This window comes from Zonotrichia leucophrys, chromosome 12 (genome assembly GCF_028769735.1).
Source record: "Zonotrichia leucophrys gambelii isolate GWCS_2022_RI chromosome 12, RI_Zleu_2.0, whole genome shotgun sequence".
Classification (NCBI taxonomy): domain Eukaryota; kingdom Metazoa; phylum Chordata; class Aves; order Passeriformes; family Passerellidae; genus Zonotrichia; species Zonotrichia leucophrys.
Window position 1 is genome coordinate 17,586,120 of NC_088182.1, and position 203,629 is coordinate 17,789,748.

Genomic DNA, 203,629 nt, shown 5'->3' on the forward strand with positions numbered 1-203,629 from the left:
ACCTGGACCAGAGCATGGTGGATGTCAACATTTGAAATTCAGCTGCTTTCACCAGAGAGGGATTCCCTGAAGAAGTTGAGGAACAAACAAAATGCTACAAAATTGGTCTTTTCAGGAACAGAAATGCAGCACCAGGGTTTTTATTGCTGTGAAGGATTTCCTTGGGGTTATGGTCCTAAAAAAGGTCGGGATGCTTGGAAGGAAGGCAGGACGTGGCCAGAGGTTTGATTCTGCCTCACACACACCAATTCCTGTCTCAGCAGGCAATACAGAGGCTTAGGAACACACCTGTGATTTAAGAGCACTTTATTGTTCTTTAAGGCTACTTTTAAGTACAAAAAAAAAAGATGGCCTGCCAAACCTTTTTTTTTTTTTTTTTTCCAGGTGAAACAAGGCCACAAAAGAATGGTATATTACAGATTTACAAACACAGAGAGAATCTTTCAAACTGAACTGTAGATAACCTGGCTCTGTGAAGAAGATGATGGTGAGTTCAGTTTCGTGTCCTTCCACCTCCCCCCAACCCTTTGGCTTTCGTGACATTGTTGTGCCCAGTGTTTGCTGTACTGGACGTAGCACATTAAACTTTATTGCCCTCAAATCCATTTACCTATCTCAGATAAGTAAATGTAACCTTGTAAAACAGCTATTATTGAAAATATTAGCTTTAAAAAACATTATCTTATTTGTGTTTACAAAGAAATAGAGGAGTCACATTTTCCACAGAGTCCATCTACAGTATTAGTATTGACTGTTATACTGCTCAGTAGCCTGTAGCAATAACAAACGAGTGGCTATTAATGCTAATGCAGTGTCCTCATAGAATAACTGTGTTCCTGCACTTTTTACTGTATTACAGACAAATCTACAACAAAAAAAAAAAAAAAGATCAACTTTTTTCTCCAAACAAATGAACAAAAAAAGAAAAAAAAAAAAGAATGATTACAATAAAGGAAAAGGGAAAAAATTAAATAGCTACATATCATTAACAAATTAATTGTTCCTCAAAAAATACCTACAAATTTCTCTGTACATTCTTTACGCACAGCGTAACGATGGTCTTAAAGTTACCTATATAAAAAAGTGTTCTTTTAACAATCTTCCTACAGAGAGTAGGGTACTGAATGCCAAAGCAAGGAAGCATTGACTACCCAGTAAGATGGTAGTGAAATGTGTAAAACTGGGGGGTTTAGGTGTTGGATTGGGGTTTTTTTGTGTTTTTTTTTTTTTTATTTTTTTACAGAAAATTGAGCAGCCACCTTCTCACCAAGAGTAAGAGCCAATCTCCCGATCTCTTTCTACCCTGCACCTTTTCCAAATTAAATAGCTTAACTTTAAAAAAAAAAAACAAAACAAACCAAAAAAAGCATAAAATAAAAGCCACAATGGACCCAATACTGTAACATAGTCCATAATACATCACGTGGAGTTCATCTTCCAACCAGTTCTCACTTCCTACACTGAGCCCAGACTTTCAGGGAGCCCAGCATAAAAACCAAGGCCTGGCTGCAACTGTCCTGGGAAGATGGAATGTACTGGGGAGAGTAGTTACACTTAACAAGAAGAAAGAGAAGCTCTTAGCACTAGCACAGCTGTGGTTTTATGCCTGCCTCTACTGCCTAATTTCTAGTTAGTAGCTATTAATATAGCAAATGATAATAAATGCAGTAATACCTGTATAAAACCTACTGGAGGAATGTATGCTGCGACTCGGCGTAGGCTGATGGGTAGGCTTTAAAAAAAAACCAACCAAAATAAAAGAAACAAAGGGAAAGATCATCTTTGACAAACTGTAACAATCTGTTGTCCAGGCAGGATGTGTGAGGGTAGCAGTTCCTGCAGCTAGTTCAGGGTGGGGTTGGGAAGCAGATCCCTGTGAAGCAGCAGTGCTGCACGAGGCCTGTCCTGAGCTGCCCTCGGTGCCGCTGCCACTAAAGTGAATAGCAAATACAAATATCATAGAGTACAACTGTACCAGCAGTAAGTATATCTAGGGTTGTTACTGACAAAAATAAACTAATTCTGAAGAGAAGCTAATAAGTATTATGATTCTTACTGTCTATACATTAATAGATACCAGCTATTTTTCATAAAACATGCATCGTTAAGCACTATGGAACCCTCCAACCTCAGCTCTATTCTAACAAACTGCAGTGTTTAGGAAAAAATGCCCGTGTTCTGTAAATTATGCAGTCCAGTTGCAAGCACTAAGCACCTGAAATCTAAAGAGAGAAAGACCTATAACCTGTATGAGACTTCCCCTTCCAAAGCTGTTTTGCTCTAAGAAAAAAATCAAACTGATAGAAATGTCATCCTTAAACCCTTTTTTCAGCAGTTTGCCCTCAAAATATTTAGCCTCTTCCAGAAAGTTGCTGTGCAACTTCAGTCCTCCTCCAATAGTGCAAATCATACATGACAGTTCTTTTCAAGTATATACATACAAAATTACTTCACAGAGGGAAAAAAAAAAAAAAAAAAAGCAATGTAAGCAAACCAGACAAATTCTAGTCTTGAGAAAAGCTAAGAAAAGCATAAAAAGCACTTGGGTCAACCAACTAAGTGTAATGGCTTTTGTGGATTAGCGTGCATTATTTTTTTAAGGGGCAGCAGATTTGCATCAGAGGTTTCTTTGGTAATTGAGGCAGGAAGAAAAGGATGCTACATCGTATGAATCTTTATGAAATAGTTCCTGCTATCATCTTTAAGGGCACCCTTTTACAAAAACAACAACAAAAAAAAAAAACCAACAAAGTGAGTACACCAAACCGTGTGCTGCAAACTAACCTCCCCTCCCCAGCACTAGTGAAGCACTTGTTCCAAGCTCAGTCAAAGCATGCAGCTGCCGGCGGGAAGGGCTCTGTCCTCAGGAGGCCACCGAGGGCGAGTGGTTGTGGCTGACCATGTGTGAGGAGGGCGACGCCCGGCCCCGCCGCGCCTCGGGGCTGCCGCCCACGGCGTCCTTGGCAGCCTTGATCTGCAGCCACGTGTCCCCCAGGGCTTTGGCAAAGTGATCATCCACCGAGCCCGTGATGGACACCGAGTTCGCCACCGGCTCCGGCTCCTTGTAGTTCTTGCCCAGGCTCCTGCGGAAGTGCTCCTCCACCACCGGGTCACACGCAGTGGTGGCTGTGGGGACAGCAGCACACAGGGGCACTTCAGACTCTGCACACTGCACCTCGTGCTGCTTTCTCTCACATATCTTGAAATGGCTTGGCTTGGAGGGAGCTTAATGCTCAACCACCCCTAACCACACCTTCCAGGGTTCCAGGCTGCTCCCAGCCCCAGTGTCCAACCGGGCCTTGGGCACTGCCAGGGATCCAGGGGCAGCCACAGCAGCCAGGGCCTGCCCACCCTCAGGAACAATTCCTTCCCAATACCCCATCCATCCCTGCCTCAGGGCCTGCCCACCCTCAGGAGCAATTCCTTCCCAATATCCCATCCATCCCTGCCCACCCTCAGGAACAATTCCTTCCCAATATCCCATCCATCCCTGCCTCAGGGCCTGCCCACCCTCAGGAACAATTCCTTCCCAATATCCCATCCATCCCTGCCTCAGGGCCTGCCCACCCTCAGGAACAATTCCTTCCCAATATCCCATCCATCCCTGCCCACCCTCAGGAACAATTCCTTCCCAATATCCCATCCATCCCTGCCCACCCTCAGGAACAATTCCTTCCCCATATCCCATCCATCCCTGCCCACCCTCAGGAACAATTCCTTCCCAATATCCCATCCATCCCTGCCCTCAGGGCCTGCCCACCCTCAGGAACAATTCCTTCCCCATATCCCATCCAAACCTGCCCTCAGGGTTGGATGGGATATTGGAAGGAAAAACCAAACCAATATTGGTTTTTCAATTGATATTGGTTGGAAAAACCAAGCCAACACCTAAGCCCCCCAGTTTTACACATTTCATCCTCCCAGGAACAATTCCTTCCCAATATCCCACCCAACCCTCCCCTCAGGGCCTGCCCACCCTCCCAGGAACAATTCCTTCCCAATTTCCCATCCATCCCTGCCCTCAGGGCCTGCCCACCCTCCCAGGAACAATTCCTTCCCCATATCCCACCCATCCCTGCCCACCCTCAGGAACAATTCCTTCCCAATATCCCATCCAAACCTGCCCTCAGGGTTGGATGGGATATTCGAAGGAAAAACCAAACCAATATTGGTTTTTCAATTGATATTGGTTGGAAAAACCAAGCCAACACCTAAGCCCCCCAGTTTTACACATTTCACCCTCACAGAAATAATTCCTTCCCAATATCCCATTCAATCCTGCCCTCAGGGCCATGGGAAGCCATTCCCCTTATCCCACCACTCCATCCCTTGTCCCCAGTCCCTCCCCAGCTCTCCTGGAGCCTTTTTAGGATCTGGAAGGGGTCTGAGCTCTCCCCAGGGCCTTCTACACCCCTCCATCTCAGGGGAGAGGATTCCAAGCCCCAAATCATCTCCCCTGTAGCTTAATGCCCTGTCACTACAAGTCCCCATCACTAAGATGACCTTCCTCACACCCTTACAGACCTGGGAGTGGACAAGGAGATGGGAAGGAAGGAGTTAAAATTAAAAAAAAAAAAGCAATGGAATTAAATATTTTTATGTTTCTGTGAGCATTTATATGTAATTGTATTTCTCCCTCAGGCAACTAACAGCTCCAGCTCCAGTTCTATGGAAACCTTCTCCCAAAACAATCACACAGAATTTATATTTAGGCTTAAATGGAGCTAATGATGTAAAGAGTTGTTTAAAATCAGCTCCCAAGGCTGCTGATAGCAGTCAGGTGTGAGGAGAGCCCATCCTAAACTGCAGCATGCCAAAAGCTGGGCTCAGGCTTTCATCTCACTCCACACTTGTGCTGGGAGCAGTCAGGGCTAAATGAATCAGTAAATGCTGTAAGATTGTTACAAAAGCCTTAAAAGGCAGGTTTTGACCAAAAACTGTAGTAATTCCTCAGACTAAATATAAGAGCACTGCAGTTTTACAGTTTAGAGTCAGTATTTGTGTGTCTTAATAAGAACTGTCTTTCCAAAAAATACATGGAACTGTTGGGATCCATGGCACAGCCCTGCTGCTTGATTGATCCTAAAATAAACCCAAGTGTCATGCACAGACACCTCTTCACCTGACAGGAACAGATCTTTTCTGGAAACACCCAGCCCTGTTCCCGTGCCCAGTGGAGCTGCTCTCCTGGGACCATTGCACCAGTTTGTGAGTTTATAACATCTGAGATCCTCAATGATTGATTTCTCCAAGAGTCTAAGGGGCTCCTTCAGCTCCCAATTCTACAACAGCTCCCAATTCTCTATCAACAGAATACTGATCTTTATAAAAATAAAATAAAAAAAAAAGCTATTTGTAGCAAAATACTAATAATTACCCTGCTTAATGTGGGCTTTAGGTTGCTGCCTCCATCAGGCTGGTATTGTTCCATGGACACATCCTGCCCTGCAAGCTGAAGCTGTGCCCAGCAGGTAAAGGGCTTGCAGGGGAAGGGCTGAGCTGCCCTGTGCTCTGTGAGCAGGGAGAGGGAGCAGGAACAGCCCAGCCCTCCCAGCCAGTGCTGCCTGAGCAGATTTCACCAAGGCACAAAGCTAAAGCTCCCTGCCTGGGTTGCTGTAGCAACTGCCCTCCAAAGGTTTTTGTGCTCTCCATGCAGAGCAGGGTGCAGGGCCCAGGCTTTGGGAGGCTGTTTGTGGCTGCAGGAAAGATTTCTGTGAGTGCAGCTGAATCCCCAGAGTCTCCTGGCCATTGAGAGAGCAGGGGAAACTACAGCTCCTAAAAACCAGCGTGGGGGGATCTGCTGGCCCTGGCTGCTGTTTGTCAGCTGGATTAAAATAAACATAATGACTAATTTGTCTGTGTGGGGTGCTTGGTTGTTTTTTTAAATAAGCTTTTCCATGCAAGAAGAAAGAACACCTCTCTCTCCCTGGCTCTGCAGCAGTACCTCCAGCTGTGGCACAGGAGCAGACAAAGGGGTGGCCATCATTTCACCTCCTTTTCTCCCTGTCAGTGTGGGCACAGTGGGGACCACTCTGCTCTGCTGGCACCCCAGTGAGGGCAGGCTGGAGGGTGGCACTGCCTTAAGGATGTGCTGGGGGTGTGTGTTCTATTGCCAGCTCTTAGAGCCAGCTGGGGCAGGTATCTTCTGTTCATTGGGCAGTTCTCTTTATCTCTCCCACAAACCCATCCTCCTTCCAGGAGATATTTTCTGTTAATGGGCCACTGAGTGTCCCTGCAGGGCTGATAAAATTCCATCATGCCATGGGGAGAAGCTCCACCCAGGGGAGGAGCCAAGCATTCCTACCTGGATACAATCTGAGGTTTGGGACACCTCAGCAGCCTTTGCCCGCTGCATTCCCAGAGAAAGACCAGGCCCATCTAAACCACCACTGGAATTTCAGAGGAAAACTCCCCCCTTGTGCAGGATCCCTGCTCCAGCAGAGCCACAGCTGGCACTGCAGGAGGGCTGAGCCCCCATGGATGGGGCTGTGCCACCTCCCTGACACACAGAGTCAGTGCCTATCCTGACTCTGGCAGTGCTGGTTTATATCACTGCATTGTATTTTCATTTCCCTAGTCGACAACTGTTACTCCTACGCCCTTATCTCTGCCTGGGAGCCCCTTCATTTCAAAAGTGTGCTAATTCAGAGGGAGGGGGTTGGAGATTTTTTCAGGGATGGCCTAGAAGGCAGCTGTGAGGAGCAGGTTCTCACAGCCTGTTTCTGTGAACAGCAGAGGTTCTCAGGTTATTTTTAATTACAGGTAAAAGTGGCAAACATGAAGGCCTTGAGAGCCTTGCACATCAGAGTTCTCAGGCAGCTTTCTCATAACAAGTGGATGTTCTATCTTTGGCTGTTTTGGGAAAGCAAGAATAATTTTGAGAACCCAAATCTTGGTATTGGAAACATAAGGAGGAGTTGGTGTGTAATCTCTGGCCTATTGTGAGCTCAGATTTTGCAATATGCATGAACTTGATTAACACTGTTATAAAAAGTGATTGATGGATTAATAAATCGGAGTCGATGCTGACCAACGCAAGGTGGGTCGTCTCCCTCCAACTTCAATAGGAGGGGGTTGACATTTCCCATTTCAGGGGAGGTTCCTGCCCCCCTCAGCAGCCCCCTGTCCCTCCCAGGCCCAGGGTGGCACTCACAGCTGGAGGGTCTCCTGTAGGCAGCCCCGGAGCAGGCGCTGTGGGCGATGGGGCAGTGGGACAGGTTGCAGTTGCGGTTGTTGGCAGAGGCACAGGTGATCACAGAGGGACGGTTCTGGGGGGACACAAGCGCAGGGGCACACTCAGCACAGCAATTCAACCCTCTGCACATCAACCACCAAATATTCCGGTGATTCTTGGATTAAAAATGAAAATTCACATCACATTTCCACAGCGGTTCTTATGTACGTGAACAGAAAAAGGGCAGCGTGAAGGTAAATCTTAAAAATAATTTTACACTAATTCTTGCAATTTCACAGTAATTAAACCCATAAGCTATCCAATTCATATTAAACCCATAAATCATCCAATTCATATTAAACCCCTAAATATTCAGCTGTTTCCTTGATTAAAAGTGAAAATCCACATTGCATTTCCACAGCGGTTCTTATGTACGTGAACAGAAAAAGGGCAGCGTGAAGGTAAATCTTAAAAATAATTGTTGCAATCTCACAGCAATTAAACCCATAAATCATCCAATTCATATTAAACCCCTAAATATTCAGTTGTTTCTTTAATTAAAAGTGAAAATCCACATCACATTTCCACAGCGGTTCTTATGTACGCAAACAGAAAAAGAGCAATGTGAAGGCAAAACTTAAATATAATTTTACACTGATTGTTGCAATTTCACAGCAAATAAATCCATAAATTATCTAATTCATATTAAACCCCTAAATATTCAGTTGTTTCTCTGATTAAAAATAAAAATCCACAGTGGTTCTTATGTATGTGAACAGAAAAAGGAGAAAGGAAAAGTGAGAAAGTAAAACTTAAAAAAAATTTTACACTGATTGTTGCAAGTTTACAGCAAATAAATCCATAAACTATCCAATTCATATTAAACCCATAAACTATCTAATTCATATTAAACCCCTAAATATTCAGCTGTTTCTTTAATTAAAAATTAAAATCCACATCATATTTCCACAAAGGTTCTTATGTAAGTGAACAGAAAAAGGGCAGTGTGAAGGAAAACCTTAAAAATAATTTTATACTGATTGTTGCAACTTCACAGCCATGACAATTAAATTCATAAACTCTCCAATTCATATTAAATCCCTAAATATTCAGCTGTTTCTTGGATTAAAAATGAAAATCCAAATCACATTTCCAAAATGGTTCTTATGTAAGTGAACAGAAAAAGGGCAGTGTGAAGGTAAATCTTAAAAATAATTTTACACTGATTGTTGCAACTTCACAGCAATTAAACCCATAAACTATCCAATTCATATTAATCCCATAAATCATCCAATTCATATTAAACCCCCAAATATTCAGTTGTTTCCTTGATTAAAAGTGAAAATCCAAATCACATTTCCACAGCGGTTCTTATGTACGTGAACAGAAAAAGGGCAGCGTGAAGGTAAATTTTAAAAATAATTGTTGCAATCTCACAGCAATTAAATCCATAAATTATCTAATTCTTATTAAACTCCCAAATATTCAGCTGTTTCTTGGATTAAAAATAAAAATCCACATTACATTTCCACAGAGGTTCTTATGTACGTGAACAGAAAAAGGGCAGCGTGAAGGTAAATCTTAAAAATAATTTTACACTGACTGTTGCAACTTCACAGCCATGACAATTAAATTCATAAACTGTCCAATTCATATTAAACCCCTAAATATTCAGCTGTTTCTTTAATTAAAAGTGAAAATCCACATCACATTTCCACAGCGGTTCTTATGTACGCAAGCAGAAAAAGAGCAATGTGAAGGCAAAACTTAAATATAATTTTACACTGATTGTTGCAATTTCACAGCAAATAAATCCATAAATTATCTAATTCATATTAAACCCCTAAATATTCAGTTGTTTCTCTGATTAAAAATAAAAATAAAAATCCACATCACATTTCCACAGTGGTTCTTATGTATGTGAACAGAAAAAGGAGAAAGGAAAAGTGAGAAAGTAAAACTTAAAAGTAATTTTACACTGATTGTTGTAACTTCACAGCAAATAAACCCATAAACTATCCAATTCATATTAAACCCATAAACTATCTAATTCATATTAAACCCCTAAATATTCAGCTGTTTCTATGATTAAAAATGAAAATCCACATCATATTTCCACAAAGGTTCTTATGTAAGTGAACAGAAAAAGGGCAGTGTGAAGGAAAACCTTAAAAATAATTTTATACTGATTGTTGCAACTTCTCAGCCATGGCAATTAAATTCATAAACTATCCAATTCATATTAAATTCATAAACCATCCAATTCATATTAAACCCCTAATTATTCAGCTGTTTCTTTAATTAAAAATTAAAATCCACATCACATTTCCATAACGGTTCTTATGTAAGTGAACAGAACAAGGGCAGTGCAAAGGTAAATCTTAAAAACAATTTACACTGATTGTTGTAACTTCACAGCAAATAAATGCATAAACTATCTAATTCTTATTAAACCCCCAAATATTCAGCTGTTTCTTGGATTAAAAATAAAAATCCACCTTACATTTCCAAAATGGCTCTTATGTAAGTGGACTGCAAAAGGGCAGTGTAAAAGTAAAACTTATAAACAATTTTACACTGATTGTTGTAACTTCACAGCAAATAAATCCATAAACTATCTAATTCTTATTAAACCCCCAAATATTCAGCTGTTTCTTGGATTAAAAATAAAAATCTACATCACATTTCCACAGTGGTTCTTATGTACGTGAACAGAAAAAGGGCAGTGCAAAGGTAAACTTAAAAATAATTTTAAAAATAATTGTTGTAACTTCACAGCAAATAAATCCATAAACTATCTAATTCTTATTAAACCCCAAATATTCAGCTTTTTCTTTTATTAAAAGTAAAAATCTACATCACATTTCTGCAATGGTTGTTATGCAAATGTACAGAAAAATGGCAGTGCGAAGGTAAATCTTAAAATTAATTTTACACTGATTGTTGCAACTTCATAGCCATGGCAACTAAATTAATAAATTATCCAATTCATATTAAGCCCCTAAATATCCAGCTGTTTCTTTGATTAAAAAATAAAAATCAATTTTAAAAAATCCATTGCATTTCCCTAGAGGTTATTTCAGTGAACAGAAAAATGGCAGCGTGAAAGCAGAACTCTGAAGTGATTTTACAGTGATTGTGTCACCTGCACTGAGTTCCACATCAACACAAGAAATGTTTGTTTCATTCTGTGGCCACACATAGAAGGGCTTTGCAGATTTTCCAGGTTTTTTATTATCTGGGTGTTATAATTTTTATTCAGAAGTTGAGTTTTCCCAGCCCTACCCCTGTATTGCCCAGTGCATCCTAATCCCATGGGATGCACAATAAATATGAAGAACTCTGAGCCAGCCTGGACCACAAATTCTTTCTTGTTGGAACTCACCTGCCTTTCCAACAGGTGAATTAATTAATGCTTAATTAACTTCACTGTCATTCTCAGCACATGCAAATTCCCCAAAATGTCTATTCACAGCTGCATGACATTACAACTCCTCCATCTGTGCTTTAAGTGTAACATAAAATTCTCTTTTCAGAGTTGTTTACTATGGATATTTACACAAAGCCTTGGGAAAAGAAATGTCCCAGTTTCTCCAGGTGGCTGAAGGGAAATAAAACAGGTATTGGAATAAATATTTGATGATGCAAGGAGTCCATTATACTCAATGCAAATTAAGTAGTAAGTGTTCAAAAGATTAACAGAACTGATAGAATTGAATTTCTTGAAAATTTTACCCACAAAAAAATCACCTACTCCCATAAAAAGTCAGTAAGAAAGGAAAAAAATTTCCCTTCTTTGGTGGTGCTTTAGGCAGAGTAAGAGCAAGAACAGTAAAGTCAAAGAGCTGAGCTTTCCAGGGAAGTTTAACATCATTTTTGCCAGGCCAAAACAGCAATGAGCTTTTTTACCTCTTACTGCATTGGCAGCAAAGTAGAAAAAAAAGTAAATCAAGCAAAAGAGAAGAATGATTTGATTTTTCTGTAAACAGCTCACATGTGGGAGTAATTATTTTCTGTAGGGGCGAGGATTCTGTGCTTCTCAGAAGTGGTTTTTGAGAAAGGCATGAATTTAATTCTCTTCAGAAGAGTTTGTTGGACATGCAGGAGGTGGGGAGCAGAGATAATAATATATCAGGTAATAATATATCAGAAATGCACATGCCAACACCTTGAAAAACCCAATAAGGGTTCCTTAACCTCTGCTATGGTTCTGTGTGCATAGAATATAGAAACTTTTATAAAAATATTGAGATAAAGTCAGAATTTAGTAATAATCACTAACTATATCAGCTGAATAACATGTCCTGCTGCAAATAAGGTATTCTTCTCCTACCTGTTTTATTAGAAATGAAATCTCATTCTACATGTTAAGGTTAAAAAAATCCCCAAAACAAGGAATTATCAAACTAGGATTTATTTTTTTCAGTACACTTTTTATTTTGTATGATTTCTACTCTGTGTTCTTAGCAAGGCCTTGCCCCAATGTCTTGTTTTCCCAAAAAAATGATTGTAATCTGGTTCAAAATCGAGCAGAGAGGGACCCAGGGAAGGCAGAGCTTGGCTGCCTGAGCCAGTTGAATTTCTCAGAGCTGCAGCTCATCACAGCTCAATTCCCTGCTTTGTTTCCACTTGTAGGAGGGATAAAAGTGAGGAAACTGCCCTTGCCTACAGAAATGGCTCAGCTTTGCCCTTCTGCAGCAAAACAAATGGCACCTGCAAGGTGGCAAAGCAAAGAACCACCACCAAAAAATCCCTGAGCCAGGCACACTCTGAATTCCCTGTGAAAACACAGCTATTCCCTAATAAAAACTCCTGCATTCTCAAATACAAATTCATGCATTCCCAAATATTCCCAAATAAAACTCATACATTCCCAAATAAAATTCATGCATTCCCAAATACAATTTGTGCATTCCTAAATACAAACTCATGCATTCCCAAATACAACTCCTGCATTCCAAAATAAAACAACTGCATTCTCAAATAAAATGCATGCATTCCCAAATACAACACATGCATTCCCAAATACAACTCATAAATTCCCAAATAAAATACATACATTCCTAAATACAACTCATCCACTCCCAAATAAAATTTGTGCATTCCCAAATAAAATTCATGCATTCCCAAACACAACTCCTGCATTCCCAAATACAAACTCATGCATTCCCAAATACGATGCAAGCATTCCCAAATATTTCCAAATAAAATTTGTGCATTCCCAAATAAAAACTCACACATTCCCAAATACAACTCTTGCATTCCCAAATACAATTCATGCATTCCCAAATACAACACAGGCATTCCCAAATACAATTCATGCATTCCTAAATACAACACAGGCATTCCCAAATACAAACTCACACATTCCCAAATACAATGCATGCATTCCTAAATAAAGCTCACACATTCCCAAATATTTCCAAATAAAATTCATGCATTCCCAAATACAACTCCTAGATTCCCAAATAAAATTCATGCATTCCCAAATAAAAATTCCTGCATTCTCAAATAAAAACTCCAGCATTCCCAAATATTCCCAAATAAAACACATGGATTTCCAAATAAAAACTCACACATCCCTAAATATGATTCATGCATTCCCAAATAAAACCTATGCATTCCCAAATAAAATTCATGCATTCCCAAATACAACTCATGCATTCCCAAATATTCCCAAATACAACTCCTGCATTCCCAAATATTCTCAAATAAAATTCATGCATTCCCAAATACAACTCCTGCATTCCCAAATATTCCCAAATAAAACCTATGCATTCCCAAATACAACTCCTACATTCCCAAATATTCCCAAATACAACTCCTGCATTCCCAAATAAAACCTATGCATTCCCAAATAAAATCCATGCATTCCTAAATACAACACATGCATTCCAAATAAAAACTCACCCATTCCCAAATACAATTGAATGCATTCCCAAATACAATTTCTGCATTCTCAAATAAAACTTATGCATTCCTAAATACAACACATGCATTCCCAATAAAAACTCACACATCCCTAAATATGATTCATGCATTCCCAAATACAACTCCTGCACTCCCAAATATTCCCAAATAAAACATGCATTCCCAAATAAAATCCATGCATTCCTTAATACAACACAGGCATTCCCAAATACAACTCATGTATTTCCAAATACAATGCATGCATTCCCAAATAAAAACTCACACATTCCCAAATACAACTCCTGCATTCCCAAATAAAACCTATGCATTCCCAAATAAAATCCATGCATTCCTAAATACAACACATGCATTCCCAATAAAAACTCACACATCCCTAAATATGATTCATGCATTCCCAAATACAACTCCTGCATTCCCAAATATTCTCAAATAAAATTCATGCATTCCCAAATACAACTCCTGCATTCCCAAATATTCCCAAATAAAATTCATGCATTCCCAAATAAAACCTATGCATTCCCAAATAAAATCCATGCATTCCCAAATACAACTCCTGCATTCCCAAATATTCCCAAATCAAATTCATGCATTCCCCAATACAACTGCTGCCTTCCCAAGCTTGGGGCTGTCCCAGGGAATGCCACGATGAGCCTGTGCCACTCAGGGTGCATTGTTAACCCCGTGCTGCCCGAGGAGCAGCCTGTGCCTGTCCCCAGAGCCCTCCCCGTGCCCATGGCCCGATCCCAGTGCCAGCCCCGTACCTGCTGCCGCTCCACGCTGCTCAGGCTGGGGGAGATGCCCACTGTCCTGGCTGCATCCAGGCTGTTTTTGGTCAGTGCTAGGGGCTGCTCCATGCTCAGGCTGGGGATGGAGGAGTACATGTGGTTGGCGTGCAGGCTGACGGTGGGCGCGGCCGCCCGCTCGATGGGGCTGCGGCTGCGCTCGCGGTGCTCCTTGCGGTAATCGCCGTTGGCAGGCTTGCTTCTGCAGGGGCAAACAGGGACAGGGGTTGGTGTGCTTCCAGGCTGCCCTGAGACACCCAGCCTTCCAGCAGCCCTGGCAGGAGGGCACCTTGCCAGGGGGAATGCCCCCAACCCCCACATCTGCCAGGTGTGCCAACCTGGCGGAGCTCAGTGCATCCCTCTGGGGGCCCAGAGTAGTCAGAACCCCACCAGGGGGCTCAAATCCCCAAACCTGAGGATTTGATTGTGACCCCTGAAGCAAGTTGCCAGCTCTGTATGAGGACCTGAAAGTCACAGAGGTTTGAACAGTATAATAATACAATAATCACAGGGTGAAAATGTAGACTTTATTGGAATGGGGGTTGTGGGGACAAGATGGAGGAACCTGGGCATGTCCAGCCTTCCTTCTTCTTCTTCTTCTTCTTCTTCTCCATTTTCTGCAGTGATGTTGGCACTTTGGGATTGGTTTAGAGTAGAAGCTCACTGTCTAACACAGGTGATAGGTATTGGGAATTAAATGTAAATATGTTATATGGAGTTTGTAGTATAAAAGGACAACACAGAGTGCCTGTGGCTGCCCTGCTGAGCAGATCTCGGCTGGGCAGAAAGAAAATTTGATAGATAAGAATTAAGAAATAACTTCAAGACCAAAAAGTGAAGAGTCCAGACTTGTTCTTCAGCTGTGCAGGCTGAAACAGAGACATCCTGCACATCTCAGGGCAGCAATTCTCAACCATCTACCCAAGACCAACCAGCATCTCTCTTCAGCCTAGGATTCCTTCAGATACTCATCCACATGCACCAAGAAACAACTTTTCCAAACATCAGACCAATCCCACTCCATCTAACACTGCAATATTCCCTAAGCATTGCTGAAGCCCAAGAAAAGTTTATTTTACTGAAAAGACATGGCTGATATCAGCAAAAATGCAGGGAATCAAGGCAGGAAGCAATATTTTCAGAGGAGAAAGTGAAGGAAAAGCAAATTACACTGCAGTTATCTCAGAATCTTTTATTTACAACTCCTCCATCAAAAGACTAATTTCCAGCTACTCCTGATAAATCCCTGTAGCTGTGCTCACATAATGAGCTCATCATTCACTGCAATGAAAAGAAAGCTGGGTTTGTGCCTGTGGATGAGGGATTTCAGCTTCCACACTGCAACAGAGCTGTCATTAAAGGCAAACCAGTGACTGAAGGGAAAAGCATTTCTCTCATCACCAGGTGAACGTGGGCATCCCCAGCAGCCTGGAGTCAGCTGCAAATTCCATCCCAAAAGCATCAGAGACCACTGGCTCTATGGAAAATAAAAATAACAACCTGTCTTTGCATCATTCTTGAGTAGCAGTGAAACTTCTTCTGTGTCCAGTCTATAGGTGTAAATCCAAGGTGGTATAAGTGGAACCCAAGGTGGTTTTTGTCCTGTTTTTTAAAGTCTATCATTAATATACAGGAAAATCTTTAAAAAGGCTCTGATGACAGGCAGAGATAAGGAATCAATATTCAGTGCTGAAATAAGTTACAAGACCAAAAGCTACTGCTTATTTCAGTGTCTGAGGAAGTCTCTCCACACACAAGGCTGAGATAAAGTCCTGCCAATGGAGGGGAATAAGGAGCCCCTCAAACACCCACATGGGGTGTGGGGATGTCCCATGGTGATCCTGCCCAGCCCTAAATCCTTCAGCCCCAACATCCCCTGGTCATGGACTCCAGGCTTTAAACTACACCCTTTTAAAAATTCTTTTCCTTCACAGGCTCTTTTTGTTTCTTTTCAACCTAAAATCCAATGGGTTGGATTGCCCTGGCCCTGACTCCTGAATTAGGAGAGGCAAAGCCATTGCTGCCCTCTCATCATCTTGCAGCCACTCCCAAGTTCATCTCTCCAACAAGAGTTTATTCCAGTAATACTTTCTTCAAATAAAACCTGTATCCTTGTCATCTCTGTGCTCTCAGTCAGTAAGAGCTAAAATTCACCTCCTTCCTGGAGATGAGGATCCAAATCTCTGCTGGAATCAGGAACAGCAATTTGGCTGAACTGCTCACAATTCCTCTGTGCTGTTCCTCAGCTGGCTCCAGAGCCACTTGGCTGTTCAGAAATTATTGCTTCTGTACAGAAATTATTGTTTCTGTACAGAAATTATTGCTTCTGCACAGAAATTATTGCTCCTGCACAGAAATCATTGCTCCTGCACAGAAATCATTGCTCTTGTACAGAAATCACTGCTCCTGCACAGAAATCATTGCTCCTGCACAGAAATCATTGCTCCTGCACAGAAATCATTGTTCCTGCACAGAAATCATTGCTCCTGCACAGAAATCATTGCTCCTGCACAGAAATCATTGCTCCTATAGAGAAATCATTGCTCCTGCACAGAAATCATTGCTCCTGTACAGAAATCATTGCTCCTGTACAGAAATCATTGCTCCTGCACAGAAATCATTGCTCCTGTACAGAAATCATTGCTCCTGTACAGAAATCATTGCTCCTGTACAGAAATCATTGCTCCTGTACAGAAATCATTGCTCCTGCACAGAAATCATTGCTCCTGTACAGAAATCATTGCTCCTGCACAGAAATCATTGCTCCTGTACAGAAATCATTGTTCCTGCACAGAAATCATTGCTCCTATAGAGAAATCATTGCTCCTATAGAGAAATCATTGCTCCTGTACAGAAATCATTGCTCCTGCACAGAAATCATTGCTCCTGCACAGAAATCATTGCTCCTGCACAGAAATCATTGCTCCTGTACAGAAATCACTGCTCCTGCACAGAAATCACTGCTCCTGTACAGAAATCATTGCTCCTCTACAGGAATTATTGCTCCTCTACAGGAATTATTGCTCCTGCACAGAAATTATTGCTCCTGCACAGAAATCATTGCTCCTGAATCCAATCTCAGCTCATTTCTCATGGCAGAAGTTGGGTTAACACGATGCCAGGCAGGCAGTGGCTTGGGCAGCTCAGGACACAGGGACTCTGTGCCAAATTCCCCTGGCAGCCTGAGAGGGCAGAGCCAACAACACAACAATACACTGTAACCCTTTGCATCCCCTTGGCCCTTTGCACTAATTCCAAATTAGCAGCTGCTGATTAGGAGAATCCAGCGGAAAATCCAACCCTGGAGGTTTCCCAGCTGCTCCTGTGTGTTCTCCAAAGCCATTCTCCAGGCTGGATTTGAGCAGCAGCTCCCAGTTCCCCAGGAATCAGTGTCCCAGTGAGTTCCAGCAGAGCTCAGCTGCAGGAGCAGCCTCAGCAGGGGAATTTGGAATTGCAGCGCTCTGAGCCAATGACTGAGGCAAATGTGAGTTGGTGGCAGCACAAGGGGCTCTATATTTAACCTACAGTAGCTGCTCTTGGATTGCAGCATGGAAACAGCTCCTGGGCATGGGAATGATCCCAGCCTGTCGGATCTCAGGATCTCAGTCCTGAGGTGCCGAGCCACCGAGACCACCTTGGGGGGCTCGGGAGTCCTGGAATGTTCCAGAAGTGCCTGGTGGCTGCACTTTGATCCCACACAGGAGACAACACCTGTATGAGGATGGGAGGGTTTCACCGGGGTGAATGGTGAAGGGATTGGTTAATTAGAGGGTGAAACACAGGGTTTAGGATTTCTGTACAGGGGGGTTTAGAGAAGTAAGATGGAGGAATTGGGCGTGTCCTGTCCTCCTTCTTCTTCTTCTTCTCCTCCATCTTCTGTGGTGATGGTGGCTCTTTCGGATTGGTTATTACTGAAAGTGCACCGAGTTATAAGAATAAATGGTATTGGGGAAAAATGATAAATATTGTACACGTAACAAAGGGTATAAAGATAGGTGGCTGCCTGGAGGGCAGACAGTGTGCTCATGGCTGGCTGCTGAGCAGAGCTCTGTTCGGCTGAAAGAAAATCTTTTAGATAAACAATTAATAAACACAGAGACCGAAAGAAGAACTGAAGCCTCTTCTCGTCCTTTGATACGCGGCTGCCCCAAGGCCACCCCGGGCCTTTCCAGGCCCCTCAAACAGCCGAAAAACCCGGACACCAGCCCAGCCCTGAGCACGCAGGCAGAACCTCACACACAGCCTGGGATATCCTGGGAACCCCAAAACCACCTAAAATCACTGCTCAGCAAATGCTCCTTCTTGGTGCTGCAGTGCACAGGCCAAATTCTCACCTTTCAACTGGATGTTAGCTGGGATTCTACAATTCAAATTACAATTTGCAAGCTGCAAAACCACCAAGAGCTCCAGGAGATTCTCACTGCCTCAAACAGAATCACTGCTCAAAATTATTCTGGTTTGTTTTAGTAAGCACAGGCTGATTTTCAAAGCAAAGGTTTTGTTTACTCCCTAATAAACGCTTCTGACATGAAACAAAACATGTACCTACAATAGTTGTTTGGGTTTTTTTTGAGCTAGAACTCCCTTTTCAACAATTAGTGTTGCATTTACTGGGGGGTGGGGCTGTCAAGTGACCACTGATGAACAAACTCACTGAAATTCCCGAGCAAAATAAACTTTCCTTTTTACACAACAACGCTTATTTCACTCATCCTCCCCTTAAATGAAGAGTCACAGCCCTAAATATTGTTGAACTGGCAATTTTTCTGCCAAAAAACCACCAATCCAGCAGCAATTACAACAACAACACAAAAAAACCAAATGAAAACTCAATCCAAACAAAAATTATAACACAGAAAAACACATCAAAAATTTTCCCTGAAAACTTTTGGAAGAAGAGACTAAAAAACTGGGCAATGGGATCAGTTTGTCTCCAGGAACAAGCCCAGCAGGCTAAAGACACCTAAAATGATTAAATTATCTCAGCAATCTCAGCAGAGCACACCCCAGGCCTTTCTGCAGGCAAATAATTCTCTCTTCTTAAATTAGAACAACTCTTCTGGGCAGGGAACTGCTCCTAAAAATCCTCTCTGTTGTAGTGTGTTGTTAAGTTTCTTGTGTTATTCCCCCAATTTATGTATTGTTCTCCCCTATTATGTGTAAAATGGTTTCGTTCCCCCAGTTTTTCCCGCCACTGCTAGCCTGTCAGCTAAGTTGCCATAGTAACCGCTATTCATAGTTGCCGATGTGTAATTGCTCCTCCCCTGGTTTCCCTTATAAGTGAAAGTTGTTTCCTCCCTGGGTCCAGTCAATCACTCCCTTTCTCCTCCCAGGTTTCGAGAACCTTCTCCTCTCTGGAGATGGTGGCTGGCTGGGGTCCCAGGACACCTCCTTTACCTTTTGATTATTGGTCTCCATGGAGTGTCAGTTCTGTGAAGTTCATCCCCTCACCTTTCCCGATTGGTTCCGCCTGTACCCACCCCCCTCCTTTATAATCCTGTTTCTCCCCCTATGGAAAAACTTCTTCCGGTTGGTTTCCCCGCGTTTAGATCCCGCAACACCTTCAATAAACCGATGTTTAACCCCCGGGAAATGGTCAGCTCCGTTCCTCCCCTATACCAGCGGTGTGAGCCAGTCCGCAGCCAGCACAGCCCGAGGCCCTCAGACGCCGAAGGGCGCTGGCCAGGAATTGCAGAGGGGCGTCGGCCTTTCGCCCTCAGCAGCCGGACTCTAAACTTCGGGCCACATATGCCCCCCTCTGCACCTCTCCTCACTCCATCCACCTTCCACTCATCCATCTCTGGGAAAACTAAAAAACACCTAAAGTTTCTCTTCCACATCAGATATTTCTTCTGGAAATGTACCAGACAGTGCCATGAAAGCTCTGCCCTTGTGAAAACACAGCAGCATTTGTGAGCCCCTCCTGTTCACACAGAAACAGCAAATCCTACAGATTTGGCAGATTATTTCTATTTATTTATTATTTATATTCATCTATTTCATGTTATGAAGTAATTTAGTTTACAGCGTCACTTGCAAAATAATATTCTATGGAAAAATTGTTGTTGTTATTATCATGATGATTCTTGTTTTGCTATTAAATATTTTATCTGAAGGGGCACTCACAAGGTGAATGTGTGAAGAAAATCATATTGCACTGAAGTCCAGGAGCTCAAACATTCCCCACACTCTGGCCAAGTTCAGAGATGCATCTCTCAAATCAAACATAAGGACCCAAAATCACAAAGCACAATTTCTGACCAAGCTCAAAAAAGAACTTAAAAATATATACTACAAACAAACCCAGCTGTCCAAACAGCTCTGCCATCGCTGGACTCCAGTTTGTCTTAAAAATCAGCGTATTTTACCAACCCTGAGTCCATCAGCAGTGCATCACAGCTGTCCCAGCTACTTCCAGCTTTATTTTAGAAAATTTAGATACAATCCCAACCTCCAGTGAATTTCTCACAATCCTTATCTTAAAAATCAGCCTATTTTACCAACCCTGAGCCCATCAGCAGTGCATCACAGCTATCCCAGCTACTTACAGCTTTATTTTAGAAAATTGAGATACACTCCCAACCTCCACTGAATTTCTCCAATCCTGGTCTTAAAAATCAGCATATTTTACCAACCCTGAGCCCATGAGCAGTGGGGGGAATACCAGAGCAATTCAAGGGTTTAAAATCCAGTAATTCCCATGGGTGAGCCCAGAGCAGAGCCAAGCTCAGGCATCCATGCCCACCATCCCATTCCCTGCTCACACAGCTATCCCAGCTACTTCCAGCTTTATTTTAGTAAAATTAGACACAATCCCAATCATGGCCTTAAAAATCAGCATATTTTACCAACCCTGAGTCCATCACAGCTATCCCAGCTACTTCCAGCTTTATTTTAGCCAAATTAGACACAATCCCAACCTCCACTGAGTTTCTCCAATCCTTGTCTTAAAAATCAGCAAATTTTACCAACCCTGAGCCCATGAGCAGTGAGGGGATGCCAGAGCAATTCCAGGGTTTAAAATCCAGTGAGCCCAGAGCAGAGCCAAGCTCAGGCATCCATGCCCACCATCCCATTCCCTGCTCACACAGCTATCCCAGCTACTTCCAGCTTTATTTTAGCCAAATTAGACCCAATCCCAATCAGCATATTTTACCAACCCTGAGTCCATCACAGCTATCCCAGCTACTTCCAGCTTTATTTGAGCCAAATTAGACACACTCCCAACCTCCAGTGAATTTCTCACAATCCTTGTCTTAAAAATCAGCATATTTTACCAACCCTGAGCCCATGAGCAGTGGGGGGAATACCAGAGCAATTCCAGGGTTTAAAATCCAGTGAGCCCAGGGATTTAAAATCCAGAGCAGAGCCAAGCTCAGGTATCCATGCCCCTATTCCCTCACACAGCTATCCCAGGTACTTCCAGCTTTATTTTAGTAAAATTAGACACAATCCCAATCATGGCCTTAAAAATCAGCATATTTTACCAACCCTGAGCCCATCACAGCTATCCCAGCTACTTCCAGCTTTATTTTAGCAAAACTCGACACACTCCTACCAACCCCCACTGAATTTCTCCAGTCCTTAAACCCAGTGAATCAGAGCACTTACCAAGCATCATGTGCTGGGGTGGCTGTCCCCAAAGGCACAGCCATGGCAGTGAGCAGCTCCTAGGTGGATAAACCTCCCTGTTCCCAGGGTTTGTGCTCCTAGGTGGGTAACTCTCAGATCCCAGGGTTTGTGCTCCTAGGTGGGTAACTCTCAGTTCCCAGGGTTTGTGCTCCTAGGTGGGTAACTCCAAATGTTCCCAGGGTTTGTGCTCCTAGGTGGGTAACTCTCAGTTCCCAGGGTTTGTGCTCCTGGGTGGGTAACTCTCAGTTCCCAGGGTTTGTGCTCCTAGGTGGGTAAAGCCCCTGTTGTTATGAACAAAAATTCGGTTAATATTTTTTGTGAGAAAGAGAAAGAGTTACAGGGAGGCAGCCGGATCTCTGTTTCTGCCAGGGTTCTTAGTGCTTTGTTATTGTAATCACGGGTCGTTGAGGCTTATCTCCTCTTTTGTATTAGTAAAGGCCTGGCTGGGTGCAGTGATGGCCCTTCCCTGAGGCAGCGCGCTCTTCCAGCATAGGGAAGACACCTGAGAGGGTGGGGGGGGTTATGCAAAGTGACTCCAAGACCAGCAGGCTTTGGGACCTCGACTCCAAAATGCACAGAGAAAACCCCAAAAACAACGAGTCAATTACGAATTGAGAGACTCAAGTGGTGTCTGGACATGAGGAGCCGAGTGCTGAGCCTGCAGAGATGCGGAGCCCCTCTCGTCCCCAGCGCCGAGTCTGAGGGGGACCGCACTGACAAAGCAACATCTGACAGGGACACCAAGCCCTAAAGGCTCCCACGAGGACCGGATCCCCGGCTCTGCCCCTGGTGGACAGAGCTGCCATATCCTCCTGCTCTGAGTCACCCTGGGAGACGCGACGGGGACTGCAGCCCTGCCGAGCCGCCCAATCCTGAGCTGATCACTTTTAATAAAGGCATTAAAAAGGAGAAGAAGTCTCCTGGCCCTGTTTATTTCACCTGTTCCCAGGGTTTGTGCTCCTGGGTGGGTAACTCTCAGTTCGCAGGGTTTGTGCCGCAGAGCCCTCAGCCCGGGCTGCTCTCCCGGCTGGCACCGCCAGGGGGGATTCGCAGCCGGCCCACAGCCACAGGCGGGCCCTGCCTGGCAGCTGCTGCAGGAAAAGGGGAAAAAGGAGGCCCGCGAAGGGGCCGGAGCTGCCTGCGCTCCCCTGCAGGCTGCAGAGCCCTCAGGAACGCTGCCAAAAGCATTGCTGTGCCTCCAAGGCAAGGGATCCCAGACGTTCTCAGTGCCTTTGGCAGCACCGCAGCGCTGGCTCCAAATGGGAGCTGCGGAGTTTCACTGGACACAAAGAACAAGCACCCCCTTCTCTTCACACACACACAGTGCCTGGCTGCACAGCCAACTTGTGTTCTGCAACCTAATTCCAACATGATTTGAACATTTTCAGCATCTTATGATATTAGTTTTCTATCATCTTCACTAGGGCTGAAATAGGGCAGCTGCTTTTGTTAAAAGATTTTTTTTGTTAAGGATTTCTAACCCACTGATACAGAATATCTGTTCCACATGATGAACATCATTTCCTGCAAAGTAACTCCTGGCACACTTTAATTCTGTTACTGTGAGGTGGGAAAGCTAGAATTTAAAGTGGTATTTCAAATTGGGATTATATACATCCAGGGAGAAAAATCCTAAGAGTTCCTTACTTAGAATTAAGCAATAGAAAATCACCAAATAAAACAAACAAACTCCCCAATAAAACCTGAAAGCAGCAGCAATTTGCTCTGAGTCTCAGCCAATTATCTGAAGTGTTCAGAACTGTCATGGTTTGAACCTGGCACAGAGCCAGTGCCCCCATGAAAATGCCTCACCCTGGTGTCTGCTGTGAGATGTGACCAGGAATAAGCAAAACAGGCTCCAACTTAAACATAAAGAACACTTTATTACCTAAAACTACAGGAAAAAATAGGGAAAGACTATAAGGAAAAGGAAAAAAATTGAAAACCTTACAAAAACCACTTTTCCCCCTCCCCACTCCCTGACTTTCCCAATCCAATACATTCTCTCAAAAAACACCAACTGCCCAGCCCGGCACGACACTTTAGTATACTCAAACTGCAGTTCATGAAGAGGAAAGGAGTCCTTCTCGTTCCATAGGCTTCTCGTGGAGACACACTGAGAACCTCGTGTGCTTCCCTGTCACTTCGGCACCGCCCGGGGAAAAAAAAGTCCTTTTGCCGCTTGTGACATCTTCCTTCCATGCCCAGTGCTCTCACCACTGTGCATGGCCAGAGCTGCTTTTAGGGTTGTCTTTCAAGGATGCCTTGTCTCACTCCAAAAAGGCACAGTCTCTGCTTTTGGGACATCTGTCCCCCCCATATTTTTCCAACCCCCTGGGGCCGGGGGGTCCTCACGAATGAACCCTCTTGGTTTTGAGGCACTGCCTCCCCCTAAATGCAGTCTGTGTCACAGGAACAACTGAGTCCATGGCCACAAGAAAAGTCCAGCCAAAAGGCCACTCCAAATCATCTCTCCCCATCCAATCATCTCCACAATCTCCGGGCCAAAAGTTCTTATCTCATCTCATCTCTCATCTCCCTTCTTATTCAGCTTCGAGGAGGATTAGCATTTTCTGCAAGGCCCCAATCATGCAAGAAAGGGTTAAAAGTTTTCAGTCTCTGTCTGTCGGTCCCGGAGCGACTCCCACGCACGCTGCCCACACGCTGCCGCTCCGGCCGGGCAGTCTCCCTCCTTCTCCTCCTGGCTGGCTGCTCTCCTGGGGGGAGGGGGGGGGGCTGGCTGCCCGATGTCTCGATGTCTCTTGGGGCTCCCCCACCCTTCCATCCTTGAAAGCCCCCTCAACCCCCACCTCTGTCCAGGCCCCAGGCCTACCGCATGGCCGGCCCCTCCCCCGCCCAGCAGCAGCGGGCCGGGCGGGGGAGAGAGATCTGAACTCCTCGCCCGACGAGGTCCAAAAGAGGAAGTGCCAGGGCAGTGCCCTGCTTTTAACCCCTGTGTATTCTCGGAGGTGTGTCCAAACCCCACTGGCTACACCAGGTGTCAGTATGAAACCCAAAACCTTCATTGGTTTGACCACAGCTTCCCAGAATTCCCACTCCTTCCTGGTCAAACCATGACAAGAACATGAAAAAATACTCCAAGCAGCCCAATGCCCTCCTGAATGACTGTCACCTAAATGTACAGCCCAATTTACCAGCTATGTGCTCCCCAGGTCCTCTGAGCTGCCTTTTCCTTTTCTGGCTCAATATTCCATCCCAAAACTGGCAGAGATCCTTGTTGGCTGCAGGAATCACTCCTGCCACAAAACCAGGTACATAATGAACACCCTCCCTCAAAGGAAAGACCTTTAAGTCTAAACCATTGAAAAAAACCACGAAAAAGAAATGGGATTATCTCATATAAACAAACACAAGCCAGACTTTCTATATTTATCCTCACCAAACAGGATTTTTAGAGATAAACCTTGGACCAGAGAGTTACTTGCAAATGGAATCAACCAGGAGAAGGAATTTCACAGTAGAAGAAATAAACCAATAATAAACTGTGAAATGCACAAAGCAGTGTCCCATTACAGCACCAAGCACAAATATTCAGATTCAGATGAATTTCCCTTCCTGAAGCCTTCATACTCACAAGTATGAAAGAATGCAAGAGAACTGCATGACATAAGAGCTCAGTGCAAAGCCAAATCTAAATCTAATGTACAGTAAAATGAATTAACACAATCTCAGATCCTGCTCGTTTTTCTCACAGGATTCTTTTTTAGTGGCTGGCCACCTTTGCTCCAACACTCAGAATTGTTTTAGCAAACAGCCTGGTTGCTTTCTAACAGCAAAACTCAGGGATTTATTAAATTAAAAGTTCTATCACTCTGGAACATGTGCACAAATACAAAGCAGAAACAATAACAAAGTGATCTCACTGCAATGGGTACAGACTGCAGGTTACCTGCAATGCAACTTTTTTTAAAAAAAGGAAAAAATGCCTCACTAACTTCTCTGTTCTGCACTGCTGCTGCCTTGCACAGTTCCAAATATATTCCAACTCCAAACCTACTCCAACTCCTGTGTTTGGGTTCTCTTCTGCCTGGCACACTTCATGGCTCATCCTAAATTTCCAGCATTTTTTGAGGAGCCTTTATGTGAGGCCATTCCTGAGACACAAACAACAAAAATGTCACTTATAATAAATACACAGGAATTTAACTTTTAATAAATACCCAGGAAACTTCTGAAATGGTAACAGATGTCATTAATTCTACTGAGGTACAAAATTTAGACTGTAAAGAAAATTTTAGAAATCATGCATAGCTCAAAAAGTGGAGCTTTCCAAGAAACAAGAGAAAGCTCCAGATTTCAGTGTTACCACAAAAAGTGTCTAAGTAGAAATGAATATTGTAGCTAAAGTTTCCTAAAATGCACAGTGATTTCTGGACAATAAACATAACCCTTTTCCACATCTTCAAAGTTTTGTTTAATTCTGACAAGGTGGGAACCAGCTGTTGACTCCCATCAGATCCAACTTACTTTTCAAGGATTGAGGACAAAAAATCAAAAAGTTTCAGCCTCCCATCAATCCAAAAGGAGAAACTTTTTGAAACTTTTTGATCCTGTAACCTGCACCAGGGCATCTCTGCCTTCCTTCTCCCAGCTCCTGCCCAGGAGCAGAGCAGTGCTTGGAAAGGAGAAAGAAAAAACAACCAACTGTGGGATTTCTCTGATTCAGCCACCTCTCCATAATTCCCTCTTCAAAGAACAGCAGTAGCTCCAGCTGCCTGTGGAAAATGCTGCAGTGCACACTACAAAATGCTGCATGGAGGGATGATTTCTGGAGCAGGAGTGGTTGGGAAGCTGAGAAAGGCCCTGCAGAGGATGTGGTCTGTCCTTGGAGATGCTGCTGCTGCACTTTGGAGAGAATTTGTTTGGATGGCAGTTTCAGCAAAATTCACACACATCAAAGTGTGCCAGGAACTCCATCCTACAGCTGCCAGCCTGTTGGGATCCTGAGCTTGTCAGTACAACTCTGAGATGTGTTAGAAAGGCTCTGTTCCCAGCCCAGCACTCCAAGGAGTCAGAGCTCTTTATTTCTTGGTCTCAAGGTTGTTTATTGTTTCTCATCTATAAAATTCTTTCTTCTGACCTGCCTCTGTCAGACAGAGGCACTCTGCCTGCCCCCAGGGTGGTGTTATCTTTTCATACTAAAACTATGTGTACAATATTTACAGCTACTTCCCAATACCCATCACCTGTGTCAGACAGTGAGCTTCTACTCTAAGCCAATGTAAAAGTGCCACCATCACAGCAGGAGATGGAGGCCAAGGAGAAGAAGGAGAAAGGCTGGACATGCCCAGATCCCTCCATCTTGCCCCCCTGAATTCCCATTCTAAAAACCCCAAAATCTACTTTTTCACCTTGTGTTAAATTCACTATCATTTTACTTAGTTTGTCATGGCTTGCAGATCTCCATCTGAGGTTGGTCATTTGCTCCATGGGGCATAATCAAACCCACAGGGGCATTGTGGGCTCTGTGCCAGGGTCTCTGAGCCCCTCAGGGCAGCCAGAGGGATGTGCTGGCTCCTGACACCAGCCCAGCCCAGAAATCAGGTTTCCCTTCTAGCTCAAAAGTTTCAGCCTCCCACCAATGCCCTCAGTGCAAGAGGAGAAACTTTTTGATTCTCTAACTTCTAAATTCTGCAGCTTTTGACCCCGAGCCCTGCAGAAGCCAGCACAGTGCCTGGCTGCTCTGAGGCATCAGACAAAGCTGGGGGAGCACAGGGAGGGGAGCAAGGCAGGGTCTGGAGGTGCTGGGATGAACAGGATGGGATCTACAACAGCAAATCACAGCTGGAAGGGAAAGGAAAACTTTCCTTGCAGAACTCTGAGCTGCTTCAAGTGCTAAAGGCTTGGAGGGGAGAACTTCCAGGAGAGCAAAGATAAAAACATGAGGTACAAGAGATACTCCACATTTCAAACAAGCAGGAAGGAAAAGCTGAGTGCAGGGAAAGAGCAGGGAGGCTTTAATGGAAACATCTGCAAGGTCAGAGGGTGTGAGGGGATTCATCTGCACCCCTGCAGTGCCCACCCAAACCCCTCTGGCACACTCTACCCATCCATCAGAGGGGCCATGGGCAGCTTTCAATTCCTTCTGAAGTCAAACTTGGCACATGCAACCAGTCACTGGAAAATACCATAAAATCTATTTATGGTCACCCAGAGAGCAGCCTGGGCCAGAGGCAGGGGAAGGCTGCACACCCAGGGCACCAGCACCAGCCATGGGCACTGCAGGCTCTGGGAAACCTGCTGGTGCCCAAACTCACTGCTGGAACCCGCCAGGAGCGTTAGAGCAAACACAAAATGCCAGTGATGTTCTTACAGGAGTCACTGGGCTGTTCCTGGCAACACTTTTTACTTTTTTAATTTGGTAAAAGTAATTTTGATCATCACCCAATGCCTGTCATGGAACTGTTTTTTGTTGGTACCAGCTTGAATCAATCCATGAACCCCAAATTCTCACAAGTCTGAGGGATTTCCCCCAGTTCCAGCACCTTTCACAGCAGAAGAGCAGATAATAATTTTCTCCAAATACATGACAGGAGAAGTGAAAGATATCAACAGCATGAGCATGGCCAGTGAATTTGGTGAGAGCTTGAACACAAACCAGTCTCTGAAAATAAGGTCACAGTGCTGGATTTACTGGCTTGTTCCTTGCAATACTTTTTATTTTGTTTGCAAAAAGTAATTTTGATCATCACCCAATGCCTGTCATGGAACTGTTTTTGTAAAAGTCAAATCTTGAATCAATCCATGAACCCCAAATTCCCACAAGTCTGTAGGATTTCCCCCAGTTCCAGCACCTAAAAGCCTGCATCAGGTTGAATTTTACAGCAGAGGAGCAGATTAATAATTTTCTCCAAATAGATGACAGGAGAAGTGAAAGATATCAACAGCATGAGCATGGCCAGTGAATTTGGTGAGAGCTTTAACAACACAAAGCAGCCTCTGAAAATAAGGTCACAGTGCTGGATTTACTGGCTTGTTCCTTGCAATACTTTTTACTTTGTTTATTTGGAAAAAGTAATTTTGATCATCACCCAATGCCTGTCATGGAACTGTTTTGTGTAAAAGTTGGTACCAGCTTGAATCAATCCATGAACCTCAAATTCCCACAAGTCTGTAGGATTTCCCCCCGTTCCAGCACCTAAAAGCCTGCATCAGGTTGAATTTTACAGCAGAGGAGCAGATTAATAATTTTCTCCAAATAGATGACAGGAGAAATGAAAGATATCAACAGCATGAGCATGGCCAGTTAATTTGGTGAGAGCTTTAACACAAACCAGTCTCTGAAAATAAGGTCACAGTGCTGGATTTACTGGCTTGTTCCTTGCAACACTTTTTACTTTGTTTATTTGGAAAAAGCAATTTTGATCATCACCCAATGCCTGTCATGGAACTGTTTTTTGTAAAAGTTGGTACCAGCTTGAATCAATCCATGAACCCCAAATTCTCACAAGTCTGAGGGATTTCCCCCAGTTCCAGCACCTTTCACAGCAGAAGAGCCGATAATAATTTTCTCCAAATACATGACAGGAGAAGTGAAAGATATCAACAGCATGAGCATGGCCAGTGAATTTGGTGAGAGCTTTAACAACACAAAGCAGCCTCTGAAAATAAGGTCACAGTGCTGGATTTACTGGCTTGTTCCTTTGCAATACTTTTTACTTTGTTTATGTGATCATCACCCAATGCCTGTCACAGAACTGTTTTTGTAAAAGTCAAATCTTGAATCAATCCATGAACCCCAAATTCCCACAAGTCTGTAGGATTTCCCCCAGTTCCAGCACCTAAAAGCCTGCATCACGTTGAATTTTACAGCAGAGGAGCAGAAAATAATTTTCTCCAAATAGATGACAGGAGAAATGAAAGATATCAACAGCATGAGCATGGCCAGTGAATTTGGTGAGAGCTTTAACACAAACCAGGTCACAAATAAGGTCACAGTGCTGGAATGAACAGTGCCAAATCATCAGGAGAAAATGGGACTGCACAGCCTTCCCTTCCAGCTTCACTGGGTCTAACAAGAGAGAAATCCTTCAAACTTACAAATTATGGTCTGTATCCATCAGATACACACTGTAACATTAGCTGAGGTGAAGCAGGAAAAGCTGAGAAATTACAATAATTCACTTCCAGACATGTCAAAAATTCTTTAAAAAAACCCCAGGCTCTTTAGGCCTTCAGACCAAGTCCAGTGTTTAAACAACTGGTTTCAAGAAATTAGACTTTTTCACAGGCTGTTTTAAAGAAGGAATAAAGATTTCATTAAAAGTTTATTGAAACTGTTTGTAATTGCTAATAAAATCTGAATTACTGAAAACTCTAGAAGCACTATAAAAACAGTAACAGCTTCATTGTGCATTGCACAACTATTCAGACCAATATAGTAAAATATTTCCTTGGAAAGCTGTAACCAAATGGACCCCAGCAGCACCAGAGGAGTGTTTGGAGGGCATTTCTGCAGCTCAGGCACCCCACACTGTGCAGCCAACAGCCTCCTCCCACAGCAGCTGCTGGTTGAGGGGAAAATTAGAAAAATTAGAAAAACAAATCACAAGCAAAAATGTTTGGGGACTTTGCTGACTCCCTTTTGAAGGTATTGGTTTGTGAATCATGCCAGTTACTGATGAAAATGTGACAAAGTTTTCTGGAGCATCATTTGGGCAGCAGAACATCTCTGATGTCAGTGATGCCCATGTGGGACCCACCCAGAGTGGGTTCAATGCCCACTCACTGAATGAAGAGCTGGCCCTGGTGATCCCTGTGGGTCCTTTTGAGCTCAGAATGTTCTGGGGCTCTGTAACCCACCCACAGTGGGACCAACCCAGCTGGGCACTCACCCACACCAGGATCCATCTCTGCAGAATTCCCACTGGGAAAGGGACCCCAAACCCTCCAGACCCCAATGGCAGCAAAGTCCTTTTATTCCCTTCTTTCTTTGAGGATAAATCCCCAAACCAAGCCAGCCCCAGCCCTGCAGCTCAAGGATTCCCTGGGATCCCTCAGCTCACTGTTTGGGATTTCCAGCACCAGGAAGGAGTTAAACCTGCCAGGCTGTGCCTGCTACCCCACAGCATCAGCACTGCCAGCCTGAGGAACAGAATTACTGATTCAAGTAGAAATTAATGTAAGGTTTGATTCCAAACCTTCCCCTCACACAGTCATTGTCTATAGCAACTGTGTCCATAACACTCTCGTTCTCAGGAGCACAACTTTCTAGTAAAAGGCACATCTGTCAAACTGCAGGAAACATCTGGGAAAATGGTTAAACAGAAAGAAGTGAGATGAAACCTTTGTTTCCATGGGATTGGATATACATCCAGAGTATGTTTGCAAAGGTTGCTGGCTCTTTTCTTGCTTCTTTCTAAGATCTCAGGATTTTGGATTGGTGCTGAATTTCACCCATTCACACAATGTAATATTTTGCTTTTACTCTGGGGTAAAAATCCAACACCAAGCTCGAGGGATTCCCCATTCATTGAAGAGTTGGATTCCATGATCCCTGTGGGTCCTTTCCAGCTCAGAATATTCTGTGTTTCTGTGGCTCCCACTGCACCCCTGAGTGCACAGGGCCCCCCAAATGCCCTCCCTTAGTGTGTGACCAAACCCCTCTGTGCAGCACTGACACAGCTCTGCCCTGAGGGCACACACCAGGGAAGGGTCATGCTCCTGCACAAAAGATGGAAAATGAAAGTGGAAAACACGATATCAAAGCAGAAATCTGGAGCTGGCTAACAAACCCCTTCTGTCTGCAAGTGGAGGAGACACCTGAGCTAACATTGCCTGGTTTTTCAAGTGCCTCAACATCTACCCAAATTTTGACAGATAGGTCTTTTTGTGAAGTACTGATAAGCTATCAATCCAATTGCTTTTAGCCCTGAAACTGTTCCTAACAAACCTTTCACATGTGCTTCAACTGAAAGGGACTGGAGTGCTCTCTGAAATTCCCCTGTGGCTAAGAACTGCACAATCTGGGTTAAATATTAACTCACATATGGTGGCTCTTTCAAGTCTGCCTCTGAAGGTTCCATTGAACATATATTCCTTGAAAACAATTTAATTTTGTGCAGCGTGTGATCTCCATTAATAAATAAGAAAATGTCTGATTCACTCCATCATTCAAGCAACGCAGACAAGCAAAGGAAAAAAAATTAGGAAAAGCAGTTTGAAATTTGCTGTGTGATCCTTTGTCCACTTCTCAACAAGAGCCACGTGGGCTCAGTTCCACTGAGGAGTTCAGTTCCAACAGGACTGCTCTGAGAGCGCCAGGTGAACCCCAGAATCCTTCAGGGGCACATCTGTGCTGAGACTGGGTGAAGATGCCTCACTGAGCACATGAGAGACACTTTGGGTGTTCTCAGCTGTGCACTGGGGTTTTTTCCCAACTCCAATTTGTCACAATAAATGACAGTGGGAACATATTTCTCAATACCACATGAAGTTTGGAACCCAAAGAGCAGCAAAGAGCTTCTCTGACAACTCCCACGCTACCTCTGGGAGCCAGCTCTGCATCTTTTCAAGCCCTGCTGGAGCCACGTTCCTCCACAACAGGGACCTGATTTTCTGCAGAACATTTTCACCCTGTGCTCTCAGCCAAGCTAAGGAGAGAGGTGACAAAAATGCTCTGATGAGGAACTTTATTTACTCAATATTTCAAATCTTACTCAAAATTTCTCCCCTTGAGCAACTCTAAACTCACTGAAGATGCAGCTGAGCCTTGTGTGAGCAGGAGGTTGGATGAAATGGTCTGTTCCAACCTGAATTATTCCACAGTCTTCAAATAAAGGTGACAGCACATTTTTTTTAAGGATTCCCCACTAATTTCTATCACAGTGTTTTTAAAGTAAGCAAATGCCATTGGATATTCTTGGTAAAAAACTTCAGGAGTGTTTTGGGTGGGATTAGCATCATTCTTCAGTGTAACAAAACTAAGCTCAGAATTTGAAGAGTCTGAAACTACACATTTTACATGATACACACTACAGTAACTTATTCATGCACAGACCTTTTATTACAAGAAAAAGCCAAATTATGTATCACACAAACCAAAAGACAATTATTCCCTCGACTTCACAGCTGTGAATATTTAGCCACAGGAAGATTTTTACCCAGAAATGAATTCCCATCGCAATCCTAATGCCACCAAACCAAAGGGGAACGAGGGGAAAATTCCCAAACCCCAAACGCCAGCTTGCAGGCTGACGTGCTCGGCACAAGGAACAGAAATAATGGTCCCGGCTGAATTGCAAAGGGCATTTCTTTGGAAGGGGCAGCGCCGTGCCCGCCGGCCGCGCTGGGGACTCTTAGGGCGGCGGGGCGGCCGGGACAAGGCGGCCTTTGTGTGCCGGGCTGCGGAACGGGAGGGACGGCACGGGGAGGAGAGACACCGGGGAGGGACCGGGGAGGGAAACAGAGCCCGGCAGGGAAGGAGGGAGAGAGGGAAGAGGGAAGAAAAGGGAGAGGGGGAGCAGGAGAGCGGGGAGGGGAGCGGGACGGAACCAGGGAAGGAGAGAGGGAGGGAGGGCGGGACGAGAGAAGGGGAAGAGGGAAGGAGAAGGGAAGGAGGAGAGCGAGAGTGAGACAGGGAAGGAGAAGGGGAGGGAGGGAGAGGAAAGAAGAAGGGAAGGAGGAGAGCAAGAGTGAGACAGGGAAGGAGAAGGGGAGAGAGAAGAGCAGGAGTGAGACAGGGGAGGGAGGAAAGCAGGAGGGAGACAGGGGAGGGAAGCAGGAGAGAAACAAGGAAGGAGAAAGGGAGGGAGCCAGGGAAGGAGCTCGAGAGGGAGGGAGCTCGAGAAGAAGCCAGGGAAGGAGGGAGGGAGGGAGGGCAGGAGCTCGGGAAGGAGGGAAAAGACGACAGGGGGGAGCTGGGGCAGGAAGGAGAGAAGGCCGGAACTCGGGAATGAGGGAGAGAGGGAAGGGGCCAGAGAAGGGAGCTCGGGCAGGAGGGAGCTCGGGCAGGAGGGAGAGAAGGCCGGAACTCAGGAATGAGGCAGAGAGGGCCGGAGCTCAGGAATGAGGGAAGAGAGGGCCGGAGCTCAGGAATGAGGGAAGAGAGGGCCGGAGCTCAGGAATGAGGGAAGAGAGGGCCGGAGCTCAGGAATGAGGGAAGAGAGGGCCGGAGCTCAGGAATGAGGGAAGAGAGGGCCGGGGCTCAGGGATGAGGGAAGAGAGGGCCGGAGCTCAGGAATGAGGGAAGAGAGGGCCGGAGCTCAGGAATGAGGGAAGAGAGGGCCGGAGCTCAGGAATGAGGGAAGAGAGGGCCGGAGCTGGGGCAGGAGGGCCCCGGGCGGCAGCGGCGGCCCCAGGCCCCGCAGCGCTGCCCCAAGCGCTCCCTGACGGTCAGGACGGAGGCAGCCGCCCCTGCACCGCACACAATTCCCGTGTAATCCTATTGCCCAATCGCTCTGCTGTAAACCACGGTGGTTTTAGTGAATTCATGGGAAAACAAAGTCATGTGTCGAGCCATACCCCAAAACAAGATCCCTTCTCCTCCACGAAGCCAAAAGCACCTTTTACTATAGCAAGACTTAACTTCAGAGAGTGCATTTCAAGTTAAACACCTGAGGGACACACCAGAAAAATAAGAGAATTCTATATTACCTATCACTATATTTTAATTAGAAAGTACTTGTTCTTCCCAGCCAAGGAGTTTATGGGTGTTCACAACTTCTTTCACAACAAAAACACAGAAGCTATAAAAATACACCAAAGGGAGGCAGTGTCACATGGTGGGTTTTTGTTTTTTTTAATTAATCCACAAGCTCTCAAGTATATTATCCTCACACTGAGACTTCTCTTCTTTGAAAAAGCACATTTGATAAAGTGTTCTTTGCACATTCATTCCATTACACATCTGAGGATCCTGCTAGGCTTGCCAGGGCATTTGATTCACTCTGCTCCAGAGACTGCACTCCAATAGTTGTGTTTTTCCACAATAAAAGTAAACATACCCGAGTCCAGCTCACAAATGATCCTTCAGGGAATTACACCTGAGCAGGGAATGTCTCCAAGCACTCCATTTCCCAACAAAAGGCTGACGTAACTGGATTTCTAACAACACATCCAAAGCCTTTCAATGGATTAATTCCTGCTGGAGCACAGTGGGGTGCTGCTACCTCAGCGTTAAGATCAAATTGCTACAGAAAAGGTTCCACTATTTATAACAAACCAACCACACAATTCTTGGCCTATTTAATTACATTTCCAGCCACAAGATACTGGTGTTAAGAGAATGAATACACAACTGCTTCCCAATTCTACCAGCACCATCACAAAGACCCAAATGCCTGAACAAGAGCTGCTGCTGGAGGTTATAAAGATTTCTGTCAGCTGTACCCAGGTTTTGTGTCAGGAACGCTTTCATCCTGTGCTTTCAGGGCATTTGGCCCTGCAAAATTCAAAACACACAGCCTCAAACTAATATTTACAGTTCCAGTCACAGAAATGTCTTTGCTGACACCACAGACACCGTGGCACCTGATCTCCACACTACACTCCACATCTCTCACACATTTGGATTTCTAAACTGAACTTTGTCAACCTTACACTTCCAGAACCTCCAAGTCACTCCAGTGGCTGCCATTATCATGCTCCAGAAAATAATCCTTTCCCCAAATCAACCATGTTTTCTGGGGTGTGAACAAACCAAGCTCTCACAACATACTTCCCATCTCCCAATAAAATTCTCTGCACAGATCCACAGGGCTTGAGTAATCCAATTCTACAGTTAAACCAGAACATCAGAATCAGAAAAAGATGGAAAATATGAAAAACAACCAAAAAAAAAACAAAAAAAACATTTGAGGCAGTGACAGGGAAATGAGAACAAAATTCAGAGAATGTTTGGGAACTTTTCTGATATATCTGAAATACACAGAAATCCAGCTATTGCAGATGAATCACAAATGTTTGAGTTTTCATATATCCTATTGAAAGCATACTTTTGTATGGCCAGATCAAACTTACAAAATAAAGTAGAAAAAGAGATGGCCTCGTGGATGCTATTTTAGATTCTAATTCATCTGCAGCAGATACTTTAATTGAAACAGATTAAGTCACATGAACCCTGGGCAGAAAACCTGTGTTTTTTACTACAAGAAGAAAAGATGAATGTCTCATATACGAAATCACAGAAAGAATCTATTGAAAAAACCAGAAAAATGTACCACACTGGAAACTATTAGCTGTGACATATAGCTAAGGGATCACATGAAAGAACTGCCTGCATCTTTTAGTTCTGAGCCTTGGTTGCACATGAGTCTGTTGGTTCAGACTTCATTATTTTTATGGCCTCCGCTATATAAAGTGTTATAATGTACGTAACTGCCAGCTGTGTTTTATTTCATCAGTAGAAAATGAGCCTTTAAAAAAAAAAAAAAATCACACTTTTCCCCCATAAAGTTACATAACATTTCAAAAATGCCATAAATCCCCTCAGTTGTGTCATGCATCCAGAAATGCAGCACAGGGTTCTTTCCAAGCCCTCCTGGCCCCAGAGCAAGGCTATAAATAGTTAATTTTTCGGGGAGAGGAGGAGGTATGCTGTAAATGAGAAGCGAGCTTTCATTGTTTTGCATTACTTCAGCGCTGGATTCCCGATTTGTAACAAATTCCAAGGCTGCAGACTGCGGGCCCAGCCTGTGAGTAAGGCTGCGGTGATTTATGGCAGGATAAATCCCTCAGTCCACATCCCATGACTGTGGAATGCGCGGAATGCCGGGGCTGCAGGAGCTGAGGCAGCAGCCACAGCAGCTCCATCCATGGCTTCCTCCAGGCAGGAATGCCAGGAATTCTGCAGCAGTGCCAGCCAGGCTCGCATTCCCAGCAATGGCATCTGCTGATTGCCCAACACGGCTCATCAACGCCTTACCTGGCCGGCACATTCCACACCTGACTGTCAGAGCAGGAATGTTTAGCAACAACTGCAGCTTGCCCAGTTGTCAAGGCAGCCCAGGAAGCAGCTGGCTGGGAGCTGCTGGCCTCGGAAAAATGCAAAGCACTCGTGTTCCTCCTCCTGCTGCTGCTGCTGCCTCCCCACCCCCAGCCAGAGAGCCTGAGAATGGGGGGAAGTGAAAGGAGCGCCTTACAAAGAACGAGGGAACAATGCTGCAGGAATCGCAAGGTGAATACGTATGGCTTGCTATAAATAGTCTGGCTGAGCTAATTCCTGTTACTTCACGCTGTACAAAAACAAAAGAAAACATGAAAACCCATCTAATCGCGGGCGGCTCTTGTGCAGATCTCCCACACAAACTGGAACAAAGGGGAAAAACCGAGCGCAAAGTTGGAGCCAGGACACGATTTTAGCAGGCAGCGCTCAGCTCCGTGCAGGGACAGACACGAGGCACTTACAGATGCGGGTTGAACATGCGGCTCATTTTGGAGACGTGGTCGTTTTCACAGTCCAGCTCCTCGTCCCCTTGGTCCATGCTGAGCTTCCTCTTGCTGGGGCTGATGGGCGGCGGGCCCGTGCGGTGGTTGCTGAGCGCGGGGGATTGCAGGGGCTGCATCCGGGGCTCCCCTCTCAGCGCCGCTTCACCTGCCCGGGGAGACACGACAGGGGTCACCCCACGGGGACAACACTGACAAACCCTCAAAATGCCACAGTAACGTCCCTTGAAACTCCCCAGTAACACCCCCCGAAATTCCCCAGTAACACCCCCCAGACTGCACACGTGGGACGCAGTTGGAGGATGGACAAGGCATCCCAAATCACGTTTTATGCTGGAACAAGCAGTGAGAAAAGGCACCAGGAGAGGGGTAGCTCACCCCAGATGATCTCAAAGGCTGAACTAACCCATCTTTGCAGCAGCTTTTTCACTCAGATCCCCCTCAGATTCCCTTCTCAGTTTTTTCACTCAGGTTCCCCCCTCAGCTTTTCCACTGAGGTGTCCCCTCAACTTTTTCACTCAGATTCCCCTCAGCTTTTTCACCCAGCTTTTTCACTCAGATTCCCCTCAGCTTTTTCACTCAGATTCCCCCTCAGCTTTTCCCACTCGGATCCCCCCTCTGATTTCCCCTCAGATTTTTCACTCAGATTCCCCCTCAGCTTTTTCAGATTCCCCCTCAGCTTTTTCCCTCAGATTTCCCCCTCAGCTTTTTCACTGAGGTGTCCCCTCAACTTTTTCAGTTTCCCCCTCAGCTTTTTCACTCAGATTCCCCTCAGCTTTTTCACCCAGCTTTTTCTCTCAGATTCCCCTCAGCTTTTTCACTCAGTTTCCCCTCTACTTTTTCCACTTGGATCCCCCCCTCAGCTTTTCCCACTCGGATCCCCCCTCTGATTTCCCCTCAGATTTTTCACTCAGATTCCCCCTCAGCTTTTTCCCTCAGATTTCCCCCTCAGCTTTTTCCCTCAGATTCCTTCCCTGGCAGGCTGCAATGCCAGCGCCGGGCTGTGATTACCTCACTCTGCAAACCATGACTATTCACAGAGAAATAAAAGCTTTGTTCCTCTTCTTACAGTCGTGGTTATAAATTCCAGGGCTACAGTTCACGTTAATGCCAAATATTCCAGATCTAAAACTGGATCTGAACGATTTGAATAAACGTTCAAATGATTCGGAATCATTCTCAGATGATTCCCTTTATAAAATGCTGTCCAAAACAAGCTTGTCTGGTGTAAGTATGCAAGGGAAAAATTAGGGGGGAAACTGGAACTTGCTGATTCAACTTTTAAATATGTCCCTAAACGTCTTTCTCTATACTATAAACGTATGTTTGGACCCAGGAACAAAAGAGCACAATTCTTCAGCAGAGGAATCACAGAAATGCTAATTTCCAGCTGGGGCAGACTGAGTAGATGGTGAGTTTTTATATAATCTCACAGTTCCCAGAAAAGCCATTGGGAGCTGTGTCAGTAATTCCAGCGATGGCACAGTTGGCTGTGCAGAGCACAGGACAGATCGGTGCTAAGCAGGCGTTAAAGCGTGACCAGGCTTTCCCCATTTCCATTAAATATCTCACTACTCCTATAGCCTGGAGCACAGCACTGCACTTCACTGGAACGCACATCCTCTGGTCCTATTAAAACCTCATAGGGATTTAAAGATGTAAAAAAAGTGCTTTTGGGGCTCCATCAGGGGCTTGGAGAGCAGCTAAATTAACCAGGGTTACCTATTCTGGTAATATCCCTGAAATAGCTGCTTTTGCTGGAGTTTAGAATTTGTATTTTTCCTACACTGCCAGAAGCATTTTGTTTTTTACACAGCCATAATTTCCAGACCTAAAATTAGGCCTAAGTTAACTCCATCTAGAGCCCTGTGGTACCTGACAATGGAAATCTTTGTGTGCCACCACACATTTTCACATCATCACCGAGGCAGATGATTTATAAAACGCTGCCTTAATTCCTACACACGACAAATAACATTTTGTTGGAAAAAGAAGGAGCGAGGAGAAAACCTCCTGAATGTTTACCAGTAAAAATAAGCATTCTGCCAATTTAGTCAGCATAATATAAACTAGCAAATATACGCTGACCTATAATACACCACAAGCCATGATTTCTATTAAAGACTCTGGCACCAAATCTAAATAGGAACTTTCCATCTCAGCTCTAAATAGCAAAAACTGTGCCCTGCTAAATGCTCTGGGACAGACACCCAGAGCTCTCCTGCTCCAAGCTAACATTAATTGAGAAGCACCCACAACCACCCCAGTGCCATGAAAAAAGCTTTTATCCACACAAAATCTTTTGGGAATTGTTTTCAGATCAGTACATTTGTGCATTTTTCCTTTGTATTTTGCCAATAGAAACCCCCACCTACAGAGTGTTCACGTTCTAAACGTTCAAAGCAAACCACATCACAGCAGTTCCTCTCTGTGAGGAATCTCCCTCACTCGTGCCTTTGAAAAGGAATAACCTAAAAGCAATATCAAAAAATAAAGCTTTCAGCACCTGAGGCTGGAGCTTGTGTCCTCCCACCCGTGCACGATCACTCTTCCATCTCCCATCACTTCTGGCGACTCCAACACAAAATTCCACAACAGCAATTACAGATTCCACGTGGGCACCTCACTCCCACCGGCTCCTGAGCAGCTCCGAAGTGCCCTGGGCAGTTGAAATTCCCAGGTAAAGCTAACTTGGGTGGTTACAAAACACCAGACATCTCTAGGCATTCTTCAATCCAGTAAATCAGAAACCTACCCTTTTCCCCCAAACAGGACATTGATACTATAACAATTACCAAAATTGGGACTTTTTTGTTTCAAAATTAAAATACTCATTTTTTCTATGTATGCTAAGAAGAGCATTTATATATTAACATTCAGACTGAGTATAAAATCTGGTTAAAATGCTATTGAATGCTGGAAGAAACCTATTTTAAGAAGTTTAACAAAGAAAAGAAGGGCTTCTAAAGAAAGCCTATCCAATTTGGTAATGCATTTTCCTGATTATGCAGGGAACACCAAGACTTCAGCTAAACATACCACGATCTGACCAGCTCCACTGGGCCAAAATTAATCAAATGAACCAAACTTTGAATAGGGGGGAGCAGTGAGAGTCTCTTACAGGACAGTTCAGTTTGTACAGCCCCTCCTGCCCACACCAGGCAGGAGAACAATGCCAAAAAGATCCAGATAACAGGGAAAATTGAAGAAAAAAAAATTCTCTTTACATTGTTTATAGGAATAAAATGCAAATTCCTGCACTGGTTTTGCACAGCTCCCCGAGTTCTCATGGGGCCTGCACATTTGATTAGGGCTAAAAGTGCTCTTCATTTAAATAACATTCCTCCCCCACTACTTTCCTCCTTCCCAAATGTGAATTTAAAGCAGAGAAACCACAGAGGAGACTATGGCCCCAAGTGCTGCTTTAGGGACTCGATTTGTCTCCCCCAGCTGACCACACTCCATGGAAACCAGACTCCCATCACACAGCTGGCAAGGCAACACACTCTGATAAAACAACTGTGTTTTAGAAATTCCCCAAGTCCAAACTCCAGGCTTCAAAATTCATTACTGTGACGGCTTGTGTCTGCCCTGCAAGCGAGAGCAGAGATAGCAAACACATTTCTTGTGCCTCTCATAATGCTCCTCTTTGTTTCAGCCAGCAGCTGCTGGAAGGCACTCCAGATCTGCTGCTTTCACATACTTCTACTTACAACTATTCATACTAGGCTGTTTTTTTTTTTTTCTCTTCTTTTTCTCCTCCTCCTCCTTCTCTTTTTTTATTAAAACTGTTGGGCAACATGATAAAGCACAGACAAGCTAAACAAAGATAACTCCGTGACGTAGTGTCTGCCTATAGAGCAGCTCTGCTCTCGCTTGACACCAGCCCGTGCAGGCAGCAGCAATGTGCTTTATTTTAACCCCTTAGGAGCCTGCTGCAAGTGTTTCCACTCAGCACAATGCCTGCCAGGCCAGCAGGGCTCTGGGTAAACAGAGGATGGCCAGCTCTGTTTGCCTTTCTCCGGCCCCAGCAGAACATCCACAACAGCACAACTCATGTTTGAACAAGTGTGCCTTGCCAGAGACACACCAGAGGGGCCAGACCTGGCTGAGAGCTCCAGGAGTCACCAAAGACTGAGAAAAAAACAATATACACTGCTCTGGCAGCAAGCTTCCTTCCTGTGACTCGGTACGGGCTGCAGGGCCAGGGCTGCCACATCCTATCCCCCCTCCCAACTTCCTCTGGCAAAGCACAGAGTGTGAGCATTAACTACAGCCTAAATAAAGCTTTCAGCACCTGAGGCTGGAGTTTGTGTCCTCCCACCCATGCACGATCACTCTCCCATCTCCCATCACTTCTGGGGACTCCAACAGTGTCCTTTGTCCTGCAGAGCTCAGGCTGCACCTATCCCAGCCTTAGGTTAGAGTAAAACTCCTCAAAAGAAAATCCCAGCACTGCCCTCACCCTGTTATCACCTTATAGCAAAAGCTCCCATCCCTTCTCAGCGATGTCTCACAGGCAGCTCTTCACAGCACTGACTTTTTCTTCTTCACAGCACAAACAACAAATTTCAATGTTCTTCACAGCACTTTTTCTCCTTCACAGCACCGACAACAAACTTTAACTCCCTCCACAACACACCCCCCAACCCACTCTTTTGTAGCACTCATTTTCTTATCACACACAGCTGTGGCCTATTAAGGGCAAGCTTGTTATTAATCTTTGTGATTAGTACAGCTGAAACCCTTCAGGTGTGAGACTGCCTTCTGCACTATCTGCATTTTCTTCACCCCTTTTTTGTTCTGTGTCTGACAGATGGATTTATCCACAAGGGTGAATTCCTGACAAGTTGATTAACTTTTAGGAAAAAAAAAAAACCAAACCCTTAAAATTCTTCAGTTGTGGTGTTTGTCATCAAGGTCTTCGATTGAATTACTGTGACCTCAGGCCACTCTATTAATTAAAAAAAAATCATGGGCAAGAGCATTAAACAGACTTTAATTAATGGGCATCACACCTTTAATTACCTTTTCCAATACCTGCAGACAAACTCTCATTAGTGAGAGGAGTTTCCTCATGTTCCTAAAGCCAAATTCCCAGGAAACAGTAGTGCATGAAGATCTGCAAGGGCAGCTTTTCCTACTGATTCAACATCAACATTTACAAGCATGGCATATTCTGAACAGCCAAGACCTTCACAAAAGCAATGAAAATGTGAAAAAGACTCTATAAAATAAATTTTATTTGATTTTCTATCACTGTGTTCTAAAAATCATTAGGAGATTAAATAACAAATAGATTGGAAGAAATTTCTAAACTATGGCATATGCTGAAAAGCCAAGATCTTCACAAAAGCAACACAGATGTGAAAAAGACACTCTAAAATAATTTTTTTTTATTTTCTATCACTGTGTTCTAAAAATCATTAAGAGATTAAATAACAAAGAGATTGGGACAGATTTCTAAACTATGGAATATTCTGAAAAGCCAAGATCTTTAGAAAAGCAATGCAAATGTGAAAAAGATACTATAAAATAAAATTTACTTGATTTTCTATCACTGTGTTCTAAAAATTGTAGATTGGAACAAATTTCTAAACTATGGCATATGCTGAAAAGCCAAGATCTTTAGAAAAGCAGCACAAATGTGGAAAAGACACTACAAAACAAAATTTATTTGATTTTCTACTACTATGTTCTAAAAATCATTTGGAGATTAAATAACAAATAGATTGGAACATATTTCTAAACTATGGCATATTCTAAAAAGCCAAAATCTTTACAAAAGCAGTACAGATACTTTAAAATGAAATTTATTTGATTTTCTATCACTATGTTGTAAAAATCATTAGGAGATTGAATAACAAATAGATTGGAACAAATTTCTAAACTATGGCATATGCTGAAAAGCCAAGATCTTTAGAAAAGCAATACAGATGTGAAAAAGACACTATAAAATAAAATTTATTTGATTTTCTATCTCTGTGTTCTAAAAATCATTAGGAGATTGAATAACAAATAGATTGGAGCATATTTCTAAACTTGGATATCTGAAAAGCCAGATCTTTAGAAAAGCAATACAGATGTGAAAAAGATACTATAAAACAAAATTTATTTGATTTTCTATCACTATGTTGTAAAAATCATTTGGAGACTGAATAACAAATAGATTGGGACACATTTCTAAACAAATTTCTAAACTTGAAGGTTTTATTCCACTATGGCAATGTGGAATGTTTTATTCCACTATGGCAAACACAGAAATCAGTCTGTGCCAACGTAAATTGGGATAAATGGCATAAAAATTCCAATTGATGCAGAAAATAAAATTAATCTCATGATTGGAGCTATCAAATACCACGCAGGGAAGGCAGCACAAGTTCCTCAAACAAAAATCCTTTATCCCAAACCCAGCGTTCTGCACCACTGCTTCATTTCAGGGCTGCTTCTACAGAAGTTATGATTTAAGATGAGCTTAAATAAGATTTAATTCTGGGAAGTAGTAGATCAACCACTATAAACACAGCCACAGTAGTCTGTATTTCTTTTAGAGTACATTAAACAGGCCTATCTGGAGAGCATAATAAAACAGCAAAGTACAGAACAACAAAAATTAAGTATTAATGGCAACGGCCTGATTAAAACATGCTGCTGAAACATCAGATCTTGGAAATATTCTTTATTATAATTGACAGATTTCTCGCAGCAGCCAACCTACTGATTCCTTTCTCTGCCACATATTTTACTGACTTTCTGCTGTGATAACAAAAAGCTAATTTAGGAAACCAAAAAGTCACATATACATGTGGAGAAAAATTGGCAAAAAGCCTCTTCTCCTGCGTTTGCAAAACACATGAGCAGCACTTACTCCTGGAAGCGAGCTCTGGCTACCACAGTGCAGAGATCTGTGTGCCAGAACAGCCATGGCCAAAGCAAAATCAAAATGCAGAGATTGAAGTGACAGCTCCGGGCTGGCTCCTGCAGCTGCCCTGCCTGCCAAGCAGGGACAGTTCTGCTCACAGGGACATTCCGTGGTGGCTGTTATGAACAAAAATTCGGTTAATATTTTTTTTTTTTTGTGAGAAAGAGTTACAGGGACGCAGCCAGATCTGTCTCTGCCAGGGTTCTTAGTGCTTTGTTATTGTAATACCGGGTCGTTGAGGCTTATCTCCTCTTTTGGCTGCCTGGGGTGATGGCCCTTCCCTGAGGCAGCGCGCTCTTCCAGCATAGGGAAGACACCTGAGGGGGTGGGGGGGGTTATGCAAAGTGACTCCAAAGTCCAGAATGCTTTGTGGGACCACTACTCGAAACCCACAGAGAAAACCCCAAAAACAACGAGCCAAATAAGAATTGAGAGACTAAAGTGATGTCTGGACATGAGGAGCCAAGTGCTGAGCCTGCAGAGATGCGGAGCCCCTCTCGCCCTGAGCACAGAGTCGTCCCCAGCGCCGAGACTGAGGGGGGACCGCAGTGACAAAGCAACATCTGACGGGGACATCACGCCCTAGAGGCTCCCACGAGGACCGGATCCCCGGCTCTGCCCCTGGTGGACAGAGCTGCCATATCCTCCTCCTCTGCGTCCCGACGGGGACTGCAGCCCAGCTGGGCCGCCCAATCGTGAGCTGATCACTTTTAATAAAGGCATTAAAAAGGAGAAGAAGTCTCCTGGCCCTGTTTATTTCAGTGGCCTCTGCATTCAGTCACCTCCACCCACTCTGCTCCTCTGCCCTCCAAAAGCCTCACAAAGGAGCCACAATTTGGTGTGGGGCAGCAGCACTGGCAGCCTGCAGCAGGCTCCTGCCAAAAATGTCTTGTACATCAAAATTAGAGAGTATTTCTAATTAATAGGTCCTGAAAATGCTGCATTGTGTACCAAAAGCTGCAGTGCAACAGGCAGAAAATGGCAAATTTGCCTCCCTCAAGCCAACATCACCCTATTTGCTCCTAACTCACCTGAAATTCTCTCTCCTCCCGTTTTGTGAGGAGTTGTTTTGTGTAAAAGCACAGCTGTACAAAACACCACGGCTACATCAACTGCCTTGCCTGGGGAACTGCTTCAGTTCCACAGACTACTTCACAAATACATAAGATTAATCAAAAAAAACCTTGCTGAACATTTCAACAATGGCTGAAAATGTTCAGGTACTTGTTTTTTTCCCTGGTACCTAAAAATACCTGAGGGAGTGTCCTTGGTAAGGAGGCCAGAACTGACGGCAGGGTGGGATAAATGTGAATGCTGTGGTCTGGCAGAGCTCCTCAATATCTCCTCTGTCCCAGTGCAGCTTTCCCACCTCAGCAGCTGGGACAGGAGGCTGTGCTCACCTCCAGCCCAACAACAAACTCAGCCCTGGGTCTAACTTTGGACCAGGAGATCATTCCATGGATTCCCAGCTCTCACTAAGATCATGTCCCGTTTAGGGAACTCTTAAAAACTCTGAAATAAGTTGCTTTTTCTGCTCAGAGTACCTATATGTGGAAGGGGCTAGCAGCGGGCCTGTTAGCTAAAGGAGCAAGAAGTAAGAAGAAGAAGAAGCTGATAAGGAGCTTTCTCCAAGGCCGTAACCAAGGAGATCGAGAGAAGGAAGATAAGAGCATTCTGCAGCTGGATGAAGCGATTTTAGAAAGTTAGGTGGAGTCAGAGTAACTTTTCACCAATGGCATGGTATTGAATTATTGTGGCCAATAGCTAAGGTAGAAGAAGGGTAAACAACTGGAAAGTGTATAAAAGATCAGCCATTTTCATTAATAAACTGTTGCCAAGTGTTACCAACTGAGACTGCTTGTGGTCTCTGCTTTATGTCGTGACCGCCTCGACTGCGACACCTATACTTGTGCAAAGTGTGGCTAAAACAAGATTTTAGTTATCTGGCAATAACTCACAATTTGGATGAAGTCAGTGTAAAACTACACTGATCTCCAGGTAAATCACACCAGGGCTGGCTGCAATATTTGTTAACATCAATATCAGAAAAGGATTCCTCTGGCACAGGATGGGTTTGTGTTCCTGCAGCCCAGGAACAACCTCTGAGCCTTTCTGCCACTCTCCCAGGAAAATCCTGCATCAACCACCCAAAGTCAGTTAAAGGGGACTAAAAATTGGCACAATGATCATTTTGTCTTTGCTCAGAGAGGAACCAAGCTCTGGGCCAAGCCCAGCCAAGGGCAGCACTTTGGGCATCCCAAACACAGGAGGGGAGGAAGGAAGCCAAAGGAGAAGAATCCTCTATATTCCATGCAGAAAACAGCCAATTCCACATTCATTTTTGTTTAGCAAACATGACATTCCTCTTTACTGGGCAGCAAAAGACACGTGTGATAATGTGATTTTATTGAGAATGTAAAAGCATTATTAATAAATTTTTTTGAGTGGAATATAATTAAGGGGACATGTTGAAGATGTTGTTTCCCAGACCAAAGGTGGTTTTAAATCCAGGTGTTCTTTCTTTGGTCACCAGAAAGAACAGGGGAAACCTCACCAAGACTGAGAGTCTTAAATGACTTTGTCACATAAAATATGGCAAAGTTAAACTAATCAAAGACCAGCTGAAATAATCCAAGCCAGAAGCCCTGCCATCTATTCCAAAGTAAATCAAAGTCACAGCAAGGTCATGAGAAGAAAGCGTAAAACTGGGGATAAAGCAATATTTCAATAAATAAATATTTCACTAAATCCTACCTTAGAGCTCGGTTGTCATGTGATGGCAAAGAGACAAATTCAATTTGTAAAAGCTCAGATTTGAATAATTCCCCCTAAAGTGAAAATATTTCTCACCCTCCCTCTGTTTTGGTTTTTTTTTTAAATATTATTTCTGTTACTGGATACTCAGGTTTAACCCCCCTGCTCCAATGGCTGTAACACAAATTCAATTCTGGGTGTTCAGTGTCCCTTGTGGGTATGAACACAGTCAGGATGTGCTACACACATGCTTCAGATATTCATTCTGAGATGTTCACACATTAAAAGTAAATGCAATAAATTGTGCACACTCTCCTTCATGAGGGTTTGAAACAAAACGTGCAATAGAAAGGTAAAAATATATTCCACTTCTTTCAACTGGAGCCTATTTTTAGAAGTACTACAGGCTTTTATTGCAGTTTAAAATAAACATGCTCTGAACACCTTTTCTCACATTATCCTCCTTTGCTACATGTGGAAAAATTCAGACCATCAAGAGAACGAGCTCTCTACAAGAGCTGTGAAATGTGATATCACACTTTCCAGCAATGGTTCTTTAATTCCCATTTTATTTCTCCCCAAATTCCCCACCTGGAAGGTAAAACAGCCTCAGGAGAGGATAGAAATGAACAGAGAAGAAATGGATTTAAAATGTGAGGAGAAGACATGGATGGGTGGGTGCTGCCTCTGGAATAAAGCAGGGTCACTGCTCAGGCACTCTGCAGGATCCTGAGGGACCCAAGTGACCAAATTCTCCTCCTAAACCACAATGAAATGAGAAAAAAAATCACATTTGGCCCCACAAACAGAAGAAAAATTGGATTTCCCCTTTGGTTTTGCCACCTGATGTGCAGCCCCATGGTGTCCAGCATGAGGGACACTGAGCCCTCCAGCCAAGCTGCACAGAATATCCAAGATTTTAATGCACTGAGAGCAGAACAGTCCCAACCCATCTCCCACAAAGCACCCATTGAGCAGAACAAAATCCCTTTGTCCTTCACGAGGGAAGGGGCTCCGACATCCCTGGTGCAGAGGGAGCAGGGACAGCTGCAGGGGCAGGGGAACCGGGAACCCTCAGGGAGACAGGGGGGCTCCAGGGGGAACCTGATCCTGTCTGGGCATGGCAGGGGGCAGATGTGCCAGATGTGCCAGATGTGCCAGCCTGGCCCTGCAGATCATGGCACGGGGCAGATGTGCCAGATGTGCCAGCCTGGCCCTCCAGATCCTGTCTGGGGCATGGCAGAGGGGCAGATGTGCCAGATGTGCCAGCCTGGCCCTTCAGATCCTGTCTGGGGCATGGCAAAGGGGCAGATGTGCCAGATGTGCCAGCCTGGCCCTTCAGATCCTGTCTGGGGCATGGCAGAGGGGCAGATGTGCCAGATGTGCCAGATGTGCCAGCCTGGCCCTTCAGATCCTGTCTGGGGCATGGCAGAGGGGCAGATGTGCCAGCCTGGCCCTTCAAATCATGGCAAAGGGGCAGATGTGCCAGATGTGCCAGCCTGGCCCTTCAGATCCTGTCTGGGGCAGGGCAGATGTGCCAGATGTGCCAGCCTGGCCCTTCAGATCATGGCACGGGGCAGATGTGCCAGATGTGCCAGCCTGGCCCTTCAGTTCCTGTCTGGGGCATGGCAAAGGGGCAGATGTGCCAGATGTGCCAGCCTGGCCCTCCAGATCCTGTCTGGGGCATGGCAGAGGGGCAGATGTGCCGGCCTGGCCCTTCAGATCATGGCAGAGGGGCAGATGTGCCAGATGTGCCAGCCTGATCCTTCAGATCCTGTCTGGAGCATGGCAAAGGGGCAGATGTGCCAGATGTGCCAGCCTGGCCCTTCCTCCTGGCAGGGCTCACCCAGGGCCCAGGCACGGCCCCAGCCAGGCAAATGCAGCAATTTCAGCTGAGCACAAGCCCTGGGTGGTTGATTCAGGACCTTCAATCCTCTGATATTCTGAGGTACAGCTCAACACTCCCTCAGGTGCTGCTCTCATGCAGTGTTTTATTATCCAGGAACTTCTAGAAAAGTGCAATCATGAGACTCAGAGAAAAGGATTCCATCTAATTTCTCCATTTTCTAATTTTCTCTGGCATAAAGAAACACATAAAAGCTAAAATATCACCATTGTTCCTGAGAGGACTGGCTTCCAAAACAAACAGCACCACTAAGGAAAAAGATAAAACTCAATCTGTGCCTGTAACAGAGCAGTTTTTAATCTTGGGTTCGTGACACACAACCACATTGATTTTACTGGGGAAAAAGAAAATGAAGAGATGAAGAGAAATAAAACTATGAAGAGATGTACAGAAATAAAATTATGAAGAGATGAAGAGAAATAAAACTATGAAGAGATGTACAGAAATAAAATTAGCTAACCAGAGAGCAGAAGTGTGGCTTCACTACTGAGCTGTGCCAAAGCTGTTGGACAATGAACCCCTGCCCAGAAGGGAGGGAGAAGGCCTGGAGGCTGGCAGGGAGGCAGCACTGGGCAGTCCGGGCTCTGTTGTAGTGTGTTGTTAAGTTTCTTGTGTTATTCCCCCAGTTTATGTATTGTTCTCCCCTATTATGTGTAAAATGGTTTCCTTCCCCCAGTTTTTCCCGCCACTGCTAGCCTGTCAGCTAAGTTGCCATAGTAACCGCTATTCATAGTTGCCGATGTGTAATTGCTCCTCCCTGGTTTCCCTTATAAGTGAAAGTTGTTTCCTCCCTAGGTCCAGTCAATCACCCCTTTCTCCTCCAAGGTTTCGAGAACCTTCTCCTCTCTGGAGATGGTGGCTGGCTGGGGTCCCAGGACACCTCCTTTACCTTTTGATTATTGGTCTCCATGGAGTGTCAGTTCTGTGAAGTTCATCCCCTCACCTTTCCCGATTGGTTCCGCCTGTACCCACCCCCTCCTTTATAATCCTGTTTCACCCCCTATGGAGAAACTTTTTCCCGGTTGGTTTCCCCGCGTTTGGATCCCGCAACACCTTCAATAAACCGATGTTTAACCCCCGGGAAATGGTCAGCTCCGTTCCTCCCCTATACCAGCGGTGTGAGCCAGTCCGCAGCCAGCACAGCCCGAGGCCCTCAGACGCCGAAGGGCGCTGGCCAGGAATTGCAGAGGGGCGTCGGCCTTTCGCCCTCAGCTAGCCGGACTCTAAACTTCGGGCCACATATGCCCCCCTCCGCAGGGCTCAGTGAGGATTTCACAAGCACAGAGAGCTTTGGGGCAGGGCAGGGAGGGCTGGGGTGTCCCAGGGAGGCAGCACTGGGCAGCCCTGGCTGTTTATTTCACAAGCAGGGGCTGCTCTGTGGGGCCAAGCTGCAGGGTCACTCCAAATCAATCAGTGTTCTCTCTGAGGGAAGAGGAGGCAGGGCACACAGAGGGAGGGATTGTGCTTGCAACCAAGAAATGACATGCTGCCTGCACAGCCTTTCTCACAGTTCTCTGGGCACTGAGGACAGGTTTTCCAGAGCTCTTGGAAAAACAAGAACAAGCAGAGGTTCTTGGTTTGGAAGATTTCTTGACAGTCATGGGGTTGGAAGGGGTGAGCAGCACCAAAGTTACACTGCCTTTCACTGGGGCTGGGTCTTCCTGCCCTACACCTACCAGTCCTTAGCTGAATCTCATTTTTAACAACTCCAGCTCCTTCTCTATTTATCTCAGAGCTGCAGAAGCATCTCAATCCTGACAGAAGCCAGAAAAGATGGGTTGGTAAAACAAAGGTAACAAAACCAGCTGTGTGTTTGTGACCCACCACTCACAGCACACTGCTCCCACAGGAGGAATCAAACCTCTCACTGCATCACTGGGATGTAATTCCCCAGTGAATCATCTGTTAAACCTTCCCCATCTCACTTGAAAAACATTTCTGCAGCTCTCTCCCCCCTTATCACACATTTAAGGTGTTCCACTCCATAATTAGGCAGTTTGTGAAGTTTTTAATGGGACCAAAGGGGCAGTGAGACACTGAGGATTAATTAAGAGGGTGAAATGGGCTCAGCCTGGCCTGCACTGCAGGAGCACAGCTGGGCTGCTGTTTCATTGAGTCTCTGATCCCAACTGATCCTCCAAAGAGAACAGAAAAATGAACATCTGTGGGCACATTCCTTTCATCCAGCTCAGCGGGCTCTGATCTCAAGGAAGCGACCTGGGGAGGTCCTGTGGCCCAGACAGGGAAACTTCAAATTCTGCCCAGCATTGTCTGCAGGGCCTCATTCCTTTCATCACCTCAAAAGGCTCAGCTGCATCCACAGGAGGAGATTCCATCACCTCAGCTTGCCTGGGGTCACTAGAGAAGGACCAAAGTCCCAAGATTTGGGCCCAGAAGCTCCTGTTTCCCCTCCATGACTGCTGAGCACAAAGTGAGGATCGAGTCCATCATTGTCCTCACCTGCTCAGCCGATTCATGACATTTTATTTGAACATCTCAAACAGCTAAAAGCAATTTTCTTTACTCAGAGGACACAGCAAGGTTTAGCAGCTGTGACAAAATATTCCAATGGAGGCACTTGGAATGCTGCTGTCAGCTTTATCCCAAACTTCTGTGAATTCAACCAGTTCCAGCTCTTTATTCCTCACTGTAAATAAGGACAACAGCCATGCTTTATTTCACAAAGTTGCATTAACTGGGCTTCTGTGAGAGCAAGGATTGTGCAGAGAGGATTAAAAATCTATGCAAATGTGAGCATTAAAACGCTTGCTGTCATACTTGTTGCTAAACACACCAGTTGAGAAACACTTGGAACTCCAACAGGGCAGTGTTCAATTTACTGTGCTGCAAAGAACAACCCAGAGCACCACAGACCAGCTGCTAGGGCAAGGATAACCAACCTCAGAGCAGTCAGTCTTAGATATTTGCACTTTTAAGAGTTTTAGGATGTATCTAATGTAATGTTTTAAGAGTTTCAAGATGTATGTAAAATGTTTTAAGAGTTAAAATTCTTTTAAGAGTTTGAAGATGTATGTAATGTAACGTACCTCAAAGCAGTCAGTCTTAGATATTTGCACTTTTGAGAGTTTTAGGATGTATCTAATGTAATGTCTTCAGAGTTTCAAGATGTATGTAATATGTTTTAAGAGTTAAAATTCTTTTAAGAGTTTTAGGATGTATGCAATGAAATGTACCTCAAAGCAGTCACAGTCTTAGATATTTGGACTTGTAAGAGTTTTAAGATGTATCTAATGTAATGTCTTCAGAGTTAAAATTCTTTTCAGAGTTTTAGGATGTATGTAATGTAACGTTTTAAGAGTTTTAAGATGTATGTAATGTAATGTACCTCAAAGCACTCACAGTCTTAGATATTTGGGCTTTTAAGAGTTTTTCAAGAAAGACAACAATTTTTTAAATATTTTATTTGTGACAAGCTGAGTTAAATACCTGGATTATGTAACATCAGTGAGAGAAGCATTTTTGAAGATAGAGAACCCAGCCAAGACTGTAAATATCCCTGCTAATGCTGGAATTGCTATTTTTGCTACCTTCAGTCTTAGATATTTGGACTTTTAAGAGATTTTCAAAAAATATAATAATTTTTAAACTTTTTTTTTTTTTGTGATGAGCTGAGTTAAATACGTGGATTATGTAACATCAGTGAGAGAAGCATCTTTGAAGATAGAGAACCCATCCAAGGCTCTGTAAACATCCTTATTAATGCTGGAATTCTTATTTTTGCTACCTTCAGTCTTAGATATTTGGACTTTTAAGAGTTTTTCAAGAAAAATAACAAAATTTGACACTTTTTTTTGTGATGAGCTGAGTTAAATACATGGATTATGTAACATCAGTGAGAGAAGCGTTTTTGAAGCTCAAGAACCCATCTAAGGCTCAGGTAACATGTTTAACTGTAAATATCCCTGCTAATGCTGGAATTGCCATTTTTGCTACCTTCAATGTTAGATATTTGGATTTTAAGAGTTTTTCAAGAAATATAATAATTTTTAAACTTTTTTTTGGTGACAAACTGAGTTAAATACCTGGATTATGTAACATCAATGAGAGAAGCATCTTTGAAAATCAAGAACCCATCCAAGGCTCTGTAAATATCCCTGCTAATGCTGGAATTCCTATTTTTGCTACCTTCAATGTTAGATATTTGGACTTTTAAGAGATTTTCAAGAAAGACAACAATATTTTTAACTTTTTTTTGGTGACAAGCTGAGTTAAATACCTGGATTTTGTAACATCAGTGAGAGGAGCGTTTTTGAACTCGAGAACCCAGGCAAGGCTCAGGTAACGTTTAACTGTAAATATCCCTGCTAATGCTGGAATTGCCATTTTTGGTACCTTCAGTCTTAGATATTTGGACTTTAAAAATTATTATATTTCTTGAAAAACTCTTAAAACATTTTTTTTTTTTTGTGATGAGCTGAGTTAAATACATGGATTATGTAACATCAATGAGAGAAGCATTTTTGAACTTGAGAACCCAGGCAAGGCTCAGGTAACATGTTTGACTGCAAACATCCCTGCTAATGCTGGAATTGCCATTTTTGCTACCTTCAGTCTTAGATATTTGTACTTTTAAGAGTTTTTCAAGAAAGATAACACATTTTTATACTTTTTTTTGGTGACAAGCTGAGTTAAATACGTGGATTATGTAACATCAGTGAGAGAAGCATCTTTGAAGATAGAGAACCCAGGCAAGGCTCAGTTAACATGTTTAACTGTAAATATCCTTGTTAATGCTGGAATTCCTTTTTTTTTCTACCTTCAATGTTAGATATTTGGGCTTTTAAGAGTTTTTCAAGAAAGACAACAATTTTTAAAATATTTTATTTGTGATGAGCTGAGTTAAATACGTGTCTTACGTAATATCAATGAGAGAAGCATTTTTGAAGATAGAGAACCCAGCCAAGACTGTAAACATCCTTATTAATGCTGGAATTGCTATTTTTGCTACCTTCAATGTTAGATATTTGGACTTTTAAGAGTTTTTCAAGAAATATAATAATTTTTAAACTTTTTTTTTTTTTGTGATGAGCTGAGTTAAATACCTGGATTATGTAACATGAGTGAGAGAAGCGTTTTTGAACTCGAGAAGCCAGGCAAGGCTCAGGTAACATTTAAGTGTAAATATCCCTGCTAATGCTGGAATTGCTATTTTTGCTACCTTCAGTGTTAGATATTTGGACTTTTAATAGTTTTTCAAGAAAGATAACAAATTATACTTTTTTTTGTGATGAGCTGTGTTAAATACACGGATTGTGTAACATGAGTGACAGAAGCATTTTTGAAGCTCGAGAACCCAGGCAAGGCTCAGGTAACGTTTGACTGTAAATATCCCTGCTAATGCTGGAATTCCTATTTTTGCTACCTTCAATGTTAGATATTTGGACTTTTAAGAGTTTCTCAAGAAAGATAAAAAATTATACTTTTTTTTGTGATGAGCTGAGTTAAATACACGGATTGTGTAACATCAGTGAGAGAAGCATTTTTGAACTCGAGAACCCAGGCAAGGCTCAGGTAACGTTTAACTGTAAATATCCCTGCTAATGCTGGAATTGCTATTTTTGCTACCTTCAGTCTTAGATATTTGGACTTTTAATAGTTTTTCAAGAAATACAATAATTTTTTACACATTTTATTTGTGACAAGCTGAGTTAAATACACGGATTATTTAACATGAGTGAGAGAAGCATTTTTGAAGCTCGAGAACCCATCCAAGGCTCTGTAAACATCCTTATTAATGCTGGAATTCTTATTTTTGCTACCTTCAGTCTTAGATATCTGGACTTCTAATAGTTTTTCAAGAAATACAATAATTTTTTACACATTTTATTTGTGACAAGCTGAGTTAAATACACGGATTATTTAACATCAGTGAGAGAAGCATTTTTGAACTCGAGAACCCAGGCAAGGCTCAGGTAACATGTTTAACTGTAAATATCCTTGTTAATGCTGGAATTCCTATTTTTGCTACCTTCAGTCTTAGATATTTGGACTTTTAAGAGATTTTCAAGAAATACAATAATTTTTACACTTTTTTTTGTGACGCGCTGAGTTAAATACATGGATTATATAACATGAGTGAGAGAAGCATCTTTGAAGATAGAGAACCCAGGCAAGGCTCAGGTAACGTTTAACTGTAAATATCCCTGCTAATGCTGGAATTCTTATTTTTGCTACCTTCAGTCTTAGATATTTGGACTTCTAAGAGTTTTTCAAGAAAGATAACAATTTTTTAAGCATTTTATTTGTGACAACCTGAGTTAAATACACGGATTATGTAACATGAGTGAGAAGCATTTTTGAACTCGAGAACCCAGGCAAGGCTCAGGTAACGTTTAACTGTAAATATCCCTGCTAATGCTGGAATTGCCATTTTTGGTACCTTTGGTAAATGGCAGTGTGCTGCCTGCAGCAGGACCAGAGCAGAGTGCTCACCTCAGAGGGTTCAGAGGAACAGCGCTCAGCCAGCAGTGCCTGAGGAGCCCCAAGCCACAGCAACCACAGAGCTCTGAGATGGCACAGCAGGAAAATCCAGCCTGGGGGGGTTAAACAAGCACCACTGCTCACCAGATGGCTGAGGAGCACATCTAAAAAGGATCCAGAGCATGGGGAAGAATATTAAATAAAAAAAAAAAAAAATCCCCTTCAATGCCATAAATATTTATACTAAATCCAAGGAACTGGCTGAGTTCAGACTTGCCTTCCATGAATCATGCAGCACTTCCCTCATTTCGTGTTCTGGAGAAAAGCACCACAGAGGAGGTGCCACACTTGGGGCAGCTGCTTTTCTCTCTGCTGAGAGCAGTTTTGTCTTTAAAGATGTTGCTTTCCAAAGAATATAAACAGAACAACTGAATAGTCCTGTTTTACTTGGCATTTACTGATCTTCCCAGATCATTTCGATTCATAGAAACGGTTTCCCTTTGCCTGGACAGTTTAATTTTCTTCACAGGGATATTTAATTACAATCAGCAGAGCATCACAGAAAACAACTCCAATGTTGTAATCAGGAGCCAAGAAATCACATTTTACTGAAAGGTTCTGCTCTGAAAGTGTCCAAACCTGCCACTGCCACAAATATCTTCATTTCCTCTCAGAAGTGAGACCTACTCAACATTAGCAATTTAATAACAAAATTAAAAGCCTCAATATCATCTCTAAAGTGCAAGCACAGTGTGTTGATACCATTTGCAAAAGAAATAAATCCCCAAAATTTGCAAAAGAAAATAATCCCCACTCATTCCCAAAAGAACAACAGCTACTCAAAAAGATCCATTTGGGTTTCACTCTTCCATTTGGGCAGTTTTGGGGTTCACTTTTCTCATGCAGAAGATGGCTGGGTTGGACACTTTGTAGGTTGTAACTATAAAGGGTATTGCCAATCTGCTGATCTGAGATTTTGAGTTAAAACTAAACATAATAAATGTTCCAAATTGGTTTATATTCCCACACAACAGTGTCATTTCTACCCTGGACAAAAAAAAAATTGACTAAATCTCTCTCACATCTAACTGCAACCCATATGTAAATGCAAAAAAAAAAAAAAAAAAACTGTATCTGTATGCTGAGAAATAAATATTAAACCTCCCAAAGCAGGAAAGTGCAGTGCTGAGAGGTTTCCATGGCTGCCCTGTCAAACGGGTTTCCAGGAAAATCTGCTTTTTAAACACAACTGGTTCCAGCCTTTCCCTGGGAGAGCAGATCTGTTTCCTGGAAGGTGCCAGCAACATTTGGAAGAACAGGAGGAAAGTTCTGCCCTGCCCTGCACTGCCTGCTCCTCCCAGCTGCCAGGGAGCACTGCAGGGATGAGGAGAGAGAAGGAACAGGGCTTTAAATCATCTGGATCCAGGGAATCAGGACAGGACAGCTGAGCCTGCTGAGGGCAATTCCCTTCCTCCCTGTGTGCCACCCAGGCTGCAATATTGCACTTTATCCCAAATATTATCTGCTTCAGTCCATGAGCACCGCTGCGGGTGAGCTTTTTCTGCAAAGCCAAAATGAGGCACAAAGTATCACACTGCATTTTCAGGGGGAAAAACTGAACTTCACCAAGTGTTACTATGTGTAACGAGTTCTTGCTTTTAACACTAGCAACAATCAAGTTTAAAAGAAAAGGGGAAAAATGTGTTACTTCAAAAAAACAGTTACCAAACAGTGCCATGAAATTTAGGCAAGGAAATACTCTATAAAGTCCTGTTTAAAAATAATCTGATACCAACCAGCTGTGGAACTGAGATAAGGAATGATTCCAACCTCAGTTACACACTTTTGTCCCCATCCCCACATCACCCTGAGATTTAAGGACTGCCATTCCTATTAAAACTGGATCTCTGATGGAGTCTCATTACCTCACCCAGGTTTGTGGGTGACTTTAATGACTGCCATTCCTATAAAAACAGGATCTTTGATGGAGTCCCATCACCTCACCAAGGTTTGTGGGTGACTTTGAGGATTGCCATTCCAAATAAAACAGGATCTCTAAAGATATTTGATGGAGTCCCATCATCTCACCCAGGTCTCTGGGTGACTTTAACGACTGCCATTGCTATTAAAAAAGGATCTCTGAAGGAGTCCCATCACCTCACCCAGGTTTTTGGGTGACTTTAATGACTGCAATTCCTATAAAAACAAGATCTTTGGTGGGATCCCATCACCTCACCTAGGTTTCTGGGTGACTTTAAGGACTGCTATCCCCATTAAAACTGGACCTCTGAAGATTTTTGATGGAGTCCCATCATGTCACCCAGGTCTCTGAGTGACTTTAAGGACTGCCATTCCTATTAAACCAGATTTTTGATGAAGTCCCATCACCTCACTTGGGTTTCTGGGTGACTTTAAAGACTGCCATTCCTACTAAAAAAGGATCTTTGATGGAGTCCCATCACCTCACCCAGGTCTCTGGGTGACTTTAAGGACTGCCATTCCAATAAAACAGGATCTCTAAAGATATTTGATGAAGACCCATCACCTCACCCAGGTTTGTGGGTGACTTTAATGACTGCCATTCCTATAAAAACAGGATCTTTGATGGAATCCCATCACCTCACCCAGGTTTGTGGGTGACTTTAAGGACTGTCATTCCTATTAAACAAGATCTTTGGTGGGATCCCATCACCTCACCTAGGTTTCTGGGTGACTTTAAGGACTGCTATCCCCATTAAAACTGGACCTCTGAAGATTTTTGATGGAGTCCCATCATGTCACCCAGGTCTCTGAGTGACTTTAAGGACTGCCATTCCTATTAAAATGGGATCTCTGAAGATCTTTGATGAAATCCCATCACCTCACCAGGGTTTGTGAGTGACTTTAAGGACTGCCATTCCTAACTAAAACATGATATTTGATGGAGTCCCATCATCTCACCCAGGTCTCTGGGTGACTTTAACGACTGCCATTGCTATTAAAAAAGGATCTCTGAAGATCTTTGATGAAGACCCCATCACCTCACCTAGGTTTGTGAATGACTTTAAGGACTGCCATTCCTACTAAACAAGATTTTTGATGAAGTCCCATCACCTCACCCAGGTTTTTAAGTGACTTTAAAAACAACCATTCCTATTAAAACAGGATCTCTGGTGAAGTCCCATCACCTCACCCAGGTCTCTGGGTGACTTTAAGGACTGCCATTCCTATTAAAACAGGATTTCTGATGGAGTCCCATCACCTCATCCAGATGATGGGTGACTTTAAGGGCTGCCATTAAAACAGGACCTCTAATGAAGTCCCATCACCTCACCTAGGTTTTTAAGTGACTTTAAGGACTGCCATTCCAAATAAAACAGGATCTCTAAGGATCTTTGATGGAGTCCCATCACCTCACTCAGGTCTCTGGGTGACTTTAAGGACTGCCATTCCTATTAAACCAGATTTTTGATGAAGTCCCATCACCTCACCCACGTTTCTGGGTGACTTTTCCTTTGGCAGGAACCAATGCTGTGGTGGTGCTGGGTCCCTCAGCCTCCCCGAGGTTGCACAAGAAGCTGTACTGAGATATTTCTTAACAGGAATGACCTTTTCTAAGGGAATGGCCTCAAGTTGCATCAGGGGAGGGTGAGGTGGATCTCAGGGAAAGGTTCTACCCCAGAGGGCGCTGGGCACTGCCCAGGGAATGGGCACAGCCCCAGAACTCCAGGAGCTGCCAGGGATGCCCAGGGTGGGATTGTTGAGGTCTGTGCAGGGACAGGAGCCAGACCCATGGTCTCTGTGTGTCCCTCCCAGCTCAGGACATTCTGTAATTATGTGAGATCCCCCAAGCTCACCCTGCCCTCCAACCAGTGCCAGCTACTCCTGCTACGAAGAGCAAACCCCTTCCAGCTCCATCCATCTGTGACATGAGGATTACAAGTGGGCAGAGATAACCCTAATTAAGGGCTCAACTGCCTGCAGGATCCATGTGTGCCCCAGCCCTGGCAGGACACACAGCAGTGCTCCCTGAGCCCCAGGGGCAATGTGGACATGCAGAGGGAGCCTGCTGGCACTGCCCATGTGCCCTCAGCTCTTCCAGGACACACAGCAGCGCTCCCTGAGCTCCTCACCCACTGCAGGAAGGCTGAGAATGAAAATGTGCAAAGGAGCTGGGAGATGAACCCCATGGGCAATGTGGAGGTGCAGAGGGAGCCTGCTGGCACTGCCCATGTGCCCCAGCCCTCCCAGCACACACAGCAGTGCTCCCTGAGCCCCAGGGCAATGTGGACATGCTCAGGGAGCCTGCTGGCACTGCTGCTGTCTGTCCTGCCCCTCAGCCCTCCCAGGACACACAGCAGTGCTCCCTGAGCTCCTCACCCACTGCAGGCAGGCTGAGAATGAAAATGTGTGAAGGAGCCAGGAGATGAAGCCCAGGGGCAATGTGGACATGCACAGGGAGCCTGCTGGCACTGCCCATGTGCCCCCAGCCCTCCCAGGACACACAGCAGTGCTCCCTGAGCTCCTCACCCACTGTAAGAAAGTTGAGAATGAGAACGTGTAAAGGAGCTGGGAGATGAAGCCCAGGAGCAATGTGGAAGTGCAGAAGGAGGCTGCTGGCACTGCCCATGTGCCCCCAGCCCTTCCAGGACACACAGCAGTGCTCCCTGAGCCCCAGGGGCAATGTGGAGGTGCACAGGGAGCCTGCTGGCACTGCCCATGTGCCCCCAGCCCTGGCAGGACACACAGCAGTGCTCCCTGAGCTCCTCACCCACTGCAGGGAAGGCACATGTAAAAGAGATAGGAGATGAAGCCCAGGGGCAATGTGGAGGTGCAGAAGGAGGCTGCTGGCACTGCCCATGTGCCCCAGCCCTCTCAGGACACACAGCAGCGCTCCCTGAGCTCACTCACCCACTGCAGGAAGGCTGAGAACGAGAACGTGTAAAGGAGCTGGGAGATGAAGCCCAGGGGCAATGTGGAGGTGCAGAGGGAGCCTGCTGGCACTGCCCATGTGCCCTCAGCCCTTCCAGGACACACAGCAGTGCTCCCTGAGCTCCTCACCCACTGCAGGCAGGCTGAGAATGAAAATGTGTGAAGGAGCCAGGAGATGAAGCCAGGGGCAATGTGGAGGTGCAGAAGGAGCCTGGGACACTGCCCATGCCCCAGCCCTTCCAGGACACACAGCAGGGCTCCCTGAGCTCCTCACCCACTGCAGCAAGACTGAGAATGAAAATGTGTGAAGGAGCTGGGAGATGAACACCAGGGGCAATGTGGAGGTGCAGAAGGAGCCTGCTGGCACTGCTGCTGTCTGTCCTGCCCCTCAGCCCTTCCAGGACACACAGCAGTGCTCCCTGAGCCCCAGGGCAATGTGGACATGCACAGGGAGCCTGCTGGCACTGCCCACGTGCCCTCAGCCCTCCCAGGACACACAGCAGTGCTCCCTGAGCCCCAGGGGCAATGTGGAGGTGCACAGGGAGCCTGCTGTCTGTCCATGTGCCCTCAGCCCTCCCAGGACACACAGCAGCGCTCCCTGAGCTCCTCACCCACTGCAGGCAGGCTGAGAATGAAAATGTGTGAAGGAGCTAGGAGATGAAGCCCAGGGGCAATGTGGACATGCACAGGGAGGCTGCTGACACTGTCCATGTGCCCTCAGCTCTTCCAGGACACACCCCAGGGCTCCCTGAGCTCCTCACCCACTGCAGGCAGGCTGAGAATGAGAACGTGTAAAGGAGCTGGCAGACGAACACCAGGGGCAATGTGGAAGTGCAGAAGGAGGCTGCTGGCACTGCCCATGTGCCCCAGCCCTTCCAGGACACACCCCAGGGCTCCCTGAGCTCCTCACCACTGCAGGGAAGGCTGAGAATGAAAACGTGTAAAGGAGCCAGAGATGAAGCCCAGGGGCAATGTGGAGGTGCAGAGGGAGCCTGCTGGCACTGCTGTCTGTCCTGCCCCTCAGGCCCATGGCCCAGCTCTCCCCAAGGCAGGGACAAACAAAGCCCCTGTGTCTGAGCTGCAGAGCAATTCGCAGGGGATGATGCAGGCTGCAGGAAAAACTGGCTGCCTGTAAAGAAGGGATTCAAGCCCAAAGCCCTCCAGTTCTCCAAGGCTGAGGAAGCATAAAGCCATTCTTGTAAACACTTCTCCAGGAACTTGTGCTCAGCACTACCTCACACCATTATCAGGGAGAAATGATAGGCCGTGTCCTGCTGGATTATTGTTAGTGTAAACAACTTTGCTAAATTGCTTGGCACCGTGTGTGCATGCAGCATGTTCAAACTCTGCAGCCTATTCAGCCAAAATCAAATATAAAGGCCCATCTGTATTAAAGCTCAAGAAGAAATTAATAGAAGACTATTTTCATGCAAAGCAGATATTTAAAAAAGGCAAAGCCAATACATATGGATGAACTTTTTCATTCATAATTTTAGATGCCACACAATGAAGGCTGTTGTTGAAGCTTTATTTTTTCTCTAACAGCTCTCCATACAATGCAGGGCATTGTTCAAACTCTGGAGCAATTTAAGCTTTTTCAATGTCTCCTAAAATCCCTGGATTTATATCCAAAGAGAGCTGGCACTGTAACAAATTTGACTTGTGAGTAACAAGTTACAGCCTTTAAGCAAATTGCTCATTAACACAGACTTCAACTTACTGCTACAAACCTCACTACCTTTTATCTCAGGAAAAAAAATATGCTGCCTATCTTATCTACAGCAAGCTGTGGGATAACACTCTATTATATTTGGGTTTTTAATTTCCTTGTTTGAGTTCTCAGTACAAATGCTGAACTAGCATCCAGGGTGAGAACAACAGAACTCCAGGGGAAAAGAAAAAAAAAGTTCAAGTATGACCTAAATCTATCCTGCCTTTGATGGAGGAGGAAAATAAACTGAATTTTGATGTCAGTCCTGAAGAGGATATTCCCAACTTCATGCTAGGAGGAAATGAGCAAGAAAAGCCCAACTGTGAAGCTGGGGCTCTTTGTTTTTTCCCTGAAGATGAAAGAGATTGAAAATGCAAAACCCACAGAATGTTCTATAAATGGGGAGCTGTTCTGTAGGTGCATCTGAATTTCCATGGCTTTGAACAGAAATTTTACACTGTGTTACAAATAAGAACACCTAATTTGCCATGAAGGAGATTCTTATCCAATTCTTAGCAGAAGAATAGTGCTTAAGTCATTTTACATCTTTAGAAACTAACCCAAACTTTGCAGTTAATAGGAGAAACTGAAGGTAGAGAAAGAGAAAAATGCAAGGTCAGCAGAGAGAGCTGATGGAAACTCTTTTTTAGAACTTAAGAAAACATGTTGCATTTCATGAAGAAGGAAATGAAGTTAGCAGGATCTGAAGCAAAGATCTGAAGTGCCTTTTGGGGCAGGCACAGACATTTTCAGGATGCTCTGAGTGCCCTGAGAGGACACCCAGCTCTGCAAGCCAAGGAACGCTCCAGCCTCACAGGAAGTCAGAAATAATTATGTAATATGCCACTAACTAATGAAAGCTGTCCTGCAACCCAAAAGGGGTGTTTTGCTAAAATCTGGATCCAATTTTCTTCATTAAAAAAAAATAAAAATAAAAACCCCAGTCTCCTGGACTATCCAGAGAACTCTGCATAACCATAAGTAACATGCCTGGGGGATTTCTTAGCATCTTATTGCATTTCTTTCTACCTTTCCCAGCACAGCAGTTGCAGCAATAACCCAGGGAGAGAGAGAGGAAGGAAGGAAGGCAGAAATGTGCCTTGCAAGCCAGCACCATCTGTGACAAACACCAGAAGGAAAGGGCTCTGCCTGGAGACTGCTCCTGCTCACGCATATTCCGTGGGAAAGCGGGAGAAGAGCCCCGGAGTCAGGAGCAGCATCACCTGCGCTCTGCTCTGTGTAACTCTGAGCACTCCATCACCTCAGCAGCGGCTCTTGTTATCAACAAAAACTCGGTTAATATTTTTTTTTTTGTGAGAAAGAGTTACAGGGACGCAGCCAGATCTGTCTCTGCCAGGGTTCTTAGTGCTTTGTTATTGTAATCACAGGTCCTTGAAGCTTATCTCCTCTTTTGTATTAGTAAAGGCCTGGCTGGGTGCAGTGATGGCCCTTCCCTGAGGCAGCTCTTCCAGCATAGGGAAGACACCTGAGGGGGTGGGGGGGGTTATGCAAACTGACTCCAAAGACCAGAATGCTTTGTGGGACCACGACTCGAAATGCAACGAGAAAACCCCAAAAACAACGAGCCAAATAAGAACTGAGAGACTGAAGTGGTGTCTGGACATGAGGAGCCGATTGCTGAGCCTGCAGAGATGCGGAGCCCCTCTCGCCCTGAGCACAGAGTCGTCCCAACGCCGGGACCAGGCAGCTGAGACACTGAGAGAAGTGACATCTGACGGGGACATCACGCCCTAGAGGCTCCCACGAGGACCGGATCCCCGGCTCTGCCCCTGGTGGACAGAGCTGCCATATCCTCCTGCTCTGAGTCCCGACGGGGACTGCAGCCCTGCCGAGCCGCCCCATCCTGAGCTGATCACTTTTAATAAAGGCATTAAAAAGGAGAAGAAGTCTCCTGGCCCTGTTTATTTCAGCTCTGAAGGAACACGGAGCTGCGGTTCAGCGAGATTCCAGCCCAGAGCGAGGTGCAGATGCTGCAGCCCTCAGTACCTGTCCCTGGATGGATGGGGAGTGCCGGCCTGCCTCAGGGTGCTGCCCCTCAGCCAGGGCTGCCGCAGCTTCCCCCAGCCCCGAGCTCGTCAGGAACAGAACAATCCTCTGAAAGCGCCGCTCACTAAACTGCCCATTGTTGGGAACTGGCAGCAAATGCTGGGGAGAAGAGTATCAGATGTATTCACGTCCAGATGCCAAGGCAACAAATCCCAAATTATTGCTTCTTTGCACCAAAACTGTTACAATAAATTGCTTGAAATGGTTGATCATCACTAATGTAACTGTCCTTTTCCAAGCATTCCCATTTGAATGATGCAAAAATTTTCTTCCAAATGTCTTTTTTATGCAATTTGTTAAAAGAAACCCCACCTCATTAACATTCATTTTTCTCTCCAAAAGCATCAGTTGGATTTGAGATCACCATGAGGCATCATTGGGGCTCAAAGGTAGTAATGAGATTAAGAAAACCCTCCAAAGGACACAAATAATCAGTGTTAAACAAACAACCTTGAGGAAAGGAAATGGCTTTATGCTGTGCTTCAGAGTTATGGACCCCCTTTCTAAAACTCTTCTCATTTCTGGCTGTTTTAATTGCATGAGTGTGCAGAAATTTCCAAGAGGCTACAAAGGCACCTTTAGAGATTATTTAGAAACCTCCTGCTCAAAAGCTCAGGCAGGGTGGGATGCTCAGGTGGGATTTGAGTATCTCCAAAGGTGGAGACTCCACAGCCTCTCTGGACAACCTGTGCCTCACCAAGCTCACAACAAAAACTAAAAGAAATCAACTCATGTTTGAGAAAACAGCCAAGCTCAGGTGAGGTTTCACCTGCAGCACAGCCTCACTTTTGGACAGCTAAAGGGAGAACTTCCAGCCCAGCCCCAGCAAAAGCACAATTTGCTGCCCACAAGGCAGATCCCATCTGTGTTATCACCATTTCTTCTCTTCTCACAAAATCAGAGATGTGTTGAATGAACTAAACAGCACCAGTTTCCAAACTCAGAGATGTTGAATGGACTTTGCAGCCCAATATTTCCATGCTGGGAGCTCCGTGGCTGGAGTGTGAGCACGGATGGCACAATTTAGGAGCAGGGTGAGATGAAGGCACAGCTGAGGTTCCTGGGAGGTTCCTGCCCCTCTCAGGGCTGGCATTAACTCAGCAGCCTGCAGCTCATAGATAACAAATTGTTATCTGGGACTCTGGCTGGGCAAGAAAAAGCAGGAATCCTCTCGGGATGCAAATCACACTCCTGTGCTCCATGCTGAACTGAAGGGCTGCCAATGCACACGCTGCAGGAACTTTTCCTGTTTCTTGGGTATCAACACATCTCTGATGCACAGGCTGTTGCAAATCCAGCAGTTCCAGTGCCAGAGGAGTAAAATCACCAGTAAACTGCATAAAACACGCTGGCATAGCTCACCAGCATAGAAATCATCCCAAAAACCAAAACCAAATGTTTCCAGAGAGACTCCAAAGGAACAAGGAACCCATCTATTTCCTGTGGCCTATGGGCCCATCACTCTTCCCTCTGAAATTTCAAACCTATTTTTATCTTATCCTGCATCTTCAGAAGCACTTTTCAGGAAGGCATCAATTTATAAGTAGCTCAAGTGTGGCCTTCAGTAAATCCTAATTAACTGAGTGTGAGAGGGCGTTTTGTTGTCAATGCGGTTCCTACTGCAACAGCGTCCCTGGAAAGATAAATCCATCACTGCTGACACAACTCCCTTCTAAAATAAATCCCATGGCAGAGGCCAGGAGGATCTGTAGGCATCTCTGAAACACCCTTTGAGTTCAGAGCAGATGTTGCCAGTGTTTACACTTTTTAAACCGTAGGGGTATAAACACCTCGCTATAAACACCACTGAAGTTTTGCTTTTCTTCTCTTCATTTTGTGCGTGTTTATTTTAGTGTTAAAAATGTTAACTTCCAGAAGGAGGAAAATAGCAACAGATGTTTAACCTAAACAAAAATTGCTCCAGTGGAGTGTATTCCTTAAGCTCTTTTGAACTATTAAAGCTAGGATCTGGTTAAATAACAATTACTGGAGAAGGGGGTGGGGAATAAAAAGGGGACTGGAAAGAATATTCCATAAATATTAGGCATAATTACAATGAATTGAACTAATGAGCCAAAACTACAGAGCAACAAGGCTTAGTGAACAGAGCTCTCAGAAAGATGTATTATGTAAATAAAACTTTGCATAAAATTTCATGGTCTTCATCAGAAGTTACCAATGGCTTCCAAAGAAAACACTAATTACTGCAGAGACCAGTGAACAAGTTAAAGGATCCTGAAATGAAAAAGTTAAAGGATCCTGAAAGTTTGTTTTTTTTTAAAGAGTTTTCTTGCTCTAACAAAGAAAGCATGGCATAAGAAAGAAGTTGGGAATTCAACTTCATGGAACTTCAGCTCTGTATTTTTCAGCTCAATCTTCTGTAAAAGAGCTTAATCCGAATGAATATATACATATTTGTCCAGGAAAGAAAAAGCAGGAAAAAAAGGAGAAACAAAGACATTAAAAGTACAACAGGGAGCCCCTCCACTTCCTGAAGGGAAGAAAAGTGGCCATGCTGGTTTAGGGATAGACGGGACTGTAATTTCCAAAGGGAGATTCAGCTGCCTGCTTCTGGCCTGCCCTTTTTCTGAGCAGAGATATCCCCTTGGCCTGTGTACTCTCCTCATTGTTTCTTCCCTGACAACCCCAGCAAGTTTATTTTCTGAACGAACATGGAAAGCTGAATCAGGAAAAAAAAAAAAAAAAAAAAAAAAAAAGCAAGCAGCTTTTCGCGGCGCTGGTGTGTGGCTAGAGCAAAAGCAGCGCCGCTGCCAAGCCGAATTAGCTCAGTGGTGCCTTTCTGTGCAGGCACAGCCAAGCCATAGCCGCTCCTCGCAGCCGCACGTACAGAACTCGGCGCACATGAACGGGGCGATCCTGCCCGGGTACCAGCGGGGCTCTGAGGGGAGACCGGGGGAGGGCAGCGAGCCCCGGCCCCGCCGGACACAGCGGGCCCGGGGCTACGGGACCACGGGGGACACCCGGCCACGGGGGACACGCCGGACACGCGGGGACACGCCGGGCAATGGTCACAACCCCGCGGGGACACGGCGGAGACACGCCGGACATTCGGCCCCGGCCGGGCCCACGCGTGTCCGGCCGCGGCCCAGCCCCGCGGCGCCGGGACGGACCGACAAACCCCAAACCCCAGACCGACAAACCCCAAACCCCCGCCTTTAGCGCCACCAGGGAGAGGGAAAGGAAAGTTGGCGCTGAAAACGCGGATTGTGGGGGAAAAAATAATGTAAAAAAGAACAGGAAAAAATCACAAAGAAAGAAAGAAATCCCTGCCCTGTAACAAAGCTCTGACAACAGCCCGCGGGGCGTCCCGCACCGGCGGTGTCCAAAAACATCCCCGCTGACAAACAACAGCGAGCACGGCTCGGACAAGGATCCATCTCTGGAAGGGATCCATCCCTGGAAAGGATCCGTCCCTGGAAAGGATCCACCTCTGGAAGGGATCCATCCCTCCCCGTGCGAGGGATCGAGGGATCCGTCCCCTCCCCGTGAGAAGGCACCATTGATTTCCCGCGGCCAGGCGCTGTTACCTTCGTAGCACAGGATGCCGATATTGTTGTTCATCTTGTCCAAGTACTGGTAGTTCAACAGGTCCATCCTCATAAACAGCATTTATCGGGCTGGCGGAGACGAGCGGCTCCGGGAGGGGGAGGCAGACGGTGCCGAGGCGCTCCCGGCTTCCAAAGCCCAGCAGAGGCCCAGCCTGGAGCGGGTCGGGAAGGGGGAGCGGGCTCCGACAGCCCGGGGAACGCGCTGCGGGCCGGGGGGAGCGAGCGAGCAGCGCGGGGGCTTCTTCCAAGTTTTTTTAAAAAATAATAATAATTAGAAATAAGAGCGTAAAAGCAAAGCGGAGGCGGCGGGGCAGGGCAGGCAGGGAGGAGGGCGCAGCCTGCTGCGAGCGCCGGCGCTGACAGCGGCAGTGGCCGGCACTGCCCGCCGGGCCCCGCTCCGAGCCCGCTGCCCTCAGAGCCCGGCCCGCCCCGCGCAGGCGCTGCCGGCCGGCCGCGGGTGCTTTGTGCTCGGCAGGGCCCGGCGGGGAGCGGGGGAAGGAGGGAGGGAGGGCAGGGCCGCGTCAGAGCCGCTCGCACAGGAAACAGCGGCGGCAGCAGGAGGAGGAGGCGGCGGCGAGGGGAGGAAGCGGCGCTGAGGGGCCTCCTCCGGGCACGGGCGGGTGCTGAGGCTGCTGTTCGAAACCAAGGCTGCCTCTGTGCGCTCCCCGGCGCGGCCTCAGCGCCTCACAGCGAGCAGCAATGCGCTGCTACAGCAACAGCAGCCATGGAATCACGGCCTGGCATGGCAGGAATGACACATGGAATCACAGGAATGAGACAGACAAAATAAAAGGCGTGAGGCAATGGCCATTGCCCCGCGTGTATAGTTTATATATAAATAGTTTTAAAAGGTTTCTCTCTCTCTCCATATAAACAGGCATCGCACACATTGCTACAGTTCCATCAGGGCACCGCCAGATCGGATTTTTTAAGGGCTATTAGTGGTTAAACATTCCGGGATCTGGAACTTCAGCAGCTGCCGAAGCTCCGGCTGAGGTGACAGAGGCGGTGGAGGCTGGTGCTGCTGAAGCTCTCCCATTTGGGGATGTGCTGTCCTTCTACAGCTCTCTCATTTGGGGATGTGCTGCCCTTCTGCAGCCCAGAGCTCTCAGACAGATGTGTGCCACTCATCCTGACATGGCACAACAAACATCTGGGCAGGTGGCAGCGTGTGCCAACCTGATGGGCATCAGTTCGCATTTCCTGTGGCTCCTCAGCACCTGAAATCTTGGGCTGACACAAAAAATTTTAAAGCTAATGGAATCCTATTTTTCCCTCTGCCCTCTCCAGCTTGGAGCACAGCTCATCCCTGCCCATCTAGGATGGGGAATCTTCATGGTGCACACCAGTAAAAAACTTCAATTTCCAATCTGAGAACTTTTCCCCTCAGGAAGGGGATGACAAGATGACAAGAACTTCTCCCCTCAGGAAGGAGAAGGGGTAACAAGACAGAAGCAACTCACAGAGTGACACTTTGTGATGGCATTTTGAGAGTCACTGCCTGAATGCTCTAGGTATTTTGGTAAGAACAGGTAGCTTAAATTTACTGCTGGTGTCTGCTGAATATTCTAAGGAAGATTGCCTAGGACATAAAAAAAGTATCTCCCCACTCCAGATACACAGTGCTGAGGTAACAGTACATTTCTTGAATAAAAAGTTGCAGTTGTTCTGCAAAAGTTGCAACCACACAGACCAAAGCAGCCCATGCTATTTTCTAGAAAGAGCAACATCTTTAATAAAGGGTGATTTTTAAGCAAGACATGAGAAGGTTTGCATATTGGGCATACTCAGAGATATTCTACACCAATCCCTCAAATTAAAACAGCCATCTAATAAAGCCAGCAAGAGAAATCTGAGCCCTCTAAGATATAAACAACAATAAAAACCCACACCTACAACATTAAAAAAAGAGAGGCCGGTTCCTTCAGCATGAAATGCAAGTTCCTCACCAATTTTAGGGACAATATTTTGATTTGTACAGTTTATAACATAGAGAGCATCCTTGAATTCACAGGAATGCAACACATTTATTGGGTGCTTGGGAAGGACAAGAAGATAAGTATTGGATTTTTTCACTTTAAAATACTTAGATTTTTGTGGGAGGTGCAGGTGATGAGAAAGAAAACACCATTTAAACTCCTTCAGAGCAGTGTTCTACGAGACAGGGGTGCACATGGGCATTACAATTCCCAGTCTAATTTAAATTTTCCATATTCAAAGTTACAGATTTCTTCAAGCTGTTTGGAAAAGAGTGGTTGGGTGCTGTCCAGAAACCACTGACTACTCAGGAGTGCTGTCCAGACACTAATAAAGGAGTTAATTCCTCTTTATTAGACCAGCAGTCAATGGTGTGCAGCTTTTTAGGCAATAATGATCCTTGTTAGGTGAATGGCTTTCAGCATTTCAGTAAAAACTCTGATTAAACTTGTCAAATGTTGCATAACGAGCATGCTTCACAATAAATAATAATAAAGTGTACCAAAACACCAAGAGCTTTTTGAACTTCTAAATTAAAATATCTTCTACATTATAATATCTTCTAAATTAAAATATCTTCTAAATTAAAATATCTATGCTGCAACAAGGCAATGCCTAGTGAAAGAGTGGGGGGGGGAATTATCAATGTACACATATCCCTTACATTGCATTTTAAACCTTAAATCCATTCTTAGGAAAACTTTCTTTGACAGAAAATTGTATCAGCTCAACAAAGCCAAGTCCAGCAGACATTAACCTCAAATGCTGACAGGGTCACTGTAAAGTACTTGGTTCCTGTCAGCAAATTCTCAATTCACATTGCTGCTCATCACTCTGAGAGACCTTGCACTGAACTGAAACCAATAATCAGTGAATCAGGGGCTGGTAAAAAAGGCTGTTTTTCATCAGTTCCTGATAGCTGCAAACACAGAGCCGAGCTGAGGCATCTCTGCCTCTCCCTCTGCAGAATTTCCTCTGGGATTGCACCTTCCCTGCTCCTGCAGTGAATCCCAGCCCTGGGATCTGCTGGGAACGCGCTGAACTTTAATTTAACACAACAGCAGCCTCTAGAGGTAACGGGAAAGGCTCGGGTGGGATTGACGTGGGATTTATTCTGATTATCCCTCAGAGCAGGGCAGAGCCTTCACCTCTCAGGGATCTGCCTCACTTCTACTCAGAAAGCAAATCCAGGCTGCACACAGCAACCTCAGAACACACAAAAAGCAAAGCAAGGAAAGCAAAAAGAGCAGGAGAATCACCACTGTAAATCACCACTGAATATAAAAGTAAATCCTTACAACTCTGTATTATTCACCTGGATTTCTATAGGGAAAACTCTTAATATATCAGGTCTGTGATGTCAGATTTGACAGTGAGTTTATACGGGTTTTGGAGCATTTGAACAAGCACTGAGCTGCTTTGGAGCATTACAAACACACAGGGAGCTGCTTTTTTCTGTGCCTTTTCTCTGCCCTCCTCGACCCTCTGCTCTCTCACACGTGCTGCTGCCTCAGGCAGTGCTGAAGAGCCTGAGAAAATCAAATTCCTTCGGTGCCTGCACTCCACAACATCTTCCAGGGGGAAAATGGGCAACACTGGCTGAGAATCCACCCCTCAGATGGGAGACAAGTGGAATTTCTCCATGAAGATCATCAGCAGAGAGCAACTCTTGAAACAGTGACCAGCTGTGCAACTGAGAGAAAAAATAGTCCTTGTAGAGGTGGGACACACTCTGCTGTGTCTGTGTGCTCAGCATAATCCCATTTTTGATTGGAATCTCTATTATTATTATTTCTGAGCTGATAATTATCAGCTGTGGCTCCTCAGGTCAGACAGGCACCTACTGGAGCCTCAATGCACACTGAGGAGGAGGAGGAATAAAGCAAGAACAGTTAAAAACAGGTTTTACCCTTTTTCTTGCCCTAAGAAAAGAGCAAATTGGAGTTGGGGGTTGCTAGGTGGCGATGAAGGAAAAGGCTTTTCTTTTTCCACACACTCCACAGCAGTGGATGGGAAAAGCAGCTCTCAACATCCCTGTTCTTATATTTGTCAGAGTGCATTGCACAGCAAAAATGCAAAACAGAAATTCCCCTTGAAGCAGGATGGGGTGTTTGCTTTGAAATGCATTCAGGTGTGCTGAGGAAATACAGTTAGAACGGACTGAACACACAGCAAGGCCAGAAATGGATGACAAGGAAAATGACATTTCAAGTTCCCTGCAAGCAGCAATTTCCCAGCTGTGCCTCTGAGATCCACAAACACAACTCTTCCCTCAGTGACTCACAAAATACACCACAAAAATAACTTTACACGCTCCTTACAAAGCATTAAGCACTCAGTGAACAGACAATACCAAAACACACATCATTCCCATGTGCATTCTTCCACTTTTTTTTCCTTAATCACAAAGTCGCATTGCAAATAGATTTTAATCACACCCAACTACCCGTTCCCTTAAAATAAACCAGTGATTTAAAAGAAATAATTTTAAATCAGTAATTTTAAATCAGTAATAAAAATAAAGAAGGCCCCATCAGGTAGGGCATCTCTGAGCCCAAGCTGGTGCCTTCCTGTTTGACCTGTCCCCTGGTTAAAGGTTTCCACCACGTGCCAGACATTACAGAACACAAAAATTGCTTTTTGAATTATCCCTGGAGCTTCTCAAGCCTGAAATAGGAAACTTACACCCGATATTGTAACAAAAGAATTTGTGTATCCTATCATTCTTGTCATAACCTAAACTTAAAAATGTTGCTTAAAAACCCCAAACACAGCATTATCTAGTGAGGAAACCTGTTAGTGAGTGTCACAAAGTGCTGGGTAACTCACACTGGAATCCCCAGAGAACAAAATGCCAGGAAAACACAAAATACAGAGAAGCTTCACAGTTTCTGGAGTTGCAAGCACTTGTAGGGCCCAGGAAGAGATGGGAATGGCTTGTCTGGACTGGCAGATGGACGTTTTAAATTTCTTTTTTATAATTTTTTTAATGCCTTGCTGTACTGCAGTTTTTATTCTGTACTTCATTTCTTATTCTGTACTTCTCACTTCTTTAAAGACACGCAGATTTCACCACAATCTCACCGTGGTGGAAAATAAAAACTTCAGCTCACTTGTTTGTAAATATTCAGTGATTTAGGATACAGCTATTTCATACCAGATCAGAAAATTCCAAGGTGTTTATAAACTCCAAAAGGTTTTGGTGAATGAAAACCTGCCCTGAGCAGCAGGAATCATTTGCCTCCCACCCCAAACTAAACACACCTGCTGTGCTTCCACTGCATTTTCCAGGTGGGAATTTGGGCCAGGAAAGGCAGAATCCAAGGCAGGGCACACACTGAGCTCCCCTTGTAGGGTTTTTTTGGCAAAAAACCACATTTATTTCTGTGTGAATATATAAAACAGGCACAAAGATCCTGGGTGAGGTGTCTGGTTCATCAAGAATATTTTCCATTTCTCGCTGGTATCTTGCAGCTCTCAATTTGCTGCTGTTTTTCTCTTTTTGTTCACTTAGGCTGGGCTGAGAACACTTCAAAAATACAGCTAAAGCACACAACAGATAAATCTAGTTTATCTGGGTGGGAAAATTGTTATGTGCTAATTAAAAACTTGATAATCTTTTTCTGTTATTTGCATACTAATTTAAATTTCTGAAGGGTTGATGATAATCACAAACATAATTCAACTTGAACTACAAAGAGTCTCCAGATGCAAACAGTGGAGTGCAAAACTTGCCATGCCCTGACATTGTGTGAGCAGGGCAAAAAATTACTTTATATTCTTCAATTAGGAGAAATGAGAGGATTAAAAAAATAAAATTAAAAAAAAAGAGAGATTACTAAAGAAAAAAAGCCAATTTTAAGTCATCCTGATGCTCAGGCATCTAAACCACTTTTAACTTAGGAAAATGAGGAGCCAGACTGTGTTTAGAGGTTAGATTTCAAAATTACCAAGTGTATCCCTGAGCTTTGGCAAGAAGCAAATCCAGTTTCCAAAAGCCACTAATTGCAGGGTTTAGAAATAAAGCAGAGAGCTCGAAGATTGCTCAAGTCTTTGAAAACATTTCCCCTTATAGCTCGCTTGGCAAGACATGAAATACACTTTTTTATATAAATACATAAATATATATATATATATAAATGTGTATGGCCTAATTGAGCTTGGGTATTAACATGTGTAAATCTGTGCAGCTGACCTTGCTTGCACACAGACTGAACATTCCAATAATTATAATCACCTGAAAAATGAGATAAAACCAGGATTCCCAATGCTGTCCCATGCACTAAAATCAATCACAACTTTTCTTAAAGAATGACATAATTTTGGCTTCTACACATCACAGCAATTACTTATCCTGAATTTTAAGATTAAAATATTAAATAAGTAGCTATTGCAAAACCCAATTGTGTAACTTGCAACTTATTCAATTAAATTAAAGTGAAATTTCATTCAAGCTCTAAGGCTATTCTTTTCCAATTGAGGGGCTTGTTCTCTATTATTTCAAAAGTATTTGGCCTTAATAAGATTTTTTACCACACCTAAAAAAATAAAATAAACAACAACCAAACAAACAACCCAAAACAAAAACAAACCCAACCTTAAACACATTCTCACTTATTCCAAATTGTAGTGCTCACAAAAACTCAAAACCTTTGCTCAGGATGCTGAGGGGTGTCCTCTGGATTATTGGAAGAAAAAATAACAAAGAAAACAAGAAAAAGAACAATGCCCCTGCATTATTTAAAGTATTAATATAAGAAGAGCATGTTTTAGTATATAAATACATAATATTGCATATTATTTATTCACACACATGGATGTAGGACACAAGTGGAATGTTATAAACGGTCCTAATCCCACTAAATCCTGCAGAAGATGCCTGTGCTGTCCAGAAGTACAAATTCAGGTCTCAGAAACAGAGAAATAACAGGGAAAACCTCACAAAAGCAGTGCCAAAAGCCCTCCCTGTTGCAAAGCACACCCTTCCAACATTGCTGCTCCCCAGGCAGGACCAGCCTGGCACTGAATGGAACTGAAATCCTTTTTCCAATGGATCAAAGTCACCATTTCCAATTCCACAGGTACATTTTCCTTCCAGAAATGAAACCCAGAGAATGCTGAAAATTCCTCACCAAAATTATTTTTCAGTGGGATCAACACTAGCTTTTTTTATTGGGCTTCTGCTGTTTTCATTTCAAAAAGAAATAGGCGGTGAGTTGGGCTAATTACGTAAATCAAATTATTGCCAAAAATTCTGGGCTTGTTGCTGGCAGAAGTTGGAGGAGTTGAAGTGCCATGAAAATGATTGTTGGGGCTGGGCCAGCAGAGTGAAAGGAGGAGCCCCATCCCTGTGTGAGGCACTGATTTGCTGCAAGGGCGATAAACACAGACTGCATGCACCAACATGAATTCCAGCAGCGCCAGAGCCTGGCAAAGCACTGAGCCTCACCAGGAAAGGCTGCAGGTTTATAACCTGAATATTGAGTAATATTCAGCACCTAAATACTGAATTTGTGTAAGCCTTGGCCATGGGGCTGTGACCACCTAAATACTGAATTTGTGTGAGCCTTGAAAATGGGGCTGTGACCACCTAAATACTGAATTTCTGTCAGCCTTGGTAGTGGGGATGTGACCACCTAAATACTGAATTTGTGTCAGCCTTGGCCATGGGGCTGTGACCACCTAAATACTGAATTTCTGTCAGCCTTGGGAATGGGGCTGTGACCACCTAAACACTGAATTTGTGTGAGCCTTGGTAGTGGGGCTGTGACCACCTAAATACTGAATTTGTGTCAGCCTTGGGAATGGGGCTGTGACCACCTAAACACTGAATTTGTGTCAGCCTTGGGAATGGGGCTGTGACCACCTAAATACTGAATTTGTGTCACCCTTGGTAATGGGGCTGTGACCACCTAAATACTGAATTTGTGTCACCATTTGGAATGGGGTTGTGACCACCTAAATACTGAATTTGTGTCACCATTGGAAGTGGGGCTGTGACCACCTGAACACTGAATTTGTGTCAGCCTTGGCCATGGGGCTGTGACCACCTAAACACTGAATTTGTGTCAGCCTTGGTAGTTGGGATGTGACCACCTAAATACTGAATTTGTGTCAGCCTTGGCCATGGGGCTGTGACCACTGAAATACTGAATTTGTGTCATCATTTGGAAATGAGGCTGTGACCACCTAAATACTGAATTTGTGTCAGCCTTGGTAGTGGGGCTGTGACCACCTAAATACTGAATTTGTGTCAGCTTTGGGAATGGGGCTGTGACCACCTAAACACTGAATTTGTGTCAGCCTTGGCCATGGGGCTGTGACCACCTAAACACTGAATTTGTGTCACCCTTGGAAATGGGGCTGTGACCACCTAAACACTGAATTTGTGTCATCGTTTGGAAATGGGGCTGTGACCACCTAAATACTGAATTTCTGTCATCATTTGGAAAAGGGGCTGTGATCACCTAAATACTGAATTTGTGTCAGCCTTGGGAATGGGGCTGTGACCACCTAAATACTGAATTTGTGTCACCATTGGGAATGGGGCTGTGACCACCTAAATATATATATATATATATATAGATAATAGCTATTTTTCTATATATACATTAAACTTTTGCTTTATATATTTACTTATAAAATATATAAGTAAAACATAAAATACATATAAATATATAATATACAATATACAATATATAATAAATACATACATATAAATAATATAAAAGTATTTATAAATAAAATCTTTTATATATCTATATGTAAAATATATAAATAATATAAATTTTATATTTTTTATAAAACATATAAATAGACATTTAAACAAATAGTATTAAAATATAAATATGTTAAAAATATAAATATATAGAACATCTAAGAATATAAAATTATAGCTAAATATATAAAAATATATCATATCACTAATATAAAGGATAAATATATACACATATAGAATTAGAAATTAATAATATATAAATATATAATATCCATAATATATATATATAAATATAAACTATAGAATAATTTCTATGAAACTATAGTAATTATTTAATAAATTAAAACTAATTTGATGAAATTTAATACATTTTATATAATAGTTTCAATTTATTAATAAACTAAATTTAACAAAGAAGCCGAAATCCTGAGCTGGAGACATACTACTCTTTACCCTTACATGTCTTAGGAATCAGTTTTCAGGACAAATATTTGAATATATGAATTTTAAAATACAGACATGATTATAAGAGTACTGCTCCTTTTTTTCTCCTGGTTCTTTATGTTGCAACTCCATAATATTGCAAAGTTTTGCAATGCTGGTCCTTTTCTTAAAGGCCCATTTCTCCCATAGGCACCTGAAGATATTGCACACAATTTCTTTTTTTCAGCTTTTGAATCTCACATATTTAATTTTTTAATCACGCAAATTAGGCCTCAAAGTGAATCTACAAGCTCAGAACTGGAAATGAGAGAAAACTTTTGAACTGAACATTTTTGAAGGTCAATCATGAAGCGCCAAAATATTTTGGGTTGGGCAGAACATACCAACTTTTTAAAAGTGCAGATAGTTAAAGGCTGTCAAAATACATTTTCTCGTTTGGTGTCTCATCCATCAAATGCACTCAGTCATCCTGAGCTCTTCTGTCTCAGAACAAATTCACTATTTGAGCTTTCCCTGAATTCAGATCCTTGGACACCCACTATACAACAGAACAAATTATTCTATTTTTAATTCTATATAAAGACAAGAATTCACCTAAACCAAAGCTAGATGATCAGTATTTTGACTTCTAAAAGGTGAATTTTCTCCCATTTCATACAGCTGATAGATTAGAAATACTGTGCACACAGAATTTCTGTCTGCAAGGAGCCCTGCACACAGGAACCCATCCGGGGCAAGGATCCAGCCCTGTGGCAGCTGCAGAAATCAGGCAGGAGAGGAGATTTCCCTGAGGGCACAGAAGCCAGTCAGGTCCTGACTCTCCAAGGACCACACCTTGCTCTCATCCACGCTCAAAATTACAAATAAAACAACTTCTGCTCTGGATGTTCCTTTCAGGCAGAACCTGTCTGACCTGTTAACGCACTGACAATGGATTTTAAACAGCAGCAGCCTTTATTAAAGTGTTATTAAAGGAACCCTGGTGGAACACCCACCTCCTTCCCCAGACTCTGCTCAGGCTGCAGAATTGTTGGAGCCCTAAATACTGAGAATTTTAAACTTTCTGTGCTGCCACTGACCTCCAGGAGAACACTGCACTGACCTGAGGCCGTGGAGAAGCTTCCAGAATGGAATGACAGAGCTGGGATTGTGGGTGTGGAGTTTGGATAGAAGTGTGTGAGATCACAGGGTGGGAAACTCAGAGTTTAAGGGTTTAGAATATAGTAATAGATATAAAACTATCTATTAGTTTTGGGGCAGAGGTTGGTGCTTCATCCTCGCCTCCTTCTCCAGGGGATTGGGTGGTTTTGTGTCATTGGATAGGCACGGGTGGTTGGTTATTGGGTTAAAAGTAAAAATAATTGAGGCGTCATTTCTTAATTGGACAGTCTATCCTTAAAAGGCCTTGTGGAGAGAGACACAGCTCCATTTTTTAGTTTGTAAAGTGCTGCAGAACTCAGGGTTTGCGAGACTGTGACATAGATCAGAACTAACAAACATCTGAGTCCCAACAAGAAATTCCGTTTCACACATTTAATCCCATCCCTGGCAAAAAATAAGCAAAGACTCCGCACAAACTCCTCTCTTTACCTTTATCCATGGGGGATATAAATTCAGATTCTCCCAGGAAGGTTTGATCTCACCAGAAAGTGAAGCATTTACCCCCTGCATGGGACAGAATCAGCCAATTCCTGCCTGTACATCTGCAAGCCCAGCATTGCAGCACCCAAAATGTTGCACTTTGGGAAAAGCTGGGTGGGTTGCACATCTTGGACATTCTGGGGTTCTTGTGACCCTTCCCACATCTCAGTGAGCACAATCTGCTCCTTAACTTCAGCTAAAAATCCCCCCCAGCCTGACCTGGGGCTCAGGAAGATGTCCTTGCACACTTTCTCTGGTCGATATAAGAATGACGACTCCACATCCACGAAGCTCACAATAATTAGCATTAATTACTGTTGCTGGGAATGAGCCCTGGCAAGGCAGCAGCCCCAGGAAGAAATGTGCAGAGCAGATCAAAGTTCACCTGGCAGAGCCATCAGCAGCAGGATCAGCCACAAAGGGAACCTCGCTATCAGATATCCCAGAGACTCTCCCTGGGCACACATCCCTCCTCAGGCAGCGCCAAAGCAACACAAACCGGCTGCCTGCTTGTGGGATCTCAGCACCTCAGGACTGAGGTGTCACCGAGAGCACCCTTGGGGGGCTCGGGAGTCCTGGAATGTTCCAGAAGTGTCTGGTGGCTGGACTTTGATCCTACACAGGAGACGACACCTGTATGAGGACAGGAGGGTTTCACCGGGGTGAATGGTGAAGGGATTGGTTAATTAGAGGGTGAGACACAGGGTTTAGGATTTCTGTACAGGGGGGTTTAGAGAAGTAAGATGGAGGAATTGGGGCGTGTCCTGTCCTCCTTCTTCTTCTTCTCCTCCATCTTCTGTGGTGATGGTGGCACTTTGGGATTGGTCATTACTAAAAGTGCACCGGGCAATAAGGATAAAAGGTATTGGGGAAAAATGATAAATATTGTACACGTAACCATGGGTATAAAGATAGGTGACTGTCCGGAGGGGGGACAGTGTGCTCATGGCTGGCTGCTGAGCAGAGCTCTGTCGGGCCGAGAGAAAATCTTTTAGATAAACAATTAATAAACACCGAGACCGAGAAAAGAACTGAAGCCTCTTCTCGTCCTTTGATACGCGGCTGCCCCAAGGCCACCCCGGGCCTTTCCAGGCCCTCCAAACAGCCGAAAATCGGACACCTGCTGATTTTCCTCAGCAAACAACCCTCCCAGCTCCACATCCAGCCGTGCTGCAGCACATTTGCACCAGGAAATTCTTGTCACTGATACCTAAGTGGAGATCAGCTGTGGAACAACGCGCACACATCACCCAGGCAAAACTTCTGCGTGAATTTAATTTTTACTTCTATGGAATTTTATGCCACCAAGACAATCCAGCTCTGGTGAGCTGTATCCCATCTCAACATTCCCTCCTTTTTGCCTCTGTGCACACGTGGAACATGAATTTTTAAAACTAAAATGAAATTTCAATCAAGCTCTAAGGCTATTGTTTTCCAACTGAGGGTCTTGTTCTCTATTATTTCAAAAGTATTTGACCTTAATAATATTTTTTACCACACCTAAAAAAAATTTAAAAAAACCCAAAAACAAATAAGCAAACATGCCAAAAACAAAAACAAGCCCAACCTTCAACATACTCTGTGTACACGTGGAACATGAATTTTCAAAGTTGAACCCAACCTTCCCAGCCTGGCAGTGTCATTGCTCCCACTGCAGTCACCATTCTCAGATCATTCTTATTTAATGCTAGGTACAACATTGATTTTATACCCCACTTTCTCCTCAGGTTCTCCACAAACTGAGCCCTCAGAGCTCTGTCAGCCTCACAGGAGCTGGCAAAATGTGCTGAACTTTCTCTGCAGTCAGACCAACTCCAGCCCACAACATTCCAACATCATTTCTGCTGGGCTAATTTAGATTTTATTTTATACTCGCAGACAGTTCAAGCAGCTCAGCCTAAAGCCTGCTCCATTCAGCTTTCCTCTGCTTGCTGGAAAATTGAATTTGTGTCAGGAGTGTCTGTGCAGTGAGACAACCCCAAAGAAACCAATCAGCCACACCAGGATTCAGCAGCTGGAGGGACAGCTGAGCACTGCCAGGGGTTATCAAAGACCCAACAGCTTGCAAAGTTCCAAAGGAAAAAATACTATAGAAATACTATTAAAAATACTATAAAATAAATAATAATACAGTTAATAATACAAATTATTAAAATACTATACTATATTATATATATACAATACTATATGTATATATTATATATACACATATAGTATTGTATATATATTATACACAATTATATATATATTAATAATACATATATTATAGTACTATATTCCATATAACATATATATATTATATGAACTATAACTATATATTACTCCCCCCTGAATTTTTTTTTCCCCTTTTCTGTTCTGACTTTAAATTTAATGACACATTCATGGAAAGGTGCCCCAGAACCCTCCAAGATTATTTTTCTATTTTTTATATTTCATATAATATAAAGATAGTATTATAATATATATCATACATAATAAATATAATATAGTATTATAGTATATATAGTATGTATATTATATTAATATATGTACTATATATACTACAATACTATATTTGGTATAATATAGAGTAAATATATTAATATATAATATAATATATTAATATATAATATAATATAATATGTATAAAACACATATTGATATGTATTAAATATATTAAATATATTAATATACTATATACTTTAATACTGCATATAATATATATTATATAATATACACAGTATTATAGTGTATATATATTATATATAGTATATATAATGATATTATATATGTTAATATATTACATTATATATAATGTAATATATAAAAATTTATTAATATACATACTATATATACATATATATACACACACTATAATCCTGTATTTAACATCAAATTCTCACCTTCACACACTCACATGTCTCATCTGGTATATATTATAAAGATTATATATAAAGATTAATCTTGGTCTGATCTGCCTGAACTGCAGTAGGAGCTCTGAAGATTGGGATCAATGAAAATACTTTATATCATTAACCATTTAATTAACCCAATTAATGCTTTATTTTGTTACCCATAGCAGTGAACTCTCTAAACTGGTGCTGCTGGGCCAGGAGAACTTCCCAAAGCTGTTCCCTGAATTGGTTTCCAAGGAAAATTGATAATGCACAGCCTGTAACTGATGCCAGCAGCATTTGTCAGCTGTTATTTCATCCCTCAATTTCTGATTTTCTCCCAACATTGCACAGCACAAACTGTTGGCACTGATTTAAATCACAACAGCTCCTTCTCAGAACAGTGAGAAACTCAAACTCAGGCTGAAAAGACAATTCGGGGCTAAAATGTGATTTAGCAGACTTCAAGAAATGCTGGTACAGCTCATAAAAAAACTTCTAAGTTGTCAATTCCTTTCTCCCCAGCCTCCAGCTTAATTCCCTATAGAATTCCCAGTTTCCTTCTCATACATTTACTTCAGAAGCACCTGGATATTAAACCTTACAAAATATCTCTATATCTAAACCCTTATGAATTATGGGCTAAAACAATGATTCAAACCATGGCAAAGAGACTGTGCTGAAATGTTGGAGCACAGGACAGCCTTGTCCTTCCTGCAGCCCCAATCTCCCCATTTCTCACCTCTTTTTTCACTTTTTTGTGGAATTTGTGGAAAAACACAAATTTTCCACCTTTGTGTTTCCACCTTAGCGTTAGGATTTTCCACCTTTGGAAGAGCAACTCTCAAATTGCAGAGGAACATTTCAGTTAAAGCTGACAACACAAATCTCTAACTGAAACAAAAGCACCTTCCAATTTTTTCTAGCTATTTCAACAAAATGCAAAAGCAATTCTCATTAAAAAATAAATTAACTATCACTTAAAAGCTTTAAATACATTAAATGTTTTATTACATTAATAACAATTAATTTCTGTGCAATCAAAATAATCTCTGTTACTTCACAAGTGACATGGTGTGGGTTTCCTTACAGCCATACAAGATCAAGGATGCCATTAATTAATGGAATATTTAATTAAATATCTGGCCCATGGAATTTAATGAATTTAATTCCAGCAATAAGCTGCACACTCATTTGCAGCCTCCAGCCCATTACCCACCCACCAGGGCCTTCATAATGGCAGGTAGAGAGAAAATTAAAAATAAGACCTCAGAAAATGCAGAGAGTAAATTCAAAGAGACCTTTAAAAAAAAAAAAATCCTCATTTACAGCTTCTGTTTCTCAAAGGAAACATCAGTTAATCTACAGAGAAATTATTTATCTTCTCTGTGCTTTAACAATCAAAAGAAGTCACAAAGTAGCATCATTTGCATCAATATTTTCCCTTTAGTTCCATGAACATGCAATTTCAGCCAGTTTAAAAGGAAAATTATGATCCCTTTGCAACTTAATGAAGAACAAGAATCCAAAGAGCAAAGGGAAACAAGGAGTTTGTAAAAATATATTTGGAATCTGTCATGTCAGAAGGAAAAAACTGTTCCGGCCAAATCCAGGGCAGAATCCAGTCTGGGACATAAATAAAAGTTCTTCCACAAAACTCCTCCTTTATTACTTTACACATCTTAATTGGAATTCCCGGAGTGCCGGCAGAACCTGCTGTAACCAATAACTGAAATTGTGAGGGGGACACAAGGGCAGGAGTTGGAACAGAGCAGGGCAGGAGGAAAAGCCACAAGAAGTGATAAAAATCCCCATTTTTCTGTTGTCAGCCTTCCTCCCGTTCCTAATTAATATTTGAGCATGAGAGAGCAGAAAGTGGCATTAATGGGATTGCACTGGGGTCAGTGGGACGGCTCAGTGCCACTGGGCCCTGTTTCTGAGGGGGAAAAAGAAAAATAAATTCAGGGTAGAGCTGCCAGATGATCAGACAGACACAGGCATGCAAACCTGAACAAGTGGGAACACATCAGAGTGCAGGTAGATAACTATATTCAAGTTTCTATGACAATTTTTATTTCGTTTTATTCGAGATTTTATTAAAATATCATACTGCAGTTGTCACATGGGTTTGCCAGGTTGCCTCTGCTCTGCCTAAATATCTACTTATAGATGGATAAATTTAATCTTGGGTCAATCTAATGGGTCAATCAAAGGGATCAATCAAAGGGATCAATCAAAGGGATCAATCTGATGGGTAAACCAAAGATAGGGACCACTCTGATGGGTAAATCAAAGGGATCAATCTGATGGGTAAATCAAAGGGATCAATCAAAAAGGGATCAATCAAAAAGGGATCAATCTGATGGATAAATCAAAGGAATAAATCTGATAGATAAATCAAAGGGATGAATCAAAGTGATCAATCAAAGTGATCAATCTGATGGGTAAATCAAAGGGATCAATCAAAGGGATCAATCAAAGGGATCAATCAAAGAGGGATCAATCAAAAAGGGATCAATCTGATGGGTAAATCAAAGGAATAAATCTGATGGATCAACCAAAGGGATCAATCAAAGGGATCAATCAAAGGGATCAATCTGATGGGTAAATCAAAGGGATCAATCAAAAAGGGATCAATCTGATGGGTAAATCAAAGGGATCAATCTGATGGATCAATCAAAGGGATCAATCAAAGGGACCAATCTGATGGGTAAATCAAAGGGATCGATCAAAAAGGGATCAATCACAAAGGGATCAGTCACAAAGGGCCTCAATCTGATGGGTAAATCAATGGGATCGATCAGATGGGTAAAATCAAAGGTATCAAAATGGGGTCAGTATCAAAGGGATCAATATCTTGCTTTTATTTCCCAAACTCTTCTTGATTTTTTTTTTTTAATTTCCCAATTCTTCTTGCTTTCCACGGAAGAAAATGGTGCAAAGCCCATTATCTTCCTTCATGGTTAAACATAGAAAATTGATTTTTAATGAGCTGTGCACCTATTCTATACAACAATAAAATTCATACTCAACATATTAATAAATTATGAATAATGAAATAAATATGAATAAAATTACTATTCAGCATATGAATAAATTATTGATTGATAATTCAGGACTACTATAAACCTTGATGTATTTAAAGCTAAGTAACTACTCAAATATACTTCTAAAATTGGAGTTCACTTTGGAATAAAGAATTAATGGGGTAGGTATAAATGTAGCATAAGGTTGTGTCATTATGGTAAGTAGCAGCATTCTGCAATAAACATATTGTGAAAAAATATATTCTGAAAAAAGTACTGTGGAAAAAAAATATTCTGAAAAAAAATCCTGAAAAATATGCATATATTGAAAAAATATATATTCTGAAAAAAATATATTCTGAAAAAATATATTCTGAAAAGAATATATATTCTGAAAAAAATATATTTATAATCTGAAAAAATAGACATATTCTGGAAAAGTAGATATATACTCTGAAAAAAGGGTATATGTATTCTGAAAAAAGATATATGTACATTCTGAATAATAGATATATTCTGAAAAATATGCAGATATTCTGGAAAAAAATACATATACTCTGAAAATATATATTCTGAAAATATATATCTATTTATATAGCAGTTCCTGCTCCCAGCATGGCTCCAGAAACACCCCAGTGCTTGGGCTAAAATTGTTCCCTTTGAGACAAAAAAAATCACACAAAGGGCAATTCCTGCCCAACTGGTCAGAATTAAATCTCAGAATTGAGAATATATTCAGAATTAAACCTCAGAATTGAGAATATTAGCAATAAATGTGTATCTAAAGCACATTTATTCCAGTGCTGTGCAATTCTCATCACCCAGTACAACACTGTTATAGGGGATGCACAAAAATACCCTTGGAGGGCTCTGGGGCATCTTTCAATGAATGTGTCAATAAACTTTGATATTAAGTTTATATATATATATATATATATATATATATATATATATATACACACATATATATATATATATATATATATACACATATATATATGTATATTATTCCCCTTTTCTGTTATATATATATATATATATAACAGAAAAGGGGAATAAAAATCAGAGGGGAGTAATAAATCACTCTTCAATTTGTTAAATAAGAGCATTTCTCCCTTTAAGCTCATGGATGGCAGAATTTTCTGCAGTGACATGGTTTATAGCAGATCTGCAGCCACAATTCTGCTTTCACAGGGAATTGATTTTTGAGTCAGCAGCTAAATAGGGGGTGTGAGAAATGATTTGTAGAGAATTTTTGAAGTTTGATAAAAATATTATAATATATAATATATTGTAATTATGAGTATATATTCATTTTATTATTTATTTATAGGTATTTATTGCTATTACAATATACTGTACAATATACAATATACTATACAATATTGTATATTGCTATACAATATACTGTAATATTGCTATTACAATTTACTGCTATTACAATATATGTAATTATAACATATTGTAATTAAGAGATAGTTAACTTCTGATTGTGCTAGCGTGAATTATAATATCTATATTGTCTCACCCTTCACATGACACTAAAAATAGAATAAAAGTTTTTAAATAAATAAACATTAAAGTTTTTATATATTAATTAATTTATTAATTTTATTTATAATTTACTATTTATTTATTAAATAAATAATAAATAAAAAATTTATATTAATTTGATTATTTATTAATAAGTATTTATTACTATTACAATATACTGTAATTATAATATATTGTATTTAAGAAATAGCTAACTTGTGATTGTGATGGCATGAATTATAACATCTGTATTGTCTCACCCTTCACATGAGCCTAAAAATAGAACAAGTTTTTAAATAAATTAATAATAAATAAATATAAAAGGGTTTTATATTAATTTATTAAATATTTTAATAAATAAGAAATAGAAAAGCTTTTATAGATTATTTTTATTACTTATTTATTAATAAGTACTGATTGCTATTACAATATACTGTAAATATAACGTAATTAAGAGATAGTTAACTTCTGATTGTGATGGCATGAATTATAACATCTGTATTGTCTCACCTTTCACATGAGACTAAAAATAAAATAGAAGCTTTTAAATAAATAAATAATAAAATGTTTTAAATATTAATTAATTTTATGTATCATTTACTATCTATTTATTAAATAAATAATACATTTAAAAGTTTTTATATATTAATTGCATTATCTATTTATTAAGAAGTATTTATTGCTATTACAACCTACTGTAATTATAATATATTGTAATTAAGAGATAGTTAACTTCTGACTGTGATGGCATGAATTATAACATCTGTATTGTCTCACCCTTCACATGAGACTAAAAACAGAACAAGTTTTTAAATAAATTAATAATGAATAAATATAAAAGGGTTTTATATTAATTTATTAAATAATTTATTTTATTTATATTTATTTATTAATAAATAAGAAATAGAAAAGCTTTTATAGAGTAATTTTATTACTTATTTATTAATAAGTACTGATTGCTATTACAATATACTGTAAATATAACGTAATTAAGAAATAGCTAACTTCTGATTGTGATGGCATGAATTATAACATCTGTATTGTCTCACCCTTCACATGAGCCTAAAAATAGAACAAGTTTTTAAATAAATTAATAATAAATAAATATAAAAGGGTTTTATATTAATTTATTAAATAATTTATTTTTAATAAATAAGAAATTGAAAAGCTTTTATAGAGTAATTTTATTACTTATTTATTAATAAGTACTGATTGCTGTTACAATATACTGTAAATATAATGCAATTAAGAAATAGCTAACTTCTGATTGTGATGGCATGAATTATAACATCTGTATTGTCTCACCCTTCACATGAGACTAAAAACAGAATCAGTTTTTAAAACACCTCTCAGTTACCCCATCTCTAAGTCAAAAAACCACCCTATCATCCATCAAGGGAAAAAATAAAAGCAAGTAATTTTGGTGTTTGCTTCTTGGAGAACAAATAAGTTTCTCTTCAGGCTGAAGCAAAGCATTGTTGGGTTTTTTTTTCCTTGTGGAACAGCAGAACAAAAAGCAGAAATCAGAAAAGCAGAGCGTTCATTGACTGCATCCTCCCTTTGTTTCTCAAGGACTCACCTTGGCTGCACAATCCGTGTGCAGCTCCCTCCTGTTCCAGCCGGGGTTTGAATAAATTAAATAAATTAAATAAATTAAATAAATTAAATAAATTAAATAAATTAAATAAATTAAATAAATAAAATAAATAAAATAAATAAAATAAATAAAATAAATCTGCCTTCCCAGCCAGGGAAAAATGGAAATTCCAAACAGATGCTCACCAGCCAAGGGCTTGCATGTTGCCTTTTACAGCAGAACTGTAAAATTTCCATCGTCATTTCACTGAAGGCTGTGTGACTGAGCAAGGACTGAAGGTTGTAGGACCACCTCAATTTTAACTTTTAATTTACGGGCAATTTTAACTGCTGCTGAAAGAACTGAGTTTATAACGTTGAGCCTGGTTTAAGACTTGCTGTTAGAGGCAGCAAGGAAGTTGCAAAGTGTTCTATTCCAACCCTTCAGACACCTGATCAAGTGCTGAAATAAGTACTTACACATAAAAAAAGAGTAGAGAAAGTGGTAAATGTGCCAAATGCAAATCCTGCTGCAATATTTCAACTCCTTTCCTCTCCCCAGCTGAGCCTTGCTGCATTTCCAGGAATGTCCTGTGTGCTCTCTGTGCTCCTGGAAAGCACCCTGTGGTACTTCTAATCAACAAAGAACTTTTTATTTCCTTTCTAAAAGCAAATTAAACACGCCAAATAACGTGTGCCATGGGGAGAATGGCCACATTTCCACTCTCCCAGTTTCCATCTCCAGCAGAAAGCTCCACAAACCCTAATCAGGGAATAATTTCCCTGCATTGTTGGGCAGTTCAGGCTGTAACAAACAGGAATTCTGGCTGTGGAATCCCAGGGCACCAGGAATATTTCTCTGTCTGCTCTGGGGTGCCCTGACCCCCACGGAAGCTCTGACTTTGACCCTCATTCATGGAGAAAGTTTCCTGGACTTCAAGATAAACCAGAATCCACAAAAGTGTGAAATAGATTATAGAGAGTAGTGTAGTTATATCACTTGGTGAGAAATTTAGTTTTGGGATTTTTAGTATTTTGTGGATGAAAGCAAGATGGAGGGCACAGGGTGTCATCCTGGGTTTCTTCTTTCTTCTCCATGCTTCTTCTTCCTCCTTCTTCATGGGTTTGGGTGGCATTTTGTAATTGGGCAGGAAAGTCCACATTGCAGCTCTGTGGGATCAGTTATTGGGTTAAAAGAGAAAATAATCCAGGTGTCAGTTCTTAATTGGATAGTTTACTCTTAAAAGACCTTGTAACAAGAGCTTGTTGGCCATTTTGCGCCTTCTAATGAAAACCTGCCGAACTCACCGTAATGAGACTGTTTTACTGATAAGAAATAATAAACACTTGAGTCTGAACACAAATTACTGTCTCAAGTGCCTTCAATCCAGACCCAGAAAAACCAAAAACTGGTAAAACAGGCAAAGCCCAAGGGCAGCATGTGAGAAATGCCAACCAGGGAGCAGCAGAAATGGCACCATTTGTGCACTGACAGTGCCCGTGTGCCATCCCCTCAGCAGCCAGACGGGATTCCCAGAGCCCTGCTTGGCATCTGACGGCAAATTCCAACATCCAGAGAGAGAAAATTGCAGCAAACACCATTTATTGGTGGGGAATGGCAGCAGCCCCCCCATATTTTATGCCAAATGAACTGCGAGGGGCTGAGGAAGAAGAGGCACAATTGTGTGGCTGCTGCTGCTCAGGAACATCTGGGCGGCCTGAAGGATGCTGTGACTGTTTACAAACTGCAGGCAGCTGAACTTTTGGAAAAAAATAAAAAATAATTCCAAAGGAACACGCAGGCCCTTTGTTCCTGCAGGAATTTCCACCCCTCCAGCGGCTCTGCTAATGGGGTTCCCCTCCTCTAAAACACACCGAGGCGCCAGGCACACAATTGCCCCATTTTCCAGCCTATTTAACGCGTTGAAAACATCCTTTTATTTTCTTGCTACAATAAACTCGGAGAGAGGAAAAAAAAAATAAAAAAAAAATAAAAAAAGGGGGTGAAACTTCCCGGGGATAAGAATAATTCATTGTTTTTTTTTTAAAACAAAACAAGCCAAGCAAGCAGTTGTCCTATGTAACACTGGTGCTTCCAAGAAAATCCTAAAATTAATGGGATGGCCCTGACAGCGCTCACAGGAAGCTGCTCTGTGAGACCCGGGGTGATACAAACAGCTAAAGGGTTTGGGAAAGACAAAAAGCAGAGGGTCAGAAGTTCAGCCATTCAGATATTTTACTGAAAAACAGCTTTACTGATATTTAAAACAGCAAAGATATTGGTATTTTCTGTGGGGCTCATCAATTTAACAGCAGAACACTCTGCATGTCCTTGCTCAGAGTTTTATTATTTCAAGCTTTTGGTATTCATACATCATCAGAGGATTCAGGCTGCATCCCCAGGATTGAAGCACTTCTGGTTTTTCATCACATTATCACTGTGCTCAAACATCACATTTCCATACTTTCCCCCTTCCATTAAAAATAAAAGGATGATTTATGTCACAAACTCCACTCCAGTCCAATGGTGGACTCCCTCCACCATTGACCAAGCATTACTCACATGACAAACTGATAAATGTACTTTATAAATGTACTTTTAACACCTCTCACGGCTGTTAAGGGATTACAAATGTAGATTTTTGCGGACACTGCTCCTCAGAAATGAGAACTTTCCACCAGAAAACTTCAGTTTCTCTTTTGCTGGACAGCACAGATCAGCTCTGACCACAAACACAGTTGCTAAATCATAAAAGCTGTGCCATTACTAAACATTAATTTCCACAATTAAAGGATCCAGGGTATTAAAGTGAGCAGCAGAGCACCACCAGTCTGATCACACCTCTAATTTTTAAGGGCAGCTTTTTGTGTATATCAAATATCTGCCTCTTCTCTGAACCAACCTGGCCAAAAGATGACCAAATCAATTCTGAAAAAAATATATAGATTCTAAAATATATATATTCTGGAAAAATATATATATTCTGAAAAATATCTGCATATATGTATTCTGCAAAAATATAGATATACATTCTGCAAAAAACTATATATATTCTGCAAAAAACTATATACATTCTGCAAAAAACTATATATAACCTGCAATTCTCCCAAAGACAGATCCTTGCACAGAAGGATCACAAATTTCAACGCTGCTCAATCTGAGCATATTGGAATTCCAGAGCACTGCTGGAAAACCATTCCATTGTCTGCTGATGAGGCAAATCTGAGGATAAAAGTGACTGAAATAAGTCCTTAATAGGGCTTATTAAAATCAATATTAAATAATATTAATAGGAATTATTAAAATCAATATTTTAATTAGCCATAAAAGAAGAAACCAACATCCATGTGGTCAATCCATTTATATTCATATTAGATATTGTCCTGGAGAGTTTCTCACCCTCCCCTCAAAGTCCTGAAGAAGTCCTGAAGCTCTAAATGAAAATTTGTGCTGGATTGTTGATTTGTGCTGTTGATAGGAGACACCCAAGAGCTGACAGACCCTAAATAAAAACCCCTAAACTCTGAAAGCACTCAGAAAAACCACACATACAAAACACTGTGAAATTTATCTACAAAATGCAAAATGAAGATCTGAATCCAAGCGGTTGCGTTGCCCTCAACCAGGCTGGATTGCAGCAAGCGCTGTCCAACAAAACAAAAATTTCATTACTGGAGGAGTCCTGGAAGTCACAGGAAAGGAGGTTTTTAGTGGAAGCATCACATACAACATTTCCATGGGAAGGTAAATTCTTACTTAGGCTCACTGGGAAAAGCCAAACCAGGGATTTTGTCAGTTCTTGACTGCCAGGTAAAGGAACAGAGCCCAGCACTCTCCAAAGTGAGGAATTTTGAATGCCACAAACTTATTTTGAATGTCAGAAGATCCCCAAACCTGCTCCAGGATGCCCTCATTAAACCAGTTTGATTCCACCCCAAAGCAAAAATTCCATGGATGAGCAACAATACTGAAATTCTTAATTCAGGATCCAAAACCTTTTCCATTTATTTCTTTGCCTCAAGATTTGCTGGTTTTCACCCACAGGTGCAAATAAAACACAGAGGGCACATCACATGATAAGATTGGGTTCTGTTGGAAATCTTTCTGTGTTTTGAGTGATATTTTGCTGTGGAATATTTCCTGTCCTTACACTACAATTCCTGCTCAGAATGGTGAAGCTGTGAACAGAAAACGCACAAGGATTGTGCCACAAAACTGCTATTTTACATCTGTGCAAAAATGCTGTCCTTTTGCCCATTTTTCTGATGAATCTCCAGGAAAAAAAAAGGAAAACAAACAAATAAAAAAACCCCAAAACACAGAACCAAACTAATGCTGGCCAAACCTCACAATCCTCTAAAACCAAGCTGCAAATGATCTTTGAGATTTCCTCTGTACCAACTGCATTCACAGATCAAAATCCATTGAAATCCATCGAATTTACCCCAATCCAAACTTCACACCAATTGCCATACTCCCAATTCTCAAGTCACAATTATCCCAATCCCCCCAAAAATTCCAATCCAATTTCCCAAATCCAGATTTTCCATGCAATCAATCCAATCCTCAATTCCCATCCAACACATCCATCATTTCTTTTAGTCACTCAGAACCCCTTCACACCTGGGGTATTTGCAGTGCTGATGGAACTGCTCCCACAGAAGGATGGAGCTCTTTAAAGTCCTGAAAACATTGATTTTAGATCCTGCCTCAGAGGAAAACAATCAAATAAAAAACCCCAAAACACACAACCAAACTAATGCTGGCCAAACCTCACAATCCTCTAAAACCAAGCTGCAAATGATCTTTGAGATTTTCCCTTGTACCAACTGCATTAACAGATCAAAATCCATCGAATTTCATCCAATTCCATCCAATTCCTCATTTTTAGTCACTCAGAACTCCTTCACACCTGAGGTATTTGCAGTGCTGATGGAACTGCTCCCACAGAGGGAAGGAGGCTCTTTAAAGTCCTGCAAACATTGATTTTAGATCCTGCCTCAGAGGAAAACAAACAAATAAAAAACCCCAAAACACAGAACCAAACTAATGCTGGCCAATCCTCTAAAACCAAGCTGCAAATGATCTTTGAGATTTCCTCTCTACCAGCTGCATTAACAGATCAAAATCCATCGAATTTCATCCAATATCATCCAATTCCATCCAACTCCTCATTTTTAGTCACTCAGAACCCCTTCACACCTGAGGTATTTGCAGTGCTGATGGAACTGCTCCCACAGAGGGATGGAGGCTCTTTAAAGTCCTGCAAACATTGATTTTAAATCCTTTCTCAGGCTCTTTAAAGTCCTGCAAACATTGATTTTAAATCCTGCCCATCATTTGCCATAAATTTACACAACAAACAGCAGCAGCAGCAGCGTGGGTGGAAAGTCCTGGCGATGCTGGAAATATTTCATCATTAATATCTTCAACACAAATAACAGCACTCAAATCTAATCCTGCTCTAACTCCTGCTTGGGTTTTATTTAAATGAGCCACCATCTTCCTCAAGAGTGCTAAAAAATAATAAATTCTCCTCAACCCAGCCTTGAAATTTTTGGGATCAGCTATCCAAAACAAATAATCATTGGATATTTATTCATCGGGGGGTGAATAACACAAAATCTGTGCTCCTAATGAACTCCTGATCCCAGAGAGGAGCAGTAAAAGCTGCCTGGTGGCTCTTGTCTACACCAGGATTTTATTACAGAGCAGATTAGGGCAGGGATTTTAAAGCACAATAATTCTTCTGTACTAGAAATATCAACTGCACGGCCTGGCTTAATTATTTGAAGTGGATTGAACTAAACCACACAAAAGCAAATGTTGCCAAACAATCCCAGCGTTCACAGGCAGGGAGGGTGGAAATGCAGCTCCAGGCTGCCCTGCACGCACGGGACTGATGGCACATGTGCAAAAAGCATGGATTCATCACAGAAAATTCTATTTTTTTTTATTTAATGTAGTTCTCTATCAGTTTTGCAAAACGTAAATCAAGGCTCAGCAGGTGTGGATTTGGTCCAAAGCATTAAAATGCAAAGTTTTACCCAGGAATTGGTGGTGCCATTTGTGAGCTCTTCCCAAACCTTTCATTTCCAGAATAAGTTCAAGGATAACATCTAAATTCAAAATTTAAAACTAACTTCCAACAAACTTCTTTTTACCCAGAATGAGCTCAAAGATAACAGGTAAATTCAAGATCAAAACTAACTTCTTTTTACCCAGAACAAATATATTTTTGTTCTGGGTAGATATTAGAAGTTTTATCTAAATTACTGTCTCAAGTGCCTTCAATCCAGACCCAGAAAAACCAAAAACTGGTAAAACAGGCAAAGCCCAAGGGCAGCATGTGAGAAATGACAACCAGGGAGAGAAAAATGGGAAATGGAATGAAAGAATGGGAAATGGAATGAAAGAATGGGAATAACAGCTAGATTAAAGATTAAAACTAACTTGGTTTTTTTACCCAGAACAAGTTTAAGGATAACAGCTAAATTCAAGATTTAAAATTAACTTCTTTTTACCCAGAACGAGCTCAAAGATAACTGCTAAATTCAGAATTTAAACCTAACTTGTTTTCCTTGAGCTCGTTCTGGGTAAAAACACCTAAATTCAAAATTCAAAACTAACTTCCAACAAACTTCTTTTTACCCAGAATGAGCTCAAAGATAACAGGTAAATTCAAGATTAAAATTAACTTCCAAACTAACTTCTTTTTACCCAGAACAAATATAGGAATAACAGCTAGATTAAAGATAAAAACTAACTTGGTTTTTTACCCAGAACAAGTTTAAGGATAACAGCTAAATTCAAGATTTAAAATTAACTTCTTTTTACCCAGAACGAGCTCAAAGATAACTGCTAAATTCAGAATTTAAACCTAACTTCATTTTACCCAGAACAAGTTTAGGGATAACAGCTAAATCCAGAAATGTGGATTTTCTCCTGCTTGCCCACAGCAGCCTTTTCACTACATTACCCTGAGAGAATGAGAGAAGTCATGGTTTTTCTCATTCTTTAGCACATTTTTAAACTGGGCTTACATTCTGCAGGGAAGTGTAAATAAAGTGTTCCTGCAAATCCACACACACAAAGTGCTTCCAGCAAAATCTGCAAGCACAAGCCCTGGTCACTGCTTTCCTTCATTGGTCTCCTAAAGTGAAGATTTTGCTTTTAAAATTCTGTTTGTGACTGAAAGACCAGATCCCAAACCCCTTATACCAGATAAATGAGAATGGGAAATGAAATGACAATGGGAAATGAGAATGGGAAATGAGAATGGGAAATGACAATGGGAAATGACAATGGGAAATGACAATGGGAAATGACAATGGGAAATGACAATGGGAAATGACAATGGGAAATGACAATGGGAAATACCAATGGGAAATGACAATGGGAAATACCAATGGGAAATAAACAATGGGAAATAAACAATGGGAAATAAACAATGGGAAATAAACAATGGGAAATAAACAATGGGAAATAAACAATGGGAAATAAACAATGGGAAATAAACAATGGGAAATGAGAATGGGAAATGAGAATGGGAAATAACAATGGGAAATAACAATGGGAAATAACAATGGGAAATAACAATGGGAAATAACAATGGGAAATAACAATGGGAAATAACAATGGGAAATAACAATGGGAAATAACAATGGGAAATAAACAATGGGAAATAAACAATGGGAAATAAACAATGGGAAATAAACAATGGGAAATAAACAATGGGAAATGAGAATGGGAAATGAGAATGGGAAATGAGAATGGGAAATAAACAATGGGAAATAAACAATGGGAAATAAACAATGGGAAATAAACAATGGGAAATAAACAATGGGAAATAAACAATGGGAAATAAACAATGGGAAATAAACAATGGGAAATAAACAATGGGAAATAACAATGGGAAATAACAATGGGAAATATAACAATGGGAAATAACAATGGGAAATAAACAATGGGAAATAACCAATGGGAAATAACCAATGGGAAATAACCAATGGGAAATAACCAATGGGAAATAACAATGGGAAAATAACAATGGGAAATAACAATGGGAAATAACCAATGGGAAATAACAATGGGAAATAACCAATGGGAAATAACAATGGGAAATGGAAAGAAAGAACGGGAAATGGAAAGAAGCTGCAAAAACCAAGTTTACAATCACCCACCTTCCGTGAGGTTTAGGGCTGTGGTAACAATAAAACCCAGCATGGGTGCACATCACAGAAATGGTTATTTCTTCTAAACCCCATCCCTGAAAAGAGCCAGCAAAACCTTCCAGGCGCCATTTAGAGGTGAAATAAATAAAGTTGCACATCACCTATAGCCCCTCATCAGCCAAACAGATTTTTATGGCCTTTCCTCCACTATTAAGTCAGAAATCAGTGACCATGTCTGGCTAATAATGACACCATTGCCTGTCTTTTGTTCAGCCTTCTTTTGCTTTTTAAAGTACAATAAACCTAAATAAGTGCTCCCACCCCCATGGCAGGAGTTAAAATCCCCAAGAGCAGCAGCCATTCCTGCTCCACAATTAATCCTTGCCCTGACACAGCAGTTAAACAGAGAATTCAGAAATCCTCATTGCCAGCAAGCGCAGGATGCTTTCAGCTGCTGAAATTCAGTTTGGAGCTGCTGAGCTAAAGCAGAGCTGAGGCTGAAAGCAGCACCCAGGGTTCATTTGGCACTGCAGGGTGGAAACTGGGCATCAGCTGGGCATCACCCTCCAAACCAATTATTTTAGCCAATATTCAAGGCAAATAATTTTCAAAAATGTATACAGAACAAAGGGACAAAGGAAGGAAAGCTGCATTCATCTTTAAAGGTGTTTTTAGGCACAGAAGCGACTTGTAAAAGCAGCTTGGAATTCAAAATGTCATTTTTCTCCTCAGAAACCCAAAATGCCATATCAGTGCTGGCCACCACTCAGCGGCTCTGCCCTGGGGTTTATTCCTCCCTCTTTCCCTTTTCTCTTTGCACTATCATAAATATAACATTTTATTTCAATAATTAAATTGTTCTCGCCTCAACCCACAGGTTTTTCACCCTTTTTTTCTGATTCCAGTCCTTGCAAGGCTGGCAAGTGAGGAGCTGTTGGTTGCTGGCTGAGGTTAAATTCATTTTTTTAAGTGCTGCTAAATTGAAAAGTATTTGTTTGAAACAGCTCATGATTTGTATACACACAGACACTCCAGTGTTCCTGGGCCCTGCAGTGAGTGCCCACAGAGATGAGAGGATCCTTCACAATTCAAAACATTCAATTCATAAATATTGGAGAAATTGCTGCGTTCCTGGGCATTACTGGAATATCGGAAACACTGCTGAATTCTGGTTTAGACAAAGTGAGTGGGGATGGAGAAATACAGACAGCACCACTGCTGGAACCTCATTGAGGGATCAAGGATAACAGCGAAATTCAAGATTAAAACCAACTTCTTTCTATGCAAACAAGCTCAAGGAAAACCGCTAAATTCAGAATTTAAAATGAACTTCATTTTACCCAGAACAAGCTCAAGGAAAACCGCTAAATTCAGAATTTAAAATGAACTTCATTTTACCCAGAACAAGCTCAAGGAAAACCGCTAAATTCAGAATTTAAAATGAACTTCATTTTACCCAGAACAAGCTCAAGGAAAACCGCTAAATTCAGAATTTCAACCTAACTTCCAACTAACTTTTTACCCAGAACAACTTTAAGGATAACAGCTAAATTCAAGATAAAAACTAACTTCCAACTAACTTCTTTTTACTCAGAATAAGTTCAAGGATAACAGCTAAATTCAAGATTTAGATGTAACTTTTTCTTACCCAAAACAAGCTCAAGGAAAACCGCTAAATTTGGAATTTCCAACTTCTTTTTACCCAGAACAAGCTCAAGGATAACAGCTAAAGTCAAAATTTAAAACTAACTTCCAACCAACTTCTTTTTACCCAGAACAAATTTAAGGCTAAGAGCTAAATTGAAAATTTAAAACTAACTTTTTCTTACCCAGAACAAGTTCAAGGAAAACTGCTAAATTGAAGATTTAAATCTAACTTCTTTTTACCCAGAACAAGCTCAAGGATAACAGCTAAACTCAAGATTAAAACCAACTTCTTTTTACTCAGAAAAAGTTTAAGGACAACAGCTAAATTCAAGATTAAAACTAGCTTCCCATCTACTTCATTTTACCCAGAACAAGTTTAGGGATGACAGCTAAATTCAAAATTTCAAAACTAATTTTTTTCTTACCCAGAACAAGCTCAAGAAAAACTGCTACATTTGGAATTTCAAACTCATTTTTTCTTACCCAGAACAAGCTCAAGAAAATGCTAAATTTGGAATTTCAAACTCATTTTTTTCTTACCCAGAACAAGCTCAAGAAAAACTGCTACATTTGGAATTTCAAACTCATTTTTCTTACCCAGAACAAGCTCAAGAAAAACTGCTAAATTTGGAATTTCAAACTCATTTTTTTCTTACCCAGAACAAGCTCAAGAAAAACTGCTACATTTGGAATTTCAAACTCATTTTTTCTTACCCAGAACAAGGTCAAGGAAAACAGCTAAACTCAAGATTAAAACTAAATTTTTTCACCCAGAAGGAGTTTCCAGAGCTGCCAGAGGAAGGCACAGGCTCAGGACATCCCTCCCATTTCCTTTTTCCCAGCAGCTGCTGCCACACAGCACAAGTCAGGAGCTGCAGAGTGGCATAAATCGAATTAATCGAAGTGGAAAGACCAAAGGAATGTAAATTAGAAGCAGATCCACATCAGCTCCCTGACAGACTCCCTCTGGATTCCCTGAATCCAGCATTCCTACCCTGTGGAGCTCAACACCAAGCTGCAGTCTTAGGCAAAAAGAATGCATTGAAGCTCAAGAAAATTGAGAGAATAAATTCGAAATATACTTTTTTAAATGCACCAAGCTGCAGTCTTAGGCAAAAAGAATGCATTGAAGCTCAAGAAAATTGAGAGAATAAATTCGAAATATACTTTTTTAAATGCAGCCCTCCCCCAGGTCAAAATCATTGAAATTATTTCCTCAAGGAAATACTGCTGTTCATTTTAGCAGAAATGGTCAAGAATTGAGGCAAATCAACCAAACCACCCCTCCACAGTGGCACCACTGGAACCTGGAGCTCATCCAGAGAGAACATGCAAGAACAGCAAAACCAAGGTTCCTGACAAAGCAGATCTGCAGCAGCAAATCAATTATTTTATCCAATATTCAAGGCAAATAATTTTTAAAACTGTATACAGAATAAAGGGACAAAGGAAGGAAAGCTGCGTTCATCTTTAAAGGTGATTTTAGGCAGAGAAGTGACTTGTAAAAGCAGCTTGAAATTCAAAATGTCATTTTCTAGTCAGAAACCCAAAATGTCATTTTCTAGTCAGAAACCCAAAATGCCGTTTTTCCCCTCAGAACCCCAAAATGCCATTTTTCCCCTCAGACACCCAAAATGCCGTTTTTCCCCTCAGACACCCAAAATGCCATTTTTCCCCTCAGACGCCCAAAATGCCATTTTTCCCCTCAGACGCCCAAAATGCCATTTTTCCCCTCAGAAGCCCAAAATGCCATTTTTCCCCTCAGACACCCAAAATGCCGTTTTTCCCCTCAGACACCCAAAATGCCGTTTTTCCCCTCAGACACCCAAAATGCCATTTTTCCCCTCAGAAACCCAAAATGCCGTTTTTCCCCTCAGAACCCCAAAATGCCGTTTTTCCCCTCAGAACCCCAAAATGCCGTTTTTCCCCTCAGAAACCCAAAATGCCGTTTTTCTCCTCAGACACCCAAAATGCCATTTTTCCCCTCAGAAACCCAAAATGCCCTTTTTCCCCTCAGAAACCCAAAATGGCGTTTTCCCCTCAGAAACCCAAAATGCCGTTTTTCTCCTCAGAAGCCCAAAATGCCATTTTTCCCTTCAGACACCCAAAATGCCGTTTTTCTCCTCAGAAACCCAAAATGCCCTTTTTCTAGTCAGAAGCCCAAAATGCCGTTTTTCCCCTCAGACACCCAAAATGCCATTTTTCCAGTCAGACACCCAAAATGCCGTTTTTCCCCTCAGAAACCCAAAATGCCGTTTTTCCAGTCAGACACCCAAAATGGCATTTTTCCAGTCAGACACCCAAAATGCCATTTTTCCCCTCAGAAACCCAAAATGCCCTTTTTCCCCTCAGAAACCCAAAATGCCATTTTCCCCTCAGAAACCCAAAATGCCGTTTTTCCCCTCAGAAGCCCAAAATGCCGTTTTTCCCCTCAGAACCCCAAAATGCCGTTTTTCCCCTCAGAAACCCAAAATGCCATTTTCCCCTCAGACACCCAAAATGCCATTTTTCCCCTCAGAAACCCAAAATGCCATTTTTCTCCTCAGAAACCCAAAATGCCATTTTTCTCCTCAGAAACCCAAAATGCCGTTTTTCCCCTCAGAAACCCAAAATGCCATTTTTCCCCTCAGAAACCCAAAATGCCATTTTTTCCCTCAGACACCCACAGTGCACACACCACTCAGAAAGCACCAAGGACATTTCTTACTGAGCATACAAGGAACAATCTCATCTGTGAACTGCAGCTTGGCAGAATTGAAATTATTACTCTAACATGAGTTAACCCATCTGGAACTCTTACCATGAATGGCAACAGCGAAAATATTACCCAAATAATACCAAAATATTACCAAATAATACCAAAGCTATTTCCAAAATATTACCCAAATAATTCCCAAATAATACCAAATAATTTACAGAAATAATACCAAAAAAATTTCCAAAGTATTACCCACATAATACCAAAACTATAACCAAAATATTACCCAAATAATACCAAAAATATTACCAAATAATAGCAAAACTATTACCAAAATATTACCCAAATAATACCAAATAATTTACGCAAATAATACCAAAAAAATTTCCAAAGTATTACCCAAATAATACCAAAACTATTTCCAAAATATTACCCAAACTACGACCCAAATAATACCAAAACTATAACCCAAACAATACCCAAATAATACAAAAAATATTTCCAAATTATTACCCACATATTACCAAAATGACTACCAAAATATGACCCAAATGATACCAAAGCTATTTCCAAAAAATACCAAAAATATTTCCAAAATATTACCCAAACTATTACCAAAACATGACCAAAATAATACCAAAACTATTACCCAAATAATACCAAAACTATTACCAAAACATGACCCAAATAATACCAAAACTATTACCAAAATGTTACTCAAATAATACCAAAATTATTACCCAAATAATACCAAAAATATTTCCACAATATTGACCAAATAATACCAAAACTATTACCAAAACATGACCAAAATAATACCAAAACTATTAGCCAAATAATACCAAAAATATTTCCAAAATATTACCCAAACTATTACCAAATTATTACCCACATAATACCAAAACTATCACCAAAATATTTCCAAAATAATGCCAAAAATATTACCAAAATATTACCCAAATAATACCAAAACTATTACCAAAACATTACCCAAATAATACTCAAACTATTTCCAAAATATTACCCAAATTATACCAAAACAATGACCAAAATATGACCCAAATAACACCAATAATATTTCCAAAATATGACCCAAATAACACCAATAATATTTCCAAAATATGACCCAAATAATACCAGAAATATTACCAAAATATTACCCAATTAATACCAAAACTATTACCAAAAGATTACTCAGATAATACCAAAAATATTTCCAAAATATGATCCAAATAATACCAAAACTATTACCCAAATAATACCAAAAATATTTGCAAATTATTACCCACATAATACCAAAACTATCACCAAAATATTTCCAAAATAATGCCAAAGATATTACCAAAATATTACCCAAATAATATCAAAACTAATACCAAAACATTACCCAAATAATATCAAAACTAATACCAAAACATTACCCAAATAATACCAAAACTATTACCAAAATATTACCCAAATTATACCAAAACTATGACCAAAATATGACCCAAATAACACCAATAATATTTCCAAAATATGACCCAAATAATACCAGAAATATTACCAAAATATTACCCAAATAATACCAGAAATATTACCAAAATATTACCCAATTAATACCAAAACTATTACCAAAAGATTACTCAGAGAATACCAAAAATATTTCCAAAATATTACCCAAATAATACAAAAAATATTGCCAAAATATTACCCAAATAATACAAAATATTACCAAAATATTACCCAAATAATACCAAAAATATTTCCAAAATATTACCCAAATAATACAAAAAATATTGCCAAAATATTACCCAAATAATACAAAATATTACCAAAATATTACTCAAATAATGGGTAACGTGAGCCTCTGACTATTCAAATCCTCCAATTCCCTTTTGCCGGCAGAGAAAGGCAAATGAAGAGCTCATTAACAATGATAAATTAAACCTGAGAGTTTTTATCAACTGAAATCTTCCCAGCCCCCGGTGCCCACCCAGTTTTGAGTTTTTAATTTAAATCCAACCCAAATTATCTGAGCTCTCAACCTGGCCTGAGTTTGACACCACAATTTCTTGTCTGCCAACAATGCAAATGCAACTGGGAAAAGAGAGGCACCTCGACATAAATTGAACACGAATTTTAAATATTTTTAAAATTATTTTAATAATATAAATATTTTAAATAAATTAATATTTATGTTATTCGTATTTTTCTATCTGTACGCATAAATTAATTTTTAAAATCCAGCCATTCTCTCCTTCCCAGCGGCCAATTGAAATGCAAGCTGTTGGGTTTGCACGTGAGGGAAGCAAGCTCTGAAGGGATTCCTGCACAAATAATCTGAAAAAAGAGAATTCCTGCGCATTTTGGGCTCGGGGAAATTGCAGCTGGGAACTCACGTTTCTCATCATCAGCGTGGACCAGGGATGCTGCTCTGGACAGCACATCCAAGGGAGTCTCCATCCCTCTCTGGATCCTGCAAAATTCACAGCCAAGGTTCAGCGAGCACCCAGAGCACACACACACAGATTACAGCAATGCACAACAGCAAAAAAAAAAATCCAAAAATCCAAATTTGTGCTGCTCTTTTCTCCTTACAGGACTCACAGTGTCACTGCTGAAAATCAGCAAAATCAATGTTGGCATTGCCTTTCCCACCCAACGCAGCAGAACAGCAAATTCCCATCATTTTATTATCCTATTTATTAAAATTAATTCATCACTTATTATTTCTCGTCTTATTTATATAAACATTATCTAAATACTACATAATATTTATATATATAAATAGATAACCCTGGGTATGTGAGAAACCACAGAACTGGATTTTTTTTTTGGTCATAATAACACCTCAGTAGCTGCTTTTCCCTGGATTTTGCCCCTTAGAAATTCTAATTAAAAAAATGAATTCCCACCACGTTAAAAGCATTTATTCCAGCACTACACCAATAAAACTCCCATAAATCCAAGGATTGCATTGCAGCTCCTCAAAGTTTCACATGAAAGGCTTCAAAACTAAAAGAAAAGATGTTTCTGTATGAAATTCCCAAAATATGGATGAGAATAACGTTGTCAAGATGGTTTTTACTACAAGGCCAACAACTCCTATGTGTTTCAAATAAAAAGGCAACAGCACAGGCAGAACTGTTAAAAAAATGGAGAAAGAGGAAAAAACCCAGAACAACCAAATTTTGCTGAGGTTTTTCCACAAAAACTTCTCTCATAAGAGCTGTTTACTGGAACTCACTTTATGGTATGATCTTAAAAAAATTAAAAAAATAAGGTGGTGGCAACTGCAGAAATGTCAAACACATGTCCAGCATGTACACGGCCTTAACAGCAAGCACATGTTTGGGAAGCAATTTCCTTGGCTTTGCACTAAAACAATAAACCCCACCATCCTCTCTCCCTCCTCCTAAACACTCAGACTTTAATCAAAGATTTTCAAGCACAAGAGAAAGGATTTTGAAGCATTTATAAGTTGAAAAAAAAATGTATTTTTAAGGTTAAAGTTTGTATTTTTAAGTTTAAATAATGAAATCCAGCAGGATTTCCATCGGGCAAAGTAAGAAGAAGAGATAAATTTGAAATAACCAAGTGTATTGAGCATTAAAAAAATGTTTCTCCTTCCCTGCCAGAATCAGCTTTTGCTCAAGAATATAAGTTCAGTTAAAATAAAGTCAATTAACTCTTTAATTTAAAGACAATACCTGCAGGGAAGAAGCTTTAGAACACAAGATCTTAGATTATTTTACTGTTTTGTCTTCATCAACCATTTCTTCTTTTCCCACCTGGCCTCATCCTCCTCCAAAGCAAAGCAGGGATTTGGGAGAGGGAATTCCCTGAATCCCCTCAGCACCATCCACTTGCATCCCTCCCATCCGATGCTCCATTTCTTTCAGATTTTCTGTTTTCTTGGGCTTCACTGACCCTCTCACAAAAACTCCTCTAATTCAGTTAAAATCCAGTTGGAAAAATGATTTTGATTTTTTTGATCAGGGGATGCAGCTACACCAGAATCAAATAACTCAGGATTCAGCGCTAAATTCATCCTACACTTCAAAAAGACAATAATATTGATATTTTTGGTCAAGCCTTTAGGGGGGAAAAAATCAACTCTTTATAAACACCAATGTAAAGGATAGTAAGAGGTTGTATTAAAAACAAATTGATTACATTAAGTTCAAAAATTCTTAACTACATGAAGAAAATTGATGTAGTTATGACTACATGAAGAAACTTAACTACATCAATTTTCTTAATGTACTTAATTTTTTTGTACATTTTTTAATATAGTTTCAATTTTTAATTTTTTTTTTCTTTCAGCTTTCCAGTAATTTTTAAATAATGGGAATAGCAGATGCCCAAAGCCTTCCCAGCCTGTGCTCCCAGTAAGAATGAACTGGTGACAGAAACCCACAGTGGGAGAAGGAAACAGGAACCAAGCCTTGGTGCAGTTCAGGAAATTGGACACTTCAAAAACAACTGGAATAAAAGTGGCCTCAATAGAGCTTTGCAGCTTTGTGTATTATTAAATTCTATTATTAAATTCTATTATTAAATTTTATTATTAAATTCTTCACATCACGAGAGAGCTGCTGAGGCATCAGGGCCTTGTGTTCATTCAAAAACTGCAATTCCCAGGCTGGAATCCCAGATATTCTGGCACTTTTGGAACAGGGAACAAAAATCACCTGCAAGGAGCAACACACTGCCAGATTGTTTGTTAAATAGGGTTAAATATCTCTTTATCTCTAAATTAGACTGACAAATCAGTGATTAAATGCAGGTTGCTCAGGAGAGAGGGAGGGAGGGAGGGATCCTCTCTTGAGTCCAAGTTTAAATCCCTGATTTGGGCAGGGCAAGGTCAGGAAATTCTGCCTGGATTGGGAAAAGGAAGGGGAAAGGGAAAAAGGGAAAAGAAGGGGAAAAAAGGAAAGGGAAGGGGGGAAAAAAGGAAAAGGGGGAAAAGGAAAGGGGGAAAAAGGAAAGGGGGAAAAAGGAAAAGGGGGGAAAAAGGAAAAGGGGGGAAAAAAAGGGAAAAGGGGGGAAAAAGGGAAAAAGGAAAGGGGGGAAAAAAGGAAAGGGGGGGGAAAAGAAAAGGGGGGAAAAAAGGAAAAGGGGGAAAAGGAGGAAAAGGGAAAAGGGGGGAAAAGAAAAGGGGGGAAAGGGAAAAGGGAAAAAAGGGAAAGGGGGGAAAAAAGGGAAAAGGGGGGAAAAAAGGGAAAGGGGGGAAAAAGGGAAAGGGGGGAAAAAAGGGAAAGGGGGGAAAGGAAAAGGGGAAAAAAGGGAAGGGGGAAAAAGGAAAAGGGGGGAAAAAGGGAAAAGGGGGGAAAAAAGGGAAAAGGGGGGAAAAAAGGGAAAGGGGGGGAAAAAAGGAAAAGGGGGGAAAAAAGGGAAAAGGGGGGAAAAAAGGGAAAAGGGGGGAAAAAAGGGAAAAGGGGGGGAAAAAGGGAAAAGGGGGGAAAAAAGGAAAAGGGGGGAAAAAAAGGGAAAGGGGGGAAAAAAGGGGAAAGGGGGGAAAAAAGAGAGGAAAAGGGGGGAAAAAAAGAGAGGAAAAGGGGGGAAAAAAGAAAGGGGGGAAAAAAGGAAAAGGGGGGAAAAAAGAAAGGGGGGAAAAAAGAAAGGGGAAAAAGGAAAAGGGGGGAAAAAAGGGAAAAGGGGGGAAAAAAAGGAAAAGGGGGGAAAAAAGGAAAAGGGGGGAAAAAGGGAAAGGGGGGAAAAAGGGAAAGGGGGAAAAGGAAAGGGGAAAAAGGGGGGGGAAAAAGGGAAAGGGGGGAAAAAAGGGAAAGGGGGGAAAAAAGGGAAAGGGGGGGAAAAAGGAAAAGGGGGGAAAAAGGAAAAGGGGGGAAAAAGGGAAATGAAAAACCACAAACACAGAAAACCACACAAACAAAAACAAACAAACAAAAATTTTTTTTAAAAATCCCCAAAAGAACCCGTTAATAAGGAGACTCCTGAGCAAACCCAGCTGACTCTCAGTGTCACACAAACCTGTCTCTGCAGCAGAACCCAACCTGGAATTTCTGTGTGTCCCCAGCAGGGCAGAGCTCTCAGAAAGGGAAAGGCAGGAGCAGTAAAACACAGCACAAATCTGCATTTCCCCCGGCCCCAGCTGAGTTAAACACCCTGGAAACAGTTTCCCAGCAAATCTCACCAATCTCTGTGTAACCAATCTCACTGGTTACAAAGCCTTAACTGCTGCGTTCAGCTGGCAGCAGCCAAAAGCACTTTTACAAGCATTTTTATCGAGTGTTATTGCAAATATTAGTTTAATATCTTCCAAAGTGCTCTTATTTATCAGCCACTGCTCCCACTCAGCACTGCCCTGTTCTGTCCTCTGCCTGCAGCAGCAAAGAAACATCCTGGAAAGAGCAAAGACACAAAATGGGAAATCAGAAACACTGATCTAAACCCTGAGCCACCTGTCATTTTTTAATGTAACACAATATCCATCAGTGTGAAGAAAAAGCAATTCGTTTTTCCTGTTCTCCACTTTATTTCCCCTCTCCTCACTTTATTTTCCCTTCTCCTGACATTTTTGCAACACCCAGAAACACAAAGTGTACTATTAGCTTTACAAATGCTTGAATATTTTGGGATATTTTTTTTGTTTCCAATTTTTTTTGTCATTGTTTTGGGGGTTTTCTTGTTGCTGCTGTTTTTTATTTTTTTGGTGGTTGTTTTGGGGGTTTTTTTTTGTTTGCTTGTTTTTGATTTATTTTTGTGGACTTTTTTTGTGGTTGTTTTGGGGTATTTTTTGTTTAAGGCTCCAGGGAAGTGAAAGCTTTAGAAAATGAACTTTAGAAAGTGTTTTCAGGGATTTCTGCAGCACCTTCCAAGCATCAGGAAGGGACAAACCCTGAGGTTGCTTGTTTGAAATTCAGGTCACAGGAACTCCACTCATTCAGCCCAAACAGACACAATTAATTAATTAATTAATTAAACCTAAGTTCATGTTCACAGTGGGGATGTCAGGGAAGAGCGAGATTACAAATATTAGTTTAACATTACAATATACAAATATAAAGAATATACAGAATATAACAGAATATAACAGAATATAACAGAATATAACAGAATATAACAGAATATAACAGATATAACAGAATATAACAGAATATAACAGATAGTATAACAGAATATAACAGAATATAACAGAATATAACAGAATATAACAGAATATAACAGAATATAACAGAATATAACAGAATATAACAGAATATAACAGAATATAACAGAATATAACAGATATAACAGAATATAACAGAATATAACAGAATATAACAGAATATAACAGAATATAACAGAATATAACAGAATATAACAGAATATAACAGAATATAACAGAATAAACAGAATATAACAGAATATAACAGAATATAACAGAATATAAGAATATAACAGAATATAACAGAATATAACAGAATATAACAGAATATAACAGAATATAACAGAATATAACAGAATATAACAGAATAAAACAGAATATAACAGAATATAACAGAATATAACAGAATATAACAGAATATAACAGAATATAACAGAATAAAACAGAATAAACAGAATATAACAGAAAAATATAACAGAATATAACAGAATATAACAGAATATAACAGAATATAACAGAATATAACAGAATATAACAGAATATAACAGAATATAACAGAATATAACAGAATATAACAGAATATAACAGAATATAACAGAATATAACAGAATATAACAGAATAACAGAATATAACAGAATATAAACAGAATATAACAGAATAATATACAGAATATATCATATAGTAAAAACCATATAGTAAAAACCATATAGTAAAAACCATATAGTAAAAACCATATAGTAAAATCCATATAGTAAAATCCATATAGTAAAATCCATATAGTAAAATCCATATAGTAAAATCCATATAGTAAATAAAAGCCATATAGTAAATAAATGCCATATAGTAAATAAATGCCATATAGTAAATAAATACCATATAGTAAGTAAAATCCATATAGTAAGTAAAATCCATATAGTAAGTAAAATCCATATAGTAAGTAAAATCCATATAGTAAGTAAATGCCATATAGTAAGTAAATGCCATATAGTAAATAAATACCATATAGTAAATATAATAAATATCATATAGTAAATATAATAAATATCATATAATAGTATGCTAAAGAGAAGAACTCCACATTTGATTTTTAAAAAGGGAGTGGCAAATGGAAGGGAAGGAAAGAGAAGCAAAGGTGAAATTTGGGCAGTGGTTTCTTACAGAGTTAGGATGGGTCAGGGACAGACTGGTGCCAAAAGCGGGTGAGGAGAACAGCCAGGAGTGCAGGAACCACAAAAAGAGAAGAATTTGGATAAAATTTGGACATGGAATCCCAAAGAGAAGTCACAATGGCAACAGCAACAATATAACCCAAATAACACCAAAACGATTAAAGGGACAAATGGCACTGCCTGGGTGGCAGCGGGACAGCCAGCACACCTGAGGGACACCAAAAGCAGCCTCAAAGCTGCACCTGCCAGGAGAGAGAAAGGGACAGAAAACCCTGGAAATTGAATTCCCATCTGCAGAAATCACACCGATAACACTGAAGGGAGAAGAGCAGGATTAATAAACAAAGCTCACTAATTACAGCAATTCATGAGTAACCAGGCACTTGAGCAAAGCGCAGATAAACACAAGAGCAGGGAAAAGAAGATTAATTGAAAAGAGTGGTCCAAAGCAGCTCCCACCTGGGGAGAGACAGCCCCAAATCTGCCCAGATTCACACCCAGAAATGCCAAAAAGAAACAGACTCTGCTGATTTCAATGGCAGAGAGTGAAACTGAAGAGGAAATCCAAACACAATTGATCAGCACAGTCAGTAAACCCACACAGGGATGGAGGATAAAGCAGAAGTTTGATGCAAAATAGGTAAATATTGTTTATTTTTTATGACAAGAGAGAGTAAAGCATATTTGCCCCATGAATGAGATCAATGACAGGCACATTGTAATCAATAATTTTCTCAAATGAGCACAATAGATGTAAATTTCTTCAGCTAAAATGTGTAATTGATTGATCATTCCCTATTTACAACTCAACTTCTTGAGGGTAACTTCAGCCTATTTGGCTAAATACCAATTTTATTTTATTTTTTAAAATGTATTTATCCCCTGTTATGGGGTTTCTTTAAACCATGCTTGTTATGCATGTGGAAAATGTGTTTGAACAGGCAAATCCTCAATCAGAAATCACAATTTAACTCATCACATAGAAAATTATAAGCTTAAAGCAGAGCTTTGGTATTTTACTTTGTGTTTTTTGTTGTCTTGTTACATAAATCCACCTTAACAAGACAACATTTTAAGAAGCAAATCATTAGTAATTTTTGAAAGCTAAGAAATTGAAGGTGGGAAAATCCAAGCTGACCTTGTCTTGTACCTACAAGACCACTCAGAGCATCCTACAGGTCACCCAATCTGCTGCAGAGATATTATGAAATATTTAAGCACAGTAAAAAAAAACTGAACCAAAGCTTCCTTTTCCAACAGAAAACTTCCAGGTGTGTCTGGAAACAAACCAATTAATCCCTGAGATATGGAGATGCTCAGAAGGTTATCAAAGCTGCTCGTGTGTAAATAAAAAATTGATGGTTTGTGGCGTGGATGCTCTTAATTAACCTGTCTGTACAGATATTTTCTATCCTATTTTAGTTACCAGGTTGATTTTATAGCAGGCTGTCAGATCTCAGCAGACTCCTGAGTGTTCAGTTCCTGCTCTAGGGTGGGTCTGAAAGCTGATCCCATCCCACAGAGGGGTTCCTGAGCAGGGAAGGAAGAACATCCTGCCCCAAAGCATCCATCCATCCATCCCTGCCCGCAAAACGCATGGGAAAATGCAAATGTTCAACAGGCAGGCCCAAACTCTACCAAGAGTTAAGATGTCAGATCTGTATCTCGCTTGTGAATCAAAGTTCTTGTAACTGAACCCCGAAAGCCTCACAGCCTGACCCCCAAAAACCAGATTATAACTGTGTATCGATAAGAAGAGATGTAGAGAATTTAAGCAAAACACATTCCACGTTAGAAGTCTCCCAAGTTCACAGATAGGGAAATACAAATTAAGGGCCTTCAAGGCTTTAAAAAGTTGATTATTAAGGCAGGAGGGGGATATTGCTGCCCAATTTTAGAGAGTTTTGGATCTGAGGGTTCTCAGCAGCACTGCCTGCAAAGAGTTTCACTCGGGTTTCCCAAAGTGCAGTTTGCATCTCTGAGAGGAACACTCTTTAAACAAAGAGTAAAACCAACCAGATAATCACCCTGCAGGAGAAATCCTGGAACTCTTGATCAGCCAAGACCTCTTAGGTGTAATTAAAAAAATTTCTTGCTCCTGATAATCCTGAAGCACCAACACAGAGAAAGGAAGCGAGCTGGCATTCTGGGCGTTAAATTCCCATTCACGCACTCTCAGCACAGGGATGCACTGGCACCAGCGTGGACAGCTTCACTTAATTAATTAATTACAGCTGATCCCATCTGGGGAACAGCACGGCGCTGAAGGCTACAGAAACACCCCAGCCCACGGAACGGAGGAGCTGCAGCGCCAGGAGCCGGCACAGCGCTCGGGAAGGATTCACCCGAGCGGCACCGGGGATTCACCGGGCAGAGAAACAGAGGGGCGGGAGGCAAGCGGGGAGCTCCGGCAGCGACAGCGGGGCTGGGATAGCCCCGGGGAACGATCCTGCCGGGCCGGGAGCTGCTGCCTGAGGGATCGGGACCGGCCCCGGGGAGAGAGGGAGAGCGGGACCGGCCCCGGGCCATGGGCACCGAGCGGGACCGGCCCCGGGGAGAGAGGGAGAGCGGGACCGGCCCTGGGCCATGGGCACCGAGCGGGACCGGCCCCGGGCCATGGGCACCGAGCGGGACCGGCCCCGGGGAGAGAGAGAGAGCGGGACCGGCCCCGGGCACAGAGCGGTTCCCTTTCCGAACACTGGGAGCGGGTCCTTCTCGGGCCACGGGCACAGAGCGGGTCCCACTCCGGACACAGGGACCGGGTCCCTTTCCGGACATGGGAGCGGGTCCCTCCCCGCCCGGATCCCGACACCGCCGGGAGCTTGCCCGGCCCGGCTCCGGCGGGGAAAGCCCCGCAGCGCGGAGAGGACGGGCCGGGACAGCCTCGTCCCATTCCCGTTCCAGCTCTATCCCAGCCCTGTCCCAGCCCCGTCCCGCCCGCCAGCGCCGCTCCCTCCGCCCCCGCGGCCACCTGTGCGCGCTGTCCCCGCGCTGTCCCCGCGCACTCACCGCGCTCCGGGCGGTGCCGGTGCCGGCAGCGCGGCCGCGGCGCCCCGCGGGCCGGGCCGGGCCGGGCCGGGCGGAGGCAGCGGCGGCGGTGCGGGCCCGGGGCAGGCTCGGCTCGGCTCGGCTCGGCTCGGCCGGCGGCGCTGGCCCCGCTGGCTGCGCGGGCCCGCCGAGGAATCCCAGGAATGAGGGAATTCTGCGGCGAGCAGGTGGGGAGCGCCGCCCGCCCCCATTGGCCGCCCGCCCGTGACGTCAGCGCAATTAGGGTAATGAGACGCTGACGTCACATCCTCGCAGGTAGGGAGAGCGCGGGCCCCGCCCCCGGGGAGGAGGGACGCGGGGCCGGAGGGTCGCGGGTTCGAGACCCGGTCGCGACACCGGGGACAGGAGAGCGCGGGCGGGGACAACGCTGCTTCTCTGCCCCCTGCTACCCCCGCAGGAAAAACCACAAGGAAACAACATAACCCCTCTCTCAAGAGCAAAGCACTTTTACAAAGCAGAAACGCGTTTCGAATTAAGGCACGCTGTCCCAGCTGTGACAGAGCGGCTCGGTGTCCCCAGCACACCGAAACGCGCACGAGTGAGGAGCGTCAGAGCTGCCGTGAATGGATGGGCTCACACCCAATCTGACGGGAACTGCTGGGAGCAGCTCCGGCACTTTCCTGTTTACTGCTCGCCCTGCAGCGGGGTTTTACCGAGCCCTCCTCCCGCCGTGACTCAGCCTGGGAGGAGCTGCCGGGCTCGGCTGAGAGCAGAGCCGAGCCCTCCTGGTCGGCAAAGCGCTCCTGGCCCTTCCTCCTGCAGGGCAGGAGATCCCGGCCCCGCTGCACAAAGCCGGAATGTTCCCATTTCCATCCTGTCTCCGCTGCACAAAGCTGAAATATTCCCATTTCCATCCTGGCCTCACTGCCTCACTCACTGCCTCACTGCACAAACCCGGAATATTCCCATTTCCATCCCAGTCCCACTGCACAAACCCGAAATATTCCCATTTCCATCCCAGTCCCATTGCACAAAGCTGGAATATTCCCATTTCCAACCGAGCACTGCTGCACAAAGCCAGAATATTCCCATTTCCATCCTGGCCTCACTGCACAAAGCCAAAGTATTCCCATTTCCATCCCAGCACTGCTGCACAAAGCCAAAATAATCCCATTTCCATCCTGGCATTGCTGCACAAAGCCAAAATATTCCCATTCCCATTTCCATCCCAGCACTGCTGCACAAAACCAGAATATTCCCATTCCCATTTCTATCCCAGCCACCACTGCACAAAGCCAAAATATTCCCATTTCCACCCTGGCCCTGCTGCACAAAGCAAAATATTCCCATTTCCATCCCAGTCCCACTGCACAAACCCGGAATATTCCCATTTCCACCCCAGCACTGCTGCACAAAACCAGAAGATTCCCATTCCCATTTCCATCCCGGCCACCACTGCACAAAGCCAAAATATTCCCATTTTCCATCCCAACCCTGCTGCACAAATTCGCAATATTCCCATTTCCATCCTGTCCCTAGATGCTGGGGAAGGATCATGCCTGAGTGTCCATGCCAGGGGTGCCACTTCCATCAATTCAGGAGCAAGTCTTGCTAAAAAGTGCTGGAATTTTGGTCCATGCAGTTATTAGGGTAGATAGCTTTAGGATTCTGATTGTGTTTAGGGTGAGGAAAACGGTTGCAGTTATTATATATATATATATATATATATATATATATATAAATATATAAATATATATATATATATATATATATTATATATTATATATATATATTCTACCTATATATAGGTAGAAGTTGAGGAGGGTAAGGTTTCTCCAAGAAAAACCTGGGAATGCTGTTCCAGGCTCTCAAAATGAGTTCCAGAGCAGGAAAGTGCTGCAGTGCTCTCCTGGTGGCCACACTGAGCATCAGTCACCAAACTGTCACAGACATGTTTTATGAAAAATCTTTTTGCTAAGATTTTTCTCTCTTGAGAAGCTGAGAGGCCTCAGAAATGAAATGTAAACAATGATTGTCTGCTGCTGTGGAATGCAACAGGTGCATCTGGGATTAGTTTTATGTAGTTGTTTTTAATTAATGGCAAATCACAGTTTAGCTGTCTCAGACTTTCTAGTCACTCACAAGATTTTATTATCATTCTATTCTTTTCCTTTCTTAGCCAGCCTTCTGATGAAATCTTTTTTTTCTATTCTTTTATTATAGTTTAATATAATATATATCATAAAATAATAAATCAGCCTTCTGAAACATGGAGTCAAGATTTTCATCTCTTCCCTCATCCTGGGACCCCTGTGAACGCCACCACACCAAACAGTCCCAGAATGGGGCATTTTATCCTCAGGAGCATCTGAGGTGGCCCCAGGCACTTCTTGGAGTGCATTGCAAAGGCAAGGACAAGGACAATAAATCAATCTGAGCCCCTTGAAGAGCTTTGGGGTTGCAGCTTTGTGGTGGAACCCAAGAAGAGCACAGGGCAGCAGAAACAGAGAGCGTTTGTGTGCAGTTCTGCTCAGGGCATTTCTCCTGAGCTCCTCCTCCCTCGCTGTAACAATAAATGCACAGGAACAGAAAAGCGGGGTTTGCTCCAGGAAAAGCAGCACTGGGACTCAGCAGGGTTCCTTGAGGTGCTGAAAGTGGGATTGGTGCAGGAAATGGGGCAGGGAATGGTGCAGGAAATGGTGCAGGAGCAGGGCTGCAGGACCAGCAGGGCTCCTTTGAGGTGCTGAGAGTGGGATTGGTGCAGGAAATGGTGCAGGAGCAGGGCTGCAGAGCTCCTTTAGAATGGAATTGGTGCAGGAAATGGGGCAGGAAATGGTGCAGGAAATGGGGCAGGAGCAGGGCTGCAGGACCAGCAGGGCTCCTTCAGACTGGGATTGGTGCAGGAGCAGGGCTGCAGAGCTAGCAGGGCTCCATTAGAGTGGGATTGGTGCAGGAAATGCTGCAGGGACAGGGCTACAGAACTCCTTTAGAATGGGATTGGTGCAGGAAATGGTGCAGGAGCAGGGCCAGCAGGGCTCCTTTAGAGTGGGATTGGTGCAGGAAAAGCTGCAGGAACAGGGCTGCAGGGTTCCATTAGAGTGGGACTGGTGCAGGAAATGCTGCAGGAGCAGGGCTGCAGAGCCAGCAGGGCTCCTTTAGAGTGGGACTGGTGCAGGAAAAGCTGCAGGAGCAGGGCTGCAGAGCTCCTTTAGAGTGGGATTGGTGCAGGAAATGGTGCAGGAGCAGGGCTGCAGAGCCAGCAGGGCTCCTTTAGAGTGGGACTGGTGCAGGAAAAGCTGCAGGAGCAGGGCTGCAGGCAGGGCCGAGGGAGGGGCGGGCAGGGAGCAGCCAGGCTGACCCCACACACCCTGAGCTCGGATTCCTGCAGAATCCCCAGCCCTGAAGGCTCCAGGCTCTCCAGCTCCCATCCCAAAGTCCATCACAATCATGCTGACACCGAAGTATTTTCATATCCTTGCAAGGACAGGTCATGAGATCTCCAGGCCACCAAAAGCTAGCCAAAAGCACATTCCAAACCTAAATTAAATCCAGATTTAGACTCCACACACTCAGGATGTCTAATAGGAGCACTTCAGTTGATAAAACAAATTAAATGCATGTACTGTCAGAACAGCCATGAACATAATTTTATACGTGTTGCAAAACCTTCATCTGTGACATCTATAAAATATAATTTAAAAAAGATATTGTATTAATAGATGACTGGAGATTATTTTCATTGCCAGCAAGTTTGATGATCTAATATTTGGGAAAAAAAAGTAGTCAAAACAGTAATGTAAAACTTGTTTGAGAAAACAAGATGCTGGACAAGAAAAACGCCATGAACTGTGGAAAACAAAACCACAGGCACTGAGAAAAGATCTGAACTAGACACTGGTACATATCTCAAGAATTAATTGCTGCAGACTAATTACAAGGCTTTTCAATATGTATCTCTGAGAAAAAAGGCTGCCACTCCTGTTTGTGAGTGCTGGAGGGAAGAGGTGGGAAGGGTTTTCTTTGTTTAACCAGACAGAGCTCCTGGGATGAGGAGGAGCTTGAGAAAGGAGAGGCCAAAACTGCTTTGGATCCTTTGGAGCTGCTGCTGCAGCTCCCAGCAGAAGTTTGAGGATATTTATGAAACATCTCAGGAGCCTGAGGAGCACCAGCTGGCTGGGAACAGTGACCCTGAGCAATCCCTGCTGCAGGGAGGTGACAACATCTGAAAAAACCAAAAAGAATGAACTTGTCAAACGGTGGGAATCTTGGAAGGCAGATCTTAGCACGGCACAAAAATCCTTGTTGGGGCTGCTGAACTCAACACATGCTGCTCACCAGGCAAATCCACACATCAGGGAAGCAAAGCCACTCTTGGGTGATGAGCTGCATTTTGTTTTGCTCGGGTGTTAAAATTTGGTTTTCATTTAGCAGGAACTTTCTAACCCAGTGGTATCAAAGGCTCTTTGCTGGCTCAGCAGCAAAAATTTCCTTTGCTGAAACCAAAAACTCACCGAGATAGCTGAGGGTTTGTGGCTGAACTAAAATCAAAGCTGTGCTTTAGGTAAGGATGCAAATCCTGGGATGCCCCTCCTGTTCCAAATGCACATTAATCACCAAAAATTAATTATTCAATCACATTCTTCACAAAGTATGGCCAATGCAACAGAAGTTTAACCCCTGTGTGAGGGAGCTGGGATTGTGGCTGGCTGTGGATCTCAGCTGCCTCAGGACAACATTTTATGACTTTTTTGGGGTTTTTTTCAGTATAGAGGCAGAAAAGGTCCCGAAACCAGAGGGCAAAACCCCATATTCTAGCAAATTGCAGTCTGCAGGGAGATGCCATGGCCTAATCTCTCTAAAAGGATATTCAGGGGTGAGCTTATCCCTCTACAGCTCCTGAAAGGAGCCTGTGCTCAGCTGGGGCTGGGCTCTTTCTGCAGCAGCACTGACAGAACTGAGCACACAGCCTCAAGCTGCACCAAGGGAAATACAGGTTGGATAGCAGGAAAGTTTTTACAGAAAGGTGATAAAGTTCTGGAATGGCCTGGAATGGATGGAGTCACCATCCCTGGGTGTCTTTAACAAAGCCTGGCTGTGGCACTGGGTGCCAGGGTTTAGTTGGGGATGGGCTGGACTTGATGAGGTCTCTTCAAACCTGGTCATTCTGTGATTCTGTAATCCCACAGCCCCTACTCAATATTAATCCTGCCATTCTTATTGGAATTGCCTGACATCTGTTCCAACCAAGAAAACAAAGCCTCTCCACTATGGTAAGAGTTGGTTACAAATGCCCTGGGCAGGTCTGTCCCTCCACACGGCCCCAGCAGTGGCACCCCTCACTTGTGGGACACACTGCAGTGTTCCCCACCACGGGACCCAAACCTGGCCTGCTGAACTATTTCTGAGTGATTTCAGGCATTTCCAAGAGGGCAAAGGCTGTGTGGCTTCAATCAACAGTGCAAGTGTAGAGCTGCAAAAAGCTCTGCTTTCCTTAGGTGCCCATCTAAGGAATTTGCCAGCTGGCATCACTGCATGTAAAAAAAAAGAATTTATTAAAGTTCTTCCAGTTTCTTACTGCCATCCAATTTGGTTTTCAAACAGCAAAAATACAGATACTTCAATACTTCTCAATACAGATACAACAAATCTTCTTTTCCACCAGCCAGGAATGCCTGGAGTTCCCTGGAGCCTGCAGGGAAGCTCAGTGAGGACCAAGCTGTGCACAAAGATGACGCAGTTGGTGCCAAAAGCAAACAGTTTCTCCATTATTTGTCCCAGGTTTAATGAGGCATGGCAGTGCTTTGCCATCTCTGTCACTCCAATTACAGTGCATGCTTCCATCCATCCACACCTTCTTTCACAAAACAGGTTAATTTTACACCAAGTGACAGCAGCTTTTAAAATCAAGCTCAAAGCACGTTTTAGCACACACAAATTAAGTGGCCTCAGAAGCAAACATCTTTTCAGCAATGAAAAACTGCTAAACTCTGATTCTGAAACTCTTCCTTGCTAAAATCCACATCCAGCTGCACTGCAGCTCAAAGCTGCCTTACATAAAAACACACCCAAAATTCAAAATACGTAAGATCTCATTTTTTTTGAAGATAGTTTATTATTCATGACACCACAATGTGTTAAATTGCAGTAATTCCAGCCAGACAAGTCGATCCAAACTGTAAGTTGATGGAGATGGTTATTTATTACCTGCTTCAAGACAAAGCTTGCCCTTTTCATAATTGTCTGCCCCATCATCCAAGGAAGATGAAAAGAGACAGAATAATTTCAGTTGGAGCAGGGTCAGAACAGCAGCATCATCTTCAGGCAAACAATGAGATACTCTCAGACTCACACAGAACATGAACACCACCAACTCTGCTCTTTCCAGAACATTTAACCACAGGTGCTTTTTGCTTGCTTTGTTCTAGAAAAGATTTCACCCCATGGAGGTTCCCATAAGATGGAGACAGACAGGATAGATGAAAAAAATTAAATGCTAAAGGAGTGTCAGATTAACAAATTAAAAGCAACTCCTGGCCACAACCCACTGGTTTTAATTTGTTAAAGTTTTGTTAAGCACTGATAAAAAGACCACAGATGGTTCAGAGCAGAACTCTAAATGGCAAATTTAGTGTAAAGGAGAGGTCAGTACAGTTGAAGGTAAATATGCAGAGTAACCTCTTCATTATGCACTTTTCCTTATGCAGTAAACATCCACATAACAGATTTCACTCCCTATTTGATTTGCATCCTGTCTCACACAGGACCAGAAACTTCAGTCCAAGTGGGATCACTAAAATCACAAACAGCTTGCAGCTCGAGATGAGATGCGAAGTTATTTTCAGAGTTGCCACATCAATTCATGGCCAGCTACACAATTTCTATTATATTTGCAGGCTGTAAGCAAAGGCTCTTCATCACCAGGATTCCTTCCAAACCAAAGCCACCAGCAGCAGGTCACTGGACAGAGGAACTGGGCACCAAAGGGCCCTTTGGAATGTCCCTCTCTCAGCTAAGGATGCCCATGGAATCTCTCTGGAGTTAGCTCAGTCACACCTGCTGGATGCAAACACCACCCTGACTGTCACACTTGCAGCCTGATTTAATTACTGCAGGCTAATTACTGAGGATTTGGGGCTCTGGCTGACTGGGCTTTCTGCACTCAGCTCCCTCATCTCCTCAGGACAAGCGGGATCTCCTCAGCGTTCCAGGTGGGCCCTTCCCAAGCGGCTCGCGGGGGTTTGGGCTCTGCTCCCAGGAACAGGGACAGCACAAGAGGAAAAGGGCTCAGGCTGGACCAGGTTGGGTATCAGGAGGAATTTCCCCATGGAAAGGGAGCTCAGGAATTGGAAGTGCCCAGGGGGGTTTGGAGTGTCCAAGGAGTTCCTGGATGTGGCACTCCTGGGCATGGGGCACTGCCTGACTCAGTGGTCTGGAAGGGCTTTTCCAACCTGAATTATCCTGTGATTGTCCAATAAAAACAACACACCAATTTTCAATTCTATCCTGCTAAAATCAGTCACAGATAAACTAGACAAACAACAGAGGAGACACTCTTTAAACAACAAAAATATAAAGCAAAATAAACACAATCCTTGCTTTAAAAGCAGCTGTGCAAATACAAACCTAAAACATAATCCACTTAAAATGCTGTAAGAATTGGAAGTGCAGTGATGGATTTCATCATCCATCTGATTTTCCTGCAGGGAACTCACCTTCAAACTGCTGCTGACTCAGTCTCCTCCTTGGCAAGCACCTAAGGCAGGGCTGCAGGGACAGAGTTAACAGGGCTGTGCAGGATCAGCACAAGCTCACCCAGCCCCAGACTTGGGAGGGGAAAGAAAGAGAGAGAAAAAAAATTGTCTAGAATTTCTTGTGCAAATCATTTGGTTTTAAAAAGCTTTGCCCCGGGCTGTAAAGCCAAAGCAGTGTGACAGCATGGTGAGGCAGACACTGGGAGCTGCTCTGTGTCTCTTGAAGCAGCCTAGGAAGGGAAAAACTTGTTGGCTCTCACTGCAGCACAGAGAGTGAGCCAGACTCTCCACCAGTGCTGAGAGCAAGGCAGCTCAGGGATGGCAATATTAAAAGAAAAAAACCAAAACCACAAACAAAACCAAAAAACCCCACTGAATGCTCCCCTCCCATGGTTCACTATGAATTTTAAAATAGGAGGTTTGGAGGAGCTTTGGCAGCAGGCAGAGATTAAGTAAATAATCACTGTGTGGGAACACAAGCTTTCCAATTCACCAAGTGCACTGTGGAGCTGGAGAGATCCCATACAGAGAAGTAACACAAATTCATTCAATAATGAGATGTTTTACTATTTACTTGGCTTATTTAATTGAGTAGGGGAGGTATCTTAAATATCAGGTTCAAGGCTTTTAAAGAAGGTATCACTACAACAAAGGGAAGTGAAGGAACCAAAACACAGAGTGGTTGTTCTTGGTCAGTTTTTGCTTTGTTTGGCTTTTAAAGACAGCTCCTGGTGGCTGCAAACTCCTCAAGATCAAATTCAAAACTAGGAAGAACCCTCTATACCCACTACATTTGTAGAGATTTTCATTCTGTCTTTGCAAGACCTTCCATATCTCAGAAAAAATGGTGCAAAACCATCCAAACAATCCCCACCACTACTGGAAAGGACTTGGCAGAATGCTGGATTATGAAGGCAAAAACTGCATGGAAGTTCTTAGGCTAAAGATGTAAATAAAATATTTGGAGTTTGCATGAGTAATTTCAGAATGTATAGTCTGAAGCTTCCTGTTCATGTAGTAAAATTGAATCCATTTCTAAACATTTCTGATTGAAGCAGGCTGAGTAAGAGGTTAAAACATGCAGGAGTAAAGTGATTACTGCCTCTCCCTAAGGCAGTCATTAAAGTTCAGGATCAGTTAGCAACTGTGGTGGAGATTTTTATCTAGAAAAGCAGGTAAATAAAGTCACAAAACTTTGTGAAACCACAGTAGCAAACGTGACAGAGCAACTGTTGAGCCAAACATAAGCAGAGCAGAAAATAGCTCTATGGAGGGAATGTCTTTTTCCTGCAGTAGGAATACAAAGAAAATTCATTTTCTACACAGACTCCATGGCCAGCAGAGTGAATTTGAAGATGAAGAATACTTTGTTCTCTCTCAACACCTTACCCAGGAAAAACCACCAGAAACACACTGCCCTGATATTCTGACCTTCAGAGCATATTTCAACTTCAATTCTATTTTTAAATGAATTGCTGGGAAAAGGCATGAGTCACAGCCCTGCTTGGATCCCCTGCACTGGACACTCACCAAGGGCTCTGCTCACTCTGAACTTTCCCAAGTCACAGCAGCTCCTGCTTTAGCACCTCGGTGTGAAGAACAGGAATTCCAGCCAGGAATCCTGGATTTTGTGTCCACCTTGACCTTCCCAGTTCTGGCCCAGATGTTTGCTGCACACATCAGGGAGCTCTGGGATGCTGCAAAGGGTTTCTGCCAGGAAGGGATCCCAGCTCAGCTGCACCTTCCCTGTGCTCAGGCTGCAGGGCTGACTCCCAGGGAAGATCAACAAAACCTACAGAGAGGCCTCAGGGAAGCACAGGTGAGAATTCAGGCTCTGCACTCACAGCTGGAGTTTGGAGGGTCCCACAGTCAGGCACCTGGAGAATCTCCCTGTTGCATGCAGCACTGGGAGAAGGGGAAATGTGCAGGCAGTGAGGAACTCATCATCCTTGTGCTGATGGGCATCAGCAGCCTGCGTGCTTCAGTGTTGCAATCTTCACTGCAGTGTTGTTCTTGCCTCTCTGCTGGGGCTCTTCTCCATTCTCTGCAGCTCAGTCCTTCCTCTCTTCTCAGGGGCTCCTCTTGGGCTCTCAACCCACCCCTATTTATCTCAGTTACCTTCACGAGCTACAGCTGCTGCCCAACTAAGGACCCTGCAGCTGCAGCTCGTTTGGAGCAACTCAGACCCACACAGGTCTTACAATACAACATATATTCAGACCCCCACGTTTCCCCCCCTTTTCTTTTAACAATTAAACAATGACAATACACATACAGTCCCAGCTCTCAGGCTGCCACAGCTCTCGGCTGTCTTAGATACATACATAGAATATATACATATCCCTATACAGTCCCAGCTCTCTGGCTGCCACAGCTCTCGGCTGTCCTTAGATGTTCCAAGGCTCTTTTCCTTAAAGGCCATATTCTTACAGCTTTCTGCTGCTACAGCTCCTTAATTCAAAGGCCATATTATATTCTACAGTCCCAGCTCTCAGGCTGCCACAGCTCTCAGCTGTCCGGGGGATTCCACACCTTCTCTCAATGTTTGGCTGCATGTTCTTCCTCACACGGGGCACCAGTTGTTGTAATCTTCACTGCAGTGTTGTTCTCGCCTCTCTGCTGGGGCTCTTCTCCATTCTCTGCAGCACAGTCCTTTCTATCTTCTCAGGGGCTCCTCTTGGGCTCTCAACCCACCCCTATTTATCTCAGTTACCTTCACGAGCTACAGCTGCTGCCCAACTAAGGACCCTGCAGCTGCAGCTCGTTTGGAGCAACTCGGACCCACACAGGTCTTACAATACAACATATATTCAGGCCCCCACACTTCAGCTCTGTGCCCTCCCCACACCGAGTTCAGGAGCAGCCCAATGATTATGTATGCAGTCACATTGTGGATTTTTTGATTTCCTCCTCTTCCTGTGTCATCCAGTTCATTCCCTGCTCCACACTCCCCTGGCACTGTGGATGTCGGAGGCAGTGAGGCCCATGCTGCTGACTCACCTACACAAACCCTCAGCAGTTTGATTGGGTCCAGGCTCTTCATTACAAAGAAGCCTTTTAAGACATCAGAAATAAATCATCTGCCTGGTTGCCTTTAATGAAAGCTCTGCTGCACAGGAAAAAGGGGGAGGGAGCATGAAACAATATCCACGGTGGAACAGCCAAGGCAGAAAAGAGGGATGGCTGAAGAACAGAATGAAAGACTTGAGAATTAAGTCAAGAAGAGAAACAATAAAGTATGGAAATGGAGCAGGAAGGTATAAACAGGAAAGTTACAAATGGAATGAAAGGCTGAAGTGACTTTTTCTGGTGAAAGAACAACCACACCTCATCAGGACAAAGAGGCTGTGACTTATTCCCATGTCCCAGCTTCCCGTGCAACAATCCCCGGTTATTTTAGTGGATTACAGCTGTAAGAGCACAAAAAATCATTTCCACACAACTGCTGGGGACTTCAAAAGCAGCTAACAAGGCTGAAATCAATCTCTCTTCCCTTAAAAGTTTTACATAGCAAAGCTCTGTAACAACTGCCCCAAGTAGTCTCTTAACAATGGTGAGGAGTTCACAACGAGCTGCTCAGGGCTATGATTCATTCGTGGCTCTCTGCCAGAAAAATAAATACATTCAAGCCCAGTGGCCCCGAGGGGAAAGGTAGGCCACTCTTAAAAAGCACAAGATGAATGATTTACAGAGCAGAATCCACTTTTCAGCCCATATGGATGAGGAGGAAGGACTTTTTTACGTCTCCCAAAGATTTAATGCACGGACTTGGATACTGGCAGTGGAAGTATCGAGCTGGGATTTGCAAAACTCACTGCAAAGAGCAAGAAATGACTCCTTCTATTGCTGTGCACAGAGTTCATGAAGCCCAGCCGAGCCCTGCAGCGGGTACCCGGCAGCACAAGGCAAACAGAGCTGGCTCAGGTTGCAGGAAGGGCAGTAAAGTCCCACCTGTGCAGGGTGACAGGGACAGCCCAGGGCAGGGCCCGGCTGCACACAGCATCTGCTGCACACAAAAAGAGTTCATTGGCTGCTAAACAGCCAGCAGGGCTTCACTCTCTTCCTTTCTCCCCACAAGAACTTTATTTCTGGGTAAATGCTGGGGCAGCACGGTGCAGGATGGAGCCTGGGCTCTCACTGTCACCAGCCTGGTGTGTCACTGCCCTCTCCTGCTCTGAGCTGTTAGTGAGAAAAAATAATGTGGGCCTTTGTCAGGGTCGAGCCATTTGTCGGTGAGGGGAGACTCGGACACTCAATATGAGTGATAAGGAAATTCCGTTTATTGAAGAGAGCATCAGACACTTATACAGCGAGCAATAAGCTTATGAATATTCTGTAAGCCAAGCAATCTATTGGTTAAACTATGCCATGAACTCTTCTTCATTCCTTAGGGGTTGCATCTCTCTTTTCTCATGTCTCTTTCACTGTTTGTTATCCTACCACAGCTAGGCCCAAGGACACTGCTATCTGTGCAGGTGCCGGACTTGGAATTAGCCACGGCTTTGTACTTTTCTATTCTCTAGCAGCTAAATTCCCAACATCTCCCCTGTTTTTATTTTTTAAAGAAAAGAAAAGTTCTATGGGCCAATTGTCACACTCCTTGCAACACAAAAATAGGCAATTCTAACAATCATTACACCACAAGCAATATTCTCAGCTAGCAAGGCCCCTCTCCCACAAGGGATCCAAGCCAGGGAAACAAACCAAAAAGACTACCACCAATCACAAGATATGCTATACAATAGATATAAAAAAGAATTCTATGTACTATAAGGCTTAACCAAAACTCAGGTGTGCTAACATAATTAACAAAATAAGCTAAAGGAAGTTTGTTTTCTATTCTCAAACAGCAGATATATTCCAAACACTGAGCCACCATTCCAGCAGCCTCAGAAACACCAAACCCCACTTCTGAGTGTGGCTTTAGCATCCAGAACATTCTCTTTACCTGTATTCCAAAGGCCTTTTAAAAGAAAGCTGCTTTGAAATGCTAGCAACTGCATTTCAGCATTAAAAATTTCCAGATTTTCCTGGAAGTGGCTTAAATCCCCTAGCTCCACTTTTTATAAAATAAACTTTTCAAACTGGGGACTGTGGCCTCTTACTAATAGGGCCAGAGAATGCCAGGGCCATACAAACATTTTTTGCCCCCATAAAAAGGTTGTGCCATCAGCAAAGGGACATTTGAGGGGATTTGTTTCACACATTCCATCACCAATGGATAATGCAAAGTGTGAGGAACCTGCCTCTAACCTTAGAAAATTTCCCAGTTATTTATTTCCTATTTCAGAGTCATTATTTCCTGAGGGTGGATTAAAATTTCAAACTCAAATATTTAAAAATAATCAATACTTAAAAGTTTCCCTGGGATTAAAGCAAGTCTGTATGAGTCCCATTCCATACAACAATTTATTTTTTATTGTCTTTCTCAAATTTATGCTCTGAAATTCTCCCTGGAAACAATTAGCAGACAGCTTCACTGAAATAATGTATTTTTTAAAGTGAGATCATTAAATCAAATGTAGCTTGAGAGATGGCCCTGATGATCACATAATACACAAGGAAAAAACCCAAACATGCTGATCAGAAAAGATACATTTTATTTCCTTTTTTTAACCATTAAATTATTTTTATCATTGACAGTCTCACAAGGAAAATGAAACCTTACCTGAGTTTATTTCTATTAAGGAAAATTTCCCAAATTAGCAAACCCACCTGAGTCAGTGTGAAAAATATTCTATTTATAAAAGATCCTCCCAGTTTACTGCACCAGACATGTCCATTCTTCCATGGCATGATTAATGCAACAAGTCATGTAAAATTCCAATTCTCTTTGGTTTAGCTCATTTAAAGGGAGTTCAAGTTTCATCTTTGTGGGCAGCATTTTAAGGGGAAAAAAATATAATCAAAGAATTAACCAAGCTGTGCTTTTGTTCATAATATTCCAAATTTTCAAGTGTTTTGATGAAATCTTCTGCAAAACCATAAATACTGTCTAAATCTGCCCAAAGAGATCCATGGAATTCTGATTTTCCTTCCAACTCTGGCCCTTGTGACAATGCCCATGAATTGGGCACTTCCTATTTCAGCCTCACAAAAGGAACTCACAAATTTATTATTATTAAATATCCTTATTAATTAATATTATTAAATATCCTTATTTAAGGATGTGACACCTGCCAAGCTGCTCTTTTCCCTCTCCCACACTGGGGGAGATTTTGAGATTCCAGATGTCACAGGGAGCATCCTCAGAGGAATTCCAAGGATGAACCTGTCAGGGCAGGAATGTCAGAAATCTCTACTGAAATCTCAATGGATTTTCCAGTTTGGAAATCCCTAAAATAACTAAATTTGGGATATTGATAATTTTGAGACTCTGAGGGCATTATGGGAAGTAAAGCTATCACCACATAGAAAATGAATCACTTTGGGTTTTAATCCATCTGTACAATCAATCTTTTTTACTTAGGATTCTTCAAAATCCACAGGAAAACTCATTTCAGTATTTACAGAGTGTAATTCCTTTGCCCTATTGCCAACAAACCTCCCATTAAAAAAGTTCCAATTTCATTAAGAAAATTGGGCATGTAAATCATCAGCACAGACTTTTTAAATACACTGGAATCTTCTCAAGTATGCAAAGTCACATCTGCAAAACATTTAGAGAAAAAGTCCCATTTATTTACCCATACACAGTATGTACAGACTCAGGATGGCTTCTTTAACTCTCCCTTTGCCATCTTATATAATTTCTTCAAACTGTAGATCACAGATTTCTTTGCCCCTAAAAAAAAAGGAAGAAAAAAGAGGAAAAAATATCAACATTTAGCAGAAGGTGCTTAGTGCATCAAATGAAGGATTGAATGACAGCCTAATGCAGCAGGCAGGCATGCAAATAACCTTCCTGTCACAGCACAGTAAATAATGCCACCAAAAATACTTTTAATGCCATCAGAGCAGAGCAGAATTCTGGTAAATTCCATGCCATGGCATCCAATAAAGGCAGACACCTCAATTTGCAGAGCAGCAGCAGTTCTTGCCTACAAGCATTTATGAGTTTTAGATATGATGGGACTGAGGATGAGTCCCAGAAAATTTGTGAAATGTATCCTTGGAGTTAAACAATTTCTGAAGTTTTAGCAGAGATGAGCCTCCTGTTATAGATTTGGAGTAAAAACCCACAGCCTTTTGCTGGGTTTAGTCACAGAGTATTTATAAATTTTACAACAAATCACTGTTAGTCTTGGCATTTCAGGGGGGTTCTGAGATCCCAGCCAGTGCAGCTACTTGCTTTTCCTTTTTTGTTTTCAAAAATCACCCCAAATCAAACAGATAAACCCAAAGCTGTACTGAGTGACTGCTCAGATCACAGCACAGTCTAATCACACCCTCACAAATTCACAACTGAAAAGGCAACTTTTTAGTGCTGCACAGAAAGCTCTGATTTTGACACGTGCACAGATTAAAGGTGTAGTAAATTATATTTACTACAATGTCTCCTATGTTTATTTAATTGAACACCTGACAAAACTGACTAAAAACACACAAGGAATTTAGCCAAAAGTCACAGAACACAAGGAAACACTTGCAGCAAACAAGGAACCACAACCCAAGTTTAGCCATGTGCTGCACTGGATTTCTTCAATTTTTTGGGGGGGCATAATAATACCTGATTTGGAAAGACCTCAAGAAAAAGGAAAGTGAAAGAAAGAAATCAATTAAAGATATGATATTTTAAATGATAGATGCATTCAAATTCAAGTTGCAAGAAGGCAAATGAGTTGGCAGCAGAAGGAAAGGTGCACACTCAATTCTGAAGGAAGAAGCCTCTGATAACAAACAGACTGCAGAGAATCAGCTGTGCACTTCTGGTGTCTTCAACTGCAATTTAAATCAACTCAACTTCATTTTGGGCAGGAAAACATCCATCCATGTATTTTGAACTGAGAAACCCATGTGTATCCCATGTGTAAGCTCCAACTTTTCTATATTGACCAGGTTTTTGTAAAATCAAGCGCACTAATGAAGTCATGACAGGCTTTTCCTTGCAGCATCTCAAATAACAAATAAATAACCAAGTGCTGGAGAAATCTGCATGGAGATTGCACACAGAGCAACAATTCCTGCAGCAGCACAGAGCCAGCCTGAGCTCTGGCACAGCACAAATGTTAAAAAAGTTTAAATTGTGTAAGTGTGGCTCTGGAAATGCCCGAGCTGCAGGAGGCAGCCACTCTGAGAGAGGAACTGCTGCTCTGCCACTGCAGCGAATTCAGCGTGTGGGAGATCCACTGCAGCTGCAGGACTGCAGGGAATGGTGCAGGCACTGCAGGGAATGGTGCAGGCACTGCAGGGAATGGTGCAGGCACTGCAGGGAATGGTGCAGGCACTGCAGCCTGCAGGGAATGGTGCAGGCACTGCAGGGAATGGTGCAGGCACTGCAGCCTGCAGGGAATGGTGCAGGCACTGCAGGGAATGGTGCAGGCACTGCAGGGAATGGTGCAGGCACTGCAGGGAGTGGTGCAGACACTGCAGGGAATGGTGCAGACACTGCAGAGAATGGTGCAGGCACTGCAGGGAGTGGTGCAGGCACTGCAGGGAATGGTGCAGGCACTGCAGAGAATGGTGCAGGCACTGCAGGGAATGGTGCAGGCACTGCAGGGAATGGTGCAGGCACTGCAGAGAATGGTGCAGGCACTGCAGCCTGCAGGGAATGGTGCAGGCACTGCAGCCTGCAGGGACACTGCTGCAGGACTGCAGGGAATGGTGCAGGGACACTGCTGCTCTCAGCCTGCAGGGAATGGTGCAGGCACTGCAGGGAATGGTGCAGGCACTGCAGGGAATGGTGCAGGTATTGCAGCCTGCAGGCACACTGAAGACAGTTCCTGCTCTCAGCTGCAGGGACACGGCTGCTCTCTGTAGGGGGATAGAACACAAGTAAATAAAGGCAGTACAGAAAGCAATCTCAGCCCCTAAAGAGCTGCAGCTGGGGTAATTATCAAGGATTAGGAGCAGGCCTGATGCTAACAGGCCACACCTGTAGCCAGTAAGAAGAGTGCTATAAAAGAGTGGATTGGTGGGAACTTGTGGGATCTCAGGATCTGAGTCCTGAGGTGCCGGGCCACCGAGACCACCCTTGGGGGGCTCGGGAGTCCTGGAATGTTCCAGAAGTGTCTGGTGGCTGGACTTTGATCCTACACAGGAGACGACACCTGTATGAGGACAGGAGGGTTTCACCGGGGTGAATGGTGAAGGGATTGGTTAATTAGAGGGTGAGACACAGGGTTTAGGATTTCTGTACAGGGGGGTTTAGAGAAGTAAGATGGAGGAATTGGGGCGTGTCCTGTCCTTCTTCTTCTTCTTCTTCTTCTCCTCCATCTTCTGTGGTGATGGTGGCACTTTGGGATTGGTCATTACTGAAAGTGCACCGGGCAATAAGAGTGAAAGGTATTGGGGAAAAATGATAAATATTGTACACGTAACTTTGGGTATAAAGATAGGTGACCGCCCGGAGGGAGTGACAGTGTGCTCATGGCTGGCTGCTGAGCAGAGCTCTGTCGGCCGAGAGAAAATCTTTTAGATAAACAATTAATAAACACAGAGACCGAGAAAAGAACTGAAGCCTCTTCTCGTCCTTTGATACGCGGCTGCCCCAAGGCCACCCCGGGCCTTTCCAGGCCCTTCAAACAGCCGAAAACCGGACAACAACTGCAGTCAGTGCCCAGAGGAGCTGCCTACAAGGAACATCAAGGAGGTACAAAACTGTGGCAATGTGGAACTCTTGCCATGTAATGACAACAGAACTCTTGCAGTATAGATGACAGCAGCTCTCAGCTGCAGGGACAGCGCTGCTCTCAGCCTGCCCTGCTCAGCAGCACATCCTTCCCAGGGCACACAAGGAGCTGCTGGCCCCACTGCCCAGCACAGGTTTGTCCACCCAGCTCAGCCTCTGCCCAGAGCAGCCCTCAGGCTGATGAATCCCAGCTGCAGGAAAAGTTAATGTGCTGTAATTACAGCTCTCTCTCAGAATCTGAAGCACTTGGACCACATGAAAACGTCTGTTACTTCAGCTCTGAAGCTGTGACTCGGTGGTTGCACCTCCCCTTTAGATTTTTCCACTGGAGGACACAGAACAAAGCCCTGATGCACATGGGAGCGAGCCCACAGCGTTTGTGCAAACACAACCCGTGTCTGCTTTCACTCAGCCATCCACACTGAGCTCTCTGCAAGGCAGGGTCTGCTGGGAGTCCCCAAAATGTCCTGCTGGGATTGCCTTTGGATGGATGTACTGCCAGGCAAATATATAATTATTTGTTGGAGCAAATAATGATGTATTTGTAGTGTGGCACACACAGATACGTGCATATTTACAGATATTTACACTGAAGCCAGCCCATCTCTTCCTGCCTACAACACTTAAAGGGATGGAACACAGAGGGATAACAGTGTGGATTGATAATCCAGAAGGAAAGAGAAAGGAAAGATTTGGATTTTTTTTGCCCTTCACCCAAGATCTGGGTAGTTTTCTGGCTCTTATGACCTAAAAATTTCTGTTTGGGGAGAAAATTATGACAGAAAATTCCTACAAGTCTTCTGTGTGAGGATTCAAGCTAGAATTCAAACTAGAGTTCCAAGTAGCTCTTGGAGTTGTCTGCATGGATCCCTCTTACAGGACACAAATATTCTGTGAAATCAAGACTTTATCTGCTCAGACAGCTGATGAAGAGAGCAGTTATCACAAAACCTGAATATTTGATATGTAAGCCTGCTCCTTAAAAACAAAAATCCTTGAAAACAAATGCTATTCAGCACATTTGTCCTAACTTAAAAGTATCTTGGACAAATGAAACCTGCTTCTTTAAGAAAAAATCCTTTAAAATAAATGCTATTCAGCACATTTGTCCTAACTTAAAAATATCTTGGACAAATGAAACCTGCTCCTTTAAGAAAAAAATCCTTGGAAATAAATGCTATTCAGAACATTTGTGCTACCTTAAAAGTATCTTGAACAAATCAAACTGCTCCTTTAAAAATAAATCCTTGAATCTTTGAAAATAAATGCTATTCAGAACATTTGTCCTAACTTAAAAGTACCTTGGACAAATGCTTCAATTGGTGATTTATGCTCTAAGACTGTATTTATAGAAAAATTTTCAAAGCTTGCAGCATTCCTTGAGTAAAATATATGTCATGTGGAGCAAATCATTAGATATTTGTAGTGTGGCATGAACATATATATGCATATTTACACTGAAGCCAGCAGTTATCTGCTCAGACAGCTGATGAAGAGAGCAGTTATCACAAAACCTGAATATTGATATGTAAGCCTGCTCCTTAAAAACAAAAACCCTTGAAAATAAATGCTATTCAACACATTTCTCTTAAAAGTATCTTGAACAAATGAAACCTGCTTCTTTAAGAAAAAATCCTTGGAAATAAATGTTATTCAGCACATTTGTGCTACCTTAAAAGTATCTTGAACAAATGAAACCTGCTCCTTTAAAAATAAATCCTTGAATCCTTGAAAATAAATGCTCTTCAGAACATTTGTGGTAACTTAAAAGTATCTTGAACAAATGAAACCTGCTCCTTTAAGAAAAAAATCCTTGAAAATAAATGCTTTTTCAGAACATTTGTGGTAACTTAAAAGTATCTTGGACAAATGTTTCAATTGATGATTTATGCTCTAAGACTGTATTTATAGAAAAATTTTCAAAGCTTGCAGCATTCCTTGAGTAAAATATATGTCATGTGCAGCAAATCATTAGATATTTGTAGTGTGGCATGAACATATATATGCATATTTACAGATATTTACACTGAAGCCAGCAGTTATCTGCTCAGACAGCTGATGAAGAGAGCAGTTATCACAAAACCTGAATATTTGATATGTAAACCTGCTCCTTAAAAAAAATCCTTGAAAATAAATGCTATTCAACACATTTCTCTTAAAAGTATCTTGAACAAATGAAACCTGCTCCTTTAAGAAAAAAATCCTTTAAAATAAATGCTATTCAGAACATTTGTGCTACCTTAAAAGTATCTTGAACAAATGAAACCTGCTTCTTTAAGAAAAAAATCCTTGAATCCTTAAAAATAAATGCTATTCAGAACATTTGTGCTACCTTAAAAGTATCTTGGACAAATGAAACCTGCTTCTTTAAGAAAAAAATCTTTGGAAATAAATGCTCTTCAGAACATTTGTGGTAACTTAAAAGTATCTTGGACAAATGTTTCAATTGATGATTTATGATGTAAGGCTGTATTTATAGAAAAATTTTCAAAGCTTGCAGCATTCCTTGAGTAAAACATGGAGAAGAAAGAAGCTAAAGAAGTAGCAACATTTTCAGAGGAGCTAAATCTGAGAGTTGCAGAGTGAGTTCCCAAAGGCCAGGCGGGCTCTGGCTATGTGGGAAAACAAATCAAAGCCTGGTGCCATCTCTAATGGGAAACAGAGAGGCAACCTCAGCACAGCCTCAAAGAAACACACAGGCACATTCTCCAAAACGAAACAGGGCATTTAACAACAAACAAAAACACAGAGCTGGGGCTCCACTCAGAAACCACACTGGCAGAGAAAGATGAGAAAAGTTCTCTTCAATGGGTTGGAATTCCTTCTTGTGCTCCTTGCCAGTAATGCTCATCCCCAGCATGGCATCTGAGCACAGTTATTGCTGATTTCCCTCTGAATTTAGAAATGCTGCACACTGCACTGCCATGCTGTGGCTCTCACCTTTGCTGGTGGTGTTAAGATAAAATAATCAGCGAAAGAAACCAGATTGTGTTCCCTTGAACACTTCAAAAAGAGTCATGGCCAGCTAATGAAAACATTTTTTTGCAGCTTTACAAAGTACTTGTACAGTTATTAGGAACAGCAATAAAAAGCCAAAGCTCAATGGAGCCACAGATTTCAGCATTCTCTTTTATTTTAAGCTACTATTCCTGACACAAGCACTGCAGAAGGTCAGAGCCTTATATTTTTCCTAAAGTCTTTACTAGAAAGTGTGAAAATAAGTCTTAGGGGACCAGAATATTAGACAAGATTTGGCAAAAGAATAAAGAAAGAAATGCAGCATCCTTAGGGACTGGATTTAAAGCTCCACATTTCCCTGTAAAACACATTCCTTGCCTGAGTCAAGCAAATATTTCCATGCAGGAGCCACATTCCTGATTTCTCTGTGTAAATTCTGTATCCTGTGAACATGGAGAGCCCCAAGAGCTGCCCCAGTGATGCATTTCAAATGAAGAAACCATCACTGGGAGAAAATCTTCATTAGGAGATACTGACAGATTTAATATAAACTCACTCATAAGTGTTTGGAGAAAAAGATTTTTAAAAAATTCAAATTGCAAAAGGTTTTTTGCTAATTAACTCCAAAGCCATGGACACCATCCCTGCTCAATTCCAGGGCAGATCACACAAACATCACACCTCAGAAATACTGAGGTGACATCCTTGAGCAGGGAAATGTCACTCCTGAATTCTGTCACTCATGGTTTTCACCAGATTCTGGCAGACAAGTGTAAATACATAAAAAATAAAACCCCCAAAAAACTAAATCATGCAAAAAGTAAGAAAAATCCACTCCCACAAGCCTCCTTGCTTAAATTTGGCTTGTGCTGGAGGCAAAGGCCCAAAATTTTTTTTTTGCTCTACCTAAACCAAATCCCAAAAATATGTTTTCACCCCCACTAGTAGAAAATAGTTTTTACATACAACTCTACATTACTGATTAGAAGGAAACTACATTTTGTTTGAAAGAGAAAAAAAACACTATACACAAAGCAAAAGCAGTGAAGACCAAAGGAAATAGAGACATTTCCCAAAGAACTGATTTCAGGTGCATGAAGCAGAATGATAAAAATGATAATAACATGATTATAAAAATGATAATAAAATGATGATAAAATGATAAAAAATGAAGATAAAAATGCCAAGTGTTGCTCAAAGATCCATGAGGACTCCCCAGAGTGTCAGGGACTGAGAGCATCACACACAAGGGGAGCTGAAGAGCCTCAGAGGTGATTTATAACCCCACAGTTTAACCATTTCTGTTCTGCTCCTGCCCTTACCTGGCTCTGGGACACCTTGAATTTAAGGGAATAACGTGAATTCAACAGGAATAACACTGGTTTTAACTTGAATATAACAGGAATAACACTGGAATAACTTGAATTCAACAGGAATAACACTGGAATAACTTGAATTCAACAGGAATAATGCTGGTTATAACTTGAATATAACAGGAATATAACTTGAACATAACAGGAATAACACTGGAATAACTTGAATATAAGAGGAATAACACTGGAATAACTTGAATTCAACAGGAATAATGCTGGTTATAACTTGAATATAAGAGGAATAGAACTTGAACATAACAGGAATAACACTGGTTATAACTTGAATATAACAGGAATATAACTTGAACATAACAGGAATAACACTGGAATAACTTGAATATAACAGGAATAACACTGGAATAACGTGAATTCAACAGGAATAACACTGGAATAACTTGAACATAACAGGAATAACACTGGAATAACTTGAATATAAGAGGAATAACACTGGAATAACTTGAATTCAACAGGAATAACACTGGTTATAACTTGAATATAACAGGAATATAACTTGAACATAACAGGAATAACACTGGAATAACGTGAATATAACAGGAATAACACTGGTTATAACTTGAATATAACAGGAATAACACTGGAATAACGTGAATTCAATGGGAATAACACTGGAATAACTTGAATTCAACAGGAATAATACTGGTTATAACTTGAATATAAGAGGAATATAATTCAACATAACAGGAATAACACTGGAATAACTTGAATATAAGAGGAATATAACTTGAATATAACAGGAATAATACTGGAATAACTTGAATATAACAGGAATAACACTGGAATAACTTGAACATAACAGGAATATCAGTGGAATAACTTGAACATAACAGGAATAACACTGGTTTTAACCCCTCCCTTCCAATGCTTTTGCTCCACAAAATCTCCTCTGTCCACCTCCAGAACAGAGAAAATGAAAGCTGATGTTGTTTGGTTTGTTAATTTATGTCACACAGACTCCAGTCTCATTCAACATTTTATAATTTTGCTAGAAAGCCTCTGCTTTAAATGCTGCTTGTATTTTCTAGGGACTTTTAGTGAAACACACAAAAATTTTATTCTTTAAACCCCTGTAAGAAGCCAGTACTTTGTGTCATTTTTGCGGTGTGAAATCAGCAGGCCCACACTGACAGACACCCCACACACTCTTACCAGCTGTCAGGATGGTTTTAGCACTCTGCACTATACTGGAGGATCTCACAATCGCTGAAATGCCTGCAGAGGGAAAAGCACACAGATGTCACCCAGCCAGCACTCGTGTGGGGATTCTTGGCCCCTCCACCATGCACAAGTTAAATGTTGTTCCACTTCTACAACCAAGCCTGTGGGATCTCAGCACCTCAGGACTGAGGTGTCACCGAGAGCACCTTGGGGGGCTCGGGAGTCCTGGAATGTTCCAGAAGTGCCTGGTGGCTGGACTTTGATCCTACACAGGAGACGACACCTGTATGAGGACAGGAGGGTTTCACCGGGGTGAATGGTGAAGGGATTGGTTAATTAGAGGGTGAGACACAGGGTTTAGGATTTCTGTACAGGGGGGTTTAGAGAAGTAAGATGGAGGAATTGGGGCGTGTCCTGTCCTTCTTCTTCTTCTTCTTCTCCTCCATCTTCTGTGGTGATGGTGGCACTTTGGGATTGGTCATTACTAAAAGTGCACTGGGCAATAAGGGTGAAAGGTATTGGGGAAAAATGATAAATATTGTACACGTAACAATGGGTATAAAGATAGGTGACTGCCCGGAGGGAGGGGAGTGTGCTCATGGCTGGCTGCTGAGCAGACCTCTGTCAGGCAAAAAGAAAATCTTTTAGATAAACAATTAATAAACACAGAGACCGAGAAAAGAACTGAAGCCTCTTCTCGTCCTTTGATACGCGGCTGCCCCAAGGCCACCCCGGGCCTTTCCAGGCCCTTCAAACAGCCGAAAACCGGACACAAGCCAGCCTGAAAGTAAAACATACACTGAGAAAATTTGGGTTTGCTCTGCTTTTTCATACTAATTAAAATTATTCCCTAAACTATTTTAATTTCTTTTATATGTAATATACAGATAAAACCCCAAATCAGTATTAAAACAGTCAACAAGCAGTAGGAATTGATAAAACCCATTTATTTAGTGTTCCCATTAGCTCTCTGCTAAGATGATTAACCACAAAGGATTCAGAGTTGTTTCATCTAAGTGCTGGTAAATCAACATTCTGGAGCAGAACAAATGATCCTCCCTGTTTACTTCAACATGAAATTGGGATTTGGCACTCCTCTGATCAAGCAGAGACACCTCTATTGTGCAGCTCTTCCCTGGCTTTCCTAAATTACAGCTTTTGGAGATAAGGCTTGTTTATCACTCTGCACTGTGGCACATCCAGCTGTCATTGTCCATGGTTCTTAATAGAACAGTTTAAAAAATCTTAATTTTTTTTCAGAACTATGACGTTATATTTGTTCTAACACATATAAAACCATGTATGTTTTTATGTGATATGTACAAAACTACTCACATCACTAAATAATTGCAAGAAATGTAGAGTTGTATTAGTCTCAGAGCTAATCTTGCAAACTGACACATTCTGCATTGACCCATAGAATATAATTTCAAATATTTTTAAATCTTGCTTCCATGTTGAAGAACAAAGCTTAACATAATCAATGTGTAAGGAAGGATACAATATTCCACTGTAAAATCATGTGAGGGGTAGGAATAGGGAAGAGAAAGGGACAAATTGTGTTGATGTAGCAAAATATCTTGGGACAACACAATTCAACTGGAGTAATCAGCTCTGTCTTGTAGGATTCCCAAATGGCCTGGCCTGGCCCTTCCCAGATTGATAAATTAGGAAAATGCTTTGGTCACAAAAGTGAGAGAATATTTTGATGTGTTCTGCTAAGGGTTTAAAGTGCAGGGCTGAGAAGATGTGCCCAGTCTGCTACAGAAACCATCAGAGCTCTGTGTGCAGCTCCAACCCTGCTCTGTGTGTGCAGCTCCAACCCTGCTGTGTGTGTGCAGCTCCAACCCTGCTCTGTGTGTGCAGCTCCAACCCTGCTCTGTGTGTGCAGCTCCAACCCTGCTCTGTGTGTGCAGCTCCAACCCTGCTCTGTGTGTGCAGCTCCAACCCTGCTCTGTGTGTGCAGCTCCAACCCTGCTCTGTGTGTGCAGCTCCAACCCTGCTGTGTGTGTGCAGCTCCAACCCTGCTCTGTGTGTGCAGCTCCAACCCTGCTGTGTGTGTGCAGCTCTAACCCTGCTCTGTGTGTGCAGCTCCAACCCTGCTCTGTGTGTGCAGCTCCAACCCTGCTGTGTGTGTGCAGCTCCAACCCTGCTGTGTGTGTGCAGCTCCGACCCTGCTCTGGGTGCAGCTCCAACCCTGCTCTATGTGTGCAGCTCTGACCTGCTCTGTGTGTGCAGCTCTGACCTGCTCTGTGTGTGCAGCTCCAACCCTGCTCTGTGTGTGCAGCTCCAACCCTGCTCTGTGTGTGCAGCTCCAAACCCTGCTCTGTGTGTGCAGCTCCAAACCCTGCTCTGTGTGTGCAGCTCCAACCCTGCTCTGTGTGTGCAGCTCCAACCCTGCTCTGTGTGTGCAGCTCCAACCCTGCTCTGGGTGTGCAGCTCCAACCCTGCTGTGTGTGTGCAGCTCCGACCCTGCTCTGTGTGTGCAGCTCCAACCCTGCTCTGTGTGTGCAGCTCCAACCCTGCTCTGTGTGTGCAGCTCCAACCCTGCTCTGTGTGTGTGCAGCTCCAACCCTGCTGTGTGTGTGCAGCTCCAACCCTGCTCTGTGTGTGCAGCTCCAACCCTGCTCTGTGTGTGCAGCTCTAATCCTGCTGTGTGTGTGCAGCTCCAACCCTGCTGTGTGTGTGCAGCTCCAACCCTGCTGTGTGTGCAGCTCCAACCCCGCTCTATGTGTGCAGCTCTGACCTGCTCTGTGTGTGCAGCTCTGACCTGCTCTGTGTGTGCAGCTCCAACCCTGCTCTGTGTGTGCAGCTCCAACCCTGCTCTGTGTGTGCAGCTCCAACCCTGCTCTGTGTGTGCAGCTCCAACCCTGCTGTGTGTGCAGCTCCAACCCTGCTCTGGGTGCAGCTCCAACCCTGCTCTGGGTGCAGCTCCAACCCTGCTGTGTGTGTGCAGCTCCAACCTGTTCTGTGTGTGCAGCTCCAACCCTGCTCTGTGTGTGCAGCTCCAACCCTGCTCTGTGTGTGCAGCTCCAACCCTGCTCTGTGTGTGCAGCTCCAACCCTGCTCTGGGTGCAGCTCAACCCTGCTCTGTGTGCAGCTCCAACCCTGCTCTGTGTGTGCAGCTCCAACACTGCTCTGTGTGTGCAGCTCCAACCCTGCTCTGGGTGCAGCTCAACCTCTGCTCTGTGTGTGCAGCTCCAACCCTGCTCTGTGTGCAGCTCCAACCCTGCTGTGTGTGCAGCTCCAACCCTGCTGTGTGTGTGCAGCTCCAACCCTGCTCTGTGTGTGCAGCTCCAACCCTGCTCTGGGTGTGCAGCTCCAACCCTGCTGTGTGTGCAGCTCCAACCCTGCTCTGGGTGCAGCTCCAACCCTACTCTGGGTGCAGCTCCAACTGCTCTGTGTGCAGCTCCAAACCCTGCTCTGTGTGCAGCTCCAACCCTGCTCTGGGTGCAGCTCCAACCCTGCTGTGTGTGTGCAGCTCCAACCCTGCTCTGTGTGTGCAGCCCCAACCCTGCTCTCTGTGCAGCTCCAACCCTGCTCTGTGTGTGCAGCTCCAACCCTGCTCTGGGAGCAGCTCCAACCCTGCTCTGTGTGTGCAGCTCCGACCCTGCTGTGTGTGTGCAGCTCAATCCCTGTTGTGTGTGTGCAGCTCCAACCCTGCTGTGTGTGTGCAGCTCCAACCCTGCTCTGGGTGCAGCTCCAACCCTGCTCTGGGTGTGCAGCTCCAACCCTGCTCTGGGTGTGCAGCTCCAACCCTGCTCTGGGTGTGCAGCTCCAACCCTGCTCTGGGTGCAGCTCCAACCCTGCTCTGTGTGTGCAGCTCCAACCCTGCTGTGTGTGTGCAGCTCCAACCCTGCTGTGTGTGTGCAGCTCCCACCCTGCTCTGGGTGCAGCTCCAACCCTGCTCTATGTGTGCAGCTCTGACCTGCTCTGTGTGTGCAGCTCTGACCTGCTCTGTGTGTGCAGCTCCAACCCTGCTCTGTGTGTGCAGCTCCAACCCTGCTCTGTGTGTGCAGCTCCAACCCTGCTCTGTGTGCAGCTCCAACCCTGCTCTGGGTGCAGCTCCAACCCTGCTCTGGGTGCAGCTCCAACCCTGCTGTGTGTGTGCAGCTCCAACCTGCTCTGTGTGTGCAGCTCCAACCCTGCTCTGTGTGTGCAGCTCCAACCCTGCTCTGTGTGTGCAGCTCCAACCCTGCTCTGTGTGTGCAGCTCCAACCCTGCTCTGGGTGCAGCTCAATCCCTGCTCTGGGTGCAGCTCCAACCCTGCTCTGTGTGTGCAGCTCCAACCCTGCTCTGGGTGCAGCTCAACCCTGCTGTGTGTGTGCAGCTCCAACCCTGCTCTGTGTGCAGCTCCAACCCTGCTGTGTGTGCAGATCCAACCCTGCTGTGTGTGTGGAGCTCCAACCCTGCTCTGTGTGTGCAGCTCCAACCCTGCTCTGGGTGTGCAGCTCCAACCCTCTGTGTGTGCAGCTCCAACCCTGCTCTGGGTGCAGCTCCAACCCTACTCTGGGTGCAGCTCCAACTGCTCTGTGTGCAGCTCCAAACCCTGCTCTGTGTGCAGCTCCAACCCTGCTCTGGGTGCAGCTCCAACCCTGCTGTGTGTGTGCAGCTCCAACCCTGCTCTGTGTGTGCAGCCCCAACCCTGCTCTCTGTGCAGCTCCAACCCTGCTCTGTGTGTGCAGCTCCAACCCCGCTCTGGGTGCAGCTCCAACCCTGCTCTGTGTGTGCAGCTCCAACCCTGCTCTGTGTGTGCAGCTCCAACCCTGCTGTGTGTGTGCAGCTCCAACCCTGCTGTGTGTGTGCAGCTCCAACCCTGCTCTGGGTGCAGCTCCAACCCTGCTCTGGGTGTGCAGCTCCAACCCTGCTCTGTGTGTGCAGCTCCAACCCTGCTCTGGGTGCAGCTCCAACCCTGCTCTGGGTGTGCAGCTCCAACCCTGCTCTGTGTGTGCAGCTCCAACCCTGCTCTGTGTGCAGCTCCAACCCTGCTCTGTGTGTGTGCAGCTCCAACCCTGCTCTGGGTGCAGCTCCAACCCTGCTCTGTGTGTGCAGCTCCAACCCTGCTCTGTGTGTGCAGCTCCAACCCTGCTCTGGGTGCAGCTCCAACCCTGCTCTGTGTGTGCAGCTCCAACCCTGCTCTGTGTGTGCAGCTCCAACCCTGCTCTGGGTGCAGCTCCAACCCTGCTCTGTGTGTGTGCAGCTCCAACCCTGCTCTGTGTGTGCAGCTCCAACCCTGCTCTGTGTGTGCAGCTCCAACCCTGCTCTGGGTGCAGCTCCAACCCTGCTCTGGGTGCAGCTCCAACCCTGCTCTGTGTGTGCAGCTCCAACCCTGCTCTGGGTGCAGCTCCAACCCTGCTCTGTGTGTGCAGCTCCAACCCTGCTCTGGGTGCAGCTCCAACCCTGCTCCTGCTCCCAGACCCAGCTTTCAGCCCTTTGCTGCTAAAAGCTGAAAGCTCCATGTGCAGGTGCAGCTCATCCCAGGCTGTCCATGCAGAACTGCAGCACCCAGAGCTTTATTTCCCCCACAGAAACCAGGCTGAGAGCTCCCTCAGCTCCCCTGTTAGTGTCTGGTGGCTCTCAGGTTTCTTGGGGATTTTTGTTGTGCTCAGGGAGCCTGCAAAATTTCCTACCTGGAACATAAAATGTGCCAGGTTCTTCAAATGCACAAAGGACCAAACTTTTTCATTTTCCTGCAGTGTAGCAGAGCACTGGTGTGTGCAGCATCAGCTTGGACTTGCTCATATGACACAATGGTGCCTCAGAGCAGTTGTGCTGATGAGAAGCACCTCAGCCCTTCCCCTCCAGCTGCAGCTCCCTGCCAGGGCTCACATGTCTGGGCTAAGCACCATGACTGCCAAGGGAAATGTCAGCAAGGCACAGAATTACCTCAGCCCTGCAATCTCTGCCTGGGAGGACAGAAAGCTCAGGACTTTGATGAGGTTTTGCCTGAAAATGGAAGCACCAGAGTTGGGTGATCTAAGCAGGCTACACTGTTCTTCCTTAGGATCCAAACCAAAACACATCCTTCTGTATTGGTAATATTTCAGATAACTTGTCTGCAATCAAATCCAAACTCAGGCTTTCAGGAATGGATTTCATTATTATCTCCTGGACTTTTTCACCCTTCTCTTTAACTCACCCTCCTCTTTAACCCACCTGAAACAGGAGAACATACACAATATATTTGTGTATCTATCATGTCTTAAAGTAGATCACAGACACTGGGCCAGACCTACCTTGATGCACCAGATATCCACAGTCAGGGTCATGGGCAACTTGCAGTAAAATTTCTTCCACGTCTCTGTTCTTTCCAGGAGGGTTTACCAGAGCAGTTATCTGTTGTTGCAGAGTCTTTGGCAAAGCCATGAGTTGTGTAAACTGACCTTCTGGACTTTTATCAATCTGAATGTTATAAAAGTAAGACATTAAAAACATTCAGTTCTCTTTTTTTTTTTAAAGAAGTTAGAAAATTGACCTCTGATAAATCTCACAGAACCTGATCTATTTCACTGGAAAAGATCCTTAACAATGGTAATAAAAACTTCCCAAGAACAGGGAAATGCAGCATCTCAGTTTTCAACTTGAAGAATGAGTCACTGTAAGGGTTTTTATTCAAAGAAGACACACATGATCTTGCTGTGTCTGCAAGCAAATATTCATTGAAACTCTATCATTTCTGTTGTATCCAATTTCCTTTGGAAACACAAGCACAGGACAATAAAAAAAAGCTCCCCAAAGACCCCTCAGCTGAGTTTCTTCTGCCTGAATATAATCAAACTGCAGACACACACACACTTCAAGTTTAGCTAGAAAACCATTTGCTCTGCTTTAAACTCCAAAGCACATCTGGTTTGTATAATCTGAAGCAAACATTCATCCCACATTTTGCAATCTAAATCAGAAATCCAAGGAGCCTTTTTTGAATACAACGATAGCAACGTGCAGGCCTGGACAGATTTCTCCAAACTGCAACGCACCATGGGGCAGAGCTCTCCAAGAGAGGAGGAAAATCTGAAGAGCTCCATTCCTCCCACACAAGGTTTTAGCCACTTCATGGAGACATCAGACAGGAGCCTGACTGCCCTCTCCACTCCCTTTTGCAAGTGTGGAGAAAATGATCTCCAGATGAGTCAGCCACAACTGCAGAGGCAGCGAGAGGGAGCAGCTCTGAGCTCTGTGTGGGAGGAAGCAGAGCCTGAACCAGAGCTCAGGGCTGGGCTCTGCCTCCCCTGAGCCAGGGATCCTCTCTGCAGCTCTGCATCTCCTGAGAAAGGGGTTCCATTCTGTTCCTGTACCCCCAGCAGCACAAGGGATTCTCTCTGTAACTCTGCATCTCCTGAAAAAGGGGATCCATTCTGTTCCTGCACCCCCAGCAGCACAAGGGATTCTCTCTGCATCTCCTGAAAAAGGGGTTCCATTCTGTCCCTGCACCCCCAGCAGCACTCAGGCACCCTTGAGCAAGGAATTCTCTCTGCATCTCCTGAAAAAGGGGTTCCATTCTGTTCCTGCACCCCCAGCTGCACAAGGGATTCTCTCTGCATCTCCTGAGAAAGGGGATCCATTCTGTTCCTGCACCCCCAGCTGCACTCAGGCACCCCTGAGCAAGGGATTCTCTCTGCAGCTCTGCATCTCCTGAGCAAGGGATTCTCTCTGTAACTCTGCATCTCCTGAGAAAGGGGATCCATTCTGTTCCTGCACCCCCAGCAGCACAAGGGATTCTCTCTGTAACTCTGCATCTCCTGAAAAAGGGGATCCATTCTGTTCCTGCACCCCCAGCAGCACAAGGGATTCTCTCTGTAACTCTGCATCTCCTGAAAAAGGGGATCCATTCTGTTCCTGCACCCCCAGCAGCACTCAGGCACCCCTGAACAAGGGATTCTCTCTGCAGCTCCTGAGAAAGGGGATCCATTCTGTTCCTGCACCCCCAGCAGCACAAGGAATTCTCTCTGCAGCTCTGCATCTCCTGAAAAAGGGGATCCATTCTGTTCCTGCACCCCCAGCTGCACTCAGGCACCCCTGAACAAGGAATTCTCTCTGCATCTCCTGAAAAAGGGGCTCCACTCTGTTCCTGGCACCCCAATAAGCACAGCAAGATGTGAGCAATAAAGTATGAAATGCTTGTTTAAATGCCCTCATTTTGCTGTTGGTTTGAAGCAGTCTTGCTGACTGTTATGGGATTGTGGAGAGATTTATTAGCCAGCAATAAATGTGCAGTATGCTACCAGTATTTGTTTAAAGGAAGCATTACTAATTCTTTCCCAAATTCATTTCAATATTTCTTGCACCAAACTGTACATAAGCAATAAGAAAACTTGGAGACAGCTGCAGGATAATACAGGTTTGCCTGTATTTTACCCCAAAGCATTGCAGTGAAAGTGTTTACTGTACTCAAGCCTGCAGTTAAATTAATTTCTAACAAAAACACATCCTAAAAGGTGGCATTTGGGACAGAATTACCAAAGCTTGAGGATAAAGAGATACCCACACCCATGAGACAAGTGGTGCTATTTGTGACTTCACCATGAAGTTCATATCACACTTGAATATTACAAAAGGGAAAATTGCTACTGACTGTGGCATCTCTCCCTTAACTGCAATGTTACACCAGAAAAATGGAATTCAAGATATTGGTCACTTTGGATTTCCCAAAAAAAGCTAAGGAAAAATGGGTTTGTATGGGTATTAATGCCAGAAATTCACTTGGGTTTAGTCAGGTGATATTCATAGCTGGAACTGGAGGATTTTGGATTTCCCAAAAAGCTAAGGAAAATCAGTTTTGTATGGGTATTAGTGCCAGAATTTCATTTGGGTTTAGTCAGGTGATATTCATAGTTAGAACTTGAGGATTTTTGGATTTCTCAAAAAGCTAAGGAAAAATGGGTTTGTGTGGGTATTAATGCCAGAATTTCATTTGGGTTTAGTCAGATGATCTTGATGGAATTCAAGAAAGATGGAATTCAAGGTATTGATCACTTTGGATTTCCCAAAAAAAGCTAAGGAAAAATGGGTTTGTGTGGGTATTAGTGCCAGAATTTCATTTGGGTTTAGTCAGGTGATCTTGATGAATTCAAGAAAGATGGAATTCAAGGTATTGATCACTTTGGATTTCCCAAAAAAGCTAAGGAAAAATGGGTTTGTGTGGGTATTAATGCCAGAATTTCACTTGGGTTTAGTCAGGTGATATTCATAGCTGGAACCTGAGGATTTTTGGATTTCTCAAAAAGCTAAGGAAAAATGGGTTTGTGTGGGTATTAGTGCCAGAATTTCACTTGGGTTTAGTCAGGTGATATTCATAGCTGGAACTGGAGGATTTTTAGATTTCCCAAAAAGCTAAGAAAAAATGGGTTTGTGTGGGTATTAATTTCATTTAGATTTAGTCAGGTGATTTTCCTAGCTGGAACTTGAGGAGGTTTTTTGTGAGATGCACTTTTTGATTGCAGAGCTGCACCTCTGAGTTACAGCCTCACCCCTGTAACACAAACCATCTGCTGATTCCTCACTTCCCAGCCTGTCATTTCCATGTGGAACCCATTAGAACCCAGGTTTTACTGCTCTGCTTCCCTTGCTGGGGTCCATTCTGTGCTCATACAGAAAATGAGCAGTAACTCCTCCATATAAAAACCCTGCCAGTGCTGAAGCCTTGTGAAAAGCTGTTTCAAGGAGAACACTTGCCTCAAGCTTCCCCTGCTGGTGCTTGTACACCACTTGAGGGCAGCCCTGCAGTATGGAACTGTACAGCTTCTGGAAATGGGCAATGTTGGGCTGCACTATGTTGTGCACTTTGAATCTGTCTTCTCCTATTATCATCCTGAAATCACCTAGGCAGGAAAAGAGAGAGTTCAGCTATTAGGAAAACCCCAAAACATGAAGGAGAATATCACAGAAATCAACATAGTACAGAGCTGTCATTTAAATCTACTCTCCAATATTATGTATGCCAATAGAATCCACAATAATCATCTTCTAAGAGTCAAAAAAACTATTCAAACACCTTCAAGCACAGAAAAAATGTCCTTGAAGGCACATATTTTTATATATATATATATAGCTTCTGATACAATGTCATCAGCCTACCTGTCCACATCTTTACATGGAAACAAAATAATTCCAGCTGTTACTGTCAAGTAACAGTTGCAGTCTTTGCAAACAATAATTACTAAACAAATTGCCCAGTCCTCATGCTTTGTATCCATAAGAAAATGAGCTGAAATGTTCCAATTTGAGAGGTAATAATTTGCATTCTGCACTCCAAGGGCAGCACCTGCAGTTCAGCAGTCACTGTAAGATCACTGGATGACTTTTTCTCCTACCTTGACATTGTTAGTAGCAGTATTCCAAAGCAATTCTTTACAATGTTAAAATAACTGTAAATATAAATGTTACATTACTGGCCTTTACAGATACATGACTGTAAGTTTCAAAGGGAATAAATGAAAAGCCAGTCAGTCTGTATGAAAGCACTCCACAAGCTCTGTGAGGTACCAGCCTGGCTGCTTGCAGGGTTTCCAGCCAGGAGCTGGATGCTCAGTGTAGCTGCTATCACCAACCAAAATTCTGAATCAATTCCTTTTCCCACTTCCCACATTCAGGAGAGAAATGTTGTTGAAAGGTGCCAACTTGCTAGCCTTCCTTAGTTTATTTCAGTTTATGCAGAGCCACAAAACAAACACTTCACATATAAATGCTACTGACTCAGTGCTCTCAAAAAATGCAGGAGAAAATAAAAGAGAAACATTTTCTAAATTAAAGCATTAACAACTCTTCTCAGCAGTCTCCAAGGAGACTGATTAGAGTAACACATAAAATCAATTTGGTCTACTAGTACAGCCTCTGAAAGACTGAAGGAAATGGCAGCAAAACAAAAATCCACCAGCAGCCTTTTCCTTGTGCATCCCCAGCTGGGAGCTGTGTGGCTGCAGCTTTGCTCACACAGCACAGCCAGTCTCAGCATTTCACTGATTTTTGTTTAACTGCACTGTTTCAAAGAGTAAATAAATATTTTGGTCAGGTGGGCAGAGGAGCACTGAACATCCCTGGCTGGCAATCCCACTGTCAGCACCCTCCTCCTGGTGCTGTAAAACAGGCTAAAATTCAGGAGAGAGCTGCTCTGCAAAAGCAAGCTGCAATCTGAACTGCCCTGGGAAGTGTTACATAAAACAGTGACACTCCTGAGTACAGCCAGGCTGCAGCTCAGACCCCTCTGTGCTTCCTTTAAAAGCCAAAACTGCATTTCTGTATGAGCCAGGGAAGTGCTGTGTAAAGCACAACTCCAACCAAGCTCCTTCAGGGTAATTCCAGTAAGGATGGCAACATTTAAAAAGCACTGCTGAGTTAAATTGTAACAATTACATCTTATACTGAAAAACCATTTCCAGTAGTTTTTTTCAATATTTTTCCTTACCAATTTCCTAAAAAAAAAAAGAAACTCAACAAATACCAAGCAGGAGTGTTAAATGTAAATCAAAGAATCATAATCAGGATCTTTGAGTTAACTAAGCAAGAGCCTTAAACACAGCACACTCAACAAGAGATGACAAGCTATGAGTCAGACTATCAGATGACTCAACATTGCACTGAGTGCAAAGAAACATTTTTTTTCCCAAGGTTTTGAAACATTCCACCAAAACACAATCCATGCAAACAGGAGAGAAGCCCCATTATTTCATCAGATCCAATCACTCCCCCTGAGCTGCTCACAAACCAAGCAGGTACAGGCAGCGCTGCTGAGGCAGCTGCACCTATTTCCTGTGAATAAAGCCAATGACTGGGGCTGTTACATAACCAGGCACAGAGAATTCTGTGAGTGCAGGCCCAGAGCAGGAAGGGAGATGAGTGATCACACCTGAGAGCCCCAGACTCACCAGAGTAGGAGAGGCCAGCAATCTGCAGGAAAAGCTCCTCTTCAGAGAAGCTCTCTGGCAGCATGAGGAAGGATGCCAGCACTGCACTCTTCAGGTTGCTGACAAGAGCAGCCTGCAGCTTGCTGTTCTCATTCTGGGCCAGGATTTTCACCTGCAAAAGCACAGACATTAGGAAGCAAGACCACAGCAAAGTGCTACTGAAGCTGGAGCTAGAAATGTTATTTATTTTTCCATGCCAGATTGAGTAAGAATTAATTGAAGAGTAGATGTTACTAGCATGGTACAACAAGTACCAGAGTATCCCCACCACGTGAGACAAAACAATGTGATTTTAAGAATTAAGACTCTGCTAGAAAAAGCTGTTTTCACACACTGGCTTGGAAGTGCTATATGAACCAGACATGAGCTAGTCACCTTTTCATACTTGTGAATTTAAGATTAATCAGAACAGGAAATATGAATGCATCAACAGATGTGTGATTGTGCAATAAGAAAAAAGACTATAATAAAGAGAACAGAACACCAGACAGAATTTTCTTATTCATCTTCTTTTTTTTTTTTTTTTTTTTTTTTTAATAGAGGACTCTCCTATCAAATGCTTCAAGCAGTTTCTCAGCCAGGGGCTGTGCTAGAGGAAGCAGGGCTTTATTTTTGCATTTTGCTTGAGGGGATCCTCACTTACCCATGAGGAACAGATCACTTGAATGCCTCTACCTGCCACTAGAAGTGTTCATTTTTAGGAAACATTGAAACTGTTCAAGACCAACTAGAGAATCAAATCACCTAGGGTATGGAAATACATTGAAATAAAAAGCAGATCTTTGGTAAGAGCTGAAGACAGAAAGAGTGGCAGATGAAGGGAAGCTGGTTTGGGAGATGGATAACTGTGCAATTCCAGAAACAACTCCCTTAGGAATCCCTGCTTGCTGGGAGTTTGTCTTTTTCAAGTGCTCTGGTTAAGCAATCCTGTCTTGCTTACAAAAGGCAGCTTTTAATATTTGTCTATTCTACAACAACTTTGTGAACAAAGGTACCCACCTTGCTTTTTCTCAAATCTCATCAAGAAATTCACTCAGATGCACATTCCTAACTTGTAGCTACGGGGAAATCTAAGGGAAGTTGGAACAGGAAAATCTGTGCTGGCACCCCAAGCAGTCCCACAGGTGACTGCAGTACCTCAGGATTGCCATGGAAACACCAGCAGGTTATGGACACCACAGTCAGAGCCTTTCAAACACAAAACTCAGCAGAGATGCTGTTCCTCCTCATGCAATACACCTTAAAGAAGCAAAAGGAATGAATAATCTCCTCCTTTTCTAAACCACCCCCCCAGTACAAAGCAGGATTTTTTTCAGAGTGCAATGGTTATCCCCTGGTAAAACATGAATGTTGATTCTTGGGGTAAATCTGACAGAGCACCACAGTGAAGGAAGGCTTTTTCACAGTACACAGAATTTATATTCACTGTGCCATGCCACAAATCCAAGCAGCAGCAAAGGCAGCTCCACTGAAAACAGCCATTCACCATTCACTGCTCAAGTGCCATCCAGAATTCTCCCTTCACTTCTCTTTCTCAATGGATTAACAAAGATAACAGCTGCTCTAACCTGGCTCATGCTGTAATTCATCTCTGCAGATAAAGCCAGCACTCTGAGACAATCCATTCAAACTTTCACTCCAAGTTTTTTAGCTAAAAGCATGATTAACTCCTCTTCCAAGACCTGAAGAGATTTCTCCTCCAATTCTCCCCCTCCACTCGTAACAAATTTTCCCTTAGCACTGCTGCCACCTGCTGAAAGCACAACGAGGCAGGCACAAGGGGGAAAGCAAAGATTATTTTTTGTGGTTCATTCAATTATGAACCAGACAGTAACTGCACAGCAAAGCTGCTTTCATCTTTAAAGATTTCCATTCTTTAGCTGTGTTAAATTTTGGCCACCCCTATAATCTGTTATAAAAGGCAAATAATATGTTTAACATTAAAGGGACTTGGCATTAACAGAGTTATTCAAGATTTACTAGAGGCAGAAAACTGTTATTAATAAACTCCCCTTTAGGGGTTCTTTTTCCACAGAACATCATTAGGAACTCCATTTCACCTCCTCTCTCAGAGATCATCCCTCTGGGGCTGCATCCCTAAATCTGGGCAGATTATTTGAGCACAGAGCCCTGACAGATAAAGCTCAAACCCCAAGAGATTCTTTCCCAGCCCTGTAAATTGCTGCATTTGCAGAGAGAGCAGAGCAGTTACCGGCTTCTGCAGGCGCCCAGCCACATAGAGAGTGTTCCAGTGAAACAGATCCTCAATCAGGGCATCAGTGCTAATCACTCCATACTTTATCATCTGCAAAAAAAAACCACAAAAGAAAGGCTTTGGAAAAAACTTCTACCTGCACTGTTTTCCCTACATGGAACTTACTACTTGCTATAACTGTCCTTAATCCCAAGGCACACACACCTCCAATAAAAACTGGAAGATGTTGCAGACATTTTTTCATAGAAATCCTTTCTTTCACATTTGTCCATCTTCTGGGAAGCAAAGCCCCAGAAGAAGAATGTAAACAATTGTTATCAGCTGCTGTGAAATGTAGCAGGTGTCCCTGTGATTGGCTCATCTTCCATGGGTACCATTAAAGGCCAATCACAGGAGCAGCTCAGGGACAGATTCCCTGAGCAAAGAACTTTGTTATTCTTTCTATTCTATTCTTAGCTGAGCAGCTCTCTGCAACTTCTCTTCTTATTCTTTTTAGTACAGTTATAATGTATTATATATCTTATATAAATAAATCAAGCCTTCTGATCAAGAAACAAGATTCTCATCCTTCTCTCACCCCAGTGACCGTCTAAGGCCGCTGTAATAGGAAAACATTTTTATCTTTTAATTAACAGATGACGTAAAAGAAAAATCCCTACATGGAACTTACTACTTGCTATAACTGTCCTTAATCCTAAGGCACACATACCTCCAATAAAAAAAATGGAAAACATTTTTATGTTTTAACTAACACATGAGGCAAAAGAAAAAATCTCCCTCCTATTGACATTCCAACTTCTGCAAGCAGAAAATGGAATGCATGAAACTAAGATCCTTTCTAGAACCAAAGCTGCAATAAAGCCAGCAGCCAAATATTACAACAGCTGGAATAATCCACATTAGCCTTTATATTAAAAAATATAGTAAAAAATTATATTTATTAAAAATATTTTAAAATACTGAAGCAATAGTTTGTCAGAGACCTAAATTAAAACCTCGAGACATTTATGTATCCTGTTATTGGGAGGTGGGGTGTGTATCAAGGAGTTTTTTCTTTTGCTATTTGATGTTAAGAAAAAAAAATTGTGATTTTGCAGCTTATTTTATGTAACTGGACTTTCCACAGTTTGTTACCAGAATTTCCAAAGATTATCACCACAGCAAGGCAGGCAGCTCCAGAATTTCTGGATACCAAAGGAGCACAGGCTGTGATAGGACTGAGACATTAGAACATAAGAGCAGGGCATGAAGAGCCAAGAACAAAATGTCATGGCAAACACCACTTCAAATTAAATCCCAAATCCCTTTTTACACCAAAATAAGGGTTAAACCCCAATATCTCATAGAGGGACAAGAACAGCAAGACTGACAGTCCTCCCTACCAAACACAGAGGTGCAGGAACAGAACTGCTGGACAAGAACCATTTACCAGAATCATTGATTACACCCAAACCTCACAGGTCAGGAGATGAGGCCCTAAACAACACAAATGTCAATTCCAGCTTGCTGTGGTAAATTGCATTTTATATCCAACAGCCCACTTTGCTGTGACTACATGGTCAACTGCTGAAATGAAGCATCACCAAAACCTCACCACCACCAAAACTAGCAGACAGAAAGCAATAAGGAATATAAATCCAGCTCCTGAAATGCTTTAGCTCTAAGTTCCAAACACTGCTCACACTCCTAAGGTGTAAGACAGGCTGCTCTGTTTCCTTTTTAATTAAAATGCTGTTAGTGAAGCAGTTTGAGACATAAATATTGAAGATACCACGAGTTAATCTACAATTACAATCTGCAATATTTGCTTCCTGAAATCTGCTTTAAGCTAATCATCTTAATACTTCACAGACATAAATATTTGACTCCATTCACTCACACTACTTGTACTTACCCTGCCATTGCATGGCACTAAGGTGTTGTAGTAAATCCCCGCTCCATATCCCTGTATGGTACTTATGTTTTTGGGCCCAAAGAATTTAAGGAAGGAATAATGACTCCTGTTCTTTGACAAGTTTGTCATATGCCAGGTCACAACATCATCAACAGCAAACACGAAGTCCAGCATATTTGTCTGAGGAGAACAAGAGAAGTGGTGGGGTTTAAATGTCAAGAAGAACCAATGTTATCATAATAATTTAAGATATACTCAGTAGCAAACTTCCAGCTAAATATTTTTCATGAGTAAAAAAATAAAAAGCCAAACCATAAGTATTAATGTCAGATACAGTTCAAAGGTTCCAGTGAAGTTGTATGTTTATTTTCAAGTATATCAGACAGTCCAAAATTTTCCTGTCCTGGTCAAGACCAAATTTTAACCCTGCAGGACAGGGGAGCAGGTGTGAGATGTTCCCACCCAAACCCACAGCTGAGTGGAACAGCTCACAGTGCTAATGAACGGCACTTTTCGGCCATGAATGGGGGAATGTGGGCAGATAAAGGCACCACCCGAGAGCTGGCAGCAGGGAACTGCATTTCTAGGATATTCCTTTGTAGTGTATTCCTTTGCTTTTCTCAACAAAACCCAAAAAATAAAAATAAACATTATTTCCAGGCTGTGAAGATGAGGAAGCTCCCCAGACTGCCATTTCAGTGCGGCAATATATTTGAAATCCCCCTCATACTGTGCCCAGCAGTTCACGAGATGCAGTAACTCTAAAAGCAGAGATAAACAACCTGACACACACCGGGCTGAGAGGGACCCCGAGCCCCCACAGTGCCAGCCCCACTGCCGGGACCGCCCCGGGCTCGGCCGGACACCCGCCCCCCGCCATTCCCGGGGTTTGGGATCGCTGCCCCTCGCCGTTCACAGCCGCAGGGCCGCAGCGGCTCCGGGGCGCGGAACGCCGCGGGGCCCGAGCGCTCACCTCGCCGTGATCGGCCGAGGCCCCCGCCTGCCGGAACACCCCGGAGCCGTAGGCGAAGGCCAGGCTGAGCTCCTGCGGGAACTGCGCCAGCACCCGGCGGAACTTCACGGCCGAGCTGGACAGCACGGGCAGCGCCATGGCCCCGGCCACGGGCCCGCCCGGCCTGGCCCGGCCCGGCGCTCCCGCCCACCGGCGGCGGCAGGAGAGGCCGCGATGGGGAGCGAGAGCGCCGCGCTGCGCCCCCTGCGGCCCGGCCTGGGCATGGCCGCAACGCCGGGGCTGGGCGGGCCGGGGGCAGCTCACAGGGACATGCTCCGCGTCCCCTCGGTGCTTAGCGTCACCTCAGTGCTCGCTGTCCCCTCACTGCCCAGTATCCCCTCGGTGCTCCACTCATGGTACCGTCAGTGCTCAGCGTCCCCTCTGTGCTCAGCGTCTGTCCCCTCGGTGCTCCACTCATGGTACCCTCAGTGCTCAGCGTCCCCTTGCTGCTCAGTGTCCTCTCAGTGCTCCACTCAGAGTCCCCTCAGTGCCCAGTATCCCCTCGGTGCTCCCCTCAGGGTCTTCTTCGTGCTCCACTCACTGTCCCCTTAGTGCTCCACTCGTGGTACCTTCGGTGCTCCACTCAGTGTCCCCTCAGTGCTTCGCTCATGATAACCTCAGTGTCCCCTCATTGCCCCTTCACTGTCCCCTCAGTGCTCCTCTCAGTGTTCCCTCACTATCCCCTCAGGATCCCTTCAGGCTTCCCTGAGGGTCCTCACAGTGCTCCTCACAGGGTACCCCCAGAATCCCCTCAAGGTCCCCACACTATCCCTTCATGGTTCCTTCAGGCCTCCCTGAAGGTCCCTTCATTGTCCCCTCACTGTCCCTTCAGGCTTCTCTGAAGGTCCTCTCGCTGTCCCTTCACTGTCCCTTCATGGTCCCCTCAGTGCTCCTCACAGGGTACCCCCAGTGTCCCCTCAGGGTACCCTCACTATCCCTTCATGGTCCCTTCAGGCTTCTCTGAAGGTCCCCTCATTGTCCCCTCATTGTCCCCTCACAATCCTTTCAGGCTGCTCTGAAGGTCCTCTCACTGTCCCCTCACTGTCCCTTCATGGTATCCTCAAGTGCTCCCCACAGGCTACCCCCAGTATCCTCTCATTGCCCCCTCACTGTCCCCTTGGGGTCCCTTCAGGCTTCCCTGAGGGTCCCCCCAGTGCTCCTCACAGGGTACCCCCAGCTTCCCCTCAGGGTCCCCTCACTATCCCTTCATGGTCCCTTCAGGCTTCCCTGAATGTCCCCTCACTGTCCCTTCATGGTCCCTTCAGGCTTCTCTGAATGTCCCCTCACTGTCCCCTCAGGGTCCCCCCAAACTGTGCTGTCCCACCAAACCAAGCACAATGAGGTGATGCTCACCATGCAGGCCTAACATTTAGTCTTCCCCCCCACCGCTGCTTCATCTTAATTTATTTAGGTCATTACAATTCTGCACCCCTTCTTCAATTGTTTTTCCTCCTCTTTCTTTTAATTTTTTTTTTTAATAAATTCACATTTAATTCTGTTCCGAGGCTTTCCTCAGGACTTGTTGCCGGCGTTCCAGTTCTTCACACATCCCCCAGGGAACACAAACACAAACCCACAGCGTTTAATCATCGTGGCTGTGCTCAGGGCTGTCTCACGCTCTCCTCGTGCTGAGCCTGCCTTGGTTTGAACGTTCAAGTCCTACACAATAAACCTGTCTGGGCTCTGTGTGAGTGCTAAATGTATAAATGGGCCTCATGAAATTGAAGCGTGTCTTGTTCCCTCATGATTTTACACTTGCCTGCATCTGGTACCCAAAAATCACATTTTATCTTCCTGTGGTTTATGGCTTTCAAAATTCCCTACCTGAGGTCTGAGGGAAGGCTGGCAGCCGGAGATAAATTTATGCTCTCGCTAAATTCCAAACACAGTAAGATTTTTAGACATCACTGGGCTCATAGTATCTGATGAAAATAAATATGAAATGTTCTGTAACTTTGTTACACCCGAGAAAGTTTGATATAGACAGCTAAGCCACCATCTATACAATTATTATTCTGAAGACAGATAAACATATGACAAATGGTGCAGTGGGAATTTTGGGAGAGAGCACCTGAAGCAAGAGAACAATCCTTGTATTGGCAAACAATCTAAAACTTTAATAATGTGAGGCAGGTTCCACCATAAAACTGCACCAGAGCTCTACTTTTCTGAGCTTTTCTACATCAAATGATGCAGCCAGAGAGACCCTTCTGAATATTGACTTTCAGAGGAGAAGCCATAGCATGCTAGGAGGAATGTGTTTATATTAGAAATAACCACATTATAGCTAATGAATTTTTATTATTCTGAATAATAAGGTCCCAAAGGTGAAATTATGGCTGGAGTTTGGAGACTTTTGTTCTCCCCCAGGACTGTGATTCATTGCCCAGTAATGTCTCTGAACTGATTTAGCTGCTCATAAGTCAGATCATGGACCTTGTTCTTTCTTTAAAAGAAAAGTATTTTAGTTATTAAAAATATTTTAGTTATTAAAGATATTAATAACACACTGATATTAAATGCTACATCAATATATTAAGTATACATATATTATGTATATTATATGCATATATATGTATATATATAAATAAACTATAATTAATAATTATTACTTAAATACTTCATGTCACACAATATAAAAACAGCAGATTTTTTGAGCTTATATTTTAAGTTTTTTCTGTTTCTTAGGTTGGCCAAAGATTTTGCATCACTTTTTAGAGAATGATCTAACTCTACAGAAACATTTTGGTGATATAAGTAACTGGTATTGCTTGGCTGGCTCTTTTTGGCTGGTATTTAAAAACTTCATTCAAAACCTTTGAAATATTTATACTAACTTACTGGTCAAGTTTGTTTTCTAAATTCTATTTACCTTTGCTGCTATAAAGAAGTCTAATTTTATTAAATCAAAATAGAAGCTGAAGGCCTTTATATATATTGTTATGGATAGTATGAAACTAGAATACACTCGTTCTAATAAATAATAAAAAAGGGGAAGATTCTTTGAAAATTAACAGGCAGGTAACCTTTCATAAGAAAGTTATACTCTTGGCTGACATTAGGAATTAAAGTAACAAAGCAAACTTTTGAGAGGGTATGATACCTGGGACGTTTTTCCTTGGATATTTGTATTAGAGAAAATCTAATATAGATTTTCTATCTATAAAGGGAAGAAGTTGCTCAAATATTGCAGAATAGTCCATCTCCACCTTTACCTTGATAGCTCAAGTTCTCTCATTGAGACTTCCAAGGTGGATTTTGTTCAAAAAACTTAAAGGCTCTGTTTTTCAACTTGTTCTTTGCTATTCTTCCTTAGCTGACTTTCATGTATTTTAAGCTAAGTCTAAAGTTTGTTCCTTGCATCTACTGCAGACTTTTAAATTGATTTTGTTTCCAGCAGCACAGGCAGTGTGGAGATGAATTGTCATCTGGGATGAAGCTCAGAGCTCATCTGAAAGTTTATGTAAAGCTCTGTTACGTCTCATACTGATTCTGAACTTGGCCTCTAATCTGTTTTTCAGTGGAAGTTTTGCTGTGCTAACTTTGGTAAGAAAGCCTACAAACACCAGAAGGTCTTCAGTCTGATTTTCGCTCTCAGCCAGCACTGCTGATGAAGGGAGCAGTTTTCTCTCCCTGCTTCTATCAGTGTAGGTGTTTGCGTGGCTGCAGATCAGAACAGATTGGGGAATTGGTGTGGGATCAAACCAACTGTTTGGGGTGCTCGGGGCTTGTTAAACCAGTCTGGTTTTAACCAGGTCACTGTGTGCTTCACCACACATGTTTGTGTTGGTATCAGCAGGAGAGATGAGATCTCTTCTTCTGTTGACAGTGCTGGTTCAAAAGGGAAAAGTACTTGTTTGGGGTTTTTTTAACAGAATTTTCACACTTAAAATCTTGGCTGTGAGGGATCCATGCATTAAAGTTGTGTAAGGAAGGAAACAGCATTCTGCATATTGCACAGTCTTTTGCTTTTATTCACTCCCTCCCAGCCAAGCAAGTTCTAATACTTACTACAGAGAGCATGACAGGAGTGTGACCTTGAGCCTTTATTTCATTTTTTTGGCAATAAAATGCACACTTTGAATAGCCCTCACATCAATGCATGTGTAATTTTTTTTCTGCCTTGCTACCTCTGTGCTGTCCAGCTCCTTAGCGGGAAGGAGTCTCACAGAGTTTGACATTTGCAGCTCGCTGTATCTATTGCACAATAGAAAATTCCAGTTTGGGTCTGCACAGAGTTATCTTAATAACAGCATTTTCAATTAAAATAATAGCTTCACTAACTTAATATGGGAATGTGAGTACTCACGAGCTGGTGGCAGCCTGGAGCTGGGCACAGCTCTGCTGCGTGCCTCTCTGTGCAGCTGGGGAATGCTGAGGTTTGGGAGGTGCTGGGTGCCTCACTGACGCTGCCTTTGCTGCCCCACAGTCTGCTCAATCCTCTGCTCTTCCTCCGTGGATCTTTCCCCAGCAAAATTGACAACTTTGTGCCCTTGGCTTGTGCAGCAGTGGGGAATCTGTCCTACTTTCCCACAGCATGTGTCTGTTTGGTGGAGGTGGCAGACTCCTGTGAGTGTGGAGTTGTTTCTTGCCTGTAACCGTTAAAAAATTCATTTTCATGGAGTAGTGGCAGCATCTGGAATCAGCAACTCGTGTTGTTTGTTTGAAATTTCTGTGATTGCACTATTTGAAATTCTCCATCTCTCCATCTTTTATTTATTTAAAGCATGGGTTCTGGTAATTGTCGCTGGTGCAGCTGCTCACACATCTGACTTGGATTGCTGTTTTTATATGCTAACAACTAAACACCACCAGGTGTCCTCTGTTTCTCTACCAGATCTGAATTACCTCCTGGAGATCCTGCTCTGGATTGGAAAATATTCATTTTGAACAAACCCCAGGGGTGAGGGGTGGCACACAGCCCTTCTCCTCAGCTTTGATGAGGTTGTGCTGTGCAGCCGCTTGGGAGCGTTAGGGGATTTGCACTGTGTGTTACATTTTGGTAGCACAGCTTTGCCCCTCATCCCCACAAGTTTTTTTGTGACTGTGGCTCATCTGTGTCCAAGGGATTGTTTTGCAGCAAGGACAGAGATGTGGCTGGCTATTTCCAGTGTCTGTTCCAGCAAGGACAGAGAATAGCTGGCTATTTCCAGGTGTCTCCTCCAGACCTGTTGCTGAAGGCACCTCAGCCATCACCACACACAAGATCATCCTGCTCTTATTTATTTATTAGCAGGAGTAGTTAGTATCAATCTACAAATTGATTCTTGCTAGAATAGCTGTCAAGGTAATTGAAATAAAAATGAGCATAAAAGTTGGTAAATACTGAAATTTGTGTGTTTTCTTCTTGCCTTGGTCCTGTCTCCTTGCGTGTTCTAGTCAGGAAGGGATTTCTGTGACAGACTGGCCATATGTGAGAGAACATATTTTTACACAGCAACATATCCTTCTGTGGGATGCAGTGAAGCACTGGGAGATGAAAATCGTGCTGTGTCCTTGCAGGTGCTGCACTGCAGGCTGCTCCATCCTGGACCAGGGAGATTTATTTTGTCCCCAGCAACTTCTGAGCTCAGGAAAATGACCTCTCTGTACGGGAGCAGCTGAAATGCCCCAGGAGCTGGGAGCTCCTGTTTTGCAGAAGTGATCAATAGCACTCATTCTTCTTCCTGAATGCCTTAAATCTGTATCCCACCTTCCAGCTTTTAGGGAAGTTAGACCTTATTTTGGATAAGAGATAAGAAAAAAAGCACATTTTATGGTTTTCGCTTCTCTGTGGAGACATCAACGAGCAGCAAATGAGGGTGTTCCCTTATCAGATGGAACAAATAGAAGCTGTAGGTTATCCCCAGTTCAATACTTTCTATTTCAGCTCTGTACTCCTGAATTATTCACAGCCCTGGCTCTGGAATGGTGACAGAGCTCCAGCTGCATTCCCAGCAGCATTGACCTAGAGCCACACCGGGTGGTGGCTCCTCTGTGAGACCAGTGATGACAGCAGCTGGAGGTGACTCCAAAAGAAATAATTTCAGTGATGGCATTGTATGGGAATAAATCACACAGCCTCCATTTCCCTCATGGTGGAAAAGCCAATTCTTTATTCACAAAACTCATCTTTATGCAGTTTTACAGACCTTGTGTGGGACTGCAATTGGTCAGTAGTTTTTTGCCAATTACTTAATTGGTTATTAACAAGTTGTTATTCTGCATTGATAGCTCACTCAAACCCTTGGTGTGTATGTGCAGGGACAGTTGTTTGTGACAGACAGTTTTCATTTTTCTGTCTGATGGTGTAAAAACCAGTTTATACAGTTGTAAGTTGCTTTTCACCCAGGAATAGATTGTTATGTTAACGAGCTGCTCCCACCAGGATTGCTCTCACATTGCAAAATTCTGGCTTTGACAAGGCCAGCCACTGATTCCAGGAGAGCAGCTTTAATTTTATGAAACCTTTCTTTATGATTTTTCTACCTTACTGCAACAGCAATGCTTTCAAGGGCACTGACTGTGATAGGATGCTCCCTTACCACCCTTTATTTTTAATTTCCATTTTGTGACTATTTCTAAATTAATATTTCTAAATGTAATTGGGTGATTCACCAGGATGTTTGTTCCTGTAATATGTGTAGATGGTGAGAAGTCATGTCAAGGGTGTTAGGCTGAGGGGGTGATGGTTTGAGCTGCTGAATGATCCCCATGGATTCTGCAGTGCTATTCCTGTGTATTTTAATTGATCAGCTGTTAATTACAGCTTAGCCACATTTGATTGCGTGCTAATTCATCAAAGTGAGATCTTGTAGCCAGCTTGTACAATTTGTGTGTTGGAGGAACTTTATTGGACACCAGCTTGAATTCAAGTGTCTGAATTAAAGTGGATTTAACTGCCTATGTTATTATTAATATGCTAATATATTTAAATCCTAAGGAAGGCAGTAATAGAGCTTCAATACAGGACATTATTTATTAGCCTAATAATTGTAGCCACCAAACTGCATATTCTCACCATGACGAGTTACCAAAGCAGAATTGAAATTCTGTGCACACACGACAAAGAATGAGAAGGATCATTAAGCAGAATAAACAGCAAGTGACACTGAAAAATACATTACAGTGATATTTTAAGCTAATGCTTGTGTGGGCTGTGCAAAAGCACAAAGAGTTTATCTCCTCCAATAATTTCTACAGTTCTGCCACTAAACAAGGGGCTTGTTCTGCTGCTTCCCTTCACCTGCCAGGGCTGGGCAAGGCCCTCCAGGCGAGACAGGGAGGAGGAGAAGGTGACAGGGCTGCAAAATGAGATAAAGAGGAGGGAAGGTGTAGAAAATGATCTAGAAAATGGCTGTTTCACATTTGGTAACCATTTCTTCCAAATGCCATTTTAAAAACCTTGCATTTTCATAAAGAGGTTGGTCTTAATCAGCAGTAAGTTTTTGTCCTCCAAAACGTGTTAATTTATGTTTTTTATTTTTTCTAGTCCAACCGCAGGCTCTGTGTTGGTATAAACAGCCTCATTCCATGGATGAAAGGAAAAATTGTCATTCCAGTTCCTCATTTGTGAAAATATTCACTGGTGTTATACTATCAGTGCAATCCTAGCTGCTCTTCCACTACTTAAGCTGATTTATTTGAAATTGTTGCAGTGGGAGATGCCATCAATGGAATTCGTATTCTGTGAAAATTTTAGCTTTTAATAGTGAATGCAGTTTATAATGGCATGGCAATAATGCATGATGATTATAAAAAATGATAATGTGCATCTTTTGACATTTTGTAATCATTTAGAAATGACCGTGCTTATCTGCATTTCACATGAACTTTGCTATCCGTAATGGAAATGAAAAACATTTAAAAGGCTTTTTCCACGTAGCTAATCAGTTCTGTAGGGTTTATGTTTCATTTTTTATTCTTTTCAGACTCCTTGAAGTGCCTGTGTAGTTCTGTCTGAAATGCCTGCAGTCCACATGTGCACCTCACCTGAGCTGTGCTTTTATTTACCTCCCTTTTTCTGCATTTAAATGCATAAGGCTTTATTTTCCCTATTTTGGAGAACCTCAGAGGATTTGAACTGCATTGCAGAGCAACAGTTGTACACTAAATATTTTTTATTAATACAAAATATTTTATTATTTGTGGTGAGTATTTTTTTCTTTTGGTCTCCCTTGCAGTTAGGAAATCTCCAAGATGCCGTGTTTAGCAAACACCTCCAAATTTCAGTGCGCTCATAATCGCATAAATGCAAAAGAGCAATCACTAAATTTTAACATCTGTTGAAAAGGTTGCTCTTTCCTTTTATGCAGAGGGTAAAAACTGTTGCAGAAATCCCAGTGATGAGTTTATTTTGCCACAGCTTTGCAAGCTACTTTGTTTGTGTATTTTATGGGATATCTTATGTGATCCATGGCTAATACATAAGAAGAATATAGTTAAATTTTGTTAAACTTCTGTAAGAATATAATTTAACTTTTGCTTGGGGATGGGTGGAGCTACCTGACTCTAAGTGTTACAAATTACATTAATCTCATAGTTAATTAGACTCATAAAAAGCACAACGGAGAATGAATATGATTAGTTATTCATAAATATACCCTGTAAGACACACAAACAGGGCAGCCTGCAAAGCTGTGGCAAAATAATTCCTCATCACTGGGGTTTTTGCAACAGTTGTGAACCTCTGCCTAAAAGGAAAGAGAAACCTTTTCAACAGATGTTAAAATTCAACAAGTTCTCCTTTGCATTCATGCGATTATGAGTGCACTGAGGTTTGGAGATGTTTGCTGAACACAGCACCTTGAAGATTTCATAAGTGCAAGGGAGACCAAAAGAAAACATTTACCACAAAAAAAGATTTAGTGTCTAACTGTTGCTCTGCAATGCAGCCCAAACCCTCTGAGATTCGCTCATTCCATCAGTCCAGGTTAATTAGCTGCAAGCAGGTGACACTCCAGTGCTGAAAAAATCCCCATATCAGTTATCAAAATCCAATCAGACTATTGCTATTTTTCTAAAAGTCTCACACTTGTATTAATCATAGGAATTTATTTGCCTTTTAAACATATTTAGGAGAGAAACAATAGTTTCTGCATGCAGACCATGAACAGCCCAGTGTGGCCAATAAAGCAGTTTGGCTTTTTGAGCTGTGTAAGGTTTGTTGTTGCCAGAGGGGAAGTTTTTAGATGTTCTCAGCCTTGTTAATACTCTGAGATTCTCAAAAACCACTCTGTTGTCTGCTTCTGTTTGTACATATGTTTTTGTAAAATATTCTCAGAATTTCACGTTTGCCTTAGATGCTAAAAAAATATGACATTGCTGTTGAGTTTCTTTAAAGAATTTGTGATAAGCAAATAATGTGATAACTGGTGAAAGCAGTCTTGCATATAGGTGCAGAAGCAAGAAATTAATAGTATAGATCTGTAAAATTAATCTTAATTGTGTCATGTCCAAAGTAACACTACTCATAGACAGGTAAATCTGGAGAAACCTTTTTATTACAGGAAAAAAAATAATTCCCTAGGAATCTTCACTTTCAGAATTGATCCCAAATCTTTGAGATGCTCTAAATGAAAGCAATGAATTATCTGGCACGGTGTTTTAAAATCAGGATGTTTCACAAAACCTCTCCAGTGTTTCATGGTGGAAACAGTCTCAAATAGTTTGGAGAGATATAATTTTAATTCAGGTAGGTGGTTGGGGGATTTAGCATTGCTGAACTGGAATTAAAGAAGGAAGGGAGATGAATGCAATTCAGGATAAATGATTTATTACAGGCCTACCGACTTCCCCAAGGAAACAGTAAAAGGAGTTTTGTTTCACAGATTTAGAATTCTCTCAGACGAGGTAGGAGAGGAGCAGGAGGGAGCAAGAATTTCTTGGGAGAGGAATGCAAAGATGTGAAATTTGGCCTGAAATCCCTTGTGTGTAACTAGGGAGGAAAATCACTGCCCACTTTTCTTCCCCATGCAGCCATGGGGAAAGCAACACAAAATCTATTCTGTTTTGATACTAAACCAGAAAAAAATGGCAATTCTGATTGTTGGATTTTCTCTGAATTGAAGGGTCATATTCAGTGCAAACTGCACTGAGCTGCTGCAGAGATGGAGCCACATAAAGGTGAATTGCAGAGAAGTTTTGCTTATTTCTAGTTCTTTAATTCTTATTTATTTTGCAAAAATTCTGTGTTCCAAAGGCTGAGAACTATCTAATGCATCCAGAACAAAATAAAATAAAAAGCAAGCTGCAGATGAGCAATAATTTCAAACCAAAATCAAAGATTATTAAAGGAACTTGAAGTGGTTTTAAATTTTTTTCTGCACTTCAAGCCAACTTTTGAATTGGATAACTTGAATTTGAGTCTACTTGTGTGATGCCCTATTGCCCTCATGTTTAGGGTTAGTAGGAAACTCTGTTTCTGTTTGTCACCAGAGAATCTGGAATTTTGACAGCTGTGAAAGGTGAAGATGCAAATCACCTTGATCTGTTCAGATGCACATGAAATGCTCTTTCTGACGTTTTCTGTAACATAAAGTATATTTACTTAAACACAAGGTTGTTAAAAAGACAAATATAGACTGTATTACTTAGACTCATATCCTACAAATAGTTTACATTCCCTATTCCTGTTTGGTCTGCTTTAAGAATTACTGTTATTTGATTTAATAATAATATTTAATAAATTAGATTATTAGATTTAATAAATTAGATTAGATAAAGAAATATATTTCATATTAGATTTAGAAGCAAATTTTTTACAAGAATATTAGACACTTTTCTTCTGCTGGAGTGGGACTTTGCTGTAATTAATTTTGCCCAGTAACTTGTAATTAATTCTTTTTCTAATGTATCTCTTTATTCTAACTATATATTTGAGTGCATTCTAACTTTATATTTGAGTGCCTGAATTTTGATCAGTAATTTGGGATGTTCTTCTGATTCCCTTCTTTGGTGTGTCAGTAAAAATTGGCAAAGTGGTGTCATCTCATTCTAATCAATCTAAAACCTCAGAAGCCTTGAGACAATATTTCAGTTTAATCTGAAGCCACAATGACATTGAAGGGTTTTACGATACACAGAACAAAAAGTTCCACAGTTTCTGACCTGGGAGTGTTAATGACATTTTCTGGGGTTTATTTGTTTGTTTGCTCCTTGCACTTTTGCTCCTTTCATTTGCTGTTTCATCAGAGCAAAACCACAGACTTTTACCAGAAGTCTGGGAAACACTGAAAAGCTTTTGCTTAAAATATCATTTACATTTGATGGACTTAGAATACAGATCAGGAGCTGTTTTTCCCAGCAAGTTGAATCTACTTCATTCAGAATATATTAAATTTTGGCTGTTTGCTCTGTTCACTGAATTCCTGAATAGCTTAATAATTACAGCAGGGGAAAAAAAAACTTATTCTCACCTAAGTTATCCATCTTATTTAGGCAGAAGTGAGTGCCAGTGTTGATGGCAGAGCACACACTGAGGCAGTTGTGTTAGTCACTGCTCTCAGCTAGCACAGAAGGTTCTCACGTTGAATCAGGGAGATGTCAGCTGCATCTCTGGGTATTTTTAGTCCTTTCCTTAGGTTCTAATTAGCAGCCTCCTAAAACACAGTGAAAATTCGGATGAATCCTGGATTGAATGTTTATCTTTGTAGTAAATGAGAATAACAACTGTTTCTAAGTAAAAAATGCTGTGTTTGAGTGCCCTGTTGGAAACAGTCTGGGCTAACGACGCAGGTCAGCTTTTGTAAAGATAAATATGTTTGTAACAGCAGTTCCTGCAAGGGTCACCCTGCTCTGGTGCTGTCAGGGTTCAGATGTGTGTTTGAGGTGCTCCTGCAGCCTTTGGGAAAGGATGGACAGCTCTGCCAGCCCCTCACCACAGAATCCAGGGGTATCTGCCTTCATTAACACCAGTCATCTAATTATCCCTGCATACCTGGGCTGGAAACCTTGGATACACTTCGAGCCCAGACTGTGGGATGTTACTGTTAACTCCTTTTTCAGTATAAGTGATTATATAGCCAATATATGCCCAAATTTAATGCTCTGCTAACCTTCAGCACAGAATTCAGGGGTATCTGCCTTCATCAACACCAGTGATCTAATTATTCTGTGCATACCTGGGCTGGAAACCTTGGAAAAAATTTCAGCCCAGACTGTGGGATATTACTGTTAATATGACTATGATAATGCTGTTATACTGACTATGGGATATTACTTATACTCCTTTTTCAGTATAAGTGATTATATAGCCAATATATGCCCAAATTTAATGCTCTGCTAGCCTTCAGCACAGAATCCAGGGGTATCTGCCTTCATTAACACCTGTGATCTAATTATCCCTGCATACCTGGGCTGGAAACCTTGGATACACTTCAAGCCCAGACTGTGGGATGTTTCTATTAACTCCTTTTTCAGTATAGGTGATTATATAGCCAATATATGCCCAAATTTATAGCTCTGCTAGCCTTCAGCACAGAATTCAGGGGTATCTGCCCTCATTAACACCAGTGATCTAATTATTCTGTGCATACCTGGGCTGGAAACCTTGGATACATTTTGAACCCAGACTGTGGGATATTACTGTTAATATGATTATGATAATGCTGTTATACTGACTATGGGATATTACTTATACTCCTTTTTCAGTATAAGTGATTATATAACCAATACATGCCCAAATTTACAGCTCTGCTAGCCTTCAGCACAAAAATCAGGGGTATCTGCCCTCATTAACACCAGTCATCTAATTATCCCTGCATACCTGGGCTGGAAACCTTGGATACATTTCAAGCCCAGACTATGGGATGTTACTGTTGACTCCTTCTTCATGTAAGTGATTATATAGCCAATATATGCCCAAATGTACAGCTCTGCTAGCCTTCAGCACAGAATCCAGGTGTATCTGCCCTCATTAACACCAGTCATCTAATTATTCTGTGCATACCTGGGCTGGAAACCTTGGATACATTTTGAACCCAGACTGTGGGATATTACTGTTAATATGATTATGATAATACTGTTATACTGACTATGGGATATTACTTATACTCCTTTTTCAGTATAAGTGATTATATAGCCAATATATGCCCAAATTTAAAGTTAAATTCTGATATTCTTGAATTTTGCACAGCAGTTTTTAGAGATTTGGTCAGTGCTAGGTTCCTTTCTCCACACTTATTTCAAGTTGCCCAAGGGGAAGTGCTTTAAGGTTTTTATTTCAGTAGGCAGCCAACAATTTTATAGGTATGTCTGGCAGAGTTAATTACACGTTGCTGAGGAGAAAAATGTTTCTGTGTTAGTTAAAGAAATTATATCCTCACCTTTACAGGTAGCTTGAATTCAGGGTGTAGAACATAAACTGGGTCATTGAAGGGAGCTCCTGTTGGAACACATTTCCCATGGCAGGTGACCAACCCTGGCCAGGTGGAACTGCCCAGTTCCTGACTATTTCCTGCTGTTTGTGTGTATCCAAAGGAAGAAAATCCCTATAAAATGTGTAGGTTATTGCCATAATTCTGAATAATGACAAGGCAGCCCAGGAGGCATTTCTGAAGGTGATCTCTGCAGTTCTTTGGCACAAGCACAGGAGAAGTTGGAGCAGCCCCTTGGTGCTCTCTGCTGCTGCTCTCTGGCCATGTAGGAGGTTGAATTCTCAGATCTATTTTTCTGCTGGCTTCCAAGAGAATTGAAATGTCACCGCTCATGTTTTCAGACTAAAATGCACAGCCTCCCAAAATACTCTATTGACTGAGTAGTTCACCCACTTTAAGCCAGATCTGTAAAGATTCCAAGCCAATTAAGCTGGCTCAGATCTCAGTTCTTTAAGTCTCCTCCATTCCAGAGCAAGCATCAATGTCAAGTGTTTCTGTTGACATTCTGGGCATTATTAAAAATCCCCAGCCCTGTGTCCTTCCCTATTAACAACAGACTTTAGGGTTGGATTTCAAAGTGAAGATTTCATTTTTTTTTTTAAAAACCTATACATCTCAAGCAACCAAATAATAAAAGCACATTGGCAGTGCAGGATACTTCACAACTTGGCACTGAGTGCTTTCTTTTACACGGTGACATGTGCAGAGCTTCTCAGACAAAAATGAATCATGAGCAAATGATTTCTTTTTTTTCCTCTTACAGAGAGCACTGGAGAAAAATAGAACTGCAAAATACCAAAAGATTTTTTCCCAGAGGACAAAGAGAGGGAAGTATATTAGGGTCTTGCTCAGAGAGGACTCTTAATGGATTGTAGAAATTTCTGCTGGCTCACGGTGTGGCTTTTCTGGAGCTGTGATCTGGGCAGATGCAGCCCATCAGCCCCAGGGAGCCAAGAGCTCGTCCTGCCTGCAATGATGAGACCTGCTGGGGAGCAGAGAGGCACAATTCAAGTGTCTGCACTGCCTCTGGGTGTGCAAAGCAAACCTCTCCTGCCTGTGACCTGTCCTGTGGACACACAGTTAAAGTCTAACCCGCTAGAAAATTGCTAAAACGCGAGAAACCGCTCATTATTTAGTGAGTCATATCCTTAATACAGCTGTAGGATGAAGAATAATCAAGTAATGTGTAAGAAAAGAATAATAAAAAGTCATGTGTAAGAAAGGACTTGTGTTATTGTGAAGGGAAGGTGAATTAGTCAAGGTGTTGCAGAAGAACTTGAGTATCTGCAGCACAACGAGAATTTTAAATGCAGGCACAGATTTATTTTTCAGTTGAGCATCAAAAATTCAAGTCTAGGGAGCATCAAGTCAAGGCAAGTCTGGTGTATTGTGCAGGTAGCAAATACTGATCAGGGGTTCAGACAGACATAAAGAATACTCCTGTCAAATTTACTCCCAGACAAATGCCCATCTTTAATTCAATCAAATGTTCCAGATTGTCCATGTACAGATTTTTCCTTGGGGCATTTCTCATTACATCAGGTTCCCAATGTTTTTATTTCAGGACTGTAGCCATGATATTTTATGAAAATCCTTTTCTTAGGATTTTTCCCCCTGAGAAGCTGTGAGGCCTCAGGAACAAAATGTAAACAATGGTTATCTGCTGCTGTGGAATGCAACAGGTGCATCTGGGATTGGTCTCGTGTGGTTGTTTCTAATTAATGGCCAATCACAGCTGGCTCAGACTCTCTGGTCAGTCACAAGCTTTTGTTATCATTCTTCTTTTTCTATTCTTAGCCAGCCTTCTGATGAAATTCTTTCTTCTCTTCTTTTAGTATAGTTTTAATATAATATATATCATAAAATAATAAATCAGCCTTCTGAAACATGGATTCAGATCCTCGTCTCTTCCCTCATCCTCAGACCCCGGTGAACACCATCACACAGGGCTTTCCTTTAATTCTTTTTCCCCCTCTTCCCTCAATGTTCCATCACCCACCCTTCATCTCCAGAGTTTACCACAAGCTTCCCTTTCCCCTTTAGGATGTTACACTCAATATTTTTGCCTTTTCTCCAAGCTCTGGTACACCCAGCCTTGGCTCCCTCTCTCACATCTTACCCTGCACCTTTTGGCAATGTTCACCTGGAGCTGCTCCACGTGCCCTGAGGGCCTCCTGCACTGCCCTGATGCCTTTTTGGGACTGCCTAAAACCAGAGGCCAGTCAGAATTAAGGGAATAAAAAGCAGTTCTGTTTATTGAAGGGCCTGCAGGTACATTTAGGGCCAACAAACCCCCTCACGGCCTACACCCAAAATGGACCATGGCTCACAGGCTTTTATACTTTTATGAGTTGGGTCCATTTGCACATTGGGGGTTAATCTGCCAATTCCAGCTGCAGGTAATGAAGTCATTGAGCCCCAGTTTGCTCCCCCCAAGTCCCTTTTGTTCCCATCTCTGGCCCTGAGGCAGTGAGGTGTCCTTGATTGCCAGGCCTGGAGAGGAATTGCTGTGTGTGCCCCAAATGGGAAAGCTGCAGCTGACACTGGGTGTGGGGTTTGGAGTTACACACTAAAGATCTACAGGAGTGCAAATAAACGGAAAATACAAAAGCTAAAATGCTGAGGCACTGACCCAGGGGCTCCCTGCAGGGTGGTGAGTCTGGCATTCCCTGGGACGCTGCATCACCATCTGCCATCACCATCATCCCATCATCCCCTCTGGACACTTTGCTAATGCAGAAGGAATGGCCAGGGCTGCTCTGTGCATGGAAACAATTCTTTGTGTCCTTCACCAGCTCTGGGCTCTGAAGGAATTATTGCATTCTTCTTCCTAACCATAAAGATGAGATACAAAGCCCAAATAGAATATTCCTGAGGTTTCTCATTCCTTCACTCAGGATGGTTTCGGCAATCTGGCTCTTAAATGACAGATTTAGAAAGCCATTTAATGTATAAATAATTCTTGCACAATGAAAAAATACTCAGAGGTCCAAAGCTCTTTTAGAAAAAAAAAAAAGTACCATGCTATTATCCAGATATATTGCTGATCACATAAAGTAATTCCAATGCATTAATCAAGGTGATTAATGTCTGTGTGTTATAGAAACACATCCTTTCCTTATTTTTATTTTTTTAATTCCAATTTTATGGATCCCATCCATTAAAAAAAAAGGTCTATATCTTTTACCATCACAAAAACCCAAATGTTGATTTGCTTGCAAATGAAGCTTTCTGTGGAATTCCAGGTTGTTTTAACTTTTTGACTGTGTAATAATGACCATAATTCTCCCTCCCCTCCTCCTCAGTTTTAGTGTCAATTCTCTATTTACTATACACGAACAATATCCCAAATGATGACTATATGAATTTGTTTTGTTCACTACAACAGAAATGTCATTTGGGCCTTTTTCCTCGTGGTCAGTCCTCATTACAGCATGATTTAATAATTAAAATGCTTCTCCTTCTAAAGTTTCCTTTCCTTGCTGAATTTTACCAGGAAACTGGGGGTGATCAAATATATTGAGCAGTAAGAAGCAGTGGGAAATGTGTGTTCTTTCAGTCCAGGTTTATACAAACAGTCCAGAAATTATGAAATATTGAGGAGCAAGCAGACTTCAAGAGCCATTAAAGAGAATTTAATTTTCATGTAAGAGAATATGTTATATGGTTTATTTAAAGATATTTTTTAAGATACCCATTAAAGTTGTCTTCAGCTCCGATTTTGCTTGCAGTTGCCAAATGCCTCGCTGATTCACTTCTCTTAAAATTTGGTATACTCAGAAGGAAACTTGAAAAGAGTAATCAGCTCAGTTTTGCAGCTGATGATTTCTGCATTTACCCAATTTGACCACTTAAAAGAGCAGCATAAGTGAAATAATCTGTTCCTATAGCAACGCTGAGAGTCTGGAGGAGCCTCCACGGCGCAGAGACGATCTTGAAGCCTTAGAAAACCCCACAAGATAAAAACAAGAAATATGGATTCTGAGCCAGCCCTTCCACGATGAGCTATGGGAGGACAGAACTTGCGTTAGGGATCAGAATTCCCTTTTCTAAGGTGCCTTTGCCTGGTTCTGGCAGGAGTTTCTGGAATTGCAGCTCCTGCCTGAGCTCACTGGGGGCTTTGCCAGGCAGCCAATGGTGGCATTGCAGAATTACAAAATTATTGCTTGCTTTTGTTCCTTGTCTGGGGTTTTTTTTCCCTTGCCCTTGTGTTTATTTGTTTGTGGAATCCTTGAATTCCAAGGTGTTCTCTTCATTTGCTTCTTATAATTTTATAGCTGGGAGAAGGAATTCCTCCTTGCTGAAAGAAAAATCTGTTGTTGTTCAGGTGGTTATGACATAAAATAGAGATTATAACTAGTTTTAGTTGGTAACTTTTTATTATTGTACATGGTTGGCTTTTATATACTTTTTAATTGTTTACGTTTTTTATTTTAACTATTGGTTACAATAAGTTAACATAATACTATTGGTGAGAAGTTATAGTGATTTGAACTAACTTTTAAAAAATATTTCATTTAGTTGCAAGGTTTTTTATGGTTTTTTTCTTGATCTTTTTGGTTACAGTTTTGGAGAGAGCTTTTTATCAGCTTTTTCTTACTTCTCGGCTTCTTTTAGCTCTTTTAGCTAATAAGCTCAATGTTAACTCTTTCTACACAAATCAAAGTTTTTGTGAGTGGTCAGCTGTCCTGGAGAACAGTGCTTTGTCTGCCAGGCCTGTGCAACAAAACACCCAAGGAAAATTTGTATTTTCTCATGGGCACCATTGGAAAATAACAGCAGTGGAGAATCAACCTGCCAAAGCTTCATTTGCTTCTTTTACTCATAATTTTATAGCTGGGAGAAGAAATTCCTCCTTGCTGAAAGACAAATCAAAGTTTTTGTGAGTGGTCAGCTGGAGAACAGTGCTTTGTTTGCCAGTCTTGTACAACAAAACACCCACAGAAAAAACTCTATTTTCTCATGGGCACCATTGTAGAACAGCAAAAAAATTAAAAGCATAGATCTCTAAAATTCATCTAATTGTGTCATGTCCAAAGTAGCACTAATCATTGATAGGTAAATTTTGAGAAACCTTTTTATTATAGAACATTGTAGAGCAACAGCAGTGGAGAATGAACCTGCCAAAGGCAAAAGCATTGGAAGGGCTCTCACCTGGAGAGAGCACAAAGTCAGAACTACAAGTAAAAATAAGTGGAAACACGGGAATATCTGATAAATGAAAAACAATATTTTTTTCTAAATAACATTTCTGAAGTTAAATATAAATGCTGCAGTACAATTCACAGCTGCCAAATTATAGTTTGTGTTGAAAGGCTGCATTAACAATTTCACCAGTACAATATGTCTAAGATGAGGAAAAAAAGTATGAAACTGAGAAAAGACAAGGTTTCTAGCAGCTGAAAACCTCCAGTTTGATACACACATGATTAAATTATATATATAATTATATAATGTAAATTTGGATCCTATTATATTATATATAATAGGATCCAAAATTCAGGGTGAGGGGGAAGCTGAAGTTTAACACTAAAAAGGGCTGTAATTTAGTGATGGAGATGCACTGGACCTTATTGAAGGCAAAAATCTTGTGATTTCTTCATCCTCCTTTGTTCCTCACCAAGATCCTGCCCAGGTGCTGGGGTTGTCTGCAGGTTTAGGCTTGCTTAATCCAGAAGAGAAATCTGAATTTATCTAGTTTCTTTTATGTCTGTAACAGTCTTGATCTTATAAAGACTCCAATGTTTGCTAATCATGACATCCATCATACATAATTTCTTATTTATTTTTAAAAATAAGTTTATAAATCTGCACAACTCAATATAAATCCATTGGTGTTTTTTTTTCCTGAGTTCTTGCACAGCTCTTTAAGAGTTACTCAGAAAGCTTCTCATTGTTTGAAATGTGTACTTGGCTGCTTTTGCTGTGGTCCTGACAGTTAAATTATTTGCTTGTGTATAGCATCTTTAAGGAACATAATTTATGACTGCCCACTGAATAAAATATAGCTGAATAAAATATGTTATTGTTAAAATAGACTTTATTTTGAGCTTTCTTACCATTTGTGAGTGGTGAGGATAAAGAACTTTGGAGAATGGAAGTATGAAATCTATAAGGATGAAATTTATTAAATCTGTTGCTATTTGTTACAGTGAAGTTTTTTCTTCTGTCTCCTTTTTACTTCCATTACCTTTCCCTAACTGGAAAATGATCTGTATTTTAATGAAATTAGTGATTGAGCTAATTCAGTCCTTTGAGAATAAAATTAGTGTTGCCTGCCTTAAAATAATTAGTTTAAGTTTGCATGCTAACATTTAAGAAATGGAGTGCAACTTTAACATTGTGTATTCAAGTTAGAAGGAAAATTTCTGTCCCTTGCTGGTTAATCCAGAAGTTCTGGGTTTTTTTTTTTCTCCTTTGAATGTGACAATTAAGACAGATTTTCTAATAAAAAATTGGTTTTAATTCTTTTATTTGTCCTTTAATCTTGCTATATTATTAACAGACTCAATAATTTATTTTTAAAAATACTTTTAGGGCACTTTCTGGTTATTCATCCTGGTATTTTATGCAGCTTATATAGATATAAAACATCCTCTGTCCCCACTAGAACTTTCCAGCATAAACACAAAACCAAACTTTAAAGCCCACTTTTTTTTTTTAAATACTAGAAACACTTAACCCTAACACTTCTAACTTAACCTCATTACAGGGTTAAGTTAGAAAATAACTTGGGTTGGGAAGTTTTGAATTTATTAAATACAATTAATCTCTAATATTAATTTAAATTTCTAGCATGTGAATTTCTCCAAATAAGACAAGTGTTCCAGTAAATTAGAGAATGCTTGGGTGTCCATGATGATGATGATGAGGATGGCTGAGAGGAGAACAATCCTTTGGATGCCCTGGCAGAAATGGTGAGCTGGGCATGGCCAGTGGTGACTCAGAGGCTGAATCAGATGAGAACAGCTCAGATAAGCGTTACCTTATCTCAGAATGATGATGATGATGATGATGGCTGGGACAATCACGATGTGGGCTCCAGCTTGGATGGCTTTGACTGGGATGACACCAACTTGGCCAGCTTGACTTGGATGACTTTAATTTGAGTCAGTGAGTGCTGAGCCATGCCCACAGCACACAGGGCTTTTTCAGTCCCATGTTTGAAGGGCAGTGGAGTCACTGCCCTGTTTAGAGGTGGCATTAACTCAAAACTGCCTTGAAATAAAATGTCCTTTCCTCAGAGACTGCATTCTCCTCCCTCTGATGGTGCAGAGAAGCTGCAGTAAGCAATGATTTATTGTGGTGGTGGTGTTTGTGAGGTCCCCAGGACGAGGGAAGAGATGAGAATCTTGACTCCATGTTTCAGAAGGCTGATTTATTATTTTATGGTGTGATATTATATTAAAAATGCTATACTAAAACTATACTAAAAGAAATAGAAAGGATTTCATCAGAAGGCTAGGAAGCAATGAATAATAAAAACCCGTGACTGCTCACAGCCTCGACACAGCTGGCTGTGATTGGTCATTAACTAAAAACAATTCACATGAGACCAATCAAAGATGCTCCTGTTGGTAAACCATCTCCAGACCACGTTCCAATCCATCAGATATTATTGTTCACATTTCTTTTCTGAGGCTTCTCAGCTTCTCAGGAGAAAATCGTAGCACAAAGTATTTTTCAGAAAATATGTCAGTGACTCTTTATCTCCCACATGGCACTGACAGGTTTGACCAAACCCTCGTGTCCTTGTAAAGGGTTCAGCAAGGGCATTGATCCTCAAGAACTTCTTATCATGAATAGAGTTGTTGACTTGATAAATCCATTGAGGTGTTTTTCTGAAAGCCAGCAACTGTGGCATTCACATTCTCTGAAAAATCCCTTCACCCAGGGCTTTTCTCCTGGGAAGCTGAGAAGCCTCAGAGAAAAGGAAAACAATTCTTATCTCATTTGCTTCTCCTGTGTTGTGCTCCGTGGAATGTGTTTGGGGATTGTTTACCCACAGGTGATTGTTCCATTGGATTCTGCTGGGAGTTGTTTTCACTCTTTGGCCAGTCAGGGCCAAGCTGTGCCAGGACTCTGGAGAGAGTCACAAGTTTTCATTATTATCTTTTAGCATTCTGTAAGTATCCATTCTGTATTCTTTAGTATAGTTTAGTATTTTTTAATATAATATAATATTATAAGGTAATAAATTAGCCTTCTGAGAACACGGAGTCAGATTCATCATTCCCCCCTGCCACAAGGATCCCTGCGAATAAAATAAACAGCAAATACAATAAACAACCACATCCTTTTTCCATCCTCCTTTTTCTGTGTTTGTCACTTGTGCTTTTTGTCTGCTGCTGCTGGGTGTGTACCTAATTTGTCTCATTTGATATGTCAGACAGTAGAAACACTAAAAATGTCTTGTGTGCTCAAGTAAATGTATTTTCCATAGTGCAATGCTTTCATTATTTTTCCAAGCATTCAGTGACAGGAGAGGACAGTAAGGCAAAAGAGAAAAAAGAATGTTCTTTTGAAACATTTCAAATTACTTGAACATCTGTTTTCTGCAGGAATTTTATTTTGTGCATTCCTGTACAGTTTGCAAATGAGGATAAAACAGGTTGCACACCTGTCAGACTGCACACACCTGGAGGCAAGAGTAAACATTTTGGTTCTGCAGGTGATATTCAACTGCTAAATAGTGGGAAACAAAAGCAATGCTGCAGAAATTCAATCAGAGCTCTAGAAAACCCAAGGAATAAGGCCATGCAGCTGTACCTGGTGAATGTGGAACACAGTTGGAGCCACTCAAACTGGTGGTTCTGGAATTCAAACTGTGTTTGAACAGGAGCACACTGCACTGTCCTGTTAAACAGCCAATTTATTTCTGCATACTTGCTGCAAGCTCTTGGTAAATACTGGAGATTCTTTGGGGAACAGGAATAGACACAAACTCCTGGAAGATGACGAGCAAAATGAAATCCTGTTTGCCTTTGCTTTTCCTGAGTGAAACAAGAGTTTAATTGCTCTGTCAGCTCTAAGTGCATCCAACATGGCTGCAATTTTTGTGTGGGAAAGAACTTGGATTCAACCCAAAGGTTTTGAGGCATTGCAGTTGAAGAGAATTAGTTCATATAATACAATGAGTTTTGTTTAGCTAAGATCAGGAGTATCTTTCATTTTTATTTAACACTGTCTGTAGCCTTTAGCATTTGTAATATTCTGATTACCACATATCAGTGGTGAGCCCACAAAAGACATTTGCAAGTGCAGAACCACAAATGGACAATATATTAAAAGTTGCTCACAGAAACATTCTTTCATTCTACAAAATCTTAGGAAAATATATATATAATACAATACAATATATCCCTGTCCTTCATTGGGATGACCCCAAGATTTTCAAAACCATTTCTGAGAACAGTAAGAAGATATGAATAAATAACCTGAAATATTAACATGTTTCCTCTCTCCAGAAACAGTGGTTTCCCATTTCACTTAGTGCCTTTATGGCTGACATTCTGCCCAATTTTCCCCATTGTCCCTTTTGTAGCTGTATAACTGCGTGTAACTATTTCTATTGCCAAGATTTTAAGTACCTCAAAACCATTCTTGGAAACCTTTTTCTGAATTGTGAATATTTACAGAAGATGAAATACGTGCATTAAGAAAGAGCTGGCCAGAGAAACTGGGGAATTACCTGGGATCAGGAAAGAAGGACAGAAAAGGACTTAAAGTGATGCTTTCCACACTGCAGCCAATTGTCACAGACTGTGGCAATGTTCCTCACTCAGGGCTCACCAAATGTTGAATTTGCAGGCAACCCCCACCTGGGAAGAGATGAGAATCTTGAATCCATGTTTCAGAAGGCTGATTTATTGTTTTATGATATATATTATATGAAAAGAAAATGCTATATTAAAACTATACCAAAAGAATAGAAGAAAGGATTTCATCAGAAGGCTGGCAAGGAATGGAATGGAATGGAATGGAATGGAATGGAATGGAATGGAATGGAATGGAATGGAATGGAATGGAATGGAATGATAAAATCTGGTGGCTGCTCACAGCCTCGACACAGCTGGCTGTCATTGGTCATCAAGTAAAAACAATTCACATGTTTACCCAAAACAATTCTCCAAATCACATTCCAAAGCAGCAAAACATGGGGAAGCTGAAGCTTCTCAGCTTCTCAGGAGAAAAGATCCTAACAAAAGGATTTTTCATAAAATATATCTGTGAAAACAGACTAATGAGTTTCTTTTGGCAAACTCCCTCAGGTCTAATAAAACTTTCCCTGAGCACTGATGGTCAACACAAATTACTGAAACTCCATGTTTCAGAAATATTATTATATTATATTATATTATATTATATTATATTATATTATATTATATTATATTATATTATATTATATTATATTATATTATATTATATTATATTATATTATATTATATTATATTATATTATATTATATTATATTATATTATATTATATTATATTATATTATATTATATTCCCAGCACAGGTTCCTCATTTCACAGGCACTCTGTACACATTATTTGCAGCAACAGTGAATATACCCACGTGGAGACACTGAATATTTTTCTCTGTGTGTGAAAGAACTGAAACTGTTATTTCACTGTTTAATCAAGGTGGAGTGCAGAACTCCTGAGGAAGTTCTGTAAATAAACACACAGAGTGCTGGGCATAGTAATTAGCAGTCATTATTTCTGTGTGGTTAAAAATACCAGACAAACCTGGCTTTTGATTGTTTCTTGGGATTGATTCAGAGAGCTGAAGTATTGTCTTTTGCTTGGATGTCAGATCTGTGCTAGGGGCAAGCTTGGCAGCATTTGCAATCCTGCAGCACTTTCCTGGTTTGTTTTTCCCCAAGTGACAGCCATCATCACATCAGAAAGTAGAAATGGCAGTGAAAGTAGTGGTACCTCATTTGGTCTCTAAATAGGGTTTTTAGCCATTCTGAGGAAAATTAGGTGAGAGGAAAGCTAAGAGTTGGCTGGCTGAGGTAGAAGAGGTAGCAAACTCTCGGGTTTTGGTTGTTAATAGCAATTAACATGCTGCCCTGAGATGTGCAGGATGTCTCTGTTTCAGCCTGTTCAACTGAAGAACGAGTCTGGACTCTTCACTTTTTGGTCTTGAAGTAATTTATTAATTCTTATCGATAAAATTTTCTTTCTGCCCAGCCGAGATCTGCTCAGCAGGGCAGCCACAGGCACTCTGTGTTGTCCTTTTATACTACAAACTCCATATAACATATTTACACTTAATTCCCAATACCTATCACCTGTGTTAGACAGTGCACTTCTACTCTAGACCAATCCCAAAGTGCCAACATCACTGCAGAAAATGGAGAACAAGAAGAAGAAGAAGGAGAAGAAGAAGGAGAAAGGCTGGACACACCCAAGTTCCTCCATCTTGTCCCCACAACCCCCATACCAAAAATCCTAAAATCTGCATTTGCACCCTCTGATCATTTTATTATTATACTATTCAAACCTGTGTGACTTTCAGGTCCTCATACAAAGCTGGTAATTTGTTCCAGGGGTCACAATCAAATCCCCAGGTGCTCTGGGCTGTGTGCCAGGGTGTCTGAGCCCCTCAACGGGGTCCTTGGCAACTCTGGACACTCAGAGGGATGCACTGACCTCCGACAGCAAACAGCAAAAATCAATCTTAGTTTGGATTTTTAAGATCAGTTTATGAGAAATCTCGGGGTGGAGGTGTGGGTGGCACCCAAACCTCAACTGTTCTGCTCACACATATTCCTTCTGATGGGCTGCAAACAGGAGCTCCTCTGGCTGCTCCCAGAACTCCTCCTGGACTCCATTCCCTTAGTGGATTATCCAGAAACCATGGAGGATCTGATTCATGGAACCATGAAGCAGATTATTGGAATATGAATCCCAATATAACCAGTTAGATGGTGCCTGGGCCAGTTCTGACCTTCGCTGCTGGGCCAAAGGCAGCACTGCGGTGTTTTACCCCAGAGATACCTTGGCTGCTGGAGAGTGCAGAGGGGCAAGTCCAGGCTTGTCAGGACTCCGTTTACCTCAGGAGAGAGAGCTTCTGGCGATGGTGGAGAGAAAGGGAGTGGATTCTGCTAGAAGGTTGCCAGATGTTTATTCCATGGTTACAGAGGTCTGACCCGGAGCAACTGCTGCCAACAGAATGCGGCCGCATGGTCTCATTAACCTTTTAAGCTCAGGGCAGGGGAAGGGGAGGGGACAGGTGAGCCACCAACCAGGTGAAGGGGCAGGGTCTCAAGGGACTAGGGACACCTATACGGGCCAATGTCCCCCAGGCCTGAGGGACCAATCACACGACGCCTTGCTGGTATGTTCAGCAAGGGGGCGAGGGGGAAGGGAGAAGGTAAAACAGAACATTGCAACACACCGCAACAGCAGATCTCCCTGTATTTTCAGAGGCTGCCCTAATGGCTCCCATTTTGTGCTCTGGGGCATAAATGGATTACTGCTGAAGCCAGAGAGGAGGGCTGGCTGTGGATCTCTGCCTGCTGCTCTGGGGAAGCAGGCTGGGCCCGTGCAGACTGTATTCCTCTGCTGCTGGCTCCTCACGCTGCTCTGAGCTGAGGCTTCTTCTGAATGCAATTACAAACTGACAGGTACATATTTATTCTAATTGCGTTTCATAAGATACTTAATCTTCATAAAGACACCAGGTCTGCACAGTGTCTCCGTGTCACAGCCAGTGACTCATCCAAAGGAGGAGGGAAACACAGAACTTCATGTCTTTATGGTGCTCTGTGAAGATCTAAGTGGGTCTAACAAGATATTGGATCTTTAATTTCAGAATCAGTCTCCTTTGCAGGACCCTTCCAGAGCCTACTACTTCATTCTGACATTACATGTGGGAATAATTTATAATATGTACTTATGAAAATATCTGGAAACCTTCTTGTTGGGATTTGATGGGTGAACATCAGGGGTTTTCCCAGCAGTCCTGCAGTGCTTATTCAGGTGCTATTTCAAGCAAAACAAGAGTGAGTGTGGTACTCTGGAATTTTTCTTCACTTGGGGTCACCAAATGTGGTGGTGTTCACAGGGGTCCCAGGATGAGGGAAGAGATGAGAACCTTGACTCCATGTTTCAGAGGTCAAGTCAATTTATTTTTATTATTTTATATACGATATATATAACTATTTGCATTTACATTATATATATAATTATTTACACAGTTTACATTGTTTTATTTTTTATATGATAAATTTATTTTTATTTATTGTATATATTTTCTATAAAATCTAATTTTTATATATTATTTATATATTTTATTTATTTGATATTTTTATATATTATATATTATTTTAATATCTTATATGTATTATATTGAAATTATATATTAAAACAATACTAAAAATAATAGAAGAAAGGATTTCATCAGAAGGCTTGCAAGGAATAGAAAGAAATGGTAAAATCTTGGGACTGACCAGAGAGTCTGAGCCAGCTGACTGTGATTGGCCATTAATTAGAAACAACCACATGACACCAATCACAGATGCACCTGTTGCATTCCACAGCAGCAGATAATTATTTTAAATTAATTATAATTATAATTATATATATATATGTATAATATATATATTAATATTATTATGATATATATTATATTATATTAATATATATTATATATATTATATTAATTATATATATATATTATATATATATATATATAAAAATATATATTATATTATATTATATTTCTTTTCTTTTCCTACAACTAAATCACTCTGGGGAGGCGAGGATCTGTGCATAAGGGGAAGGAATGAAGGAGGCAGTGCAGTTCACAAAGCAGGATTGGTAACAAATCAGTTTGGCAATTCCATTATGTTTCCTCTCACTGAGGTGAGGTAACAGCAACGTCAGGCAGATTAAATGATCTTCCTGCATCCATTGATCACTGATGTACTTATTTATTGCTCAGCTCTAATTGGGGAACATTTGCAGATCCTTGGAGAGGAAATGGAGCTTTAGTCAGCACGCTGAAGGGAAGGATGGTTCTGGCAGAGGAGGGTGCAGGGCTAAGGCAGCATTCCCTCAATATCTCCCCTGAAATTCCCACATCCCTGCAGGTTTGGGATCCTCTCTGGGGCTGTCTCTCACCTCAGGCAGTGGGAGAGTGAAAGCTGAGAGAAGTGTTAAACAATGGTTCCAAACAAGCTGGAACCTGAGTGGTTTTTGACTCAGTTCTTCCTTCTGCCAGTTATTCCTGCTGTTTCTATCTTTCTAGAAGTGATATATAAGAATATTCTCTCACACACACTGCTGGGCCCTTGGGCAGGCACTGGGGAGGTTCCACACGATGGGGAGTCAGAGCTGATACGCTGCTTTTAACAAAATTATGGGCACTTAGGCGGTGAGCAAAGAAAACCACTTGAGAATGAATTGCTTGGCAGTTCTGCCAACACCTTAGCCCACAAAGTGATTTCTTTTCCCCCAACCAGAACGATGAAAACAAATCTGCATTTTGAGAGGGGCTCTCTCCAGAACAGGCTGACTGTGCCCTGGAGGGACTGGGTGTCTCTTTCCAAGCCTGAAGGACATTGCTGCCTGGCCAAAATGGAAGTAGAGGCTATAAATAAAATATGTTTGGGCTGATTGGCACTGGTATTTCCCACAGAAAGCCCCAGAGTCATCCACTTGCACTGGCAGAAGACAAGACCCACTTTTGGAGAATTTATTTTCATAGAATACTTCGGTCTTGGCACCATAAAAGCTGCAGATTTAGAGCTTACACCAACTTGGGTGCAGGCAGAAATCACCATTTAGCCATAATACAATGATATCAAGGCAGAAGGTAAAACTGGGGTCAGAAATACAGAATCTGCTCACTTCAGTAGTGCCAGGAACAGGACTAGCACAGGAATAACAGTGCTGTGTTAAACTACAGAATTTCTTAAATCTCTAAGAGTGAAAAGTGTTCCTGTAGAGTGTTTTTGAAAAGTACTAGGTAAATACAGTAAACACAGCCTGAATGGCCTTTTCCAGAAATTCCTATCACAGCAGCTAACAATTAGAGCATTATTTGAGTTGCTAATATTAATTCATTAGCCATAATTTGTTTGTGGCTCAAAATTAGCATCCTGCTGTAAAAACATTAGATGGGATTTTAAAATTGAAATCCCATTTAATGAGTTAGTGTTTTGGAAACTGGGAAGATTTTTACTTGGAACCTGGGCTACTTACGTGGCTCCAGAGGTTAATGATTGCTCTGAAATGAAATCTAGCTTTTCTTCCTAGGGTATATTCAGCACTCATCTGTTCTGTGATCCAAATAATCTTTCATCCATCCATCCATCCATCCGTCCGTCCGTCCATCACAGACACATTTTATGGAAAATCCTTTCCTTAGGATTTTTCCTCCTGAGAAGCTGGGAGGCCTCAGGAACAAAATGTAAACAATGGTTATCTGCTGCTGTGGAATGCAACAGGTGCATCTGGGATTGGCCCATGTTGGTTGTTTCTAATTAATGGCCAATCACAGTCAGCTGGCTTGGACTCTGTCCAAGCCACAAACCTTTGTTATCATTCTTTCTTTTTCTATTCTTAGCCAGCCTTCTAATGAAGTCCTTTCTTCTATTCTTTTAGTATAGTTTTAATGTAATATATATCATAAAATAATAAATCAAAACTTGTGAAACATGGAGTCAGATCCTCGTCTCTTCCCTCATCCTAAGACCCCTGTGAACGCCATCACAATCCATCCATCCCTCCTTCCCTCCATCCAACCGTCTGTCCATCCATAGATTCCATATGTTGGGGAAGATGAAACTGGAAAGCCTTGTAAATATGATTGTCTGGCAAAAGATTTTGAGAATATAGAAACTATAAGTGAGATTGAAATGAAAGCAAGCTTCCCTTAGTTACTGAACAACTGGAAAACAATGGTGTGGCCAGCTGAGGTAATCCCCTTCTGATGGAACAACACCCTCTGCTTGCAGACAGGCCCAAGGCTCAGAGCAGACCCTACAGCTTGGCAGAAGGGGCCAAAGAGGAGATTTTAAGGTTTAAAATATAACACAGTATGGTAATGTAGTGATTCTTATAGGCTGTATGGAAATGCTATAGGATTTGTATCTTATACTAGATTGGTTAGTGAGAATCAGAATATTCAACACGGAAGAAGATTTATTGTATTGTAATGGGAAACTCGCTCTCTTAGCTCTTGCCTCTTACCCTTTTTGCTCTCTTACCCTCTCATCCTCTCTCCCCCTCTCTTCTCTTGGGCCTGCTCTGAGCTGTGGCTGCAGCTCCCAGCAGGGCCCTGCACCCAGGCCCTCTGCAATGAACCCCAAATCCCAGCAGGGCCCTGCACTTGGCCCTTTGCAATAAACCCCAAATTCCAGCGGGGCCCTGCACCCAGGCCCTGTGCAATGAACCCCAAATCCCAGCAGGGCCCTGCACCCAGGCCCTCTGCAATGAACCCCAAATCCCAGCAGGGTCCTTCACCCAGGCCCTTTGCAATAAACCCCAAATCCCAGCGGGGCCCTGCACCAGGCCTTGACAATAACCCCAAATCCCAGCAGGGACCCGCACCCAGGCCTTGGCAATGAACCACAAGTTCCAGCAGGCCCTGCACCCAGGCCCTTGGCAATAAACCCCAAATCCCAGCAGGGCCCTGCACCCAGGCCCTGTGCAATGAACCACAAATTCCAGCAGGGCCCTGCACCCAGGCCCTTTGCAATAAACCCCAAATCCCAGCAGGGCCCTGCACCCAGGCCCTTTGCAATGAACCCCAAATCCCAGCGGGGCCCTGCACCCAGGCCCTTTGCAATGAACCCCAAATCCCAGCGGGGCCCTGCACCCAGGCCCTGTGCAATGAACCCCAAATCCCAGCAGGGCCCTGCACCCAGGCCCTCTGCAATGAACCCCAAATCCCAGCGGGGCCCTGCACCCAGGCCCTGTGCAATGAACCCCAAATCCCAGCAGGGCCCTGCACCCAGGCCCTGTGCAATAAACCACAAGTTCCACGAGATGCCTGGCTGCAGAGATCTCTTGTCTCCATCCATCCCCACCGTGCAACCCCCTGTCACTCTGACATCCATCCATCCATGGATCCATCCGTCCACCGTGCCCAGCACAGAAAGGAAAGCTCACCAGCAGCCTTTAGCAAGGAGCTGGATGGGATGGGACAGAAATCATGTTCTCACTTCCCTCTGACAGCCCAAGTGGTTGACAGTGAGAAATTCCTCCTGAATCCTGAGCCAGCACCGTGAGCAGGGCTGGGGATCTGCAGGAGTTGTACAGAATTCCTCGCACCAGTGAAACCCCAGCAAACAAACCCCTGTGGGGTTTTGCAGGGGAGCAGCCACACTTCTGAAAGAGACAACACAAACCCCTCTTGGCCTTTTCCAGCAATCCCTGTCTCAGCAGTTAATGATTAGAGCCTATTTAATTGAGTTGCTAATATTGAATTGAGTTGCTAATATCAATTCATTAGCCAAAATTTGTTAGTGGCTGTTCCTGTGCAGAGGTGGTGACTTCTGTGAGGGATGTGGGTGCAGAGGAAATCATGGATTTGGATTTCAGCATATTTGGGGCAAGAGAACGGAGCACATACTTATATTTTCCTTATATAAACAGATACCATAGATATAAATAAATTCCTACATATAAATAAATAAATTGCTAGATATAAATAAATTCCATTGAAACTTCAAGCAAAACAAGAGTGAGTGTGGTACTGTGGAATTTTCCTTCACTCGGGGTCACCAAATATGGTGGTGTTCATAAGGGTCCCAGGATAAGGGAAGATATGAGAATCTTGACTCCATGTTTCAGAAGGCTGATTTATTTTTTAACATTTTACAGATTATTTATAGAATTATTTACATATTTTATATTATTTTATTTAATATAGTATAAATGTAATTTTATTTATTTTATATATTTCATATAAAATAAAAGTGTTTATATTTTATTAATTTATAGTTATTTTATTATTTTATATATTATATATAATTATTTAAATCTTATATATTATTCTATATATTATAAATTTATTATTATTTAATATATTCTATATTAAATATAAATATTTCTATTTTATTATTTGATATTTATTGAATTATTTTATATATTCTATATAATTTTTGCATATTTTATATTTTCTTTTATATATTATAAATTTATTTTTCTTTATTTTATATATTTTATATAAAATATAGATAATTATATTTTATTATTTTATATTATTTATTTTATTATTTTATGTATTATACATAATTTAAATATCTTATATATATTATATGAAAATGATATATTAAAACTATATTAAAATAATAGAAGGAAGGATTTCATCAGCAGGCTTGCAAAGAATAGAAAGGAATGATAATAAGCTTGTGACTGACCAGAGAGTCTGAGCCTGCTGACTGTGACTGGCCATTAATTAGAAACAACCACATGACACCAATCAGAGATGCACTTGTTGCATTCCACAGCAGCAGATAATCATTGCTTTTCTTTTCTTCTGAGGCCTCTCAGCTTTTCAGGAGAAAAATCCTAGCAAAAGGATTTTTCAGAAAGCATCACAGTGACACGATACAGGTAGCTGGGATTTCTGGGTGGCACAATCTGAAACATGAATGCGCTGCTGGCAGACAGGCCTGCAGGAGATGCCGGAGGAATATTTTGCTTCCTATGGAAGTGATGCTGTTTTCCTTTGCACTGTTGGAATGTCAGCACATGGGTTTGCTCTCTGAACAAGACAAATATAACATTTAACACAGGGGATTTACCATTTAATTCAGCTCCCTGCTGTGTGTCACTGAGAATGCAGCCTCTAATGACACGATCACATTCGTTCTCTCTTGCACACTCCGTTTTATTTTTGTTTTTCTTCTCCCTCCCTCCACCTCACTGAGAGCACTGACAGCTTGGACAGGATGAGTCAGAGCTGTTCAGTAAACAGAGATTATTAAACTGCCCCTTCCTATGCTAAAAAAAGTTTTATCACCTGTGTTTAAATAGCCATGTCTTTGAAAATGTAGAAGTGGCTTTCAAGAGGATTTTAACCCTTCTGCAATAGACCAGTTGCTTGAAAATATAAAAAGCACAAAAAAAAGTCTGCCTGGACTGATAAAAACAGTGGAAAACGTTGAGTCATGCAGGCCATTAATTACAAAAAAAAGAAAAGAGAGACAACATCAAGGGAATATTGTTAAGACACAACTGAATTTATATGGTAGAAAAAACCAGGCTAAAATTCCTTTAAAGCATAGTAGTGATGATGAAAAACGATGGAGAAAAGCACCTTTCTATGATCACAGGGGTTTTGATTTAAAATGGGATGAAAATATTTGTTTAGCTCAGCCTAAACACTTACATGACACGCTGAGCTTATAAAATGCTCGAGTCTCTTTGGCATTCTTTTACACTGGCATATGGAGTGATAAATGTGCCACAGTTTCTCAATTCTGCCCTTTACATTCTAATTAAAGGAGAAACAACCCACTTTTCTGACTGTTTTCCAGAAGGAGGAATGATGAAATTTGTGCTGGTTTGTGAGTTGGAGTCTTCTCCCACTTTCCCTTCACAGGACCTGAGAGAACAGAATCTATTTCATAACTGTTGGAGATAGGAATCTTTTAATGAGAAAATCTTGACATAAAAATATCACAGTTTATTTCTTATCCTGAGAGAGGGTAACCAATGAAAGATTTCTTATGTTCTCTAGTAATGATGGTGTTTTGGATGAGCAAAAAACCAGACTCCTTCTCTCAAGGGCTAATTTGGCATGTGGATAGTCATTCTATACAAAACAAAATTAATGCTCCACTATTGTTCCAGGGTTTTATGTGGAAAAAATTTGCTTAATATTCTCAAAGGAAATTTCTTTACATATCACTCCAGTTTGTCATTCCCTCACAGAACCAGAGAGTGGAGAGGACCCCTGAGGGTTCCTGTTCCAACACTTTTGCTGCCTGTAATTGTAATTAATGAGCCTAAAAGCCCAGGCTCTGTCTTCTGGGTGCTGTGCTGTTTGTAGGAGCTTTATCTTGTCCAGATGCAGCAGAATGTGCAGGATGGCAACCAAAGTGCCAGAGCAGCTCTGGCAGGAAATCCTGCCTGCTGCAAATTGGCATTTCACCAGGGCAAGGCTCAGGGCATTGCAAACCAAACTCAATTTGAGGCGTTTTTCACAACTGAAAGGGACTATGGCAACATTCCTGTGAGTCAAATTATAAGATAATTTGATAATTGCTTGCAATGGCCAGCAAGCAAAAGGCAGAAGGAACAGAATTTTTGCAGAGTGAGCAGCAGAGGCTGGAAGGGCTCTCTGGAAACACCTGGACCAAATTCCCATGAAAACAGGGCTGTCCCTGCTCCTGGAGGAGCCAGCCATGGCTGTGAGCAGCTGGCCAGGACAGAGCTCCATCCCTCTGGGGGATGCCTTAGGATTGAGCTTTGTGAGAAATTATCCTCACTTTCAGAAATGTAAAAGGTTTATTAGAACCTTATCAAAAACACAACAGGAGAGTGAATAGGGAAAATATTACAGTGCCAGAGCAGAGGATTTTCCCCACCATGTGCTCCCCCACTCAATGGAGGTTTTGCCTTTTAACCCTTTAGCTCTCCCAAAGTTCTGTCCATCCACTCCTCCTTCCCTGTCCAGGGGTGGAGATCACTGCCTTAAATCCTGATTGGAGCTCAGGTGCTGCCATAGTGACAATCCCACCCTCCCAAATGTCCCAAACCCAGGGCACCCTGATAACAACACAAGGGGGTAAAACAAACTATAAATCTATAAAACTTACTCCCTAACATATATAAAGGATATTTGCCTTTTAATGGTGAGAGTCACCCATGGCATCACTCACCTGTCACAGCTTTTCTATTTTTCAGATCCTGCACTGCTCAGGTGTATAAATCTGTTGTCATTATAACACAAGAGTTCTATTGTCATTATATTTCTAGAGTTTTGTATCTCCTTGATGTTTCTTGTGGGCAACTCCTCTAAGCACTGATTTCCTTGTTCTCACAGCAGCCAACTGACTCCAGTTCCCCTTAACCACCTAATCCACTCTTTTATAACACTCTTCTCACTGTGGCCTGTTAGGGTCAGGCCTGTTCCCAATCTTGAAAAATTGCCTCAGCTGCAACTCCTTAAGGGATAAGATCACTTTCTATACTACCTTTATTTTCTTATATTGTATCCCCCTAGATAACTCTAAACTCCACAGCCTGTCAGCCACCATTCTTCCACTTTATTCAGACACAACAATTCCTCTCTAGGCCTGGGACTCAAGGATGCCTCACTGCCTCAGACCCCAAAAAGTATAAATAAAAATGAGTTGTGGGGAGGAAATTGAGGATAAATGACTGCCTTCCCTGCAGCTGGAATTGAAGCATTAACCCCTGATGTGTGAATGCCCAAACTGATAATTGTGTGACAAACTCGTGCCCATGGCCCACCTTGGGTGCAGCCTCTGGAGGCTGTGGCTGCCCAAGCTGGGCCTGCTGAAGGCTTTCATAAATCCCCTCTTTATTCTCTGAACCTTGCCTGGCCTCTGCTCTGGGGGCTCCCTAAGGCCTGGTGGGCACTGCTGGGGCTGCTGAGCTCTTTTCTCTGCATGCCCAGGGGGAAGGGCCTGAGCTCCAGGCTGTGGGTGCTGCCCTGGCTGTGGGTGCTGCCCTGGCTGTGCTACTCCAGTTTTTGGCCATTGTGTTTCCAGCTGTGCCCCTGGTGCCTCTGTCCCCTCCTCTCTGCCAGCTGAGCAATGCACAATGCATTGTTTTGCACTTGTACATTTAATTTCCTCATCTCTCAATGAGGTCCTTGAAGCCTGCCTCAGATTTTAGCTGTTGCATTTCACAGCCACCAACTGACAGATCTCCTCAATTAAGCCATTTAATTAAAAACAAATGCACTTTTAGTCTGTCTCCCACAGCAGGTATTTCCTTTTGGTTTTGGACAGAGCTGCTTCTCACTTACATGACAGGACTTCCTCAAACTCCCCATCTCCATCATTGCTTCTCCTGCTGGAGGAATCCCTGCCTTCTCAACCTTCCCACCACAAACTTCCCTGCACTCCTTACTGGCTTTATTTCCCCTTCTGTTTATCATTTCAATCCATCTGTGTTTTCTGAGGTGGGACAGAAGTCACACTTCCCCCAGGTATTCATTATAAGGCTGTTATTAAGTAGCACAACACCTTCTAATCCTCCAATTTCTTCTTAATCCTTTCCCTATTACTTTCTTACCTTTTCAGTGTCTTTTCTTTTTAATCCTGTGTTCTTAGAGAGCCATCAGAATATTTTCCATATATTTTCTGAGAGCTAACAGCTCATTTTAAAGCTGTCATTGAGTAAGAAAAGCAGTTTTTCCTGACTATGCATTGCTTTGCACTTCTTGATGTTGTGCATTTAATTTTCTCATGACTCAATTGAAGCCTGCTTTAGGTTTTAGTACACTGGAAAACACAGTGGTTTTCATCCTTTTTAAACTCATTAATTTTCACCCTTTCTGCAGAACATTCCTGCAAGTGTTCAACAGCACCAGTCCCAAAACTTGGGCTTGGTGACCTCAGTATTAAAATCACTTCTTTGTGAAAACTCTCCACTTATTCCTAACTTTTTTTGTTTGTTAAAAGATTAGTCCATGCAGAGGATTTTCTTTTTGTTCTGAGGGATTTTATTTTCCTGAGGAGCCCTTGGTGACATGTCAGAGGTTTGATATCTCCCATTACAGTGCACTTATGTAATTTTGGCTGATACCCTGGCTGATTTCTGTTAAGAGCTCCACAAGATTTCACTGAGCCTTTCTCTGATGGCTGCATCTTCCCTTTTTGCTTTCACTTACATTTTTTCCAGAGAATTTTCTGCTCTCCAAAGTTCATGTCCTCATCTGGTTTTAGTGTTTGTTTGTTTATTTGTTTTTTTCCCCCACTAGCTATTATGCCTAATAACATGGCTTAGATCATTTGAAGCAAATATGAGATGCACAGAATGAGCTAAATTGTGGAAATAGGAGAGCTGTCATTGTAGATTTTAAAGAGAAGCCAATTAATAACTGCAGCTTTCAAAACAAGGTCTGCAAATGTTACAGAAGCTGACTGGACTGAAAGCAGCAGAAGGTGGTTTAGGTCTGGCTGGTTAAATAGAAACATTAAATTCTCTGGCTGTGTCTGAGCACAATCTCACAGATGAGGTGATGATTTTTCACAGTTGCATTTATTCCATTTTTTGCAGCTGTTCAATTTACAGCTGGAGCAGATATTGTTGCATAAGTGGGTTTGTCACTGGGTGTAGAGAGGATTTTCACACAGCAGCAGTGACAGGGCCACTCACTGAGGGAGATTTGCTGAACTTTCTGCAAGAGAATTAAATTCCTGAGCAGCGCATCCCCAAGGTATGGCCCTGCCATTTGTTGCAGTGACACTTGTGACGCTGATTGACTGCTGCTGGAAACGTGAAAATGAGAATATTTGTGCTTAACGGCTGTCTGGAGACAGAGCCAAAGCCCTGACATTGTGGTGACACAAATATTCACATAAAGAGGGAAACAGCAGCTACAAAAGGAAGAACATTTGCGATTCTTTCCTTTTTTTTTTTTTGTTTCTGCCAGGGTCAGGATTAAATGCACCAGACAGTATTTCTTGTTTATTAGTTCTTAGTGACAGTGTTAGAAACCCTGAGTTCTGCAGCACTTCACTCTAGCAAACTAAAAATGGAGCCCCATATCTGTCTTTATAAGGTCTTTTGAGGACAAACTGTCCAATTAAAAAATGACACCTAAATAATTTTTTATTTTAACCCAACAACCAACCACCCGTGCCCACAATGGGGACTTTTTATCCAATGACACAAAACCACCCAAACCCATGGAGAAAAGGGGAAGGAGAAGGTGAAGAAGGAGAAAAAGAAGAAGTTGAAGGAGAAGGACCAACCTCTGCCCCAAAACCTCCATCTTGCTTTATATCTGTTACTGCATTCTAAACCCTTAAACTCTGATTTTCCCATCCTGTGATCTCACACGCTTCTGATCAAACTCCACACCCACAATCCCAGTTCTGTCATTCCATTCTGGAAGCTTCTCCACAGCCTCAGGTCCGTGCAGTGTTCTCCTGGGGGTCAGTGGCAGCACAAAAAGTCTGAAATTCTCATTTTCCAGGGTTCCAGCAGACATTATTTCTATTTTTGACCTCTCTATTTTCCTTCTCAAACCTGAGTGCTAAGGGCCACATTTCCCATGGCAAAGGCAGGACTTGCCCAGATTTTGCAAAGCACAGGGTTCTATTTAGGATCAATTACAATTTAAAAGCTCTGCTGACCAATACAGAAAAATCCTACCACGGTGTTCAGTTTCCTGCCTAATCCCCAGTTTTATTTTTCTCTGGTGCTGTGCAGTGGAAACACGTGCTCCAACAAGGGAATTGTGAGCAGGTTTGATAAATTGTGGATGTGAAAGGCAAGAAAGAACTCAGCACAGGTAACTTCCACTGCAAATTAATATCCACAGCCTCTAACTTTGCTTGATGGTTTTTTTGCTGTATTATGGAATCACAGGATGGTTTGGGTTTGGAGGGTCCCAAAAACAGATCCAGTGCTTCCATACCTCCCACGGTCCCAGGTGCTCCCAGCCCTGCCCAGCCTGGCCTTGGGCACTGCCAGGGATGCAGGGGCAGCCACAGCTGCTCTGGGCACCTGTGCCAGGGCCAGGGAACAATTCCTGCCCATATCCCATCCCTCCCTGATCTCTGTCAGTCTGGAGCTATTCCCATTTTCCTGGCACTCCATGCCCTTGTCCAAAGTCTCTCTTGTTTGTAGTTCCATTTCTCTCTCAACAATATCTCTCCTATTCTATAACATTTCTAAACCAACATTTCTTTTCTTAATGTTTACATACAAACACACACTATGTAAACCTTCTGTCAAATTTTTAAAATTTTTCTACAACTCCATTTCCCACATCTCTCCATCTTCCCTGCAGCCCTTTCAGGTGATGGAAAGCCACAGTTCAGTGACCCCAAAGCTTCTCCTGTGCAGGTGAACAATGCCAGCTGTGCCAGCCTCTCCTCCCAGCAGAGCTGCTCCATCCTCTGCCCATCCTGGAGCCTCCTCTGGGCTCCTCCAGCGACTCTGGCCAGGGGCTATTTACAGATCACAAACGGGATGGGGCTGCTGGAATGTGCCTTGAGCTGTTTGATTTTCCAGCATCAGCCTCATTCCATGGTGATGGCAATGGGAAGATGCCAGCAGCTCACATCCCAGGCAGCAGACAAAGAATTTAATGCTACAGCTCACTTTATAAGTTTTTTGGCCAATCACACAAAGCAAAAGCCCATTGACAGTAGCTCTATCCAACAACTATAAGCACAGGTACCTTTGGTTAAACAATGCTTGCTTATTTCAAATAAAATATCTGCTTGTGAGCCTTAAAGCACAATGCACAGAGCTCCACTATTAAGCTTCAATCTTCCTAATATCTCACTAGATAAACTTTTCAGCATCTTAGAGAGTTATTCTAGACAAGCATTAATGCACAAACCATTGTTCTGTTTGTCTTTGCTTTTCTACTTTTTAAATAATTTTTCTGCTGACCAATCTCATGGCTGCTGATTTGCTCTGCTAACAGTTCTGCTGTCTCTGAGCTGCCTTTTGCAGCTTTTCAAACCCCTCTGATTTTGTGGATTCCCACACTCCAGGTCCCTCCTGTGCTGCCCGGGGCTGGGGATTTGTCCGGTTTTTGGCTGTTTGGAGGGCCTGGAAAGGCCCGGGGTGGCCTTGGGGCAGCCGCGTATCAAAGGACGAGAAGAGGCTTCAGTTCTTCTTTCGGTCTCTGTGTTTATTAATTGTTTATCTAAAAGATTTTCTCTCGGCCCGACAGAGCTCTGCTCAGCAGCCAGCCATGAGCACACTCCCTGCCCTCCGGACAGTCACCTATCTTTATACCCAAAGTTACGTGTACAATATTTATCATTTTTCCCCAATACCATTTATTCTTATTGCCCGGTGCACTTTTAGTAATGACCAATCCCAAAGTGCCACCATCACCACAGAAGATGGAGGAGAAGAAGAAGAAGAAGAAGGACAGGACACGCCCCAATTCCTCCATCTTACTTCTCTAAACCCCCCTGTACAGAAATCCTAAACCCTGTGTCTCACCCTCTAATTAACCAATCCCTTCACCATTCACCCCGGTGAAACCCTCCTGTCCTCATACAGGTGTCGTCTCCTGTGTAGGATCAAAGTCCAGCCACCAGACACTTCTGGAACATTCCAGGACTCCCGAGCCCCCCAAGGCTGGTCTCGGTGGCTCGGCACCTCAGGACTGAGATGCTGAGATCCCACAGGGATTTCTGGGTTTGGAAAGCTCCAGCTCTGACCCACAGAACCCCAAATCCTCCTGCAAAGGCTGATCTGGGGCTGGTCATCTCAGGTTGATCCAGAAGCCTGATTTAAACAGGTGCTGTTTGTAAAGCTCAATCCCTCAAACCAAAGGCCCTAAATATTGTTTTCATCAGGATTTGTTCTTACAGGCTCTGCTGTGGGAAGGCAGCAGCATCACGTGAGCCACAATGGGACTGCTGGCAAAATATCCCAAAACCACCGAGAGCCACTGCAGCCCTGGGGGTGCACGATTGCACCTGGGAAGGCTTCAGGTTTTTTATTGGGAGAGCTGGGCTCCAGTCTTAAAGCTATTTAAAAATGTAATGAATTACTTATTTAATTAATAAAAATAGGGGACTCCAGTCTTAAAGGAATTAATTAATTAATTAAAATAAGGAACTCCTTAAAAATAGGAGCTCCAGTCTTAAAGCCATCAAAAAAATTAATTAATTAATTAATTTATAAAAATAGGGAACTCCAGTCTTAAAGGAGTTAATTAATTTAATTAATAATTAATTAATTAAAATAGGGAACTCCTTAAAAATAGGAGCTCCAGTCTTAAAGCTATTTAAAAATTTAATTAATTAATTAGTTAATTAATAAAAATAGGGACTTTCAGTCTTAAAGGAGTGCATTAATTTTATTAATTAATTAATTAATTAATAAAAATAGGGAACTCCAGTCTTAAAGGAGTTAATTAATGTTATTAATTAATTGATTTATTAATTAATAAAGATAGGGAGCTCCTTAAAAATAGGAGCTCCAGTCTTAAAGCTATTTAAAAATAAATAAATAAATAAATAAATAAATAAATGGAAGTATTCATCTGTGTTAAGAAAAGCTTCCAGGTGAAAGCAGGGTTTTCATGGCAAAGGGATACCTTTGGAAAAGAGGCAGAAAGCAATGATTGGGTGCCTCATATTGCAGTGGGGAGTGTTTTCAATTCCAGGATGCAGTAATTTGAATTTCCCAAGGCTCAGGTGAGCCTCTTTCATGCCAGTCCTCCCCCAGCCAATCTGGCAGCCCAGGCTCTTTGCACTGCTGCCCTTCATCTTTCAGTTGTCTGATGTGAATATCAGAAATGTCATTATAGGATTGGATTCCAGCTCCCCATGTTTTATCTATCAATATTTTATCTCTCCTGTTCTATCTATCAATGGCTAATCTAAAAGTTTAATTACAAACTTGGCTATCTCCCACTAATGCTGTTAGGTAGGGGCAGTTTGCTCTTTCCAACAGATAACTGGAGTAAAATTATCGTTAATAATTAATAATAAAATATTATTATTAATAAAATATTTTGATTTTTTTTCTTTTGGGGCCTGCTTGGAGGGAAAGCAGCTGCATGAAATGAAAACTGGAGGCTTGTCGTAGGTGTAGTCTCTGCCACCTTCCAGTGTGGTGGTTGATTTTAAAAAACACAAAGTGATTTTTAAATTTTAAAAAAAATTCCAAAGGGACTGTGGAGGTGAAATATGGAGAAGGTTCTTTGTTCAGCTCCAATATATCAAATTTTCTTCCCCCAGGGGAGAGGAGAGCTCAGCTCAGGTGAGCAGAGAGGTGGGAGCAGCTTGTCCTGCCCTGGGGACACTTTGGAGAGAGCATCATCATCCCTGCTGCTGGGGACAGCCCGATCCCTGCAGTCAGCCTGACCTGCAGCTCCCTGCCTGCTCTGATCCTGCTGTCATGGCATTGGAGTGTTGGAGAATTCTGCTCAGACATGGCTTGAAGGGAAGAGGCCATGAAAATATACAGCTGATGGAGAAGTAAAAGGCAGCTGTAAGCAGCAGTTCCTAAGCCTGTTTCCCAGGCACGTTTTTGTGGTAGTGTGTTGTTAAGTTTCTTGTGTTATTCCCCCAATTTATGTATTGTTCTCCCCTATTATGTGTAAAATGGTTTCGTTCCCCCAGTTTTTCCCGCCACTGCTGGCCTGTCAGCTAAGTTGCCATAGTAACCGCTATTCATAGTTGCCGATGTGTAATTGCTCCTCCCCTGGTTTCCCTTATAAGTGAAAGTTGTTTCCTCCCTGTCCAGTCAATCACCCCCTTTCTCCTCCCAGGTTTCGAGAACCTTCTCCTCTCTGGAGATGGTGGTTGGCTGGGGTCCCAGGACACCTCCTTTACCTTTTGATTATTGGTCTCCATGGAGTGTCAGTTCTGAGAAGTTCATCCCCTCACCTTTCCCGATTGGTTCCGCCTGTACCCACCCCCCCCTCCTTTATAATCCTGTTTCACCCCCTATGAAAAAACTTTTTCCGGGTTGGTTTCCCCGCGTTTGGATCCCACAACACCTTCAATAAACCGATGTTTAACCCCCGGGAAATGGTCAGCTCCGTTCCTCCCCAATACCAGCGGTGTGAGCCCGTCCGCAGCCAGCACAGCCCGAGGCCCTCAGACGCCGAAGGGCGCTGGCCAGGAATTGCAGAGGGGCGTCGGCCTTTCGCCCTCAGCTAGTCGGACTCTAAACTTCGAGCCACATATGCCCTCCTCTGCACGTTTTTATAAACAGCAAGAGTTCTCAAGCCTGTCTTCCATAACAAGTAAATACCTTATCCTTGGATAAAATATGGGAAAGCAAAGTGACAAACATAGAGGCCTTGAGAATCTTTCATATCAGGGTGAGAACACAAATCTTGGTTTCAATAACAAACCACAGGTATTGAAAACAAAAGGAGGGGTTGGTGTGTAATCTGTAACCAATAATGAGCTCGGGTTTTGCAATATGTATGAGCTTAATTAACACCATGATAAAAATGTGCATGGTGAATCAATAAATCGGAGTTCGATGCTGATCAAAGGATGGGTCCTCTCCCTTCACTTCAATATTGGAACAGCTCAGAGCACTAAAACTCAGGGTTTGAGCCTTGGGTTCTTCTGTTCCTTGTTTTTATGGGATTGGAACAGGCACAGAGCATTGCAACTCAGGGTTTGAGCCTTTGGGTGTTCTGCTCCTTGCTTTTCAGCTACAGAGCACTGAAACTCAGCATTGGAGCCTTGGGTTGCTCTGTTCTATGATTTTACAGGTTTGGAACAGGCACAGAGCACTGCAACTCAGCATTTGCTCTGTTCTATGTTTTTACAGGCTTGGAATACCTACAGAGCACTGCAACACGGGGTTTGAGCCTTGGGTTACTCTTTTCTATGTTTTTACAGCTCTGGAACAGCTACAGAGCACTGCAATTCAGGGTTTGAGCTTTTACTTGCTCTGTTCCTTGTTTTTACAGACACCGGAACAGGCACAGAGCACTGAAACTGAGCATTTGAACCTTGGGTTGCTCTGCCCCTTGTTTTCACTGGCTCTGAAACAGGCACAGAGCACTGCTGCTCTGGATTTGAACCTTGGGTTGCTGTGTTCTATGTTTTTATAGGCTTGGAACAGGCACAGAGCAGTGAAACTCAGCATTGGAGCCTTTGGGTGCTCTGCTCCTTGTTTTTACAGGATTGGAACAGACACAGAGCACTGCATTTGAGCCCTGGGTTGCTCTGTTCAGTGTTTTCACAGGACTGGAACAGGCACAGAGCACTGCAACTCAGCATTGGAGCCTTTGGGTGCTCTGCCCTTATTTTTTCAGACACTGGAACAGGTACAGAGCACTGCAACACGGGGTTTGAGCCTTTGGGTGCTCTGCTCCTTGTATTTACAGCTCTGGAACAGGGCACTGAAACTCAGCATTTGAGCTTTGGGTTACTCTTTTCTATGTTTTTACAGCCCTGGAACAGGCACAGAGCACTGCAAATCAGCATCTGAGCCATTGGGTGTTCTGCTCCTTGCTTTTCAGCTACAGAGCACTGAAACTCAGCATTGGAGCCTTGGGTTGCTGTATTCTATGTTTTTACAGGATTGAAACAGACACAGAACACTGCAACTCATAATTTGCTCTGTTCTATGTTTTTACAGAATACCTACAGAGCACTGCAGCTCAGGGTTTGAGACTTGGGTTACTCTTTTCTACATTTTTACAGCTCTGGAACAGCTACAGAGCACTGCAATTCAGGGTTTGAGCTTTTACTTGCTCTGTTCCTTGTTTTTACAGACACTGGAACAGGCACAGAGCACTGAAACTGAGCATTTGAACCTTGGGTTGCTCTGCCCCTTGTTTTCACTGGCTCTGAAACAGGCACAGAGCACTGCAGCTCTGGGTTTGAGCCTTTGGTTGCTCTGTTCTTTGTTTTTACAGGATTGGAACAGGCACAGAGCCCTGCAACTCAGCATTTGAACCTTGGGTTGCTCTGTTCAATGATTTTACAGGTTTGAAAGAGGCACAGAGCACTGCAACTCAGCATGGGAGCCTTTGGCTGCTCTGCTCCCTGTATTTACAGCTCTGGAACAGGCACAGAGCACTGCAATTCAGCATCTGAGCCCTCGGGTGCTCTGCTCCTTGTTTTTACAGGATTGGAACAGACACAGAGCACTGGATTTGAGCCCTGGGTTGCTCTGTTCAATGTTTTCACAGGATTGGAACAGGCACAGAGCACTGCTACTCTGGGTTTGAGCCTTGGGTTGCTCTGTTCTATGTTTTTATAGGCTTGGAACAGGTACAGAGCAGTGAAACTCAGCACTGGAGCCTTTGGGTGCTCTGCTCCTTGTTTTTACAGGATTGGAACAGACACAGAGCACTGGATTTGAGCCCTGGGTTGCTCTGTTCAATGTTTTCACAGGATTGGAACAGGCACAGAGCACTGCAACTCAGCATTGGAGCCTTTGCCTGCTCTTTTCAATGTTTTTACAGGCTTAGAATATCTACAGAGCACTGCAGCACAGCATTGGAGCCTTGGGTTGCTCTGCCCTTATTTTTTCAGACTCTGGAGCAGGCACAGAGCACTGCAAATCATCATCTGAGCCTTGGGTTGCTCTGTTCTATGTTTTTACAGGTTTGGAACAGACACAGAGCACTGCAACACGGGGTTTGAGCCTTTGCTTGCTCTGCTCCCTGTATTTACAGCTCTGGAACAGGGCACTGAAACTCAGCATTTGAGCTTTGGGTTACTCTTTTCTATGTTTTTATAGGCTTGGAACAGACACAGAGCACTGCCAATCAGCATCTGAGCCTTGGGTTGGTTTGCTCCTTGTTTTACAGGCTTGGAACAGACACAGAGCACTGGATTTGAGCCCTGGGTTGCTCTGTTCAATGTTTTCACAGGATTGGAACAGCTACAGAGCACTGCAACTCAGCATTGGAGCCTTTGCCTGCTCTTTTCAATGTTTTTACAGGCTTGGAATACCTACAGAGCACTTCAATTCAGCATTTCAGCCTTGGGTTGCTCTGCCCTTATTTTTTCAGACTCTGGAACAGGCACAGAGCACTGCAACCCAGCATTTGAGGATTTGGGTGCTCTGCTCCTTGTTTTTACAGCTCTGGAACAGGGCATTGAAACTCAGCATTTGAGCTTTGGGTTACTCTTTTCTATGTTTTTACAGGATTGGAACAGGCCCAGAGCACTGCAAATCAGGGTTTGAGCCTTTGCTTGCTCTGTTCCTTGTTTTTATGGGCTTGGAATACCTACAGAGCACTGCAACAGCATTTGAGCCCTGGGTTGCTCTGCTCCTTGTTTTTACTGGCTCTGAAACAGGCACAGAGCACTGCTACTCTGGGTTTGAGCCTTGGGTTGCTCTGTTCTATGTTTTTATAGGCTTGGAACAGGTACAGAGCAGTGAAACTCAGCATTTCAGCCTTTGGGTGCTCTACTCCTTGTTTTTACAGGACTGGAACAGACACAGAGCACTGGATTTGAGCCCTGGGTTGCTCTGTTCAATGTTTTCACAGGATTGGAACAGGCACAGAGCACTGCAACTCAGCATTTGAGCCTTTGGGTGCTCTGCTCCTTGTATTTACAGCTCTGGAACAGGGCACTGAAACTGAGCATTTGAGCTTTGGGTTACTCTTTTCTATGTTTTTATAGGCTTGGAACAGGTACAGAGCACTGAAACTCAGCATTTGAACCTTGGATTGCTGTGTTCTATGTTTTTATAGGCTTGGAACAGGTACAGAGCAGTGAAACTCAGCACTGGAGCCTTTGGGTGCTCTGCTCCTTGTTTTTACAGGCTTGGAACAGGCACAGAGCACTGCAAATCAGCATCTGAGCCTTGGGTTGGTTTGCTCCTTGTTTTTACAGGATTGGAACAGACACAGAGCACTGGATTTGAGCCCTGGGTTGCTCTGTTCAATGTTTTCACAGGATTGGAACAGGCACAGAGCACTGCAACTCAGCACTGGAGCCTTTGCCTGCTCTTTTCAATGTTTTTACAGGCTTAGAATACCTACAGAGCACTGCAACTCAGCATTTCAGCCTTGGGTTGCTCTGCCCTTATTTTTTCAGACTCTGGAACAGGCACAGAGCACTGCAACACAGCATTTGAGCCTTTGGGTTGCTCTGCTCCTTGTTTTTATAGGCTTGGAATACCTACAGAGCACTGCATTTGAGCCCTGGGTTGCTCTGTTCAATGATTTTACAGGTTTGGAACAGGCACAGAGCACTGCAACCCAGCATTTGAGCCTTTGGGTGCTCTGCTCCTTGTTTTTACAGCTCTGGAACAGGGCACTGAAACTCAGCATTTGAGCTTTGGGTTACTCTTTTCTATGTTTTTACAGCCCTGGAACAGGCACAGAGCACTGCAAATCAGCATCTGAATCATTGGGTGTTCTGCTCCTTGCTTTTCAGCTACAGAGCACTGAAACTCAGCATTTGAGCCTTTGGGTTACTGTTTTCTATGTTTTTACAGGCTTGGAACAGGCACAGAGCACTGCAAATCAGGGTTTGAGCCTTTGCTTGCTCTGTTAATTGTTTTTATGGGCTTGGAATACCTACAGAGCACTGCAACACAGCATTTGAGCCCTGGGTTGCTCTGCCCCTTGTGTTCACTGGCTCTGAAACAGGCACAGAGCACTGCAGCTCTGGGTTTGAGCCTTGGGTTGCTCTGTTCTTTGTTTTTATAGGCTTGGAACAGGTACAGAGCACTGAAACCCAGCATTGGAGCCTTTGGGTGCTCTGTTCCTTGTTTTTATGGGCTTGGAATACCTACAGAGCACTGCAGCTCAGGGTTTGAGCCTTGGGTTACTCTTTTCTATGTTTTTACAGCTCTGGAACAGCTACAGAGCACTGCAATTCAGGGTTTGAGCTTTTACTTGCTCTGTTCCTTGTTTTTACAGACACTGGAACAGGCACAGAGCACTGAAACTGAGCATTTGAGCCCTGGGTTGCTCTGCCCCTTGTGTTCACTGGCTCTGAAACAGGCACAGAGCACTGCTGCTCTGGGTTTGAGCCTTGGGTTGCTCTGTTCTATGTTTTTACAGGATTGGAACAGCTACAGAGCCCTGCAACTCAGCATTTGAACCTTGGGTTGCTGTGTTCTATGTTTTTATAGGCTTGGAACAGGCACAGAGCAGTGAAACTCAGCATTGGAGCCTTTGGGTGCTCTGCTCCTTGTTTTTACAGGATTGGAACAGACACAGAGCACTGCCAATCAGCATCTGAGCCTTGGGTTGGTTTGCTCCTTGTTTTACAGGCTTGGAACAGACACGGAGCACTGGATTTGAGCCCTGGGTTGCTCTGTTCAATGTTTTCACAGGACTGGAACAGGCACAGAGCACTGCAACTCAGCATGGGAGCCTTTGCCTGCTCTTTTCAATGTTTTTACAGGCTTAGAATACCTACAGAGCACTGCAACTCAGCATTTCAGCCTTGGGTTGCTCTGCCCTTATTTTTTCAGACTCTGGAGCAGGCACAGAGCACTGCAACTCAGCATTTGAGCCTTGGGTTGCTCTGCTCCTTGTTTTTATAGGCTTGGAATACCTACAGGGCACTGCATTTGAGCCCTTGGTTGCTGTGTTCTATGTTTTTACAGGCTTGGAACAGGCACAGAGCACTGCAACCCAGCATTTGAGCCTTTGGGTGCTCTGCTCCCTGTATTTACAGCTCTGGAACTGGAAAGGGCACTGAAACTCAGCATTTGAGCTTTGGGTTGCTCTTTTCTATGTTTTCACAGCCCTGGAACAGGCACAGAGCACTGCAGATCAGCATCTGAGCCATTGGGTGTTCTGCTCCTTGCTTTTCAGCTACAGAGCACTGAAACTCAGCATTTGAGCTTTGGGTTACACTTTTCTATGTTTTTACAGGATTGGAACAGGCACAGAGCACTGCAACACAGGGTTTGAGCCTTTGCTTGCTCTGTTCCTTGCTTTTATGGGCTTGGAATACCTACAGAGCACTGCAACACAGCATTTGAGCCCTGGGTTTCTCTGCTCCTTGTTTTCACTGGCTCTGAAACAGGCACAGAGCACTGCAGCTCTGGGTTTGAGCCTTGGGTTGCTCTGTTCTATGTTTTTATAGGCTTGGAACAGGCACAGAGCATTGCAACTCAGGGTTTGAGCCTTTGGGTGTTCTGCTCTTTGTTTTTAGAGGCTTGGAACAGGCACAGAGCACTGCAATTCAGCATTTGCTCTGTTCTATGTTTTTACAGGCTTGGGATACCTACAGAGCACTGCAGCTCAGGGTTTGAGCCTTTGCTTGCTCTTTTCTATGTTTTTACAGCTCTGGAACAGCTACAGAGCACTGCAAATCAGGGTTTGAGCCTTTGCTTGCTCTGTTCCTTGTTTTTATGGGCTTGGAATACCGACAGAGCACTGCAACACAGCATTTGAGCCCTGGGTTGCTCTGCTCCTTGTGTTCACTGGCTCTGAAACAGGCACAGAGCACTGCAGCTCTGGGTTTGAGCCTTGGGTTGCTCTCTTCTTTGTTTTTACAGGATTGCAACAGCTACAGAGCCCTGCAACTCAGCATTTGAGCCTTGGGTTGCTGTGTTCTATGTTTTTATAGGCTTGGAACAGGTACAGAGCAGTGAAACTCAGCATTGGAGCCTTTGGGTGCTCTGCTCCTTGTTTTACAGGCTTGGAACAGACACAGAGCACTGGATTTGAGCCCTGGGTTGCTCTGTTCAATGATTTTACAGCCCTGGAACAGGCACAGAGCACTGCAACTCAGCATTTGAGCCTTTGGGTGCTCTGCTCCTTGTATTTACAGCCCTGGAACAGGCACAGAGCACTGCAGTTCAGCATCTGAGCCCTTGGGTGTTCTGCTCCTTGCTTTTCAGCTACAGAGCACTGCAACTCAGCATTGGAGCCTTGGCTTGCTCTGCTCCTTGTTTTTACAGGTTTGGAACAGACACAGAGCACTGGATTTGAGCCCTGGGTTGCTCTGTTCTATGTTTTCACAGGATTGGAACAGGCACAGAGCACTGCAGCTCTGGGTTTGAACCTTGGGTTGCTGTGTTCTATGTTTTTATAGGCTTGGAACAGGTACAGAGCAGTGAAACTCAGCACTGGAGCCTTTGGGTGCTCTGCTCCTTGTTTTTACAGGCTTGGAATACCCACAGGGCACTGCATTTGAGCCCTGGGTTACTCTGTTCAATGTTTTCACAGGATTGGAACAGGCACAGAGCACTGCAACTCAGCATGGGAGCCTTTGCCTGCTCTTTTCAATGTTTTTAGAGGCTTAGAATACCTACAGAGCACTGCAACTCAGCATTTCAGCCTTGGTTGCTCTGCCCTTATTTTTTCAGACTCTGGAGCAGGCACAGAGCACTGCAACCCAGCATTTGAGCCTTTGGATTTCTCTGCTCCTTGTTTTTATAGGCTTGGAATACCTACAGGGCACTGCATTTGAGCCCTTGGTTGCTGTGTTCTATGTTTTTACAGGCTTGGAACAGGCACAGAGCACTGCAACTCGGCATTGGAGCCTTTGGGTTGCGCTGCTCCTTGCTTTTCAGCTACAGAGCGCTGCAACTCAGCATTTGAGCTTTGGGTTACTCTTTTCTATGTTTTTACAGGATTGGAACAGGTACAGAGCACTGCAAATCAGCATCTGAGCCATTGGGTGTTCTGCTCCTTGCTTTTCAGCTACAGAGCACTGCAACTCAGCATTTGAACCTTGGGTTGCTCTGTTCTATGTTTTTACAGGCTTGGAACAGGTACAGAGCACTGCAACTCATCATTTGCTCTGTTCTATGTTTTTACAGGCTTGGAACAGGCACAGAGCACTGCAAATCAGGGTTTGAGCCTTTGGTTACTCTTTTCTACGTTTTTACAGCGCTGGAACAGCTACAGAGGACTGCAATTCAGGGTTTGAGCTTTTACTTGCTCTGCTCCTTGTTTTCACTGGCTCTGAAACAGGCACAGAGCACTGCTGCTCTGGGTTTGAGCCTTGGGTTGCTCTCTTCTTTGTTTTTACAGGATTGGAACAGGCACAGAGCACTGCAAATCAGCATTTGAGCTTTGGGTTACTCTGTTCTATGTTTTTACAGGTTTGGAACAGACACAGAGCACTGGATTTGAGCCCTGGGTTGCTCTGTTCTATGTTTTTGCAGCTCTGGAACAGGCACAGAGCACTGCCACTCAGGGTTTGAGCCTTGCTAGGGAGATAGCTAAGTTTGTAATTAAATTTTAGATTAGCCATTGATATATAAAACAGGAGAGATAAAACATTGAGAGATAAAACACGGGGAGCTGGAATCAAATCTTATATTGATATTCCTGGTATTCAAATCAGACAATTGAAAGATGAAGGGCAGCAATGCAAAGTTTCTCTGCTCCTTGTTTTTACAGGCTTGGAACAAGCATGGAGCACTGCAAATCAACATTTGAGCCCTGGGTTTCACTGGCAGGTGGGGAGGGAGGGAATCCTTCTGCCTCCAAGTGTAAAACAGGATCAGCATTTGTATGTTTTGCTTGTATTGCCTTTTGAAATTTTTTTTTTTTAGATAAAATTGGTGTTGAAGCTTTTCCATTGAAAAAGGTAAACAAAATAATTTTATCAAAATGATTTATTTTGATTAATAAAAATAAATGATCAAAATAATTGATTTTTCTCTTCGTGCATGTTTATCGTCAGAAAATCGTTTATATATTCTCTCATTTGTGTTAATACTAGTATGTTTTGCTTGTATTGGTTTTTTAAAATTTTTTTTTACATAAAATTGGTGTTGAAGCTTTTTTATTGTAAAAGGGAAACAACAGAATTGATTTTTCTCTTTGTGTATATTTATCCTCAGAAATTCAGTTATACATTCCCTAATTTGTGTTAATAGTAGTATGTTTGTTTCTACAAACATACTATTGCTTTTTTAAATTCTTTTTTTACATAAAATTGGTGTTGAAACTTTTCCATTGAAAAAAGGTAAACAAAATAATTTATCTTTCTCTTCATGCATATTTATCCTCAGAAAATCTTTTTTACATTCTCTAATTCGTGTTAATAGTAGTAAGTTTGTTTGTACTGCTTTTTAAATCTTTTTTAACATAAAATTGATGTTGAAGCTTTTCCATTGAAAAAGGGAAACAACGGAATTGATTTTTCTCTTTGTGCATATTTATCCTCAGAAAATCGTTTATACATTCCCTAATTTGTGTTAATAGTAGAAGTCCTCAGATGTGTTCTATCAATCTCTTTGAAGGCCAGTACAGAATTTCCATTAGGAAAGCCTAAGAGGAATATAAAAGAGACTTGTCTTATAATCTTTTTTAAACTAAACTAATAAAGACATAGATATAGATGTGGCTATGCAAGATTCAGAGCCTGTCACTGCAGAAAATCAAAGCTAATACAAAATATATTGATTTACTTGAATGCCAGCTTGGCTCAGAACTGTGGGGGATTTAGTTGTTGGTTTTTTTTGGGTTTAGATTGAAGGTATTGGAGATTGTAATTTGTGTTTGGACTTAAGTGTTTATTATTTTTTATTAGTAAAACAGTCTCATTGCTGTGAGTTTGGCAGCTTTTCATTAGAAGGCACAAAATGGCCAACAAGCTCTTGTTACAAGGTCTTTTAAGACTAAACTAATTAAAAATTGACACAGATTATTTTTCTTTTTAACTCAATAACTGATTTTAAAGAGCCTGCAATGGGGACTTTTCTGCCAAATTCTAAAATGTTACTTAAACTTATGAAGAGAAGGAAGAAGAAGCATAAAGAAGAAACTTAAGATGACACTTTGTGCTTTCTATTTTGCTTTTATCTACAACATACTAAAAATCTCAAAACTTAAATTTCTCACTAAGTGATGCACTTACACTACTCTCTATAATCTATTTCACACTTTTGTGGATTTTAGTCTATTTTGAAGTTTAAGAAACTTTTTCCATAAATGAGGGTCAAAGTCAGTGCACCCCAGAGTAGATAAAGAAATATTCTCAGTACCTTGAATTTCCACACAGAACAAACCCCCTGTTCATTAAAATAAATAAAATTGAAAAAAATGAAATAAAAGCAACATAAATGTTGTGTGTTTTTACCTCTCCTGCCCTGTGGTTCCTCTGCCCCCTTTTCTCCCCCATGGGAGGCTGTGCCCACCCAAACCCAGTGATTTTATTCCTTTGGTGGTCTGTGGGATGCTCTGGGCCTGGATGGATCCCATCAGGAAATCCCAGGGATGGAGCAGCTCCTGTCCTGTCAGCTGGCTCTCACTGTGGCTCTTTAATCTGATAAATGTGATCTCTCTGATGTCACCATGATTTTTTCATGTTTAGGAAAAGAATAATGTGAGGTTAAACCAAGCTTGTTTAAAGAGTTTGCCTTCCCCTCTCCAACCATTCATCCTGCAGATAAACCAGAATAATGAATTAAATCACTAAAACTCTGCTCAGACAGGACATCTGAAGACTATTTCTGCTACATAACCAAAGTCCCAGACCAAATTCCAAGATTCCCATGGAGATTCCCAGCAGTGCTGGCTCCGTGATCCTTTCTTGAATAAGAACTGAACCTGTCCCTGAATTTTGGTGTCTGGGATCAGGAAACGGAGGGGGAGAAGGGAAGGGAAGGGAAGGGAAGGGAAGGGAAGGGAAGGAGGAAGGGAAGGAAGGGAAGGGAAGGGAAGGGAAGGAAGGGAAGGGAAGGAAAGGAAGGAAGGAAGGGAAGGAAGGAAGGAAGGAAGGAAGGAAGGGAAGGAAGGAAGGAAGGGAAGGAAGGGAAGGAAGGAAGGGAAGGAAGGAAGGAAGGGAAGAGAAGAGAAGAGAAGAGAAGAGAAGAGAAGAGAAGAGAAGAGAAGAGAAGAGAAGAGAAGAGAAGAGAAGAGAAGAGAAGAGAGA

The 203,629-nt window shown here is 42.5% G+C and overlaps 2 protein-coding genes across 7 annotated transcripts; both read right to left on the bottom strand.

The window, feature by feature from the left end:
- Nucleotides 1–289: 289 nt before the first annotated feature.
- Nucleotides 290–110,855, bottom strand: VGLL4 (vestigial like family member 4). Of its 4 annotated transcripts, XM_064724018.1 has the most exons (6): nucleotides 110,785–110,855; nucleotides 101,894–101,970; nucleotides 36,886–37,072; nucleotides 13,867–14,089; nucleotides 7,154–7,268; nucleotides 290–3,126 (listed from the first exon to the last, which is right to left on the bottom strand). In XM_064724018.1, the coding sequence occupies exons 2-6, from the start codon at nucleotides 101,955–101,957 to the stop codon at nucleotides 2,864–2,866; spliced, it is 852 nt and encodes a 283-aa protein (XP_064580088.1). In that variant the 5' UTR covers nucleotides 101,958–101,970; nucleotides 110,785–110,855; the 3' UTR covers nucleotides 290–2,863. The 4 variants fall into 4 exon arrangements, with proteins under 4 accessions (XP_064580088.1, XP_064580087.1, XP_064580089.1 ...); XM_064724017.1 differs by lacking the exons at nucleotides 101,894–101,970; nucleotides 110,785–110,855 and adding an exon at nucleotides 67,185–67,691; XM_064724019.1 differs by lacking the exons at nucleotides 101,894–101,970; nucleotides 110,785–110,855 and adding an exon at nucleotides 41,401–41,538.
- A 13,236-nt stretch (nucleotides 110,856–124,091) lies between these two features.
- On the bottom strand, nucleotides 124,092–151,014 carry TAMM41 (TAM41 mitochondrial translocator assembly and maintenance homolog). Of its 3 annotated transcripts, none has more exons than XM_064724070.1 (8): nucleotides 150,794–151,014; nucleotides 149,821–150,000; nucleotides 147,924–148,016; nucleotides 145,673–145,823; nucleotides 143,484–143,629; nucleotides 140,048–140,213; nucleotides 133,803–133,865; nucleotides 124,092–125,298 (listed from the first exon to the last, which is right to left on the bottom strand). In XM_064724070.1, exons 1-8 carry the CDS (start codon nucleotides 150,929–150,931, stop codon nucleotides 125,222–125,224), a joined length of 1,014 nt encoding a protein of 337 aa, XP_064580140.1. In that variant the 5' UTR covers nucleotides 150,932–151,014; the 3' UTR covers nucleotides 124,092–125,221. The 3 variants fall into 3 exon arrangements, with proteins under 3 accessions (XP_064580140.1, XP_064580138.1, XP_064580141.1); XM_064724068.1 differs by having other exon boundaries at nucleotides 125,075–125,298; nucleotides 140,048–140,219; nucleotides 143,490–143,629; nucleotides 150,794–151,012; XM_064724071.1 differs by lacking the exon at nucleotides 124,092–125,298 and adding an exon at nucleotides 130,297–130,414.
- Nucleotides 151,015–203,629: the final 52,615 nt, after the last annotated feature.

What these genes read in the sequence shown, in the direction of transcription:
- TAMM41 (XM_064724070.1), bottom strand. Translation starts at nt 150,931, where the DNA reads ATGGCGCTGCCCGTGCTGTCCAGCTCGGCCGTGAAGTTCCGCCGGGTG. An exon ending in CTGGGCGCCTGCAGAAGCCG is followed by an intron (nt 145,824 to 147,923) that starts GTAACTGCTCTG and finishes GTGCTTTTGCAG; the next exon opens with GTGAAAATCCTGGCCCAGAA. An exon ending in TAAAACCATCCTGACAGCTG is followed by an intron (nt 125,299 to 133,802) that starts GTAAGAGTGTGT and finishes CTTTTTTTTTAG; the next exon opens with GGGCAAAGAAATCTGTGATC.
- VGLL4 (XM_064724017.1), bottom strand. Translation starts at nt 67,266, where the DNA reads ATGCTGTTTATGAGGATGGACCTGTTGAACTACCAGTACTTGGACAAG. An exon ending in CGCATGTTCAACCCGCATCT is followed by an intron (nt 14,090 to 36,885) that starts GTAAGTGCCTCG and finishes TTGCCCCTGCAG; the next exon opens with AAGCAAGCCTGCCAACGGCG. An exon ending in GCAGCGTGGAGCGGCAGCAG is followed by an intron (nt 7,269 to 13,866) that starts GTACGGGGCTGG and finishes GTGTCCCCCCAG; the next exon opens with AACCGTCCCTCTGTGATCAC.